The sequence below is a fragment of the Triturus cristatus genome, chromosome 8 (assembly GCF_964204655.1).
Source record: "Triturus cristatus chromosome 8, aTriCri1.1, whole genome shotgun sequence".
Taxonomy (NCBI): domain Eukaryota; kingdom Metazoa; phylum Chordata; class Amphibia; order Caudata; family Salamandridae; genus Triturus; species Triturus cristatus.
Window position 1 is genome coordinate 1,549,513,350 of NC_140591.1, and position 288,358 is coordinate 1,549,801,707.

Here is a 288,358-nt window from a genome sequence, read left to right on the forward strand (position 1 = left end):
CCCTGCATTTCCCCATTTTCTGTGCACAAATCACGCCCCAGAGCTCGAAATTAAAAAATTAATAATTAAAATTTCATGTTGCAGTCATTTAGTATGAGTCCACAACATACGTGTGGGGATATGTCAAAGTATGCCTGAGTGTGGAACTAACTCCAGATATCCATACACTTGGATATGAGTCCGGTCGAGGACACACATGGCTCACAATGTATCACAAAATACAGACATGGAGCCCAACACTCACCCGTGATGGCCTCAAGCTGCTGGGGGGGGGGGCTTGCTATATTGCTCTGACAGACCAATTTGGAAGAGTTACATGAAGGTGTAGAGGTCATGGGTCATGTTGATGTGCCCGGGGAGGGAGTACCAGGTCTGTTTTTTGAGGTGGGAGAACTATCTCCTGCATGCAGAGGTTATGTGGATGTGATGAATGGTGGCCAGGGCAAGGTGGGCTGCATGGAGTAGGGCCAACGGGGTGTTGGATGACACACGTCCAAGGTCGGTTTGGGTCTGGGGTTGTGGACTGCCTCCTGAGTGTGGCTGAGGAGTCTGAAGGTGATCCTGCTGCACACAGTGAGCCATTGTACCTCTCTCAGGTGGACGGTGATGTGGCTGGGGTGGGGGATGTTGCAGATGAGGTGTGCGGATGCACCCTGGATGTGGATAAGTTCTCCTGCATGTTTGCTGTTGTCCTTTGTAGAGGCCAGTGCTGTATTTGAGCTGGCTGGTGTCCTGGACCAGGGGGACGGTCTGTCTTGCCTTGGAGTGGATCTATCTGGTGGTCATCAGCAGCATGTGGAGGGTGTTGCAGCAAGAGGTACATATGTTGGTGAGTTGCATGTTAATTGTGAGCGATGGGTCCATGATGAACACCAGCTTGCCTGCGTGGCCACTGGGTGCTGGTGCGGTGCACAGACCAGTGGGACGCAAGGTGTTGGCCCAGCCGTAAGGGGACAATCCTCAGATGATGACCTCTGTCCTGTTCAAGTCCTGCCTCAGATGGCTGATGTTCAGCCATTCATCAACGGATCTCATGCCTTCTTGAAGTTTGGATCTGGCAATGGCTGCCTCTTTGGTGAGTTTGAGGAGTAGCTGGGTGTCAATGGCATGCCAGATGATGATGAGGTTGTGTGCGCATGTGATGGTGGAGAGGGGGGGTCATTGAAGATCGTCACGCTGAGATAAGAGCCCTGTGGCATGGGCCAGATGACCCCAGTGTACTACATGTTGCAGGGTGGAGGGAGACTCCCTGGGCCTTGCTGGTGAGCTACTTCCTGATTGAATCCTGGGCCCTCCTCTGGATACCAGTGTTGGAGATGTGTGAGCTGACAGTGTGGTAGCACATGGTGTAGAATGCCGTTGAGAGGTCAAGGGTGGTGGCCTCACCATTGTTGAGCAGGGCAAAGTAGTCGTTGGTGGTGGCAATGATGACGGTTGCAGTGGTGTGATTACTGTGCAAAACGGTCTGGTGCCGGTTGGCTGGAGCTGGTTGCATGTAGGAAATTGGTCAGTTGCTTGTTGAGTGTCTTCCTGGTGACATTTGCTGGGTAGGGAAGTAGAGTGATGTACCAGGAGATCCTGCGGTACTGCCGTCCGTTGTTTAAGAAGGGCCTGGGGCTCTGCATGCCTCCTGCAGCCATGGAATGTGGCTAACTCAAAGGAGACATTCATGACGCGCAGGACGTGGGCTTCAACGATGGCGAATTATGTAGTTGAGATGCTGTGTGGGAAGGGGCCTGATGGAGAGCCAGAGTGGATGGTGCACATGATCCCGGTTGTGTACTTGCTGATGACGGGAGTCCATGACCTGAGGGGGGTTTGTCCAGCGGATAATAGTGCTGTCTGCCTCTGTGTGCCAAGGCTGTTGTGTATGGCCATGAGCTTGCAGTGGTACAAAGTTGCAAGAGATGGGATCTGCCTTGCAAGGGTGGGGTGTCTTGGATGGAGATCTGCTGTCAGTTCACTCACAATGCTGATGTACTCCTTGATGTCGTGTGTTTGGGTGTCTCGGCACTATCTGAAGGATCTCCACTTGTCCTTGCTGATGATATGGTGATGGCTGTGTGTGGTGTTTTCCAGGGCTGTAAGGAAAATTATGTCTCTTTGTGTTGCAAGGTTTGCACAAGAGTCCGGCTAGGTCTGTAGGAGTCCAGTAGGTCTGCCTTGTCCCAGGTGCCTTAACTGTTGTTGTGCTTCACCGGAAAGTCCGTCAATGTGGCAAGATTGTTGGATCAGTTGCTGATCCAGTGTGTGAGTTTGCAGGGTGTGGCGGTGGTGTTGTTTTGAGTGTCCCACACAGCTTGTCTGTGGCGACTTACATCAAGCATCTTTGAGGGATCGGTAGCGGGGTGTGTGGCACTGTGTTGCTTGTTGTAGACGTGGATTCAAATGTTGATGGACCAATGATGGATGGTGGTGTGTGTCCCCTCCAGCAAGAAGTTACTGGCCCCCAGCCACATGTAGCCTGTGTAGGTGAGGGCGTGCGTGCAGATGTACGTGTTGATGGCTTAGCGGAATTGTGGATGTAGGCCTGCAGATCTGTAGATGAGTGTTACTCCGAGGGTTGCTAGCGAGTTGCTGCGAACCCGGACTTGTGACTCTGAGGGTGTACTTGTGAATAATTAGCAATTCAGCCCCCGGGATTGGTGTTGGCGTCCCTGCGAGTGAACTTGGTTCCATCTGAGATGGCAATGAAGACGTCATGTGCTGAGGATGCTTTTGTCCAGGTTACTGTCATGAAGGTGATGTGTGGGGCTGTAGTGTTGAGGAGGTAACAGAGTCCAATGGCGTGCTGGTGGATGGAGCGGGTGTGGAGTAGGAGGCACATAACCTGGTTGTACTGACAGGGTCTGGTAGGCTGGGCAGCGCTGTGTAGGCAGTTGGAGTAGCACACTCAGCATGCAAAGGTGTCGTGTGTGTGCTTAGGGGTTGCCTGATGGCAGGAGGATGATTGTCACAAGGACAGTGCTTGGAGAGTGGCTGCAGCATGAGCCTGTTGTGTGACGTGGGTCATGCAAAGACTAGAGGGTCGTGCACTGTGCATGTTGCAGGCGCAGACGGTCCGGCCTTTGGCACGGCGCTGGGGCTACAGTGGCACAGAAAGGCTGCTGGCTGCATTTCAAATGGGTGGAGGGGGAAGGACTGAGCATTTTTGAGGCGTGGGGGTTGCAGAATCGGGGCACTCGGAGTGGCGAGGTGAGGCAGCAGCAGGCGGAAGGGGTTAGAAATCATGCAAAAATCAACACACAAAGACAAGGAGGTCTGCAAGGCACAGTGCAACAGGTGTATGTCAAGGAAGGAGTGTCAGCTCACTCATGGGTCACTCCCAGAAACTGTATGATCAATCACCATAAATTACAGCCACTGTGTCAGGCAACAAAATGCGGAGATGCGCAAAGGAGACACACCATCAGCAGGCATTCACGTCCCGTTGTGGGCAGCAACCTGCACAAATACACACACACCAGGTACATCATGCACAATAGAGATCATTAGCCATGAAGCACTGCATGCATGTTGCCAAAGTACACATACACTCATATGCTCAATCTTTGTCAATTCTGCCATAGTTGACGCATGCAAACTGGTAAGAGATCTGCAGTGACCGAGATGAGGCACTTTGGATTGTGCTGAACACCCTTATTCCACATACACACACAAAGGGATATGCCTCCAAATTAACAGACTCACAGATCAGTTGACAGAGCATGTGGGACATACGCTGGACCCCCCCTTCACAACACGGATGATGTCAATCCCAATGAACTGGCACACAAGGTAAGGGGATGAGCAAAAGACATCCTGCTGCACAGGGAGAGGCTGCAATTCCCCATAGAGCAGTGGTTCCCAAACTTTTGACTCCTGAGGACCCCCCATTGACTCACCACCGGAAGCCGGGGACCCCCAGCAATCTGTATGATTTAAATTTCAAACATTAAAAGAGTAATTCGAAAAAAATAAACACCTCTGCACACAAACCAAATACTCAAATTACTAAGGATTTTAGTATTTTATATTGAAAGAGTTCTACCAGGGCCTGAGTGGAAACCCAAAGCAGCCCTGGCAAATGTTTTCAGACCAGTCCCCATACAGTGCACACCAAGTGCAGTGAGGGAGCCTAAGCACTACAAACGGGGCGTTGGGAGGCTCTCCCTCGCCCCTCAAAAAAATTTAGGATATAATGGTGCATTCAACACATGTATCATTATATATTGAATTGCATTAGCTTTTAAAGAATAGTAAATGATGACCTTACTATGCACTAGGATACAACAATCTTTGTTGGGGTTCTTCAGTGATTCCCTTATTATCCCCCTTCAACAGTGCCTCTTATTTCTCCATAGCACATCTGTCACATGCATTTCATTTGTTTTATAGCATCTCTCATACCATTGAAGGATGTCAGAGCACTTTACATAACACACATATAGAGACAATGAATCATACTTGTAAATCAGTGTAGAGAAAATGTTGCATAAGGCAAAGGGGACTACAAGGTGTAGGATTCACATGTCATTCATACTGGTACACATTTTTAAAGAGTGCTTGGCCTGGAAAAGCACAAACTTAGGATTCAGAAAATAACACAGTGGTTAGCATTGACTTTAACAATAAAAATGTATTTCCACCCAAATAAACCCCTTTAGCAGCATCAGGCAAATGAAAGATGGAAAAAAACATAAGTTACTAACTTGTACCAAGCAGTGTGTAAGTAGCTCTTTGATGACAGTTTATAGGTCAGTGTGCTGGATTATGATTGACTCTTATGAGCTGCAGAGTAACAAAAGAATCTCTGTGACAAAAGAAGTAACCCACTGACCTATGCACATAAAATACTGTTTTTTAAAATGCATGGTACGCGTTCTTTGCAGCAGGCATATTAACCCTCTGTGCTACATTAGATAAGTCAAACCTGCCACTAGACAAAACTCTCATCTCTCTCCAGCAGGTACATTATTCACTGGTGTTATCTTGACATATTTATTGTTGCTCGAAAACTGCTAATTCCAGAAGGAACTTTGCAGTGTTTTTAAAACTGCTGCCTGCGGACCCCCTGGGAATGTGTCACGGACCCCTGGGGGTCCACGGACCCCAGTTTGGGAAACACTGCCATAGAGCATGTTGTTGTGATGTCCCCCACTATGTCCACCCGTAGCATCTGCAATGTTTCAGAGCCAAGGTACACACACATTGATGCCTTCATCAGACGCCATATTCCACTACAGATGACAGTCAACAAGGCTGACTATCATGTCATGGGAGTGATGCTACATGTCATATGTTCCATGGTGAGAATACATGTATGCATGGTACCACAACATGCACAGAAGCAGTCACCATACATTCCCAACCTGTACCATCACCAAAAAGCCTTGCTGCAATACTTACCCAAACTGACATTTCCACATGTCTGTGCATGGAACGCTGATTCAGCACACGTTGCAATCCACACGAGGAATAGCAGGAGGATAACGATGACACGACCAGACAACAGGTGCAAAATACCTAGTAATGACAGACACGCAAGATGTCACCTAAAATAATTCTCAACGCACACATTGAAGTGTACAAAACATGAACAATGTTGGACACACGTAAATTGCCAATCAAGTCTCTCCGTAAAACTGTGTTGCATGACATCATCATTCGAGTGACACATCAGAACACACATCCAAGTCACTTTGCATTCAGTGAGCTGCACACACACATTGCAACACATGACAATCAATGCTACAAGCTTGCACACTCATAGCCAGTGACTCACCATTATGAGAAGAAGTTGCGTATGAGCTGACTCCGGATATCATCCCCCTCCTCCTCATCATCACTAACCTCGTGACCAAGCCCTTGATCCTCCACGGGTGGATGCTCCTGCTCATCTGGATCCAGGATGAGTGGCACTGCCTTCTCAACTGCCATGTTGTGCAGCATGCAGCACACAATGAAGATTTTGCAGACCTTCTCCGGGGCATAAGGGAGGGACCCGCCTGTCTTGTCCAGGCACCGGAATCGGCTCTTCAGGAGTCCAAACGTCCTCTCAATCATTAACCTGGTCTGGCCGTGTGCATCGTTGTACCGGTGATCTGCAGCTGTTCTTGGGTTGCGGAGAGGTGTCAGCAGCCATGGCATGTTGGGATAGCCAGAGTCCCCTACATGGAAACATCATGTAAATAAGTGGGTCACGAGATGCCGTAAGAGACAAAGATACCGCAATACATAGGACAAAAAGACTATACCCACAACAAGACATGCTTGTTCGTTGTGCAGCCGCAGCATCATTTGTGGCACCCTGCTACGCCTCATGATGTAGGCATCGTGTGATGATCCTGGAAAACGTGCACAGACATGTGAAATCAGCATGTTTGCAAGACACACCACAAGGGCATTTATCGAGTGGTAATGTTTGCGGTTGCAATAGGCTTGTTCCTGTGCCTGTGGTGGTACAAAAGCCACATGTGTACCATCAAAGGGTAGACATGGCTTGGCAGTTCAGGCTTGACTGTTCCCATGAGGCACAGGGTCAGACTGATTTGCATATGACCACGTCTGAACTGGGGTGGCAGAGTGGGCTAAAGAACGGTGATGGATTAAATCCAGATCAGTTGACTGGGGGTGAGTGCTTGCAATGTTCAACACTCCGTCCAGCATTGCCTTTGGTTTTTGCTTTGTTCGCCATAAGTTGGCAGGGTATGCTCAGACGTGAGTCCCTTGCTCACTTTGCTACTGGATTCAAGCAAGCCTGGCTGAATACGGCTGAAATGCCAGAAACCGGTCCCAGGAAGCTTGTTTCCTGTCCAGGGAAGACATGGCTTGGCAGTTCGGGCTGGACTGTTCCCATTAGGCACAGGGTCAGACTGATTTGCATATGGCCATGTCTGAACTGGGGTGACAGAGTGGGCTAAAGAACGGTGATGGATTAAACCCAGATCAGTTGACTGGGGGTGAGTGCTTGCAATGTTCAACACTCCGTCCATCATTTCCTTTGATTTTTGCTTTGTTCGCCATAAGTTGGCAGGGTATGCTCAGACGTGAGTCCCTTGCTCACTTTGCTACTGGATTCAAGCAAGCCTGGCTGAAGACGGCTGAAATGCTAGAAACCGGTCCCAGGAGGCTTGTTTCTGGTCCAGGGAAGACATGGCTTGGAAGTTCGGGCTGGACTGTTCCCATGAGACACAGGGTCAGACTGATTTGCATATGGCCATGTCTGAACTGGGGTGGCAGAGTGGGCTAAAGAACGGTGATGGTTTAAACCCAGATCAGTTGACTGGGGGTGAGTGCTTTCAATGTTCAACACTCCGTCCATCATTTCCTTTGGTTTTTGCCCAATTACATGGGACATCCCACCCAGGGCATAGAAATCCCCCTTGACATCCCTCAACCCCTCTGGATTCGGAAATGTGATGAATTCATCAAGGTGCTCCAACATGGCTGCTAAAACATCACGCAGGACACGGCTGAACATAGTCTGGGACATCCCACCCACACCCGCTATGGTTAATTGAAACGTACCTGTGGCAAAAAAATGTAAGGCTGCCATCACCTTCATCTTGGGGGTCAGCGCAGTAGGATACCTGTGTTGCGGTTGGAGGTGTGGTGCCAGCTTGTTTGTCAGGTCCTCAATCAACTGTTGAGTGAATCTGTAACGGCGGATGCAGGCACGTTCCCTCATGGCACCCAAGTCTGGCATTAGTCTTGGGACAGGTGGTGCCCTGCAATACATAGTTTTGAAGAATGAAGATTTAGAGTCGGCAAACATCAATGTCAATGAACATAGCACATGCTAATACACATCAGGTAACTATGGAGTCGGGTATGTGCAATACATCCAGGACACAGATGGCAGCTAGCTGGCACTCCTACAAAAAGCCTGATACACCTGTTGATTATCAAGTCAACATGACATGCCCTGTAATGATTTGGGGGCCAGTCTGAGTGAAGAGCCACAGATATCACCGGAGTGACACACAACCACTTAGCTGCATTTGAAGGATGTCATCTCATCCAGACAGCTGACTGCAAGGCACACGCACAGGTCACATGGAATGTCAAATGTACATATCAAACACAGTGCGATGAAGAGGTACACGTGACAACACAAAGACACAGCCATTGAGACAACAAAAACATGTATGACTGAAAATTTATGATGTCCCATGCACACAGAACCTACAGCCTTGGGAATCCACATGTGGCATGGTGTGCGTAGATGTGTTACATGCCCATCTCCACACAGACCCCTGTTGGATGCACCAACAGCAGATGCCGTTGACGGGACACTGACATGAAGCTCATGGGAACACATGACACACACCCGACATAATCCCAAAGGGGCACGCTGATCGTGACAGGTCAGTTGATAAAGTGTCCCTGTCCCTGGCATCAGGAGACAGGTGCGGGTGTTGATGACTGTGCCACCCACTGCTGCTCTGCATGACACAGTTGGACTACAGGCACACATGTGGCAAGTGGCAAGGTGATGTGTGCCACATCGTGCCCCATCACACATGACATGTGTCCACAGGTCAGAACACATCAAGTGTGCAACTAGATGAGAGGACCTGAGAGGACCTGTGCTAACACACCTAGGGCCTGCACATGAAAGTATGCAATGACAAGTACTTGATGGACATCCATGTGCGACTCGTAGCCCTCCATTCCTGGCATGTGTATGGCTGTATTACCATTGTAAGCGTGTGAAATGCGTACCTGTACGTGTACGCACTAGTTGTACATGTACGTGTACGACCAGTGCCTACACGTACGTGTCCAAGTACGTGTACGCACTAGTTGTACACGTACATGTACTACCAGTGCCTACACGTATGTGTCCATGTACGTGTAGGCACTAGTTGTACACGTATGTGTACTACCAGTGCCTACACGTATGTGTACACATACGTGTAGGCACTGGTAGTACACCTACGTGTACGACCAGTGCATACACGTACTTGTACACATACGTGTACGCACTGGTCGTACACATACGTGTACTACCAGTGCCTACACGTACGTGTCCAAGTACGTGTACGCACTAGTTGTACACGTACATGTACTACCAGTGCCTACACGTACGTGTCAAACGCACTGTGCAACTGGTGCCGTAGGGGTACGTGTGAAACGCACCATACCTGTGTGTGGCTTTCAAAATTACATAGGGGACACATAAGGGACAAGTATTAGGCCCTAAATGCATGCTGGTTGTCATGGATACCGAGTCTTCTCTTCAAATTTTTCCATCAGGTGTCCTGGAAAAGTCAGTTGGCCACAAAATACAATGTTGCAAAGTGGTTGTTGACTTGACATGATGCTCTAAATTTGAACGATGCAAATGCTGTCACTGGTGTATGTTTAAAGGGATTGGAGTAAACGTAAGATGCAAATGATTCTGACCAACCACTAGGTACTCCTCAAAATGAATGCCCCTCAGCAAGACAGATATAAGGCAGCCAGAAGCCATGAGAGGGCACTTGCCTACACAACTTTCCTGTCGACAACATTGCTGCTGTCTCTGCTTCCCTGGACCATGTCTCGTGCTGTGGAGAGGGCCCAGCCATTCACCCTGGAGGAGAATCAGGCCCTTCTGGACGTCCTCCTCCCACAGTACACCAGCCTGTATGGGAGACCAGGGGAGCAGGTGAGTGCTGAGTCCACTACCTTTGCCTATGCACCTGTTGTGTGACTGTCAATATTCTGTCCAGGTGGGACTGACATGCAATGTTGTTCAGAGTGTGTCCCGGGGGGGGCATGCTTATGTCTCTCATGCAGTGCATCATGTAGTTCCGGTGTGCACTCCTCACTTGCATGGTGCTTACAGTGACTTTCACTGCATAGTGCATGAGACATTCAGCCTGGCTAATCATTGGGGGCTTTTATTCATGTTGTCCTGAGGTGATTCAGTGGTCCCCCCGGTGTGACAGGTGACTGTACCCACAGATGTGTATGAGTTGGGTGGACATGTGGTGAGAGTGTCAAAATGACATGTATGACCTCATGGACATTGATGTGTGTGAATGTTTCTTGTCATGTGGGTGAGTGTCTATGTGAAGTGTTGCACCACAGCTGCATGTTGGAGGCTACTGATCTAACCATCTGATGTGACAAGTGAGCCGTGCTTTGTGTCTGACTTGCAGAGCTAGCACGACACCTGTGACTCCCCCCTGGCAAATGGCACATGTGCAGAGTGAGGGTTGTATCCACTGTTGTCAATGACAGGCCAGTGATCAGTGGCTGGGTGTGTCTGTCTAGTCTGCTGAGGGTGCGTCAGTGGAGTGGGACATGTGACTGCATGGCACGTGCTGCCCATCAACCTGCTGTTGCATGTGCTGCACAGTGTGTGGCATGTGCATTGAGTGTCTTGCACCCCTCATGCCACCTGTAGACTTTCAATGTCAGGTACTGCCTTGGCACTTGCACACAGGCCAATTGCATGTTGTGAATGAGGCTATTCATGACAGCATCCTATGCCCTGTTCAACATTTCAAAGATGTTCTAATGTGTGTCTCTGCGACATGGAGCAGGTGTATTGATGTTGTGTCACTTTCTCATCCTGACAGGTAACTGCATACGAGAAGGGGGTCATCTGGACCAACGTCGTCAGGGCCGTGAGGACTGCGGGGGGTGCGTGATCGACAGCTGGCCCAGGTCCGAAAGAGGTGGCAGGACATCTGGTGCTGGACCCGGCGGATCGCCCGGGTCCAGCTCAAGCTCTCTCCACCTCGCCCCCACGGCGGCCGCCAACAACTGACCCACCACATGAAACGTGTCCTGGCGGTGGTCTTCCCTGACCTCGATAGGCAGTTAGAGGAGAGACTGCAGCAAGGAGGGGGTAGGTACATGGCTTTTTGTTGTGTTATGTGTCGCCAGCTTTAGGAAGTGATATTTTGCATGAATACACTCCCAGAGTTCATATGTGCAGTGCATTTTCTGTTCCCAAATGTCACCTGGGGATCTTTTTTATCCCTTCCTCTCCTTGACATGTGTCCCCTGGTGTGTGTGTAATCACATTTTCACATGGTCATCTAGGGTGCCAGTACATCTAAGTGCACATTGCTTTCTGCATCATGTGGGAGGGTGGTCTGTGACTTGTGTTGGTACCTTGCCTGTGCCATGACCTGTTCACTATGTAGGGGGTCCATAGTTGTTGTCACTGATGCTGATTCTCAACATAGGAGTGTGAGCTTTCAACTGGACACCCTTGCAGCATGCATGAGCTATGTTGTGGCCTCAGACATGATGTGCATGAGTGTGAGATATGCATAGTGCCATGACGGTTGTACATGGTAGAGTCAGCTCATTCCAGGACCATGGAGCAGTGTGCCCACTACAGTCCCCTGAGACACCCTGGCCTCCTAATCATGTGTGTCATCCAACACTGTGCACATTCTCTGTGTGTGCTGCATAGGTCTGTCTCTGTGGCATTGTTCCCTGGCCTAGTTTGGATTTTGTTAATGTGTGCTACATGTGTCCACTGGACAGGGATACACCATTTTGCTTGTGCATACTCACACTGGGCAGTGCCTGTGTGGCTATTCACAACAATCTGTTGATGGTTGTTTGTCACAAATATGTGTCGTCAGCCCCACGAGGTGATGTGGTGTCAATGAAGCAATTTTGCAAGCACAGTTGTTGTGACCCTGAATAAGAGGTGTCACTTCTTGATCTGTATAAATCACATTTTCTCAGGTATTGGGGGGGAGGGGGGTGCGGGAGAGGCATACATGTGCAACTCTGATTTTTCATTGCCAGGTCTGACTTGTGTGTGAGAATTGCCTGGACTAAAATACACTGGGCAGTGCCCCTGTGATGCTGGCCAGTGCATAATGTACGTGCATTGCAGCCTGTGTCATTTGTTTACCAACAAGAATCCTGCTCATACATTTTTGGCACGTGTGTGTTTCAGTGTGTGGTTCAGATGCAACGCAGTTTGGACTTTGTGTGCTGACATCTGTGTGTACATACTGGCTTGCCATGAGGGTGTCCCCACAGTACAGCTGGTCTTTTTTACCACCCAATTGCAGGCCCATTAGCTTATGCATTGTCCTGGGTGTGGACATGTGTGCCACTCCAGATGACAGGCAGTAAGTCATATGTGTAGCCAACTGTGTAATCAGGTGACAGATGCCCTGGTGACAACTGACATGATTCAAGTTGTTACTCTTCATGAATTGTACCTTGGCACTCACAGCACTTGTCAACAGTTGTTCATGTTTCACATGTGGAAATTTGATGATTTGTGTTAAGAACACTAATGTGCCTTCATGCAATATGTCGCACAAGGCAGTGCACACAAAAGTACATTGACACTGTCATGGAATAAGCTGGCACCTTTTCAAAGAAGCCACTGTTATAAATAAATGGTGTTGCAGATTCTCCATATACATGTTCCCACAGTGGTCTTGATTTTGTGAGACTCATTAGTTGTCGGCGATACAAACTAACGAGTGTCAAGAAGTCAAGACCTCCGTGGGCCCATGTATATGTACTTTCTACAACACCATCTATTTCTAACAGTGGCTCCTCCAAAAAGGTGCCAGCTTCTTCAATGACAGTGTCAATGTACTTTTGTGTGCACTGCCTTGTGCAACATCTTGCATGCAGGCACATCAGTGGTCTTGTCACGAAATGGCCAATTGGCACATCCCAAACATGTAGATTGGTTAAAGTATTGTGAGTCCCAAGGTACCAACTTTTGTTCGTTTTGTGTTCCAAGGGACTTACAGGTCTCTGAGTGTGGTGACACCTTGAGTATTGAGGTGTTTTAGTTTACCTTGAGTGCACCACTCCTGTTTATTTCAGAGTAAACAAGAGGTGTCATGACTTCATTGTATTGCTGTGCTCACCGGTTCACAGACACTAGCTTCTCAGTGTATTGCTCATTCAAGTTGTGCCCTTTTGTGTATTGAGTTTCCTCGTGTCAAAGTGGCATGGTGGGTCTACCAACTGGGCAGTACAGGGTTTACATATGTGTGGAGTAATCCAGCTGTTACTCATGATGCATTGCCTGATATGCACTGTGACCAATTGTTCTTGTGCTCATGTGTCAGATGTATACAGGTGACTTATGCTTTCTGGTTTCTTCTCCTTGCCCACAGCATCATCATCCACAGGCGAGGGAGACACCTGCATGGACCTTGAGGACGGACCCAGCGACAGTGCCACCAATGCTGTGGAGTCAGCAGGAGACAGTGGCACGGAGGGCGAGGGGAGTCAGTCGGAGGACCTGTCCGGAGGCGAGAGCATGTACGACACCGACGGGTCCCAGGCTGACATCCTTGAGGATGCGGAGGATGCAGCAACATCTGGCAGCATCCCACCATCTGTACCCGCCTCCTCAATTGCCATCTCCGCTCTCCCAGTTGCTCCCGTCCCTTCTGTCCGTGCAGGGTCCCACCGTGTCTCCTTCGGACCAGGCACCGCAGCCCCTGCCCCTGTCATCCCTGCTGCCCTCAGTGAAGAGTCTGTGGACACACTGCACCAGTTGCAGGTTGGTCAGGCATCGATGCTGCATGTCCTCCAGGAACACACTAGACTGCTCACACAGTTGGTGTCGTTTGTGGAGGGCATGTCATCAACGCTGACTGAGCAATGCAGGTTTCTTCAGTCCATGCACTCTTCACTGAAGGAAGCAGTGTCTCTCCTGCGGCGCTTCGTCCCCCCCTACCCCGGACCCATCCACACTGCCCTCTCCCATGCCTGTCCAAAGCACACACAGACAGTCACAGGCACACACCACAACAGACACATCCAGCACACCCCCAACTAAGGCACAGTGCACACCTCCTGGCACGCACACTCAGGGGGATGTAGTCACACCCACAGGGTCTGGGGGCAAACGGCAGCCACGCAGCCACAGTCAGAGTCCGCAGTCCTCACGACCAACTTCCTCCAAATCCACTACCCCTGCCGAAATGTCACCCAAAGAGACCTACATGGCTAGTCTGTCCCTCAGCCCCACTGTGACACCACCCCGCAAGCGGTTGAGGAAGTCTCTGGCCAGGGGAGTTGAGTCCCCCCCCCATGTCCACCACCTCCCCTGAGAGCGCTGCACCCCATCCCTCGGACATCCCCCCTCCATTGGCCCTGGTGTTCCTTCCGGTGCAGGGGTTCCTCTGGACGCCCAGGCAGCAGTGTGCAGCGAGCTGCTCACCACCACCTTTGCCGCTGCCCCACCCCCTGTGGTGGATACGTCCAGCCCTGCCCCACCACACCTACCCAACCCACTCCTGTCCCTGCGGTGCCTGGTACTCCCACTGATGATGCCCCCCCGGTCGACAAACCTTGAGGTGACTTTGTGCATGCAAGGTAGGGGTGGACACAGTCGCATACATCCACCCTTGGACTCGAACTATGGACTGGCCATTGGCCTTTGTAAATAGTGTCTTCTTACAATTTGTTTTGGGTGTGCTGAATAAAGCCTTTTCATTTAGTTTCCACACTATTGCATTTCAGGTACCTGACTCACAATTGTGGGTATTGTATCTAGTCGCAGTGAACCCTATTCCTTACATGAGAGACAACATATGGGTGGCTGGACCAGCACCTGGACATTCCTATCACTCCTGTGATGTGCGTGACAGTGTGTGTTCCCCTTGGCTAACTTATTTTAGTATGCATTTCCATGACTATACAGTCTGTTGTCATGAAATCAGGGTGTGTATTGTGGGGCATCCGCCATGGGTAGGTATGCATGTGTTGTATGTCCTCACACCCACATGTGGTGTGTCATGCAGTGTGTGAATGACATCCATCCTCCTGGGAGTGGGGCACTGCTGGGAGTCCTCTGCACCCACCCCTCATATGTCTGGGCACTGCTGGGAGTCCTCTGCACCCAGCCCTCATATCTCTGTCCACTGCTGGTAGTGATATGCACCCACCCCTCATATGTCTGTCCACTGCTGGGAGTCCTCTGCACCCACCCCTCATATGTCTGGGCACTGCTGGGAGTCCTCTGCACCCACCCCTCATATGTCTGTCCACTGCTGGGAGTCCTCTGCACCCACCCCTCATATGTCTGGGCACTGCTGGGAGTCCTCTGCACCCACCCCTCATATGTCTGGGCACTGCTGGGAGTCCTCTGCACCCACCCCTCATATGTCTGGATACTGCTAGTAGTGATATGCACCCACCCCTCATATGTCTGTCCACTGCTGGGAGTCCTCTGCACCCACCCCCATATCTCTGTCCACTGCTGGTAGTGATATGCACCCAGCCCTCATATGTCTGTACACTGCTGGTACAGAGTGGGCAGCCATGATGATATCAACATTCTTGAGTGTGTTCTAAGCCCTTCACACTTTCTATTAGAGATAAAGAAAAGCTAAGAGATGCCAATGAATAAAAACAGACTAAATGAGAACTGTCACGCTGTTCATGACATTGGAACATGTAGTCATTTGCTGAACAGCAAGTGAAAAGGAATGCTCTGAAAGACCTTTTTGCCTATTGTCAGAAAATGTCCTCCCTTTTTCATTCTCCCTGCATCATCTAGGATGTCCTGGCATTACATGTTTCCCTTTTCCTTAATGTGTGTACTCTTCTGCCTATCTGATTCTCTCCTGTACTTTAAATGTTACGAAAAAGGCAGTGATTTTGCACAAGCAGGCCTTTTTAAGTTGAAAAAGGAAGTTTATTGATATAATATAAAACATCACAATATAATAGAGAAATAGGAAATACAATCTTAACTGTATAATCTGTTAAAATGATATGGGTTGGGAAAGGGGGGAGAAACGAGGGTAGGAAATGACATTCATGTAATATTATCATTATTATTGTAATTAACATAACCACTTATATAATTATTAATATCTACTGAATTGCATAATAAGAGGAAGACGGATAAAAAGGAAATAGTATTAATATATAGACAACTAAAAAGAAATCATAGGGGTTTAGATACTTCTTCAACTCGGGGATTATGGATTTGTGCTGTATCTGCAGATATATCTAGAAAAAGCATAATAGCTGACCATAGGTATTCTCGTTTTGTTGCAAGGGAAATGGGGTGGATGTATGCTCTATCTGACCTATGGTTATAACACACCCCATACCGCCAGGCTTGATAAGAAATATTTGTGGTATTCTTCCATGCCCTCTAATCTGTTGGAAAGCAACTGCAAGAAGTAGGTCCATAATATGAAAATTATTTAAGTGTGATTCCCATGCAGAAGCTACACTACCCCAAAATATATTAACATAAGTGAAGGGGATTTGTGTATGAAAAATATTAATAATTTGTTGCCAAACATGTTTCCTGAAGTTATGAACAAGAGGACATGTAAATAACATGTTGTAAATCTGCTGGGGATGTATTACAGGACCAGCATGAGGGAGAGAGAGTAGGATTTATTTTATGTAATGAGACAGGAGTCAGTAAGAGTCTGTTGTAGATGTAAAATAAAGTTTGAGTAGTGTTAGCAGCCCTGGACGACTTCCTAATTTTAATCCAGACCCTATTCCAAGTGGGAACAGAGAGGGGTAGTTGAAGATCAGTCGCCCATAAGAGTTTTATCTCTGTCTGGAGACGAAGATAAATGTTTATAAATTTGAGACTCGGACAGAGAGAGGGACAAGACGGAAAGGACAGTAGGAAGCAAAGATGGCAAGGTATGAATGAGTGTCAAACGATTATAGGTTGACTGAATCAATGAAATTAAGGATGTGTATTTAGATGCACACGAGATAGGTAAAGAAAATCATGCTTGAGCAACTGTGAAGTCCATACAAAGATTATCCTGATAAAGTTGATGAACCCAGCAAAGCCCTTTATCATACAAATCCTTTCCAAAAAATAATGCTGTTATTAATTTTAACCCCTTCGATGCGTGTGACGGAGCGGTTCCGTCATGCGCGTCGGTCGCGCTGTGTGCATGACGGAACCGCTCCATCACGGCCCCGCCCGCGCACGGAACCTTCAGCACGGCGCGGTAATCCGCGCCGCGCTGAAGGGGTTAAGATGTTTATTGCACCAAATCGAGGAATGCAAAAATTGATCTTTGGGAGAAAGGTGGTTTGTAAACAAAGGTTGGGGAATTCTGCAGCTGTTATTATAACTGGGAAGAGAAAGAGACAAAGGACGGTGCGTAAAGGATAAAAATTCCTGGAAGGTGAAAGTATGAAGAAAATAGTTTTCAATGGTAGTCCATAAAGGTAATGATGGATCTTCATTATCATCTTGAAGTAATAAAGAGGATTGTTTCAGAGAGAATGAGGTATGATAGGTCTGAAAGTCGGGGAAATTAACACCACCCAACTGTTTTGGTTGTTTAAATTTATGTAAAGACATACAAGGCTTCTTATTATTCCACAGAAATTTTGATAGAGTAGAATAGATTGTTTTAAAATATGACTTTGGAATATTTACAGGAATGTTAGGGATGTAAAACAGTATTATAGAAACCTACATCATATTTATTGTATCAAGACGAGCCCACCAAGATAAAAACAAGGGATTCCATCTGGATGTTATAGTTTTCAAGAGCATCTGTAATTATTTCAGATTTATTAACAGAGAGTCTTTAATGGAGGACTTAAACCATAAACCTAAGTATTTGATTTTCTCTGATGCCCAACGAAAACCCGATGCAGAATAGTCCGTCGAGAAGCATAATTTGCTTAATGGAAGGATTTCACATTTGTCCCCATTTAATTTATAACCGGACACAGAAGCAAAAGATTGTACTGCAGATAAGAAATCTGGCAAAGAGGTCTGAGGATGAGATAGAAAAAGCAAACTATCATCCGCATAAACAGAAAGTTTTAATTGGTTGATGCCATATTTAAAACCTGTAATCTGAGAATTTGAATGAATCAAAATCAGGAAGGGTTTGAGAGCAAGTATAAAAAGAAGAGGGGAAAGAGGACAACCTCGCCTTACTCCACGATATATAAAGGAAAAGAGGAAGAAATAAGACCATTAGATACAATGGAGGAGACAGGTGAAGAATATAATAAGGAGATATAATTTATAAACTTATGACCAAAACCAAACCAGGACAAAGTAGAAAAAATATAATGACCAACCGACTCTATCAACAGCTTTCTCAGCATCCAAAGATATAGCCACTAAAGAATCCTTATACGAATTGGCCTTGGTAAGAACATTAAAGAAAAAGCTAGTGTAGTCCGAGTTATGCCCACCTTTAATAAAACTACATTGTTCACGGACAATTAATAGGGGTAAAAATTTCTCTAAGTGCAAAGCTAGAATTTTTGCAAAGATTTTATAGTCTAAATTAATTAAAGAAATGGGTCTATATTCTTTTACAAATAGTATGATCATAACCCTCCTTGGGAAGAAGGCATATCAAAGCTTCTTGAAAAGAGCCACTAGATTTTTTGGAGGAAATAAAAAATTGAAATAATTGATGTAATTTAGGAATAAGAGTTTGAGAAAAATAGGAATAAAATTAATTTGTGAAATCATCAGGCCCTGGGGCTTTACCTCGTTTAATAGAGCGAATAACAGTAAGGAGATCTAGTTCTCGGATATCTCCATCTAACACTGAAAAATTCAGATCAGGAGAAGAGGGTGGGTTAATAGAGGATAAGTACTGAAGTATATCCTGCTGAGGTACTGAGGATTCAGGAGTGTATAGAGTTTGAAAAAATTGAGTGAATTCTGATAAAATATCTTCATTCTTGTAAACTAAGTGATTATTAGTTGAAAGGATAGAACTAATCTTGGTGCATTCTTTTTTAATTTTAAGATAAGTGGCCAATAGCTTCCCTGCTTTATTTTGGCCTCCATAGTATTTGGCTGAGGATTTGTGTAGAAATGAGTTAGCGTTTTCAATAGATATTTTGTTGAATTCGAATATAAATTTGATAAGTTCATCCAGGCAAGTTTTGGAGTTTATGTGGAAAAAATAAAGCTCTAATTGTTTAATGTGTGCCGTAAGTGATTGCAAAGTAAGAAAAGAAGATTTCTTCCGCAGGGATGCAAAGGAAATAATAAACTTTCTAGAGACTGCTTTAAAGGCATCCCAGATAACCTGCGGAGACATGCGTGGAGTTTCATTTTCTAGAAAGAAAGTGGTGATAAAGGATTCAAATTGATGGGTAAAAATTATTGAATCTCCATCTTCGTGTAAACTGAGTACCCTGAACAGGAGGAAGGAGGTCTAGATCTAAAGTAACTGGGACGTGATCAGAAATGAATATCGAATGAGTGATATGCTGTGTGAGATACGTCCAGCCCTGCACCCACCACACCTACCCAACCCACTCCTGTCCCTGCGGTGCCTGGTTCCCCCACTGATGATGCCCCCCCCGGTCGACAAACCTTGAGGTGACTTTGTGCAGGCAAGGTAGGGGTGGACACAGTCGCATACGTACACCCTTGGACTCGAACTTTGGACTGGCCATTGGCCTTTGTAAATAGTGTCTTCTTACAATTTGTTTTGGGTGTGCTGAATAAAGCCTTTTCATTTAGTTTCCACACTATTGCATTTCAGGTACTTGATGTTGGTGATGAGGCCCATGAAGTTGGTGTTCTGGTAATGTGTTAGGGTTCTGAGAAATGTTTTAGTATGATGGTCATGAGGTGGACCATGGTATCTGTGTGCCATCACAATGTCTCTGAAAATATTAATTGGTAGTGTGTGTTCCTTTGGATTGTGAGACATTGTCCCAAGGAGTGTTCCTTCCTCTGTGGCACCTGACATGTTCCCTGCAAACAGTTGCACAATTGTTGTGCTGACCTGTGTCAACATATCCTTTGTTGGTGACGGATCCCTTCAACAATGGCCATGAATGCTCACCGATGTCTCCTGCTGACTCGTCTGTGCCATCCTTGCCAGTCACTGTACTTGTGTTTTGTGTATGTAGGATTGGCATCAGGGACCAATTGCCCCTTTTCAGCACTATGCATGTGTGTAATCACAGCCTAACACACAAAAGGCACGTGTAATGCAGGGTATTTGGGCACCTGACTCACAATTGTGGGCATTGTATCTAGTCGCAGTGAACCCTATTCCTTACATGAGAGACAACATATGGGTGGCTGGACCAGCACCTGGACATTCCTATCACTCCTGTGATGTGCGTGACAGTGTGTGTTCCCCTTGGCTAACTTATTTTAGTATGCATTTCCATGACTATTCAGTCTGTTGGCATGAAATCAGGGTGTGTATTGTGGGGCATCCGCCATGGGTAGGTATGCATGTGTTGTATGTCCTCACACCCACATGTGGTGTGTCATGCAGTGTGTGAATGACATCCATCCTCCTGGGAGTGGGGCACTGCTGGGAGTCCTCTACACCCACCCCTTGTTGCAGGGATTCTGTGTATGCACAGAACTATGCGCAGGAAACCAGGACCTCAGAGAATTGTGGTGTACCAGAAACTCCCCTCAGAACCAAGAACCCCTTATCCGACTAGCTTAGTGTCCCATTCGTTAGCCTAGATCTAGCTAGGCGGTCCCAATGTATAGACAACCCAGAACAAGTGACGTAGATATTCTCAGGAGTGGTGGGAATCCGAAATACCCGTTTGTACATAGATATCAGTACACAACAGAATAACAAAGACACGGTAAAGTTAAAAGAGTTTATTTATAAACCTTGCGTCCTAAGATGCAGTACTTTGGCTAACATAAGCAGACAAATGGTCAAGATCAGGACCATCAGCATTGTTACAATACCATACAGAATGAAAGGAGCAATCATAACAATAATGACAGTGGATAGCAACCACACTCCTTTCTCTAGCAACTAATAGGTTATTATTATACTAATAGAAGGTCTCTTAAGCTAACAGGGGGGACCCCATACCGTATAGATCAGCTTAGTAGAATCACATCACAGGATCAGCTAGACTCTCTCCTGCATCAGCTCTTCGGTTCGAATGAATCTAAAACATTCTGTTCTGCAATATTAAAAGCACTTGTCCTTCAGATATTGGCAGCTGCATGTATGATATGTCTAAAAAGTGGTACGATCAATCTAATCACAACACTCTGTACCTTCTAGTGACCCAGACTCGTTCTTTACATGATGTACAGACCAAGGGCACAGCTCACTGTTAAGAATGTTAAACAACAGTTTGTTATCCTGTAAGGCAAAGTCGAGTAAGCATTTCTAAAATGAATAACACATAACAACAGTGTCGCGTGCAAAGCAGCAGAAACGGCAAGCTGGCTTTCTAACAGTTGGCTCGGTTATGCTAACTTAGTGTTGTAAATAGGGTGTGGCTAATCCACACTACACCCCCCCTTGATCGGAGCACTAACCAATAGGGGCGCACTTACCAAGAACGCAGAGTTCAATTGAGATAGAACGGAACCAAGGGCGTGAACTATAAGTCCATATAAGGTAAGTGTAAAGTTCGAGAAAAAAAAGAAAAACTTAAAAAGAAAAAATCGATGTCCCAGAGAGAAAACCATTAAAAAAAAGGGGAAAAAATGACATTGATTAATGATTCAGGACGAAAAAAATGAGACAGAGTCAATCCATCAATGTGTAAGCACAGTAGGTTGCAACAGCTTGCAAGAGGAAATAATTGGAGCTGTCTGCAAATGTATCCGCCATCCAATTTAGCAAGGGAAAGGAACACACGTGTTCTTCAACAAACGGAGCTTCGAGCACCATACGAGGCAAACAGACAGGTTCCTCGATATAACTCCTTTCCAGGAAATCAATAGCGGCCTCTCCGACATCCCAATTCCCAAGGACTCCATGCGCAGCACCCAAGGCCACAATCCCGACACCAGAACAGTCAAACTCATGAGCCACTAAGGGGCCCATTAGTCTATCAAAATCCACGTCAGGTGACACCAAGTTTGACAGGCACAAATCCAGAGCCCACTGGAAGGGACAGTCTAGGCTGTGAAAGACAGGTTGAACACACGTAAAAAATGGGAACCGGAAAGAAAATCCATACACGACACTCAAAGTCGCAAGGGGCAAGGTTCCATAGTATTCAAGCATCCGGCTACGAAGATGGAGCAGGCGGGGCATGCTGTCCTGCAATGCCAGGCGTGCAGCCATATCTCAGCGCGCAGATCAACAAGAGGATCCCTGCTACAAGAGCGAGGAGCAACGGAAAACCTCCGAAGACACTGGAAAAAATAGAATGTAAAAATGCGGAGATCACACCAAAAATAGTTTGGAAAGATGTCACGAGACCTGAGCCCACGACTTTAAAAAAATGGACAAGGCCACTCGTAGACGAAGCATTAAAGATAGTCTGTATCAGAGTTCCAAAATGTAGGGGAGGTCAGTATTTAAAAGAGCCTGTACCTCAGTGCGTGTATTTGCCACGTTAAGGAGATATGTTTCACGGGACGAAGTCAACGCGACTTCTTTTTGAGACAAAAGAGCCCTTATTCTGCTCATCCTGTTGAACTCTGCTTTCAAGGTTGGAATCGCAGGCCAGATGGATACATCGAGCCGGCCTTGCGGGGGTGGGAAAAGGACGTTATTACAGCAAACTACCCTTTGCGAAACCGTTACTATGTTAGGAATACCCACTAGCATCCCACAGCAAGCTTCATTATTCAAAAGCAAATAACTACTGTTAGCAAGCAACTTAAACGAAGACTCTATTACTGGCATGGGAATCCCTTTCAGAACGCAAGCTAAATTAGGAGCGTGTATATTACAAGCGCCATGTAATTGTATATGTCTACAAACTACAGAATGATCAGGGGCAGAAGTGCACTCTTCACCTTTTAAGTAAACCTCCTTTCCGTCCCTCACGCACCTATATGTAAATGGGAGGGACCAAACCTCGTGCAGGAAGGCAGTACCAAGTTGTTCATATCTGCCTATAGCATAATGCTTCATACATGAAGTAAACTTGAACAAAGGGAAAGGTAACGCGATCAGCCCGTGTACAAGCCAAACGACAGAATTTAACTCAGCAATAGAGAAAGGTAAAGGTTCTAACTTTTCAATGTTCAATAATGCGTAAGTAGCGTCTTTCATGGACATGAATTGCTGTTTCGCTGTCAAATTAAAGGGAAGGAACAATGATGAAGTATTCATGTAGTCCCAAGGGACTTTCCCTGCCTTTAACGTTTGCAAAGTCCATGCAAACTGCATAATTGATCGCAACTGATTCTGACCATGATACAACACAGATACATCATCTTGCACAATATCTACGACAGATGAAACAATATTATCTAATGTATATATTCTCGAAGATAAGGTATTAATACTATTATCTATTACAGCCAATACTTTTTCCATAGTGGCCTGATCAATAGCACGTAATCTGGAAGCAGCCTCAATTTGCGATAACTTCCAGACTTCATTGTAAATAGCATAAACCCATCTTTTGGACCTGCCAGTCGCAGGCCCCTTAATAAAATCTTTCAAATCTATTTTGTCATTTAATCGTGATAAATGCAGTTTAACTGAAGCTAATGTGGAATGTTGCAGCCATGACTGGCATAACTTACCCACAGAGTAGGTAGTTACTGTGTGTGAAGAAGTAAAACGAGGGTCAACCCTAACTTGTGTATACCCTGGAGTCAAATTCAGAAATCGACGTTGACAGGAATCTGAACTTGTTTGCCAAACCAACCAACCTTCAGGGTTTAATTCTGAAACATTGAAGGTGTTGTTTGAAACGAGGGACTGCAACATAGTAAGGGACAGATCTGTGTGATTATTCCAATCAGGATAAGCACCCAGATCCGGGATCGAGGGGGAAATTAATTTTTTAGATATAGCCAATCCAAAACAGGTGGTCTGTAAAATAGATGAATTCAAAAATAACATATGGTTTGGGATAAGACAGGCACGATGCAAAGCTTCTGTACCTGCCACGGTTTAGTTCCCCAAACCGATTTAAGATATATAGTAGCTTTCCATAGGTCATACCCTCCGATAGCCAATTCATCCATAAAGGATTTAGAATATAATAATTTGGTGTGTGTCAATCTAATCTTAGAAGCAGTTTCTGCTGCCACCTTAACATAAAAAGAGGCTGGATTAGACACACTAAAATCCGAAAAGTATGTGAATTGTTTCACTAAAGTGGCAGAACTTCCATACATAGGGACAGGACAATGTTCCCATTGGGTGAAATTAACAAAATTTCGAAAAGTATTTGCTCTGTGTAGGAAATGTGTGCCATAATGTTGATAGCAAAATTGTTCACCGTAATTTGCAGTGTTTAAATATAAATCTTCAGCATCAAATGCAGCATAATATTTCAAATCAGAAAACAGTGATTCTATCGCTTGCACATCCCAATCATCTGATCGGATGTTTTGTTTAACCACATCACCCATAGAAACACGAAAAACAGTGGGCACATTAATCACTTCGGTGGGACCATGAATTTGAAAGTTCACAGCATCCCAAGCAATTCCATCACGTACAGGCCAGGCGGTGATGTTCACAAAAGTCTGGTCCCTTTTCATGATGTGTGATGAGGAATGGGGGGCTAAAGTTCCATCAATTAATCGAATTGTAGATCGTTCATTCAGGTAGTGTCCATTGATTAGTCTAAAAAACACTACCACAAAGCCAATGGACATGAACAAAAAAATACATATCAGCACCAGCCAGATGTAAGTCCAAGGTGCAACCAAAAAATGTCTCTTGAACCAGGCAAAAATATAGAAATTTTGGAAGGGGCAGTGGAAGTCAATGATTCAGTTTCAAAGGAAGAATGTGACTGGGCAACTGTTGTCGAATGTAATAGAGGCAAAGGGGCTTCTGCAGGATAAGCATACTCAGGATCATCAGGCAAACCACCAGCAGTAGGTGGCATAGACGGAGCAGCAACTGTAAGCATCTCAATGGAAACCTCAGGCAAGATGTTAGAGGATGGCACCACTACAGTATTTCTCAGCATTGATGGACAAGAAACTGAAGGTGTCCTACTATGGAGAATCGGCCACCCGCTGTAGCTTGACATTGTCAATTGAGATGTACCTGTTATCCTTGCGACCAGGAAGTGGAGGTAAAACAACTGTACGCGTACCCAGGACTCCAAGCACCGGGACCGGTGCACGATAAGCGGGGCCAAACTCCTTCTTGTTCTCCACCTTCTCACGGACCAGGTCACCAACTCGAGGTAGCCAGCCGACTACCGGAATCTGGAGCGCAGCTTCGGATGTAGAGGGTACGTGTTCCTTTGCTAGAGTGTCTCTGGCTTCTTGTAGAGTCTGCAATACAGCACAGTGGTCATCTAGTGTCAAAAGGCGCGGCAGCCGCCGCCATGTCTAGACCATCAAGGTCTGGGACAAACATTCTCACTCCAAAGAGCATCATGTACGGGGTCCTCCCACCCAGAGACCTTCTAGGGAGATTATTAAGTGCACGTTGCACGTCATACAAGTGGGTCAGCCAGTTCAGGCCTGTACCTAACACCCTCGCTGTCAAAGATTGCTTTAGGTCACGGTTCATCCGCTCCACAACACTATTGCCCTCAGGCCGGTATGGAGACGAAAATTTGACTTGGACCCCCAAACTTCTCATGGCCTCCTAGTACGCCCTTGAGGCGAACGCAGGACCCTGATCAGAATGAAGGGTACCACATGCAAAACTCCTTACAAAGACACGCAAATCCTTGATGACAGTTCTGGCATCAGCACTCCTTTGTGGCCATACCCACAGGAAACGTGTGCACGAATCAACTGCAACCAAGATGTACTTGTACGCAGTATCAGAGGTAAAAGGACCGCAGTGATCCAAATAAACACACGCAAGTGGTTGATTAGATATACGCAGCTGAGTTTGTGGTGGACGCGCTGCAGAGGAAGGTTTAATTTGCTGGCAAATGTCACACAAAAGGACTATGCCCGCGCTTTTTTGTATAAACCGTACCACCAGTAACACTGCTGCAAAAGAGATACAGTAGCCGACACTCCGGCATGCGCAGACGCAACACCCTCGTGGGCAGCCGATATCAAAGAATGTCTGCGGTCCGCGTTGGGAATCAATCTGTCACCAACGTCGTTAATCCTCACTAACGGGACGTTATCAGGACTTAAGCGATAATGGTATCGAGAAGGGAAACCTTTTGGAAAGGTTTTCCCTGTCTCGGAGGCAGCAATAGCTGCCAAGATGTCATCATCGATCTTACTTTTGGATCTTGTAACTGCTGCTACTAGATATGTTGCCACTGCTGTTTTTGCTGCCTCATCAGCCAAACTGTTACCGTCAGCATGGACGCCAACTCGTTGGTGACCAAGAGTGTGAATTACATTCACGAGTGGCAGCAGTTCCTTAAGTGCTGCCACTCGAACCCAAAGCATTTTATGCTTTATTGTGCTACCTTTGGAATCATGAAAGTCATTCTGAATCCAAAAATGTAGATTGTCATTGTAAGATTGAACACAATAGAACGAGTCACACACTACAAGAGTGGTGACCCCACGATCAGCAAACTCCAGTGCAAGCACCAGAGCACGAACCTCAGCCAACTGCGCGGTACAATCACCCAAAGTCTGTGTATGCACAGCCTCAGATTGGAATTCTCCATTCACAAAAGTACCCACAACAATTGCGCAGGCAGCTGAATAGGCATACTTTGATCCAGTGGCGGGTTGCGCAGACCCATCAGTGTAAATGACACAACGGTACTCCTCTAGTGGGCGCAACGTCAAAGGAGTCGGATGAACGAATTCATACTCCAAGAACTCCTGAGACTGCAACGCCGCGTCAAAGATATAAGTGACGTCAGGCGAAGCTACGGAAGTTGCCCATTGTATCCACCTTGGATGCAAAGCCTTAGAATTTGGTACACTAGCTTTAGTGACTGCCTCGAGGGCAGGGTATGGTGTTACCATCAGCATGTGCTTTCCTTGTGATAGCGCTCGTTCTTTCAGGATCGCCATCTGAACTGCTGTCAGTACTTTTTCGACAGCGGAAAAGCGCAGCTCAGCTGAAGTGTACAGATGAGATTTGTAAGCAATGGGGACGGTATCGCCCTCATTGAACGTTAAGTAAGTGAAACCCACTGCGCCTGGTACTATTCTAATGACCAAGTTAGTGTGGTTATCATGAGTTTGTAAGAATTTAGAAGCAAGAAGATCAGTCTGCAAAGACTGCAATGCAGTTGAATGCTCTGGCAGCCAGCAAGATTTGGTAAAAGTAGGTTGTACCAAGGCATAAAGCGTCTTGATACGCTGGGCATAATCAGGAATGTAGGTACGACCGAAATTCAGAAAGCCCAGCAGTGATTGCAATTGTTTCAGTGTTGAAGGAGCACAAAGGCGTGCACATTTCTCAAGGAACTGCGGAGCCAAGCCGCGACCCTCACTGTTGAGTTCGTACCCCAAAAACAACACTGTGAACTGGGCAATGTGGCACTTCGCAAAATTGAATTTGTATCCGAAGTCAGCAAACGTAGTAATAATGCTGTCCACGCGAGCTAGGTGTGGGAGCAACTCGTCGTCTGTTAGATAGATGTCATCTACATACGAGTATGCGTCCGGGTCTATATACTCTAGGAGCGAGACCACTCGAGCAGCAAAGACTCCAGGGCTGTTCTTATAGCCCATTGGTAGTCTTGTAAATTTTCTTTGTGTACCGCCCGAGGTAAAAGCCGTCCACTCACTACTCTGAGGGGACAGGTTATGGCTGTAAAAGCCATTGGAAATGTTAAGCGTGGTTTTAAACCGTTTTCTCATGAGACTATCGACGAGAGCCGAACTGTGAGTATTCTGTACCGCGCAGGTCCGGCAGTGCGAATTTAAGTGCCAGTAATCCAAAACTAGGCGGTACGACCCGTCAGGCTTCGTCACAGTGAATAAATGGTTATTCATAGGCGACACACAAGTTTCAATTACTCCCTGATATTCCAATTGCTCAAGGATTGACGCGACGTGAGATCTAGCCTCGCGACGCATGGGATATTGGGGTTGAGGCTGGGGATCGGACCGCAACGGAATCGTATGGGCGGGAGAAATTGTATCCCAGCCCACCTGATTACGATACAACGCAGGCGCTTGCACCTGTGCCCACTCCCCGGCCAACCTGTTAGATTGCTCCACTGGCACTGCGTGCCCAAAGGATGGGAGAATTACTATCTCCCCTCTAGGAGCGTCTAAAACGAAAGCCGGGGGCCAATCCGCCTCCGCTAACAGAATGTCATATGTGGAGGACAGATTATCCCAAAAAAACACTCTAATTCTTCGGTGTATGTCACCCTCAATTCTAAGGATTATATCAAACATCCTTTCTGGGGCAGCCACGCGAGTATCAGCAGTTTCAACACTCACATATGTATCAGTTGCTGTCACCTCCAGATATGGACGCAGTGCTTGCCGCACTACTGTAACTTCCGCCGCGCTGTCTAACACCGTTAGAGCCCATGTCCGGTTCTGAAGTAGTGTCCGTACCATCTGAGGCATATCTCGCGGTTAAAGCAGCAACTTTCTTTTTCTGAAATGGAGGTCTCTGACGTGCAGATTCTTCCTGCTTGCCTTTTCCGTCAGTATGGCGGGGCTGCTCACGACCTTGGGCACCCCTTCCTCTTCCACGGTCTCTGCCACCGGATTGTGAAGCCGATGTTTCCTGTGAATAACGAGGAGAGCGTTCAGAAACCTGAAATCTATCAGGTGACTTTATACTAGAACGATCGCGCAAATCATATTTGCGTTCAGTAAATGACTGAACTGGCAAAGCAGATCATGACCTCCGTTTCTGTTGCTGTTTTCCCTGTTTTTTGGTTTGCCAACTTTCCTTTGGAAACTTGGGCTTTTCGTCTTTTGTAGACGAACTCACCTTAGTCTGCTGCACCACATCAGGAATTTTAACGGTGGGCTTCACGCCTAGAGCGCTACGCCCCACCATTCTGTATGCTTTTGCAATAATTTTTGCAAACTCCCGGGGCCTGTCGACAGGATCCACAAGTTCCAGCATATTGCCAACTTGGAACTGCATGGCATCTCCTTTTAGGTTTCCCATCACCATGGAACAAACCACATCGAAGCTGTCTACAAGCCTCATTCCCACTTCAATGGCCGCCTCTGCACCATGATTTTCCTGTACTTTCTTGATGACAGAGGGTAGTACCGACATAGACGGGGTGGCGTAGCACTTCGAATAGGTCGCAGCAAAGACCTTGCCCCAATTGTCACAATCGACAATATCAGGGACCAGGTCTTTCGGCAAAGTAATGGTGAGTATCCTGTGTTTATCCACAGGAGAAGTGTTTGGAAACACGGCTTCCAGTTGATCAAACTTTTCAGCAAGCCAGTAAGGAAATTCATCCTTATTTTGGGAGCGCTTGCCTACAACCGCATTAACCATAACGGGACTAATGACCACCGCACGATGGTCAGTAGTGTGGCCCGCAACTGCAGGTGCCCCCACTTGCACGTTGCGAGACACGTACTGCACCAAAGCCCTATGGACCGTAATCAGGGCAGTGTGCAGCACTCACAACTCTGCCACCCCAACCGTCAAGTAGTTGGGGTGGGGTGTAAATCCGGCTAGCACCAGCCATTCAGCCCCTGCAATCGACAAAGGGCTCATTCTCGGCGGTGCTACCGTATGGGGGAGGGCGCCATTAAACCAAATGGTATGCTGCAAGGCAGAAATAGGAATTTCCAGTGTCCTATACGGGGCATACGCTGCAGGCACTTGTGTGGCAGTGTAGGTGTGGAACGTATTATCGTCCGCATCCACCTCAGGAAAAGTCACCCAAGAGTAAAACAACTCATAAGGGTACGCTGCATCAGCGCTTACCACAAAGGCCACAGCCAGCCCGTCATCAGGCACCCCATACGTCCTCAAGTGTTGACGCAGAGGAGTCAGTCTATATCGACTGCCATTAGGACACTCTAAAGAGTAATAACAAGTTCTACAGTAGCACTTGGGTTCAGAAAAACTAACCTTTTTAATTATCAAGCTTGAAAGAACCTTTAGTCGAAACCTAGGTAGGTAAAGCCGTCACTCCCGTTATCCGGAAACCAGAGTGAGGGCGTTGTGGACTAAGAAAAAGCACTACTAAGGCGTCTCAGATCATAAGACCAAACGTTAGGTGCGCCATGTTGCAGGGATTCTGCGTATGCACAGAACTATGCGCAGGAAACCAGGACCTCAGAGAATTGTAGTGTACCAGAAACTCCCCTCAGAACCAAGAACCCCTTATCCTACTAGCTTAGTGTCCCATTCGTTAGCCTAGATCTAGCTAGGCGGTCCCAATGTATAGACAACCCAGAACAAGCGACTTAGATATTCTCAGGAGTGGTGGGAATCCGAAATACCCATTTGTACATAGATATCAGTCCACAACAGAATAACAAAGACACGGTAAAGTTAAAAGAGTTTATTTATAAACCTCGCATCCTAAGATGCAGTACTTTGGCTAACATAAGCAGACAAATGGTCAAGATCAGGACCATCAGCATTGTTACAATACCATACAGAATGAAAGAAGCAATCATAATAATAATGACAGTGGATAGCAACCACACTCCTTTCTCTAGCAACTAATAGGTTATTATTATACTAATAGAAGGTCTCTTAGGCTAACAGACCCCATACCGTATAGATCAGCTTAGTGGAATCACATCACAGGATCAGCTAGACTCTCTCCTGCATCAGCTCTTCGGTTCGAATGAATCTAAAACATTCTGTTCTGCAATATTAAAAGCACTTGTCCTTCAGATATTGGCAGCTGCATGTATGATATGTCTAAAAAGTGGTACGATCAATCTAATCACAACACTCTGTACCTTCTAGTGACCCAGACTCGTTCTTTACATGATGTACAGACCAAGGGCACAGCTCACTGTTAAGAATGTTAAACAACAGTTTGTTATCCTGTAAGGCAAAGTCGAGTAAGCATTTCTAAAATGAATAACACATAACAACAGTGTCGCGTGCAAAGCAGCAGAAACGGCAAGCTGGCTTTCTAACAGTTGGCTCGGTTATGCTAACTTAGTGTTGTAAATAGGGCGTGGCTAATCCACACTACACCCTCATATGTCTGGGCACTGCTGGGAGTCCTCTGCACCCACCCCTCATATGTCTGGGCACTGCTGGGAGTCCTCTGCACCCACCCCTCATATGTCTGGGCACTGCTGGGAGTCCTCTGCACCCACCCCTCATATGTCTGGGCACTGCTGGGAGTCCTCTGCACCCACCCCTCATATGTATGGGCACTGCTGGGAGTCCTCTGCACCCACCCCTCACATGTCTGGGCACTGCTGGGACTCCTCTGCACCCACCCCTCATATGTCTGGGCACTGCTGGGAGTCCTCTGCACCCACCCCTCATATGTCTGTCCACTGCTGGGAGTCCTCTGCACCCACCCCTTATATGTCTGGTCACTGCTGGGAGTCCTCTGCACCCACCCCTCATATGTATGGGCAGGAGTCCTCTGCACCCACCCCTCATATGTCTGGACACTGCTGGTAGTGATATGCACCCACCCCTCATATGTCTGTCCACTGCTGGGAGTCCTCTGCACCCACCCCCATATTTCTGTCTACTGCTGGTAGTGATATGCACCCAGCCCTCATATGTCTGTACACTGCTGGTACAGAGTGGGCTGCCATGATGATATCAACATTCTTGAGTGTGTTCTAAGCCCTTCACACTTTCTATTAGAGATAAAGAAAAGCTAAGAGCTGCCAATGAATAAAAACAGACTAAATGAGAACTGTCACGCTGTTCATGACATTGGAACATGTAGTCATTTGCTGAACAGCAAGTGAAAAGGAATGCTCTGAAAGACCTTTTTGCCCATTGTCAGAAAATGTCCTCCCTTTTTCATTCTCCCTGCATCATCTAGGATGTCCTGGCATTACATGTTTCCCTTTTCCTTAATGTGTGTACTCTTCTGCCTATCTGATTCTCTCCTGTACTTTAAATGTTACGAAAAAGGCAGTGATTTTGCACAAGCAGGCCTCTGTAACACTTCACTATCTTCCTAGCTGCAACTTCCAAAAAAAGCATAGGAGCTTTTGTGACTTGATGACTATTTTTCTATAAGAAGAATATCTAGCAAAATAACTCTACAAAGAAATGCTCCCAATAAAAATGTACATTAATTTTAATCTGCTTGTCCACTGATGAATACCCATCATTCTTTTTAAGTTGAAAAAGGAAGTTTATTGATATAATATAAAACATCACAATATAATAGAGAAATAGGAAATACAATCTTAACTGTATAATCTGTTAAAATGATATGGGTTGGGAAAGGGGGGAGAAAAGAGGGTAGGAAATGACATTCATGTAATATTATTATTATTATTGTAATTAACATAACCACTTATATAATTATTAATATCTACTGAATTGCATAATAAGAGGAAGATGGATAAAAAGGAAATAGTATTAATATATAGACAACTAAAAAGAAATCATAGGGGTTTAGATACTTCTTCAACTCGGGGATTATGGATTTGTGCTGTATGTGCAGATATATCTAGAAAAAGCGTAATAGCTGACCATAGGTATTCTCGTTTTGTTGCATGGGAAATGGGGTGGATGTATGCTCTATCTGACCTATGGTTATAACACACCCCATACCGCCAGGCTTGATAAGAAATATTTGTGGTATTCTTCCATGCCCTCTAATCTGTTGGAAAGCAACTGCAAGAAGTAGGTCCATAATATGAAAATTATTTAAGTGTGATTCCCATGCAGAAGCTACACTACCCCAAAATATATTAACATAAGTGAAGGGGATTTGTGTATGAAAAATATTATTAATTTGTTTCCAAACATGTTTCCTGAAGTTATGAACAAGAGGACATGTAAATAACATGTTGTAAATCTGCTGGGGATGTATTACAGGACCAGCATGAGGGAGAGAGAGTAGGATTTATTTTATGTAATGAGACAGGAGTCAGTAAGAGTCTGTTGTAGATGTAAAATAAAGTTTGAGTAGTGTTAGCAGCCCTGGACGACTTCCTAATTTTAATCCAGACCCTATTCCAAGTGGGAATAGAGAGGGGTAATTGAAGATCAGTCTCCCATAAGAGTTTTATCTCTGTCTGGAGACGAAGATAAATGTTTATAAATTTGAGACTCGGACAGAGAGAGGGACAAGACGGAAAGGACAGTAGGAAGCAAAAAAGGCAAGGTATCAATGAGTGTCAAACGATTATAATGAAATTAAGGATGTGTATTTAGATGCACACGAGATAGGTAAAGAAAATCATGCTTGAGCAACTGTGAAGTCCATGCAAAGATTAGCCTGATAAAGATGATGAACCCAGCAAAGCCCTTTATCATACAAATCCTTTCCAAAAAATAATGCTGTTATTAATTTTAACCCCTTCGATGCGTGTGATGGAGCGGTTCCGTCATGCGCGTCGGAACCGCTCCGTCGCGGCCCCGCCCGCGCACGGAACCTTTAGCACGGCGTGGTAATCCGCGCCGCGCTGAAGGGGTTAAGATGTTTATTGTACCAAATCGAGGAATGCAAAAATTGATCTTTGGGAGAAAGGTGGTTTGTAAACAAAGGTTGGGGAATTCTGCAGCTGTTATTATAACTGGGAAGAGAAAGAGACAAAGGACGGTGCGTAAAGGATACAAATTCCTGGAAGTTGAAGGGATGAAGAAAATAGTTTTCAATGGTAGTCCATAATGGTAATGATGGATGTTCATTATCATCTTGAAGTAATAAAGAGGATTGTTTCAGAGAGAATGAGGTATGATAGGTCTGAAACACGGGGAAATTAACACCACCCAACTGTTTTGGTTGTTTAAATTTATGTAAAGACATACAAGGCTTCTTATTAATCCACAGAAATTTTGATAGAATAGAATAGATTGTTTTAAAATGTGACTTCGGAATATTTACAGGAATGTTAGGGATGTAAAACAGTATTATAGGAACCTTCATCGTTTTTATTGTATCAAGACGAGCCCACCAAGATAAAAACAAGGGATTCCATCTGGATGTTATAGTTTTCAAGAGCATCTGTAATTGTTTCAGATTTATTAACAGGGAGTCTTTAATGGAGGACTTAAACCATAAACCTAAGTATTTGATTTTCTCTGATGCCCAACGAAAACCCGATGCAGAATAGTCCGTCGAGAAGCATAATTTGCTTAATGGAAGGATTTCACATTTGTCCCCATTTAATTTATAACCGGACACAGAAGCAAAAGATTGTACTGCAGATAAGAAAGCTGGCAAAGAGGTCTGAGGATGAGATAGAAAAAGCAAACTATCATCCGCATAAACAGAAAGTTTTAATTGGTTGATGCCATATTGAAAAAACCTGTAATCTGAGAATTTGTACGAATCATAATCAGGAAGGGTTTGAGAGCAAGTATAAAAAGAAGAGGGGAAAGAGGACAACCTCGCCTTACTCCACGATATATAAAGGAAAAGAGGAAGAAATAAGACCATTAGATACAATGGAGGAGACAGGTGAAGAATATAATAAGGAGATATAATTTATAAACTTATGACCAAAACCAAACCAGGACAAAGTAGACAAAATATAATGACCAACCGACTCTATCAACAGCTTTCTCAGCATCCAAAGATATAGCCACTAAAGAATCCTTATACGAATTGGCATTGGTAAGAACATTAAAGAAAAGGCTAGTGTAGTCCGAGTTATGCCCACCTTAATAAAACTACATTGTTCACGGACAATTAATAGGGGTAAAAATTTCTCTAAGCACAAAGCTAGAATTTTTGCAAAGATTTTATAGTCTAAATTAATTAAAGAGATGGGTCCATAATTTTTTACCAATAGTATGATCATAACCCTCCTTGGGAAGAAGGCATATCAAAGCTTCTTGAAAAGAGCCACTAGACTTTTTGGAGGAAATAAAAAATTGAAATAATTGATGTAATTTAGGAATAAGAGTTTGAGAAAAATAGGAATAAAATTCATTTGTGAAATCATCAGGCCCTGGGGCTTTACCTCGTTTAATAGAGCGAATAACAGTAAGGAGATCTAGTTCTCGGATATCTCCATCTAACACTGAAAAATTCAGATCAGGAGAAGAGGGTGGGTTGATAGAGGATAAGTACTGAAGTATATCCTGCTGAGGTACTGAGGATTCAGGCGTGTATAGAGTTTGAAAAAATTGAGTGAATTCTGATAAAATATCTTCATTCTTGTAAACTAAGTGATTATTAGTTGAAAGTATAGAACTAATCTTGGTGCATTTTTTTTTAATTTTAAGATAAGTGGCCAATAGCTTCCCTGCTTTATTTTGGCCTCCATAGTATTTGGCTGAGGATTTGTGTAGAAATGAGTTCGCGTTTTCAGTAGATATTTTGTTGAATTCGAATTTAAATTTGATAAGTTCATCCGGGCAAGTTTTGGAGTTTATGTGGAAAAAGGAAAGATCTAATTGTTTAATGTGTGCCATAAGTGATTGCAAAGTAACAAAAGAAGATTTCTTCCGCAGGGATACAAAGGAAATAATAAACTCTCTAGAGACTGCTTTAAAGGCATCCCAGATAACCTGCGGAGACATGCGTGGAGTTTCATTTTCTAGAAAGAAAGTGGTTATAAAGCATTCAAATTGATGGGTAAAAATTATTGAATCTCCATCTTCGTGTAGCCTGAGTACCCTGGACAGGAGGAAGGAGGTCTAGATCTAAAGTAACTGGGATGTGATCAGAAATGAATATCGAATGAGTGATATGCTGAGAAAAGAAAAATAATTCTCAAAGAGTAGGATTGCATAATCGCCAAGCATCCATTAGTGATCTTTGTTGTATAGTGGATGTGAATTGGGAGTGCATATGGGAGGGAATACATTTAGATTGAGAGTTACGGTCAATAATAGTGTCCATAACCAAATTACAATCCCTCCAACTAACAAGTATTCATCTTGAAATGACATCAATTTAGACAATATTGTAGGCCAAAAGCAACATCTGGGGCAGTAGGTGCATACAGATTAAAAAGTGTCAAGGGGATATTATTAAATAACAGTGAAACAGAGACCCACCTAGCCACGTCATCGGCATTTTGTGAAAGAATCTGTAAGTAAAGACGTTTATGACATAAAATGGCTACACCATTACGATTACCCGTACCCGGAGAAGCAAAAACATGACCAACCTATTGCCTTTCAAATTTTGGGGATTTCTTTTTCTAAAACATACATTTACTGTAATAACGCTATATCACATTTTAAATTAGATAAATGAGAGAATACGCATTGACGTTTTATAGGAGACCCTAAACCTTTAACATTCCATGACACAACCTTTAAAGTCATTTATACTAATCGATAAAACATAAGAATTGTGTAACAATAACTAAGGCAATTAAAAGTTGATAATATGATATAGGTAAACATAGTTAGCAAAATATTTGCACATTTGTACCAGCAAAGATGAATAATATATAGAAGGAAAAAAGTAGTTATGAAAATCGAGAAAAATAAGAAAGATAGGTATAAATTGGGAGGAAGGAGAAGGTGTAAAGAAAGAAAAGAAAAAGTCAATAGCGAAGTGAAAAAGATATCTGAAAAAGGTAGAAAAATTGGAGAAGTGAAGAAAAGACAAAAACAACAAACAAAAAACATATACCATAAAATTCCGGAAACATAATAACCGACTACAAAAAACATAAACAAGATGAGGGTGGTGAAGCCACATGAGGAAAATGACACAACTAACCAGGTAACTCAGGCGGACCGAGGAGGGAGGACATCATCCAAGCAGACCAGGGGTAACTGATAATAAGTATGAATGGAATACCACATATAATAAAAGAGAAAAACACAAACTGAACAAGATGAGAACAAAAAACAATAATGTCTGAACAGAGCATATTAGACCAAAATATCACAAGATTAATCAGTAACAAGTTGGGATATATCCATATCTTCTTCACTGCACTGCTCCAAGAACTGTTGTAGTAATGCAGGATCTTCATAGTTTGTGGTTTTATTCTTATATGTCACTTTGAAAAGACACGGGTGGAAGAGACCAAATCTGGCATTGAGATTGCGAAATGCTGGCCTCATATCCAGGATTTTCCTTCTCCAATCCGCTGTTTCTTTGGCATAGTCTTGAGCAAAAAAGAGATTAGAGCCTTGCCAAAAAATACGACCTTTGAGTTTAGCTGCGTGTAAAATAGTCAATAAGTCTGTGTACTCCAAGAAGTATATGATTACTCCTCTAGGTTTGGCTGAAGAGTTGGGAGATGACCTAAACGATGCGCTCTTTGGATGTTCAAGATAGAAGAGCTAGGTAAACCAAGCACTTGTGGAATGAATTATTTAAAGAATGATATTTGGGAAATAAAGAGTCTTGGAAAGGCGCCCTCCTGTATAGGTCTCCTGGAATCAAAACGAGCTTTGTAAACAAACTCACCGAAACTATCGCTTCGCACGCTCTATCCTCGGACAATTTCTTCCTATTAGGGGATTTTAACTACCATGCGGAACTTTCACAGGACCCACACACCAGTGAACTTATCACGAGTATGAATGCGCTAGGCCTAAATCAGCTAGTGATCGGCCCCACCCACTATGCCGGTCATACCCTTGATCTGTTATTTTCTAACTCAAACAAAATAACTATCGATCAGCCTCTACCCGTCCTTTGGTCCGATCATTTCACGATCAAGTTCTACATCCACCTTAATTCACTTCCACCCCAACCAAGGATGGATCTCAGCATGAGTAGACCGTGGAACAAGATCAGTCCTGAAGCCTTTTCCATATATTTCTCCCCCTCACCCATCGAATCGCTTAAGGATCCCAACCAGGCCGCGACTCACTTAGATCAAGCTATTATTGAAACCCTAGACATCATCGCACCAAGTAAATTAAGCAGATGTCCAAACAAACTGTCTCCATGGTTCACCACAGAACTCAAAACAAAGAAACTGGTCATCAGGACATACGAACGCAAATGGCGGCATACAAAAAATCCTAACGACAGAACACAATATAAAAAATTCCATCGTCAATACATGAGCGACATTGCCCTAGCGAAAAAAGTCTACCTGGGACACAGGATAGACCAGGCCGTGAATTCTCACAGAGAACTTTATAAAATAGTTAAGGAGTTCTCTAACCCCCGCCTTGTCAGCCCGCCACAACTGCGTCCCACGAATGGGTTAATACCCTCTCCTCTTTTTTCTACAATAAAATTAACGATATCTATAAAACATTCACTAATCTTACTGTCACCAACCAACCTCTCAAGCAGACGATTAATATAGCCCTCCCCGCTCCTATCCCTATTTTAAAGGAATTCCACACATTCACGGAAGATGAAGTAACCCTCACAATGAATAGAATTAAGTCAGGCTCCCCAGCAGATCCGGCTTCGTCCCTAATTCTGTCCAAAGTCGCCCCCATTTTTACCCCTTACTTGACCAGAACTCTTAATCTTTCACTCTCTCATTCAACGGTTCCCTCACATTGGAAGGAAGCCGTCATTAGACCCATTTTGAAAAAGCCTTCCGCTGACCCATCTCAACCCTTAAATTATCGAGCAGTCTCTCTCCTTCCGATGTTTGGCAAGGTTTTGGAATCCCTGATAAACACCCAACTCACTAAACACCTTGAATCTAATAAATTATTAGATCCTTCTCAGTCAGGATTCAGAGCGTTTCACAGCACCGAAACAGCTCTAATTGAAATGGTGGACAATATCAGGCTGGCTCTGGATGCTAAACAGTCCGCCATCCTGATACTACTTGATCTGTCCGCTGCCTTCGACACCATCTCACACAGCATTCTATTAACGCGGCTGGCAGAGGTTGGTGTCAAAGGCTCAGCTCTATTATGGATCAAAAGTTACCTGACCGGACGGAGCTCTAAAGTCCAAATTGGCAAATTTTCCTCCACAGATCAGGAAGTAGATAAAGGTGTGCCACAGCGCTCCATATTAAGCCCCACGCGTTTTAATCTTTATGTATCTCCATTAGCAAAACAAATTAAAGACCATGGATTTGAAACCGTGTCCTACGCAGACGACACACAAATTCTCATCACCCTGGGAACTGATCCTACTAACGTCAAACTTAGATTCCAAAAGTGCATGCTTGCGGTAAAAGACTGGATGTCAAACAACTATCTGTTACTCAATGAAGGCAAAACAGAGATTTTGCTCTTTGGAAATGCTCACAAGCATTGGACAGATGAATGGTGGCCATCATCGTTGGGACCTTGTCCCTCTCCCAAAGCGACAGCCCGTAACTTAGGGATTATACTAGACAACAAATTCACCATGGCCGACCATATCAACAACATAGCGCGCTCCAGCTTTGGGCTCATGCGTAACCTAAAGAAAATTTTCAAGTGGATCCCTCTTCCCTCCCATCTGCCCCTAATCGAAGGACTAATTATTAGCCGCCTGGATTATGGCAATGCTCTTTTCGCCTCTATAAATGAAAATCTCCTGAGTAAACTTCAGGTCCTTCAAAATACTGCAGCCAGGATGGCTCTCGATCTCCCCCCCCGTACTTCTTCCGCCCCCTGTCTGAGGTCGCTTCATTGGCTTCCCATAAAAAAGCGCATTAAGTTTAAAATCTGCTGCCTGGCTCATAAAACTCTGAACGGCAAAGGTCCAACATATCTAGCCAATAGGCTGACAGACTATCGCCCGACTAGAATACTTAGATCGACTAGCAGGCACCTTCTTACCGTCCCCAAAGTACGAACCGTCAGAAACGGAGACAGATCCTTCTCCAAAATTGACCCTGAGAGCTGGAACGCTCTTCCTTTACTCATTAGATTAGAACCCAACCATCAGAAATTCCATAAATTCTTGAAAACCTGGCTATTCTAATGCTGATTGATCGCACGCCCACCATCTGAGTATCTGCTGGCGCTATGAAACCTACGGGTGATATATGCGCCTTACAAATGCCAATACATACATACATATGGTGTCTGAGCCCTCCAAACCTTCTGCCAGACCATAAATGCTTAAATTGTTACGCCTGTTACGATTCTCCAAATTTTTCACATGTTTTTTAAGTAGCGATATTTCGGATTTAATTGAAGGAACTTGGTTCACCACAACTTGAACAGAATCTACATAACTCTATTTTCCATAGTAGACCACTTTTCATCCAAAGTTTGAAGTCTTTTATTTTTCTCCTCCATATAGGGCCGAAAGGCCCATATTTCATCCATTGTACTTGGTGGAGGAGAGACGTAGCAGGTGAAGGAGGGTCTTTTTTGACATGTTTTCCAGAAGACAATGTAGACAAAATGGTCAATTTAGGAGTAAGTTTGTTGGTGGAAAGTGGAATACTAGATGATGTTATTAGTGTTTCCTTATTGGAAAGAGATGAATTGTCTTCCAAGCTTTCCATATTTGTTGAAAGAACAGAGTAAGGATTGTGATCTGCCAAAGAGGAAAATGGTAGAGAGGGACCAGTAACACGATGAGTGGATTTGGTTCTCCCCATAAAATGCTGAGTGAGGTTTGGCGTTACTGAAAATAGCGAGGCAGTGTAAAAAATATGAAGTAAAAGGCTCAGCGTAGGAACACAAACGAGATGTATTGTAGTAGCCAAAAGAAAACCTTTGTTGAAATAACAACAAGAAATCCCCTTGAAGATGGAGAAATTAAGAGCGGTAAACTCGATAATATTTGCTAGCCATAATGGACTCAACTCATTTATGGTTCATTCCTGCTTGACATAAGACTTTAACGAGCATCAAAAACCCATGTAAACAACATCGTCAACAGCAACCGTGGTACTGTGCAAAACGATTAAATCAAGTCACGACTAGTTACCAAAACAGCATCAGATTCACTGTGGTAGATAGTACACATAACGTCATTCACCTTAGCATTACAAGTACTTGAGCTAGTCCATGGTTGAACGAAGAGTTATATAGCTAGCAATGTAGGCTTTCATGTTCCTTGTCCTCCAGCAAGAAATAAAAGTTTCCCTGTAATCCTGGGAATAATGGGCTCTGCAGTATGGTCGGGCGCTAAAGTATATTTAAAATGCTCCGGTTTCTTTCTCTCATTGAAATGCGGGCCGAGCGAGGAAATAACAAAACGGCGGTCGTGCTTCCAGTGAGGAAAATGCTCCAGACGCAATAAAAGGAGAAGGAAGGCTCACCCGTACATTGAAGTTTCAAGAAGGAAGTCCAGAGAGTTTCATTCCACAGGGGATTCCATCGAAATGCAGTGAAGCGGCGTATGACTGCAGGGAAAGCCACCACTCCGTCCGAGCCACCTCAGAGCTCCTTCAGCAAGCGGTCATTTTATTTTGGCGTCAAGATACGCCCCCTGCTCATCATTCTTAAGTCTAAAAAATCCTAAAACTTACATAAACTACCCAAGCCTCCCTTTGGATTTGTTCTGCCTCTATATTTCAGAAATGTAGTAATAATTAAGCATTGTCTATTTCTTGTGGGCAACAAAGGCTCCGGATTACCCTATCTGTCGTTATGGGCCCAAGCTGAAGACGATGGCACATAAAGTGGGGGGAAGCGAATGACTGTTGTTATTGCTCTGCAGGTGAGGCCAATAAGGCTATTAGAGCAAGGCCCCCACACACATAAAAAGCCTCCTTATGGTTGCAAACCCTATGATTGTTTGTTTTTCTACCACGCGAACAGTGTCCAGGACACACTAGCTGTGACAGCCCAGACAAGGGTATGCAGGTGCCATGCTTTGTCCTACAAATGCAGCTTGCTGTGCATAATTTGTCCCATAGCCTAGGGAAGAGATTCCTACATATATATTTTTGGGAAACCTGTGAAAATAATTCTCACTGAAGCCCTGTTAAAGACAATCCATTTTGATACATAAAGCTCAATCTCAATTCAAAAAGAGTAATGCATGAGTCAGTGTGATTTACTCTTCTAATACTACATGAATGTCAGGAGTAAGCCAGGAGTATTACGGGCTTACCATTGGAATTCAGGAGTACTAGAAGTGTACATCAGAGTAAAATTTTGTCGAATCTGGTCCACAATTTTGACAGATTCATTAACAATTCAGTTAAACGTCTGTTCATCATTAAAGATCTGTTTACTTAAATGCTGCTCGTTATTTTGAAGATGTTGTTCAAGGTGCACTTTTTATATTCAAATTATGTCAAATAATTTGGTGGGTGTTAAAATAGGTGTTGAAGTGGGAAAACCCACTGTCACCTACAGTGAGAAAAGCATATAAGCTCTATTCTTTATTGATATATTCATGCATGATAAAGCCACAAGCAGTTTGAGCATTTTCACTGTTGCATGTCAGAATATAACCTTATAGCCTATACCGACCATTAAAAGCCTGCTCCAGCGTTAAAGGCCCGACCCGAAGGCGAGGGCCTTTAACAAGGGAGCGGTACTCTAATGGCCGGTATAGCCCAGCTACGAAGGGCTATAAGGCTGTTAGAACATTCTGCCACTAGAGGGCAGAATGTTCTAACAAATAAAACAAAGGCCTCTCAGAGCCTGAGGGGGTTTAAATCCTCTCGGGCTCCAAGAGGCCTTTGTTCACAGCAACAGCTTTGAACAAAAGCAATATTGGAATGTTGCTCCGTGGGATTTTACCGGCTAGTAGAAGCACGGAACTCTCCATTGTATTTAATGGAGTGCTCCACATTCCAATGTTCTAATATAGTTTTCCTAATTGTTTCTTACCATAATATCATGACAGCTCCCTCTTGATCGATGGAGAGTTATGTTTGTTCTTGCAGCTCCCGCCAAGCGAAAGCAAACAGCTAACTCCTGAGGGTGGGCACCTCGGGAGATAGCAGGAGCCAGCCCTGGGAAGTGGTGGTCCTCAGGGCTATTAATAGCTCCAGAAAGGGGGCCGTGCAGCCCCCTTTCTTAAAATAGAACGGGCAGGCCCTAAGGAGGTGGTGGTCCCCGGGGCCATATATGACCCGAAAGGGGGACCGCACAGCTCCCCTCCCATTTCTAATATGAATTTGTTCCCGGGAGATGGCTGTCCCCGGGTCTTGGAGGGGTTTGCAGGGCCCCCCATTAGTATTTATTTAGCCCCAGGGAGGTGGTGGTCCTAGAGGCATATGTAAGCCCCAGCGGGGGGGGGGGTCCATGCGGCCTTGCCTCCTTTGTTTTATCTGAAGCCCCAGGGAGATGGCAGTCCCCGGGGCTCTTTGACCCCAATGGAGGGGGGGTCCCCTCTGCCCCCTCCTTAATTTTAGTAAAGCCCTGGGGTGCTGGTGGTCCCTGGGGCTCATAAGAGTCGCAGGAGAGTTTTTAAATGTTTGTGCATTTTAAAAAACAAGGATGGGTTTTAAAAAAAATACTTCCTACTTCAAGTGTTGGCAGCCAATCAGATCTTTGCACGAGATCGGGAGGATTTGTGGAGGGGTCACATCCCTATATATACATTTGTTTTTCTTTTAATAACTCTAAAACTACTGAACAGATTTACACCAAATAACAAAAAGGGCGCTTTCTGTACCAAGAGCTACTTCTCTGCCAAATTTGGTGTAATTCCATCCAGCAGTTTGGGCTGTAACCATGTTCAAAATCCCTATGAGAATTAACATGGGAAACACTTTTTTTTACCACCCCTGTTTCTCCAGCCCCCGCCAGATGGATCACCCTGAATCTTTCAATGCACAACGACAATCATGAAGATTAGTCAAACAGCGCAAAAGATGTATGCAAGTCAAAAAATACTTTTCCTATGGAAACTAGGTCTTAACTATAACTACCTACTGGCAACCTACACACACAACACACAAACACACTAGAGGAAGGGAATAACTAATTTTCTAGCCTAAAGCAAAAGAGATGAGGAGCCCCTCACATTTGAGGTTCAATACTACACATAACAGGAATTCGGGACAAGAAAGGTTATCCGAATCGTTTGAAGGACTAAGGAACGATTGAGGAATTGCTAGCCGGAAGAAAGGTTGAAGGGCGTTTTTTTCAAATACTGATTCTTTAAGGTGTGTATAAATGTTTTGCAAAACAAAATTAAGTTGCAAATATTCAAATGTTACCACCAACTCAAAGGACGTGTTAACCCATTCACAAATGGGAACGGGTCCTCCAAGGACCATTTCCCCTTTGTGAATGTGAATTTTTAGGAGTAGGCAGTGGCTCCATAGACTATCTAATATAGCTTAGATACGGCTTCCGCCTAAACACCACAATGGTCTTTTCGGTGTTCAGGCAGAAGCTGTATCTAAGCTATTTTCAATTCAATGGTATTTTCGTTGATTTGATGGATACTTAAAAACTGTAACAAGCTATTGGGTGGAACCTTGAGTATTTAGTACTGTGGAATTTTGCAATATGAGGTGTACATCAAGATAGCAGAGCTTTTATGCACAATGTTATGTTTAACTTGAAATACCACATGCAGATTATGTTCCTGGTGCTATGAAGCGAAATTGCCGCGAAACACGTGTTGACTTGCTATGTTCATATCTACATACAATAGATAGAGTGTCTACGCTAAACATTATATAACATTTGAAATTATTTTACTGGATTTGTATATGTCTTAAAATGTTTCCATATCTTGTCTAAATTAATATAATGACATGTATGACAACGCGTTTTACATTTCAAATGATTTTCAATAATGCCAAAAATACAAGTCAGCAACATAACATTCTTGATAGTATTTGTGTTTTTTTTTTTCTGGTTGTGGTTTTTTAGTCCTACTCCCCTCTACCCATTAGTATTAAAAATAAACTTCTTGCCAGGCCCAAACCTTTTTATTTAATACATATGAGTCACCCAAGGGCAGGGGGGGCGCTAGAGAGCGCGCGGCCAAGATGGCTGCGTCCGAGTGAGGCTCCTGAGCACCGGAGCCGTTTTCCTGCGATTATCCTGCCCGGAGTGTGCTGCGGGGCCGCCACAACTACCTGTCCCTGCCCGTGGGCTCCCGGCACCCGGTGGATCGAGCGGTGGCAGCGGGGGTGGCCTCAGCCTGCGTGCCGCCCCCCTTGGGGATTTGACCGACGGACAGCGCAGAGAGTGCTGGAAGCGGCGTTCGGCCGCGCGCATCACCCCACGCCGCGGCCTGCCACGAGGCGGCTGGGCTGCACGCCCTGCAACGAACCGGCAACGGGAGGACTGGGGACCTGTGAGGGGGTCCCCCCGGGGCGACGGCACGCTTGACACCTGCTACGCTGCCGGCGCTGTGCTGACACCCCCCACGCCGTGACTCTACCAGTCTCAGGACATCGGGGGCCTATCGTGGCGGACGGAGGAGGACGACATTGTGGCCGGAGGCGCTGGGAGGGGATGTGACGCCCGCACCGCCCGGTGGCCTGGTGAGTGACCTGCTGTGGAGGACCCTTCTCTAGGCGTGGGGCCGGGGACGGGTCCCTGGCGAACGCCCGACTGCTGTCCCCCGGAGACGAGGCGGACACCTGTGATGGCGGAGGCGGCCCTGGCGGCCTCGGTGTGACCCTGCTGCCCACACCGGTGGACCGAGACTGGGGCGGGGCTCCTAGGGGACTGACCACTGATCTGCTGCTGGACACGGGGAGGCGGCTGCTTCGAATCCGGCGGAGTGCGACCTGGCGCACTTGGACTACTGGTTATCTGCAGTTTGCGGTGCGCTTCCCCTGCTGGCGACGCTGCCCTGCGCCCTGACACCCTTGGTGCTGGCCTGACTTGTGGCGGCGGGGCTGGGACCCCCTTTGCTAACGGCGCCTGGTGGTGATTGGAGCCCCGACCGGCCTCGTGCATCACAGAGCCCTCTGAATGCCATCGGCGCAGCAACTGGCCATGGGGCGACTCCGGAACAAGCAGGCCGAGAACAGACTGAGGGTGGACGGCCCTGCTGTGACGGCGGAGCGCCCTGTAGTGATCGCGGCGCCGCCCGCATCGACCCTGGAGGCCAAAATGGACGCCATGTTGGCGGCGGTCGACCGCCTGAGTAACACACTGGAACAAACCCGTACCTCACTGGAGTCCCGAATCGACAAAGTCACGGTGGACTTCACCCTGCTCCACGCCGATCATCGCCGGCTGGCGGACACTGTTGCCGGCCACGGCCAGGCGCTACAAGATGTGCAGCCGATAGTGCGCAATCACTCCGCCACCTTGCAGGATCTGATCGACCGCGTTAATACCCTCGAAGACCGCGCGGAGGATGCGGAGGGCCGCTCTCTGCGCCAGAACATACGCGTCGTGGGCCTGGCGGAGGGCGAGGAGGGACGGCGACCCGAGCAGTTTGTTGAGGACTGGTTGCGAGGCATCCTGCCCACAGGAACGCTCTCCCCGCAGTTCGTGGTGGAAAGGGCGCACAGGGTGCCGATGCGGAGGCCTGTCCCCGGAGCCCGGCCACGTCCGTTCCTATTTCGCCTCCTCAACTACCGGGACCTGGACGTGATTCTCCGGGAGACGCGGAAGATGGGAGCCCTTTCCATAGGGGGTGGCCCGGTGATGCTGTTCCCGGACTACACTGCGACTGTCCAGAAGCGGAGGAGCAACTACATGGAGGTGAAACGCCGTCTCCGGGAGCTGCACGTCCCATACTCGCTGCTGTTCCCCTCACGCCTCCGGGTGGTCACGAAAGATGGGACGCGATTTTTCGATGCCCCGTCCGATGTCTGGGACTGGCTGGAGGAAACGGGCCAACATGGTGGCCCCCGACCCGTGGGGCCGGGGCCCACGGGGCGCAGGGAGAAGAGGCTGAGACGGCGGAGACAGAGGGACCGCCGCGGTGGGATGGGGCCGAGTCCCCCGGCTGCGCCAAGTCCGGAGCGGATGCGTGCGGAGCGGCTGGAGGCTCTGGAGGCAGTGGCCACCCTGGGGTCTGTGAGCAGCCAGGGGGACGTGGCGGCTCGCATTCACAGTGACACTGAGACTGACCTGTCCTCCTCCCCGTCCATCCTGATTCCGGAGGACCAGGTGTTGCCGGAGGTGACCCCACAGACAGCCGACCTTCTGGGGTGAACTCTTGCTGGTTTGCACTGTGTCCGCTGCAGGTACCCTGGGGGTCGGGCGAGTTGCTCCGTGCTGCTCCCCGGGGGGAGGGGGGGAGGCCTGCTGCCTCTACTGTCCCCTGGCCTGTGACTTCCGGGGCCCTGTTCATTTCTGTGAGCGGGATGGGGGTTGCGGGGATTGAGGGGTAGCGTGGGTCCCCCTACACACGGGCCGGGGACCGGGGTTTCGAGCTTCTTCTAGTTGCGGGGGAGCGGGGTGACAGCGGTCCCTACACGCACTCCCCTGGGACACGACTGGGTGGAGGGCGGCCCTGCAGACACACGAGGCCCTGACGGGGGTAACACGGGGCTCTTGCAAGCCAGGCACAACGGTATTGCTCTTTAGCCCCTCGTCAACCCAGCCCTGACTAGGCAGTTCACAGGCACTTGAGCCTTACATGTTTGGACGAATACCCGGTTTTGGGGTTCGCCCCTGTGGTTATGGAGTTCCTTTTATTCATACTGTTTTTAACTTTGTCTCTTTACACTCTGCAGTGTTCTGCAGCTTTCTCACACATCATGTTCTTGCAGCAGGAGATCTGGGTGGTGGTCTCTCTGGTCTTTCTTCCCCCTCCCCTTCCCCGGCTGGCCCGCTTCGGCCAGTGAACCTAGTGTTGTCCGCGCTCTACCCCAATGCCTGACACTGCAATAGTCACCTGGAACATTAGGGGCATGCACACACCAACCCGCCGATATTCTGTTTTTGCCTATCTCCAAAGACACAAGATAGGGGTGGCCCTTCTCCAAGAGACACATATGACACAGCTGGAACTGGACAGACTGCGCGCTCGCTGGAGGGGACAACTTTTCGGGACTACATACTCTGCGCATGCTCGGGGTACACTAATTTGGGTACGGGCAGGCACACCCTTCATATGCTCCGAGACAGTGCTCGACCCTGACGGTCGATACACTCTGGTGCGGGGGCGACTCAATGGGCACCCTGTGCTCCTGGGTTCTATCTACGCCCCGAACGTTGACCAACCGTCGTTCCTTGATCGCCTCTCGGTGGCCCTGACCCCGTATGTGGGTCTCCCCTGGTTGCTGGGTGGGGACTTTAATGCCGTACTGGACACGAGCCTTGATAGATCCCATCCACCACTCCGCAGTACACAGGCGGTCTCGAATGCGAGGAGCCTCACTGATTGGCTGTCGCGGTGGGCCCTTCATGACATCTGGCGCACCTTACATCCCGCTGACCGGCTCTATTCCTATTACTCTGCGGTACATGATCTTCACGTCCGCCTTGACAGGGTGGTGAGCTCCCCGTCGCTGGACCCTTTGATAGTCCAGGCGGATTACTTGGGCCGGACTCACTCTGACCACAACCCTCTTCGACTGCGTCTCCGCTGGGACCCGGGGAGACCACCCATCCCCACGTGGCACTTGCAACCGGCTGCTCTTGAGGACGCGGAGTTCTGGGCCTCGCTCGGCACGGCGGTCGAGCAGTTCTTTGACCTCAATGAGGGCACAGCGGGGAGCGCGTTGACGGAGTGGGATGCGCACAAGGCAACCATGCGGGGACACTGTCTGGGGGCCACGGGAAATATCCGCAAGCAACTTACGTTGCTACTCACCGCTTTGGAGACCCGGCTACTGGCATGTGAACGTCATGGTGAGGGTGGCGGGCGTGACTCGATCAGGCTGGCCCGGCTACGGGCACGCCACGCTGCGCTGTTGGAGAGGCTGCGCTGCCACAACTACGCTGCCCATTCGGCACGGGTCCACGCCACATCGGACAGGGCAGGGCGATTGCTGGCCTGGCTGATCCGACAGGATCTGGATCTGTTCTTGGGGGCTGCCGGCCTCCCCACAGTTCCGGACGCCCACCAGGAAACACTGGAGGGTCCCCTCACTCTGGAGGAAATAGGGGACGCAGTGGCCTCACTGGCCTCTGGCAGGGCGCCCGGACCGGATGGTCTCCCGGCAGAATACTACAAAGCATACCGGGAGTCTCTGGTGCCCCGTCTGCACGCGTTATACCTCACAGCCCTTGAGGAGGCCACCCTGCCTGCCTCCATGAGGGAAGCCTACTTGATCTCTTTCCCCAAGCCAGGGCGCGATCCTACTCATCTAGGGTCCTATCGCCCCCTCGCCCTCCTCAACACCGACTACAAGATCCTGGCCAAGGTCCTAGCGGAACGGTTGGCCCCTACCGTGCCTGTGCTGGTACACAGGGACCAGAATGGGTTTGTGCCGAAACGCAGTACCTCGCTCAATCTTCGCCGGTTCTTCCGTGTAGCCGTACACGGTGCGCAGCACTGGCCACGGGCGGGCTGTCTAGTGTTAGACCTCGAGAAAGCCTTCGATAGCTTGGAATGGGGCTATCTGGTGGCAACCCTATCACATTACGGTCTAGGCCTTGGATTTCTGCAAATGGCGGCGCTCCTCTATAGGAACCCTGTGGTCCGGGTGAGAACTGGCCCGTACGTTTCTGAGGCCATCTCGGTTGGCCGCGGTACCAGGCAGGGATGCCCCCTTTCACCCCTCCTTTTCGCGCTTGCCATCGAGCCCTTGGCAGCCACCCTGCGGAGGGTGCTGACGGATGGCATTCCAATGGGCGACGCCATCCACCAGGTTTCCTTGTACGCGGATGACCTCTTGATCTTCGTGCGGGATGTGGCGAATATCTCAGGGGACCTTGAACGGGTTCTCACGGAGTTTGCAACGCTCTCCGGGTTAAGGGTGAATGCAGCCAAGTCGTGTCTCTACCCGTTCCGGGATGATACACTAGACCCCCGGTTTCAACTGGGAGGTGTGCCTGTCCGGTGGCAGCCAGACACCTTCCGTTACCTGGGCATTCAGGTGTATCGGCGATCCGCCGACTTAGTGGAGGGTAACTTGGGCAGGGCGGTGACAGCGATCAGGGCCCAGATGCGCTTCTGGGGCACCCTTCCCCTTGCAGTCACTGGTCGCATTGCACTGGTCAAAATGGTGGCCCTGCCCAGACTCCTCTACTACTTTGCTAACCTGCCGACCTATATCCCGGCGTCCTTCTTCGCCGCCCTGGAGCGCTCCCTTCGGGATTTCGTATGGGGCACCGCACGACACAGAGTGGCGCTCTCTAAGTTATACCTCCCCACGGGTCAGGGGGGACTCGCGATGCCCTGTTTTGCGCACTATTACCTAGCAGCACAGCTGCAATGGGTGGCCAGGGAAAGGGACGACACGGCGTCCGTGGAGCCGCCGCTCCCCCTGACAGATGTCATCGCGCTGTTCCACCCGACGGCCAGAGTGACCAAGCCAGGGCCCCTTTTAGTGGCGGTGGCCTGTCGGTGCTATCGGCGAGCCCTCTACCTGACACGGTCACACACCCCATACGCCCCTGCCATGCCGATTGAGGGTTCACCTAGCGGTCGAGGGATATTGCGCTCGGCAGAGCTTGCCGACTGGCACGCGGCGGATATTTGCACGCTGGGGGACCTCTACCGCGACGGTACGCTTATACCGTTCGCCCAGCTGGCGGAGGAGACGGGGCTGCCGGCCGGTCAGTTCCTCCGTCACCGCTCGCTAGTCGCGACGCTGACGAGTCGGTGGGGTACTCTTCAGGAGGAACCGGCGCAACACCTCATGATGCAGTACCTCCATGTCATGGGACGGGGCGGCCACATGATTCGCTGGTTCGCGGCCTCCTTGCGCGTGATGGTGGCGGCGGACCTGCATCCGCTACGGGGTATGCAAAAGTTGGTCGCACACTGCTCGTCACACCAGCAAGTTGCCCCAAAGGACTGTGGTAAATGTAGTGGCGACGGCGGGTACGCCTATGCCACGATGTGTGAAAAGAACAGTATGTGTTGCGTTAGCCATCCCTGGACACGTGTTTCGAGGTAGTTGCCTCTCGTCAGCAGGGAGCAGGTCAGTGTAAAGGGGTGCCGTGTGGACTGCCAAAATGTAATTAAAAGAGGTCAAGTACCTCTCATGGCGCGCAGGTGCAGATCCAAGGCTCGTCAGCCCGTTGGCTCAAGGGAGCCGTAATAAATTATGCAAAAGTTGGTCGCACACTGCTCGTCACACCAGCAAGTTGCCCCAAAGGACTGTGGTAAATGTAGTGGCGACGGCGGGTACGCCTATGCCACGATGTGTGAAAAGAACAGTATGTGTTGCGTTAGCCATCCCTGGACACGTGTTTCGAGGTAGTTGCCTCTCGTCAGCAGGGAGCAGGTCAGTGTAAAGGGGTGCCGTGTGGACTGCCAAAATGTAATTAAAACAGGTCAAGTACCTCTCATGGCGCGCAGGTGCAGATCCAAGGCTCGTCAGCCCGTTGGCTCAAGGGAGCCGTAATAAATTATGCAAAAGTTGGTCGCACACTGCTCGTCACACCAGCAAGTTGCCCCAAAGGACTGTGGTAAATGTAGTGGCGACGGCGGGTACGCCTATGCCACGATGTGTGAAAAGAACAGTATGTGTTGCGTTAGCCATCCCTGGACACGTGTTTCGAGGTAGTTGCCTCTCGTCAGCAGGGAGCAGGTCAGTGTAAAGGGGTGCAGTGTGGACTGCCAAAATGTAATTAAAACAGGTCAAGTACCTCTCATGGCGCGCAGGTGCAGATCCAAGGCTCGTCAGCCCGTTGGCTCAAGGGAGCCGTAATAAATTATGCAAAAGTTGGTCGCACACTGCTCGTCACACCAGCAAGTTGCCCCAAAGGACTGTGGTAAATGTAGTGGCGACGGCGGGTACGCCTATGCCACGATGTGTGAAAAGAACAGTATGTGTTGCGTTAGCCATCCCTGGACACGTGTTTCGAGGTAGTTGCCTCTCGTCAGCAGGGAGCAGGTCAGTGTAAAGGGGTGCCGTGTGGACTGCCAAAATGTAATTAAAACAGGTCAAGTACCTCTCATGGCGCGCAGGTGTATCCGCCGACGCTGACCTTCAGGGACCATTTTCATTGGGGGAACACGACTGGTAGGTGTAGCAGTGTGCGACCAATCTGATGTAACTTTATATTCAGGCTCCCTTGAGCCGGTGGAGTCGACGGACTCATGGTTACGCACCTGCGCGCTAAGAGAGGTACTAGACCTGATTATGTTTTTAGCAGCTTACACAGCAACCCCACTCTCATTTTCCTACTCCCTGCTGACGAGAGGCAACTACCTCGAAACACGTGTCCAGGGATGGCACACGCCACGCATACTTGCACGCACTCTTGAGCATAGGTGTATCCGCCGACGCTGACCTTCAGGGACCATTTTCATTGGGGGAACACGACTGGTAGGTGTAGCAGTGTGCGACCAATCTGATGTAACTTTATATTCAGGCTCCCTTGAGCCGGTGGAGTCGACGGACTCATGGTTACGCACCTGCGCGCTAAGAGAGGTACTAGACCTGATTATGTTTTTAGCAGCTTACACAGCAACCCCACTCTCATTTTCCTACTCCCTGCTGACGAGAGGCAACTACCTCGAAACACGTGTCCAGGGATGGCACACGCCACGCATACTTGCACGCACTCTTGAGCATAGGTGTATCCGCCGACGCTGACCTTCAGGGACCATTTTCATTGGGGGAACACGACTGGTAGGTGTAGCAGTGTGCGACCAATCTGATGTAACTTTATATTCAGGCTCCCTTGAGCCGGTGGAGTCGACGGACTCATGGTTACGCACCTGCGCGCTAAGAGAGGTACTAGACCTGATTATGTTTTTAGCAGCTTACACAGCAACCCCACTCTCATTTTCCTACTCCCTGCTGACGAGAGGCAACTACCTCGAAACACGTGTCCAGGGATGGCACACGCCACGCATACTTGCACGCACTCTTGAGCATAGGTGTATCCGCCGACGCTGACCTTCAGGGACCATTTTCATTGGGGGAACACGACTGGTAGGTGTAGCAGTGTGCGACCAATCTGATGTAACTTTATATTCAGGCTCCCTTGAGCCGGTGGAGTCGACGGACTCATGGTTACGCACCTGCGCGCTAAGAGAGGTACTAGACCTGATTATGTTTTTAGCAGCTTACACAGCAACCCCACTCTCATTTTCCTACTCCCTGCTGACGAGAGGCAACTACCTCGAAACACGTGTCCAGGGATGGCACACGCCACGCATACTTGCACGCACTCTTGAGCATAGGTGTATCCGCCGACGCTGACCTTCAGGGACCATTTTCATTGGGGGAACACGACTGGTAGGTGTAGCAGTGTGCGACCAATCTGATGTAACTTTATATTCAGGCTCCCTTGAGCCGGTGGAGTCGACGGACTCATGGTTATGCACCTGCGCGCTAAGAGAGGTACTAGACCTGATTATGTTTTTAGCAGCTTACACAGCAACCCCACTCTCATTTTCCTACTCCCTGCTGACGAGAGGCAACTACCTCGAAACACGTGTCCAGGGATGGCACACGCCACGCATACTTGCACGCACTCTTGAGCATAGGTGTATCCGCTGACGCTGACCTTCAGGGACCATTTTCATTGGGGGAACACGACTGGTAGGTGTAGCAGTGTGCGACCAATCTGATGTAACTTTATATTCAGGCTCCCTTGAGCCGGTGGAGTCGACGGACTCATGGTTACGCACCTGCGCGCTAAGAGAGGTACTAGACCTGATTATGTTTTTAGCAGCTTACACAGCAACCCCACTCTCATTTTCCTACTCCCTGCTGACGAGAGGCAACTACCTCGAAACACGTGTCCAGGGATGGCACACGCCACGCATACTTGCACGCACTCTTGAGCATAGGTGTATCCGCCGACGCTGACCTTCAGGGACCATTTTCATTGGGGGAACACGACTGGTAGGTGTAGCAGTGTGCGACCAATCTGATGTAACTTTATATTCAGGCTCCCTTGAGCCGGTGGAGTCGACGGACTCATGGTTACGCACCTGCGCGCTAAGAGAGGTACTAGACCTGATTATGTTTTTAGCAGCTTACACAGCAACCCCACTCTCATTTTCCTACTCCCTGCTGACGAGAGGCAACTACCTCGAAACACGTGTCCAGGGATGGCACACGCCACGCATACTTGCACGCACTCTTGAGCATAGGTGTATCCGCCGACGCTGACCTTCAGGGACCATTTTCATTGGGGGAACACGACTGGTAGGTGTAGCAGTGTGCGACCAATCTGATGTAACTTTATATTCAGGCTCCCTTGAGCCGGTGGAGTCGACGGACTCATGGTTACGCACCTGCGCGCTAAGAGAGGTACTAGACCTGATTATGTTTTTAGCAGCTTACACAGCAACCCCACTCTCATTTTCCTACTCCCTGCTGACGAGAGGCAACTACCTCGAAACACGTGTCCAGGGATGGCACACGCCACGCATACTTGCACGCACTCTTGAGCATAGGTGTATCCGCCGACGCTGACCTTCAGGGACCATTTTCATTGGGGGAACACGACTGGTAGGTGTAGCAGTGTGCGACCAATCTGATGTAACTTTATATTCAGGCTCCCTTGAGCCGGTGGAGTCGACGGACTCATGGTTACGCACCTGCGCGCTAAGAGAGGTACTAGACCTGATTATGTTTTTAGCAGCTTACACAGCAACCCCACTCTCATTTTCCTACTCCCTGCTGACGAGAGGCAACTACCTCGAAACACGTGTCCAGGGATGGCACACGCCACGCATACTTGCACGCACTCTTGAGCATAGGTGTATCCGCCGACGCTGACCTTCAGGGACCATTTTCATTGGGGGAACACGACTGGTAGGTGTAGCAGTGTGCGACCAATCTGATGTAACTTTATATTCAGGCTCCCTTGAGCCGGTGGAGTCGACGGACTCATGGTTACGCACCTGCGCGCTAAGAGAGGTACTAGACCTGATTATGTTTTTAGCAGCTTACACAGCAACCCCACTCTCATTTTCCTACTCCCTGCTGACGAGAGGCAACTACCTCGAAACACGTGTCCAGGGATGGCACACGCCACGCATACTTGCACGCACTCTTGAGCATAGGTGTATCCGCCGACGCTGACCTTCAGGGACCATTTTCATTGGGGGAACACGACTGGTAGGTGTAGCAGTGTGCGACCAATCTGATGTAACTTTATATTCAGGCTCCCTTGAGCCGGTGGAGTCGACGGACTCATGGTTACGCACCTGCACGCTAAGAGAGGTACTAGACCTGATTATGTTTTTAGCAGCTTACACAGCAACCCCACTCTCATTTTCCTACTCCCTGCTGACGAGAGGCAACTACCTCGAAACACGTGTCCAGGGATGGCACACGCCACGCATACTTGCACGCACTCTTGAGCATAGGTGTATCCGCCGACGCTGACCTTCAGGGACCATTTTCATTGGGGGAACACGACTGGTAGGTGTAGCAGTGTGCGACCAATCTGATGTATCCGCTACGGGGTAAATGGGAAGTGGACTTGGACCGTCCCCTGACCGACAAGGAATGGAGGAATACGCTCCGGGGGCCTACGCGGATCCCCAGGAATCTGCGGTTTCGCCAAATCCAGTACTTCATACTACACAGAGCATATCTCACTCCCGACTCCATTAACCGCTATTTCCACCGGGCGGACGCTGAATGCCCACGCTGCGGGGCTCTGGATGCTGGACTAGTACACATGTTATGGAGCTGCCCAGCGCTCGACTCATATTGGCGTACGGTGCATGGAGCGCTACGTACTTGCGCCGGTCCGCTGGCGCAGCGAGATTGGCCCGCCTGTCTGTTACACTTGTTTCGTAGGACTCCCCCCACGAAGGTTGCCTGTCGCTTCCTCGATCTGGGCCTGATTGTGGCGAAGCGGTTAATTACCAAGCGCTGGAAGGCGCCTGAACCCCCTCGGGTGCAGGCGTGGCGTAGTTCCTTGCTAGTGTGGGCGGGGGCGGAGGGCACAGCTCTCTTGCGGGAGGAAACACTAGGCCTCAGACTCACACCCATAGCGAGTCAATGGGACGTACACGTGCAGGTCCTGATGCGGCTGGATGGGGATGCCCTGACACTCTGTGGGACACATACTGCAGTGCCACTTCCTGGTGGGGAGGGGAATGGAGGTGTGCCTGGGAGATCCACTCCGGGGACTGACGGGGAGGTCCCAATCGAACCAGGGGGATGTGCGGACACTGACATTTGCCTCTCATAGTATGACCTGTCACGGGGGATGGGGGGGCCGGGGTGTGGGGGGGGTGGACCGGGGGGGGGGGGTATCCTGAGGGTCGTATGGTCTAAGATCGAACCTGCTGCTGTTGTCTCTGATGGACTGCTGTTGTTTAATCTATCTTCTTTGTTCTAAGTTCGGCTGTTACATGAATCTGTTCAACTGCGGGCGGTGGCCCTGATACTTATTTGATTGCATCAATCCACGCCTCGTAGTGGCGCTGGATCTTGCGGATCACCACGTTCACAATTAGCGGATACTCCTCTGAGTACCGGACTCATTGCCTGTGGGATATTACATTCATGATGTATGTTATGTCTATATCAACAAATGCTAATAAACAGATTTCATAATAATGAGTCACCCAAGGGCAGGCCCTGGGCAGTCCAGATAGCAGGGTGCAATGTATTTTAAATGTAGGACATGTACATTTAGGTTTAACTGGCAGTGAACAACTCTTACATTTATTTTTTACTACTGCAAAGCTATCTCTCCATAGGATAATATATTTGAGTTGCCTTATTACATTTTTATTAGTGTAATTTCAAAATGGGAAGAGATAGGCAGTTCCTGGTTGGTGTCTCTGGAATCACAATTTATGATCCTAACTTATAGTGAAGTTGGATTTTAAATTGCAATTCTGAAAATGCCACTTGTAGAAAGTTAGAGAAACAAATGATGGGGGGGAATGTTGAACAATGAAAACATTCACCCCCAGTCACACGGATCTGAGTTTAATCCATGCTTCTTTTGCTCACCACGCCACCCCAGTTTGGACCCAGCCATATGCAAATCAGTCTTGACCCTGTTCCTCATGGGAACAGTCCAGCCCGAACTGCCAAGCCAGGTCTTCCCTTGACCAGAAATAAGCATCCTGGGACCAGTTTTGGGGCATCACCTGTCATCAGCCAGGCTAGCTAGAGTCTAGAAAGCTGGCATTTTTCTACTTGAGCCATTTAGTTAAGCCTTGGCGGAGTTCAGCGGAACTCCGTGAAGTGCCAAAAAAACTCCGCCAAGCTACGCGGGGTTCCACGAGCAGCGGGGTGCTTTCCCTCGCGCTGTTCGCACTGATTATTAGCGCTAGGTGTTTGTCCCACGCTGTAAAATCAGTGCACAGCGCAAGAGGGCGCTGCTTCTTTCTGCCGCTTGAGTAGAAGTTCTACTCGAGCGGCAGCTTCCTCAAGGCGAACGGAAGACTTCTCAATGTGAGCGGTAGTGACCATCCACGAGTGCCCGCATTGAGAAATCTCGCTGGGAAGCAGTCCAACTTTTTATTTTCCTCTCTCACGCGCGCCAACTTGCCATTGGTGAGCGTGAACGGGGAAAAATCTCTCCTCCGCTGTCAGAGCGGAGTTTTTTGGAACTCTGCATGCTCTGCAGAGCGTGAAAAACTCTGCAAACTCCGTGAATGGAGCATAGTTTACAACCCTGAGCTACCTTTAGTGCCAGTAGCCTGCCTTTGGACACATAACTGGGTGCAGCTGATAATTGGGCTTTGTGTATTCCTCCTAGACAGCCACACACAATAGGGAGCTTAATTGTGCCTGAATGATTGATTCGATTTGATTTAAATATTTATAAAGCACGTAATTGCCCATGGGCGTCTTGGCGCTAGGAAGATGCAGACAAGGAGAGCTGCCAAATCTATGTAATTAGCCAACGTTGAATAACCACGTTTTTATCTCTTTCCTGAATGAAAGCAAAGATGAGCTGTTCTTGATTGCTATTGGAAGCATATTCCACGTCCTAGCTGCGTGCAATAGAAAGCTTCTTCCCCCCCACCTGACCTGTTTGTATTTTGGCACCTATATAAGTTTTGATTGGCTGGATCTCAAGGTTCTGGAAGGCTCATACAGTTTTAGAAGGTTTTTCAAAAACTGCGAACCCATCCCATGCAAGGCTTTGTAGGCCAGACACAATGCCTTAAACTTTATTCTTTTTAGGTCTCGCTGAGCCCACCGCATGCGCTGGCTCGGAGAGACATTTTGGAGGTGAGTTTTCAAAGTGCTGCTGGCTGGCCACGAGAGCGTGCACGCGCGAACCGTTAGCCTTCAACAGCACTTTGAAAACTCGTGCTCTTTAGTGGGTCATCGCGATCACTTTCGCTTTCAGAGCAATCGCGATGACTCGCTTTTACGGCCGTGCGGCGTTACTTTTACTGCCGCGCGGCCAATGCTTGTTCTATAGAGTCATGTGAGTTTGCATATAGCGTCCTACTGTGACAAAACCGAATAAATTATTTAAAGTAAGGTGCAAACCAACTTTAGTTGGCTCTCATCTTTACAACGGAAAAATTGTTCGCTCTGCACAAAAAAAAAAAAACATGAAAAAATGCGATATACTGCTCATATGCGACTCTGGAGGCCGATACCACGATTTGCCACTAGGTGTGAGACGAGGAACAAACTGCACGTGCATACTGGTGGAAAACAATCGGAAAGCCACGGGCATTTGAAGCAGCCTAAAATGCTTTTCTCATCAGGAGAAAAAGAAAACAGAGGCGGTATGATGTTTCACATTACTTTGCAGCCAACTGTGAAACGGTCTGTAATGTATTCATTCCTCGAGTCAGCTCTGTGACCACGGCCTTCTATCGAGAGTCCACAGTTGGGTCGTTTTGGTTGCAAAATATGTCTCAAAAATACTTACCAAATATACTCACATGTCAGCGACACAGAAAGGCATACAACATGGCCCCAGTGAGACTATAGTAAAAAGATGCAGGCATTCTAGTTTAAAGTGCGTTTGCCAATGTTCTACTTGCTTCTTTCTGACAATTGTATGAGGCCATACAGTGAAGAGAAATTAAAAACAGTTCTCTTTACCCAGTTCTTCTCCTAAAATCACCAACAGGCGTTTGAAAATGTTCCTGGTGTGACATAACTCACCGTTGGGCGAATAATTTGCAGGTTTAGTTCCTAGCGCCACCTAGTGGGAGACTCAGAGGCACTACCAACACCCGCAGCCATGCACGTTGCAGCCCATAATGTATGTGCATGGCTACTTGTTCGTCCTATGATAAACGTATGACGCAATACACAGAAGTGGGTATTACAGTCACCCCACGCCCAGGGCAGGAAAAGATATTCTTCTGAGTCCTACTGTCCCAAACATTTGCAAGAAGTTCGGTGCTGTGACAAGATGACGCACAGTGTCCAAGTCCCATCTCCCTTGGAAGGACAGCAGAAGTGGAGAAGGACACGGGAAACGCCAGGGCTTGGAACAGGGACCCTCATGAAGACGGAGATGATGAATATACATAAAATACCTTAATTGTGAGGTGAACCTGTGAACAGTGTTTAGAAAATCTATCCTTTTACTGTGTAAAAATGGCCATTTCCGTGGTGTGACCATCCAACACATCCCTTCGCCTAAATGCGCCAAATTAGGTGCTAGGCGTTCCAATGTCATGTATGACACCTTAGGTTCTGAACATTCATCATACGTCTCTGTTAGGTGGGTTATCCATCCGTGTTTTCAGCTGCCTCTTCTCTGCATTTTGGAAAGTCTGTTGAAACTAAAACAATTACATCTGTGACACAGAAATGGTTCTTATGTTACGTAAAGAGGACACGTTACCACTTCTTGCAGCTGATGGCCTGGAGGAATCCTGACATCGAGGCCACGTCACACGGATCAGCATAGAGCACAGCTTCTTATATTGAATGCAGACTTTTTTCAGTATCCCAGCTGTTGGCAAGCATAGCTCCTTGTGGTTCCTTCAGAGAGAGCGGCACAATGTGGACGCCTACAGTGGGTGTGGAAGTTAATGACACCGGGGGAGCTTGTATCACAGGTGTGTGGTCAGTGACTGGAATTGTGTTGACGCACCAAGCCTTTGTGGATGAGATGGCTACTTACTTTTTTAAGGAGATTGGCCATTTTTCCCAAGCCAAGCATGGTGGGACTCTAGGAAAATGGGGTGGCAACACCACTGAAGCTTATCAGTGGCTGGATACTGCTTAAAGAGAGGAGTTTGAAGGTCTTTTCTGAAGTGAGTAATTCGCCTGTCTTGCTGTATGGACTCAGATGCTGTCAAGAGGCTGTGTTCTCTTGTGGATCAGCGTGTGTGTTTAGTCTCAATTTTATTTACAAGACTGTTGGTTGCCTGGATTCAATGCTCTTGTTCTTAAGGATACAGAGAGGGCATATTTTGTAGTTAAAATGGGTCCTGTCTGTGGTAAACCTGGGGCACAGAGCGGGCTGCAGATGATAAACAGGTGTCAAATTCAACTCAATGTATAGCTCTCAACTACCCCCAACCACCCGGGGACACTTTTCGATGGGGGCTACTAAAAACAATACCAGGATATAACATAGCATTACAAGCAACAAGGACAGAAAAAGAAATGACAAGCGTGCTCTTAATTGCAATTGGCTTTGTGCCAAGAGCATATACCCTGTCGCCCGCAAACTAAACCTGAAACAAAAGATTCCTAGACAGCTGGGGGGATTGCAAGAGACGTGAGTGTTGGCAGGTCTGCTATTGACACAAAGTTACTGAGGTACAGCAAGACAAAGGTCAGCAATCTAGTGAGTTCCACTTAACAACTAGACTGAAGAAGCGAGAGCACGTTCACAAGCAAATTAAAATTAAAGATCATGTTTCACTATAACATTAATATGCAGGCTACATTTCAGATTCTATTTAAGAGGGTGTGCAGGCCTGGGGTTCAGGATGTTCATCTTGCACCTAGATGAACATGGCCACATGGAGAGCACGGTTTTCCTGTCTGTGTCTCCTACCACAAGTTAGCGCTGCAAAGCCAAAAAGTCTGACTTGTGTCACTCCAAGATGGTTGCAGCATAAACAAGTAGGTGTGGTGGACGGTAAACAGACATAATATCGAAAAAAAGAATATCGACTGGACATAATATCGAGTTTTTAATATAGAATGGACAGAATATCGAATTGCCAAAATATAGTGGTGAAGAATATCGAAAATCAGGTAAGAAATATCGATTTAAATAATATAGAAGTAAGTAATATCGACAGTCATAATATAGTTGTTAAAAATATCGATTTTTTTTAAAGTGTTTTAAGTGTTAGTATATGTGTTAAAAGTATGTATCAATTTTGGAATGTACGTTTGAATATTAGTAAAGAAATGAATTTTATGTTATTTAATTTTTGTGTAATTTAATTCCGTAGCGGGTTGTGGGTTTATAGGGGATTAGGGTGGAAAGTAATTTAATTATAGTACATTAAATAATAATTTTTAGGAATTAGTAATTATTTTTAATTTAATTTTGCGTTTTACTTCTGTAGCGGGTTGTGGGTTTATAGGGGAATAGGGTGGGAAGTAATTTAATTGTTATTAGGTAATTATTAAATGGTTTTGAAAATTAATTGGTTGTTGATTAATTATAAATTGGTAAATAATTTGTATCAATTGGTAATTAATTAGTATTAATTGTTTAATTGATAATTATGTTAATTGTATTAATGTATTGTTTGTAGCGGGTTGTGGGTTTATAGGGGAATATGGTAGGAAGTAATTTAATTGTAAATAATTAATTATTGAAATAATGTTTGTATATTGATAAATAATTTATTATTAATTAATTATTAATTGGTATTATTTGTATTTATTAATTGTTGGTATTGAAAATCAATTGGTTGTTAATTAATTATTAATAGGTAATTAATTAAAAAAATATTGGTATTTATAATAAATTACTTATTATATATTGTGTTGTTGGTAATTAATTTCAATATTTTTTTGGGGGGTATTAATAATTAATTTATTTTTAATAAAATATAAAATTATTATTTTCCCTACTATTGCACTCACTGGAGTGGGAATAGTACATTTTACCTCTACGCTATCCAACGCTTTCCCTACTATTGCACTCATTGGAGTGGGAATAATAATTTTTACCCCTACGCTATCCAACGCTTTTCCTACTGTTGCACTCTTTGGAGTGGGAATAGTAATTTTTACCCCTATGCTATCCAACGCTTTCCCTACAGTTGCACTCACTGGAGTGGGAATAGTAAATTTTACCCTCCCTCTATCCAACGCTTTCCCTACTGTTGCACTCTTTGGAGGGGAATAGTAATTTTTACCTCTACGGCATCTGACGTTTTCCCTACTGTTGCACTCACTTGAGTGGGAATAGTAAATTTTGCCCTCCCGCTATCCAACGTTTTCCCTACTGTTGCACTCTCTGGAGTGGGAATAGTAATTTTCACCCTACGCTATCCAACGCTTTCCCTACTGTTGCACTCTCTAAAGTGGGAATAGTAATTTTTACCCCTACGCTATCCAACGCTTTCCCTACTGTTGCACTATCTGGAGTGGGAATAGTAATTTTTACCCCTACGCTATCCAACGCTTTCCCTACTGTTGCACTCTCTGGAGTGGGAATAGTAATTTTTACCCCTACGCTATCCAACGCTTTACCTACTGTTGCACTCACTGGAGCGGGAATAGTACATTTTACCCTCCCGCTATCCAACGCTTTCCCTACTGTTGCACCCTCTGGAGTGGGAATAGTAATTTTTACCCCTACGCTATCCAACGCTTTACCTACTGTTGCACTCACTGGAGCGGGAATAATAAATTTTGCCCTCCCGCTATCCAACGTTTTCCCTACTGTTGCACTCTCTGGAGTGGGAATAGTAATTTTCACCCTACGCTATCCAACGCTTTCCCTACTGTTGCACTCTCTAAAGTGGGAATAGTAATTTTTACCCCTACGCTATCCAACACTTTCCCTACTGTTGCACTATCTGGAGTGGGAATAGTAATTTTTACCCCTACGCTATCCAACGCTTTCCCTACTGTAGCACTCTCTGGAGTGGGAATAGTAATTTTTACCCCTACTCTATCCAATGCTTTCCCTACTCTTGCACTCTTTGGAGTGGGAATAGTTATTTTTACCCCTACGCTATCCAACGCTTTACCTACTGTTGCACTCACTGGAGCGGGAATAGTAAATTTTACCCTCCCGCTATTCAACGCTTTCCCTACTGTTGCACTCTCTGGAGTGGGAATAGTAATTTTTACCCTCCAGCTATCCAACTCTTTCCCTACTGTTGCACTCTCTGGAGTGGGAATAGTAATTTTTACCCGCCCGCTATCCTACGCAAAAAATATTGAATATTTTTAATTAATATTACGTTAATATATATGTATTACATATTTTTTTTACTTACATTAAATATTTATTAATTTTAAAGTTATTTAAGTTTTTTTAAGTATGTTTTATATAATTATATGTATTATTTCATTAATTCTACATTACTGTTAAGACATTAAAAAAATTCGATATATTGACCAACTATATTTTTTACAACGATATTTTGGATTCCATATTTTTGTATGTGTATATTTTGGTAGTCGATATTATGTCAGTGATCCGTGGTGGACATCATGGATATTTTGTTTCTTTTCCTTAAAAAAAAGAAGTTGACGGTCGCGCATACATATGTACACGCAGTGGCTATGTTTAGATTGTTTTGTTTGTAGAAAAAGCATGCCAAAATCTTCACCACAGCTACATGAACACAGGCTGCCATCTTGGAACGGATTACAATTGATTTACAGATGTAATGATGTCCGCCTGGTTATACAGCACCTGGCAGCAGTGACTAAGAGAGGTTGCAGTGAGATGCAAGTAGGCACTAGGAGTACTAATGCATTTCAAAAATAGCAGGGCGGATGAAAATATTAGTAGGAGGTGCAGCAAGAGACATACACAGTAGGAAGACAAAATTGTCCCTCACCCACTGCAATAAAGCGCCATTGAGACAGAAATGCGACACAGGCGGGACAAAAGCAAGAAAAGGGAGGCAAGCCATCTAATCACTCAGCAGTGGAACATAAACAACAGACAGCTGAAGGCCTAAAAAGGACTCCTTTATCCACATATATGTAGGTTTGGCAACCTCAGCTACTGGTTACACTACAGGACGCACAGCTTAGACGGAGGTAGAACTGGTGTCACCTGCAAACATTTAGAATTGAAGGCGTCTGTCTCTGTCGAGGGGACATGTGAGACAGCAGTGGGAGTGCAGCACCCCTGTGCCCTGCGCATTTCCCATCAAGGGCATAACAAGGCGCTGCCCAGTCTCATTTCATGACTGTGGTTGACTGTAGGTTGTAGACCTGGGGAGAACAACTAAATCACATGTGACCTGCAGTTCGTTTGTCCAAGACCACAGTGATTATGTCCAGTTTCCACTGGTGGGAACTGTACCAACAGGGTGGAAAAGGGTTACACAGAACCCAATTAATTTGAGCTGGTCACCTTTAATATTAAGGATCAAATCCCATGTAAAAATACACCCCCCTCAACCTCTTACTACACTCATCCCTACCCATCCCAACAAAAACTTCCAGAGTACCAGTTTTCCAAGTTCAAGGAAAGCTATGAAGTGCCAGTACGATACGATATTGAACTTTATTCGATATGTATAAAAACAATATCAGAAAAGTGCATACATATAAAAACCAATAAAAACAATAAAAATTACATTCATTTTGTAACATGATTTAAAATCACGGAAAACAGAAAGGCAAATACAATCAAGAGTCAAGGGGTTAGGACGTTTAGGTCTGCATAGATGTCCTAAACCTCATCGTCAGCTTCAGATAGGTTGAAATTGCTGCCAGGGCTAAGGGAGTTTCCAGAGATTTTAATTTTTGATAAGCCAATTTACAAGAACGTAATCCCCATGATTTAAGCAAAGGTTTCAAAAAGAGGGTCCTTGGCAAGTGATAAAATCTACAAAATAAAATGCAATGGATGTTGGATTGAATCGACAGGCCGTCGCAAGGGCATTTCTGTAGGTCATTGGACCAGCAGTTTGGATCGGGAAAAGTTAGGAGTCTAAAAAAAGTGTTAGTACGAAAGCGGGTCAGGAGCATACGAGTAAACGGTGATGGTTCTAAAAGTAAGTATTGCTGTATACTACCTGCCGTAATCGTATTTTGGTAATCTACAATTGTGCTCTTCTGTTTTTCTAAGGACCATCGTTTGGAGCACAGGTGATTTAACACAAGTCGCTTTAACTCGGGTTTGGCTGTGTTAGATAGGGTTGAAGGGTCAGCGAAAAATTCAGGGTGCCCCATTTCAGTGCACAATTTTTTTATGTAATTCAACCATTTAATGTTCCTGACCTCTTTCAGTTTTAGACAATCTCTAATAATTTCCCTATTAAATGGAGTTTCTTCGTTGGTCCAGACTTTATGCCATAAAAGAAGAGGAGAGGAATTAATCGTGTCCGCAATGTAAGTGAGAGCCAGTTCAGTGTGCACCATATAGGTAGAAGTACCTGGAGGGACCGCCAAAAGGTAGCGTAGGAAGGCGTTCTCATGTCGCTGGATTTGTTCTACGGGGTCAATCCCCCATATCCCAGATCCATAGGTACCAGTTGAAATGCACTTCGCCCGATAGATCTGAACTAATGGGCCTATTGGGCGACCCCCTAATTTTTTAGAGAAGTTGGTCAGTGCACCTATAGCTTTGGACAGTGCTAGGCCTCTAGCTTGGGCGGCTGTTCGCCAAGTGCCTCTCTTGTTAAAAGTAATGCCCAAATAAGGAAAACTATCAATATTGGTTAGTTTTTTGCCGTTCAGGAAAATGGTACATGGTTTTTTTCCAATCCCGAGGCCACAGGACATGGTGTATGTTTTAGAGGTATTAACATTTAAGCCTCTCTTTGACATGAAGTCAGTAAATTCAGTGACTGCCCTTTGTAGGCCAATGCGAGTCTGGGACATAATTGCCGCATCGTCTGCGTAAAGCAAAATGGGAATAGGCTTACCATTGATCGTAGGGTAGTCGGGAAAAGTTCTAGTCAGATGGTGGCTGACAGAGTTGATATAAAGAGTAAATAGTAAAGGAGCTAAAATACAACCCTGTCTGACACCTCGTCTGATAAAAAACCTGTCAGAACATTCTCCATTTTTGCCGTATCTCACGCGGGCCGATGCATCCCTGTATAGCTCTTTAATAAATGATAGAATGAAAGGGTCTAAGCCAATCACTGTGAGGGATTCCCATAGCTGCCAGTGATCAACGCAGTCAAATGCGGAGCTAAGGTCTACAAAGGTTATAAAGAGGTTACCTTTTTTTGCCTGAGTGTATTTGGCTATTATTAAAGTCAAATTAAGGCCCTGTTCAATGGTACCCTTGCCTTTTCTGAAGCCGTATTGCATGTCAGAAATAATATCCTGAGTGCTTAGCCAATCATGTATTCTGTTTAAAATGATTCGCCCGGCTACCTTCATAAGGGAATCTAAAAGTGAGATTGGGCGATAATTGGCGGGATTATCTCTTGCGCCTTTTTTAAAAATCGGGACAAAAATTGCCTCTGGCCAGGTGGAGATAAAGCCGGTGGTGTTCAAAGAATTCAACACATTGGTTAGCAGTGGGGCCCATAGGTCAAGCTGAGACTTAAAAACGTCTATTGGGACGCAATCTGGGCCTGGGGCCTTCCCGGAAGGGCTGTCTTTTAAGGCCATCAGTACTTCAGTGTGATCAAAACAGATGTTTAGGGGAAAAGAAGTAGAAATAGGTTGGTCAGTAGAGGAGTTAGAATCTGCTTCCCGCTCCAGTGGACAGTTGTCCATATCAGTAAGGTTATACAAGGTACTGAAATGTTTGACCCATGTTTCAGGGGTGATAGCTGAATCCAAAATCGGGGGCTGGGGAGATCGAAAGAAGGGGGCATTAACTGCCCTCCAAAAGGCAGTATTATCCCGCTTCTCAGAGGCTTCCACCAGGGCTGACCATGCCAGCAACTTCAGCTGGTTTTTCCTTGCTTTACGCTTGACACGGTAATTGTGCCTGGCTTGCTGGACCTCTAAGCGATTTCTAGGGTTAGACTTCAAAGCTAGTTTCAGAAGTCGCAGGGCTTTGGAACAATCCTTGTCAAACCAGCCGTGAGCTAGTGGGGCTGGTTTCTTTGGGGCTCGAGCAAGGAGAGATTTGATTTCCAATAGGATAGCAGAGAAGGAGTTAGTAATTACCTGCGGGTTTTCTGTAGGTGACAGACAGGTTTGGATATGATCGTAAGCGTTGGTTACCAGAGTTTTAAGGAAAGTAGAGGGGACCACTTTGTCCCATTTAAGAAAAAGGCCCATGGTGGTTCCCAGCTGCAGGGGGGGGGAGTAAGGGGGATTCTGCCTGACCATGTCAATAGAATACGAGGTTAACTTTAGAGTTACCTCGATGGGATAGTGGTCACTAATAACAGTGTCAAGGGTCTCCCAGTTAAGTATCGCCCCTGAGTACCTAGAAGATATAAGTGAGTAATCAATCGTGGTATGGCAGCCTCTCCCATTGTAAGTGGGTTTGAAGCACTTAGGTGGAAGGCATAGGTCATTGACAAAGGATAAGTTAAAATGGGATATTAATCCATTAAAGAGATCTCCCAATTTTGTGTGGCAAAAGTGGTTGGGAGAATCGTCCATATCAGTTGTCAGGCCACAAATGCCCTTAAGGCTCTGAGGACATAAAGGGCAATTAAAGTCGCCTACCAGGATGATTAAGGTGTCAGAATTATTTTGGGATACTTTTTTAGTTAGATCGGATTTTAATCCATTGAGCACCGAGACAACATGTGAATTTGGAATGTTATTATAAAAATTGACCAGGACAACGTTTTTAAAGAAACCACCAGTCAAACTGATTAACTGATAGTATGAAGACCCTGTGATATAAGTTGGTTTCGGTTGAAATTCTACGGAGTTATAGGTCATAAGACCTCCCTTGTTTCTGCCGTGAACACTGGGAGAAGCTGGAGTATGAAAAGTCTGGTACCCTAAAAGATGAAGCTCTGTAGTGGTCCAGGTTTCCTGCAGGCATATAATACTGTGTCGTGAAACGGTTTGGATCCAAGCGGCATTAGACAATTTGTCGCGGAGACCTGCCACGTTCCAAGACAAAAGGCTATCGCCCTGGGGGGACTCATCCGTGCCAGTAATTCCAGTTATGGAATCTAATGCAGGCTCAGCAGTTTCAGAAAGACGCGGGGAGTTTTTAGGGGGGGGAATATCTGTGTGCGCCGAATGGGTGAGAGAAAGATTAGTAATCGGGCCAACAGACAAAGGCACTGACTCAAAAAGTGAAAAATAGGGAGCAATGACAGGGGTTGGCGACCGCCCCATGTTGTTGATGTGCAAGGTGTTATTCTTGAGATTGAGATTGAATGGTGCTGAGTTGAGCGACGAGATGCTCATGATAGGGAAATTGTCAGTCGTGAATTCACTGTGGGTAAGTCAATCCTGTTCGTCCAAACCTGATAAGGTGGCATATCTGTTTAAGGTTGGGATAGTGAAATGAGGAGTCTCGGTGATAACCCTCGATGGTGGGTATGGGAGGGTATAATTTGTCAAAAGAGAACGGGGATAGAAATAACTAAGGTCGGCCGTTGTGATTCCGAGACCCCTTCCCGGGGTATACCAGTCCGATATGTATGGGAGCACCCTACGATCTCGAAAGTTAATTATAATGACATCGCCCTGTTTGTCCTTAGGTCTAGGACCCAGCCAATTCAGTCTCCTAACGTGTAGAATTTCGCCGTTAATTTCAGGGGGGAGTGGTCTATTTTGAGTCAACCAGTGCACTACTTTATTTTTGAGTTCCTGGTAACTCTCCGTCTTACCCTGGGCGAGCACTGGGACCCCGATAAGAGTCACTACATATGGAGCCGCTTCGGGGGGCAAGTCAATATGGGAACTTTTATCCAGTTTGTGAACTGTGAGAGGGTGCCTATTGATGTTATTGCCCGGGGGCGCTGCGGGGTTGGAAGGATGATCTTCTCTTGAATCCCCCTTGGGGGTGAATTGTTTATCTGCTATAGGCTGAGAGACTTGTGTGTTCTGTGTATGGGTCGATATATTAGCCTGAGTAATTGTTTGAGTGAGGGGAAGATGCGTGGTAGCTTCAGTAGAATTTTTACGTAAGTAAGAGTTCAGATCGATGTTTGATGCAATAAGGGAGGCGTAAGAAGCTTCCAAGGATGTTAACTGTATCGCAATGTTCTTAACTCTCTCTGCTAGAGGCAAGACTAAAGATCTTACAAGGCACTCTATGTCTGTCAATAGATTGGAAAAAGAGGTGATGGGGGGCTGTGTTGATGGAGTAGGATGCCTAGTTCGTGGGGGAGGTGATGTTGATTGGAGCATAGTTTTGGGCACATCCAAATGGCGATGTTTTCTCCTTTTTTTTGTCGGAACAGTAAGGGTTTTTTTTGCTGCAGACATTGAACAAGGAAGCCTGTTTTTAACGGGTTTAGCGGGTTTCCTTTTAGAAGTCGTAGCGACATAAGTAGGGGATGAGTCCCCAAGGGAGGTGTCCGTTAAGAGTTGGAGGTTAGAAGAAGATATGCCAGTTTCATTTACGATAGGCATAATATCCATTGGGTTAGACAATTGCGCAGGAAGACCAGGGTCATTGGGTGGTTCAGGGTCCAAAGTCCTGGTTGACGGTGAGGGAACCTGTTGAATATGGCCCAGGGAGGAACGTTTCTGAAACACAGGGTCCATTGAGAGACGGCGTTCCGTGATAGCGATCTCTTTTTCTAACACAGAAGCTGCCCTAGTAATAAAATGGTCTAAAGTCCCCCGAACTGAGCCCCCTACCAGGGAAGGCCTTTTTTTTATAGATTGTGTGGCCATGTTGATTTACTATTTAATCTCTTGTTTTTCTTTTGTTATATAATTAAGACACGAGCCAGAGCTAACATACAGTGAAAGTAAAGGAACTCGTAATTCAAATGGCAGTCAGCGGCTACTAGGAGCGGCCCGGTTGTAACCAAACATGAAACCAAATATATAACAGTCACCTGGTTCTCGGGCGAGATGTGGCGTTTGGATATCCAACGAAAGGGGGGTGGCCCAGCCCAGCCTCGGTCGGCCTTGGACGGCCGTAGACGGCCCGCCCTTTGCCCGGGCTTCGCCCGGCGCGTCCCGCGCGCGATCCCACGACGCGGAAAGTGCGATGTACTTTTGAGGTCCGGTGCAGGAGGGAGGGGCTGCTGGAAGTCACTCTGCCCCTGAGCCTCCTGGAGCCTGTAGTTGTCCGAGGGCCGTGGCAGTGTTTCTATCGCCCCTTCAGAGATCTTCTTTCGCGCTGCGCATCCCGCGAAGCGGGAGGCGCGAGGTTTATTTAAAGTCCGGTGCAGGAGGGAGGGGCCGCTGGAGGTCACTCTGCCCCTGAGCCTTCTGGAGCCTGTAGTTGTCCGAGGGCCGTGGCAGTGTTTCTATCGCCCCTTCAGAGATCTTCTTTCGCGCTGCGCGTCCCGCGAAGCGGGAAGCGCGAGGTTTATTTAAAGTCCGGTGCAGGAGGGAGGGGCCACTGGAGGTCACTCTGCCCCTGAGCCTCCTGGAGCCTGTAGTTGTCCGAGGGCCGTGGCAGTGTTTCTATCGCCCCTTCAGAGATCTTCTTTCGCGCTGCGCGTCCCGCGAAGCGGGAGGCGCGAGGTTTATTTAAAGTCCGGTGCAGGAGGGAGGGGCCGCTGGAGGTCACTCTGCCCCTGAGCCTCCTGGAGCCTGTAGTTGTCCGAGGGCCGTGGCAGTGTTTCTATCGCCCCTTCAGAGATCTTCTTTCGCGCTGCGCGTCCCGCGAAGCGGGAGGCGCGAGGTTTATTTAAAGTCCGGTGCAGGAGGGAGGGGCCGCTGGAGGTCACTCTGCCCCTGAGCCTCCTGGAGCCTGTAGTTGTCCGAGGGCCGTGGCAGTGTTTCTATCGCCCCTTCAGAGATCTTCTTTCGCGCTGCGTGAAGTGCCAGTAGTTATGGACGAATATTGCAAGAACTCATCAGCACAGAAGGTGTGCCTTCTCTTATTAACCGAGCCACCAGTAGAAGTGTTGAACTGAGCGAACCTCCCCTAATATATATTTTTTAAGTCATAATCAAAACCTTTTTTGTTGGGTTCTGCAAAGAAGAACTAGTGAGACCAGAAAGCCAAGCCCCATAGAAGGCAAACCACCTCAAAGTTATTTTCAGAGTTGCTCAACCTATGAAAATGTCTTCTAAAAAATGTGAGTAAAAAGAAGTTTAACATTTTCAGGCAAACGCGGGAAGGAAGGTTTGTGTCAAACCACATGGATATGCAACCACAAAAGTTAGGAGAGTTTGGCGGATATCAGGTGTCACCAAAATTATGGTGATTCCATTTCGTCCGTGTTTGAGAGACTTCTGGGTAGTTATTCTTATTTTAAAGGATCACGGTCCATCCCTCACAGTCCTTATATTTTCATCAGTAGATGGGCACGTCAAACCAGCTTCAGTGAGTCATATAGCTTGAATTCATTTATCATTGGTAAGTTGTTGTGCAGTACGATTATTTCTCATCAATGTGTAAGTACTGAATGTATCGTAGTTACTCTAAAACGTGTTTGAGACTATCCGTATTCAGGTCCAGGCACTCAGAGCAGTAGAACAGACTGGAGTACTTTGGCAGTGTCAGTACTAAGGCGGTCCAACTGCACATGCAGTTTATTTTCTGCAGGGTTATTTCAGGAATATCACAATATACTTGGATGCTGCACCATGACAGTCTCACACCAGGCTGGTGAAGTTACCACACAAGTACCCAGTTTACCGGTTCACTTGTGGCTACACGCTCACAGGCACAGCCCAAGATGCTGCTGCCACTTCCCTGCCATTAACCTGCCAGGGTCATGACCACAAGTTTTCCTTCGTATTCAATGTTTTCCTCCCGATTCTGCGCGGTAAGCAGAGCTTTTAATGGGTACTGGAGTACCGGCACTTCTTTCATTTGAGAGAGAGACTACCTGCACTTTTCCGCTATGCAATACTTTCACAGGGAGAGTACCAGCACTTCTCAGGAGCAAACTGGTACTCAGAATAGACAGCACCAGTACTTCTGTAGTTCCACGTTAAAGCAGCGATTGCAAACATGCGCACTGCCACCAACTCAAAGTTCAGCACAAAAAAAAATAACGTAAAAAGCCACGGCATCCAAAGGTAGCTCATCTGACACTGGAGTGACTGTGCAAAGCCCTTTAGTCTTTACCAAGTACTATTTATGTTGGGTCGTTCGTACAGAAAAAGAGTAGCATGTAATGCATTTGCCTACAAAAGGATTGTGGGTTACCAACATGGTACAACAGCAGAGCGCGCGACAGAAAAAGCTAAGCAGGGTACCCATTCGCAATCAACTAACATTTGCAAGAGAAAACTTTACAAGTGTGCAGACATTAAAAAAAACACACAGGAGACTCTGCCAACTACAATTAAGCTAATAATAATGCCAAAAATTGTGTAATAAAAACTTTTCACACTCCTCATAAGAACCGCAATTATCACTGACAAAGCCAATTAGTTCTGCCATTGGCTCGAGTCTCGGGCTTTGTTATTGCTTTTTAGGTCTCGCCTGACCCAGCGCATGCGCTGTCTGGTGAGACATTTAGTAGGTGGGATTTGAAAGTGCTGCCCACATTTTTGTGCTGGCTACAAGCTTGAGTGCACAATGGCGTGCACGCATTGTGCGTGCACGCACACAGCTGCTCCCCGCATTCCCCCCTCCCTTCTCGCCCAGCCATCTGCCTTTCCTGCGCCAGCCTTCAGCACCATCTCCGCCCCTCCCCCCGCTGCTGCACGCGCATCCCTAGCGTGCTTTAGCGCGTCATCGCGATCACTTTCGCTTTCAGAGTGATCGCGATAACTTTCGCTTTTACCGACAATGCTTGTTAATGCTGGTTTCTTCTGCTGAATGTCTTTCGCTTTCTTTCTTTGACTGCCTGTCTCTCTTTCTCTTCCGTTGACTCTGTCTGCCTGTCTTTTCTACTTGGCCTCACTTCTCTCTCTCTCTTTATGCTTCTATCTCACTCCACTGCCTGTCTCTACCTCTCTCACTAACCACTGCCTGGCTTGCCTCTCTCTGTGACTGCCACTCTCCCTCTCTTTGACTGCCTGTCTCAGCTTCTCTCTCTCTTTGACTCTCTCTCTCTCTCTCTCTCTCACTCCTCTACCCCTCCCGTGCACTCTCTCTCCTCTGAGTCTGCTGCCGGTCTCTCTCTCTCTCTCTCTCTCTTTTTGACTGTCTGCCCCCGCTCACGCACTCTCTCCCCTCTACAAGCCCACCTCTGCTTCACGCTCCATGCCGCAGTCTATCACTTTATCTTTCATTTATGGCTGAGGTGCCGCCAGCCAGAACCAAAACAAACCACAGATATATTTCCAAGCAGTCGAACAGCATTCCCATGCAACGACTTCACGTCGCACTAACCAAAATACCACGCTGGGTTCAGTACTGCGAAAAACGAGAATACCCTCTCGTCTCCAAGGCAGCGGGTATTCATATTTCTGGGTTTGTGGATTTGACATTTTATGACGAAAAAATAGGAAAGCAGCGAGTCACAGCAAATGCAATAAAAGCCTGGCGTGCGAGGTCAGACCTGCGTGTGAGGAAGGCATTTGTTGTTAATGCTCCAAAACCCTTTGAGTTTTTGTGTTGCGCTGAGAGAACATAAAATGTAAACATGGATTGGTTGGGTTACACCTTCTTACTTAGTGCTCTTGTAATGTGTGGCTGATTTTGTCGTTCATCTCAGCAATGTGTGTTTTTTCTGCTGTAATAACTGTCGACACTACATGTGGGGTGCATGCTTTTTATATATCTCTTTCTACAGTACAGATAGAGTGGAAAATGTACCCCTCTTTTATTCTGCTACAAGGGCTCTATGCGGCGTTCTTATATGTTGGCAATTTACCTTTACCTGTGTCTGCTCTGCTGGTGTCTTGCATTGGAATTGCTGCTTGAAACCACTTTCATCTGTTTGAAGTTTCTGTAAGTCTATTGCTTTTGTTGACCCGTCACAGATCCCTTGTAGTGTTAAAACACAGATGTATGGTGTATTCGCTAGTGGCTCCCTCTATGGCGTGCATTTAACAAGCAGCCTGAAGCACCTATGTGTAGGTTCAATTTGTGATGGTTGATGGGTACACCTAATTTGTCTGTCATGCAGCTGCTCTGCAAGAGTGTGTTGTCATTGTTTGCGTTGCTTCGCTTTCCCCAACTGGTGCATTCTGCTCTTTGGCGGCATGTAGGCATGGCGGACAGTTGGTACCATTGAACTGTGCTCTGCCTCCCACCTGAGCATCAATACAAGTTGAACTGTTCCAGTTTCCGGGATATTTTGTCCTTTTTAGTTGTAGGTGTCGTTGAATCGCCTGGTTCTTTTGCTTCGCTTTGCTTTAGTCCAATGCACTCTTCCAGCCATGCATGCACGTTTTGGCTTGTAACAGTTCAGACAAGTTTAGGCCATACAGGCCACACAAGCTGCAGTTCCGTGTCATATAAACGTTCTCTAACAACTCCAATATGCAATGTCTGGCTCCCTCTGGTTCTACATATGAATTTGTGATATCAAAATAATAAATGTTCTCAATGCAGTGTATAGACCATCTGTGTATGCAAAACACCACATGGTATAGAACTTGTAGTTCGCTTTTAAAGATGGTACACTGCATTTCAGGCAGGAGATTCCATAATGGAAAATACTAAGTTTATGGGTGCAGCCCTGTCCTGTTGATTCATAGCAGTCTAGGCTTCTGAGAACCACTTGCCTTTTTTGTGTTCTATCCAGTAAGTCACCTCCTCGACTACCTCGCCTCCAAGCATTGGCATAGTCAATAGGTCTCGCTTTTGGGACCTTATAAGTGTTTAGCCATGCAACAGTTGATGTTGTTGCACCAAGGATATTGTGCTGCATAACTAAATACTTATAAGGTCCCAAAAGCGAGACCTATTGGCTATGCCAATGCTTGTTCCTAGTGGAAGCCAGTGGAGGGATTTTAATCTGTGTATAATAGGTTCAGACCTGGGAATGTCCAGTACCAGCCTGGCTGCTGCATTTTGGAGTCGTTGCAGTTTAGCCAGATGCTGGACCTGTATACCTGCATATAGAGCGTTCCCGTAGTCCAGCCTTGATAAGGCCAGGGTTGATACAACAGTTTTACAGGAATCAAGGGGAATGAATGGCAAGAGTTTCCTTAACATTTTCAGGATGAACCAGATGTTGGATGCTAATTTGTTTGACTGGGCATCGTAGGATAGTTTATTGTCCAGAAGGACTCCCAGATTTTTTACCTTATTGACTGAGGATGGGCAATTACCTAAACTATCTGGCCACCAATCCCGGGACCAGATTCTTATGTCTGTCCCCAATAGCATGACTTCGCTTTTATCTCCATTTAGCTTTAGGCAATTGCTTTGCATCCATTGGTTAACCTGTTCCATGCATATTTTAAACCTATCTGCTGTTGCTTTGGCGTTGTTTGCGATTGACACCACGATTTGGGTGTCGTCAGCATAGGAGACAGGTAGGAAGCCACAGTTCCTTATTATTGCCGCAAGAGGTGCCACGTACAAGTTGAATAGAGTGGGGCTTAACGAGGACCCCTGGGGTACATCACACGGCGAGTTAAAGGGTTTTGATTTAGCCTCTCCCAGCTCCACTGTAAACGTTCTGTCAGACAGGTAAGAGGCCAGCAGTGTTCGGGCTGACGCATGGACTCCTGATTCTGTTAGTCGGGTCAGGAGCGTATCATAGTTTACAGTGTCAAAGGCCGCCGACAGATCCAAAAGGATCAAGGCGGCCTTTCCTCCGGCGTCCAGTACGCTCCTGAGCTCTTCATTTGCCATGAGTAGGGCAGTCTCCGTTCCATGTCCCTCTCAGAATCCAAATTGCAAGTGGTCTAAGGCGTTTGTCTCCGAGAGAAATTGAGACAGCTGTATATTCAATCATTTCTCCAGTACTTTAGCGATGAACGGGATTCTCGCAATGGGTCGGTACTTACAGGGTTCCTGTGGGTCTAAGCTTGGTTTCTTAAGCAATGGCAGCACTGAGACTGTTTTCCATGCCTCTGGGAAGTGTCCAGAACTGATTATTCCTGTAAATAGCAAACCTAATTGCTCACTCAGTAGTTCAGGAAATAAGTGCATCACCTTTGGTGGACAAGGGTCCATTAGACCCCCGGATTTAGTTAATCTAACCACCTGAACAATCTGCTCTACTGATGGTGGCCGGAAGTGAAATAGAGGGTTCTCATTGTGTGAGAGTATTTCCTCATTAGGTTCTATGATGGACCGTATGGGCAGAGGTTTGGCTGTCATCTTAAAGGAATCATATACTGCGGTAACTTTATCTACAAAAAATTGGCCCAAGTTATTGCAGAATTCGGAGCTTAATACTGTCTGTTCGGTGTTATCTATTTTCATTAGTTTTTTTATTGTGGAGAAGAGTTCCTTGCTAGAATTCTGTGCCTCCTTTATTTTTCATGTGAAGTATTTGCTTTTTTCTTCTAGTATTATTTTTTGTAGATGACCCGGGAGGTTTTATAATCATCTTTCAACCGATGATCAAAGTTGATCTTTCATCTCTTTTCTAGCTTTCTGCATTTTTGCTTTTGTGCCTTAAGTGAGTCCGAATACCATGGTAGGGAAGGGGGTTTTCTCCTAGAGGTATCTTTTTTCTGAGTGACTTCTATTTTAAAGGCTGAATTTATCCAGCTCGAAATTTGATTTGCGGCTAAATTACTGTTGTGTTCTAATTCAGGAATTGACAGTGCGAGATGCTCCTTTAAGATGAAGTACGTGGCGCGCCTAGGAGGCGGTGCAGGTATAGCTCGTTCCCTTTCCACATTTATAGCGAATGTTATTGCCTTGTGGTCTGACCAGGGCACCAGTAGGATTTCAATTATCTTAAGGTCATTATTGGAGGTAAAGGTCCCATCAAGAGTGTTCCCTGCCTTGTGCGTGTTATGCCTGACAATCTGTTCCATGGCTAGATTGGACAGTGTGTCTATCAATGTCATTGTGTTAGTATCTGAGCATTTTTCTAGGTGCATGTTGAAATCGCCCAGAATGGTAAAGTCTGAGTTCTTCACGCTTGATTCCAGAAAAGGGCTCAGTAATTGTAGCAGTGGCGTTTTGGCCCTAGGCGGTCTGTAGATCAGGAGGCCTTTGAATGTATAATTGTTAGTAATGTTTATCTGGAAGAGTAGGGTCTCACAATCTGGGTTGATGCCCTGTTCTGAGCCCTTAGCCCTCAGTTCATTTCTGTAAATGATAGCAAGGCCCCCCCCACCGTTTCCCATTTCTATCCGCCCTGATTATTGAGTATCCTTCCGGAATAGCTAGTGCAAGGTCAATGGAGGAGGCGTCGTCAGCCCACGTTTCGGTAATGAAGACAATAGGGAGCTTAATTGTGCCTGAATGGGCCATCACTTCCAGGATGAGAGGGAGGAGCTGGGCACAGCCTCATTTACACCTGAATAGGCTGTGTCCTGGCTCCACACCAAGGGCTGCATACCCCCTGTAGTTAGTTTAGACCAGTGCGGGGGGAGGCAAGATGCCTGTGGACTTCAAAGAGAAACCTCTAATAGCTTCTTCCCCACTTCAAAGCCACAACTGTGTATAAATACTGGACCTCAGACACCACTACTTCAGTACACTTCTGGATCTGCAGATACTCTGCCAGGAAGAAGGACCGCTGTGCTACTGACGGTCTGCCAATCTGCTGGACTGCATTCTGCTGTTCTCCTGCTTTGCTGTGCTGATGTGCTGCCTGATCTGAAACTTCAGGAACAGATCATAATTCCAACAACCCTGCATCTCTAACTGGACACTGCCATCTGTGAGTCTACCCTGCCAAGTGGTGCCACCCTAGTCCTGGACCATGCGTCGCAAAGACGCGTATTTCTGCTAAAGCCCACATCACCTTCGGAACTGCCACTGCACAAAGCATCCTTGGCACAGGCCCTCACATCTCTCGTCCTCGGCAGCCTCGACGATGAGGCTGGATTCCACATCGCAGCCTCACTGCTCTTTGGAACCAATGCATCGCCCAACTGCGTACTTCATCCTTGATGCCTGACTTTGCATCGCAAGCCCTATAGATGAGATCATCGATGCCATTGCAACAAGCCCTCGCACTGTAGCCTCGCTCTTAGAACTGACGCATTGCATCAGCTGCGTGATCTATTTTCAATGCAACACTCCGCAAACCAGGATTTAAGGTACTTTTGTTCAGCAGGCCTGGATCTAAGGTAGTTTTTGAGCACAGGTTAATTTGGGGTTTGCTGGTTTGTTACCCTGGCAAGGTTTGTGGTTGCCGCTTGACCAGGGCTCACATCCCAGTCAACCAGTAACTCAAATTCTTTCACTGGGAAACAAATTAATAATTTTTTTGGGGTGAAAGTCGGTGCCCTAATTGTGAATCCATGCATTCTTCATACATGAGGCTCAAAGTCTTTTAAAGCCCACCCTTAGTTTTAAGGAAAGCAAAGAGTTTCTCGGTCTATCCATAACTAACTGTTACAGTTAGGGCTAATTCTTTGCATTCTGGGACTTGTTTTTTTATCCCATTATAAACTATGTTTGCAAGCCCCAGAATTCAGAAACAGAACCTAGTGTGGAGCAGCCAGTCATGCATATACCCTGGAAGCTTGTGAGTCAAGCAGGGGATGCCTGTGGTGGATGGTTCATATTTCATCGCCAATAGCAGGCAGCGGCTGAAGGTTAAATGTGATGCTGTGACCCAGCCAGAATCAACATCATCATAAGTGGTCACAAATTAACTGCAGGGTATCTTGTGTGCCAGGCTAAAGCTAGAAAGCTACACACAACAATCGCTAATGACTCTATGTCTGTTGCCTGTCACAACAGAACTGCCTCTGTTGTGTATCCCTTCATCTTGTATAACAGGCAAAGGAAAAGTGGTGTGTTGTAGGGTCAGTATTGTCTTGGGGGCATATGTATCAAGCGAATTTTTAATCGCAAACACTGCGATTCGCAAAATACAGCGTTTGCGATGAAAAATTCGCAAAACGGGATGTATTAGGCAAATTCCCAACGCAAATTTAAGGAATCGCTAATTTAGCGATTTCTTAAGTTTGCGTAAGCATTTAAGAAATCGCAAATTGCGATTTCTTAAATGAAATGTAACACTCACCAAAGGATTGCGATTAATCCTTAAGAAATCGCAAATTACCACGAACTACTAGTTGGTGTTAATTTGCGATTTCTTTTACAAATGCACGTTTTGTAATTTTACAAAGTGCCACGTGACGCACATACATGCCCTTAGGGCATGTATGTGAGCCATATGACCACACATGCTAATTTCAGGGGTGTATCAGGGTGTCATCTTGACACCCTTGCACCTTTGAAATTATTCTCAAATTGCGATTAGCAAATTGCGATTCGCAATTTGAGAATTACTTCCCATTCATTCCTATGGGTCTCCTGGCCCATAGGAATGAATGGGAAGGTATTCCTTAATTGCGATTTCGCAATTTGCTAATCGCAATTAAGGAATTTTAAGAAATCGCAGAAGTTTTGCGATTTTTTAAATACATCCCGTTTTGCAATTCTCAAATAGCGATTCTTTAAAAATCGCTATTTGAGAATCGCAAATGGAGATGTTGATACATATGCCCCTTGATCACATACACAGGTACAGGATTGATTATTCAAATTTTAATTAATGCCCATAGTGATAGTGTCACTAATCTAAGACTCAGATTCAAATATCTTGTCCAAACAGAGCAGATGAGGTCCTAAAATGCTGCAAAACTAAGTATTTTATTTTTTAATTGTGTTTATTGAACAAGCTCAGTGTTAATCACAGGATCACAAAGTCATGGTTACATATTCACAATATATCATCTTAGTCTATAGCATGGCCACAAGTTCAAGTCAATTCTTCTTACCCATAATGACAACAGAAGCTCTCTAATCTAATCTGAAGCTCGGCCCCTCCCCCCCATTCAGTCTGAATACCCCCGATATTTTTGCCAGTCCCCCCATATTTTCTCCCATTTGTGTGGGGAGCCTCTAGCTTTATATATCACTTTCTCTGCATTGCAGCACCAGTCCAAGTCACCCTCCCATCCTCTCAACCGTTGTGCGTATAGTGCACCCCATTTTGGATGTTTCTTTTTGCCACCATCCCCGCAACTCTCAGCCAAATGGTGGCATATTTCAGCCATGTTTCTTCCCCGTTACACACAGAAGCAGCCATTGTGGCTCTACTGGGATTTTTATCCCCGTGACCTCTGACATGACTCTCGCCACTTCCTTCCAGTACCCATTAACATATTTACAGTCCCATAAAATATGGAAAAAGGTGCCTATTTCTCCAAATTCCCTCATGCAAAAATTAGAAAACCCATGTCCCAGTTTGTGCAGTAGCGGTCTGGAGGCATAAGATCTGTGTAATATGCACAGCTGCAGCAAACGGAACCTGGCTCTAATCGCAACTTCCTGGGGACTTCTTCCCAGTCGTCATCCTCTAGTAACCCCAAATCGTTTTCCCATGCTGCCCAGAGGGGCTCTATTGGATTGGGAGAGTTGTAAAGCAACTTTTTATATGTCAGGGAGGTTGACTTTGTTTCCATCAGATCCATCAGCAGCCTATCTTCCAGAGGAGAATAGTCTGGGAGTGTGTCCCCCTCTCTTATGTATTGGTGAAGCGCATGTCTTAGTTGTAAATAATTGTACCTTTCCGTTTCTGCTAGGTCGTATTCGCTTTGAAGCTCCTGGAATGTGAACGGTTTCTGGCCTCTCCATATGTCTTCAAGTTTCTCTATCCCAAGCATTTCCCATTTCTTAAAGGTCTCCCTCAAGGCTAACCGTGGGAGGAGAACTCTCCTCTGCCCGCGGAGTGTGCGGAGTTTTGCCTATTCCGCGTTCCGCGGAGAATGCGGAGTAGGCAAATCTCTGCACATTCCGCAGTGGAGTGGAGTTGGCCAGCCGCCCGCCTCCACCCTCCTATTAAGATATAAGTTAAAAGTCATTGTTTTAAACTAAAAACCACACCCGTTTACCGCGGCGTCCCCGGGCTTTCCTCCTTCTCTTCCCTGCCATACGGGTACTGCTTGATAGACCTGCGCATGCGAGAAATGCACAAAGGCATCTTTTGAATATCTTGGTGCCAATTGGGTGCAGTAAATATAAATTTGTGTGGGGATTGTGATGGGACATATACGGTTCCATTAGCTGAGTTTTGGACGACTAAGTGGGATAGTGGTGACGGTGGATATTTTCTGAGATGTGATATGTGAGCACAAGTGCTGCAACCCGGACTATGTAATGCTTATGTTAAGCGGGGACACACGTTTGAGTAGTGAACAAGTAAGCATGACAGCATTGACGTTGCGGCTGGATGGTGTGTTAGGATAGCGAGCTTATTACACTCCCTTTAGTGATTGGGATTAACAAGGCGGTGTTGCACACAGGTGCCTAGATAGTTCTGGCTCGAGAGTTGATATATGGATGTGTGTTGTGATCTCGATGGGACATATATGGTTCCATTAGCTAAGTCTCGGACTTTCAGTCTGATAGTTGTGATGGATGACACTCTCTGAGATGTTAGAAATAGATACGTTAACGCATGTGTTGCAACTCTGATAATGTAATGGATATGCAAAGCGGGGACACACGTTTTCATTTTGGAACAAGTAAGCATGACCGCATAGAGGTAGTGGCTGGATGGTGTGTTATGTTGTCCAGTTTATTGCACTCCCTTGAATTATTAGGATGAATAAGGCGGCGTCGTGCACAGGTGTCTAGTGATTATGGCTCGAAAGTTGATATATGTGCATTTACAGTATTGTACGGATCTTACCTAATGATACATACGAGTATTGTCTTTGGAGGAGTTTACACATTATTACATCCCCGGATATATATATATTTTCAGAGCTTGTGGATTGGTAAAATGGAGACCTTTCCTGAATAAAGAACACATTTTAACGCAGAAGACAGATATTTTACCCATTGTGGGTTGGAATTATCACCCCATAAGAAGAAGGTTTTCCATCTGCATGCTAGATTTGGAAATGGAAGTAGGCATGTATACGAGGAGTTTGTTCTAATGATAGGCGTCTTTAATTTCACAGAGGAATATACCAAAGATTGTAGAGGTATTTTAAATGTGTTGTCACACACGCTTGACCTTGAGTTTTAAGGTGGATATATTGATCACTATTCCATCACCTATTGACTGTTTTTTGTGGGGTTTTTGTGTTTGTTTGTGCTTGCATCTGACAATCGACTTTCCTTATTTTAGGCTGTTCTTTAATCAATGTCAGATAAGTGTTTTCCTCCATCACCAATCAGCAGGTGATCAGGGATGTCACTTTTTCACCCCCTATAGTTTGGCTTAATAGTAAGGTTGGGCCCTTGATTGGCATGGGTGTCATGTTCATTCCTTCTACCTTGTGCATGTTTATTACATGTTTCTCCTTAGAGGTGTATAATTATGCCTCTAGACATGGAGAACTTCTAATGTGATAATCTACACCAGTGTATGTATGGTGTTACATCGGTCTTTTGTTTGTGTTTATACAGCCTTGAGAAAGCCGTGGGACGATTTCCCAGTGTATGTGATGAAACACATGTCGGCTGAAGAGAAATTATAAGAATAAAGAAATAAAAACAAGAAACTCAAAATACTGTGTTAATATTTATGCATACAATGTGCAGATAAATGTTTAGATACACTACAGACATGTGCTGAGGATTTCCTTTGTGCCGTTTCTCCGCGGTCTGCGAAATTCCAATCATTGACTACTATCAATTGCGAGGCCCAGTAATATTTGGTAATATCTGGGACAGCCAACCCCCCTTCATATATATCCCTCTGAAGCTTACCAAGGGCTATCCTAACACTCCCTCCATCCCAAAGGAGTTTACGTACTTTGCTGTTTATGGATTAAAGATTAAACAACTACCATTTAAACAACGAGTGCCTACGCCATGAAGGCTAAACAACGACCAAAGCCAAACCACTACATATTGTACAACAACTTACTAAACCACAAAAATTAATGAATTCCCATATAACCCAAATCTACCACTACGTTCAAAAGAACGCCAGTTTGAAACAAGATAAAAATGTATTTTAATTAAACAAGACTTCTATTGAAAACTATTTATAGTAAAGAAACTTTAAATGTACAATCAAATAATCATTGTAAAAAAATACAGACGAACTTACAAAGAGACAATTATGTATGGGAAAAAAACGATATAATATAAGTTCATCATCTTTTTTCTCACAGAAATTACATTTTTTTTAAACGAATTCCGGAAAATATTTTCATTTTTTTTAAGAGTTGACTCAAATAAAACATATAAAATTGTCCAACCACCCTTTTGTGACCATTTCAACTGTGAAATGAACAATGAAATTTAATGAAATGAAATTTAAACTGTGAACAGCCGCATCATTGAAAAACAAACCTACAGTGACATCTACTGGCCTAACAAGGTTCATTTATACAAAGTCTATTATAACGATGAAGTAATTACAATAAGGAAATGTATAAATCAATTAAAAAATAATATTTGTAACTTTTTTATTTAATTATTGACACTTACCTCTGGTTTAGGAGGTTGTGGTTCAGATATAGTAGTTGTTAGGGAGGTCGTGGTTCAGGTACAGGTCGTTGTTTGGGAGTCGTTATTAAGCTCACTCGTTAGGGATTCATTATTAAGGCTGTTTGTCGCTGTTTATATCTTGGAAGACTTTCTTTGGTATCGTGTGAGGGGTATTTTGCATCGCATATAGTAATCTGGGCAGGGACATCATTTTAAAAGGGACTACTCTCCCCATCAGTGACACCGGCAGTTTCCTCCAGTGTTCCACATCCCTACCTAGTCTCTGTATCTGGGGATACAAGTTCTCCGCCAGAAAATCTTTATCCTTCGTGGAGATCTGCATGGCCAGGTACGTAAATTTAGTTTTGATTTGCACGGGAGTGGAAACCTCCAATCTCTGTGGGATTTCCTCCGCCAGTGGAAACATGAGGGATTTTGTCCTGTTGATTGTGTATCCCGAGTAGGGACCAAACAGCTGGAAGATATGGAGGACCTTGTGGACTGACCTATATGGGTTAGTCAAATATAGGAGAATGTCGTCGGCATAGAGCGATATCCTGTCATCCCATTCCCCTCCTCCCGATTACCCCTGCATCACCGGGTGGTTTACGGACCCATGTCGCCAGATGCTCCAACGCCGAGGTAAAGATCATTGGTGACAGCAGACACCCCTGCCACATACCCTTACAGAGGGAAAAGGAGCGGGACACCTCTTCATTTACTTTCACTCTGGCCTGCGGGTTTTGATAAAGAAGTTTTACCCAGGAGCAGTACTTGAGTCCAAAAACTAATCTGTCCCGGGTGGCCCAATTTTTCAATACTATCAAATGCCATTTGGGCATCCAGCAACAGGAGAACTGCTGCCCTTTCCGGCAATGGTTTAGTCCAGTGAAGTACCCAATATAGTCGTTTCAGATTAAGTTGCGTACTCCTGTGAGGCATAAACCCGGACTGGTTTGGATGGACCAGTGTGGAGATCACTGGCCGTAAGCTGTTTGCCAGCACTTTGGCCAGCACCTTTGCCTCCACATTTAGGGGCGATATTGGTCTGTATGATCCACAGTCAGTTGGTTGCTTACCCTTTTTAGGAATTACTTTAATTGTGGCGGTGCGCAGGTCCACTGGAAGCTCCCCTTGTTCCCTCACATCCATGTACATATTTAAAAGGTGTGGGGCCACCTTACTAGTCACACTTTTATACAATTCGATCGGTAATCCCTTGGGGCCAGCCGCCTTCCCTGATTGCAGCTCTGATAGGGCGCTAGTGACCTCTTTCACCGTTATGTCTTGTTCCAGGGTCTGTCTGTCATTCTTCCCTAACCGTGGGATATTTGATTTCGGGCAACAATTCATCACAATCCTTCCTTGCATGCTCCGTAGTGGAGGTATATATCTCCTTGTGATGATTAGCGAATTTCTCCGCTATTTCTTTCCTTGTGCATTCGCTTTCTCCACCTAGGTTTTGTATTTCTGGAACCCAGCATCTATCCCTATCTCTATGCTACAGCCATGCTATCTTCTTGTTAGCTTTATCCCCGACATCGAAGATTCTCCTGTGGACTGCTAGTGCATGCAGTCTTGCCTTTTTTCCACCCAGCTCTTTCAGTTCCTGTCACTTGTGGACCAGGCATCTGGCCACCTGACTATCAATACTTTCCTCATCTCCTAGTTTCTCCTCCAGTTGGGTTATCTCAAATTCCAGGTTTACCTTCTCTTTAATTTGCTCTTTCTTATGGGTTCCTATCTCTGCTTGGATGAACCCTCTAATCACTGTCTTATACGCTTCCCAAAGTGTAGAAGCTGACTCCACTGTGCCCTCATTGAGTTAAAAATATTGTACTGTATGTGTATGTATCTTCTGGGCAAAGTGTATGTTTCTAAAATGCCATAGATCTAACCGTGGAGGCAGTGTGGTTTTTCTATGTGGTCCTTGTAGTTGGACCATAACAGGTGACTGATGTGAGATACCCTGTGCTTTGTGTGTTGTGTTTCAGAATTGTTCCACTTGTGAGGTCAAGGTGAAGATGCAGTCCAGTCTAGAGTGAGTTTTGTGCGCCGCTGAGGTGTGCGTGTACTGACGATCCATGGGAGTGTGTGCCCTCCAGAGATCCGACATTCCCATTGCCTCTATGAATCCCCTCAGTGGTTCCTTTCCTGCTGCGCCTGTTACATTTGTCAGTATATCCATGTGTGGGTCCATCACAGGATTCAAATCACCCCAAAAGACCAGCATGCCCATTGGCATCTCTAGGATAGTATTTCCGAGCTGTGCAAAGGTATCAGTATGTAGTCGAGGAGGAACGTATACTGAGAAAAAATTCAGGGTCTTCCCCTCCCACCCTGCCGAAAGTGCTACGTATCTCCCCAGCCTGTCAGACCAGCACCTATGTACAATTAGTGGCGTCAAAGTCTTTATTAGAATGCCCACTCCCCTGGAACCCGTGGTGACCCCAGCATGTGCCTGCAGCTTGTAGCAATATCTATCTAGTGCCTTACAATGATTGCCCTGTAAGTGGGTTACCTGAAGCAGATCCACATCCGGGCCATGTCTTCGGAGGTACTGTAGCACGAGCCTCTTTTTAATTTTACTACCAAGCCTATTAACATTCCATGCCAAAATTGTGAGTGTCCCCTAGGCAAATGGTCCTGCCTATGGCTCCTGTTGTAACTTTCTGGGTGTACTCGCCCTCGGACATCATCTTTCTGGACACCCTCCATGCTACTTCTTCGTGTGAATGAGCGCTTCACGTCCCTGAGCACAAAACAACTAACTGAACTAATAAACACCCCCATCTGAAGGGGACACAACCCCTGTAACTTCAATCCCCACCCTGCTTCCCTGCTTGACAGGCTTAAAACTACCCACCTCCCCAACTTGCAGAGAGCCCTTTGCCCCATAGAACTACTTCACGTTAGGGTGGGCTGGAGTACTTTCTTCACTCCGTTCTCATCCATACCACCAGCCCTTCGATGATACTTAAAGTTTGTTACCCTGTGCAGTGTCCCAATAGCAAGTCCTCGACCCGTTGTTTCTTTTGTGTCTGGCCTCCCCACCTCCCTATCCCCCCATCCCAGATCAAACCACACATTGTTTTCATTTCAGGTGATGTTTCTCCCAATTATCCCCGCATATCAACTTCCTTGCTGCCCATTCTCGCCAGTCGGTCAGTGTCCCCAGAGCTCTGGGATTTCCTTTCATCTCTGTTCATTGCCGCCTTTTGCTTCACTTCTCACAATCCTTCAAGCCACTCACAGGCTTCTTCCGGTGTGGTGAAGTGCCAAGATTTCCCCTCCGCCACTACTCGCAGCCGCGCCCGGGTAGAGCATCATATACTTAATGTCTTTGGCATGTAGCTCTTTTTTAAGTGCCTCAAAACTGCGGCGTAACTTCTGTACTTGAAGTGTAAACTCCAGGGAGAATCAGATCATTGCATTTTCGTAATGTTAGTCCCCATGGGCTCTGGCTGTTGGTAGGATTGTGTCTTTATCTCTGAAATTGAGGATTTTGGCAATAATTGTTCTGGAAGGTGCCCCCGGTCGAGACCTCGGGCCTGGGGTTATGTGTGCTCGTTCGATAGTGAAAAAGTTTGACATTCTTTTGGGGCATAGATGTTGTGATATCAGGTTTTCCAAAAAGAACTCCACACTGAGTCCCTCCATTCCTTCTGGCACCCCTACCACCCACAAGTTATTTTGTCTTGCTCGGCCTTCCTGATCCTCGATCTTAGCTGCTAGGGCCTCTTGCTGTTGCTTGCGGGTCTTCACTTTTTCTTCAAGTCCCTGTGTGGTGTCTTGCAACTGTGTGATATTTCCTTCCGCCGCTGTTACTTTTTCTGAGATTCTCCTGAAGTCTGCCCTCAGGAGGTTCACTTACACTGTTACAGTGCCTATTTTTGTTTCCAACACTCCTTTGAGATCCGTTATTGCCGCCATGATGGCTGCCAATGAGGGCTCCGAACCCCCCTGTTCCTCTCCCTGGCACCAACGTCTCCCGACAATGGTTTTGGCTCCTCATATTTATCCATTTTGTTAGATTGAGTTGTTGTCGATCCCTTTGGTTTTACCATTGCCTTTGCATTTTCTTATTTGCAGGTGTTGGTGTCCTTCCAGCTCTATACTGACTCCTATCTCCAGTCCCTTCTCAGGGGAGCTGTAATTCCACACCAGACCTCCTGGGGGCCCTCCAGGGGGCCACTCTCTACAGATTTATCTCCTGTTGGAAATCGCATGGATATTCTCTAGTTACCAGCACCAACCCCCACTCTGTGGGTAAAATGATGTGTCTATACCCGGGCCCCAGCTCCGTCTCACTGCCAGTGCTAGTTTGATGGGTCTCGTGTTTTTTGGGCAGTAGCACCTATTCACTTCACTTCCCTGACACCCTTTGTGCCAACAACACTCAGCTGGGATCCTTTCCTTCCCCTATGACTGCCAAACGGTCGGTGTACTGTTTCTCAACCTGATGGGGCCATGTCCGCTGGTCTTTTATCCTTACCCTCACTTAATTAGAGCCCTTTGGGTCCTGATCAGCGCTCACCATATTTAAAGGGGGCCACACAGTATCTCCTAGTGCTGGAAGAGATCTTCTGCGATGCCCCGGTCTAAACTCTACTTTTATAGTCGCCACCGGCACTGTGGCCCTCAGGTATCTCACTTACAGCCTTCCGACGTTCTCGGGGGCCTGTCCATGCACCTGCTCCCTTTGTGAGGCCGCCATGTTTCTCAGGTCCCGGCCTGGCCCTCGCACTGCACCTTCCTGAAGTCCCCAGTGCTCTTGTCAGCCATGGACACCAGGAAGCCGGCTACGGAACCCCAGCACCGCAGGAGATTACCAGTCGCCGAGCGGGCTCGCCCAGTCAGCCCACTTGCACCTTTACTCACTTAGCTCCCCTCTTCCTCCCTGCCACCACAAGCTCAGGACACGCTGTTTCCTCTGTCGTTGGGAGAGACCCCGGCGTCGTCCCAGTTCAGGCTCTGCCCTCATGGATCTCCCGTGCACCACAGCCTCAGCTTACCTCACCCACCGGACCCTGCCACCCCTGGGGCCGGACCCTGCCACCCCTGGGGCCTATCCTCGCTCTCGATCTCTTTGCGGGGCTATCACCTCTCAAAGGCCACGGTCGGTGCCCCTGGTGTTTTCATTGGTCGTGGTCTCCCAGGCGGCAGCTCTGAATCATTTAAAGCCGCAGGAGGTATTGGTTGCCAGGAGTGCCCACTCGATCAAGCCGCTCCTGGTCCAATGGATCACACCAGCTCCGGCCCCTGCTTTTGGTTTCTCTTCATGCTCTGTCGTCTCACAGCCCTCGCACCGCCTCGGCTCCCGCTGCCATTCTTTGCATTTTCCCAGAGATTTCTGCCACTCCAAGCTTTCCCTCGGGGTGCTAGTAGGTTTCCCTGTTCTGATTTCCACTGCCAGGGACGGATTTGACTTCGGATGTTGGACTTTTAGCATTCACGAGCCCGGAGCTCCTCTAGTGTGCGGCCATTGCTGTTGGCTCCAAGCCAGGCCCCCAACTGAGTAGTTTTTTAATCTTGACCTACAACCTACTCACGCTTAACTGAAGGAACCTTTTAAAGTTTTATATCATGACCTGCGGCCAAACCATTCCCATACCATTCTCTGGTCAGATTTCAGGATTTCATCCAGTGTGTGTCGAAGAGGGTTTTGAATGGAGGTTCTTGATGTATGTCAACTATGGGAGGTTTCTGGAAACCTTTCTCTCAAACACTCTCTGTAGGTTACACCACTGGGTCTGGCCACCCGTGCAATAAACAGGTGCACCTTTTTTGTTTATTTAGTTTGCAATATACAATAAACAGAAATACATAATAAACCTAAATAAATACTTAGGGCCTGATTTAGAGTTTTGCAGATGGGATACTCCATCATAAATGTGACGGATATCCTGCTTGCTTTATTACAAGCGTATTATATCCTATGGCACTTTTGATGAGGATGGGATATTCGTCAAGCTTATGACGGAGTACCAGTCCTCCAAATTCTACTTTATGTCTTTTATCTTTAGGACTCATAGCTGTCAAGTTTCCTATGTCTATGCCTGATGTGGTGCTCCAGACCAGATTTCTTGCTTTGAATTCTGGGACTTGTAGTCCCATTTTATAATGGCATAAATAAGACAATAAGTCCCAGAAATCACGTTAAAAAAATCTGGACTGAAGCAACACATCACCATGGACCTAGGAAACTTGGCAGGGCTCAAGACTCTACTCACCTTATTTACTTTTGACAGGGCTGACCAAAATATACAGAATGTTGTATTCGGCACAAAGCAAGTGCAAACGTCTTGCAGCATGAGAGTTCTTTTATGCTGTGCCTCCAAGCTGTTCTAAGGCATGTTTACAGGTCAGGATTTACTTTACATTCACTCTAGAGGGAGTCTGGTGCCACCTCATCTATGTAATATGGATTATTGCTTTGAATAACTATAACCTGCTTCAGCCATGTTTAGCTGTTCATGCTACAAACCCCTGGAGGAAGAGTCTGTCCTTCTTCGGGCCTTCTTGTCACATCTCTGCAATTAAGATTTGCTTGCTCAGCCAAGACTTTACTTTTTTATTGTTATCTGAAGGTCCTCTTTTCTTTGTCTCATGAGCTCGGACTAGGACCCCTGTTTGTTCTCTTTTTGGATCCATCCGCCATTAGAAACCCATCCATGCTCACCAGTGCACACATGTGTTCCTTGCTCTTACTCGGGCGTTTGCTGCGTCACCTGAGCTGCAGGAAACTCTGGGCAGTTCACTCCGGGATTCACTGACTATTCCAATGTTCTTAATAAAACCTTTCCGACTTCGATTGGCGAATAAGAAATATTTTTTAAACTTTTGAACAAAAAAATGTCTTGCAGACAGTATTGCACATTAATATTTATTCTGGAGCTTCTCATAAGGAAGCAGTTTAAAGACACTGAACCTTAAAAACAGCTACTTTTGGGATTTTTTCAACATTCTGCGTGCCTTTTTGAAATAACATCTCATAAATATTGACTGGGCACAAATAACTCCTTAAACTCTTCGTACGTTTGTAGAATCCATGTGAACAAATGGCTTGGACTAGAGAATTTACACCATCAGTGCAAGTCTTATTTTATGCATGCCTGAATACTGCAATTGAGAGGACAAATCGATCAGCTGGCGTTTACTAAGTTTTCGTGAGCTGTACATGCTTTTTAAGGTTTCGTGAGCTGTAAATGGTTGTTAAGGTTTAAGGTAGAAACAAGATTATTTAAATATGATTTGCACAAAAAATGTTGTATTAAAAGGATCGTAGTTAAGAATGTTGAGAGCAAAGGTTGAGTATGTTTTTATTTTAAAATCCATTTAAGCAAAAAAAAGTTGTACATTGAAAATAATTCAAACATTAAACGAGAAATAGACAGCTGAACATTGAAAATATGTACGGTTGCACCTTAAATATGAAACAAGTCATCTGTGCAATGAATGAAGTAGCAAAGTAAATTAAACATCATGCACAATTTAATAAAATATAACTTTATAAATTCAGCAACGGATTGCCTCTTTGTTTTTTTCTGGATTGTCGAATTAAACTTTATTTCAAGGGCGCGTACCATTTCACCCCTTTCCTCTTAGCTGTCTCTGTCAGTGACAGGATTGGTCACCATTTTATAGTGTGAGGGTTGTGAGGTAAGAATTTACTGAAAATAGTAATGATTTCTTCTTCTAATCCTGTTTTGCTCTTTCCTAACAATATTATTTACTTTGGAAACATCCATTTATGCTCCCCTAAGACTTTTTTCTGTGAGAAGTGTATAATGGTAGGTGTAGTTCTTCCACGTGTCTCACATCTGGTAGTGTCTGCATTTCTTTTTAACTAGAGGGTTATGTCTTTGATTCATGCACCATTCATGCAGAGATCACAGCTTTGGTGGAGAGAGCAGCGCCCAGCACCGGTCTGCCTCTGGGAAGCGGAAACACAGGACTCCGGGGCCAGGGGGGGAATGTATGGAGCGTGCGTGATATTTGTGTCACAAAATTAATTTTCAGTGTGTTTAACAGTATTTATTTCTACGCTGCAGACACTCTGTGAAATGAAGTAAATGGGCTGTGCTGGTCTTTTATTGCAGCTACACAGAAGAATTTGTCATTTTTAAATCTACATTAACAGAAATCCTAAAGCATCTAAAATGTTAACTTTAATGTGCGGAACACCAATGAGCATTTAGAAATGTAGGTCAAAGATTTTAAGCGAATCTAAATATTATGTAATATTTCAATCCCAGTACATATAGGAGGAGTCATTCTTACCACTGTGGATGTAATACAGACAGTGGTCGAAGTGGGGAAAAAAAAGTAGGGGAACTGTGGGCGGGGCATCAGGGGCGGGAATATTCCGAGGATTGGGTCAGTGGGCGGAGTCAGAGGTGTGGCTAAAAAAAAGAGCAAAACATCCCAATTTTTAGTATGTTTGGCATTTCACTGACGAGTTACAGCTTATGATGTTATTTAATGCAACCAATAGATACACGTTTATTTGAGGTTTAATAGATGAGTTATTGACATTAAAATACATTTACAATGTGGGATATGTATTCAATCACAGAATGTCCCAAATACGCATAGAGATGGAATCATAAGCCATTTGTGTCCGAGCCATGCAGTTTCTTTCATTAGCACTTCCCCTCCCTTTTTCTAACCATTTCTGAACATAACATTTGTCTTTAGATTCGATGACAGGAAGCCCCATGTGTTGGGGAGCACTGTTGATGACATCATTCTGTGCCCCACAATCAATGCAAAATTGCATTCATGTGTTTTTACATGCTTCACGCAACATGTCATTAAGCCAGCATTAGATGCCTCTTAGTTTCCTGTTATTGTATCTAGACCTAGCACTCTAAAACAACCCAGACCTGATACTTTTAGCAGTATCAGATGAATGAGATACAACTATTTTATGAGTAGTTTGTGTAATTACCACTCAAGTTAGATAGCAATCAGAATTGCAAATGCATCAATTCTGAAATTATGAGACTCAAACATTGGTAGAGTCAAAAAAAGGTAGTGGTCCTCAGATTATTTCAATCAGTTATTTTCTCCCCTACAGGCTACTATCCTCTGCAATCACTATTAGGCACCTTCCTCCATGAGCACTTTAGGTGTATAGGAATACCACCCACCAGAGACTGCATGGGAGAAGTTCAAACATGAATGGCAAAATATCCTAGTTTGCAAATGTTTTCCACATAATTATAACTCTGCCGTGTTTGCCACATAAAGCACCATCTGCTTCATAAGCTGATGGTTTTACCTAAAAATTTGTTTGCATCTCAAATGGATCAAAACAACGTGACTTGTGTTGCTGTGAAGTGGAGGGCCCTTTACAAAGGTTGACTGGTCACGTTCTCAGGGCTGCTATTAATGAGGCGAAAGCTTTACAGAGACTGTTAGTATGTGTAAAAATTTCAAAATAACAAAGTATCAGAAAATGTACCACATTAAGCTGCAGTCTTTCTTTGCTGCATAATTTAGTCAACACTGCAACATCATTTTGCCCTCCATTGCTGCGTAATTGCAGCGGCCCAAAAGCAGGCAGCACATGTTAAAAGTGCTTGCTGCTTGAAGCAAAGAGACACCGTGAAGTTTGAGAACTTAGGGACATATTTACGGGAATGGTGGTGCAACGCATCAAGTTACTTTGCTGTGCTGCCCTGGGTCACAGGGAAAGGGCAGAAATGCACCGTCTTTATCCAATACGGTGCATTCCTGCCCTTTCCAAGTGTGCTGGTGCCGTTTCGTCAGCCTAGCGCCAACGCAGGCACCCTTGCACCATGGGGGTACCTCCGTTGCATGCAGCATTGTTTTTGTGCACAAAAGCAAACCTGAGAGGCTTTTTCCTCTTTGTATGAGTGCTGCCCATATAGAAAGAGGAAAACAGGGAGAAATAAAGATTTTTCTCCTTGTTGTGCCTCCCTTGGGGAGGCGTCGGATTTTGAATCAGTCCCAGGTTTACAAGTCCTTGTAAATCTGGGAATGCATAAAAAACGTGAGAGTTGAGTGGGAACACCCACTGCAACGCCTCCCTTGTGCAGAGTAAGTCAAAGCAGCAATTTGCGCTGTGTTGATTTACTCCATATTTATGAAACCATTCAAAGCCTTGCAAAGTGGCTTTGCGTGGCTTCATAAATATGATTTGCAGATTTGTGATGTGCATTTACCACGTTCCATGGTGCAAGCATGACGCAAGGCCCTTGTAAACATGCCTCTTAGTCTGGTGTGCATGCAAATCCTGCATTGCCAATCCCTGGTGAGTTGCATTAATACTACTGGAACAAGGCCAATGGAGGCACCTATGTGTGAGGCGGACTGGCCTCAAGGGTCCTGTGACCTCAGTGACAAAGTCACTGCTGTTCTAGGGTGTGCTGCTTCGTAGGCCTACCCGCAAGACTGTAGGTGAACTTCAGTATGGATTGTGGTGGACATGACTTCAAAGTTAACCCACACTGGCCACCGGTAGGGTCCACCTGCTGGTGCTAAGAGACCAGGGCTTCTATGGTCTAGTATGGCCTTCTAAGGTCTAGTAGGGGAATGTGGTCCCTCAGGAGAGTGGTCTGGTGGACTGGTCATGAAGCCTGATTCCCCAGTTCCAGATTTTGTAGCTCTGGCCGTAGCGCCACATCCTATCCTCCTTGAGCACCCTTCTGTCCCACTGAGAGACACTTGCACTGCCTTCAGCTACAACCCAATTCTGCCCCATTATAAACACCTGGCTGTGACTCAATTCAAATTACGCACTGCCTGAAAAACGTAACAACATCCTTGAAAAAGCAAACACTCATAGGCACAGGAAGATTATGTAAAGCGTGCGAAATATAAGCAGGAACGACATGGCTACTTTAGTTTTGACACTCCTTTTTTAGAAATCAATGAGTGTTTTTTGCCTCAAACGTTGAGGACATGAAAACTGTGCTCTTAGTGTACACAGGTGTGCCTTTGGTGTACTCGTGGACAGCAAGGAAGGGCATAAGCAGGGCTCAGAAGATTAAGGGATTCTTGAGGAAAATCTGATCTGACTCACAGAAACCCCAGGGCTCCTCCACATTCATGTATCCAGCAAGCTGCTCAAACATCGACATTATGTATTCAAGTGTCCTGCTAACTATACCTTTTGAACTGTCTGGCTTGCTAACTCTCCTACCCACAAAAAACTTGAAAAAGCTCTTGAGGGTAAAGGCAAAATTATATTTTCATTCGGGAAGTGAAGGATACATCCAACTTTATTTTTTGTGGCGACACAATCGTACATTAGTTAGGCTGTAATGTATTGCTAAAACAAAATCACAAACCCAAGAGGTCCCAAAGTCAAGACCTATTGGCTTTGCCAATGCTTGTTTAGATATCTCATTTGCTAAATGGGGCACTTTTACCTTGGTGCCAGACAGGGCCGAACTGGGAACCCAAAGCAGCCCTGGCAAATTTGTGTCCATCCCCTGCACAGTGTGATGCATACGAACGCAGCAAGCAAGCCTGATGACTGCAAAAGGGACACGGGGAGAGGGTCTTCTCTCCCCTAGAAAATTTTGGAAAAAATTACATAACTGGTGCATTCTACAACACATTGTATTATGTATTCCATTGTATTAGCTTTTAGAGAACAGTAAATGATGACCTTACGGTGCACCAGGATGCGACAATCTTGTTGGGGCCCTTCAAGGAATCCCTCACTATCACCCTCCAACAGCGCCCCTCATCTCTCCACTGCCCCTTTCTCACATGTATTTAAATTGTTTTATAGTGCCTCTCATACCAGTGAGGGACTTGGAGCACTTTACATCATGCACACATACAGAGACAATTAATCATACGTGTGTAAATCAATGTTTAGAAAATGTTTACAAGACAAAAGGGGCTAGAAGGTGTTAGGATTCACATGCCATCAATTCTGGTTGCCATTTTTTTAAGATCTGGAACACAACCCGAGGGTTCAAAATGTAACACAGTAGTTGGCTTTTCTAATAAGAATGTATTTCTTCCCAAACAAACCAATTTTAGCAGTATTAGGATAATGAATGACTGGGGAAAAAACATAACTTCCAAACCCTCACCATGCAGTTTGCATGCAGCTCTCTGTGACAAAAGCAGTAACCGACTGAGCTTTGCCCATTAAATACAGTTCTGTGATTTGTATGGTACAGGTTCTTTGCAACAGGCATTTTAACCCTCTGCGCTACAATGGATGGGTCAAAACTGGCAATAGACAAAACTCCAATCTCTCTCCAACAGGAAGATCAACCACCAGAGATATAAATCTTGACTCTTTTATTGTTGCCTGAAATCTGCTGGGCTTACAAGGAATCCTGCAGTAATTTTTGCGTTTTTGAGAGTGAGAAGTGAGTCATTGTGCTGGACAGCTCTGCGGGTTTTGTTACTGGGGGTCGGTTTTGCAGCCTCCAGTGATGAAACCAGCCTCCCTTCCGATGCCCAGTACACCAGCCCGGCCTTGGTGCCTGGACTGATTTGTTTTCACAGTCAGACCCTGGATGGGGTTCACAAGGGGCTCTGGTGCTCGGTGTCACAGAAATGGACACCTCGGGCTGCTCTTATGTTATATCCTTAGAAAAGGGTAAACAGTATTTTCAAAAAGACCACATCTCTGAACATAGACAGAGAAGCAGTACACATTTTATAAAATATAATACGGAAAACAGCAGATAAGACATTAAACATCTTGCACATTTTTTTTAAAAAGCGCCAAGGTTTGAGCACAGTCTGCCACGAATTCCACATGAAGTCCTCTTCCTTTCCGTGTGGTATTGTCAGTCTGGGTGAGCTGGAAAATAAAGGGCAGATGAGGTCAAGGGCGGGGCCGCCAATGCGTCCTAATGTGTCCATTGTATTGGTCACAGTGGGGGCAGGTGGGTGGCCTCCTCACTAAATGAGGTGTAAATCACCGCACAGCTGGGCCCATCAGAGGTAGCCGGGTTTTTGTGCCGATTGATTGCTCCTCTATTGCACCACGGCTCCTACAGTGTTGCTGGGCAGGTCCCTGCCCACAGATACAGTGGGGAAGGGGGAGGGGGTCCTGGCAGCTGCAGAGGCCTTCCTCGCTATGCAGCTCACCGGCCTGGATGATCCTGTAGTTTTTTTTTTTAAGCTCAGAGCATTCCTGCCGTCCCGGGACGCATTTTTGAAATGAAGAAGTAGGGGAACGGACTTTGTTAAATTAAATAAGTAGGGGCACGCCGTGCCCCTCCGTTCCCGCCCACTTCGACCACTGAATACAGAGTAATAAGCAGGGTTCACTCAGTTTCTTGAGTAGGCAATAACTGCAAACACGGCGGGCTTTAGGGCAGTGTGACCTGTGCTGTCGCACTGAGCTCTGACCTGAATAGGGGGCACTGACCTCAAGGGGGCGCTGTGTTTAGCAATAATGTACAATTTAAAAGCACGTGCTGCAGAGTTCCTTGTGCGTCCAGCTTTCAGGCAGCAATAAAAATGTTAAGATAACTCTTGTGATTAATGTTCCTGCTAGAGAGAGAGATCGGAGTTTTGTCTAGTGACAGTTGTGACTCGCCATGAATTAGCGCAGAGGGTTAATATGCCTGCTGCAAAGCACATATCTGTATTTTAAGTGGATAGCTGAGTGCATCAGTAAAGCCTGCCTTTACCAGCGTTTTAAAACAAATGAAATGTATGTGAGAGAGGGGCTATGGACAAATGAGGGGCTCTTTTGCCAGGTGGAAGGGAGGAAATCTGAGGAAGAGCTCATGGGTGGGGGGTTCCAGAAAAGATTGCAGCACTGTGTGCCACCAACACTAAACCCGGCCCTCTCTGCAAACTTTACATTACCAGTGCTTAATTTGTAAAAAACTTAGTGCCAGGGCTCTCGACAGGAGGACACTAGAGCTTGCACCATCCGTTGCCCCTGGCAGCACTGCCAATGACAGCACCAACACACTACTAATCATCACGCTCTTAAAAGTGTGACAGTTCATACTATTACAGGCCCCAAAGTTATACGAATGGCTTTGAAGGCAAATACTAATAATTCCAAATAGAAATTGAAATAATAAACAGACGTTGTTGTGCTCGTACCTAAATTGGCAGACACCACTTCAATGTGGCAGACAGACATAAGCCCAGGTGCTGGCAATTAAGTGCCGGTGCTAAGCACCGGAAAGCACCGGCACAAATTAAGCAGTGTGGATTACTGGAACATGCCATGTCATCATTGTAGGACAGACCCAGGAAGCTTCGAAGAACAGATGTTTGGAAGATGTATTTGACAGCAAACCACTTTAGACTCATTGAAATCCTGTATACATCTATTACACCGTGGATCCTGTTACAGCAGGCACAGCGGTCTGCTGAAGAGTGGTCATTGTAAGGCTAACAAGAAGTACTAATACAAGGCTAGAGTGCTTTCTGCCTTAGCAACGTTTGATGTAAGGACAATGGTCTTCCTGGTTCAATAAGAACCACAACGGTTTCATTCAGCTTCTTTGATCAGTAAATACACTTGAGTTAGAGAAGCAATTGCCCAGTTCTTGCCTGCTGATAATCAGAGTTACCAGAGGTGAGTATAGCATGACAACTCATTATATCAATTACCATGTGTAGAGCTGAAAGCCACTCACCTTGGTCAATTTGGTTACCAGTGCTCTAATATTATTTAACATACATGTAATTTCATTTACTGAAAATTGCTTTGTTTAATGAATGAGACTCTCAACATAATACAATAATTATATTTAATCATAATTAATTTTGTTTACATAATTATACTTACATGTAAAACTCATTATTATTAATATAGTTAAAAATGCATACATGTATAAGTCTATCCATAAAGAAACAAACAGGTGGTGAGAGGTAACTATGGTTCATACTAGGCATCCTCGAAGGCTAATGCATTATGGGTAACTGCGCCTGGAATGAGCTGTCCTTGCCCGCAGCCTTCATGTGTTCAAGAGACGAGGTGGAGGCGCTAGAAGAAGACTTACAAACAAGGTCCCACTCTAGCGTGTTATCACGGAGCGAGTGCTTGAATAGGATCTTTAAACATTTCCAAAGGCTTTAGGGTGGCAGTTGCGTCTCAGAAAACAGATTCCTGTGTTTACTCAATGCTTAATTTGAGCTGGTGTTTTCCGGTGCTCGGCACCAGCACTTAATTGTCAACACTGGTGCTTATAGCGTGAACTCGATCCAAAGGTATTGGAGCGCTTTTCGTGAGCACCAGTCAAGGACACATTCATTTTTGGTAGGCACTAGGAGATTAAATGATTTGCCCAGAATCACAGGATGTTGAGCCTGTGCAAAGACTCGACCTGGTTCCCCAGCTCCAAAGTCAGCACTCTGGCCCCAATTAGGGTCGGCCCAGAAAAGGGTGAGATATTTATCCTAACTGATATATTATGAATGCTACTCACATTCTAATATATTGGGTGCAATAAATAGCACCCAATTATGATTATTGCTCTGGAAATGGGGTGGAATATGTAGATTTGTGTTGCCTTCAACAGGATCCACATGTCATATTGTTTATCTGGCATTTTCTCCTCAGAAAATTTGGACACGGTTTGCCCGCCAAAATGTATGCAGGGAGTGTAAGACTTAAGGCACAGCTTATAATTGCAATATGTTGTGGTAATGTCTCTTTTGGTCTAAGTTGCTGCTTGGAGAATGAGTAACCTTTTTGGGAAAATCAGTAAAGTCAGTGAGAGGTATAGAAGCATCCAAAGTGATCCGACATTCACCTGAATCTACTTTGCCCTAAAACCACATCCTTCTGAATATGTTGTGGGCGTGTCCTTAACATTATATTTTATTTAGCTTCAATCATAATGTTCATTAGAACATTGGAATGTGGAGCACTCCATTGTAGACAATGGAGTGCTCCGTGCTTCTATGGGCCGATAAAGACCCACAGAGCAACATTCCAATGTTTTACAAAAGCCTCTCGAAGCTCGAGGGGATTTAAATCCCCTCGAGCTTCGAGAAGCCTTTGTTTAATTTGTTAGAACATTCTGCCCTCTAGTGGCAGAATGTTCTAATAGCCGTATAGCCCTTCGTAGCAGGGCTATACCGCTATTAAAGTCCCGCTGCTTTTGTTAAAGTCCCTCGCCTTCGGCTCGGGCCTTTAACGCTGCAGCGGGCCTTTAATAGCCGGTATAGCCCGCTACGGCGTGCTATAAGGCTATATTATGCAATACAACATGTTTGGACATAATCGAGACTTCATTAACCCTGAAACAATAGTTTTGGAGATTCACATATAAATTTAAATGCAATAGCTCTCGGCATCATTTCCAGCATATACACATTTTAGAAGCAGCTAATTAATTAAAAGAGAAAATCATTAGAACTCCAGCACGAATCATCAAAAATCCACTGAAGAGAAGGGGGAGAAGGAGCTTGTTATCACCTCCTGGAGCTGTGAACAAACATAAAAAAATATGAGTTATTTATGGTGAATATTTATGATACAGAAAGAAGTTTCATGAAAGTGCTTTAACAATATGCTCTCAATACACAAGTCTATAATGTGAGATAACAGAGACTCCTAATTTTTTAACATGTAAGAACATCATAACACCATTCCAGCTACCAACTGGAGGCCGCGTCTGAGATCAGTCGTACGCTGATTGGAAAACTGTACATGATTTTTTCTTAAAGTAGCATCTTCAACTATCCATTGTGTATGAATGCAGAAGCTGTGGTCCTCAGAAACTCCGCCCACTAATCTCTTTGCAAAGGTCATTATGTTAATCAAGGTATGTTTATTCCTAATGTTTTGGTATATTGGAAATTCCATGGGTTAGCAGAGTCTTGTAATGCAATTTCTAGTGTCAGGAGTCAATCAATCAGGGTTGGTAAAGCGCAACAACTCACCCATGAGGGTCTCAAAGCGCTCAGGGGGAAGGGGAGGGGGAGCGGCTCCATTGAGTGCTGGGGTCGTTCGAAGAGCCAGGTCTTGAGGTCCTTCCTGAACTCGGGCAATGTGGGAGATTGCCGAAGGTAGGTGGGGAGGGTGTTTCAGGCTTTGTTTGCGAGCCAGGAGAAGGACTTTCCTCCCGTTCTGGTCTTGTTGATATGAGGGATGGTGACCAGAGAGAGCTGGGCTGATCGGAGGTGTCTTTTGGGTGTGTGGAAGAAGAGGCGGCCATTCAGGTATGCAGGTCCAGTGTTGTGAAGGGCCTTGTATGCAGGGGTGAGGGAGTGGTAAATCATTTTCTAAGTGCAATATATCTCTTGAGAAAGGTGATATAGAACATTTACAGAATGCAGTTCTCAAGTTTACTTTCTCAGAGTGTGCCCATCTTTGCCATATCACTTTATGCATCTTGGGTACTCTGGACTACACTTGCTTGTGCAAAGTTTTCCTTCACTTTAGGTACAGGGGCGGAAGAAGAAAGTGGCTGGATATGCTATTCGTGAAAACCAGGGAATGAAATCCCTTGCAAAGAATGTATCCTGTGGGCCTCAGATCCTCTGCTGTGCGCTTGGTTAACAGAGGTTCCGACAGATATAAAAAGTAAACTAAGACCAGAGAAAAGACTAAAGAAATGTTGGTGCTCACGCAAAGATTTAACTCAGTAGGAGACAGTACCGAAAATGCAAACTGGTTTAAGGCTGACAGGCCGCCGAGAGGTGATTGTTTTGGCACCCTACCTTCTGCATCCAAGGTCATCAATTTCATTGATGAGCTGCTTTTAATGCTTTGCCATTTTCCGACTATTTCTCGCAAGGATATGATTACAAAAGATGTATCCACACACAACCACTGCTGAACCAAGTGAGCACACGCAACAGCACTGTGAGTCTAGAGTGCGGTACCCTGCGCAGCAAGTACGATTTTCTTGATGTTTACATGCGGTGAAAGAGGACTACAGTGACCATGAACCCTACTCCCAGTGCACCAGACATGATCTAATAGGGAAACCCACCTCTCAACTGCATGCAATAGGTGACAAGGGTTGGCAGGCTCTCACTGTGCTGCACGGCACAGTAACTGTGTACATTATCTAAGTGTGGCCCACTGGCATTCCTGTTCCATGTGCTCTATACAGGTGAGTCCCACTAAGACAGAGCAATGAGACAGACAGTGACTGTGAGAATCTGGCTTTGGAAGTTTAGCAGGAGCTGTATGCTGAGTCGCTCCACCATCTTGGCTCATAGATGCCGCACTCACTGAGGCACATGTGTGCAAAACAGCTGAGCCCAGAAGAAGCTAAACACAAACAGGTCTGACTTGCAGCATTTGCATCAGACTGCAGCATCATTGGACACTCACCCCAGGTGCTGGTCCTACACTTCACATGAAGGAAACCTATCTTCTTTCCAACTGCTATACCGAACATGATAATGTGCACAGAATAACTAGACTTCACAAACAGCCTCTGATTAGATAAATATGTTAATGCACACAAAAGACAAATACAGTTTCTGCGCTAAGGGAAAACAACAAATTTAAGGTTGCGTGATCTGATTAATTTGGACCAGTAACATAAACAGACTCACTGAGATTGAAAAACAATTAGGACCTATAGGTATGCAAACTACAGAAAGTATGCAAGCTACACAACCCACGCAAACTGCATAAACAGGAGTTTAAACACAATAATCTGCGATAACTATGGTGTTTAGGACATGTCTATAGGACAGATCTAGAATAACTACCACCACCTATCACCAACTCGACATGCACGAGTATCAACACCAGACTCTCAAGCCCCCAAAAATCTCGGCAGACTAGAAAGCAAAGGTGGGCAAGGAGAATAAGGAAATCAAAACTCTCCAAAAGAGAACGCAAGCATTGGCATAGCCAGTAGGTTTCTCCTTTGGGACCTTATAAGTATTCAGCCATGCAGCACTTTATCCTGGGTGCTGCAACATCTACTGTTATTTCATGCGCCACTGGTGAAGGGCCACACATGCCCATGGGTGGGCTTCCGTGCTATTTAATGAACACTGGAAATGTAATACTAGCTTGTTATGAACAAACACAGGCAATGCCAATAAGTCATGCTAGCATTTGGAGTCCTGACTAAAGAATTTAGTGAAATATGAGCTGCTGTGAAAAAAATAAAACAAAACAAAAAAAAGATTACTTTCTCTTTACAAATAAACCAAGAGAGAAATAAATAAAGAGTGATGATTCTTTGCGTTTTTGAGATAAATAGGAGAGCCCTACAATGTAAGCACTGCTTAAAACAACACAGGTAATGTGTAAAAAGCGTTTTGGGCATTTGGATGCCTTTATTCACCTGTTGTATAGGAAACAAAACTCTTTTGATGCCCTATTAGTAAGGAGCCTTGGGCTACTGAGAGCTATGCACAGCTGAAGACACACAAGTGTAGTAAGCAGAGGCATCCAGTGGCCAGTCGAAGTGTAAAGAAACCAAACACACTCTTATAACACTCATCAGTGAGGACAGGCTGGATCACTCAATGAGATCTGGATATGCAGATTGCAGAAATATTTCTTCAAGATGCGTTTGACGCATTGAGATTTTATGGGCATCCTCAAAAATGATTTTCCTGAGGCTTAAGTCTGACACTGTAAGAATGAGGGATTCACCAGCCTCTTAGTCGGCTTGACCGCTGCTGGTATCTCACTTCAAGATATTCACGCAAAAGCACCAACTGATTTACTTACATTATATGGACCAGTTCATGGTGTGTGAACTATCAGTGCGAAACATTTGGCAACTGATCCTGGCACATTTCATTGTAACGACCTTTGGTCACTGTGTTACAGAGGAGCAAATTAGCCTGGCACAATCCCAGATGGACAGCGTATAGATAAATGTCAAAATAGCTCCTGTGCCATTGGTGAGGGTAGTTGCTCTAAGGTTGGACAACCTAAATTTAACATTAAACATGAAATAGGGTGGCAACACTTCGCATATGTTTCAAGGACTTGATCTTCTGCCACGACGCAAAGTAGTAGCCAGAGTACTGGCACCTCCCCTAAGAAATTTGACTTCACCTTGTTCCTTTTGATTTAAAAAAAAAAAACATGACATTTCTTGTATTATGTCAGAGATTGCACAAAATAATATAGTGCTGTATGTACAGGTTCACTCCAAACAGAAATATCAGGGATGCAGGTCACATAGCACTAACATGACTAATAAAATCTCAGAGTGAGGCAACAAAATGCTGATCGTGGTATTATGGGAAACACAGGATTGTCTGATGTTCCGTCCCATGATTGATTTTAAGTCATGAGAGCTAATAAACCAGCTTTTAAATAGGTATCAGGCCCAGGGCTTGTAACGGGTCCTATTAATATCTGTTAAGAGTTATCAACTGTCTTCTGTGTGGCCTAATGAGGCGGGTCAATGGTCTCAATGCTTTGCGATTTAAAACCATACCACTAATAAATGTCCCGTTCACAATCAGAGACATCATACAAGACGGGCAGAAGAGATGTCATCCACTTTCTCCAGCCTCCAGTCCTTGTGCTGGGGCTCTCCGGGGCCATGATCTTGCAGTAGGACAACAGCCATAGGAAGTTAAGTTCCAGCTGGGAGCTGGCCATGACGCCAGCGTTGCACTTGCTTCCCATTACCGAAGGGGCCTTCTAATGACACAATAGTGCCATAGCACTGGACCAGCCCTGCAGTAGATTAGACATGCATGATCCCAACTCTTTACCTAGTCCCTCTTGAGGCAGTGGTTCTTTGTTTCACCATTGGTGAATATAAACATGAAGAAGGACTCAGCCCTGGCTGTTAAACCAATCAAACTGAAGGTCTCCTCCTAGAGATTGTTGCTGTCAAGTGACACAGCACTTGAAGGATGCACTTTAAATGGCGCCCGACCCCAGGATGGCTGCCTAAGCAGCTCAGCAGGTGTGTATTCCCTGGCGGGTTCACTGAATTTCCTGGAATGGAAAGCACCTCTCGTGAGAGAATGCAATCAGCGCGTTCTGGGCAAGCAATATGGAAGTGCAGGGAGGAGAATTGTGCAACAAGGATGGCGACTCGTGAGCGTCATACTAATTAGTAATGATTCCTTCATTTGGCCATGCACACCGAGCTTAGGGAGTTATTGCACTACGTGCCCAGACAAGTGGAAAATGAGCAGCTGCCTGACATCAGAGATCGGAGTAACTGAAAAAATCCAGCACTCATGTGCAGTGCCCTCACTTAGGAAAAAGTAGTCCCTTTTACAGTTGCTTAGATGTCACAAGTAGAAGGCTGCAAGGGGACCTGCCCCAGGGGAGGGAACAAAACAACAAAAAGGAGAGACAAATAGGAAAAAATAACCACTTAGAAGCAAGAATTTTAAAGCACACTTAAACAAACAAATGGAAAGCAGTGGGCAGGCTGTAAGCCCACAAAGTATATACAACACGTCACGAACCACGAAAGCGCAAGTGATGTCTAGGCTCGACCTAAAAACCAGGCCCACATAATCAGGGCTTCGATACCTAAAATGGAGCTGAACGCAAATATGAAACTGATTTAAAATAAACTTGCAGTACTACATGATCTGGCACAAGGTGCAAAGTCTAACACAGACATAATGTAAAGTGAACCCTGGGCCTAAGGAAGGACTTCAAGGAACTCAGAAACAGAATCTCTAAAAAGACTCAGATGGGGCACTTAGAGGATGAAAGGAATCATAAACATCCAGAAACAAATGGGCATTATCGATAAAAGTTGTCACTAAGACAAGATATCACAGAGTTTGGAAGACGGAAACCACAGGGCGAACTTCAAAGATGTTTGGCATACTGGAGGGCTCAGTTTCAAAGACTGACTGCTGCACAGAGTTTCTAGAAACTTGGTAGCAAAGATGCTGGGAATATCGTTTGAAAGAGTATTCAAAATCAAAAGAGCGCACAGAAACTTTTCTGGGAGGATCCCACTAGAAACAAGCATTTGCAATGCAATAGGTCTCGCATTTAGGAAAGGTACAGCTATTGGCATTGTAAATGATAATGTATTTTATCTATGTGTTTACCTTTGGAACCTTATAAGTGTTTGGATATGAGGCATATTATACATTACTTCTGCACATATCTACTGATCAGGAGGTGCACTGCAGAAGGAGTATTCCTTAATATAATGGATTGGACTAAGCGTGCTCAGTATACAAAGAAGTCCCTTTAAAGAGGCTGCAATGGCATCAATCCACCAATAGATGTCCCTTGTGAAAGCTGCAAAGGAGACACTTTGCCACTAGGTGTCGCTTCTTGATGAAGTTAAACACACTGGAATACCAATTCACAAAAGAACTGAAAACAAAATAAAACAAAATACCCTATTGATGTCTTTTTATGGCAGTACAGAACACATGCGTGTGACTTCAAAATATAGGAAGAACACGGGAAAAAGCAAAAATAGGCAGAGGGAGCTTGTAATCGATGCATCATGCTCGCTAGTGACAGGCACTAGTAGCACTGACTCTGTTCTAGCTATTAATTTGCCGGCTCGCCCACCTCTAGTCCCTGGAGCCAGAGGCCAGCACTGACTGCACTGAGTTGCAGTGCCACACGCCATCACTAGCGGTCCACAGCACCGTACTCCCTTGGTTCCCAAACTGTGCGCCGCGGCACCCCGGTGTGACGTTATGAGTTGCCAGGGGCACCGCGGTACGATGTGGGAAATTGCAGCTGCAGCACTAGAAATGTAGAAATGCCACCTGTAGAATCGTGGGAAATGGTTTGGCCCAAGAGCGTACTGCCTCCTTATGTGCGTACGTACGCACGCATCGTACATGCTTTCAGAGGCATAGTCGCCGCATTACTGGTATACATACGCCATACGCAGCTCTGACCATTGTTTGAGGAGCGTTATTGCTGCCTTGCCTCGTGGGACCCTCTTCGCAAGGAAATAGGTAAGTAAGAAAGTGAAGTTCGATATAAGTAACACTAGGGCCGCTGGAGTGTTGGTACTGGGATGGGAGGGATTTCTGTGTGGTCCGTTGAACAGTACGGGAGTAGAATGTTGGGAGCCCCGGCATAAAAGCAAGAAGGCCAAGATCGAAGCTCAGGCCACTTACTGAGCAGTTTAAAGCTCCTCGACCTTGGCGATGATGCATTTATACAACCGCTTTAGTCTGTGACTGTGTACTTGCTGAGTCGCAAACCTCCGCTTTAATTTAATAATATTGGGAGCACATTATTCACTTTTGAATGTTCCAGATGCATGGGGTTTTTATTGTATGAGTCTGAAATAATTATTAGTGCTGCTTTAAATTCATCTGCTGTGCGTTCGTGTTCAAATATTTGCCCCCACTGCACAGTTCGTGATGGCGCTAAACAAGATGAGGCAACTTTCATAGCTACAATGCTCGGACACAATTGTACACAATTTTGAAGAATTTTGGTGAAAGTCATTCAGGGCCAGCCCACAACCATAAGCATTTGCGAGAGTTTAATGGGGTGCATTAAATGAATTTCGGCCTGCATGTTTGCCTGTTGGGTGCATTTTTCCTTCAGTATGAAATGATAACGCCGAGTCGCTCCGTCTTAACATGGTGGAATTTAACTCCAGATTAACCGAGAGTTCTACTGGGTTTTATTAAATCTGGAATATGCATTTACAATGAAATTTTAAAAAGTGTATTTTGTTTAAAAAACATCTTTAAATGTGCGTTTACAGACAGGGCTATCGTCATTTTTCTAATCTATTCTAGACCAAACCCAGTAGAACTCTCGGATGGTCCCTGAAAGGGAAATACATTCAAATATTCCTAAAACATCAGTATGGTCACTGGCTTCAATACATCCTCCCATGCCTGAGTTCACGCCGCATTTACACTATCAATGAGAGAAAGCACATAAAACAAAAGTTTGTTTTTCCCCTTTTACAAAAAAGCTAGTACCGATTACAAATACATCTGTGCGCCCTTCAGCCACAAAATGAATTGGGGCTTCGGCATGCAAGGGCAGTGGGTGGTCAGAGCTCTGTGCCCCATATGGTTTGTTGCAAAACTAGTGCAAAACAGGAAAAGTGATGCAATATATTCACTCGCATAAAACTTACAATTTAAAATGCCATTTTTTGGTGAATGTTCTAGAGAACTCCCAATCCACAGCTGGCATAAATAAGCCAGGGTTTGGGACCAGGCACACAGTTTGCATCAGTGGAGCATGTGTGTGCTCTCTGTTGCATCTGCTGCCTTTTCATTGACTTACATGTGCTCCACTGCACTTTTGCAGTGGTGTGTGTGCTCCACAGCATTTGCTGAATTGGTGTGGGTGTCGTTACATTTGCTGCGCTGGTGTGTATATGTGTGCAGCGCTGTATTTTCAGCATTTGCATGCCTTTGTGTGTGAATGGTAGTGTATCTGTGTGTGCTGTTTTGTGTTTGCTTCGATGACTTGAATGTGCTCTGCTGCATTTGCTATTTGGATGCGTGTGTACTCAGCATTTGCAGGAATTATTCGCACTTTGCTGCATTTGCGGCTACAGCTTGTCGTTGTTGGGAAAAGAAACTATGGATTGGGATTCAGTCAAAGTGATTGCCAGTGGATGAGATTAATTCAAGCATTCCAACCATCACGTTGCTCTTTGTACTTCACTTCTTTAGGGACGGATAATAATTAATCAGGCTCTGAATAAATGTAAAAGTAATTTCAAGTTACATTTGCCATTTGAAACATGTACAGATCATTATTTATTTAGATGGCATGCTGCATTAAAAAAAAATATAGCTTTGGTTGGTAAAAGAAAAGTAGACTAATAATACTAATAATAATTTGTGTTATTACTTTTGAATCCTGGTTGTAGGGAAGAAGCATGCTTCGGCGGAAAAGCCGATCTCACCGCTGAACCCACTGAGCCAGTTCCTCCAGGCAGAACAGCCATCGTTGAAGTACGAGCAGGTACGTGAAGTGGTTTCTATCCAGCTTAGATGAACTAAGTCAGAGTTGCTCATGTTTTCTATTGTTTGTTGCAACCGCTGCACTAAAATGCAGCAAACTTTCCATTTGCCATTTTATTGTTCTGTATATATTGCTATTCTTACTCTTGGGGGCCCGGGACTTGTAAAATGGACATGCTCATTTTTCTGTAAATGTTGCTCTGCCTTTCATTGCTGTCACGTTTATGCCACAACATTGACCCAAAACCATCCCAATGAGCACAAACAGCAAATGGCATGCATTCGTACATTTTTCATTTGCCTTGATTGCAAAATACACAACAGATGTTGGTTGGTTATGTCAGAGAATGGGACCGATAGTCAAACTACTGCCATGATTTTAATGAAAAACCATATGTCCGTGCTGTTGCGTACTCTGTACTACTATGATATGTCCTAGGATGGACCCAGGAATTGTTGAAGTGTGTTATTTGCTGTTACAAATCAGAGTCTGATGTACACATTAGCTGCAATTCGGCTTTCTTCATTGTTTGCAAAAATGCGCGCTCTTAGATTCCATTAAAAAACTGAATGATCTTTCTGTCTGTGCGGGGTACCAATAAGAATAATAAGTCCAAATGGTCACCATCAGCATGGGCTACTATTGAAAAATAACAGAAATAATAGATCCATCATTGCTATGGCATCAACGGCATAGTGGATCACATATTATCCGTGAATACTGATGCCCCAACACTTGCAGGGACCAAAATACCCATTTTAATGTTCGCCGACGATACCTTGATAATTTCAAAAATGCAGAGCGGACTCCAGCAAGCTTTGCTTATCTTTGAAGAATTTTGTACAGCTAGTGGTCTAGAAATCAATGTATCTAAGACGAAGTTCATGACTTTTAATTCATATAATGTTTTTAAAGGAAAATTTTTAATGAATAATCAACCACTGGACCAAGTTAGAATGTTCACTTATTTGGGGGTAAACATTCAGAGTGATATGAAGTGGAATCAGCAAATTGATCTTGCCACACTTAAACATCGGCAACTGGCAGGTGCGCTAAATGCGGAGCACAAAAAGCCACTCACTAAACCTATGCGGCCTGTGCTCTAGGTTTACGACATGAAAGTGGTCAGTGCGGCTCTTTATGGCGCCGAAGTCTGGGGGTTCAAGAATATGCCCAAATTTAGAGTCTCTGAAAATAGATTCCTGCGTAGTATCACCAATCTCCCGCAAAGTACACCACAGTCCCTTCTGCTCTATGAGCTTGGCTGAAAGTCCATATCAAGTATTGCAAAAGTACGCCCTGTTTTATACTGGTGTAGATTGTGGACTACGCCGGAATTGAAGTTGTATGCATTGGATTTCATAGATGTTATTAATTCTGATACTTTCCACAAGATAGGTTGGTTGCGGGGAGTTAGGGATGTCCTTGCAAGCATGGGGATGAATTCCCTCTGGTTGGATCCACTCTCAGCATGTTTTCCCTCAAAATAAGCATTAAAAGAAAGGTACTGGGAGGTAGTGGTGCATAACACCGAAAGATATAGTGAATCATCTTCATTGACAGGTTTGTTTTTGAATTCTAAAGACAGCCCTGTCTTTGAACCCTACTGGGACACCATAACCAAACCGTTGGATATAAAACTGTATTTCCAGCTGAGAGTGGGATCGCTGTCTCTTAAATCTTTTACATCTAGGTGGTCGAGCTCAGGTGACGACAAGTGCCCAGTCTGTTTATCATGTAGTGAAACGATTGTCCATATGCTATTTGTGTGCCCAGCTTATGCTGCCCCGTACCGGATTTGGTTGAAACCTATATGTAAAATGTTGGGTACGAGGAAGAGTGCGAAGGTAGAAAGGATAATATGTACTAGCACCTTATCGTATATCTCTATAGGAGCTGCCAAATTTCTGGGGTGGGCGTGGATAATAAGGCTAAAACTTACAATAACACAAGCCAATTTGACTGTTTAAACTTGATAGCCGTATATTGATTGATACAATGAAAATTATATTGCCCAGCCAGCAGATTTACTCTATTGTCAAAATTAACTGGAAGTGAACAAAAGAAATGATGATACTGTACAATGTTTTATTGCAATTCTTTTTTATCTGTTTTTTAAGGCAATTTCTTAACTCTTTTTAATTGTAACCAGCTCCAGTGGTAATAACTATTGTAGGATATGTATCTCTTTGTCACATATTTTACTAGATTTTAGCTGTATTCCGGAATAATCATGTATACATATGTAAAATGCTTTTATGACAAAGTGTCGAATAAAGCTTTTTGGACTGGACTGGAAATACTGGAGCAAAGGAAAAGAAAAGAAGACCAGGAACTTTACAGATAGAAAGACCTTTCTTATATATTTTTGTACATTCTTCTCTTCTCCATCTGAATAATTAAGACAAGTGGAACTGATTTCCATCTTTCTGAGTGACAATGAAGAGATTTCTAATGCCAAGTTCGTCTCAGCGAAGTGAAGTTGCAGGTTCCTCTGACAAAAACGAGGACGGGAAACGAAAAGCCAAGTACAGAAAGTACAATGACAGGTATCTGGATTATGGTTTCACGTGTGTTCAGGTTAATAATGAGGAGTGTCCTCAATGTGCAATCTGTTTAAAAGTTTTGGTTCTGGAATCCATGCTTCCAAGTAAACTTAAGCAGCATCTTGAAAGTCTTCACCCAAATGTGGTCGGAAACCAAGGGAATGTTTTGTAAGAAAAGTTGCAGAAGCCAAACTATAAAAGTCAACTTTCTCAAAACAAACGAAAATTAATAGTAACGCCCTCCTGTCTTCATATAAAGTGAAAAAAAACACACAATTGCAGAAGAGCTGATTTTGCCTGCTGCTGTTGATATGGTAACAATCATGCTCGGCGAAGATGCGGGTAAACAGCTGCTGAAAGTGCCTCTTTCTAATAATACTATCAGCCGGAGGATAAATGATATGGCTGAAGATATTAACGATCAGCTCATCTGTAATCTAAGAGGCAAAGACTTTGCACTCCAGTTGGATGAGGCAACAGACAACCACAACAACACCCATCATATTTGCTATGTCAGGTTTCTATACAAAAAACAAATTGTTGAGGATTTGTTGTTCTGTAAAGAAATCAAAGGTGGAACTACAGGTCAAGTCATGTATGCGGTTTTGGATGATTTTATGCAACAGAATCACATTGACTGGGAAAGATGTGTTGGAGTTTGTACAGATGGGGGTCGTTCATTGGCAGGATGCTACCAAGGACTTCAAGCTTGCATACGATCTAAAGCGTCAAATGCTGTTTGGACACACTGTATAATACACAGAGAAGCACTGGCAGCAGGAAACCTCAGTGAAGAACTGCATGGTATTCTGAAAATAGTCATCAAAGTGGTATATTATATTAAAACAAGACCAATAAAAGCTAGATTTTTTGCTAAACTGTGTCATGACATGGGTCTCGAACACTCATGCCTCTAGTTCTACAGCAGTTCTCGGTGGCTGTCTCTTGGTAACTCCCTGCTTAGAGTGTATGAGCTGAGGAATGAAATACACTCATATCTACACGATGAGGAACATTGTTTTGCTGACAAATTGATTGATGCAGACTTTCTAATACAAATGGCTTTTCTTTCTGATCTATTTGAAAAACTGAATGCACTGAACAAATCCTGGCAAGGCAATAATACTAACATCTTGCAACTGTCAGACAAAGTTTCAGGCTTTAAGAAGAAAGTGATCCTTGGGAAAAGCAGTGTAAGCAAAGGTGACTATAAATGTTTTACTTCATTGGACCAGTTTCTACAGGTGAATGAGATGGCGTTAAAGGAGGAACTGAGGGCAGTTTTTGTTCTGTATTTGTCTCAACTGCATTTTTACCTTGACAAATATTTTCCAGAGGATGAAGTGGAGCCAATAAAATGAGTGAGAGACCCCTTCAATGCTGAGATACCTCAGCATATCAACAATGAGGAAGCAGAACAGCTCATTGATGTTTCAAGTGACTCAGCATTGAAAGTAAGGTTCCAGTCTCAGTCACTGCTTGAGTTCTGGTGCCAAACTGGAGATGAATACCCAATGATAAGCAAGAGTGCCCTGCATATTTTGATCCCGTTTGCTACTTCGTACCTTTGTGAAGCTGGTTTCTCAGCAGTTGCAGTGATAAAGTCAAAATATAGAGCAAACATTAACCTTGAAAAAGAAATGTGTGTTGCATTCTCAAAAATAACTCCAAGATTTCAGGAGCTATGTAAGGAAAAACAAGCACATCCATCTCACTAGGATTTGTAAGGTAAATTCGGACTCTGTTGTTGTTCCTGTTCATTGAAAAACATATTTTATTATACAGCAGTTTTTGAACTATTGTTGTGTGGTTAAAAAAACTTGCATGGAAACATATTTGGCTATTAATATTGTATCGTTTCTCACTTAACGAGTTTTTATTAAACAACTGTTATCTTTTTATTTTGTTACAAATATGATTAAATACCTTCATTGCATCCCAATTAATTTAAGGGAGACAAAAGGAAGTACTCTCGAGGTCGGACTTACATCGACGGTCACCCACCCACCGGTAAAAAAATGGAGGGGAGCCATGGCAACTGCCAATTAGGTCAAGGGAGCGACGGCTCAAACAATTTGGGAACCACTGCCGTACACTATCACTGACTGCACTGCAGCAGGTCGTCACTAAAGGTCTCACTGCCAGACGCCAGCATTGGCTGCAATAGATTGTAAGACAACTGGCTGCTCCTAGAGGTCCCTGAAGCCAATCGCCAGCACTGCGTGGGCAGCAGCCGAGCTTTAAACATCCTAAACTAAAGCGCGGGTGCCGCAATTTCTTCAAAAGTAAAGAAATAAAAAAAAAATGCTTTTCTATTTCTTTACTTTTGCAGTAATCGCGGCTCCCGTGGTTTAACCTAAAATGTTTCAAGGTAATGGCCCGAGTGCTGCCATTGTTATCAAAGGACTTAAGCAGAAATAAACAGCGATCTCGGATGTGGGGTGAGGAGGGACAAATAAAAAAAGTGGGAGGGATACGGCGCTGTTTGCCAGCAACAGCCGGTTTCAATAGTAATAGCCGCTCTCAGGCAGCAGCAGGAAAAACAAGGAGGGAGGGGCGGGAGGTGGTGGGGGGGTGAAAACATCGAGGAAAGTGGCCGTGCATATTAAACGTATGTGTGGACCAGGCACCTTTGCAAAAAACACAACAAAGTAGTCCCTACATTAAAAGATACCGCCCTGCAGCGTAAGTTAACTGTAGTTGGTCGATGCTGCTTCCTCCAGACACAGGAGAAAACGGAAGTGACGTATGGGACCACTTGCCACAATCAGTGAGATAAGAAGAGCAATACCAGATTTCACCAAAGGCAAGCAACAAAACAAAGAGAAACACAATGGGTGGAGTTTCTCTAGTAATACTGATTACTTAATGCCTCGGAGAGGCAGCACATGCGCTGCCTATGCGAGACCTAAAAAACTCAGTAATGAAACACCTAGACCATTGATTTTCAGGCATCTACTTTACAGACACACAGAGGCAATCTTAAACCGTATAAAAAAAGAATCAAAATACATCGTGGAATGGCGCACTAATCGGCATTTCACAAAATCATGTCAAAAATAGGATTATATGCAGGAACAGGTTCTTATTTTTAAGAAAAATCTGAAAGAGTTTAACATAGCTTTTTCCATTGTGGGCCCATCACAATTGTTCCCAAAAGCAAATCCATGGATCTTAAATGATCTGAGTGACCTCCAGTCAGTCATCTCTGATACCATTTAAAAGGGTACAGACGCTAAAGTGTTGCACTATCATTGCAGTTATCCAAAGATTCTTCAAATTTACCAAGAAAAAGTAAGACAACAAGGGAGTTCTTGAGTGCACACCATACTGGTAGGTCTGTAAGAACTCTTGAGAGAAGTCATGGTGGTAAGTCAGTAGAGTAAAGGTAATGAAATGAACAGGACATACACAGCGCCATGCATGTTGCACGGTTAACATGAGAATGACGCACTTTTAAAATTGACGCTAAAAGGTCATAATAACTTTCTTTCAAGGTGCTATCCCCAATACAGATGGAATCATTAGGGCTATCTGTAATTTAACTGATAATTCTATTTCAGAGGCTTTCGATGCTCTTTTTACCAACTCAAACTAACCTATCAAGCTACAGCGATGTTTATACTTTCAGGGTAACACACGCAGACCACCAACTCCTTTAGTACAGGTAGATAGTTACCCTCATACCATAGTTGTGTAACACAGAAGCAAAGTTATTATGGTTATCAATGTTAGCAAGTTTAAAATGGCTATTTTACACAATAAATATCAGTAACGTCCAATACAAAATTGTACTATTGGGAAAGTGATGTTTCAGGAGGCTATTTGTGTCCTTCTACATGCTGGTGAGAATATATTTTTGGGAGAGTAGAGAATATTTACTCCCAGGGAGGGAAATAGAGGTTTTTAAATGCTCATTGTTTCTACTTTCACTCCTTCTTTCTATCTGACCCTTACTCCACTCCATTTCACTTCTCTCCTCACTCAGGGGGATGCTGACATCGCGACATCGGATGAACAATGGAATATCTCCTAGTTACGTCAACATATCCGACACGGATGGAAAGGCTTATGACACCTTTTCACCCTTACAATTTTCCAATACATATTGCTCACACAAACGTTTTACATCAATGCTTTGCAACATAATAATGATATTCCCTAATCATGATATTTTAGTTTTGGGAATGATACTAGTAACCAGGGTACCTAAAAGATTCCCGACTCATGCAGTACACTGGATAAACAACACACTGCACTATAAATAGTTAATAAGAATCTTAAGGTGTTTTCCCCTGAACACAAAAGGCCTCAATCATCCTGTTAAAAGGGAAAAGATAAAAAGTTATTGCTACAAGATGAAAGGCAACATCATTTTTCTTCAAGAGACCAGAATTGGGTACAGGGAATCTATTTGAATCAAATTCAGTTAGGTAGAAGACAGATTATGCTCCACAGACAGACAAGGAAAATTGTGTTGTAACACTTATTTAAAAAAAACACAAATATCACAATACCATCACAAATGCAAGACAGTCAAAGGAGATGATTCACAATTGAAGAAAAGAAAGAAAACATCGAATTCTACAGTTCTAACACTTAAGCTCCTAATTAGGACTCTCCAGAATCCTAGATCGCCCTCAACAAATGTATTAACGACCTGTTCATATATGTGGAGGTGATTTTAAATCCCCAATTGACAGGTTATCAATCAAGGCCTTTATACAGCGCACTACTCACCCGGAGGGTCTCAAGGCGCTTGGGGGGGGGGGGGGGGGGGGGGGGGGGGGGTGCCGCTACTGCTCGAACAGCCAGGTCTTGAGCTTCTTCCTGAAGGAGAGGTGGTCTTGGGTCAGACGAAGGTCGGTCGGGAGGGTGTTCCAGGTCTTGGCGGCCAGGTAGGAGAAGGACCTTCCTCCAGTTGTTGCTCTTCGGATGCGGGGGACGGCGGCGAGGGCGTGGTTGGTCGATCGGAGGTGGCGTTTGGGAGCGTAGAAGTTGAGGCGGTTGTTGAGGTAGCTCGGGCCTTGGTCGTGTAGGGCTTTGTGTGCGTGGGTGAGGAGACGGAAGGTGATTCTCTTGTTGACGGGGAGCCAGTGCAGGTCTCCCAGATGTCCGGAGATGTGGCTGCGTCGGGCGATGTCGAGGATGAGTCTGGCTGAGGCGTTCTGGATCCGCTGGAGTCTCTTCTGGAGCTTGGCGGTGGTTCCAGCGTAGAGGGCGTTGCTGTAGTCCAGTCGGCTGGTGACGAGTGCCTGGGTGACCGTCTTCCTGGTCTCGGCGGGGATCCACCGGAAGATCTTCCGTAGCATGCGCAGGATGTTGAAACAGGACGCGGAGACGGCGTTGACTTGTCTGGTCATGGAGAGGGAGGAGTCCAGGATGAAGCCCAGGTTGCGTGCGTGGTCTGTCGGTTTCGGTGTGGTGCCCAGGGCGGGGGTCCACCAGGAGTCGTCCCAGGCGGAAGGCGAGGAGCCCAGGATGAGGACTTCCGTCTTGTCAGAGTTCAGTTTCAGGCGGCTGGTCGTCATCCACTCGGCTACGTCTTTCATCCCTTCGTGGAGGTTGGTTCTGGCGGCGGCGGGGTCGTTGGTCAGGGAGAGGATCAGCTGGGTGTCGTCGGCGTAGGAGATGATGTTGAGGTTGTGTTGGCGTGCGATGGCCGCAAGGGGGCTCATGTAGACGTTGAAGAGGGTGGGGCTGAGCGAGGAGCCCTGGGGAACGCCGCAGATGACTTCCGTGGCTGCAGATCTGAACGGTGGTAGGCGGACTCTCTGTGTCCTTCCCGCGAGGAAGGAGATGATCCACTCCAGTGCCTTCTCCTGGATTCCGATGTTGCTGAGGTGCTGCACTATGGTGCGGTGGCAAACAGTGTCGAACGCTGCGGAGAGGTCTAGGAGGATGAGGGCCGCTGTTTCACCGTTGTCCAGCAGGGCTCGGATGTCATCGGTGGCGGCGATGAGGGCCGTCTCGGTGCTGTGGTTGGCTCGGAAGCCGGACTGTGAGGGGTCGAGGGATCCATTCGTCTCGAGGAAGGCGGCCAGCTGCTTGTTGACGGTCTTCTCGATGACTTTGGCTGGAAACGGGAGGAGCGAGATGGGGCGGTAATTCTTGAGTTCGGTGGGGTCCGCTGTTGGTTTCTTTAGTAGAGCGCTGAGTTCGGCGTGCTTCCAGCTCTCAGGGAAGGTGGCGGTGTCGAAGGAGGTGTTGATGATGTCCCGCAGGTGGGGTGCGATGACAGCGTCGGCCTTGCTGAAGACGTGGTGGGGGCAGGGGTCGGTCGGAGATCCGGAGTGGATAGAGTTCATCGTGCAGATGGTGTCTTCTGTGTTGATATGGGTCCAGGCACTGAGGGTGGTGGTGGGGGGCGTTGGTGCGGTCGTGGGGAGCGTTGTTTGTGGGCTGAAGCTGTTGTGTATGTCAGCGATCTTGTTGTGGAAGTAGGAGGCGAGGGAGTTGCAGAGGTATTGTGACGGGGTGATGTCGTTGTTTCCGGCGTTGGGGTTGGAGAGCTCTTTCACGATGTTGAAGAGTTCCTTGCAGTTGTGCGCGTTGTTGTCCAGCCGGTCCTTGAATGCTGTTTTCTTGGTGGCGTGGATCAGTTGATGGTGCTTCCGGGTGGCGAGCTTGAGGGTGGTCATGTTGTCCGGTGTTGGCTCCCTTCTCCAGGCTTTCTCGAGGGCTCGGCAGTTCTTCTTGGAGCTCTTGAGTTCGTCGGTGAACCATGGGGCCTTCTTGCTGCCGGGTCTGCTAGGCAGGGTCTTCAATGGGGCGAGGTCGTCTGCGCAGTCGCTGATCTACTTCGTGAGGTTGTCGGCGGCCTGGCTGGGGTTCGCTGAGCTAGCGGGAGGGTGCTGGCTCAGGGAAGCGGCGAGCTGGTCTGCTGTGATCTTGTTCCAGTTTCTTCGGGCAGCCTGTTGCTGGTGGTGGTGGGTCGTGGATCTTCTGAAGGTGAAGTGGACGCAGCTGTGGTCCGTCCAGTGGAGTCCGGTGGCGTGGCTGAAGCCGATGTCCTTGCTGGAAGAGAAGACAGCGTCGAGTGTGTGTCCGGCGAGGTGGGTGGGGGTGGTCACCAGCTGCTTGAGTCCGAGGTTGGCGAGGTTGGCGAGCAGGGTGGTGGTGTTGACGTCGTTGTTGTTCTCCAGGTGGAAGTTGATGTCCCCCAGGAGGATGTAGTCAGCGGAGGGGAGGGCGTGCGGGCTGATGAAGTCGGCGATGTCTTCGCTGAATTGTGTGCGTGGACCCGGGGGTCGGTAGATGAGGGTGCCTCTGAGGGTGGTCTTGGGGTCCGTGTGGATCTGGAAGTGCAGGTGTTCGGCGGTTGTCAGGGTGTCGTCGGTGTTGGTCGTGATGCGGATGGTGTCCCTGTAGATGATGGCGATCCCTCCTCCCGTCTGGTTGCCGCAGTCTCTTCGGGTGATCTTGTAGCCCTCTGGGATGGCGATGGCGATGTCGGGCGTTTAATAATTGAAACTCAAGTGCCAAATTTAGAGGGATTAAATCACATTCACAGATGACTCATCTATAAAAGTCACAGATTGATTGACATATGATGCCTATATAATCCAACAGGGAGGTATTAAACATTCTCTACACACACCTAAAATTAGTTATCGAGAATTGACTAACTATTAATTGACAGTCAACACCTAAAATCTACCTCAAACCCTAAAAGTGAACCATGCATGTATTTCAATGGAGCTTGATACAGGGACGTTACTATCCAGTCAAAAGACTGGAAGATGAGTGAGGAAATAACCCCTGACACAGCTTGGACCGCACTTAAAATTACAATTAGAGACACACTGATTAACATAACTTGGGAAAAAATATTGAATGACCTAGAACATAAAATCAAGAATCTAGTGTGTACACAAAAGGAAAAGTGCTACTCTCAGAACTTAAAGCTCTGAAAAATGAATATAGACAATTCCTAAGTGGGAAGGTACATAAATGTGTCTCTATAAATAAATCAAAGAAGCTATGAGAGAAAAAGAAGGCAGATAGAATGTTGGAAAAATACTTAAAATATGTTAGAAACAAGTCAACCATACCTGCCATTAGGAGCACAATTGGTAATACCAATATAGCAACCAAAACCATACTAGAAACCTTCCATAACTTCTTTAAAACTTTGTATGATTCTAATAAAGTAGCAACTGTCGAAGAATGTACTTCATATCTTGAAAAAGTATTGCTGTCTACACTAGATCCAGAGGCAAAGAAGAATCCTATCAAACCAAACACTCAAATGGCCTTATGGAAAATTCTACAAGGAATGTGTACATATTTTAACATGGCCCCTTGAAACACTCTTCCACCTCCCTGCAAAAACAGAAAGAATTTTAGGGTTGGCCATCAGTGCCACAATAGTGGTTATTTCAAAAAAAGGAAAGATCAGCTACATTTTAAACATTACAGCACAACATCACTAATATACATTGATTGCAAGATCCTTTCAGAAATACTACCCAACAGACTATACAATATATTGCATGCTATAATACACCCAGCTCAAACACAGTTTTTAAAGGCGGACTAGTAAATGACAACAATACGCTTTTCCGTCACATGATAGAGAGAGCAAAATGTCTTGATGCACCTACAATGGCCATCGCATTACATGCAGGAATGGCATTTAAAAGGGTCTCATTGACCTTTCCAAAGGCTGTACTGACCAAATTTAACTTAGAGGAATACGTCATCTTATGACCCATGGTTTATATTCCAAGTCGGAAGCATGCACAACAGTTGAGGAAACCTCTCAGCCCTATTCGGTCATTCCCAGGCAGGGGTGGCCATTGTCTCACCATTTATTCCTATTAGCCATTGAACCCTCCCTACCCTCATTAAGACACAACAACAACATTAAAGGGACCCCCCTCCCCTCTGGTATACAGATGGTAGCTGCCTATCTGATGATGTATTAATATTCACAGAAGGAGCTGATTCAGCCATCACTAGAATATTTCCAGAGATCAATACCTATGCACTGTATTAGGATGCTCTCTGAATAAAGAGAAGACAGGGGCATTTCTACTAAACATACATTGATCATCCTCAATTATAGGTTTTACAGGACTAAAATGGTCACAAAACATGAAAAAATACATCTGGTTTAGTGGAGACCCAAAAGAATTGATATCAATGAAAGCAAAATGTTATCGACTAAAGAAACAATAAATCCATTGGTTGACAAAATTCATCACACAGATGGGTAGATCTGAACGCATCAAAATTATGGTACCCCTCTTTTCCCAATTACAGTCTCATAAAAGTTCTTCAAAACAGTGAACACATATATTTCAGAATTTCTACTGAGACTCAAAAAGCTAGAATTTCATTGAAAAAGTTAGACTGAATAAATACAAAGGAGGCATAAATGTCCCAGACTTTGTGAGATAACTAACAGCATTACATGAGAGGCAAGGAGCCTGGTGGCTTTGAGCAGATACTCAGTTAAAACCAGTTTGCTACCAATGGAGAAAAACCTATTGTACTCTCTTCCTCTGTGTGCAACCCTAACAATTACCAATGTCACTCACATTATATACAGTACCATAGCAGCTCTCAAAACCCTTGACACAAAATTACCACTCCAAATGCCCAAGTCAAATTATGCTACCTAATGTTATAAAATTCTCAAAGTCGACAGCCGGATCTACGCTGGGTAGAATGGGCTTCTGTCTTGTGAAAGACCTTGTTCATCACATCTTTTGCAGAACTGCAAAACTAACACAATCTATCTAATCTGGACTTTTATAAATGCCTCAAGAAACTAGGGAAAATGCACAATCCAGAACTCCCCTCAATATTAAAGAAACTGGCAAAACCAGGACGCTGCCTTTAAGTATACAGAATTTTGGCACCAACCAGAGCACCATTAACTCAGACACTAAAGGCAATATGTACGAAGGCATTTTGAATTTCCAAATGGTGCAAATCATAATTTCAAGCCATTAGGAAATGCAAAATGCCATTTCAGAATGTATAAAAGGCATTTTTACTAGTGCAAATTGCGACTTCTAGTCAGTAGCAATCACATTTTGGAAAAAATAGGAAATTGCAAATAGGGATTCCTAAATAGCAATTCGCTAACAGCATGCAGAAAGGATTTCCTATTTGCGAATAGGAGCAAAATGGCCAATTAGGAAATTCAATTACCATCAATCTGTGTTGGGTAGTAACCAGGTGCAAACTATAAGAAGGCACCCAAAATGCACCTGTCTCTTTCGGAAAGGCAGCTCTGTATAGCCGAGGATGAGTATTTTAGATGACAGACAGAAAAGAATGAGGAGACAGGACAGGATATTTGGGTGAGGGTCACCCTGTTTGAACAGACAGAGGAGGAGATATATGAAAAGTACAGAGTCAGTAGTGAGGTAATTCTGGAGTGAGTTCCAACCTTAGCTTCAGACCCCAACACTCCAAAGCAATGCAATCCCATCAAATGTACAGGTATTATGCTATCTACACCTTCTAGCTTTTGGCAATTACAGGATATCATAGCAGTGGCAGGGGTTGCCACAGAGAGCTTTTTCCAGGTTCCTTCACAAGTTTCTGCCCATCATGGTTAGCAAAGTTATTCAATGCATATCTTTTACAAATACCCCCGAATATGTGCAACAGACCAACTTAAGTTTTTTACCGGGCTGCACAGTTACCAAATGTTATTGGCTGTATTGATGGCACCCATATTGCCATATGTTTCTCCTCAGCAAATTAATTAATCTACAGATATAGGAAAAGCACACACTCACTCAATGTACAGGTAGGGTGTGATGCCTCATGCATCATAACAGACCTTGTGGCCATATTCCTAGGCAGCATCCATGACTCCTTCATGGTCCGCCACAGTGGAATACATAACCAACTGTCTCAGGAGGAATTGTGTCATGGCTTTTTACTTTGTAAGATAATTGCTGTCTCATTGCCTACAGTGCCCAGAACTGTTTGTTTAATGTGATCCAATGGTTTATCCTTCTCATGCTCTTTAAGGAGACAGTTCATATGCCTTGAGTCCTTGAATGCTCACATCATACTTGACTCCAAGAACCAGAAGTGAAAGGCAGTGCAACGGGGCACATATAACATGCAGAGAAGTGACTATCCAACTGTTGGATCCTGTACAGTGCACTTCCTCCTTAGCTGAGGAGTACACCTTGGAAGGCTGTGAGCATACTCCAGAAACTAGAAACTGAGAACTAAGGGGATTCATATTAGCTTACTGTTGAACCCCCTATGGGCCGCAAATATAGAATCAGGGTCACTGCGATAGTGAACAAACTATTTTATATGTGGACATATGTAATATTCAGCAAATGTGAATGCACTACTGTACTTTGTTGTAAAATTTCAATAAAGAAATACAAACAAAAAAACAACAGGGCACATAAGACAACACGGTCCATTATAGAACAGACCTTTGGGATACTGAAGTCCAGGTTCTGCTGCATCCACAAAACTGGCGGAGCACTACTTTACAGAACTGAGACGTGCTGTAAGATCATCTCCACATGTGCCAATCTACACAATATTGCCATGAAGAAGGGTCTGCACAACATCAACATAGAGCCCAAATCTGATTCAGCTGAGGAATTACCACCACTACAGGTGGAGCAGGACGGGACACGTGCAGCAGAGGGTCGGGCACGATGCACAGAGATCACCAACAACTCTTTTTGAGGTAAGAATGATTACAACATCTAAGAAACAGACATCACACATGCTGGTAATGCATGTTCATAACTGAAAGATCACATTTTATTCAGGTTGTGGCAATAATGTTTCTCTCCTAAATCAACTGTATCCATTGCGGATGTAACATTGTTTCAACAAAGCAACAAAGTATCTAATAACAAACAAAACAAAGGAGACTCATGATTCTGAGTGTTCAGTTGTTCCACTTTTCCCAGCCTTTGGGGTTGGTTCCCTTCTCACCAATTGTGGCCTGTGGAAGAGGGGACATGTCAGATCCAGACGTATTACGGCGTGTCCACCTTGTACAGCATTTCACTTGCACTCTACTGATGCTAGCGTTGTCCTAACTCTCTGGTGGTGGCTGAATGTTGGGGACAGAAAGTTTGTGTGTCTGTGGTCCCTTGTACTTGCCCACGTGCAACGTCCTGAAAGCAGTGCCCAATGCCATTTTGTATGTTAACACTTCTGCTTGCAAGAGTGGTCGTGGCTACTGCCAATTGATCAATTAAATTAGTGAAGGCATCAAAGCGTGCCATGTACTGCCTGTGCAGATGTTGCTCCTTCTCCATGGAAGCTATCCAATGGTCTTGCCCTTTCTGCAATTGCTGCATTGACCTTGACATTCTTTGCAGATGCCTATTACCATTCTTAATTTGTTTGGTTTGCAGGCGCTGTACTGAGATGATGGAGACCAAACACAGGAAACCTGCCTTCCATGTTGTCTTACACATTGTCATTGTGAACTGTTGGGGTGTCTGCATGTCCTGCCCACATATGTGGAAGGCCTGGGTGGAATTCGTGGAGTTCTGCTACTCAGAACTCTATGTAGTGACCAAAAAAATCCACTGCACTACGTGGAGTTCCACAAGCAGCGGAGTGCATTAGGTCACGCCACTTGTGCTGCTTTTTAGTTCTCCTGTAGTGGAAATCAGCACAAACTGCACCATGCGCAGCTCAAGTGGGTGCTGCTTCTTTCTGCCGCTCGAGTAGATTTTCTACTCGAGCGTCAGCTTCCTCAACGTGAACGGAAGGTTTCTCAACGTGGGAGGTACCTTTCACCTCATTACCAAACCCTCCTTGTGTTCCTTCATCTGATATTCAGACTTATAAGTCAGGATGAGCATCAATGACTAGTATTGGTGAGTGGCTTATTAGTCAGTAATGCTAGAATAACTAACTGGTAGAGAGCCTTTGGGAGAGGATGACACATCAAGGAAGAGAAAACTCAGTTTAATGAATCCAACAAAAGGTGTGAAGCCACACCTAGGCCTGGCTGTGGTATGGTTTATTTGTACACAAAACCTGCTGATACATGGATGTTTTAGAAGAATCATTGGTGCTACAATTAGCAATCATGGCCTGAAAAATGCCCTATTATAGTTTGGCTCTTTCCATTCCTATCTTTGTAGGAACAACAAACTTCTTCCAGTTCTGTTAATCTGAGCTATGTACTGTACACTAGTACCATAAAGCACAGCATGTACAGACGCACGCGCTGCACCATACGCTGATGTTCATTCGCGCACTGTTCCAATTCGAAAGTACTACAGGTCCCAGAATGCTAAGCATATATCCAAGACTGATATAGGGAAGACGGGACACATACAGAAATAGCTCTCGTTTGAATTGGAGTGGGCGGACGGACGAGCGAAGGAACTAAGCTCTGACCAGCCGAAGAATACATATGCCATTGGTAAGTCAAACGTATTGGAACAGTGAGCGAATGAGCAGCAGCTCGGAAGTACGAGTGAAATGCTAGTGACAAGCTCAGAGTGTGACTGATAAAGGCTCACAGAGTTAGTGTTGCAGCCCTGATGGATGGTTCAGTGCACGTGCAGTTTTAATTACATATCGGTTGATTTTGTTTTCAGAATGGCGGTGTAGAATAGAGAAAACTGCGGCATGACAATTGAATTAGATGTAAGCTGATTACGAATCTTTGAGAAGTGATTAATTGAGACTGAGGAGCCAAATGTGGTGATATGGTTATGTATATAGATTTGGAGTTGGACCAGTGAAGTGATTGTAGCAGCTGGCCCTTAGCAGATGGACTTGAGGTAGCCAATGGTGAATGGAATAATAGAAGGATTAAAAATGAATATACCAGTTTAGCAGTGTAAGGATTGATGAAGTTATCTTTTTTGTTTTTATTTGTAGTTCATATCAGTTTTGTGTCCTGAAGAGAACCCACGAATCATAGTACAGGTTTGAAACGTGTCAACAACAACAAGGCAGTCATGCAATCAATGAAATAAGACTTGAAGAGCAGGGGAATAGAATAAAAATGTTTGAGTAGACTCCCTGTGTATAGAATCATGGCTTTGCACGGTCGCGTAGTCCATTAATGTAGGAAATGGACAGGTGTTTCAAAGACTAGTACCATATGGGTCTTCCTGGTTGGACAACAATAAGGTAGAACTATTTAGGTGTTTTAATTCAAGGAAATTTGTTTGAAATAATTGATTGTTCAAAAATATTCAATACGTGTAAATTGTGTAAATGTACTTTGGGGTGGGTGTCAAAACAATTGTTTCATGTATGAATTGTGAATTTATATTTGTCCTCAATATGTCCCTGTATTTGATCATTTTTCAAATCATGTTTTAAAAAGAAATAATTTAATATTTACTCATCACTGATATTAAAAGAGTGTTCAGAAAACATTAAGTGTTGTATAGAGTTTTCAGTACTAGCAAAAATCTTGGGGGAAAAGATTTAAGGTCGCCTAGCCTTACTGAAGTTTTAGGGCCCATCCCCAGGTAGTGAGAACACGTTTAGAAAGTTGCCATTTTCTTATTTAACCATCCTGTGTGCCTCTGCCTGTTTGTGTAGTCATCGTCTAATTTTGGAGTGACAGGAATGTGCATTTACTCTAGATAGTCACAAGGGCGTGTGTCCTGTCTTTCCTGAGTGACTCATAGCCAGACTGAATAGACTTTTCTGAATTTAGGGTGGTGGGGGGAGTTTTCAATAGAACCTGAATAGGTTGTGTGTGCTCCGCACAATGCTGTCTCCACCTCCTGTAGTGAATCTGTACTAGGGAGCATAGAGCTGGTTTCTGCTAGGCAAGGGGGACTTGCTGCCTAAAAGTTCAAAGGGAAAAGTAGTATAAATATTGGGGTCCTGTCCCCAGAACTTGGGAACACTTTTGTACTAAGGATCCTGCCAAGAAGAAGAGCTGGAAGAGCTGCCAGGAGGAGTACTGCCCCTTTGCTGTGTGTTGCTTTGTTGGGGTGGCCAGTAGTTGCTCCTTCTGTCTTAGGCATTGAAAGGACTGGACTAAACTTTCTTGAATCCTGCTGTTAAAGTTCCTCCAAGGGCTTGAAGTAGAGCTTGGTTCCTGTTGGAAGTCTCAGGCATACCAAAGACTTCACCTTCCTCTGGGTACCTGCATCTGGAACAGGGTGTTTTAGCGGCCACAGGGGAAAAAACAACCCATCCCCGTCAACAACGCTGCTGTGACCTGTTGGCACCACAGAGAGCATCGCCCGCTTCGCAGTCGCACCACTATCCTCATCTCAATGATGACGCCACCTGATGCTGCCATTTAGATGCTGCTTGCACCGTGACCTGAGGGCACCGCACTTCACATAGCCCCGCTTCACATCGACGCCCTGGTATACCAGATGCTGCTGCTCCATGCCGACCTCTATGCTGTTGCCTGCACCATTATAAACCAAAACTGGGTTCTGGCTCGAAAAAACTCAGCTGGACTGAGCCCAATTAACAAAACCAACAAAACATATTGTCCAAACTGAGAATTATTAGACAACAATCCCTTTTAATAACTCCTATCATGAAAGGTAAAACGTGAAAGGAGGGCTTTAAGAATTGCCTTTTACTCAGAAAAACATTTATTATTTATTTATCATTTTTCTCATTTGTGCGCTCAACAATTATTCATTGCGCATTTGCATTTTACAAAATACGACACAATATACATACAAGTACACTAAACAGAACGAAACAATAGTATTAATCCCCTAGGGGTTTTAAACTACATTCATTCATCAAACATTCTTGGCCTATCCATTCATACATACAATCGACATACACTAGACAAAGCGGTCCTAATGACATCTCCCCTTCTGAAATGAATTATTTTCCAAACTCTATATATGTTCTAACATTTTCTCTTTGTTTCTATATACAATGAAAGAACTAAAAGAACATTTTGAACGGAGCTTTTCAAATGGATGTAAAAAGGACCGAACTGGTCGACGCGTTTCGAACCTCTATCTTTATGAGGTTCTCCTCAGGACCCACCAATTTCTTAGTAAATTATGTCAATGTGGAACCTTAACCTTCATTAACCTTCAATAACTCAAACAGCTTGCACTGGGGCCTTCGACGTGAATCTGTTGTTTTAATGGGACTTGTAGAACCTGCGTGGTGACCCAAACGCCAACCTAGAGATTAGTACTGCAGACTACAGAAAGCTATAATGATCTTTCTCTAACATTTGCCCCAGGAGAATTATGCTATAGCTCCTCCTATCAAGCTGAGACCCAAGTCCTGGAGTAGGCCCAGGAAATCTGAAAGAAGCTTTTATTTGTCTTGGCATTCTCAAATCCTTTATATATTAAGCATCAGGCACAAAAGGACAGCCCAGCTAATGTGTTTGAAAACCCTCAACCTAGGCTGTGGTGTAGACTGGATTGACTTGAGTAAAAAAGAGGCAAGTGCCTCGAGTCAATGGAATAAAAGTGTACCAATTTGGGATCCTCTCCCTCAGAAAACTCAATGTCAGGGGCTCTGATGCTTGCCAGAGAATGGTGCCCTGTTCTCCAGTTTCACAGGTTAGATTTCTCTTGGTTAGTCTATAGGTCTGCAGAGTGGAGAGTGTAGGCAGGGTCTTATGAACCTTTTGTAGGTTAATTCAAGGGGAGCGATCAGTTTGCAGGCCACCTCATCCTTGCCAGAGACTCTTGCAGGGTAATTTGTTTACATGGGATCTACCACTTTATTCTAAAAGAGTACAAAATACTATACTAAAGTACTTACAAATCTTTACTGCACACTAACATAATCCATACAAAAAGAAAGTAAATTTGGTGATGACAAAAAAAGAATTGTCACAGGTGAGTATTGGGAGTGAAATGAAGATACACAACACCTTATTTGGGGTGAACAGATTCCTGCATTCGGCAATTCCACCATTTGTTTAAAAATGTATGCACGTTCACTGGGGTCGCTCTGTTGCCTGAGGTTCGCCGATGTTTGCTGAACGTGTGGGAGCCTAATGACTATAATGCGGCTCAGACTCGGTGGGCGGCCCTTGGGAACATGATTGCTAAGAGAGACATCGCACAGCTTTGGGGTTCCCGGCGGCCTCCCACCGTGTCAGTATGGAAGGAGAACATGGATTGGTGTATGTGTAGAGAGAAGACCGTGTATGTGGCCCGGGGTAAGCCGGGGGCGTGGGGTAGAATCTGGGGTCAGTGGAACGCGTACCGAGGGAACATCTGCACGCCCCCCCTCGTGGACACATCTGATGCGGCCTTGTCCCCCTGATCCTGAGGTTCCCGGACTCTTACATTTTACCTGTAGATGGTTGTCGCTCTCCCGTCGCCCCCACCTCCCCCTTGATCATCCTCATTAACCACCTGAGGGTGGAGTATGTATTGTGTGGTCCCCCGGCTGTGGTTAGACGCCCTTTTTCGATGGTTTCCGCCTTGCTTTTTTGGTGTTATTTTATTTTTTCTTTCTTTGTTTGTATTTCTAAAAATTATGTATCCTGATAGCCCTTGCGGTTCACTCAGTGATTTGTTAATTCGGCTGAGCCCAGGGGGCCTGTTGCTGCCTTGATGTTGATGACTATGTATATATTAGCGGCCGGCCCTGGTGGTTGTAGGCCCATGTTTGTATTGAGTTTTATGCACAATAAAGGTTTTCCAAAAAAAAAAAAAAAAATGTATGCACGTTCATTGCACACTTCTCAATAAAACAGCGCAAACTTAAAATTCAAGAACTGGGCACAAGTATGTCTGTCATTGCATCTCCAGAACTCTAATGGCTTATTCCTCTTTTTATTAGTATATTGGGCGGTCCTACACTGTTTCAACACATAAAACAAGTTTTTTATCCAACCTATTCATGGACACAGGGTATGAGGTGATGAGAAAATTGTCACCTGGATATGGTACCAGATAAAACTCATAGCAGGCCTATACATGCACTTGCTGAAATGGGAGAGGTGTTAACGTTAATAATAATATAATATACATAAATGTACATATGTTAATGATATTAATACATACATAAATGTCTTTTATGAAAGCAAATGAAAAGCATCATAGCCCAAACCAAAGTTTCATAACATGAGAATGTCGTAAAACCAGGTCCTATTATCCTACATCTTCAATTCCACAAGAAGCTGAAGACCTGGCAATTCAATTAGTTTTATTGCGGAGCATCGAGACTGCCTGCATTCAGGTCCAGCCTCACCACACACCTACACTCACTTACTCAGCACCTGGATACTCTCAAGGGTGGCAAGCAGCACTCTACAAATCCACCTTACATTACATTACTAAAGCAGCCTTTCTGTGGTTGCAGAAAGTTCATTGAAACCCCTAAATTGATGATACCATAGCTGCTTCCAGGGAAGCCTTCCCTCGTCATGGGATATTCATTGCAACCTCCTAGGCCACCCAGCAAGATTTCCAAAGGAAAGCTGTCCAAAGGTGACAGCTTCACTGTCGCGACTCTCTTGTCACCTCTTTTCAGGACTTTATAAAACATCAATTGTTTGTCTTAGCGAGCCACTGATCCGTCTCTTACTGAATCATAGGTAGTAGAGGATACCTCTATTACTTTCCTTCCAAAATGCGATTCAGAATCAGCTTCAAAACATCTTTTGCGATTCGTATAGACTTTTCAGAATTGTAAGAAGTGTTCAGTAAATACTGAAATAAGACTTTTTGGTCGCTAACCTGGTGTTTTTTAGCATTGCAGGTTTTGCAACAGCATTGGGTCCTTGATTGGACTGGAGAATGTTCTTGCTGGGGATCGATACTCTCATCTCAGAGGTGCATATACTCCTTGGGGTCTCTTTATATAGTAGGAATATTTAGTAATTGACAACTTTGGTTATTGCTTTACTCTATCCTGCACCCAATTCTCTCCTCCTAATTTAGTGGAAGATCTAAACATCCACAGACTTCCAATCCTGGTTTTAATTAGGATTAGTCCGAGGAGGATATGGAATGCTGTTTTTTGACCCCTCATTAATCTGAACTACCAATGAACTCTGAGCCTTGATGTATAAACACCTCAGAAACAGAGGGGTCAATCGTGCTTGTACATTTTTCTCTGCGTTTCCCAATTCTGGAATCTCAAAACTTTCCCCATTAGAACACATGATGTGATTTCTTACCAGAATTGTAAATGCAATATGGCAAAGATGACTCGGCCTTTTTTCCTGAAATGAAAAGAATGCATGGTTCAAACTGTGATGCTTTTGCAAAAATTCAAATTCTACAAATTATATAGATTTCAATGCAAACAATGGTTTCTCTTCAAAAAGTTACAGTTTTTCAAATTCACTCTGCAATGAAAAATTAATGAACTGATAATTCTGTTTAAATTGTTTCCAATAAGGGGCACCCCAATCTTCGTGCACTCAGTGAAACCCTGGCGTGACCATAGGATCTTTAACACTGAATTATGGGTCTTCACACACAGACCGTGAGCCTGATATTTTGGAACTATTTCAAAGTTCTACATTATTGGCGGTGTTCTACCACATCAATAAAAGCCACACTTTCATACAAAAATATATGTTTATGTTAAAAAATAAATTAATTTATAATTAAACATATTCATGTATGTATGGATGAGGAATTTGAATGGCGCGAACATTGTAGAAAGACTGCAGAGCACAGTAGAGAGTGAAAATCAAAGATTCATTCTCCGAGTGATTGGAGGGATAGCTGGGTTCTGAAAGGTGAAGTGGATAATAACTGTGTGATTTAGTTTTTCCTTAAAGAGGTGTGTCTTCTCTTTCCTAAATTGGAGCAGATTTGGGCCTATCCTGGGTACAGATGGAAAAGGCTTTTCGCTGTGTTTTTTACACATATTTGTCTCCACTCTAGTGGTGCCCTGGCTGCTGATGTGCTGTAAGCCAATGGAGATGGTCAGCTTGCCATCCTGGTAGGCTAAGGTGTTGAGTAATATGCCCTGGGTGGGCTCAGTGTGGAATTTGGGAGAATGTGGGCAGAGTTTTGCCACAATCCTGATACCTGAGTACAATGTGCCGGCAGCAGTACTGAAGTCACTGTCTGTGAGAGATGGTTTTAATTGAATTAGTAGAGAGAGCTGGTACCAGGAAATATTGGTTTTCTTGATGATGTGCTCCCTGAGGTCAGTGTTTAGGGGAATCCAAGTGACTTGCCTTGGATTTTTGGGTCAAAGTTAGGGTTTGAATCCATCCACATTCATGGTGCTGAGCCAGGTTGTTATTCAGTCCAGTTCAACGTGACCTTAGTCAACCTTCTCAATGACCCAGTCAGAGATGTAAATTCTTCTTGAATGGTCTGCAATACGTGACCATACCAAGAAAACTCTTGATATGAATGTGGATTGAAGTGCCAATTGTATGGTTTTAACTTTGGGGGAGTCAGGGACCACCCATCAACTGAGAACCGAAATCCAAAAAAGCTGATGCGTGCATTGAAATCATATTCCTTGCTATTGAGGGTGGGACCAATGTCTATCAACGTTTGCTGGATGCAGCGAAGTCTGGGGTGGTGTCCTTCAAGAGCCTTGCTATGTCTTAGTGCTGACATTTATGTCTTTCATGAGCACAGCAAGACCCTCTTATTTGGCATTCTGGTACACCTCTGCTGTACTGGAGATTTGGAAATGTAGCCATGTGTACTTGCAGAGGCCAAGGTGGGTGGAAAAATATGTTCAACATCCTGGATTTCTGAATCGAGCAGACATTGAAGGTATCTGGAGTTGAGATCAATTTTAGAGAAACAAAAGGTCCCCTTTACTGCTGCCACCAGGTCATCTTCTGTTGGTGTGAGATGACACTTTCTTTTTATAGATGAATTTGGAAGGTGAATGCCAATGCAAACACATTTTAGCAGGCTGTTTTAGTTTTTGACACCCACACTGTGGGCTCTTTGATCCATTCATTTGTGTTTGCTGTCTCAAGTTTGAACAGGAGCATACATCGGGGCTGGGGGTTGGGGTATGGCACCCCTGAATAAATTCTTGCTTGGATTGGTAATTAGGTCTGGGGGCCTTGATTTGGGTCTGCTATGTCTGTGTTGGTTTTTCTCAGTGTTATGATTTCATTACGACTTCTGAACTTGTTACATTTTTGGATCAACAACTTAATTATGTATAGCAACCTGTTTACCAAAAAAATAACAAATCTTCACCCATAGAAGTACTCCTTGAATGGATGCAAATTTACTGCTGTTTGGAATTTAGAAACATTCAATCAATCAAACAGGGGAATTGTAAGCGTACTACTCACCCGTCAGGGTCTCGAGGCGCTGAAGTTGGGGGGGTCCGCAGATCTGTTCAGCTGAAGAGCCAGGTCTTGAGAGTCTTCCTGAAGGTGTTCAGTGAGGGGGTGCGTCTGATGTCTGCTGGTAGCTCATTCCACGCCATGGCTGCAATGTGAGAGAAGGATCTTCCACCTGCTCTGGCTCTGTGTATGCGAGGGGTTTCAGCCAGTGCGAGGGTGGCAGATCGGAGGTTTCTTTTGGGTACGTGGAAGTTGATTCTGTTGTTTAGGTATATGTGTTCTTTGTTATGTAGACATTTGTAGGTGTGAGTGAGGATTTTGAAGTTGACTCTTTTCTCCACGGGGAGCTAGTGGAGTCTACGTAGGTGTTGGCTGATGTGTTCGTGCCGCGGGATGCCGAGGACGAGTCTGGCCGTGGTGCTCTGTATTGTCTGGAGTTTGCGGAGCAGGGACTTGTTGATGCCGGCTTAGAGTGCTCTTCCGTAGTCCAGTCTGCTGGTGATGAGTGCGTGGGTGACTGTCTTCCTTGATTCGGCGGGGATCCATTTGAAGGTCTTGCGAAGGATGCGGTGGGTGTTGAAGCAGCTGGAGGTGACGGTGTTGATCTGTCGTTTCATGGTGAGTGATGCGTTGAGTACGATGCCTAGGTTTTTGGCGTGGTCTGAGGGGGTAGGTGGGCTTCCGAGGGTGGTCGGCCACCAGGTGTTGTCCCATGCAGAGGGGGTAGTTCCAAGGATGAGGACTTCTGTTTTCTCAGTGTTGAGCTTCAGGCAGCTGTTGGTCATCCAGACTGTGACATCTTGCATTCCTTTCTGGATGTTAAGTTTGGCGGTGGTGGGGTCTCTGGTGAGGGAGAGAATGATCTGGGTGTTGTCGGCATAGGATACGATGTTGAGACCATGAAAACGGACAATGGCTGCGAGGGGGGCCATGTACATGTTGAAGAGGGTCGGGCTCAGTGATGACCCCTGTGGGATTCCGCAGGTGATTTCCGTGGGATCGGAGAGAAAGGGTGGCAGTCTGATTCTTTGACTTCTTCTGGTGAGGATTGATCGGATCCAGTCTAGGGCTGTTCATTGTATGCCGGCGTCGTGCAGTCTGGCGATAAGTGTGCGGTGAGAAACGGTGTCGAAGGCCGCTGACCGGTCGAGTAGAATGAGGGCTGTGGAGCAGCCATGGTCCAGGAGGGTGCTGATGTTGTCCATGGCAGCGAGTAGGGCGGGCCTGGTGCTGTGGTTGCTACGGTATCTGGATTGGGACGGGACAAGGATGGCATTCTCTTCGATGAATTGAGTCAGTTCCCTGTTGACTGTTTTCTCTGAAACTTTGGCTGCGAAAGGGAGGAGCGAAATGGGCCGGTAGTTCTTGAGGTCAGTGGAGTCAGCTGTGGGCTTCTTAAACAGGGGCCTGACTTCTGCGCACTTCCAGTCATCGGGGAAGGTGCCCGTTCTGAAGGTGGTGTTGCAGTATGGGAGCGATGGCGGCCGTGGCTCTGTGGTAAATGTGAGGAGGGCAGGGGTCGGTGGGGGTCCCCGAGTGAATGCCTTTCATGGTCGAGGTGGTGTCTTCATTCGTGATCGGTGTCCAGTTGGAGAGGGTGGGCTGGCTGGTGTCTTTGGGGGGGCAGGGAGCCAGCTGTAGTGTCTGGTGGATGGTGGATGGTCGACAAAGTTGTCGTAGAGGGTTTTGATCTTGAAGTGGAAGTAGGTTCCAAGCTTGTCGCAGAGGTCTTGGGATGGGGTGATGTCTGTGGCTTCGCTGCGTGGGTTGGTGAATTCCTGAATGACACTGAAGAATTCTTTGGAGTTGGTGGAGTTGGCGAGGATTTTGTTGTGGATGAAGTTCCTCTTCGTGGTTCTGATTTTGTTGTGGTAGTCCGTCATGGCGTCCATGTAGGTGGAGTAGTTGTCTGTTGTCTTGGTGTTTCTCCAGTTCTTCTCCAGGCTTCTGCAGGTGTGCCTGGCTTCTTGGAGATCGGCAGTGAACCAGGCGGCTTTCCTGGGGAGTTGTTTGTGGGGGTTGTGTAGCGGTGCGAGTTAGTCTGCGCAGTTGGAGATCCAAGTGTGGAGTTCTCTGGCTGCGATGTTTGCGTCAGATGCCCAGGTGTGGTTGTCTTGGGTGAGGGTGGAGTTAAGTTGCTTGTTAGTAAACTTGCTCCAGTTTCTTTGTGGTGGGCATGGGGCTGGTTTGGGTGCCTTGGGTTTGTCGACAGTGAAGTGTACGCAGTGGTGGTCGGTCCATGGCAGTTGCGTTGTGTGGCTGAAGTGAATGCTTTTTCCTGCAGCGAAGATGGGGTCGAGGGTGTGTCCTGCTCTGTGGGTCGCTGTGGTGACGAGTTGTTTGAGGCCGATGTTGGCGAGGTTGACACGAAGGATGGTGAAGTTGGGGTCATTAGGGTTGTCGAGGTGGAAGTTCAGGTCTCCTATGAGTATGTAGTTCATTGATGCGATGGCGTGGGGGGCGATGAGGTCAGTGATGGTGGTGGCGAAGGGTGTCCGGGGGTCTGTGGACGAGGGTTCCTCGGATTGTGGTCGTTATTGCTGGTCTGCAAATGGAAATGTAGGTGTTCGGTGGAGGGGAAGGTTTCGCTGGAGGTGGTGAGGCGGAGGGTGCTCTTGTGGACGATGGCTAGGCCCCTTCCCGGGTGGTTGGAGTGTCCTTCCTCTGGATCTTGTATCCGTCTGGGATGGTGGTGTTGTTGTCGGGGGCGAGGAGGCGTTGCTCTAGGTCTCCGTGAAGAAGGCGATGTCAGGTGAGAGAGAGCCGAGTAGGTCCCAGATTTCCATGGCGTGTTTTTGTACTGAGCGCACATTGAGGAGGATGCATCTTAGGGTGTCGCAGGTGCTGGCGTCGGTACTTTTGGAGGCCGGGGTGGTGATCAGGGTCTTGCGGCAGTGGAGGCAGGAGAACTGGCTGTGGGTCATGTTAGGCGAGGCCTGTTGGCAGTCTCTGAGTCTTCCGGGGATGAATAAGAGGAGGGCGCGGGAATCGTAGCGATGAAAGGTCGTAGATCCAGGGTTCCCGGCGCTGGTTGCGGTCGGGTCGCGGGCGGGCGCAGATAGGCTTGCCCTAGGTGCGCCAGCAGCACGACCACGCAGCGGCTGCCATTAAGTAGGGGTGGGGGAGGGACAGTCAGCTGGGAGGTGGGAACTTGCGTGGTCGGGGGGGCTGCAGGGGCAGCAGCGGCGGGAAGCGGGATAAGGGGCACAGAATAACAGGTTACAAGAGGACACAACCAGAACCAGGTGGGCACAGGAAAAAAAACAATTACCCTGGGGCACAGTAACACAAGCAATTACAAGGGGGCACGATAAACACAGCTATTACAAGGGCGCATGTTTAAAAAATACAGATCAACACAGTGGCCAGCCACAAACCAGATAGCGGCCTCGAACCTCTCCAGGGAGGAGGAAGGGGATCAGCTGGGAGGTGGGAATGTGAGTGGGCTGGGGCCATAGGGGCAGCAGCGGCGGGAAGAGGGAAGCGGGATAAGGGGCACAAAATAACAGGTACAAGAGGACAAGACCAGAAGTAGGCGGGCACAGAAAATAAACAATTACCAGGGGGCACGATAACACAAGCAATTACAAGAGGGCATGAAAAACACAGCAATTACAAGGGGGCAAGATTAAAAAATACTGGTCAACACAGCGGGCAGCCACGGAGTGGATAGCATCCTTGAACCTCTCCAGGGAGGAAGAGGGGTCTCAGCGGCAAAGTAGATGGTGCGGATAAACATTGGCAGTCAGAGGCTTGGAAAACTGCACCAATCTCAGCTTTCCCGGCGTACTACTGGTAATCCAATTCCCAAAAGGTGGTGGGATGATGGCTTGCAAATAGTCTTACCACTGGCAACAACTCAGGACGGCATTCCGAACCATTGTTTTTTGACCCACTGTGAAACACTTGACAGAGGGTTTAATTTAGGGTTTCGCAGAAGGATTAAAGGCAGACAGGGTGGCAGAGAACTTTACGTCTGCCACCCTGCCTTTATTCCGCCTGCGAAATATTGAGATGTCTGCCAGCCACACAGACATCTCTATACATTGGCAGGTTCCAGTAAATATTGTAAATGTTTGACGGACTGCCTTTTCAAACATAACGGATGGCCGTCAAACTTTTCCAAAGGTTTTTATTTTACAAAAACAAATTCCTAAACCGGAGTTTGTATTTGAGAGTAACAACTATAACCCCCCCCCCCCCCCCCACATCATGGGGGATGTTCTCCCATGGTGTGGGGTATTTTTTTTTGTATTTTCCCTCTCGACAACCAATATATCCAGCCGTGACAGAGAGTTAAAAAAAATCATCCACCCATTCAATCTAAATAGGCTAGATGGTTTACCTTCACAGTCCCTACTCTTTGGGCCATCGGAGGTAGTTTTACACCAACTGAATAAATTTTACTCCATCAGTGTTAAACTTTCAGTCTGCAAAACTCAAAATCGGGTGATGAACCTTGAGGTTAGAGTACTCCATAGCATAGTAGTACTTGCCCACCCAGCTTTAAACCAGCCTGAGAGGACCACCTAATACGCGCCAGTACCGACCTTGCTCCATTTTGGGTCATGTATCCCTTGGCAATGCGAGGCAATCCTCTTGCATGAGTTCTGTGGTGAATATGGTACACCATGATAGAGGTGAATTGTTGCCATAGGTATAGATTTGATCTTTATGGGTTTAAGAAGGTAAACAACCTTTACAACGCAACTTTTACTACGCACTACCATTACAACGAAACTTTTACAACGAACGCGATGTAACCACGCGATGCCATTACAACGCAAGTCTTTACATCGACTTGCGCTAGATGGCATGCTAACATTACAAATAGTGTAGTTTACTATCCCAACACCTTCCCTACTGTTAAGTGGACTGGAGTTGGAATAGTAAATTACGCTTTTCTAATGTTAGCACGCCATCTAGCGCAAGTCGATGTAAAGACTTGCGTTGTAATGGCATCGCGTGGTTACATCGCGTTCATTGTAAAAGTTTTGTTGTAACTGCACGCGTTGTAATGACTCGCGTTGTTACGTCATACATCCGTTTAAGAATACTTTGTTGTTTTAAGGAGTCAAACTGTGATTGAGACATTTTGTTTCTGAAGGTATAGGTGACCATAAGGGCTATTAGAAATTGTCCACCTACTCGTATCTAAAACTTTGATTGAGAGCATCAGTGAAGCTTGCTTTATTTTACAGCGTACAGCATATATATGACACCTTCGTGTTCTTTCTCGTTATCCACCTGCAACTCTGGCTGAATAGGTGTGAAAGAGTAAACTACCACGTTGGGGTTCCCTTGGGATTGTGGGAGGAATCATAGACTTTGATGAAATGATTAAGTTTGCCACAGGCTGAACATTTCTTTGCTAGGGGCTGGACAGTCACCAGGATGAGGGAACACATCTTTGCAGTCTCTGAAGGGCCTGTGTTGTGTCTTCTGTGGTGCTGGTTTGGGACAAGGGGTGGTCTTCCAGGTCTGATTCACGGGTTCAGTTGTAATCAGTTTGTTTAGACATACCTCCATCCGTGATGCCACTGAGCTACAGAGGCCAAGTGTTAAGATGTCTGGTGAAGATCTGCCTGGTTCTCTTCTCCTGGTTTTGTGGATGTGCACCCTTGGATGATCTGGTCTCAAACGTCCTGTGTCTGACTGTGTAAGGTGCTAGTGCTAGCGCGCTCTGTGAGCCTGGGATGGAATGCATCCGCAGACTCCTCTGAGCCTTGTTTTTCTTGTCACAGTAAGAATCGCTCACAGTCTGGGTTTGCTAATGGAGTAAAGCACCGATTGAGCGCTGCACAATAATGGCAGCCTTGGCATGTCCTGTTACAGAAACCAATGCACCGTGCTGTGCAATAGGCAAGAATTATAAATGCATTTACATCACCTATGTGCCACCATGAAAAGAGGAAGATATGGTGCCAGTCAGTGTGTGAGCAGAGCCAAGCTATGAAGGTACAGGGAGCACGACTGAGTTTGAAACAGTTCTGTGGCAGGAGTTACCAGGGAGGAAGAAAACGCATGGTCATTTTGCCTTCACTTTAGTGTGACTGGGTGACAGGACCCATCCCGGGCTCTCTGTGGTGAAGCAGAAAATACTCAGCAGCTTGAGCATGGCAGTGTGCAGGCAATAGCATCTGATGGCCTCAACATTGGACGTGTAAGAGCAACACCACAAAGCAGTATGGGGCACTGGCAGCACAGTGATCATGCTAAGAGGCATTCAGGAGGCCCACACGTTCACAGCAGCGGCACTGCAAGCAGGATCCAGTGAGGGAGAGGGCAGGTGGGATGGCTGTGGCCGTGGCGCGAGAGCTGAATGACCCGGCAGCATTTGGCATGTTGCATAGGAGCAAGTACAGGATTGCGAGCAGCTGTGTCGCCAACGTGATTTTGGAAGTACAAATGGCCTACATGAACAACGTGGGCACCTGCATTGATGGCAGCAGGGCAGGGACAAGGAAATACTCAGGCTGGCCTCTATCCTCTATGCATTTTATTAATTACAATACATCATCAGGACACCGCCCAATGCAAAAATCAAAGAAGGGAAAAACTGACACTCAAGTAACACCACAGCACTGTTGTAGCTCAGGCTACAGTCTACAGTGCACAGCTCATGGAGGTCTGCCCTATGGGCTATTCATAGCATTGGCCATATTTGAGTGTAGTAGCGCTGCTCTATTGTGCACAGACATGGAGTACCAGCGAGTGACATTCTGTGCAGCAGCATCTGTCTAACAAGACAATGTCTCCTTGCAAATGACCTGCCTTTATGCCAAGTGACTGACATGCTGACAAACTGACCCTGTCTCGGTGCCAGAGGGAAGTGAGACCCGCAACTGGGACTATGAGATTGTCAGCAATGGAGGAGGTTCTGGGTGCTCTACAAGTAATGGCACCATGATCACAGCAAAAAATGGGAAATGACCTAGGAGTCAGAAATATGTAAATGTTCAAACACCTAAAAGTTTTCACAATGTAGACAGGTTCGACAATGATGTGCTGCTACCTGAAAGTGAAGAAGACATTGGGGTAATTTGGGAGAACCAACAATAATGTGGATGCAACTAAGAGGATATCCAGGGAACACCTCAGCTACACCCAACCCCACTACCACCACCAGGGGAAAGCATGGAGAGGAGCACGGTGGCCAAGGGAGGTGCTCACTCCACCCTCTTCCCTCTCCATCACAATGACTATAGGACTATGGACTACTTTGAAAGTTATGGATGTTTGTCTTCGCCCATATTTTCATATTTTGTTTACTTTTCATACTTTGAGGAGGGATGTTGTGTACTGTCCTCCGATCTTGTGTCTGACTTAATACCTCAGTATGCCAGCCAAGCAAGATAACCTTTTTCAGCCAAGCATGTATGCACAGAGAAAAAATAGAGAATTTGTTCTTCACTGATAGCAGTCTAGATGAAGTTCATTAGTTTGAGTGTCTCAGCACTCAATGGCCATACCAGGTGCCTCACACTTATCACATAGCGTAGTTCAGAACACTCATGACTGCATGGGTCTTCTCACCGGGGGCCAGAGAGGAACCTACCATGGAGATGTGGTAGACAGCTTGGAAAGGGCACAGTGTAGGAATCACTCTTGCTGAGGAGAGGAACAGGGTGCGCCAAAATGATGGTAGCTATGGTTTGCATCATTTGCATCTGTGTTAAACTGCTGCTGATTATGAGGCACTCTCTTTGTCCACTTACCCTGACATTGCATTTGCTACATTGTGTGTGTCTGGTTGCATTCTTGGAGCATCCTTCGAGGTGGATAGACAATGTTGATCGAGAGGAAATACTTTTATCTCATTTTATTTTAGACCTGCTGTTGTATAATGTTGTCAGGAAAGCTGGAACCATGCAATTTTTTGTACACTGCAGAGTCTCCTTAATTATAGATTTAACACACTTGTCAAATAATCAACCATCTGCTGATAATTTGCAGATTTTAATATAAAAAAAAGATTACTGACATGTGCACAAGAGCTGTTGAATATACATACATCCGTGGGCAAAAATCAGCGACCCTTCAGCCTCCTGGCACAGCCATACCCCTGCACACCCACACTCTTCCATCATGTTCCAACAACACCTCCAACCACCCAGGCAAATGCCACAAAACACACCAGACCAGCACCACAATAACCACTTGCATGCATGCTTTTCTACACCCAGACGCTCAGCAAAAATGCCACAGAGGTCTGGGACCTATTCAGCAACAATGCACCAGACCTCCTCTTCCTCATGGAAACTAGTATCAACCGTGCTTTGGCACCCAACAACTCTGTGGCTATCCCATCAGGCGACAAGATCGGACAACAGGATTACCATCCCAAGCCAGGAGGAGGACTTGCAATCCTGCACATGGACATCTTCAAATGCACCACATCTATGGACACTAACACCCTCTTCATGCAATACATGCACTTCAGACTACAAAATCACAACAGTTTCATCCTGAAAGGCATCACCCTCACATACCAACCACCAGGACCACAAACCAACTTCAGCAACTTCATCACAGACTTTATACCACCCCTCACCATCAACTCCAAGGACTTTGTGTTACTCAGCATCCTCAACTTCAACATTAAGGACACAGCGGACCCCTGCTCCACAGCCCTCCTCGAAAGCTTAGACAACATCAGACTCACCCAGCTTGTCACTGACCCAACACACATTGCAGGACATACTCTGGATCCAATCTACATCACCAGCAACAGTATTAGACACAACTCCACCTCATCACTCACGGACTAATCCATCATACACTTCTACATCAATGTACCACAAGTCAACACAACACCAGCATCAACTGACCCAGACGAAACTGGTACAAAATGACAGAGGCAGATTGTCTCAGCGCCCTCAAAATGGACCAACCCAAAACCACCAACGACCTCAACAAGGATATCATCAACTTCAACGAATTGATCAAGAACTGAACAGACTCTCTTACTCCCATCAAAAACAACAAACAAGCCATCTGGTATACAGGCTACCTCCTGGGCTCCAATGCAAGAGCAAGCAGCTGGAAATAAAATGGAGATCCAGCCATGATGCCAACACCAGAGCCACCTACAAGTCTGCGCTCAGACACTACCACCAACTCCTGTGAGACACCAAAAAGAGGGCACTAACTGAACGGATAGAGGCTAGCTTCAACAGTTGTAAGGAGATCTTCTCAATAGTTAAGGAATTCACGCCCCACCCCAAGGCCACAGCCAGCACCCTCACCCCATCTCAAGAACTCTGCAACAACTTACGTAATTTCTTCCACAGCAAAATAGAAAAGATCTACAGCAATTTCAATCAACAATCAGACCCCAAAGATGTCATCATCAACCTGACCACCACCTTCCGGGAAGGACATCTGATTGAATGGAAAACACTCACCGAAGACACATCAAAGAACATGAAAACTGATGTATGCCCCATCACATCTTCAACAGCAAGACCCTCACCCACATCATAAATACCACAATCAAATCCACCACCTTCCTAGAAGCTTGGAAACATGGAACAGTGAACACCCTCCTTAAAAACTATTGTCCAGCTCCGGCGAGCTGAACAACTTATGACCCATCTCTCTGCTCCCAAACCATCCAAAGTGATAAAGAAGGCCATCAACAAGAATGTTAAAAGCCACCTTGAACTCCATACCTACTGGACGACACCCAATCAGGATTTTGGAGCAAACACAGCATAGAAACAGCATTCATCGCGGTCACAGAGGACATTCGCACAATACTGGACCTTGGAGAAACTGCATCACTTATCCTTTTCAACCTCTCTACAGACTTTGATACAGTCTCTCACCACACCCTCTTCAGATGACTGCACAACATAGACATCCAAGGTCTGGCACTCAACTGGATAAGCTCCTTCCTTACAGGAAGAACACAGAGAGCCAGACTACCACCCTCCACATCTGAATCCAGGGATCTGACATGCAGAGTCCCTTAGAGTTCATTGCTCAGCCCAACCCTGTTCAACATCTACATGAAACTGCTCTCCAACATCATCGGATCCCAAGGCATCACCATCATATCCTATGATAATGACACAGAACTCATCCTTTCTCAGACTGACATGTCTGCCACCACCTAACCCAACTTCTCCAACTGCATGATCAACAAAGCAGACTGCATGAGGTCTAACTGCCTGAAACTTAACTCCGACAGGACGGAAGTTCTGATCTTTGGGAACAAGAATTCTCCACAGGACTCCACTTGGTGGTAAGCAAAACCTGGACCCACACCATGCAATCATGCCAGAAACCTGGGAATCGTCAAGGAAGACAAGCTCAACAAAACAGCACAGGTCAATGTGGTCAGCTCCTCCTGCTTCCACATTCCTCAAGATTTTCAAATGAGCACTTGAACCTCCTTCACACAAGCACTCATCACAAGCAGATTAGACTATGGTAACACACTCTACGCTAGGGATGTCTGATCATCTGATGCACCGATTCCAAATCATTCTCAAGAGTGCAGCAAGACTCATCCTCGAACTCCCACAACGCACCCACTTCTCACCACACCTCATAGAGATCTGCTAGCTTCCCATACACAAATGCATTCCATTCAAACTCCTTACTCATCCATACAACACACTGCACAACATCGGACCGACATACTGCCTTCATGTTCACCAATCCACCTGACTCCGGCGCTCAGTTGCACTCTCACTCGCACACACACCCACTTCCACAAAGCAGAACTCGAGGTTGAATATTCTTCTACATCACACCCTAGACCTGGAACGACCTCCTTCAACACATCATGGCCTCCACCCCACTTCTTGAATTCCGCAAAAAGCTGACGGTTTGGCTCTTCTACTTACTTTGAAGAACGGACACACTGCACTCAAGTCCTATGCCTACACGCCTGCTCAAGCACGTGGATACCCTCACGGTTAATTTCTTGTGCCATATAAATCCAAATTAACAAAACGCAACACCACAGAGCACAACCTCATACAACACAACACTGCACCACACCATACTCAACAACACAACCCTGCAATCAAAAAATCTTTGAGAAAAAACCCAGGAAGTTGAAACAACACCAACATTCTCAGAAATTTCCATGAAAGATTTTTGTCATTTTTGGGACTTGTAAGCCAGGAATTGAAAGATCCACAACAAACAGAAGAAATTGCTAAATCACAATAACCTACTACCAGGAGGATGCTCATCCATGCGCTGCCTGCCCACTATCTTAGTTATTCAAGCCGCCCACAGAGTGGAGAACTCAGCACAGAAAAATATATTTTTTTTTGTACGGAGTTCTCGGCCTGACTATAGACTCTCTGCAGTCGTACAATTACTAGTAGTAAAATTAATCTTGTAGTTTGTGAATACCAAAAAATAGTAAACTTACACCAATATGTAAGTTGACCTTTGTGGATCAGGCCCTGGGTGAGGAGGCGATGGTTATTGTCATTATTTCCTGCTCCTGTGTATTTGAGCAGTAATCAGGGCTTTCCTGATTGGTCAAAATGTCCTAAACTTAGATAAATCACTTGATGTTCAGACCTTCTAGTGTCAGAGAAACAGATCTATATCAGCATCTAGTATGAAGTAAAAACCATTTTATGTAAGCTGAATTGGCAAATTTAGAGGTTGGAGTCATAATCATGAGGGATGTCTCACCAACTTACTACTGGTGCATTATATGCGAAGGCCTTGTAATTAGGGTGCGGGAAGGTGTGTAGATGCACCCTATCCGCCTGACTCCACATCAGGCCCAAGGTCTCCACAAGCACTCCCAGGCCACAGTATTCTCTATCAATATCAGTATAATAGGGCAGGTTCCATGTGTTTTATGCATCTGCACACAAACAAATGATGCTGTGTCGCACAGACAGGCACACAGCGTCCTTCAAATACCTACCGCTTAGGTATGCACAGTTATAGCTACTGCAGGTCTTTCGTGTACTGTTTAGTACAAATCTGTGGCCTTGCTCTGTGTATTTGGTCACAGTGAACACCTCATTCGCTGGAATCAGCACCTCTTTCTCATCAGGATAAAAGGAATACTTCTGAATGTGAACTCCAAAGCAGGTTCTTATGGTGAAGAAGGAAGCCGTGCCAAATTGCTCTACTCTTTTTTTTATCCAATGATGTTGAAGCAAACTGACCAAACCTCATTGTCTTTTCTGATGCCTTCGGTGGCTCGAACTGTACCTTCACTCCTCTATAGACATCCATGGCATGAGTTTTGCAATCTGATTTTAAAAGCTGGAGAGCTCTGGTCAGGTAGAAATGAAAGGATTTGAAGTGAAAATTGTTCATGTAATATTCCAGAGACTGTCCGCCCTCTCGGACAGCGGCGTTGAAGTCAGTGTAAATACCTGGAGCCTCGCCCGTGTAGGCCATCAGGGCCACACCGTAGTCGTCCTTGAACCCCTTGGGGAGGGTGGGCAGCGAGCCGCTGTTTTTCTTTCGCGCCCATTCTTTTGCTGCACTGTCCCATTGCCGTTTTAACGCGCTATTTCTGGACAGTTCTTTTTGTAACAGTCCCTCTGTTATAATTCTTTGCTCCATTGTATCAGCGCAGTCTTTGTATTGATCATCAAAGCAATTCGGCGCCTTGTCGAGCACGATGGCGTTTGCCTGCGGGAAAGAGATGATAGAATTAACACTGAGTTTATTGAGGCAGCACAAAGCATTTACAGCACGGCATCTGTAGGACAGTGGCACAGTAGAGGCTCTATAGGCCTCAATGCAAGACAGTGCTTACCTGTAAAAAAAAGAAAAAAGTAAGTGCCTCGGCCCTTCACAGGAGCCCACCGCAGCGTGCGCCGTCCATTGCCCCTGCCAGAGCCGACAGTACCAGAATGACTACTACCCATCGCATCCTACAAGTTAGACAACTCGGACTTTTCCAATGCACCCACAGCTATAACAAGCATTTGCAATGCAATAGGTCTCGCATTTACATGAGTTTAAGCTATTGGCATTGTAAATGACAATGCCTTTTATTTTATGCTTTAAAAACCAAAACATAAATATAAGGCATTGTCATTTACAATGCCAATAGCTCAAACTCACGTAAATGCGAGACCTATTGCATTGCAAATGCTTGTTTTTATTATCATTGTATTTAGTCCTTGCCTCTGCTGGCATTCGGTGACGTCTCCTCAGGGAATAGAGACAGGCTGCTGAGAAAATGGCAAACGGAAATTAAATGCGTGTTGCCAGCATTGTATGAACCCTGAATTAGATTTGTTTTACACTGTGCAAGATAAAGTAAATGATTACATTTTAGTACGGTAACCAGAACACATAAAGGACCAAAAAGATATAAATATATTGAAATGCACCCGTGATCATTAAGCAACCATATGTAAGTGCCCAAATTTCAAAAGTATCCGTTTGTTGTTCTCCTTGAATCGAAAAGGAGGCATGTGTGCAAGTGTTACAATGTGGCTGCCTGTTTCCCGTGGAGAGATGCTATCTTGTGTTTCCCTAGTAAGCAGCGTCTCGCCAGTGAATGGGCTGTAAACGGTGTGAAGTGCTATCGACGAGCATATGTTCAAGTGGCGCCAGCAGTAAATTACTGTCTGAAATGTTCAGGGGGTGTAGCTTGGTCGGTAAGGTGGGGGGGGGGGTTTCAGATTCTACAACAATTTAATGCTAAAATACATTATATCGCAAGAAGGGCGGGTGAGAGGGGCTGTGAAAAGGGAGAGGAATGCGATTTTCGGGGTACTTTCTGGGTTTAATAAAAGTTGTATTCCACTCAAAACGTGTTCCTCAGTTGCCCATTTGCATAGCTTGAATTTATTTTTGGAATGAGAATCGAAAGCAACATGCTTTTTGTCCTGAATTGTGACACAAGAAGAAGGGTGCAGTGTAACAAAAAGTGATTGCGGGAAATTTAAAAAGTGAAGATAATTCACAGCACAACTCTTACATACTCCAATAAAACAATTCTAGTAGAACCTTCATTTTACAATGCAGAGCACAGTCAACATGATTATTTAAAGCTGCAAGAGCAAATGCATTAGCAAGCTGGTTAAAGTGCACTCTGCTAAACTCACGAGGGAATGACTGACCATGGTAGGCTATGTGCGTGTGTGAAAGTAATCGCGATCACATCAAAGCGGCCGTGCGGCCCGCGGAAGTGAAAGCAAACGAGTGCTTTCAGGCCTCCAAATGGTGCGCGCGCCCGGCCGACGCACATGCACTGTATTTGGAGGCCTGAAAGCACTTGTTTGCACTTCCAGATCCCCCATTTACAAAAGCTCTCGCGAGGGCAGCGCTAAAGCGCTGTCTCAGGCGAGACCTAAAAATGGCATGGGTGGCAGGCGTTATTGATCTTTAATGTATAGCAAAATATTAACCACTGTTTTTGGGCGTATCTCAAAATTAGACAGACTAGGCTACCATGTGGTGGACTGTCATTAGTGCCATTGTTGAGAATTAACTGCCGGTGCCGAGCACCAGAAACCACCGGCTCAAATTAAACACTGGTGCAAGAATAGAATTTTACCTCGCCCCTGGTTTGTTGGAAAAGTGCAGATACAACTGGGGTGCAGTGGGATGCTCACACCCTTGGGCCCTGGTGTCACTGCACGTGCTGCGCTATTCATAGCTACCGCCTGGTGCAAGGTAACATTTGTATTTTCACACTACTGACATTTCAACCAACATGTCACTGCACTGTGTAGTTTCAAAACAAGATATATGCTTACTGAGGCTGTGGGACTTTGAAGAGGCCCCTTCAACCTAGCACAGGCTTCCTTCAAATAAAGTTCCACCAAAATGTCTATATGCCACGCTGCTTTCAGCCTTAGTCTAAGCTCCTGATAAATGTTACTCACTTCTTCTGGGACTTGCATGGCCCATGGTTCACGCCCCTTCATGACCATGCGCTTGCTGGATCTATATCCCATATGGAATATGTCCCATTTTTGGAACACTGCCATTTTTAAATTGAAGCTGTGTCAAGTTTCTCACTTCTATGTGTGATTAGCTATTAAAGTTCAATTGTATTATCTTTGCATTCTGGGACTTGTAGTCTTGTTTATCTCATTGAAAAATGAGGACTGCAAGTTCTCGAATTCAAAGAAAAAACCTAGTTTGGAGCAGCTCGTCTTACATTGACCCTGTAAATTTGACAGCTATGAAGCCCTCTCACAGAGCTATCATTCTCTGAAAAGCTGAAAGCTGCATCAATGCTTTATGCACACCCATGTGGTATTTGTGGAGGAACCGTTTAGAGGAACGCATGCCGAACCTGGTGCTTTGGGAGTTTAATTCATGTCAGTTGTGGGGTGAGAAACCTAAAGTCTCTCGTCCTATTCACAAATGCCAAGAATGTTGTGTGATGAGAGATCCTTCCCTTTGAACCAGATTCACACCAACTTCTCTAGGTGCTGCCTACCTCTCATTTCTCACCGCGTTCCACTCATGCCCCATTCCTCAAACACTGTATATGTCTAGCTACAACATAGCTTTATCTGTGTATTGATCACCAATTCCTCCCAAATACAAAAAGAAGTATAGACAGCGGGCTTTGGGCTAGTGTACTTCATTAATGGTATTTTGTGCCTTTTTCTGCATTAGCCATTTGCTGGGAAAGGTGTCAGGGAAGCCCACAGCATTTCACGGATATTTAAATTTTGCCACTAATATTTCATTAAATATTTCCGTATCAGACACAAAGTAGTTCTTCGGTTTTGCATGGTTGTACTGCCAGCAATGGTTTTTCTCCTGCTGTTGGTCTGCTGCTTACATCAGCTTCATTGATGATTCCCCACTTTGTGGCCTGTCAAGGCCACTCATCTGAATTCCCAGGACTTCTGTGGAAGTGAATTTTCTTTCTCCACTTCCCCTTGAGGTTAATCCTTAGTATCACAAGAGGTAAGTGATACCATATACTAACTCTGGAGGCAAGGGGGAAGAGAGAGATGGAAATTGAAATACAAATTGAAAATCTTTATTGTTTAGTTAGTTAAAACCATACCAATTTTACAATAAAACAGTTATTAAAAGGATAAAAAGGGCACCAAGGTGGGCACCAATGTTAGCCATGGCAAAGTTAAGTTTTATTTTATTTTTATGAAACTTTATTGAGCAAACAAGAAGGCATACATTGCAAAATTGTGGGTCGACATGTCGCTCCAGCATTGAATCATTCTATACATTGATGTTTTGGCCCATTCAAGCAGTGCACCCCCCCTCCACAATACCCCCGTTACCAATATACAGCAGCACAATTTTGTTGGGTAGCATTGACCCTTCCCGTCCTCACCCAGCCTACCCAACGCCTGTCCTCATACCCTGTTGCCAATCAGCCTTGACGGACCCGTCAGCTCATCTAGCACTGCCTGTTCGGGCCCATCTGACACCTCGCCAACTCTTTGTCTGAGGTATGTGATAAAGGGTTGCAGGCATAAGGTCCCAGTATGTAGTGAGTTGCTCTTGGCAGTGGGTAGCATCTGACAGCCACGCAGTGTAAGTGGGTGCTGGCTTCTGGACCCAGTGTATTGCGACTCTGTGCTCACGAGTAGGAGATGGCAAAGGTAAGGGTATACAGTAAAGGAGGAGGCCATGTTTACGGTCTGTGTTAAGAGTCTTCAAGTCACACCGTGAAGTAGTCCGTTATCAATTTTTGAGCAAAGGTGGCAGGGCGGGGAAGACCAGGGTGTGGTCAGAGTAGGTCTTCAAGTTTCTTGATATATTTGCCGCACTAGCTTGGGTTCATGTATCGGTGTGGGAGGAGCACAGTGACAACGCCTCCAGGCATGAGTGAAGAACCTTCTTTGTATAAAGTGGTTTAAGGAGAGATCTCCTAGGGACATAACGCGTGGGACAACAGCACAGAAGGTGGAGCCATGATTCTTTCTTACAGTTGCACAGTCTGCAGGCCCCCTACTTTCCCAGTGGAGCCCCTTTTTTGAAGTTGGCCACTTGTGGGCCCAGCAGGAGCATAAATAAAATATCTCTGCAGACTTGTCGGTTTAGTCCATTTGAGAGACATGGCTGTGACTACCCGGTAAGTAAGAATCATTCAGGGGGTATGGCATAGTTGAGGACTTTAAGGAACCGGTGTCCAGCAGATGTGAGGTTAGTTTCAGGTGCCTGTTGATGACCATTTTCCAGGCTGTGTAGGGGAAAACGTCCGAGTTTAGCGCAGTGGCTTTGATTTGTTGAGAGGTTATAGCTTTTTAAATTTGTCGGTGCCAGGATTTCCCAGGGCTCTTGAATGTTCTTTTAGGCGTGCTTTAGGAGTGTTTTCCGGTACTTTTCGAACCCTTCTGTAATATTTCAGGTTGTCAGCCTCACAGGTGAGTGATTGTCTTGGAAGGCCCAGTTCCAACCATAATCCGGTCCTTCGTATGTATCTGGGGAGTTAAAATACTCTCTTATAGGCCGAGCATTGAGCGTGGTCTACGCTTGCGGCGCAGGCCGCTGGGAAGGCATGTTGCCCATAGTGCAGCGCCAGGAGAAGAGTGGCTTTCATGACCTTTGCCATAGTGTGGCTGAGGTGCTGTTTAAGATCTTATTAGAACGTTCATGCAGTGTGTGATGGCTCTGGCTTTCTTTTTCAGGGCGGCTTGGTTGGCCGAAGGTCTGGAGGACTTGTTGAACCATACCCTCAAGTAGTTGTACTTCATGGTTGTTTTAATAATTGCAGCTCCCATGCACCTGGTTGGAAATTTATTTTTTCTACAATGGCCAAAGATCAGGACTTTGGTCTTGTCCTGGTTGATTTTAAGAGAGTTGGCGTCATTGTAATCCTGAAGCTTGCTCAAGGCTTGTTGGATTCTGATTTTGGTGTGGTACATTATGACGATATAGTTGTAAAATGTGTAGCTTTGATTGGCTGAGTTGTGGTGGAAGCATGCAGCTGCACTACAAGAATTTTCCTGGGTCGGCTGTGTACAGGATGATAAGGAGGGGAGTGAGGGCTCACCCCTGCTTCCGACGGTCATTGGTTGTGATTTTTGAGGATACAGTGATGGGGCCCGTGCTAACCCATACCCATGTGTTGGAGTGCAGCTGGAGTATGTTGTAGACCACCTTATCAAATGTGGCACTTTAGTCAATAAAACAGCTATGAAGAGAAGGCTGGCCTTTTTGAGCTGCGCGATGACTCAAGATGGCAAGTGCTGTGATGATATCGATTTTAGAGGCCGCAGCACCGAGCACAGTTTGGAAGTATGGTAAGATGATATTTTCTGCGACCCATTCTTCTAGCAGTTTGAGAAGAGACCAGGTGTAGGCTTTGGCCTCTAGGTCAATGAGGGCTATAAGATGGTAGTTATATGAAATGGTCGGGTCTCCTTTTTTGAGGATTGGACATAGGGTAGAGCCGCTCCATGAGTCTGGGATTTGTGCAGCAGTGTGGGCTTGGTTGATAAGGGGGGTTAACACTTTAGCCCTGCCCCCCTGGGCACATTTAAATGCGCTTTCTGGGAGGCCATTGGGGCCTGGAGCTCAGTTGTTTTTATGGCTTTTATATATTTGTGAACCTTGGCCTGTGTGGCCAGAGTTTGAGTTTCACCAGGCATATGGTCTTCTGTCCCCCAGCAAAAGCATCTCTAGTACCTAAAAGCAGACTGCTATCTTGGGCTTTGACGAGACTGCTATATTGTGCTTTGACATGTTGTACCCAGGTTTCTTCTAGGACTGCACTCCTCCTGGTGCATTTGGAATATTGAATGTTAATTGATGTAGTTCCAGAAGTGGTCCAGGCTTTTCTCTTTTAGCATTTTGTGTATTATTGATCTTTCGTTTTGCTTGGAGTTTTTATTTCCTTCCAAAGTTAGTTTTTTGTATTTTTTGTGTAGGTTAACAATGTTCTTTGTAGAATTTATGGTGGGATTTAGTTTGTTGCCCTCCTTAGTGCTCTTCATGCAGTGAAAATCCCCCTGTTGTACGGCTTTTGGAGCTGCTTCTTCTTGAAGGGTCTTGGTGTGTTGATGTGAGGCACAAAATCCCACCAGGTGGTCTCTTAGTTTAGTTATTAAATCGTCCCATCTGCGATAAGAGTCTCCCAGGGGATTGTTGTTGATTTCTACCATTACATCTTCCAGCAAAATGCCCACCTTTGGGGTGGCTGACTCTTGCCCTTTGATTCTCCTGACTAGTGTGTGTGCTTCGGTCTGCAAGGATAGCCCCACTTCTGAGACACTGGCAGCCGTTGCCGCTTGTAGATCAAGTGTTGCAGTCAGGAGATTGTGGCTGCTCTCGGGGCGGTCAGGGATCTCCAGTTTATGACCAGGTGACTGTATGAGGGGGCTGACAGGAAAATGTAGTTTATGGTTGAGATCCCTCTGAATGTAGCGGGGAACTGAGCATGGGGATCTTGTACCTCAGAGATTTTTTCGGCTTAAAGTAGATTATGGTTAGACAGTAGAATATTCATTGTTTCATGCTCTTTAGTTTTATGTCCGGAGTTGTAGGTGCTCCCCAGTTCCCTGATGTTAAAGTCTACCACTAGCAAGGTTTAGTGTATGGTAAACTCCAACAGGAGATCCTCCAGTTGTGAAGGTGTTTGGTAGCAAGCAGTTTGGATGTTTTGGTTACATTGTGGAAGCGGTTTATTAGAAGAAAGGGAGTGTCTTTTGTGTTGTTTGATATCCCGTAAATTAGGGCTGCTCGTCAGGCTGGGGAATTACAATGTGGAGGTACTCCCTTGATATTGCAGGAGTGTTTAATAAAGATTGAGAGGCCCCCTGATGGACACCCAAAAAGATTGGTACATTTTGCTGGTTTGAAGGGCTCGTAGGAGCCGTATAAAACAGATGGAGTAAGAGCTCATGTCTCCTGTAGGTAGATAATGTTGATTTTGTTCAAATAGGTCAGCTCAGGTTTGCATGTGAGTATTGGCCTAAGCCCCAACACATTCCAGGAAGTGATTGTGAGTTTGGGGCGTGGCTGTGAGGGTCGAGCATGAGGTCAGCCTTGAAGGGCTCGTAGGAGCCGTATAAAACAGATGGAGTAAGAGCTCATGTCTCCTGTAGGTAGATAATGTTGATTTTGTTCAAATAGGTCAGCTCAGGTTTGCATGTGAGTATTGGCCTAAGCCCCAACACATTCCAGGAAGTGATTGTGAGTTTGGGGCTTGGCTGTGAGGGTCGAGCATGAGGGCAGCCTTGGGGGTTCAAGCTAAAAGCAGTTCTCTGTGGTCCCTTGATGGGGGTTGCCCAGGCGGCACCACCTGTTGGAGTTGTTATCGGTTCTTATCGTGCATCTTACCAGTTGTTGGTAGTTGGCGCATGAGACTTTGATGATATTTTCGGCTTTGAAGAACTGGGAAGCCAGTCATGGGTGGCTCCCCATGACCCCCTCAGCACACTCTTATGAGGCCTTGCAGTGTCTTCCTGTAGCAGCACCTGCAAATATTTCCACAGGTAAGGCTTCAAGAGCTCGATGCCCCAGCCCTCGAAGGCTCTCACTTACCCTAGGATGTGGTCCCTTAGTGCTGTTCCTGACCATGTGGTGATGGTGGTCTGCAAGGTTCCTTTATTGGGGATTTGAGCAAACTTTACGGATGTCAGGCTGCAGGAGGTTAGACCCCTAAGGGCCGGGATGTGCTTGAATAGGCGTAGGAGGTTGTTCCTGTTGAGTATGGCGTGCAAGCCCTTATGGGTATAGTGCGGAATGAAAGCCAGTTCTTGCTGTCCCAGAGTGCTTGTGCTAGGAGGCTCGCCTGGACCAAAGGGTAGGAATTGTAGAAACTGCAGAGATTGGGGGGGGTTGGGGTCTGAGATCTGCCAAGAAGAGGCTCCTCGAGCCCGATGAGGGTTTGTTTATGTCCCCGATCAGTCTTTGGCCTTATCGCAACTTGCCATGTTGATGACCGGAGATGGTTGGTTGGAGCATATAATTTGTGTTCAAGTGGTGTTCCCGTGGACGCGAGTGTTGAGTGATAGAGGGTTGGACCAAGATGTGTTTTGAGTGCCGCTGGCGAAAGTGGGGGTATCAGGACCGGGTGCGCCGTAGTTTAGTATGACGTGCAGTGGCTCTGTGTTAGTACTTGTGTCCTTTGTTTGTTTTTCGGGGACCACTATAGTGGTTGGTTTTGCGGTATGCTGGACCCAGTAATATGTTTAGGAGTTTCTACAGCCCTAAGATCCTGGGTGGATACCTTGGGTGTCTTATGCACATCTGTGGTTGGTTTTTTTTAGGAGAAATTTGTGTCGATAGTGACTGCCTTATGTTTGGTGTTCTCTGTTTTTGATTTCAGATTTGAGTTGAAGATGAAGAAAGGCTTTGTAGACCCCTGTTCCTGGTCCGTCTTGCTGGTATCCCCTTACCCTGGGATTCATGAGCTCCATTTTTCGAGGCATTGCTGTTTTGACTGCTTTTTAAGTTTCTTTTTTTCCCTTCTGGAGGGAATTGGGTTTTTTGGGAGCAGGGGTGGAATTGGGGGGTCCCTTTTTAGAGCTGGTTCATCTTTCTTGATTAGGTTTGGGGGATGAGATCACAGTGCTGTGATTGTGAGTGGGTGTCCCAGCACTCGTCGTGTCCGGGGAAGGTGTTTCTACTGTGAGGCCAACGGAGAGCGTTGACTGTTTAGTAACAGGATCAGGGCCCTTTTTTGGTGGGGGGCTCCCCTTGATGGTGCAAGCGTAGCGCCGTTATTTTCAGTTGGTGTGGGAGAGGATGTTTTCTGCTGTTGTAAATTTTTTGGGATTTTCCGGCGCTGTTCTATCTACGAGCGAGCATATTATTTCTGGAAGAGACAATAGTTTATCGAGCAGTGGGAGGCATGGGCATGTTTGCTTCCGATAGACCAATGAATTTTTCCATGGAGATAAGCCTGGAGCCCAGATCTACTCAGGTGGAAGCCATTGTTTGGATTAGGTCTATCTGGAGTTCCATCTTCTGTGATTGTCATTGGAGTGCAATGCTATCTTCCTTGTAAAGAGGTCAGTGAAACTGAGAAGGGGCTCAGGACACCACGGGGGGATGCTTCCATCTCTGCCAGCTTTGGACTACTGGGCTGATTAGGAACTTTCTGCAGAGTGCCAGTGTTTGGCCCAGTAAGGCTTCAATGTGGGCTTCCAGCATAGCTAGGAACCGGTTGCATAGATTCCCTAGCTCCCGTGTGCTTTTCCTCCTTTTCCTCTTTGCGGGCATCTGGTGTGGATTGACTCTGGTGTATTGCTGTCCAACTGGGGGCACTTCAGTGGAGATGGCTGTGATGTACCTAAGAGGTCCCTTAAACAAGATGGCATGTTCCATCTCTGAGCAGGACCACTCAAGTTCTAGTGGCAAGGCACACTCCTTCAGTCAAGATAAGTACTCTGCAACAAGAATACAATCATTTCTGTCTACTATATATGAAACATTTACAATCAGCCTGAGGTGTGAGTCATTAATGAAACATACCAAACAAAAATTACTATAATGATTTCAAGTCTACTTGAAGAGCCCTTTAGCACAGACCCCTGCGCTAAATCTCGAGTGTGTATCCTTTAGACTCTGCTCAGATGATTCTGAAATCATTATCTGTCTTTAACTTTGTGTTACTTCACACAACTAGGGGCATATGTATCAAACCCTTTTCCCGTTCGCAAACGGGTCGATTCTCAGAATCGGCCCGTTTGCGAACAGGAAAAGGCCTTTTGGGATGTATCATTCCAAAAGGGCATAGCAAATTAGATAATCGCAAAATTTGCGATTCTCTATTTTGCGATTGCATTTAAGGAATCGCAAATTGCGATTCCTTAAATGCAATGTATGAAGCCTAGAAAAATTGCAATTTGGCCGTAAGAAATCGCAAATTACCACCAACTTCAAGTTGGTGTTAATTTGCGATTTCATTGAAAAATTCACTTTTTGGCATTTTTCAAAGTGCCATGTGACGCACAGACATACCCTTAGGGCATGTATGTGCGCCACATGTGCATACATACATATTTCAGGGGTGCAACAGGGTGTCCTTTTGACACCCTAGCACCCTTGGAATTGCATTCTCATTTTGCGATTCTCAAATTGCGAATCGCAAAATGAGAATGTCTTTCCATTCATTCCTATGGGCCTCCTAGCCCATAGGAATGAATGGGAAGGTTTTCCTTAATTGCGATTAGCAATTTGCTAATCGCAATTAAGGAATGCCAAGGAATCACAAAACATTTGCGAATTTTTTATTACATCCCGTTTTGCAATTCTCAAATAGCGATTCCCTAAAAATCGCTATTTGAGAATTGCAAAAACAGAACTTGATACATGTGCCCCCTAGTCTTTTTCCTTTTGGCAAGGCTTTTTTGTTCAAGCTCTAATTGCTAGGGTATCCTTGAAGAAAAGGGGGATATGAAAACCAGAAGTGTTTGTTTAGTGTACTAACCTGTGGTCCATGTAATTTGCCAGAATCGCTGGTGCATTGAACAGAGTTGTGGGAATGATAGTCAAGGCGATGAGAGCCGGACGGTGCCAGTTGAATGGCCAGGTTCTGGGGTTCAAGGTTGTTGGTGATGACTGTCTCAAAGGGGCAAAGTTCCAAGAGGGGTTGCTATTCCCCAGCGTCCAGGCGAAGACATCCAAGTTATTCTTGTTGCAAGTAGTGGAGCATTCAAACCCAAGGACGGTGCTGGCGGGAGACTAGCTCTATCTCAAAATGGATTGACAAAGCCAGGCTGGGGGATACATTTGAGAGCTGCATTTATGGGCTTATTAAGCATGTATTTGAAGCCCTCTAGATGATTATTGAGTGTTTTGTGTCAGTTAGAAGGTTGTATCTGGCAGGAAACTGAGGCAGGGAGTGGAGGCCTTTAATGAGATGGCAGGGCACTGAACAAATAATCAAGCAAGCAAGCATGCCAGACAACCTTCAGGTCATCTGGAAGCTTTTAACTAATTAACACCACCGGTTAGGGAAGTTGAACAAATAAACCAAAGAGAACCTTAGGTGAACTTGAACTCAGCAGGAAACATGGATTTTTAACTACACAGCACCACCTGTCTGCAGTAGTACTTAGGTGAACAGATCTTGAAACAATGCACTTACATTTAAGTGCATGGCATGCCTAATTAAAGTGCACAGCAGAGAACATGGCAACTGCCCAAATAGAAAATAGTGAAAAGATCATAGCAGAGTACATGGTGCCTGCCTAACTAGAAAACAGTGAAGCATGCACAGCAGCAGAGTACATTCTGCCTGCCCAAATAGAAAACAGTGACAACAGATGGGGAAGAAACAGCACTGGCAGGCCGGGGAACGGTCCTCTGCTCCCATGGGGCACTTGTGTACAAATCAGAAAACCTGGCGACTCGGCTTCCTCGCACATCTGGTTGCTTGGATGCTTCCAGGCACTGCTAGTTGTTCTCTCGCTCTGCCCCCTTGATCAGTTATTTAACAGAGACATCTCTTTATTCCCTATTTTATAACTTCCTTTAATTTGTTTCCCTTTGCAAGCCAAGCATGTAGAAAATTGCTTTGAATGAAACAAATTAAGAATGTTGTTTCAGAACTGGAAAATAAACAGTTCATGCAGGGCATATTTAAGGAACACCAGATAACTGCAAGAGTTGATTGAAGCATGTGAGAAAAGTAGCAGGCAAGAATCATGTGAAAGAGAAGCGGATTAATAGAGGGATGTGGTAAACATTGACAGGTTGTTCAATAAAGGAAAGTCCTTAAAAAGGGATTTATCCTTTAGACCACTTGTTTATTATATTTAAATGGAGTAAAAAAGTATTTTGATGTCATCTTTTAAAGGTTACAGACGTAATTGTTGTTAAGAGATTGTTAAAACTTCTGAAGAAGGAAGCTTTGAGGACTGAAATGCAGTAAAGAAAGGAATTTGCAATATCCCGAGTTGGAAATGTTTAGAGTGCTTGTAATAGGGAAGAATGAAAAACAATGTGGATAAATGTTTGGAGGAAGCCAAGATGAATAACTTTTAAAATGAACAAATTATAAAGGAATTAATTACGGCATGAATATATTAATGCAAATGTTTATTTACAACTCAAAACACACATAGAGGGGGGTGTGGCGGCTGTGCATGGTTGGATTCAAATAGAAAGATAAATTTGAGTTCATAAAGGCGTGAATAGGGTCCTACCCACCGGCGGGACTGCACACCTTAAAGAGTTAAAAATAATAAGAATGAAAACAAATAATGTTGAAGGAAAGGAGCTCATTCATAGTAGAGATTTTATGTATTTGGAACTTCATAACTATTGACACAACCACTATTACCACATCAACTATTAAACAACACCTTCACTTTTACTATTACCGATACCGCCATAGCCTACATTAACACCACCCATGCTGTTACATCCATTACAGCCTCCGCAGCAATGCAGGCAAAAAGGTGCAAACGTAACAAGCGTGTACATCCATGAGTTTTGAATATTCATTTAACTACCTGGAGAGGAGTTGGCCTAACCGCTAGGGTGGTCAACCTCAGATCTTGGGGAACTGGGTTCGACTCTCGGCAATGACACTGAACATCCTGTGATTCTAGGCAAATCACTTAGGGGCATATCAAAAAGCAGGCGATAAAAAATTATCGCCGCTTTTGCGGCCGTTTTTGGCAGAAAAGTGGCGATAATTTTATCGCCTAATCAGCAAAGTCACGCTAACGTGTGAAAGCTTGCTTTAGCGTCAGGATTCCTAACGGCCAGCTTTGCATCTCTAATGGCATTTCTGATATATTCTCAAAGCTATGCAGAGTACCTTCATGATAATATTCTTAAAATGTTTCCCATGGTCCGAATCGAGAGAAACTGGCATGTCAAAATATGGATCAACTCCCTAAATATTAGTTTGGCTACAGTGAGACCATCGCAGCTCCTAGTTGGGTACGCCTCAACCCATCAGGAAAAAAGACAGACCACTGCAAGGATATACCTATCTCATTGCAGATGGGCAGTTTAATACAAATCCAACTACAGGTGACTAAATGGGCCATCATACTGCCCTATGTGATTCATAGTCACAACTGTCTCTTTGCCAGCATAGAGTTCTGACATGTAATGTATAGATCATGAAAACTGTCAGCCAGGGATCAGAAGTAAGGGTTAAACCAGTACTTCTAAAATGTGCAGATCATCCCATCCCTTCCAATTTGGGTAAGATCATGGAAGTGTCTGACCATTGCGGGCATCATTTGAAACCCATGTTTCACTGGCATCCTTGGTGCATCCTGCCATTAACCACTTCTTCTCAGTCTTGGGTGCTTCATGTTGGAGTTCTCCTAGTTCGTGGAAGGTCTGGACTGCGGCCAATAACATACTTGCTACATTGTCACAGTCAGTTTTACAGGATTCATCTAGACTGTATGAGTTGTACTCAAGAGCATAATATCTGGCCACATGATCCGTGTATCGATTGCCCACTTTGATCATATAGTCACCCCTCTTGTGTGCAGCGCATGTCATAATGAGCCAAAATATGAGCTATGCCAATCCCATACTGGCTGCCAGTATAAATTGTAACACTCATTAAGCACAGAGCACTCTCTTGTTACGGTGATCAATATGGCTACCTATGCTGAAGTTACATTGCTTTAGTACAGGTCTTTCACAATGTCAATTGTGGTCACAACTGCATATGCTGCTTTTACAGCTCATCATGGGGTTTCAAGCAAGAAACATCACAAATGATGTTAATTTGTCCATCTAATATGTCTGGTCTTGACAAATAATTCTCCGACATAGAAATATTCAAGGTGAAAATGTTGTTCTTTATTATGATGATCTAAAATTTGCAAGAGTGTTGTAGGTTGAGAATATTACACCTTTGAAATAAAATATTTTCAGTCACCAAGATTACTTGCTCATATTTGGTCAATTGGCACCTTGTCATATGCTGGGTTCCGGTACAAGTCAACAAAATCTCAACTGCGTAGAGAACCTTCACAATAATTGTGTAGCGCATCACAATTCCCTTATTTTGTTGGACCACCACACAGAGCACTGCAACTGATTTGAAGGCAACCTGGGAAGTGCTGTGGCCACAGGATCCAATCTAGCAGAAAAGCAGGCCAAGAGTTGTTCACTTCTCTGTGAGTCTGTTCCAACACAGACAATGCGCACCTGTCATTTTCATGATAGAATAAAAATAAATCCTTCTTGTATTCTGGCATTCCTAGTTCAAGTACATTATAGAGTTTGTCTCTGAGGTCTAAGAAGGCACGCTTGCATAAGTCGTCACAGGGTACTGGATCACTCACATCATTGTGTATGAGCCTCTAAAGAGGCTTTAACACTAGGCCACTGATGATAATAGCCAACCATTCCCAAACAATCCTCACTTGGCTTTGAGTTGTGGGTGGCTGCATTCTGACTACCTCCTCAATGTGGTGTTCCAAATATTTGACCTTTTTCTGACAGTACTGGAGTATGCTAGGAGAAACTGTGTGCACATTCTCTGTTAGATGGATCAAAAGTGCAACTGTGACTACTCTGCAATTTTCCTTTGTTTTACATGCCACCATTAGGTTGTTATAAATTAAACCTACACTGAAGTACAGGGCATCACTAAGGGCTCCAGATTTTTCTTCAATATCTGGCTGATGATCAAAGGGCTCTCTCCATACCAGAGGTCTTCAAACTTTTTTGCCCTGAGTCCCAGCTAACTAAAATATTTTGAAGTCTGGCCCCCCTCCAAACATATGGCAAGACTTCGGGGAGCTGGAGGGGTAGGGCTGAGCACAAGCAGTGAGGTTTATGAGATAATACCAGGGGCACTTTTTCAGTACCTCATAATCCACACTAAATGTGAGACATAAAAAAGAGCAACACATAAAAAACTGAACTAGACAAAAAACACTACTCCCTCTAATTGAGGTCCTAACGCTCTTGGGTCCCAATGCAACTGCACCTTCTGCACTAATGATAGCCGTGGCCCTGAATTGCAGACTATCCCCTTTGCCTCTTTCACCCCTTCCCCACCACCACTCCAATCTTGAAACAGTCTGTCTGTCCCTTTAAGAACAAATTAGCTCCCACGTGTTGTCCACCTCTTTGAAGCAAGGGAGCCCTCATCCTTGATGCTCTCCCTAGGTCTTATTGTACAGTAAGGCAGATATAATTGTAATGCAGAAGGCCCTTCACACTCTTGGGCCCTAGCGCCACTTTGCCTGCTTTACTAATGAGACCAACTGTCTTGTGAAACTGGAAGTACATCTTCCCCTCATATAAGCCGTCCTCCCAGCCTCCTTTCTGCCATCTCTATGAAGCCTAATGCTAAGGTTCCCCTCTCTTGAGCCAATTGTCTGATGCTAAATTCTACATTGGCATAGCAAGGGTGGGTGCACTGAGCCCTAATGCCAGAAAGGAATGAGTAAAGCAGTCATAAAAGGGGTTTGATGGGCCCTCACAGCCATGGGCCCTGGTCTGAAGCACCAATGATATCTAGTCCTCTGCCCATTCTACTGTCCATTATTTCTTATCCTGAGGGCCCAAAGTAGACTGTCTGTCCCTTTGTTTTAAAAAAAGGGGGAAATGCCTACATATATCCCTGCCCCTGTTGCATGTAGCCTGGGCCCCAGTGCTAACTAGGAAAATGGCTTCCCAACCTTTTGTGCTAGTAACACACCCATTATTGGGGTGCAGTGGCCCCTCACACTTTTGTCTCAGTGCCAATGCCCCTGCTGCACTAATGATAGTGAGGGGCTTTGAAAAACAAGCACTGGCAAAGTCAATAGGCCTCACACTGCCAGAGTTATTGGCGTTGTCAATGTCTTTTAGCTATGTTGTATAGCAGCCCAGCTGAAAGTGTCCAAGCACATTTTTGGCAGGCAGCAGGGATCGGACAAGCAAGACAGCATGGGGCAGGTCAAGCAACACAACACAATCCATTATCAGTCAGTAGGTGAATATATCTTCAAAATATAGAGAACTTTAGCGGCACATGAAGCTAAAGCACAGCTTAGCTTTACGAGTCCGCATTTGGTTAAGGGAAACTGAAAGGTAAGGGGTCTCTAATAAGTATATACTGTGTCCATATTTCACTGAACCCACGTTTCAGTTTAAGTGTATATAAACTCATAGAAACAAGACCAGCGAGTCTGTCTTCAAAAACTTTGTATGCAACAGTTACCATAACCCATCAAAGCATTTAAGCATATAAGAAAATCAAATTTCAAATGAGTGTCTAACACGTTCTTCTACTGGACCTGTGGTTCATTTTTAAGCGTATGTAAACGCATTAAAATGAGTCCGGTAGTCCGCTTTCAAAGTCTTGTTATACGGCAGTACCTGTCATTCACGAGAACGTTTAAGCTTATGCAACCGCATAAGTAAAAAGTAAATGGTTAAGGATGGCGGAACCCCCTTACAAATCCAGAATAAGCAAGACAAACAATACAAAACAATGCCCATGGCCTGCAAATCCTCTCACTTAAGACACAGTAAGACAAAGAAAAGTAAATAGGCGGCCTCAGGAAACAGCCCCTGACATTTGATCTCAGTATTTGAATGCACAGCAAATGTGGCGAGATAAGAAAAAGTTTACAGGCCTATTTGCAGCTGAGCTCGAGAATGAGTGAACACACAAGCGCTCGTGTAAATGTGCTCTTTAGAAAAGAAAAAAAGAGTCAGTAAAACAGTTCTTGAATGGGAGCTGTGGTTGGATAGTAGTAATTGGTCCATGCTCTCGGGGAGAGCTAAACACTGAAGAGGTATGTAGCATGCATACGATGGACAAATGGGGAGCAAGAATTGGAGAATTGGAGAACGACGATGGAGCCAGCAAGTGGTAAGCCTATGGGCCAAAGTATATACAACATGTCTCTTTGAGACAGTGCATGCGCTGTCGAGAGCCAAGACCTAAAAATGAGCCTGTATTTTGCAACACCTTCTTCAGGGCATCTCTCTGCGGAAGGGGGGAAGGTGTATAATTTATAAACAAAAAAATTAGATTCCACATAGCGCCCGGTACTCCAGGCTATCTCATTGATGCAATCCATGGAGTTTTGATCCTTTCCCCTTTCTCCTGGGCCATTACCTAGAAACTCAAAGTGTTCGGACAATTTGGACTCTGAATATGACCTGTTGTGCTTATCCTTTCCACCCTCTTGACTCACCTGGAAGGACATCTGCATGTAAATAGAGGACATAGTTAGCAGAGTGTATGAGTTCATGTGTTTTTAATTTTACTAAAACTGTACTTGTTGTTAAAAACAGCCATCCCTGAATTGTTAATAGGGACCTGAAGGTACCTCTGTGTGAGAGTGAAAAGAGGGGTTTAAAGAGCTTTAATTTACAAGCCACTTGAAACATCATGAGACAAAAATGTATTATTTTTTTAGAGGAATGTAAGGATGCTGAGTTTTGAAATGTTTCATTTTAATGGACTTATAAAGAGATACCTGCACTAGGTACAGTCTGGTTATCTTTTACTAATATGTATTCTTAGAACGCACTGGTTTGATATGATGTACAGGGGCACTGGATTATACAACTTTGCATCTGCTGCATTTTTCACATAATTATGGATTTTGCGTATTTGTCAACAAAATCCATAGCCTACTGCATATTCTGCAGATTCTACATAAAAAATGTGTTTCTAGCTCAGACGGATCAAAAGTTACTAAAAACATGGTGAGATGTTTGTAGGTCGTGGAAGGCTCTTCGCAAAGCTTAACTAGTCATCTTAAAGTAGCTTATTTCTGTATTTCCGTATTTGGTGGTTAAATTGGTTCTTATGAGGCAAAATCTTTGCCCAAACAGTACTACCATGGGAAGAAATGTCAAAATAGTGAAGTAATACTTGCATAAAAATGTGCTGCATTATAGCACATAATTTGCCTTTTCTTGCTGCCTAATTTAGCAAACAATGCCTCAAAATTTGGTGTTCCCCTGCCACATTATTCCAGTGGCCCCAATCACATACACAAAATTATTGTGTGGCAGCCTATCTTATACTGTGTGTAATGCCATTTTAGAATAATGCCTTACATATTCACAGTACGATCTGTTACATGCCTCATAGCATTGTAAATACACAAGTCACTATTATTCATTGCACCAGCCAAAATTCAATTCTGTGACACTCTGGTCTCACATACAGACATCTGCAGTGATCACATTAACCAAGTTTCATAATGTGAACAGTGCATTTCCCACCAATTAGTTTAATGTGCATTAATTTTACATATGGCGTGCGCAATATTTTAAATGCAGTTGTATGTAGGTGAAAATACAACAAAATACGTATGAATATTAGCTTTTTTTTGCTACGCATTTGACCTCGCCACCACAAGGCTCAGGATCATAGTTGCTTTCATTTTATGCAATTCAAGTTTTATGAGAAGCAAGACGGCCAGGAAATGAAAAAAATAAACATCTTCATTTACAGGTACTTAATGAGCCATTTATGCCCCCCCTGGGTACGCCAACAAGGAACCCCCAAGGGGGCGCGTCCTCCAGTTTGAAGACTTCTGCTCTAAGACCTTGTGAGATCTTACACCAAACCAGAATTATGTTAAACAAATGAAATACAGACAGAAACCTGCTGCCCTCCTGCAGGGAGAGAAAAGGATGATTTACACAAGTCGATGACTATGAACCACTCTGCATCTGATGGTAATTCGAACAAGCATTGGCATAGCTAATAGGTCTCGCTTTTGGGACCTTATAAGTGTTTAGTTATGCAGCACATATCCTTGGTGCAATAACAACTGTTGCATGGCTAAACACTTACAAGGTCCCAAAGGCGAGACCTATTGGCTATGCCAATGCTTGTTATGAGTGAGTAAGCGGGAAGGGGTGGAGAGGGCCACGCGGTCGCGCACAGCAGAAGCGGGCCTGAGAAGGCTGGATAAGTTGGGTCATGTTGTTCCCAGTAGGCTTTAGTGAGCATGGCTCTAGATGTGAGATTTGTGGTCAGAGAAAGATTTTTTTTTTGCAGTTTTATATATCGCAAACTCGAGTCAATGGTGTAATAGAGCTTTACATGAGCACCAGTTGCATTGCAGATGGACACTTTCATGTTTTTTAGGCACGGGGAGATTAAGTGATATGCCCAGAGTCACAGGATGTTTGAGCCTCACCCCAGACTGAACCTGGTTCCTCAGCTTCAAAGTCGGCGGCTCTAGCCCCTAAGTCACATGGGTTAAGGAAGTATGAGATGATTGCCCTATGTGTAGAGCTGCTATGTGTGTATTTAGGGAGGGAGGGAGGTGTTTGTAGTCAGTCCGCTGGTGCGTGGTGTGGCTGCCAGTAGGTGCAGTTTGTAATGACTGTGAAATACTGTCCACTGGGGCACCAGTACACTATTAAAGTTTTGTGTTAAGTCTCTTGTATTACTTTTTACATGGCAATCCAGGACGGTACGTTTTGATGCAAGAATAGGTAGCTCTAAAGACTTAAGTGATATTTGATGTTTAGAGTTCATATTTCAGAGAGGGAAAAGAACAGTACCAGCTTTTGCATATTTTCCCAATTTTCCCTTGTGCCAGGGCATAAAAATACAGACCACGTGGCAATCCTTGTGAGAACTGCTTCGAGATGATTAAACAGAAGAAGGTGCACAAAATACAAAGTATTGTGTGATCGGCAATAAGACTGGATGACGAAAAACCTTGGCTGGGCAGACAGCAGGTTTGTTACATATGTATGAAAATAGGGTCATGTGGATACTTTTTTACAGTAAGTGAAGAGATAGTTGCTTAAGAGACATGGTGACTAAGTGGGGTGCATTGAATTCAAAGTTTATTTTTTATGCTCCAGCCTCTTTATCTCTTGCATGTTTTATATAGAAGCCAGGTTTCCAGGGTCCATAGGTTGAGACACTGTGCACTGGAATTTGCTGACCCCCGCCCAGAATAGGGAAGCCTTTCTATAGGGCAGAATTTTGTAGGAATACTTTAGTAGGATGGGATGGGAGAACCTTTTGCACATGTTTGGAATTAGGAATTATATTGTGGTAGTAGGGAAGCCTAAGAAGGAGAATTGAAGTTTCAGACACAGAAGACATGGATGTTATGATAATGGCTTATCGCAAGGGTACATGTGTGTCTCCTAAAGAATGAAGGATTGAATTTTAAAGTGGTTGGATGTGGGAAATAAGTGAGGATTAGGAAGGTTGTGAAATGGAACAGAGAGGAGAAAGAGAGAATGAGGGCTGGTGTGAGGAACATCGCTTTAGGTTAAGAATGTTTACAGAACAGGCAGGTAAAATGCAGTGTAGGGAAAGATGGTGAATTTGGAAGACATGCTTTGGAATAGAAGGAAGAATGGATAAAATACATAACTGGAAATAATAAGGATTGAAAAGAAGGAGAGAACTGTAAACAGGATTGAGAAGAGAGGAATGGTGGGAAAGAGAGTTGGACTCAGGGAACTGGCAAAGAGAATTTGAAAGATGATTGGTGGACAGCGGTGATTGGGAAAATGCAGGAAACACAGGGTTAGATAAGGATGCTGCGAAATAGTTTGGTGAAGACAAGAAGACTGATGGTAAAGAGTGGATTGGTGAGAAAAAAGATTTGGTGGAAAAGAAGTTGGGCCAGAAGAGAAGGAAGGGAAAAGGAGGGGTTGCCATGTTCTTGCCTGAACAGGCGCACTGACTGAAGGTAGGGTGTGGCAGGATAATGAGCTGAAACGTTCATGGGAACCAGTAGTTCTTAAACGATTTGGGGGAAATAACAGATGGTAGAAATAGAAATGGAGGGGCGTTGGTGAGGCAGAAATTAGGAGGTTCATTATTACTTAGGGTTCCTAAGGTTAAGTTGTTTCAGAATGGTGGCAATACTCCCGGATAGACAGACAAACTTGGGGTATCCAGGATGGGAGACGATGTGGAGCTATGTTCAAATGCGCTAGCAGATATGAAAGTTTTGGAGGAAAATGTGAAATGGGAAGAAATAGGAGGAATGGTAGAACCTGGAGAGACAGGTGTCTGAGGACTGGCTGACAGGCAGGTAATTTAAGTAGGAAGACTGCAAGAAATAGCAGGGGTGGAAGCCGATAGGCACAGGTGGATGGGATGTTAGGGGAGGGGTGGAGTATTATGATAATATATACATTAATTGGGTTTCATATTTGTCTGTAGGTGATACCGCCTGGCATATAATAGTGTAAACGAAGACCTGTCATATTAAGGTGCTGATTTTCCTAGTCCAGGTCTGATTGCATGTTGGGCGGAGTGGCATTCTCAGGTGGGAGGGTGGTAAGAAGCCAAAGGGATTGTGGCAATGGGTGGCAGGTGTTTTTAGATTCTAGAGTACCGGGTGCAGGAACACTGGGTCCAAATTTACCAAGTACAGAAGCGCACCTGGTAAAATCACATGTATTTCCACACCAGGGCTGCTGACAGGAGCACAGCTCAGCTCCCACTTGACTCCCACCAACCCCACCACAAGAGGGAAAGCATGAGATGTCCCTCCCATTTGTGCCCACATCCTTCCCCTTGCCCTGACCCCCTACAGCCTCCCTCTCCCATTTACCAGGTACCAGCCGGTGGTAAACAGGAGCAGAAAATGCCCTGAAATAAACGTGCAGAAAAGGACCTAGTAATTCTGAGTCTGTACAGTCATTCTCCCTTAGGTGGACAAAAAATCGTAGCAGTGCATTCAGCTGGACAGCGGGTGCTCATTAACGCCGTGGCCCTCAGTACACTTGAATGACTGGATGTGTGTGCACAAGAGGTACCGTATACAGCAGAAAGCTTGCATGCAGTTCCTGAGCTAGCTTGCTGCCTCTGAAGTCTTAACGAGCAACCGATTTGCACGAGGGCATGTAATACCTGGCCTGATAAATGAGTTATCCGGAGGTGAGAGATAAACAGCCATTTGTAAACTGATAGGGTGACTCAGTGTAAATGTTCTGCGGTTGTTTGCGCGTTCCTTTCAGCTGCGAGCACATGCACAGAGCGGCTTCTATGACTAATAACGTTAGAGAGATTTTGTTCCCCGGCCGGCGGGGGAAGTAAGTACAAGCCAGCTGTTGTGCCTTGGATGTGGTGTGCTTGCGGCTCACGCGCGGCCCGGGGCTTCGCTAGAGCAGGACTGGTAAACAATGCACGCGCATGGCAACAAGCAGGGGCGGCCTCAGCCACATACCGGGCGTTTTCCCGTACAAGCCGCGCTTTGTGTTTTGTAAGCCAGGCGTTTCACGCATGTCAGTGCGCGGCTGACTGAATGTGGATGACGTTGCAACTGGAGAGGCCTAGTAAAAAGCGGGCTTCAAAGCTTTTCCAACAAGCATTGGCCGCGCGTCCGTAAAAGTAACGGACGTGAAAGCGAAAGTGATCGCGATAAAAGTGAAAGTGATCGCGATCGTGAGGACGCGCTCTGTGGAAGCTGTGCATGTTGCGCGCGCTTGTGCGCATAACAGCAAGCTGGTGGCCGGCAAAAGCCTGTGGATAGCACTTTGAAAACCCAGTTACTAAATGGCTCGCCAGAGCAGCGCATGCACTGGCTCAGGCGAGACCTTAAAAGGACTACGTCAGGATTTAGTACCACTGTACAACATGGGATTACAATCTTATTAACTTTCTCCAATTTTTATTTTCCTTTTGCCGTCCCATTATAGGCGAATTACCAGGACTATGCAATTCTATAACAAAAATATTCTGAGCTATCAATTGTTGGCTCACAGTTGTCATTCGTGACACTGCCTCTGGACAAAGATTATGTTCAGGCATTCAAGAATAAAGTGCACCTGGATTCAGATGAATTTTCACTGGATCTGCACCTTCTGTTAACCCAAAGTCTGTGCCAGTGAAATTCTAAACTTCCTTCTTTATTGTACATTTTACATCAGTAGGTGTCACGACTCGCTCCCTGCATTCTCATGTCCACCACCAGGGGGCTGAGTTGTGGGGCACTCCAGTGTTCTACTAAGCTTCCAGACCCTCCCTTTCATGCATATACTGACTTCCAGTCATTTGGATGCTACTTGCAAATTGCCATCCATTCCCAATCCTTGACGGGGTTTGTGAAAGCCAGCCTGCTCATGCTTGAAACCAGCCTGCTCATGTTTGACACTCCATTACCTAGAATTCCCTGCTCACTGCTTCATTACCACCCTGCAGGCCAAGGATGGGTGAAGGAATTCAGCTCACCTGTGGCTGGCTGCTGCTAGCTCGCTCCCACCTGATGCATGTGATTACTGTGAGCTGTTTTAAGCCTCAGCTCCCTTCAGTCCAGCTTTGGTCGTCATTGTAGCTGTGTACTAGTGAGACCGACCCCTGTTTCCTGAGCTTTTGATATCCCTGTTCCCAGTGTTTCCTGAGCTTTAGTTATTCCTTGTTCCTGAGCTGCTGCAGTTTTTCTTATTTCTGAACTGGCACTTGGCTGCAGTAATTCCCTGTTCCTGAACTAGTCCTTCCTTGACTCCCGAGCCTTAGCATTCCTTGTTCCTGTTTTCTGTGCTTTAGTAATGCTTTGTTCCTGAACTGGCCCTGCCTGCAGTGCTACCTTGGCTCCTGAGCTTTAGTAATTCCTTTTTCCTGAACTAGCACTGCCTGCTGTGCTACCTTGGCTCCTGAACTTTAGTAATTCCATGTTGCTGAACTAGCACTTCCTGCAGTGCTTCCTTGGCTCCTGAGCTTTAGTAATTCCTTGTTCCTGTACTAGAACTGCCTGCAGTGCTGCCTTGGCTCCTGAGCTTTAGTAACTCCCTGATCCTGAACTGGCATTTGCCTGAGTGCTACCTTGGCTCCTGAGCTTTAGTAATTCCTTGTTCCTGTACTAGCACTGCCTGCTGTGCTACCTTGGCTCCTGAGCGTTAGTAATTCCTTGTTTCTGTACTAGCACTGCCTGCAGTGCTACCTTGGCTCCTGAGCTTTAGTAATTCCTTGTTCCTGTACTAGCACTGTCTGCAGTGCTACCTTGGTTCCTTAGCGTTAGTGATTCCTTGTTCCTGTACTAGCACTGCCTGCAGTTCTACCTTGGCTCCTGAGCTTTAGTAATTCCTTGTTCCTGTACTAGCACTGTCTGCAGTGCTACCTTGGCTCCTTAGTGTTAGTAATTCCTTGTTTTTGTACTAGCACTGCCCGCAGTACTACCTTGGCTCCTGGGCTTTAGTAATTCCTTGTTCCTGTACTAGCACTGTCTGCAGTGCTACCTTGGCTCCTTAGTGTTAGTAATTCCTTGTTTTTGTACTAGCACTGCCCGCAGTACTACCTTGGCTCCTGGGCTTTAGTAATTCCTTGTTCCTGTACTAGCACTGTCTGCAGTGCTACCTTGGTTCCTTAGCGTTAGTGATTCCTTGTACTAGCACTGCCTGCAGTGCTACCTTGGCTCCTGAGCTTTAGTAATTCCTTGTTCCTGTACTAGCACTGTCTGCAGTGCTACCTTGGCTCCTTAGTGTTAGTAATTCCTTGTTTTTGTACTAGCACTGCCCGCAGTACTACCTTGGCACCTGGGCTTTAGTAATTCCCTGTTCCTGAACTGGCACTTGCCTGCATTGCTACCTTGGCTCTTGAGCTTTTGCTCAATTCTTGTTCCTGCTCCAGCACAGCCTTCAGTGCTACTTTGTTTTCTTGACTCCTGATCCAGCACTATTCTAGTATACCATTGTATTCACTATATCCTCTTCCAGTCCCTGCCTTTCTTCCCATTTCCTTGTTTCCAGTTCCTAGTTTACTGCATTTCTATTCCTGCTGCCTCACCTTGTATGTTTGCTGCTTGCTTTCTGCTGTGTGCCCTGTGAATTCCTTCCTTTCCTGTTAAGCACTCCTCCTTGTCTATCGTGCTTGTGTTTAGTTCTACCCCCTTGCTATTACTGCCTTTCATGTTCCTGTTTGATCACCAGGATGCTTGGGCACAGCTGACAACCTAGGTGGTGTTTCTTGTTCACGGTGAGTATTGTATTTGAGTTACATTCATAACATCACCATAGGTATCAGCTCCACAGACCCTGCCTTTGCATGTGGGTATTTGCAGCCGGTATCTGTAAGATCAATTGTGCGTGAGGCAATGTCTGCTATGCTTCTGTTCTGCAATCACCTCCCTTTAGTTGATCACAACATCAGGAAATGGACCATTTAGGACTGTTCCTGGGGCTTATTGCGTGGCTCAATTCACAACTCCCATGCACTCCATCCACAAATTCCTGGCAACGAAAACCTGAAGCAGCATATTCAAATCTTCCCAATGTACCTTTGACACAGTTGTAATCCTTCCTACCTCTTCATACAATTTCCCTGGCTCCTCTCTCAGCTTTAGAATGTACTTTGTGAAAGAAAGAAGATCGGATTGGTTCCAATGCGCATGTGCTCCTCCCTGCACTTATCTCAGAGGGAATTCAGTGGTCACCCTAGTCTCTGACTCACTTGCAATAGTCTCTTTCTCAACTTCAATTGCTGGCTTTTTCTGTTTCACTTTAAAACATTTTGTTGACCATCGATCCTTTTATTTCTTTATTCTCCCCATTCCTTGTTGCAGGGTTTTACTCCTTTCTTTAAAAATGTTTTTATAAAAGTGTTTTGCAGTCATAGAAGACTACATGTATCAAATGCATAAGAGTTAAAAACGTCCAGACATTTTAATCAGTACAAGATTTAAGAGTATATTGTATGGCTCATGCATGTCACTAGTGCACTAAAATTACCACAGCCACCTTCCCCATCTGGCTCATCTCATAATGGCCTCAGATTATGCCTTCATATTAGTAGGAGGAACCCAACAGTTTAATAATGATTTACCCCATACTACTAAATCAACAATAACTTTATTATACCATTGTGTAAGCATGTGCTGCTCATTGGCCAGAGCCTGGTCCACTAAGTTATATTTCCATCCTGTAATATCAGTGGCTCAAGAAGACTCCCAATGTATGGCGATCCGGCGTCTTGCCAACACCATTGCCAGCAATACCAGCAGAGTTTTCCTTTTAAGTCGTTTCTGCTTGGCACTATATAAAGAAGCACGTTTTTATGGACCCTTCCCATGCTAGTCCTGCAGCTTGTATTACATTTTTGCAGGTTGCAATCAGGGGACACACTCATGTCATATGGAGAATGTTCATAGCCAGCTGCCAGCATTTTTGAGATGTAGTTGGTGATTCAGGATAAATACATAGTAAATGTTCCAGCCTCATGTAAGTTCTCTATAACTAGTGAAAATGTATAAACTTGAAGCATGTTTTAGGGGATACCTGTTAAACTTGTTCACAGTCTGTCACTAAGGCAAGTATGTGGGTTATGAGTCGACTACAGTCCAACAGTTCCAGCAATGGCTGTATATTACGCGTTCTTGTGGTTTGTCAGGAAATGTGGTCCAAATCATCCGGGCAGTATACACTATTCTGGCATAGTGTAAACACAGTCCTGGTCCTACATAGAACTGTTCCTGAGGTTGTGCGAACAAGATAAATCTGTTGTTGAGAAATAAGTCACCTACATGTTCGCAACCTCCCTCCCTCCCACCAAGCAGCCTAGGACATTTCCTCTTGCATATTATAAAATGGCGTTAGCATCCATGCGAAAGGGGCCCTAAGTAAGATTTTGCAGATCTCGCCATACCACACATCTGCCATCAACCATAGCAGACATGGAACTGCTATGCTATGCTGCTGAACTCCCTTACACATTACCCTTTTTCACATTCATTTTTTTATTTCTATTTAAACGAATCTCATTCTCTTCAGCCAGGGTTTCTAATTTCTCATGCTATTCACAGGTTCGCCTAGCAGTTTCTCTGCTCAAATATCTCAGTTCTGCTTCATCTTATGTATTCCATTTCTCCTGCCAATTGTACAATGGACAGGTGTCCTTTTGGGTGGCATTTTCTGTCCCAGCAGGTTTGTTAACCACAATCTCCATTTGCCGGAACTAAACTCACTGTTTCCAGCAGAAATCCACCAGTCTCAGATAATATACAGCGATAACTAACCAATCCTAGTGCGGCACCAAAAAGTTTGTCCGCCAACCATACTACGACTCACAGCACAATCAACCAATAGTAGTTCAAAGGCTAACAATCTCAATGTCTGTCTGCGTGTCACCACACAACAAGCAACAATCCACAGCATGGCTTTGCAGTGATATGATATCTAAGTTTGACACACTTAAAACAATTAAACAATGAACAATTCTTGCCCGCTTTACCTAAAGGAAAGGGAAAAGTCAAATCTCTTCTAAAAGAAGTCCCACAAACAGGGAGAGCAGGACTTCCACGCTAACCAACTACTGATGAGTACTTTTACTCCTGTATACTAAAGAATAAAGAGTTACCAATCTGAATTAACATGAATTCATGACTAGACCTTTAGCAAATCCCTATCATGCTGCAGATGTGGTGACTCACCACGCACACCTCAATCTTAACAGACAAGGGCAAATAAAAAGTTTATACCTCAAGATATAGGATTTTCGACGAAATCTGATAAACAAACCTTAAAACAAAAACACACTTATTGACTGTATGATACTATTCAGAAGGCAAGCATGGATTACTGGGTCCCACTATGGCGGTTGAGACCTTTTGCCCCTGATGCTCCAGGGCTGACCTACTATAGATCCTGAGCAAATGGGCCAAGTATCCCCTTAGCACTTGACTCCCAGTGGTAGCGCGGGTTGAGCAGTCCAAGGCTTCTCTGGGGGAGTTAGAGACAGGGAGGTGAACACAGGCTCACTACTCAAAATACGCGCAGCAGCACAAATACTAGCTTTTGTAATTAAAGAACTATTTATCTACAACCACAAAGTTAAATATGATATTCTGAAAAAATACAAATAGTCCCACGGTGTCAGGGCTCTAGTGTTTGTTTCATTGGCAGACCCCTATGTCCCACTCCCCTCAAGCTAGCAGTAGGGGTTATTCCCCATTCACTATAGCTGACATTCAGGTTAAGCCCCACTAGTAGTCCAAGTCTCAAGAGTCCCACTCCAACTATTTTTTAAAGTAGGCCCGGATGGCAAATTTCATTCCACTTGTGGAATTGAAAAATTTAACAACTCTGCGTTATTCTTGTAATACAAAATTCTGTCCAAATTCCGCCCATCGCAGTGTGGTGGAGCTTTTTCTGCCATGAGGCACCGCAAATGTGAACTGCAGAGTGCAGGCAAGATTTGGCATCCCTAGCATGATTTCCAGCTGTAGGAGGGCTTCAGGTGAGATTATCTAACACAGATGGCCGTGAACGGTCAGAGGGCTGTTTCTCGAATAGATTTTCTACTTGAGCGGCAGGAAAATCAACTCGAATGGCTGCAATTTCTTGCACACTGCGGTACATTCACGCTGATTTTTCAGCATGGAACGTACTACCAGCAGTAAATCACAGTGCAATGTGCATATTTCCGCTCATTGGTGGAACTCCGTGGAATTTTGCAGAGTTTTTCTGTAACTCTGAGGAATTCTGAAGAGTGAAATTCTGTGATTTAGGACCACCCCTATATTAAAGTCAAAAGTGTTCCAGTGCCAAAGCGCTATCTGCCAATCAAGTTGCCCCAGGGTCGACTGGCCCGAAATCGGTCTTACCTGCACCATCAAGATCTGATTGACCACAGTTCCTTAGCATGCCCCCTCTATAAGTGCTTGAGTAGCAGCAGCTGTATCCAGTACGTCTTTCACACATGGCCCAGGCGGGCAATGATTGTCTGTGCTCAAGTTCCTCAAACATGTTCTTGCAGTCGCCAGGGGGTTTTCAATACTCCTCTGAGGCTGGTTAATGCTCCTTCCATGGGTAGTGGGGCAGTGCAAAGATTCTGGCATTGGTCCTCAGCCATAGCTTATGCTCACTAGTGTCACCAGGGCAGCCTCTCTCTTCCAACGACGATCTCGAGAACAGTGGCGTAGCTAGGGGGGGGGCGAGGGGGGCGGACCGCCCCAGGCGGCACTGTTTTGGAGGCGGGGGCCCATTGCGGCGGCCTTTATAATTTATTTGGGGACACTCACTGGCTAACACTTTGTCAGTCAGTGTTCCCAGTCCCCAAATAAATTATAAAGGCCGCCGCAACGGGCCGTCAGTGCCTCGCGGCCCTGTTTGAAGTGCAAGCTCACGTGAGCTGCTTGCAACTACTGCCTGCACAAGCGCACGCACGCTGCACGCACCACATAGTGGTGGTGGTGTGGTGCGTGCGCGTGCGCGCGTGAGTTGCGACCGGGCCGGGATCACCAATTGACGTCGCCGTATTGTGCGCATACCATCCGCTCTCCGGAGTGAAGAATTCTGCCTCCTGATCCTTCCGGGAGCTCGCAAACATGTCTGCTGATGAGTTATGCGAATGGCGCATTCCCAGAGGAGTGCGTCCCTACGGTGTTCGACCTCTATGCAGGTAAGGTTTTTGTAACTTCAAACTAATTAGGTAACTTGTGATTGCGTGTAAACGGAACCCTGCAGTGCCAGTTTGAGGACTGTTAGCAACCAATAAAAGTTACATAAACTATTAAGAAGGGACGTGTGTATTATTTTCGGCTGGTAGTGCTCACGTGCTGCTTATTATGGAGACTAGAGTAATTCAATTAGGGCAAATTGAGTTAATTGCAAGCAATGCATTCGTCAATTGGCGTTGTTTTAGTTGGCTTCTGCTAGTGCGCGTTTAACCGTTGCTCCATGTAAAATCCTAACTTGTTATTTACACTTTTATGCATGGAAATGTAATCTATTTTTGTATTCATGACTGGATTTTTAAGGCACCTAGTAATCTTTTTATCTTAATTTTTTGCTGTAAAAAAAAAAAGTTGTTTTCGTTGTCATTTTGAAATTGTATATGCCGGTTGTTTGTAGTGATTCGTTCTGCTTTAATGATAGAGTGCAAATTCATGTGTGAAACTAATCTAATTTATTTTTTTCAAACGCTAAATTTTGAACTAGCATTTCTGTTTTGTCACATAAGTGAGGTCTGTGGGGGCTCACGCTAACATTTATTGGCTCTTCACCTTCACAAAGTGTTTTTTTTTTTTTTTAGACCAACAGTGGATCGAAACTTTTGTAGAGTTGATGTTTATGCTAGCTACAGTTAGCGTTGTGTTTCTGGATCTTCACTACGAGTAAAATGCAGAATACTTTTGCTGTAGTGCCATTTCGTCTTTCATTATCTCCCACTTGCTGGTTCTTTTAATCTCTGCTTTCTTCCTTTGGCCCTGTGTTTCTATCTTTCTCTTCCATTCTTCATTTTCTGCCTTTCTCTCTCTTGTGCATAATCTGAAAATACGTCCTGGCCTCCTAGAAATGAGTGCTGGTGCTCACCTTCGGCAATCACTGGCAAAAATATGCTCAGAATGGATAGAAGAATTTTCATTTATTATTTCTCTGTCCGTTTCTGCAGGCTGACGCTAATTTAAAAGTCACTTTGTACAACCCCGCGATGCATCCATAGAACAGTCTTGCTTTTTTTGTCTGTGGGACACTTTCATCTCTATTTTTATCTTTGAAAATATGTGGATTTGAATGTGAAATCAACTTTCATACCCAACATATCCTCTTTCATTGCCTTCTATTGTAATTTAGTAGAAAGGCTCTGGAGGATGTTTGTGATTAATCCTTCAGGACCCACTAGATTCCATAGAAGCCAGAAGTCCAATGTTGGTTCCCGCACAGCACTGCAAGATCCATAACAGATCTGTCAGGAGACCCATTCTGATTCATTGTAAGTAGATGTCCTTAAAACTGTTATTGACCTGACCCTCATGGACCAGTACTGGGTACAGGTACTCTAGAATCAATGTGGCAATGCAGAAACATCTCAACATGCTTAGGAATACAAGGCTGATGAGGATATATAAACATCATACCCAGAGCCGCTGGTCAGATGTTTTAAACAAATGCAGACAGTATTTGAGTTGAAATGTGGAAAGGGAGAATAGACTAGAAAATCGTGAATTGTAAAATATACAACCAACAAATAGTGTTTTCCATACACACAGATAAAAATAGTATTCCTGACTTGGTACACATTGTTAAATTTGATTTGGATGCTTACATAGCTCATTAAAAAATATAATCACACATTGTTATGCTGTTGTTCACTGCAAACCAACCAAGAGGGTGGTGGAACTGCTGTTTGTTCCATTGAAAGTTAGAATTTCATGTTGTAAGGAGAAGTCCAGACGTGAACATGTTCAAGGTTCCAAAACAGGACACAAACCACAATAAAGCTGGCATCGCTGTTGGCTATCGGGAGGTGTTAAGCTTGTAGTTGGGATACTCTGGCTTGGTTTCCTCTTTGAGGTTCTCTGTGATATGACTCAAAGGTGCTTGAACATAATGCAGTTCCCCTTGAGTGATTGTGGGTCTTTGCTTGGCCATGTGGGTTTTTAGTTATTTTACCTTACTCGTAACTACTCGGAAGCAAATTACGCCTATTTCACACCCTCCTAGTCTGCAATTACTGGGAGATCCTTAGGGTGGAACTGATGTGTCCACAGGGTGGTGTTTGCAGCGGACTTTATAATTTATTTGGGGATAAATTATAAAGGCCGCCGCAACGGGCCGCCAGTGCCTCGCGGCCCTGTTTGAAGTGCAAGCTCACGTGAGCTGCTTGCAACTACTGCCTGCACAAGCGCACGCACGCTGCACGCACCGCATAGTAGTAGTGGTGGTGGTGGTGTGGTGCGTGCACGCGAGTCGCGACCGGGCTGGGATCACCAATTTTCAGAGTGGCGTCGCCATATTGTGCGCATACCATCCGCTCTCCGGAGTGAAGAATTCTGCCTCCTGATCCTTCCGGGAGCTCGCAGCATGGCACGGCCTGAAGCAGGTGATCACGTGTGGCTTGACTGGTCCCCTTTCGGGCCCTTCTCTGTCCCTGAGACAGGGTCCTTGAGCGAGATCACGAATGCTCTGCGCTTTCGCACTAGAGCGGGAAACCCTCGATCCCTGTGGCGCCGTGCCTGGAAGTAGCGGTGACGGTCTGGGCCCCACACGGCCCACCTGGTGCATCAAGGGCGCGGCGGGGCCCGCCTGGTGATCGCTGCAGTTGCTTATTCGGCTGAAGGCCTGCTTCCTGTTGCTGGGGCTACACCACGGAGGGCGCGTCCCGGGGGCCCCCGCTGAGCACGGCCTAGGCACCGTTGAACCCCTGACTGCGGCCTGCTGTGACCCCCCTGAGGAGGACATTGTTTGTTGCCCGCTGGAGGACTGTAGAGGGGATACACGTCTGGAGCGCCGTGGATGTTGTGGTGAGTGGCGGCGGCCCCAGGGAGTGGCCCATATAATGGCATGGCGGTGGGGAGGGTGACCACCGCATGAGCCTGGGGCTGAGGTGTACTCGCCGAAGTCTCCTGCTGCGGACGATCACATTGAGCTGCCCTTGTGTACAGATTGAGGGCGGGGTGTGGCACACTGAGCTACCCCATTGAGACAGCGCACGCCGGCATCTGGCGGAGGCCCAACGTAGGTGAAACCACAAGGCCTGTGGAGCGGCTCCCACAGGAGTGCGGAGGAGCGCTTTGAGCCTATTAGCACGCTGGCACTGACCAGAATTGGGCCCGCACAAGGATCGATTGCGTGATTATCCCCTGCCTGGGTAGGCGACAAGGGTGCCTGGCCTTTCCCTCCTCTGAGCTGCTCCGATAACGCCTGGGGTAATTTCTACGTTTTTATTTCTTTATTTGAAATTTTATACCACACGCAGACGATGTTAAAGTACTCTACAGTTTTTTATTTTTACAAAAAAATATGAGAAATGATTCCAAATAATAAACATACATATTTACAAAGAAATGTTCAGGATGATGTCAGAGCATTTTGCAATTTGTAGATACATATTTTGAGAAATGCATCCAAGTCATATAAATCCATGTTAGCAAAGACGTGTTGTCTTATAGTGAACGTTAAGTAGTCAGTTTGTTCTTCACACTACAATATTTGATTTAAGAATGACACTGCATATGTGGCGGTGCCAGTGCTGGAGAGAGCTGCAAGTAAATGTCACAAACGTAAGTGTTAGGTGTTATGAGGCATGAATATGGAGTTTTATTGGATAAATAGAAAATCCATATTCTGGGTGCTGTTATTCAGATGGAGTAAGGGCCTACTTTGAAGTTTGGCCGATGGGATGCTCAGACACAAATGTATTACAGGTGCATTGTAGCCTATAGCCTTTGTATACAGAGCACAGGATATGTGCCACTGTGTGGTAGAATATTCCATTCACCAATCTCTAAATAAGGCCATACGATTTTTTTATGTTGAATTTCAGAGTTACAAGCATCAGTGCTTCTTTGTTTCTGGGGTTTCTGTTTTGCCCAGTGACGTGTAATTGCTGATGCTAGGTAGGTTGGTGAAGGGCTTTGAAGGTTATGCGCACTGTCCTGAGTATGCAGTGTTTCTCTACTGGGAGCGAGCTCAGACATTCTCTAACTGATGATCTGTGGTCTGCCCTTTTCCATGTTTGCAGTAAGCCTTGCTGCTGAGATTAATAATAATGTTGGGGAAGCCAGGCTCGATAGGCCAGTGAGTAGGGCAGTTTCACATACCTACCTGGTGACATCTAGAGACTGGACTAAAGTTTGCAGATCTTGTTTTTAACATAAGGCTCCACAGCATGCACAAATCTTGCACTGAAACAAGATCTGCTATTCTCGAGTTAGGGCACGAGATAGGGGTTGCCTTAAAGCTGGTATTAGTGTTTGAGTTGGACTGACAGTCAATATTAGTGTTAGAAAGAATTAGGTTACAACTAGGATGAGGGTGATGGTTAGATGAATGGGATAGGGGTGGAACGAGGACTGGAGTTATTAGCATCGCTTGGATTAACAATAGGTTTAGAGATACATGTATGATTATGCTTAGATTGCGGGTTAGTTTTAAGGTTTGGATGAACACAAGTGTTTCGATTGGGTCTTACCGCAGGTTTGTGGTTAGGGTTTGTGTTCTAGGTTTAGAGTTACAGTTAAAGTAATTGAGCCAACAATTGTGCAAGGAGGAATCCAGACTGCTTAACACCCAGCCTTAGCACAGAGGCCAGCAATTTTCAAATAAACATAGAATTGTCAGAGACTGTAACAAGCTCTGAAAACTATAAAGGGCCAACCACAGCAGGCTTCTTTTTTTGGTCACTCTGGTGAGACACTAAAAACACACACAACATGCGCCCTTCTTTAAAAATGCAAATGAGTAAAATATCTGGTTACCACATTATCAGGCCAATACCTGCCTTAATAATGTCCAGAGGGCTTGTGACCCATTCATATGGGAGGGGGACTAGAATTTCCTTGAGTCAGAGAAGGTAATAACCAAGAGAAACAGGATTGGGAACACCCAGTGTTGCTCGAACAATTTTCAGAGTGCCGTCGCTGCCATCAGTGCTTCATCACTGAACTCACAATGTTGAACATATATCATTAAAGCATGTTGTGTTCGCGCAGTGTCATTTATAGACAGCACAATCTCCATTGAAGTGGTCACTTAACTTGCAAAGACATACAATTTTACAGATAAAACTAATGTAGGGCACAAACGATGTGTGGAAATCGGGTGTCAATCAATCAAACAAACAGGATTTGCTTAGCGCTACTTATCACCTGTGAGGGTATCTAGGCGCTGGAGGGTGGGGGCGGTGCTGCTGATTAGGGACGTTAATCGAATAACCATGTTTTTAGGCCCTTCCTGAAATCCTGCAGGGTGGCAGTCTGTGTGTTCTCCTTTGTACTGCCGGTCACCGGTGTATTTAACTGTGTAGCCTTGGACGGTGTCATGTATGTGCATGTAACTTGCATGATCGAGGTAACTATTAGTGGCGATACTATGCGTCTCTCGGTCCTTTTTCCCCAGCACCCCTCATCCCCCTCTCCAGGGGCGGCAATCTGAGGGATAGCCCCGGGCGCCACAAGCTCTAGCTACGCCTCTGCTCGAGAAGGTCACATTTTTTGCTTGGTCATGATTGGCACAGTGGTTCTTCACTGCAACCCTACCTACCATTCGGGGTCAACATATAGAGGCCACTGCCCATTCAGCACGGACATGCTCTTCATGGCAGCTGCAACTGAAATATGGGGTCACTGACTTACCACTTCGCATGGGCTAAAGCCCACTCGTCAAAGCAGTACTCTTCACAAAGGCCCTCTTCTGGCATACGAAGGCCACTGACTTCACATTGCACTTGGGCGATGACCATTTGTAATTAGCGACGACCATGGCTCATTTCACGACAGCCGTACTCTGACATTCAGGGGTCGGCAACTTCCTCTCTATGCAGGCAAAGACCGATCAGTAAAGCAGCTGTCTCCTCTCACCTCACTACGGGGATCCACTCGCTAGGATTCCCCACTGAAACTCGTTCCCTCCAATGCTCTCCTAATCCTCACAGGTCATACTGGTGTTGGTAAGCAGCCAGGCTCCAAGGTAGGTGATCTTGGATTCCCTGGGGGATGTCCCATTCAGCCAGCAGCCCTCTGCCCCTAGTATTAGTCACAGGCAGAACAGTTGACAATTTAGATTATGAGTCTTTGAAGTCTATGTTGGGGGTCTCCTTCCCATTGAAGTGCCCACTACACTGGCCTTTCTTCCTCCAGAAAAGCAGTCCGTCACAGCAGAAGAGACTCCAAAACTGATAGCCCCACAACACAGGCCTTGGGAATAACTAGAAATACACACCTGGATGTCAGCCACAGTATTATCAGCCAGTGATATGTGCATTAAAAAGTTACCCCAGGGCCTTAGCCCTACTCTTTATGGTTCTCTTATCAGCCCCATCTCCTTCCTGAGATGTGCCCAGGTCCCTTTCTTGCAATCTCTCTGAATCAAAGAACACCCTTTGAAGTGCAATGGAGAGTCAGTCCCTCCCTTTCACACACACACACGCACACACACACACACACACACACACACAGGACATGCAGACCACAAATCAACTGTGCAGCACGACAAAACCAATGTAAGCCAATGGGAGTTATGCACACAGCAGCTGAACTATAAATGAGTGAGCCCATAGGCCTTACTCCAGTGACAGGTAAAAGGACCCTATTCACTTCTACTGATCACTACATGGTATGCTGGCACCACCACACTCGTGCTGCTGAACTCCAGTACCCTTTCACCACTATGAGGGTACCACTTTGGGCACCCCTCCCACTCCAATAAGACCGCAGTCAGTGAGAAAGGCCTAGGACATGGCATACACACATGCTCCGTGTTTGCCTATGACAACAAACATCAGCATTAGGGATCCTGACATCATTACAGTTGGGGAACTAAGGACAAGAGTGCATATCCACCACCATGTGAGGGAATTTTCCATTTCAACAATAACAATATTCTCAATTTCAGCTTCTCATTAACAAATATAAGCTAAGCACAAATAGTTACAACAAAATTGACACAGGAAATAGTTACTGAACACTGACAATTCAACTTAAAATAAGACAAAAAGAATAAAAATCACAAATAAACAAACTTCTTCAATTCCACAAATAAAAGTCAAAGCACTCACATACCGCTTATATCTTTCATTACACCAGAACCCCAACAACAAATCCCACAATGAACTGCTTAACATGCAACACTATGTTTTTAATGCCACAATCCACTACGAATCATCACCCTACTTATACTCACTACTTCTAAATTCATGGATTTACTTCAGAACACTGCCATTAATCCACACTGAACCATTGGAATTCAGGATTACAGAGTGAATCGGACCGATTTAGCTTCTGGACCTAATTAGCTCTAGAATCAAGACCCAGGTTTAAATATCAAGGTAAAGTTTCTAACCATACAGGTCCAGTTCAGAAACCATCCTCTGCTACCAGTTCTGAGGGGGTGAATTTTGGGTATGTCAGTTTTTAAGTGCTGCTGATGGACTAGAAGCGGTTTTAATCCCTAAAGATTTATTTACTCCTTGAATGGGCCTGGTCATGATATAAATCTAATATTCAATAACATTTCATCATTAAATATGAAGCACATTAGGCTTTGCAATGAAGACTGACAAATAATATAGTAAAAACCATGAAGGTTTATAAAGGTTTATATTAATATAGAAATGGCTAGAAGTCAGTCAAATAGTCATTTAAATCAATAAGAGCATGACGTTCTCACTGAAATGCAAATAGTCAAATTCTGCTCAATTTATTTCTTGGGTGAAGGCTCTTTGTTCCACCCAGGGCGTTCAAGTAAATTATTCCGTCACCCTGGTGGAGGGAACATCCACCAGATTTATAAATGACCGTCAAGGTGGCAGTCATTTAGAAAGCATTGCCAGGCTCCGACTTCATGCATTTGCAGTTGTATTGAAGGGCTCTGACAGCAGGAAGGAGTCCTGCACCTAACAGTTTCCTTTTCCAAAAAGAAAATCCCGAAACAAGATTTTCTTTTTGAAAGTAACAAAGAAAATATTCCCTCGCCATGGGAGTCCAGAGGGAAGCATTTAGCATTTTTCACTTCCCCTTACTGTCAGTTCATTCCTGCCAGTGACAGGCAGTGAAAACTGACCTCTAATTCTGCCTATCTTAATTAGGTGGGTGGAATTGCAGGTCTGCTTCCAATTGCCCTTACTCCACAGGGCTGGGTGAGGGGTTAAATCAAAGCAGAGATGGAGTAGTCTCTGCTATTATTAAACCTGTGGTCCGCCCACCAAATGTAAGGCAATTATTTTGGCAGTATGTATACTTTGTCGCAGTTGTGGAGGAGTATATAAAGAGCCAAGTGATGAAACAGGCCATAAGTCATAAATCAGAGGTCAGATCGATGTAGTGTCACCTCCCAAAATTAAAAAAGAGTGAGCCCCCAGCATCCAAAATGAGGCTTTTTTAACGAGGACATTACAGAACAAAAAATATACATTTGATGTATATATACAAAAGTCACGCAATTCTAACCAATATCATTTTGAAATCGCATTCCTCAGCACTATCCCAAATATTCACATAATTCAGCTCTCATCTCTACTGCTATTCATACATCATATAACCGGAGCATAGTTTACAGGAACTGGTTCGTTTAATACAGAGACACCCAGTGGTCCCAGTAGAAAAGGCCTTGAAAATAGTCATTTTACAAACACAAGGTTGTACGAGACTTGAGAACAAAGCAGCACATTGTACATAGGAGAGAAGTCACTTTATGAAACATTGGGGGAGATTTGCAAACATTTTGTGCTGGGTTAGTGTCACAAAAGTGATGCTAACCAGTGCAAAATGTTTTTTTTTTGCTATTTACTTTCCAGCGCAAAACTTGTTTGCACTGGAAAGCACCCTGAAAGTCGCGCAAAGCAGCGCAATACACGGCTTGGCATTCCTTAGCACCAAGGGGGTGTTACATGGTTGGAACATAGGGGTTCCCATGCAACCGCCCATGCCTTTAGACTCAAAACCATATTTACAAAGATTTGTAGACATGGTTTTGCGCCAAAAGTTAATGCCCCATCAATCAAGGCGCTAACAGGAGAAATGCTTTCATTTCTCAGTGCTTTTCCAACTTTGCATGCGTGCTGCACTGTGTAGCATACCAAGTGGGAAAAGCTTTCCATTGTGTCTAGGCATAGTATTTTGTACAAGAAGGGTACATACATATCAGCCATATCTCTGAAGATATTGCGCTCTCCTGCTCTCTGTCTGTCACACAGCGCAGCCTCGCGGGGGGCTGCGCTGTGTTGCATGACCTTTTTGTAAATTTCTTAATTGTCTAGAAAGTTGCTAATGTGTGCTGTGTGCATAGCGAGGAAAGGAGAGAAAGATGTCCATTTTGAGATTGAGACCTACATTAGCCAACTTTAAAATAAATGCTTTTTGCTCAACCTACATGTTATGTATCGAGTTATTACTATTGGAAATAAAACCCTATACCAATTCCACAAATTTTGGCCTCCAAATGGGTCCCATCATAAGGAGAAGGAATGTAGCCCACTCAGACAGGGCAAGCTTTAGGGCATTGCGACTGGTTCAGCAGCACTGAGAGCTGACATCAGCGGGGGGCGCTGTGTTTAGCAATAACTTATGTTTTAAAAACACCTGCTACAGGTTTCTTGTGCTTCCAGTTTTGAGGCAGCTTTAACCCCTTGCATGCCCTTGACGGAACCACTCCGTCATGAGCCACGGGCGCCGTGTGCTCATGACCGAGTGGTTCCGTCATGCTGCGGCCGTTGGTGGCCGCTCCGCCCACGCGGCGCTAATTCCCCGCCTGTGCGGGCAATTAGCGCAAGTGGGTGGAGTCATGACGGAACCACGCCGTCATGAGCACAGCTCGCCCGTGACTCATGACGGCGTGGTTCCGTCATGAGCATAGCGGCGCCGCAAACCCCCCAAACCACCCCCCAGCGCTGCGGCGGAATTCGCGCCGCAGCGAAGGGGTTAAAAATGTCAGCAAATCTCTTGTGATTAATGTTCCTGCTAGAGAGAGAAAGAACAGAGTTTTGTCTAGTGGCAGTTTTCACTTGCCATAAAGTAGCGCATAGGGTTAATATCCCTGCTGTGAAGAACTCTTACCTTGTAGATCACAGATCTGTATTTTATGTAGATAGCTGAGAGGATTACTGCTTTTGCCACACATATCCTCTTGTCACTGCGGTTCATAAAATGCATCCCTAATATAGAACAGTGACCGTTATGAACCGTCATCAAAGAGCTGCATGCAAATTATATAAAATAGGATAGGAAGTTATGTTTGTTTCCCCCAGTCTTTCACTCTCTATTCCTAATGTTGCTGAAAAGGGTTTGTTTGGGTAGATGTACATTCTTATTAGTAAAGTCAGTCTTTACCGGTGCTTTAAAGCAACTGAAATGTGTGTGAGAGAGGGGCTATGGAGAGATGCTTGGCACTTTGCCGGTGGTCATGAGGAAATCCGAGGATGACGTCATGGAGGGGGGCAAAAATGATGGTCTCACCTCCAGTGCTAAAGCCAGCCCTGACTACAGATATGATACATCCACACACACACACACTCACAGTGCACACGTGCAAGCACACGCGCACACACACACACACACATTTTCTGGAATATTCTGGCTGCTTTGCTGTGATTCACTGCTAGTTTATTTGCCTGTGTGCACTAGTCCCACTAGGGCATGATTGACTGGAAGTTATTTACTTCCCCATATCCACCCAGAAAATATGGGCAACAAAAATCAATGTAACACGCATACAGCAATTTATACCTTGAAACCTGAACCTAGCAGCTCTCATTCCCATCAGGCCGGCTCCTCCACAATGGCGGAGGAGCATCGCCCCTGTAGGAGAGTAGGATCTGCTTCACATATTTACCCCCACTTTTTGCTGGTGTTTCACTGTTTTTCGACTTTAGTCTGGCTGGGACCCTGCTATTCAGGGCCCCAGCCTAGCTGCTTCCTCTCTAAATTGATTGCATGTACTTTAGGTACACTCCAGATTGGATTCTGGGGTACACTTGTGAGTCCCTAGTATATGGTATACTATGTACCCAGGGCATAGGTACCCCAGAGGCCTACCAGGGGCTGAAGCATGTATTATGCCACCCCTAAAAAGCCATTCCAAATGACACCACAGGTCTGCTACTGCAGCCTGGGCAAGGTGGTGCATGCACCCCTTACTGAGGTATAGGTTCACTATACCTCACCTATCACTGCACATAGTAACCAATCAGTCACCCCTATGGCAGACCTTATCAATCCTGCTTAGTTTTATGTGAGAGGGTGCCCAGGCATGAGCTGAGCCCCTCTGCAGCCTTCAGAATCTCTTCTCCGGGGTTGTCAGTGGTGCAGCCTGGCCATATACTCTTAAGTGCATTATATCTAAAACGGTTAATGCTAACTTTGGACCGGCTGCACGGAAACATGTCGTGTTTGGTGCCAAACACCTTGGAATCATACCCCCACATCAGTTCTTGATGTGAGGATATGATCCCACCCTTCTAGAGGGAGAGACATGGCAGTACCGTTATACCCGGTAGAAATCTAATAGAGCCCTGGCATCACAAAATAGATGCTGCAGCCACATACATGGGTCTGGCCTCCTGCTGCTGACCGAAACTCTGGCAGGGGAGGCCTGGACAATAGGTCTCCTGTCACAGGGAGGTGTAAACACCTCCCAGACAGGCTTATGTGTATTGGGGCTGGGTGGGAGCACTCCCAGGGTGCTTTGAAGTCCTGCACTGGGGGCACATTTGGTGTCCCTGTCCATAGTCCAGCTCAAACCGGTTCAGGGGCTTTCAGCCCCTGCTCTGGCACGAAACTGGACAAAGGAAATGGATGTACCCACCCCTCTTTCCAAACCCTCCCATAGGTGGGTCCCCAGAGTTAGTCCAACCCCTTCCTTAGGTATAAGCAAGGAACCTCTGAAGCTGAATCCTGGAACTTCGACGCTCTCCTAAAGACTAGAGGACTGAAGAAATCTCCCTTGGGATCAAGGAGTGACTCCCTTGCTTGGCAGGCACCAACAAAGCAATTTGTCAGTCTGCATCCCCGAAGCTCCCGCCAGACTCTGATGTATTTGCAGCCCAGGAAAAGGATTTCCAGACATCTCAGAGGCCGACCCGAGTCCCAAGCAAAGCTGAGACCCTCAGCCCTCGTGAGTAGCGTGGAACCGGAACTCCTGGTCACCGGGCACTTTTGCAAGTGCATTGACTTCTCGACGTCTCTTGAAGTCATGCTTGGGGTTACTTGTAGCCCCCATCTCGAGCAGAGAATCCACTGAAGATTGTCGGCCTAGTCACCCTGAGTGACCCGTGGCCCGCCATTTTGTGTTTCTTCTCGAGGTCCCTTTGCGATCCCTGGTCCGTCGACTGGTGGGTCTCTGAGAGGGTAACTTTGAATTTCCTTGGGCTTCCCTGGTTGCTCCAGATGTGCCCTGACTCCCCTCCAAGTGGTGAGGCCCTCAGACCTTGCTGGTCTGCACCAAAGCATCTTTCTCTTTTCTGAATGGGTTGCTGTTGCCAAGGCTTGTTGTGTCCAATCTGGGCACCGATGCTGCAGCACTTAACATCCTTCATGGGACAGCTCGAATCCAGCTCCTGGTCATCCTCGACACCTCCTGGTCCTCGTGGCTGAAGAGTCAAGCTTCACCTTCTTCACCTGAAATCCCCCGACATCGGTGGGCATCCGCCTATCGTCCTCCTGGTCACTGGTAAGTGACCCAGACTCTGTCCCCTCTGCTTTCAGGTTCTTCTCGACTTCAGTCCAGGCTTGGATCTCTTCGGACACTTTGCATCGTCCCGGCAGCAGCACTTCTTTGCCAGCTCCCATTGAAATCGACGACGCGACCCGACACCATTTGACACCTATGCACTTGGCTTCCCTGGGTGAGGTAACTCGAGTGCACCGGTGCTCCCGTGGGTGTTGACCCTAGAACTTCCTAAGTCCCAAAAGGTTTGGTCCTGACTCATTTCTAAGTTTCCCTAATCTTTAAAAATCTAACCGCGACTTTCCCCATAAAAGCTAATGGGAGCTCGCGGCTGTGTTCTCACTCTGCACACGGCCCCCGTGGGTCCCCTGTGTCACTACCTTGGGTGGTTCCTTGGAGTCACAGCGATTCTACAGGCTCTAGGCCTTGTGTCTAGTTAAATCGTGGTTCTTATACCACTATTTTAGTATATGGTTTGGCTCGCCCCTAGGGCCTGACGTGTATTTGTGCTTATTACTGTGATATTTAAAGTGTAACTTATGCGTTTTGACCTCTAGCCTCATAAAGAGAGTAGGAGGTTGTGTTTAGAAATAAATACATATATTTTATATATATACCTGGTGTGGTTGTCTTTCATTTAGCCACTCAATAGAATATAGACTGGTAAAACAAGCTGCTTTACATTCCTTCAGGACTTAGCCTGAAGGCTGCTCTCCATAGCTACCACTAGGATAGCTTTCAATAAAGGTTGTCTTTAACCTATCATCAATAAGGGGTTGTTTGGACTGGTACAGGGTGCCGACTATAATTAGTGGACAGCATATACCAGGACAACTTCTCACAGCCCCACTGCTTGTCAGCAAATGTAAAATAAAACGATGTTCTTGCATCGTTTTACTTTACATTTGCCGGCTCTTAGCCAGTGGTGTTGGGAGGGGCAGGGCCAAGGCATGGGAGGGGGAGGAGGAGTGCTAGTGCCCTCCACTCCCTAAGTGCTCATGTGTGTTTGGCCGGCCGTCTTAGGCCAACCAAAACACACATACATACTTAGGTCTGAGTCTGAGTCTGAGCAGGTGCGTCTTTCCTGCCTGCTCAGACCAATCCCTGCACTTTGGGCAGGGAGTCTGTCCCAGGGGCTGCTGGGACCAAGCAGGAAGAGGAGAGGCGACGCGATGAGGCGCGACGTTGGAGGCGGCTGGCAGCCGGCAGCAAAACGTCAGATTTATGTAATATATTGTATTTTTGTATCCATCATTCAGTTTTTCATATTCCATCCATCCATTTTCCAATCCACATCCAAACCTGATCATTCATCTCCAACCATATCCCCCAAACCTATCCATCCATTCATTTATTCAGCCATCCTTTTACTCATCAATAGGTCATTTGAGTCATCCATCAATTGTTTCACTCATCCATCCATCCATCCACACTTTCACTCCATTCATCCTTCCACTTATCCACTCCTCCATCCATCTTTCTCTCTTTCACTCATCTATCCATCATTTCACTTAGCAATGCATCCTTTCACTAATCCATCCACCCTTTCACCCATCCATTAATCCATGTACCATTTCACTCATCCATCTTCCTCTCACGCCCTCACCCATCCATCTACCCTTTCACTCATCCACCCGTTCATTCACTCATCCACTCATCCATCCATCCTTCCTTTCACCCATCCATCCATTCACTAGCCCTTTCACTCATCCATGCATTCTTTCACTCATCCTTCCTTGCATCCATTATTTCACTCATCCAGCTAGCCATTCACTCATCCATACTTGCATCTTTTCTTTCACTCATTCATCCATCCTTTCCCCCTGTCAGTTCATCCACCCTTTCACTCAGCCACCCATCTTTTCACTCACTCACTCACTCACTCACCCACCCTTTCCTGTTAATAATGAGTCTTTGTCTGTTAAGTTCCAGACAGAAGAGGCTCATCAAGAACTCCAACCCCGCTGTAGCTGCTAATGCTGTGGTTTCACAATGCATCTGCCCTCATGTACTATATCAAGTGTCTTCAGGGTTAGTTTTAAGTTACAAGAGATGTGTGCTCCTCTTCTGTGTCAACTTCTATACTACAGGACAAGTCAAGGATGCATGATAAGGCTTCCATCTGGTTCACGCGGGGTGAAGTACTCCCAACTTCATCTATAACATATCATTCTTAGGGCATTGTTCTTCTTGGAAAATATGCACTCCACAGACACAGGCTAGATAACTGCCCGGTTACGTACCGTTAATCTTCATTACTTCAAGTCCTGGTCTTCCTGGATGCAGTCCTGAGTCCTGCTCGGGTATGGCGGTTGACTATTACCTGTTTTACTGTTGTCTTTTGGTGTGGTATGTTACAGGAAATGCTTTGTTAGTTCTTCCCTTTTGTGGTGGCTCCTGGGTAATAATGGCCATCTTGGGGGAACTTTTTGGTTTTCAGGTAGGGAATTGGTTCTGTCAGAAAGGAAATGTATCTGGTGCGTAAGCACTGCATCCGGGATGACGGACGAGAAGGTAATGTCCCTAGGGTTACACCTCACCCAGTGGGTAACATAAAACATATTATGAAGTTGGGCTCGTGAGACTCCCATATATCACACATATTCATTGGTCATGTACTGAATGGAGACCGCTGAAGGGTTGGGGGGCCACTCAAGTGTTGGGGGCCACCCTGCACCACTGGGGCCTATGTTACAGCCCTATCATCACCACGGTTATGACCTACAACTCAGCTATTGTTATATTTACCAGTTAGGCCCATGTAGCGAAGCAGCTTATTACTCACAATGTCCTCACAAATAAAATTTTCAGCGGGGACCTTTTGCACATATTTTCATGCACGCCAATCCTGGATTAGTTTCTCTGAAACTAAACTTGTTTTCACATCTAGCTTCGCACATTATCACAATGCCCTGAACATCAGGTACAAGATCTTGTTTCGCATTATGTACAAATGTCATCACTATCTTCATCCATGGGGCAACAGGGTTATCTACATATCCATAACATCACTAATCTATACGCACATCCCAAGGCTGCTTTCTAATATAAAAGATGAGCATCCCGATAGATTAGCAGAGGAGGCACTTCTGCTGATATTGAGGTTCTTGCATGCTGAGAAATCTAAACACAGCGGTCTTACATCTTGTGAGGGGTGTCCTGTTTGTGACCAAGACAGGGTCCTTCACTCTTTCCCATCAGGTAATGGGGTTGGATCGCTCCTTGGGGGGATTCTTGGCTCTACACCTACGCACACTCTAGGTACATTTAGAGTAGGATTCGCATCATGGGAGTATACTTGATTATTGCCTTGTTTTATGTGCCTGCATATATACATTGTTTTAGCACCATGGTAGAGCTATTTCTAATATTTACGCTTTTGGTGCACGTTTATGTGCTTCTGTCTACTTATCATTGCAGCACACATAGTTTATGCAAGAATAAAGTTGTTTCAATAAATATTATTGAAAACATCCTAATGTGTATTCTCTGTATATTTCTCTGCGAATAAGTTAGCACGAGTGGCTAAGCTAAACGTTCTTTACTGTTTTGACGAACCCTGAGAGGTCAGGGTAGTCAGGTTCAGTGATTGCCAGAAAACTATTCGCTCACTGATTAGGGGGGCTTCCAGTGGCACTGTGAGCTAGCTGGTCTATAGGCCAACATATCCTGCGGTGGGGGGGGTGGCGGAATCACAATCCCCGGGACCAAACACCAGAGACAGGCTAGACTGCTCACAGAGCAGGGGGAAGGAGTGATAGCACTCTCTAAGTGCGAATGACGGTTTTGGCCGATCGTCTTGGGTGCACGTGGCAAGTTTTCCACCAGGCTGTGTTGCACAGCCTGGGTGGAGAACATGCCCAGGATCCCAGACCCCATCTGTGTGCCAAACCATGGCGCTCAGACCAATCACAATGCTGCTATCAGCAGAGCCGTGATTGGCTAGGGCAGTCTGGAAGCCTGAGTGCTTTCTGTACCGCCTTCCTGATTCTGCTTCCTGTGTCGACGAAGAAGAGGATGGAGGAGAAGTGGTGGACTGCAGGTAAGTTACATTTTTTTCCCTTTTTTCTTTAACTCCCCACCCCCTCACCACTACTGCTGCGTAGCAGCCACTACTGGTCATTCAATGATGTCATTTAACCTGTCAAAAGTGATGTAAAATGTGCATTGCAGAGCACACCTTGTACTTAGCCCACTGAACAATAACTGGCGAATACCAGTGTTTTTTGAGGTTTTATACATTCGTTTTTAACTCATTACATGGCCTAACTATAATGTTGCTTTATTTAACCTTTGGTTTTGTCAGTGAATTTCTAGTTTTTTTCAACATAAGCTAAGATTTTATTGCTGTACCTAACTATAATGTTTCTTTAACCTTTCTGTTTTCCAGTGAATTTTTGGATTTCTTTTAATGAAAGGGAAGATCATATTTCCATACTTCATTCTAATTCTAACGGGATTGCCCTTAAAAAATATAAAAACTTAGGGAAAAAAACATTTGGATTATATTACATCTACCAATAATTGACAGGTGTAGATTATGTAATCTCACTAGTTCGAATGTTTTTTGGCAATTAAAGGATCAATATTACCGTCAACAATATTATCTACGTTAGCCATAATATCAACTCCAAGATATATTGCCTTTTCCACCTGTTTAGTGTCGTTAACCATGCTGATATTATTGCAAACAATAACTGAGCCTCCATGCTGTGGACTGTATAGTCTATAAGGTTTAAAGCAGGTAAAATATGGTTGAAAAGTGACACACTTTCTGCAAAAGCCTGTGTTGGACCTGTTAGCCTTATCTTCCCCCAAAACATTTTGACTACTTACCCCCATTTATGTGCTGAAATTTGCTTTTGTTGGCCTTAGGACTGTTAACCAGTGCTCACTCCCCTAAACATGATTTGATTGTTTCACACCTGATTAGCATATTTAATTTAGTTTTAAAGTCCCTTGTAGAGTGGTATTCCATATATCTAGGCCCTGTAAATTAAATACTACCAGTGAGCCTGCAGTTCTTATTGTGTGACCTACTCAAGTGGCACTTTAAAACGAATATACGACGTTACACCGCGGTGTTTACACTGCGATGCCTTTACAATGCAGGCATTACAACGCAAGTCGTTACAACGACTTGTGCTGGAGGGCGCTGGACTTAGGAATAATATGATTTACTATTCCAACTCCAGCCTACGTTACAGTAGGGAAGGTGTTGGAATAGGAAATCATATTATTCCTTAGCTTAGAGCGCAATCCAGCGCAAGTCATTGTAATGACTTGCGTTGTGATACCCGCATTGTAAAAGTATTGTGGTGTAAACACCGCCATGTAACCGATGTTTCACCTTTAACTGCTTCGCTACGGGGCTAATTCCCCAACGGTGCGGGGTGGCAGGGGGTAAGCATGGCGCCGCGGTGCTCGTGACGAGCCTAGCTCGTCATGAGTCACTGTGGAGCTGTGCTCATGATGAGCTGGGCTCGTCACGACTCCGCCCACTCATTAATTCGCCCGCACAGGCGGGGAATCAATCGCTTGGGCGGAGCTCAGCCGTTATGACGAGCCCAGCTCCTCATGAGCACAGCTCCACTGTGACTCATGACGAGCCCAGCTCGTCATGAGCACCAAAGGAGTTAAAACATGTCCCAGGCCTGCCATATGCAACATGAATACAATTATAAACTGCCATGCCCTAAACCCCCCTTTTATTGCATATACGTTAACCCTAAGGAAGGCCCTAGGAAGGCCATAGGGTAGGGTGCATTTTAATTAAAAGGCTGGACCTGTACTTTTAAGTTTTACATTCCCTGGTAGTGAAAAACTCTCAAATTCGTTTATACTACTGTGAGGCATACCTGTCAATAGGATAACTTTGGATTGCCTTATGACATTTAATAGGTGCTAACTCTTGACTGGGACTAGGTATCCAGTTCATGTTTGATGTCTATGAAATTGTTATGAAAAATCCTCTTTAATGGTAAAGTTGGATTTTTTGTTACAATTTGGGAAATTCCACTTTTAGATTTTTTTTATATCCCTGTCCTTATCCCTTTTGTGCCTACAGCCTGTCATAGGTCACATGACTGGGTGTAACTGACAGTTAGACTTTGTGAATTCCTCTCAGACAGTCACACAATAGAGGGATTAGGTTTGCCTGAATGGGTCATCTTCTGGAAGGATGGGGGGGCGGAGCTGAGCATAGCCTCACTTGCAACTGAATAGGCGGTGCTCTGCCTTCACACAAAGGATCTATCACCTCCACATTGTCACTGCAGCCAGCTTGATGCCAGGGCAGAGTAGTCAGGAAATTCCATGCACCTCAAAGAGGAAGGCCACCAGGGTAAACAAATAGAACCCACAGATCCACTCTTCAGTTCAGTTCTGGACCTGCACTGCCTGCTATGTGTTTTACTGTGTAGCTTCCAAGACTGCTTTGCTGTACCTGGAAGTACTGCTTTGCTGCCTGGAGCCTGCCTTGAACCCTCAGAGGCCATCCTTGCAGTTTGAGACCTGCATCTTCATCTGCACCCAGGATTACCAGAGTGTCTGCAATGGCTAGTTTATGGCCTCCTGTGCAGAGCCACAGGGACACAAAAGACTGCCACCATCTTGAACCTGCACCTGGACCCAGACTTCGTGAGTCCTGTCCCCCCAGTTGTGTCCCACCAGTCCTGGATCCTGGGTTGGGGTGCTAAGGGTGCCCAGATAGCCAAAATCCAAAACTAATGACTTAGAATTGTGTTTGTCTAAAACTGCTCTGAGAACTAGGAGGAGGCACGGATCAACCTGCTTGTCTATCCGCCCAAGTTGCATTGCCGTTCAGCCTGACTTCGCGGCTGCTCCTGCTATGTTTTTCTCCACAGCAGCAAATGCTTTTCAGTGGTCTCCTGCCAAAGGGGCATCAATAAAAATGACTAAGTGCGAATGTAGATATCTTCACCTTGGCTTCTACTCAAGGTTCTCCGAAGACCACGCTCCCTCCTTGGACACCGCTTGCAGTCTTGCCCAGCAGAACTTTACCTTCTCAGAACATTGTTCTTGAAAATTCTACTAAGTCTGAAGGTAAGCACTGACCGGGCCCAATCCTCTTCTTGTATTTGAACCATGCTCCATCGTGGTCGGCAGTATTTTTTTACTTTGACCCAGTCTTCCACAATTAGAAGTCCACAGTTGGCACTTTGATCTTTCAGGAGCTAGTTTTTACTAAAAACTTTTAAAATTCATAACTCCGGTTCTACTAATTGGATTTTTGTTGTTTATTAAAATGTACTCTATTTTCCTAAATTGGTGTGGGATTTTTCATGTGTTATGACTCCACTTTATTACTATTTGTGTGCTGCATAAATACTTTATACATTGCCTCTAAGTTAAGTCTGACTGCTTTTGTGCAAAGCTACCCAGGTTAAGCACAGGTTAATTTAGTGATTTTTTTGTGGTTCATCCTGCATGGGATTGTGGCTGTTGCTTACACCCTGGTCAATCAACAACACAGCCTGTTTGACAGCTAGATAACAATGAGTTAACGGTGGCCCAGGACTGCAGTTCTTTAAGTAGGATGCCAGCAAAGACTTTAGCACCCAAATGAAGGGGCACACCCAGTTTGTAACTGTAAAGGTCATTCAAGTCTTATTCTTAGGTATGACGTTAGCCAAGACCTTTTGGGATTACTAAAAGTATATGTAGAATATACTTGCTTATAGGGTCTTTCCACCAGGTCTCTTCATTCCTAGGTCTGCTGGTGTGACGTTCATATTTCATCCACTCACTACAGCGTACAGTTAGGGCAGTGGGTTAGCCTACTTCAGCCATTGCCTAACCTCAGTGTGAGTTCTGGCATTGTACTCTTCCATAAAGAGCACATCCACACACAAAATTGTTCCCTTCGGTGCTAGGGCCTACCATGGAAATGTGTGCTTTTGCAACCAAACAAATAGTTTAGCTTTTTCCATTTGTTTTAATAATGGCAAGAGACCAGCAGCTCCTACAACAATATTTTCTAAAAACTAAGAAAAACAAGCATAAGTAATGCTAAAAGGCTGGTAGTGAATGCCAAACCGATTGGCTTAGCCTTTGCTTGCTTATATAAGTAATGTAAGATTGAACCTTCCACCTGTCAGGCATTTCGGCTTGTCCAAAGCATTTAGGTACAACAGTGATATCCTGCGTGCCCAATAAGGCATCAGATTTAAAGCATAGGGAAAGCCACTGGGACTGATGTCCCATTACTAATAAGAAGCCATTACTAATAAGCTGCTGTAAGATACCGCATCTCTGTACAGTGTACTAGAATAAAATACACTATGTAGAGAGTGCGAGATATCCACAGAGGAAGATAGAGGCTACAAGTAGATAATACTAACTCTCGTTTTGTGGTAGTGTGGGCAAGCAGTTGGGCTTGTGAAAGGACAATATTAAGCATCTGCTGTTCTCACAGAGGCAATAAATGACACATACACTCTAGAATAAATCCGAGACCAATGTTGTAAAAAATTAATAATTTTTAAAAATATATCTGAGAAGCAAGACTTCAGATCAGAAATTTGTACAGTTTCAACTCCTGAATAAGCAGGTAGGCGAGTATTACCTGGAGCAGGTCGTAGGTCAGCTTTTCAGAGTTCGCTGGTAGCGGTCAGGCCACAGGTGGGTTGCAGAGTAGACCGTCATGGAAGAGGGAGTCGTGCCAATATTGCTGCCTGTACACAGTTAACACCACTGGCAAGAGGGTGCGGGCTCTCGGGAACGGGGCTATCTCCAGCCTATGGTGTTATGCTGAGAGGATCCCTCAGGTTGATGGAGGTGTGCAGGGGTCGACTCTACTAGACTGCTGAACCAACAGGCCTTGGATTTTGCAACGTTTCTTTTTGTGCTGAGTCACAGAGTATGCTGGTCCTCAACCACAGAGGTTTCTATATCGGGGGACAGAGCAGACTAAAGCCTCTTGCTAAGAGGGAGGTTCTTGGCAATTTACAGAAGGCTGGCGGGCTGTGGGGTTTCCGGCCAGTCCTCCTGCCAAAAGTGGAGCAGGACTGAGAAATCACCATCTGCTTCTAACAGCAGAGGGCCGGGGGCAGGGTTCAAAGGCAGCTTGTCCATTAAAGTTCCAACTTCTGCTGGGGCAGATCCTGCAGGGGGTAAGGTGTGACTATCTCTGCCCAGAGCAGGCATTGTCTCTGGATCCGTAGAGCTCTGGTTCTCTACACAGGGGTCCCGAAACATGTCTGGTGATGGCAGGTGGCTAAAACTAGACTGGGACAATACCAGTGTCCGGTAGGTTTCAGGAGAGCCTCTAGTTGGGTCTCCTGTGTGAATTTATCAATAAATTCAATACTGAGATCAGCAGAGATTTATTAAGACAAGATGTTTTGTACCAAACCTCTTAGAAAACAAAGAAGCCATCATGGAACTAGGAATCTCGTGTTGCCGAGTATCCAGCCCATGTACTCCTTATCACTTCCCTGCTCTCTTAAAATACCCAGAATGGATGGGATATTGTAGGGGCACATCCACTCATGCTGATATATCCTCACATATGATATAGGGTACCCTGCCTTAGGGCTAAAGGCTTGCAGTAGGGTAGGCTTACCTATATCTTACACAGTGTACAGGTGGCATGGTTCGTCCAGCACCTGGAAGCTCAGCCTGTGATAGCAGCAACTTTGGTCCGGATGAGGCATCCGTAGGGGACCTTCTTCTGACCTCATCTACTGGGGCTTACAGAGGCAGCCGAGGTTGTGCCTATTGTGGTACAGTTTGAGGAAAGGAGATCTGGCACTGGGAGCCTGGCAAGCAGGAACCCAGTGCACTTACAGTTTGAAATCACATCAGACATCAGGCAAAAAGTGGTGGCTAACCATGTCAAAAGAGGCACTTTCCTACAGCTGCTTTAAGCCCATTCCTACTATGGAAATTCTCACATCTCTGAAATAATCTTTTTTCAACTCATTGACATAATGTAACAGGGTTGGAACAAAAGATGCAGTACTATTTTTTCCAGTCATTATAACGGTAATTTATGTGAAGAACCCATCTACTTGGGTCAGCGCAATCAACATTGCATCCTTCTTTCACCTTATGAAGTATGTTAATAAAAATCCAAAAGCAAAAACCACTCTGATCTTTCAGCTTAATAGTGTTACGTAATAGCTACCATTGTTTTTCGTAGAAATTCATTTTGGCCACTGTCAAATTCTTAGGATAATGTTTTATGAACTCGTTAATTATCTAATTGATCTACATATTGCCCAATTTTCTGATGAGAAAGTGGATGTTCAACTGGAACATTTCCCGTTGCTTATGTAACTCAGGAGTAAACCAGGCTTGCTGTATTATTACAGACCCTTTCTTATGAGAGCTCAAGAAGAAGCATTTAACAAAGTCAATGTATCTCCAAATCTGTCCTAAACTTTCCTTCCCATATCTGAACATATAGTACCTAATCCAGCGCAGCTACCTATACCTGTAGGTTCTGGTGTAATCATCTATTAGGTGACGGTACTTGTTGTATTGGCCTTTTAATATCCACTGACAGTGGATGCAATGAGCATACATTAGCACCACATTTAGATTTTTGGGAACCCAATTTGACTCCACAAGAGCATCAGAGAGAATGGTGTCCAAACCATGAAGATTTATTAAATAATCAGTTTATCAAATAAGGGAATAAATCAGCTCGATCATGCAGTCTATATTTGTATATTATATATATGAAGATGCAAAATATGATGAATACAAAGAACAGATCAGAAAATAAATTGGTTCCATAAAGGAACTTCCCTAAGCTAAATAAGCAACTGATAGTGGGAAGGAGAAATTCTAAAGAAAGGTGCCAGCATCAGTCGAATCAAACTAAGGTTCATGGGGCGACGTCAGGGCAGGATCTGCTAAACTATTCTGAGAAACACATAATTAAATCAAACAACATTCTCTAGAAACATCTCATTTCCAACTTCACTTAGATGCAGCCAATCAGAAGACACTGTCGTCTGGGAGCAGGTAAACTCCCCATATTCCCATTGTTGAACAAAGAAGCACACTGTTGCACAACCTTGTAATATCAGCAGACTGGAGTGTCTAGTAGAGGAGGCTTCCTCTCATCCCCCAAAGTCTCCAGTTACGCTTGCTACTTTAATTGGAATTGCATTGTAATTCTATTTATACAGCGCATACAACCCCTGGCGAGGCGTTGAAGTGCTTTACAGCGGGTAGCATGCTACTTCAGAGCCCAAATAGGATTAGTAGTGAATTATTATAGGGAGATATGAAATTAATTTGAGCAGTGGACGTGTGCGTTTGTTAGCTGGATTTGAATGGATAGTGGAGGGATAGAAGAGGGAAGGGTTTGCATTTATATAGTGCTTGTTACCCCTGATTAGGTGTCGAAGCACTTTTTGGTGGGCAGCATGCTACTCGGGAACCCAAACAGGATTGGTGGGGAATTAGTATAGGGAAATATGAAATTAATTTGAGTGGTTGACATGTGAGTCTGTTAGTTGGATTGAAAAGGATAGTGGGGGGATAAGAGAGGGAGGGCTCTAAAAAGTGTTTTTTTGGGGGGTTATCGCATTAGGAGGAGGTATGGGATGAGTAAAGGAGAGGTTGAGGGGAAAGAGTCAGAGCAAAGGGTTGAAAGACAATGTTTGGGAGTTCTGAATAGTAAAGGAGGTTTGAGATGATACAAGGAGGGGTAGAGGATGGAAGAGTCTGATAAGGGTTATGTTGGAGATTATAGGAACAGAATGGGGTTTTGGAATGAGTCAAAGAGTGGAGGTAGGGGATATATTGAGAGAGATACAGGTTTAGAAATAGGAAAGTGCATTGGAGAGATTAGTAAAATGAGGTTTGGAATGAGTCAGAGAGTGAAGGTAGAGGACATATTGTGAGATCTATAGGATGAGATATACTGTAGTGTATTGGAGATGCTAAATTAGAAGTAAAGTAATAAATATAAAGATACATAAGTACATGGAAGGTGTATATGTATAAGCAAGGTAATATATGTAGATTTAAGTTGTATTTAATAACTCAGACTTTCAAGTGTTGCTGTACCTCAAGCCAATTTATATGTTTTTATACTTTTTGTATAATTTTTTTAACAGTGAAGCAATTGTCGATAAATAGGTATGATAAAAATGTACTTGTTCATGCAGTGAACTATATTTATTATAAACATAGAATAATATAACCATTAGTAATATGTACACTTGTCAAGCAGAACCAACAAATATCTATATATTTACAAACATAACTATTATAAATGTGTATACATGTTTATAAAAAGAAATAAACATATGTAGGTACACACATATCGCCCAAATAAATGCTTGCATACACAGGGACACACTGCACATCTATGTTTGAGCATGTTACTTATGTGGGGGAAGAGCCAACTCTGGAGTAGTCTTCTGAAGATAAGGTAGTTATCCTTGGCTCTTATGTTTGGGGGTATAGAGTTCAATAGTTTGGCTGCTTGAACAGAGAAGGATGTGTCACCTATGGTTTTGCCCTTGTAAGGTTGGATTTTGAGGCAAAGTGAAAATCTAGAGTGGAGGTTCCTAAAGAGCTTGAATGTGGATCTTCTGGCAAACGGTAACCAATGTATGGCTTTCAAAGCAGGAGAGATATGGGCTTGTGGCTTTATATGCAAGAGTAGTTCGTGCAGCAAAGTTCTGAATCTGTTGAAGTATTTACTTCGTTGTTAAAGATGATCCATGGTAGAGGCTATTGGTGTAATTGAGTTTAGACAGAACAAGAGAGATGGTAGCCTGTACCTTGTGTGGAAATCCCGGTTTGGATGAGAAGGGGGGGTATGGATGACATTAGTCCTGTTTGGAAGGGAGGATGTGATCAAGTCAAGAGAAGTCCCCTCTAGGCTGGCTTCATAGATTCTTTGTTTCAGAGTGTCATGGTCAACCGTGTCAAAGGCCGCTGAGAGATCCAAGAGAAGTAGTCCAGCAAACCCGTTCTGGTCAACTGTGTTCTTAAGGTCATCCCAGATGGCAAAGAGGGCAGAGTCTGAAAGTATTACATTATCTTCAATGAATTGTGACACCTGGGCGAATACTTTTCTTTCTACCAGCTTGCCCAGGAAAGGTCCATTTGTAATTAGTCTGTAGTTGTTGGGATTAAGAGGGTTAAGATTTATTTACTTTAGTAATGGGCATATGTATTACTTTTTTAGATCTTCTGGAAATATTTCCGTAGTCAAGGAATTGTTGATAATTGTTCTTACTGGTGTGGCAGCAGAATTTGTTAGAAGAATTGACTTGAAGGTTTGTGGTGGACATGGGTCAGATGGGCTGCCAGCAGGCCTGCTTGCTTTGACCAGGTCCATAAATTCATTGTGTGATATTTGCTGGAAGGAATGCAGAGGCTGGGTTAGCCTACTCTTGGTGGGTTTTTTGGGGGAAAGGGTCAGTACTGGTGGTTTTTCTTTCTTTTAAATAGGAGCCCAACGTATCAGCTTTGGTCGTGCAAAAAGTCTGTGAAAGTAATCGGATGAGCTCCTTCTAGGCAATTTGGTTTACGAACTTGGGTGAGAATTTTATGGAATCCTTTATATAGCATTTTGAATTCTGTCTGAATAGTATTTTATCTTAGCTTTTTTGATTTCTGACTTGTATAATCTGTTACATTTCCACAGGTGAAGTTTGTCTTGAGCTAGGTGCATTGCAGCTTTCTAATTTGCTGCTTTACCTCTTTTACCTCTGTATTTCTCCAAAGTGCCTGTTTTCTTTTGTTCTGTTGTGTCGTTCTTAGTGGTATATCCAATATCAAAAGCTTCCTGTAGCCACTCATATAGCTTTGTAATGTAATTTATTGTGTCTATATCTGTACTGGATGTTAGTTGTGTTTCTAAGTGTTTAAAATTGTGTTTTTCCATGGTGATAGGTGGATGGATGTAAGGTGGTTTTAGGTGTGTTGCATTGTGTAGTCTTCTGTTGGAAAGCAAGCAAATGGTGGTCTGCCCATGTGTCTGGAGTCATTGTTTGAAAGGTAACTAGTTCAGCATTTGCACAAATTACATCTAGGATGTGTCCAGCAATGTGTGTGGGTTTGTGGACGATCTGATATAGGTTCAGTGTGCCTAGGTCAGTGATGATTGTTTTTGGATAGCGCATATTGGGTTTGCCAAGCCAAATGTTTAGGTCACCAAGAATGTATAGGCTTGAGTGTAGTGTTATAAGGTTTGAAACAAACTGTGTCTAGAAATGTGTCAAGGAATGTTGCATTGCTAGTTGGAGGTTTGTAAAGGAGTAGGAAGTTATAGGAGAAAGATGGTGTAGGGATGCATCTGGTGAAGAGGGCCTCACAATCTTGTATGGAGATGTCATCAAGTTTAGTGATAGTAATTGCTTGCTTGAATACAACAGCTAGGCCACCTCCTCTTGTGCCTATACTATTTTGGGTGATAGTTTGATATCATAAAGGAACTGCTTCATGCAACACTGGAGCCATGTCATTGCGCAACCATGATTCAGTTATAAAGCGTAAGTCAGGTTGTGTGTCAGTGAAAAGGTAGTAGATGTGATGCTTGTTTTGTTAGAGTGATCGTGCATTTATTAGTAGGCAATTTAGAGAATGTGTTTTGGTGATTATGTGACTTTGATTTGTAAAAGAGTCAGCAGTGTTTTGTGGACATGTAGCAGGTGTGTCTTTAGTGTTGGTGTCAGCTGTATGAGGATAGCAACAGTGTAGGTGTTCTGTATTCCATTCCTGGCACAGAAGGCTAAGAAGCCATTTTGTTGAATCTGCATGTGTAGGTGGTGGAGATGATGGTTGAGAGTGAGTTGGTAAGCTGTGTTTTTGTAGAATAGCCTTGTTGTGCAGTAGACATGGAGATGTGAAGTTTTGAAGACTGGCATGTTGGCGTTTAAACGAGGGTTTATGTGTTGATGTATATGTGTTAGGTGTGGGGGGAAGAGTGAAAGTTTGCCAGTGGATTTGTTTTAGAGTACGTATTATTTGTGTAATCAGGAGGCTGGAAGTGGGTGTATGTTTCTAGTTTGTGACAGAAGGTATTATGAGGTAATGTGTGTAAGATTTTGTTGTGCTGTTGTGTGTGTTATGTTTTGAGGAGTAGTGAGAGGAGGTGGTGATGTATTTGTTTTCTGTGAAGTATTTGTATGTATAGTATTGTTGGTGAGTGGAAGCTACAAGGGGATGGTGATGTGTTTTTGTGGTGTGTGAGAGAAGATGAACAAGTGTTAAAATTGTTTGTGTTAGATTTTATAGCTGAAAGAGGTATAATGTGTGGTACAATGGAGTGTAAGTGTTGTGTAGTTGTGTTTTTTGGGTAAAAAGAAGAGGTTGTTGGTTGATGAAAAGTTGGAGACTGAGTAAAGGTTTGTTGGTGACAGAAACAGGTCTGTTAGGAGTAATTAGAGCAGGAAGTGTTTGTCTGGATGGTTTATAGTTACGTATGGTGTGGATTTTGGTTGTGTTGGTGAAAAGTGGTTTGGTTAGTGTTATAGAATAGACTTGTGTTTTGTGTGTGAGTGAAGGTGCAAATGTATCGTAGTTGGGTTGAAATGATTTATAGGCGTGGTTTGTGGGGTTTTGTAGCGGGTGTTGAGACATTGAAATCTGTGTGGGGTTTGTTTGTAGTAAATGAGTGGAGTGCATTTGTTGTGAATGTTTTAATATATTTGTGGATATGGATGGGTTGATATGGGTGCTGGTGAATGGGAAAATAAGCAGCATTTCTGGCCCTATGCCCAACCAGTCCCGAACCAGCCCAAACAGGCAACTGCCCATGTCCTCTTAGTCCTTAGCCTCGATGCCCGGGCTGAGATGCCCTGAGCTTAAATAGCCCTAGTGATCAGGTGAACCGTTTAGCCAATGGGAACCCTAGCCCTAACTTTTACCAATCACATCACCAGCCTTAGGCCCCAGGGCCAATAGGAGACCAGGTCCTTACAGCTAATCACAGCCCTAATCCTAGCAGCCAATCAGAGACCAAAACCCTAAGCCCTAGGTCCAATAGAAACCCTATTTCCATGAGCCAATGGAAACCCTGGACTTATCTGCTAATGAAAACACTAACCCTAAGCCCTTAGTTCCATAGAATCACTAACCCAGGGACCAGTCAGAACCCTAGACCTATCAGCAAATTAGAACACTAAACCTAAGCCCAATAGAAGCACCAGATACAGCAGACAATTAGAGCACAGTTGTAACGCTGAATAGCAAACTTTTTTAAGGAGCATGTGACCTCAATCCACACTTTTCAGGTTCTGTTTTAACCAGCTGGTAAGGCCCAAATCCTAATCAAAAAACCACTGAAAATACTGCTTTTCACGTACTTAAAAAATCACTTTTTCTAGCCAAACACTTTCAAAACACAATTTAAACCATAAAGCTGATTATGTAGTCTCCCAAACACACTCTGCTAAGCCTCTGAGGATGTAGTTGGCTTCTTTTTTGAACTTTTAAAGACACTAAGGGCTGAGGGGTGGTGAGGGGTTGTTGCCCAGTCCAGGGGAAACTAGGAGAAAAATTCAACAGTCACGGGTAGAAAAAAACAATAGTTTTAAAAGTACAGATTGTACAGAAACAAAGAATTCAATTTAAGAAGTCACGCATAAAAAATTCAGCAATTTGTAAAGTATCAAGAATACACAGAACATGTCCATGTTCTTACCACCTTTTCTATTCTTTGCTCAGTGGGCTGTTTAGGACAAAGAGAGGCTAGGGCAGCAAGATGGAGGTGGCTCTCTTGGGGTTCCCTACACAGACCTTAACAGCCTGCTAATGTGGGAGGAGGAAGGCTCAGGGTTGCTTGGGAGCTAGATGGCTAATCAGGTAAGCACAGGCTGGTGGCATTCTGACTTCTGGCGCTCTGTTCGTGAAGTCAGAATCTCCTTGGAGACAATCAGGCTCAATCCACACTTTTCATGGCCTTTTTTAGCCAGCAGGTAAGGCCCAAATCCAAATCTAAAACCACTGAAAATACTGCTTTTCACGCACTTAAACAAATCACTTTTTCTATCCAAAAAGGAGTGCTACGTACACTTTCCAAACACAGTTCAAACCATAAATCAGATTAAGCAGTCTCTAAAATACACTCTGCTTAGCCTCTGAAGGTCTAGTTTGCCTTTTTTTAAAGTTTTAAAACAGTTTCTCAGCATGACTATTTTAAACAACAAGATTGGTAAGCCACATGCAAACACAAATGAACTTAAAAGAAAATGTGAGAACATTCTTAAAGAAAATATTACATTTTGAAATACACGAAAACTCTAAAGTTTATTCAACCTGAGCTCTCCTCACAGTAAGGCAAATGTTAAAACATCTTGATCACGCATTAAGTTATCTCATAAGTAATACATTGCTTCCATTTTGATTATAAGTGTGTCTTCGTTAAATTGTTATACTTCCACACATTGACACACAGATTCTTATTTTACACATTGAGTACAAATGATTAATGATTATGGGGCTCCAGTCCCTCATCATATTGTATTTCCTTTCCTACTTACTTACTACCAATACCTTCTAATTACTAGATTTTCCTCCATCCATTCACAAACTGTCCTCATCCACACCAGCCTTTCATATCCATCATCCACCCACATCAATAAGACATTTATCCAAGCATCCATCAACTCACTCTTTCATTTGACGATCACTACATCCTATCATTTACCCATCCAATGAAGCAACAGCCCACATTCATCCATCTACTCATCGACCTATCCATCCGTGTTCGTGGATGCCTTTCTGGTGGTCTATGGACATGTGTACATGCTTCTCTCTGTGCATGAATGTTTGAGGTGTGTTGTTGTGTGTGTGCATGATTGTCTCTGTCTCTGGACATGTATGTGCCAAAGTGCCTTTAAGGCTGCTGGTAGTTTTTTTTTTTATAGATATGCTGTCCTTATATCCATCGGACTCGTAGGTATTTTACTCTCTTTGAATGGCTGCTTGTTGCTTAGTCTAAGGCTGCATGACCGTAGGGATGGGCAAATGGAAGCTTGCGAATGTGTCCCAGTATGTGCATGGATGGCAGAAGGTCGACTGCTCTCTGTGAATGGATCTCTCAACAAATAACTATGGCTCACTTGGGATAGTTTTAACTAACACATACTGAAACTATGAAAATGAATATAAAAATAAATATACAAAATACAATAGGAATGCCACACAAGTTATCTAAGAAAAAGGAAAGAAAAAAAAAGCTACACAAGGAAGAATAATTTGAAGTAGAAAATCCCTTATAATCTCTAAAACATGACATCTATTATTTCATTTCAATTATCTAGATTCCAAATGTTTTCTGTCAAAAAACACATTTAAATCCCCATGTTTAAGTTTTGTCTCCATTTTAGATAAATCAGATGCTTTCTCCTCTCCTAACCCTCCCTTCTCTGCCCCCCTGCTCATTTCGCTTCCCAGGCTGTCCACAGAGAATAGGCACCCAGAGAGAAGCTGGGTTAATTCAGTTGATATTGTTCATTCCTGTTTTTGCTAATCACAGTAAATCTTGATCATAAAAATTTGCTATTTTCAATGATCTTTCCTTGGCATGCTGTGAACTATTTATTCATATATTCTGATGTAGTTCATGTAACTACTTCTTCCTGTCAATGCCGGATAACATTAGGTCATAATTTGCTGAATTAATATTTATCTAGTGGGATCATGCGTGGGTGTTAAGGTAACGTGACTATAACAATGTGGTATTCTGATTTGCTGAAGAAATGAAACTTTCAGTAATGCCACTGTGAGTTCATAGCTTTGCTACTTTGATATGCAGAAATAGTGTCTAAAAATCCTGATTTTGAGAACTCTGGTGAGATCATTCCTATGCTACTGTGGGAGCTGACTGATTATCTATTGATTTTGCTGCTCATTTGGTACTTAGAATAATTTCTGATTCTGTATTTTCTGTATTTGCATTAATTGCTGAAAAACCTTCATGGCATTTGATCTATACAATGTGTTCTCTGTTATTTGATTTTTTGTAATAAATATTTTAGCTATACTTTAGTGTAGCACTCAATTATTGAGTAGGCCCTTTATATTAAATGAATGCTTTGCATTTTTTATACTGTTGGGAGGAGCTGCGTTATCTTGGGGACACATTTGTTCATGAAATTGAGGTTTAACACCGTCTCCGATTCATCAAATAGTTGGTGTCCACAAAAGGTCAAAGTTGGAGTGTCTATATTTTGGTGGGGTTGTCTAAATTGTGGAGTTCTGTGCTCCCACAAATTTGTTGTAGCAGAAGTTGCTTTTGCGCTTCATTTTTGTCCTGTGCCTAGATTAGCGGATTTTCCAAGGTGAATCCTGATGGATTTTGTTGCTCGGGACAGCACCACTTTTGTTCCTGAATGAAAGGAGCCTAAGTATGAATAGGGCAGAGTGATTCTGGTGTGTTTGAGAGTGTTCTGGTGAGATTTTGTGAAATTGTAAGCGGCTGTTGGATGTTATGGGTTTTCTTTCTGAATGTGACATTTTTGCTTATGCAGTAATGATTGTGGGTTCTATTGGTGGTTTGATTACTGTAATCTTGATGTACTTGTTTATTTTGTAAATTATATTGGAGAAGTTTTTAGTGATGTTGTTTTTGGTTTGGTTATCGGATTCGTCAAAATCCAAGATTGCTAGATATTTTTGTTGTTAAACTTGTCTGCTGTAAGGTAGCGTGCTTTACGAGGCACCACATTTACACAGATAGGGAGTTCTTTCTAACTAACTTCTTTCCTAGGTTTTGTATGTTTAATTAGGTTATTGATAATTGCTCTTCAGAGCATAGGAGTGAATAAATCAACAGGGGCATATTTCTGCTGAACTGGGGGTCTGATTTGATGTGACTGAGTAATTTTGATCAGAGCTGGATGTGGAAATTGGTTCTATTATTGATTCTGTGATTTGTGAAAACTGTTACTTTCCAATTTGCTGCTTTTCTCCCATTTAGATTAAGCAGACACTATTTTATTTGGTTTATATTATTTTCTCATTCACGTAGAAGCTGTGCTGTAATTGGTTAGTCAGCCAAGGAGACATGTTGGGATTGGTGACATGTCAGCATACAGTTGCACTGACATTGGTTGGTTGGTTGCTGTCAGAGCCGCGCAGTGATTGGGTGACCTGTGGTATAGCTATGCTGGCATTGATTGTTGATTGTTAGCTTGCTTTGTACACTATTTGTATTATTTTTTAGGGAAAATAATAGGTGCTATGATGAATAAGAATAAAACTCCTAGTGTACCTGCTATGGAGGGTATGGAAATACCATGTTGGAGTTCACCTGCACATGAGATGATGATGATGGATATTGGATACTATACACGTACATGTACACAGAATACTTAATGCAAAATTGAAGAGAAATTTGTCCCCTTCACTAAATTACTTTAAGGAAACATGGATTGGCTCTCTGAACAGGTCTGGTTTGATACAGGAAACCACAATTTCCTACTTGAGTTGTGGAACTGCTACACTACTTGTTTAAAAGTAGCTACAAAAACAAACAATGGCAATGAGGGTTGGCATAACTCTTTTAATAATTCGAACACAATCTACAGTGGGGATTTAAATCTGGCTTGTATACGTACATTTTAAGATTTCTATTCTTATTGACTTTAGTGTACTTCCCTCTTTCTCTTGATGCAGTAAATTATCTACCTAATTTACATGTTTTTTAAAATGTTTTTAAAAAAAGTTGTTCAACCACAACTCTGCCCTGTAAAAATTAAAAAGGAATTTGTTTTACATTGTTCTCCATGGAAATCAGTGGGAACATTATTTTAAATATTTATTTAGTATTATTAATTTTCAAAAAAATTAAATATATAAAGATTGTGTTTTCAATTTTTGGTTTAAAAATATTTTATATTTAAGTAAATTAATAAATATAATTTGAAAAACTATTGTCTTTATTTTATTATTTTAAATACGTGAATGTTATAATTTGCCTATATGTTATTAGGTAAATATATTTTTTTAATCTGTATACTTCTGTTTTATTAACCTATTATATTTGTTATGTTTTATTCTTTTAATACATTAAAACATGTTTTTATGTTTTTCTCAAATATTACATTACCCACCCATTGCCTTATATCCCTCACATCGCGTCCCAGTGGATTATTGTTTGAAGGGCAATACATATCCATTTAATTTTAAAATAATTTCAATTAATTATTTTAGTTATTATTTGAGTATTAAAAATAATACTTGAGTATTAATACACTTCACTACCCATAGCCTATATATCCCTTGCATCCTGTCTCAGTTGGTTATTGATTCCAGGGCAATACATACTTAATTATTTTTAAGGTAAATCAGTTTTAAAAATTATTACTCGTGTAATAAAATTCATACCGAAGCATTAAAATACTACCTCTCTCTTAGCACCTATGTCCCTTGCACCTTGTCCTAGTTGCTTAAAATTTCAAGAGCACTACATATTAATGTAATTGTTTCCTAATTTCAATGAATTTATTTTAATTAAATATATTAAATCCCAGAGTATTAATACACTCTCTCACCCTTACCATCACTATCCCTTGCATCCCATTATAGTAGATTAATATTTGAAGGGCAATGCATTTTATTTTTTTATTTAATACTTTGGTATTAAAATTAATACACGATTCATGCACTCTTACGCCCTTACTCCCTAAAACCCTTGCATCCCGCGCCAGTACCTTAATGTTTTAATGGCATTACAGATGATTGTTTTTTATTACATTTCATTTTTTAATCATTCATATGCTCATGTGGACCTTATTATAGGAGTACTTTACTACCTATACCCCTTATATCCTGTTCAACTATTTCACTTATCTGTAAATATATATATGTGTGTGTGTACATTAAACACATTACTTACCTTCTTTTACCAATACTTACCATAATGTGTGTTAAAGCCATGAGTGGTAAGTATAGGCATGACCTATAAAGGTGTCCTCGTTGTAAAGCAACCCTGCGTGGAAAAGGCGGCATCCCATACAGAACCAGCCTGGTTTGCTGCTTTTGCTATTGCTGAAATCTAAACAACATTCAGCTATCCTACTGCGCCACAGCTTCAAACTGTAAGGTAAACAATGCGGCATTATATTTATATAGGCAGAACGCTGTAGTTAAGAGCTGTATGATATACATTGTGGGTGGGCTCATGCCAGTGGTAACTTAAAGCATGGAGCTTTGTAATGAATAGTTACAATTGGTCACATTGTGCAAAGGGACATTGTTGGAGGTGTATTACTACCGCACACAAGATATACATTTCTATAGAAACTTGAGTTTGCACCAAGAAATACACATTTTATTTTAATTACTTACAGGTACGTGTAAAATTAGTAGAAAGCCAATAAAACTTTAGAGCAGATACCATCAACGCTGTTCCTGGGGCTGACTTCTAAAAATAAACTTATTGTAAAGTGATTAGGGCCATATAGGCCAGACCTCAAACTACAAAAAATAACTCCCAAGACAGAGGGAAGATGTACGGATATACCATCTCAAATTTGCAGTACACAAATGATGAATCCAAAAATACCTCCAAAAATACTCTGTTCTGTTTCCACTGTTTACAATTTGGTGGTGAAATTCTCTGGGCAAAAAAAGGAACAGACTTGAAGCATTTTTCAGGTAAAATCAAGAAGCTGGTGGGGGCTGGCATGTCCCGAGGGTGGTAGAGCAGGCAGGGCATTAAAAAAAAACACTTACCTGCGAGTGCGACACAACTTCTCTTTGATGGTCTTATCTCCTCCAGGTAGGCAGGCAGACGGGCTCCAAACTCCCAAACCAATCCTAGTGTTGCGCTCATCAGCATTAGAGCTGTGCTAGGATTGGTGTGAGAGTGGATTAACTAGATGCCCCACAGCGTTCTGGAGGCGTTTGCTCTCTGTAACCTAGCTGTCTTAAGACAGCTAGGTTAGAGAGGTTTAAAGTACGAATGTGTGGCTGGCTGTCGCAAGACTGCCGGACAAAAAGACATGCGCGCTTTAAACTGAAAGTGCCCAGCTGCCCAGCTCTCTCTGCTGCTGTTAGTCAGCAGCAGCCCCGCACCTGTCCTGACGCTCTGTTGGGGACGGGGTGAAAAAAAATGTTAATGAATTAACTTCATTACCATTTTATTTTACTCTAGGGGGGCATTTCAGTGGGTTTTTGCTCCTCCGCCCTTAGAAGCACACACATTCAAGAATCCATAAGGAAAACTTTGAAAGGCTGTAAATCCTGGGAGCTACACCTATTAAAACCTACATAAGTGACACCTACCGAAAGACAATAAAGTAACACAATGAAGCGGTCTACAGAAATAGAGCATATTACCGAAAATAATTGATTGCTTTCGTTTCTGTGGTGCTTTGAACTGGAATTACGAGGCATGATGAACCTGAACGTTTCACAAATGCTACATATTCAGGGGACTTGGTGAGTTAAAATAAGGCAATTTGCAAATCTACATTGCAACAGGTGAGCACATTGGCATGTAATGAACTCCTCATTATACTGAACAGGTTCCTGTAGAGTCCATCTGACCTTTTGTGCTGGGTCATGAACTTTCTGTCTGAAAAGCACTGTTCTGTTCTGCAACCCAACCTGCGTCCCCATCCCTCATGAGACTGTTGTTATAACAGGAAACTCTCCTCGAATCCTGCACAGTGTCAGCTCGAAAGCAGCACGTTCCCCTCTTTCACCTCTTACCACATCCTCTTCTGTTCTGCATGCGCCACCGCTCCCAGCCCTTCAGCTCGGCTATTGCTGTGGCGCTGTCCATTCCATTCCATTCATTAGTCTTTATTGTCGATGTGTTACATCATAAAAGACAGTTACAATACATAAAAAATACATACAAGAAAACGAAACTTGAGCAGAATACATAAAAATAATTCTAAAACCTAATGCCTCTTTGTTCGAATAAACCAAACCCAAGCCAAAAATTTAGCGACAGCAATAGCAACATATTCACTAGGCTCAAATCTCAGTATTTCAAGTGCTTCTGACCCTTGTCTTGTACCCAGAGTACGACATAATGGTTTAAGCCATTTAGCTCTGGGTGCGGCATAAGCGGGACAAACAAAAAAGATGTGGCCAACAGAGTCTATACAGTCAATACAACTTTTACAGGATTCACTGGAAGCACCCTTCCATTTTTTGGTAAAGGAGTTAGTCGGAAGTGTGCCTACCCTAAATTGATGGTAAAGTTTCCTGTCACAAGGTCTGGTGATGGTATCCCAGTAAGCTTCGAGGAGAGGCATTCTTTTTTGGGCTAGGAACCTTCCTGTCAAGGACTCTGCAGTAGCTGAATTTAAATGTTTTTGCTGCACCATTGACCAATAAAGGCCCTTAAAGTCTTTCTTGGAGGGAAAGGGGTTATTAGCTGGATCGGTCCATAGATTGCCTAACCCCATAGAATCCAGGAGTTGTTTAGTCTGTTTAAACCAGGGGATGTTGCCAGCCCCCAGGATGGATCGCACATCGAGAAAGGCCTTGGCATAAAGGTTCAACTCGGGAACTGTCCATAAACGCCTCCAAAAGGCCAATGGCTTAAACCTTGCAATGTCGTCAAACGAGTGACAGCCAAGGTCCAGCAGGAGCGGTTTAACAGGGGTGGAACAAGGAAGGCCCGTGAGCATTCTAAGAAATTTATATTGTGCCTTAACCAGAAGAGAAAGATCGGCGAAACCCCAAAGTTCGGCGCCGTAAAGGATCGCCGAATTGATCCTAACGTTAAAGATTTTAATGGGGGGGCCTATCATTCTCGACTGGGATTGCTTTTGTTCTTTAACTAGGCAACCAGACAGCTGAGCAAATTTTAAAGATAAAACATCAATTTGCGGCCTCCAATCCAACTTATTTTCAAAAACCACCCCTAGATAGGTCATAATGTTGGTACGTTCAAGCAGGGCTTTGTCCATGGAAACGTGACCCTTCACACCTCTCCCTTTGTTAAAAACCATATATTTGGTTTTGGTTTTGGTTTTGGACACATTGACAGACAAGTCGAAGTCAGAGCAAAAGTTCGTGAAAACATTAAGTGCCACCTGTAGTCCAGACAGGGTCTGGGAGAGGAGTAGGGTGTCATCGGCGAACATAAGGAGTGGAATTTTGGTACCTCCCAACGTTGGGGCGTCCGTCGAAGTGTTGGAGTAATACTGAACAACACTATTAATAAACAAAAAAACAAAGTGGCGCTGTCATTTTCTTCCCTCCCCCATGCACAACAGATTCACCATGAAAAGACTCTTGAGACGTGTGTGCTCCACAACTGTCACTGCACTGGATGGAAAATGTTTGCAGTTTGCCATGACTGACTACTGGGCCCACCTGGGGTGCAGTGATCAGCCGTGGTCATGCGCAGTGAGCGGCACCCCCACGTGCAGTGTACCACTGTACCCCACTGGCTACTGCCCTGACGTTTTAACATGCATTGGCCTTCCCTAAGTGCCCTGCCGAGGGGTGGCACCTTCCCTACCCCCTGAAAGCCGCCCAAGGCCCATTGGAAGTGTGCCCACCCTTGCGCCATGAGTGACATTGGCTGCACTTCCCAGTTGTCTGGTCTGACTTCTGCCCTGCCCCTGCTAGGCAGAGAACCGTAGGGCGGCCATCATCCTTTAAAAGATGGGAGGACTGGGGTTTGTGTCACTGGGAGGGGGGGGGCGGAATAAATAAACTCTGCATGTTGTGTGGATGGAGTCGGTGCTGCTTCGAGGAGGCCTGGAAGAGAAGCAGACAAGGGCCAAGATTTATAAAGGTTTTGTCCCAGGTTTGCTTTTGTTTTTTAATGCATACCCGAGGCAAAGCCTATATTTAGGATTCACAAACCAACACAAATTGGTAATTGCAAAGCATGTAAAGCATGAAACGCTGCTTTGCATTACTTTGCGCCAAGGGGCATTACATTGGGGATAAATGGGTGCTCCCAATCAACCACCCATGCTTTTTGACGCTAAACCCTATCTATTAACATTAGTAGACAGGGTTTTGTGCCTGGAAAGCAGGCGTTAAAAGGAGAAATGTTTTCATTTCTCCTTTCTTTTCCAACTTTGAATGTGTGCTGCACTGTACAGCAAACACACAAAGTACAGAAAGTTTTAAAACTTGTCTAGTCATAATGTTTTGTAGTGAAAAACCAAAGCTACGCTCACGCACACACCTTTGCACCATTGCGCGAAGGCATATGCTTGCCGTTCTGCAGCAAATTTCTACGCCAGCGCTAGGGAGAGGGGAGGAGAATGCCATATCTCTGTAGATATGGCGCTTTCGTGATCTCTCCCTGTCACGCAACGCAGCACAGTAACTTTGGGTGCTGCGCTGCATTGCATGACTCCTTTGTAAATCTGGGTCTAAGCGTAAAGTGAAAGGTGGTGTTGATTCTGTCGTTTGGCGCAGCTGCAATTTAATGTGTTTTTGTTTACTTATTATAAATGGCAGAACGAGATAGCAACAGCGTAACATATCCGTTTCAGTGCTTATCATAGTGGTATACTCTTTACTTAAGACTAATGCTTCCTCACTTTGAGGTATAGTAAGGTTGGCTGAAGATCCCTTACTAGGGTGAAACTGGTCATAGGGTGCTTGTGTTCCGATTCAGGGAGGACCTGGCTTGGCAGTTTGGATGTATGCACCTGCAAAGGAAGAATGTGCAGGAAGTTTTTTAGGGCTTTCAACATAGAAAAACATGGTCCAGTAATTGCCAGCACTTGCGGGCGAAAAGACAGCTCCTTGTCTAAATTGAAACCCAAAATGTTTTGCAGTGTATATAGGAGCAGGTGGAGTAGGCAAGTCTTCAGACCACCAATCAGAGACCGAAAAGTTGAGGAAAGTCTCTCTATAGCCAAAAAGTAAGATCTCTGTTTTATTAGAGTTGGATTTGAGCGAGCAATTATGCATCCACTCTACGATTTTGTTAAGACTAATTTTAAAAGATGCTAGTAAGATGTGCAAGTAGAGCGGTCCATTGAGAAAATCAGGTAGGTATCATCAGCATATGAGATTACCTTAATACCAAAAGATTCAATCAGTGCCTCCAGGGGGAACATATGTACATTAAACAGGGGAAGCCTAAATGAAGACCCTGGGGGATGCCACAATTGTGTTGTTTAGTGCCTAAGGAGTAATAGGCTAAACTGACCGATTTTAGTCTGCCTGACAAAACGAAATGAAATAAGGCAAATTGTGCTTTGGCTTCCCATCTTGAGAAAAGAAGACACATGAAGAGGATTTCAGATTTTGAGTGGGGGGGCAGCAGATGTATAATACTAACTCAAGAGAACATGTTAAGGATTGTGTGGACCTCTGTATCAGAGCACATCAATACAAGACTCTCCTACTGGCAGGAGAACTTGATGAGCCTTTGTGTAGACTCTGCCTCCAGATACACTGGGAAACCATTTGCCAATAATTAAATCAGGAAAGCTCTGTGCTAAATAGAGTTAGGGAAATCTTCTGAAGTGGACATCTATCTGTTGAATTGTTTTAGTGAGTCTGATGATTTACTGACACCAAATTTGGCAAAACTACATACAAACATCTCTTCTTGGAAGAGTGACATCATTTTTCTGTGTACTGAAGTTTGTGTGTTCATGGAAAACCCACACAAGGACTACATTGGGTCTCTAAAGTCTATGCTTTTTCACTGATAAATGTAAACTGTTTGCTGATTTTCTTATGTGGGAGGATTGTGATGTTTATTGCAGGCTTAGATGATGATCCACAGAGGTTGTATTCCAGGTAGAAAGAGTTTTGTAACTGCACATGTGTTATATGATACACTGAATGCACAAGGCATTGAAAGCAGGAGACACTACATCAAAGATTTTGCAGCCAGGATTAAAATGAATATGAATTTAATAGTGTAAAAATTCCCAGGCTTGGAAAATATGCAAAATGCATTTTGAATGGAAGTCAGTACCTACACTGCAGTTCACAACATACACTTTCTTCTTTATGCTGTAATCTCTATCACAATGTTTCTAAACATGTGAACATCTGTCAACGTTATTGAAGTTTCATGTGGACCACGCTTTCTGTTATATATGATTATAATACATTTAATTATGTTAAATTTACCTGAGAGCTTCCCGGGGAGATGAGCACAGAGACACAGGCACAGAAAATCAGCCACGGCATTATTAAAGTTATCAGTTGTTGCTGTTACCTGAAGATTAAATAAAACAATCAAAACATTATATATGTAAATATGAGCTGGAAATCATAGCCCTTCTTTCTAAGGTGGTAAGTGGCATTAACTGTGGCAGATGCTGCAGGAAAAAAGTAAACGTGCTGCAGGGAACCAAAGTGCAAAGGAACACTGATAGAAGCTGCAGAACTGATAGACGGCACTCAGCACAGATTTGGTTAGGGAAACCACACACCAGCCAATTAGATATTTCACCTCACCCACACATTATCACGACATGCTTCATTACTGGTGACCTATGCACACCAAGGAAGGTAGATACCAAATCCGCAGACTCAACTGCTAATCTGGAGTTCTTAATAAATAGTCATCTTGGAAAGGTGCAGAGATCCAGATATCCTCTACAAGGGTTTATAATACAATTTATCAGGTATGAGAGCCTTATGCCTCAAGATGATGAATGGACTGAGTGATAAGTAGACAGGGAATATAACAGTCCTGATGAAGGCCACAGAACATTTTGGGCAAGTTGACAAGGCCAAAACATGTTGGCTATATTAGTATGTTAATTATTAAAAGGGAAATCTCTGGGATATACTCTACGATTTCCCTGTTCTGATCCAGGACCACTTATTATGTAGTCCTGATTAATGGTTGAGTTTATGATGGTAGTTTTCACCTACCTTAGATAAGTCACCAATGATGAAGCTTGGCACGATAATCTGTGGGTGAGGTGACCTATCTACATTTCTGTGGATACCAGCCCTTTTGAGAGGGTACGAAGCAATAGCGACAGGCAGGGCATGAAGGTTAAGAGGCACAAAATAAAAAAATTAAATAAAAATACCACTTACCTTTTCGCCGGCCGTGTCTCTCTTCCGCTTCTCCAGTGAGTCCAGAACAAGGAAACACCCAGGCTCCCTAGAGCCAATCGCAATGCAGCATTGTGATTGGTCTGGGCGCCGTGGATCGGCGCTCAGATGGGGACTGTGGGCCTGGGCATGTTCCCCACCAGGCCGTGTAAGACGGTCGGCCAAGCAGTCATCCACACTTTGAGCGTGCAAACCACTCCTCCCCCTGTGACCCCAGCCTGCACGCCCTAACCCAGCCCTGAACCTGTGAAAAAAATAATAATAATAATTTATATATTATTATCATTTTTTTTCCCTGCCTAAAGAGCAGTGGGACACCGCTCAGCCTTAGCGGAGGAGCTGCCCCTGGTACGCAGAATGGCTTATGCCCAAATTATATGGCAGAAAGCCAATGGCTCCAATAGTACATAAGGTCTGGTCCCAGGTCCAGCCACACCCCAAGCATGGACACTCATTGACTCATGTCCCATTGCTTGATCTTTCCAATGTTTTTTGGATTGGTGTTATACTTCTTGTGGACCTACCACAAACTACCCGACGACTGCTGACCTGGCATTGAGATTTCAAGGTTTAGATTTAGAGCCTCTGGTGATTTAATCAGGAGCTCTGAATGTGACCTCTGGTTGGCAAGTAATCTATCCAGTCAACCTTTTTAACTCAAGTCTGGTTCTTGTAGTTTATTTCGCATTACACTGCATCCAAGGACAAGCTGCACACACTGGACACAGATCTCTGCAGAAATGTGTAACAAATGCCAAACTCCAATGTATCTGGTGGAATTTCTATAGTTATCTAGAAAAGGTTTGAGGATAAATGTACGGTTGTGCAAAATTAGTGTAATTTCCATGCGCGTAAATATGCAGAATTTCAGAAAAACTAGGCGAAATTACATGAGATGCCAATCTGGCACAGCATTGTATTTCAGATGAAAATGTGCCCTTGCTTCCATTTTGGATGCCAAGACGTATTTTTCGTTAAGAAAATGGTGCAAAAAACCAAGTGTCGCAGCCACTTGCGTACTGTTTGTTTGAGTTGTTACCATATTCCTACAGTAAGGTTTTTGCATGAGCAGACTTGAAATTACAGCTGCATTTGGTAAATTCGCAAAACAAGCATAATGCAAAAGGGCAGACGTTATACAAGATTACTCGAGTGCAGCAACACTGTGCCAGGGCCTCGACAAATTAAGCCTTGTACAGAACAATGCGGTTGACATAGCAAGTGCACCCACTACCTACGATCCACTGCGTTGTAGTGCCACTACATTGTGATGAACACTTCTGAGGATTCCACTACATGAAATAAGGTAAATCAACCCTCTCTCTCATTCTCCCTCCCTCTAACTCTTGTCTGTGCTCTTTCACTCTCTCTATTTTAGCATCGGTCTATCTCTCTCTATTTTCGTGCCACTCCCTCATGTTCTCTGTTTCACTCTCTACATTTCCCATTCTCTATATCCTTCCTCTCCTTTTCTCTCCCCCCATTTTTGTGCTCTTTATCTCTCCCTTTGTGCTGCTTCCCCTGTTTCTTTTCCCCCTTGAAGTTTATCTCACTCGTCCATGTCTTTCTGTCTTGATTTACCCTTCTTCTTCCCCATGCTTCTCTCTCTCTTTCTCTCTCTTTCTCTCTTACTCTCTCTTAGCGTGAATTCTCTCTCAGTATCAGATCCCAAGTTAGCGTTTTAATGCCCACTCTCTTTGTCGCCCATCCATCCATCCATCCATCCATCCATCCATCCATCTGTTCCAGCTCTCTCAATCTTTTCCTGTGCAGAGAGAAACTGAAATTTCTATATCATTTAGTCTGCCTGCTTATCACTGTTAAGCTGTAGTGTTGGTTTAGATGCCACATGAAAGCATTTACCTATGTACTACAACATGCCATATTCGTTTCTATACCACCACAAGACCAACTGTGCACTCTATACTAGCTCATAGTATAGTATAGAGTAACTTAGCAAACTAAAAAGGTAATAGAATCTACCATCTGTGAAAACACTGCAGGGCACAGCCAATGTTTCCTCTCAGGTTAAAGGAAGCTACTTAAGTAACTGGGCACTCATGAATCCCAGCACACTCACTAGCTTCTTGCAGTAATGTGTCTTGTTTTTCCAATGCTCCTTACCTGCTAGGTCAGCTTGTAGATTTCTGAACTCAACCAAGCCTCTCCTTGCCTGTTTCTTCTCTCCTTGTCAGGCCAGGCTTTATATTCTTGTGACTGTCTTGTGAACCCCTCCCCACAGTCCATCCAACCCCTAATATTGAAACTGAAAGTGCTTCTTTCCTGTTTCTGCAACCAAAGGTTTTCAGGAACTACTTGGACTGCAGGATTTGGCTAGATTTCAACTGGACCCTAAAAGGATGCACCTTTTTTCCTTTTTCAAAAGGAGGCATTGGCCCTGGTCTTCAGCAAAGCACTAAAGACTCTTCTCTCCAAGAAACACATCATTCACATGTTACTTTCAAATGTATGACCACAGCTGATAATCCCTTTTTCTGCCTGACCCTCTCCCTGAACTTCTTACCTGTATCAGAGACGGCTCTTCCATTGGGGGTTAAGAAGTTGCCCTCACCGTGAGCCACCGCAAGCCACCACATGTCTAATTTAAAATACCAGATTAGTTTAGCTGTTTTCCCCCTGGCTGTGGATCAGCTTTACTCTGGGTGCCTGTGGCGGGGAGGATCAATCCTGTGTCAAGTGGGGATGTCTAGTTGGACAGATCTCTCAAACCCATTCTCTAATACGGAGCCAATGGGGCACACAACCCAGCCCCCCTCCCCTGTCTCCCTTGGAGCACTTTGTTCACCAGCCCCTGCCATTCTTTGCATTGCTTGTGAGTAGTAGAAACAGCGTGTGAGCAATGTCCGTATTGGTTCTGGTCACAGAGGTTCAGGTTGGCCTATCTCTGCGGCCCTCTCTCACAAGACAACATGGGTGCGGGACGGTTACAGGACGTGCCCAATCACTGTGTGGCTTTATTGTGAAGCTTCTAAGTGATTGCTCATGTTTCTGTCCCTTGTGGGCGACTAATTGTCTACCCCTCGCACTTAGAACCAGTGATGACATTGTGCACAATGGCAGTAGCGGCTGGCAGGGAACGAGGGAGGGGGACGGGGGAACAAAATATAAAAAATAAAAACTCCTACCTCCTCACAATGACAACACTGCAATGATCGTTCATTTAAAGTCGGGCTAAAAATCAAATTTGAAGAGCACTGAATGAAGGGAAGTCCACAATACTTTGTTGAAGGCCTTCTCTGCATCCAGCACCTTAGCCATTGTGGGAGAGGGCAATAGTTTGCCTTTTCTAAAACAAGTCTGCCCTACACAAACATTGGCTGTGTGGGGTAAGTTTTTGACTAGTCTGACTGGGACCCTGCTAATCAGGACCCGAGTCAGAGTGCTTTCTCCCTTAATCGACTATGGTAAGTACTTCTGTACACCCACAGTTGCCTACTGGTGTACCCTTGTAAATCCCTAGTATATGGTACCAAGGTACCCAGGGCATAGGTACACTAGGAATCTCCCATGGGCTGCAGCATGTATTTTGCCACCCATGAGAGACCACACAAACTGTGACTACAGGCCTGCCATTGCAGCCTGTGTAAGTGGGTGCTAGCACCTCTTACTACAGATATATGTTTTCTTATATCTGAGGTTGCTACACTTACAACCTGTAAGTCAACCGTAAGGCAGGCCTTTCAGTCCTGAAGGCAGGGTGCTGGGTAAGTGTGAGGATATCCCTGCATGAGCATGCACCCCTACAAACATGGGAGTCAATTTGCCAGGCTTTTTAAGTGCGACCCTCCATTTTGATACATATAGTGGCCATCCATTACTACGCAATGGCTAACTATGTAGTATCTGTGCTGAATCTGGGCATGTTTGGTATGAAACATGTTGGTATCATCTCAACACTGTTACTGGTGTTGGTGGTCTGATTCTATGAACTGGGGGGCTCCTCCGGGAAGCCCCCAGTACTCCCGGTAAGAGCCTTACAGGGTCTGCCGGGAGGCTAGTGCTTCTGCCCACTCCAGACAAGATTCTGCCCTCCTGCTGCTGAACAGAGCTCGAGCAGGGAAAGTAGAACCATAGATTTCCTGTCAGAGTGAGGTGTGACTACCTACCAGACAGGATTTAGTGTATTGGGCTGGGGTTGTGATGCTTGCCAGCACTACCAGACTGCTTTGAAGGGCACATTTGGTGTCCCCTTGCATACTCTGGTTTGAGCCAGTTCAGGGAGCTCTTTGCTCTTGCTCTGGTGCAAAACTGGTCAAAGGACATCGGAGTGTCCTCCCCTCTGTCCAGCCTCTCCTCTGGGAGGGGCCCCTGAGTCATCCTAACCCCTTTCCTAGGGTATTTAAGGGCTTACCTGTGGGTGAGTCCTCAGATTTGTTGTGGGACAAGATTCAAGCTTGAAACTATGTCACTCTTCGACTGTCTGGACACTTGGATTTCACTGGACTTCAGCTGGAACCGAGACTGCATCCAGGGAGACTCCTGAAGCTCCTGGTCTCGCTGTTCTGCAAGTCTTCTTCGTCATCTGTGTCTGAGCCTCTTCCAGGATTTTCAACGGACCTGTGGGCATCAACGACACATGAAGTAATCTCCCTTGGAGTGAAGGAGTCATTCCCCTGCATCTGCAGGCAATGCAACAAAGCTGACTGGTCTGCTGCTCCTGATGCCCCACAGACTTCGAAAGGCTCAGCAACACAGGGGGTAGTTCTGCAACTCCCTCGAGGCCTGAACTGTCCTCTCTGCAATTTTGAGGCCAGTATCCCTTGTAGAAACTGCTGGGACCAAACCCCTGTGCACCGTGTCGACTTGCCATTGCAAAGGCTTGTTGTCTCTGCACTCCAGAGATATTCGGGCTACAGGAAGCTCCAGCCTTTAGCATTTCTTCCTACAAAGCTCAGCATCCTCACTGCAGCCTCTGCACCGTGGGCCTTTATCTTTGGTGAGCCGCTCAAGGTCCTCTTTTCGACACCTTTGCCTTTGGCCTGTGGGTCCTCTAGTGGGTCTTCTTCTGCTATGCTTGGGCCTACTCTGATTCTCCTGCTCGTGATGAGTTCCTTGGTCTTTGCTGGTCCCAACGTTGCTCCTTCTTTGCTTTCCACACCTATTTTAGCTGCCAAGGCTTGTTGCTGCTCCCGCCAGACACCAACCCCCTTGTTCCCGACTTCCGATCTGGGACAGCTCTTGAACAGCTCCTGTTCTTCCTCAGCATCACCTGATCCCCACAGCTGCATCGACAAGGTCACCGTCAACTCTTCTGAACCATCCGACATCGGTGGGCATTGCTCTTACATGCCTCCTGGTCACCTCCGAGTGGCATAGACTCTGTCCCGTCTGCTTGCGGGTTCTTCACTTCAAGAATCCCTCTTGGATTTCACCGAACTCTTGTAAAGTCTTCTCCAGTGGCATCTTTCCTGAAGTTCTCCATTGTGGTCTATGTCACTTTGCACCAGTCTGCACCCGGCTTCCCTGATTCCTGTGGTATCCACGGGTGGGGTGGCTCTCCAAACTATTGCCTTCCACTGGGTTTCTCTAGGGTCCACTAGGAAGGGTCTTTTTTCTCCAAAATTGCAACCGCGGCTTTCCCGTTAACTTCTAGGGATCACGTGGCTGTGTTTCTATTCTGCACACAGCCTCCGTGGGGTTCCTGGGTACCTACCTAGGGTAGCTCCTTGTGTCCCCAGCTCCTCTTAGTCTCCTGGTTCAAGTCCCGACTTTGGTCCCAATTCGCATTCCACTTTTTCAGTATATGGTTTGGTCTCCCCCAGAGACCACTATATTTTGTGTGCACTTACCTGTTTACAATGATAGTATTATTGTGGATGGGGGCGTGGCTTGCAGCCCAAGATGGAGATCGCATAAGCGACGAGCTCTGGGCCCGAGATGCTAATCCGGCTCAGCTGGGGCAGCGATACAGTGGCGGACTTCCTGATGGCAGCAGAGGGCTGAACGGCGAGGTCGCGGAGTACTGCTGGGCGTCACCCTCCTGTCCGGAATGGTCCTGATCGAGGCGGGCCTGCAGTGCGTGGAACAGGCCTGAGCACACCTGCCTTTCCTCTTACCCTGGACGGAGACAGTGGTCGGTCACTGTGGTGTGGTCCCATGCGTGGGGTCCCGGCTGGCGCTCTACCTGGTGAGCTTTGGGCACTGCCTTGCTGTGGTTGGCAGATGATTGCGGGCTTCCTGCTGGTGGTGATCGTGGCCCCCCTGCCAGTGCCTCCGGAGATGGTGAGATTGCCTTTGGAGACCTGCGGCGAACTCCATCTGCATGGCGTCGTAACGGCAAATGGCAATCCTGCAGCTGAGCTACCCTGATGGTGGTCCCGCAACGCGGGGGAGAAAGACAGGTACCCCCCGTGGCCCTGATCCTGTTTGGCAGTGCTGGCTAGTGCCGCCAAGGGGGTCCCCTTTCGCTTTCCGGAGTGCTTTGGTTGCTGAGGTGGGGACAGCTGCCTTACCGCTCCCCCCTTCTCCTTCGTTGCTTGCTCGGTCTTGGGCCCTGGCGGAGAGGTGGGTCCTGACTCACCACTAAAGTGTGGCATTGTGGTGGCCTGTGGCTCCCTCCCTCTGTTGTCCGGCTACACACCTGGTACTGCCCTGGTAGCCGAAGTGCCCGAACTGGTGGGAGTGCACCTGAATCCCCGGGGGCCACCTCGAAGCCCCGTAGGATCATCTAAATTCAACGCGACTAGGCCCAGCATCTCGGATCTCAGAGTGGCATCTTCCTTTGTAAGGCGAAGGAGGTGGGGATGCACTATACCTAGCTAGCTAGGTTGGGCGATGCACAAGGTTGAATATTGCACCCCTCCTGCCGTGCTGTCCCACATAGGGCATGGATGCGCACAGATGTAGTGAGACTCTCTCTTTCCCCCATTTGTGCTAATCCGCGAACAGTGGCCTGGCTGTGGGTTCTGTATCCTCTCTTGGTCCCAAGCAGAGAAGACAGGTGGGAAGTGTAATACTCCCCCACCGGGTAGCAGATACTGTTGAGTTTTGTTTCTGGACCTGCACTGTCCTATTGGCCACTTGTTCTGCGTGGAGCCCATAGGTGCAATATACTCTGCAACACTGCTGAGCCGTCAACGACAATGGGCAGGGGTAGAACGAAGATGACGTTGGACACCAGCAGGGCTGGCACGCCACCTTCAGAGACCTCCTCAATACAGTCATGTCGGAATGAGGATGGGGCTACAGCTCTACCTCCTGCTGATAAGCTGGACATGATGCTCCAAGAAATCTGGGAATCACGATCAGCTATTGCACAACAAATAGGCACTATGTCCACGGAGCTAAACTTCCTCAAGGATGATCATAAGAAACTGGCAGATAAGGTGAAGATCTCTGACCACTTGATTTTAACTCTACTGCTGCAGGTGAAGGAGCATGACGTGCAAATACAGCGGATGCAACAGCAAATTGAGGCTTTGCAGGCCCATGCCGATGATGTAGAAGGTAGGGCCCGACGTAACAACCTTCGCATTGTTGGGCTCCCTGAAGGTGCGGAAAGGCAACACCCAACGACATTTATTGAGAACTGGCTGAAGACCAGTGTAGCCCCACTGGCTTATCTGTGCTTTTCACGGTGGAACGGGCTCACCGAGTACCTATGCGTAAACCCATTCCTGGCGCAAACCCACGCCCTATACTGGCTAGAATCCTAAATTACAGAGACCGTGATCGTATCTTGCAAATAGCCCGGGACACCGGCCCCATCCACAAAAATTTCAATTTTTCCGGATTACACACTGGCAGTTCAACGCCTACGCTATTCATTCATGGAGGATATGGCCCTGGCCCACGCTGCAGGCTTGGCATTTGCTCTTTTGTTCCCTGCCAATCACAAGATCATCCACAACCAACATGCTTGTTTTTTTGACACGCCTGATAGTGCATGGGAATGGCTGGAAAATCATTTTTCGGCCACTGTACACGTTATATGCCCTACCCAGTCACATCCGAAAGCACGGCGCCCTCCACGTCGAAGGAGAAAGGGACTCACCACGCAGAGCATGGCGACAAGTCCCACCTCGCAGCAGTCGATGCTGGAGGGCAGACATGAGGCCCTCCTTTAAGCCTCAGCATTGCAGACCCCTCGTGCGCCTATCCGCTCTAGTCCATCAGTGGAGGTTTCCTCGGACTCAGACTCTGGGGGCAGCATGGCGTTGTTTCCTTCTGTGTCTATGCAACTCAGCAACGACCGACTGGCCTAACAGTTTTGTCAGTGTAATGTGAACTGGGGTATTGTTTCATGTTCTTCTGACACACGTCCGTCCCTGGGTGGGAATACCTCGTTACCCATTGTTTGACATAGGCCACCTGTTATACTATGACCCATACATGGGTGGCTCCACTGGAAGCTGCATGGTATGCTTCACTATTGAGGTCCTGTGGCCTGGCCTGTCCTGGGTTAGTTCACTCTTTGTAGCCGATACTTACGTATACAGAGTAAGCAGCCTACCCCACAGGCAAGAAGCCTTTACTGTTATATAGTGTTCCATGTGTTTTGTTTGCACACGGTTTGGTCGACCGCAGTTTAATCGTTTGACCCGTTATTGGGATTATGTTGCTTTGTTTGAGCTACTGGCCTGTTTCCTGACATTCCTGGGGTGGGGTCGGCCTGGGAGGGGTGGGGTGGGGGGGTTGGAATAGGGGGGGATGGAGTTTATTTTCTTGATGTCATGTCTGTAGCGAAGTCATACACTATCATCTCCTGGAACATACTGGGGATGAGTTCAATACAGAAACAACATAGAATAACCGCCAGGCACAGAGAGTATGCCTTCAAGAAACACACTTGATTTCTTCTGAGCTTAAAAGGGTGCAGAGAAAATGGAGGGGTCAATTATATGGTACTGTATACTCTGCCATCTCACATGGAATGGCAATCTGGCTGCGAGCGGGAGTCCCCTGCTCATTGACTGACAGCAGGATTGATGACCAGGGGAGATACATACTCTTACAGGGGATGTTAGATGGTGCACCAGTAGTCTTGGGGTCAATCTACGCAGCTAACACTGACCAGGATGCCTTCCTTTCCCGCCTCTCACGAGCCCTTACAGACTGGATGCAGTATCCGTTGATATTAGGGGGAGACTTTAATGCAGTGTTTAATATTCACGTGGACCACTCACAACCCCCCTATCTAATGTAGCCGCTACAGTACAGGCCACTAACTTGACTAACTGGGCCAAGGGATGGGGACTGCTGGATATATGGAGATTGCATGTTGGTCTGCATCAATATTCCTTCTATTCCTACCCGCATTCCCTGCATACACACCTTGATCATTTTCTATGCACCCGAGACTTGTTCCCCACGGTTGTGCACAGGACCTATCTGGGAAAAACTATCTCGGACCACAACCCCTTACAGTTGGTATTTAACTGGGGTTGGACCCCCACGGCAATTCCTACATGACGCCTTCAACCGTTACAGCTCGAGGAGTCAGTGTTCCGTGATAAGTTAGCCACTACCATCACTACATATTTTACTGAAAACGAGGGCATGGTGACATCCAGAGCTGTTGAATGGGAGGCATTTAAGGTGACAGTCCAGGGAGTCTCCATGGGAACACTAGTGGGGGTCAGGCGGAAGGCGACCAGGGATCTTACGGACCAGGGGAATTTGTTACGAACTCTGGATGGCGGCCCAGTCTGACGTGGATAAAAGGCCAGACCTCCGAGAAGCCAGGATTAAATATGTCGAGCTGTTAGAACACTTGTGTGTGATAGATCTGCATGCATACACACTGCGCACACATGCGGAGGTGGATAGGTCAGGCACATTACTAGCTAGGTAGATTAGGCCACAACCCACCCTAACACCTATTCCGGCCATACATGATACCTGCCATACCTTAATTACTACACAGGTAGAAATTAATAAAACATTCCACGATTACTATGCAACCCTTTACGCCGCCCCCCCTCATGACATGATGGACGCAACGGCAACATTCCAAGAGTCACTGGAGCTCCACACCATTACTGAAGCACAGGCTGTGGACTTGGCGGCCCCTCTGACCGCTGCTGAGATCCGTAGTGCAATACGAGGACTCGCCCGTAATAAAACCACAGGCTCCGATGGGCTCACCATTGAGTTTTATTACACTTTTGCAATGCCCTTTGTTCACAAACTACTACAACTGTTCACCACCGCCTTAACCCCTTCGGTGCCACGCCCTTTCCCCCTCCTGTGCCGGGCGTTTCCCACGCGGGTGGGTTTCATGACGAGATAGTCTCGTCATGGGCACAGCGCGACCGTGCTCCATGACGAGACTATCTCGTCATGGGCACAGAAGAGGTTAAGAGAGGGTATCTTGCTCCCCACGACTAGGGAGGCGATAGTGACCTCCTTGTTGAAACCAGACCTCACAGCATATAGGCCCCTATTGATTCTTAATATAGAATATAAAATTCTCAGTAAACTTCTGGCATCGCAGCTACTTCCCTTACTCCCCAAATTGATCCACACAGACCAGTGTGGCTTCATACCCAAACGCATTACCTCATTGAACATTTGACACTTCTATGCCCGTTTACATTCTGCCCGAGCCGATTCCCCCATGCGGGTTGCCTCTCTTTGGATATCCATCAGGCATTTGATTCTTTAAGTTGGTCATACATGCTGGCTGCATTGTTCAAATATGGGATCCCTCCAGAATTCATCAATTGAGTAGAGCTGCTTTATACTAGACCCACAGCGAGGGCAAAAACTGGCACCAACATCTCCCCAGCATATGATGTTCTTCGGGGTACACAACATGGTTGCCCCCTGTCGCCCTTGTTTGTGCTTGCTTTAGAACCCCTGACACAACGATTGCGTTGCATGATGGCTCCGTATGGTATTTGTAGTACATGTTCTGCTTGTTGGGCATTCTCTGAGCTTGTGGAATGTTCCTTTTACTATGTTCTAGGTTGCTTCATGCTTCTGTGTTCTCTCCTTTGGCAGTTGCGTTTGGCTTCTACTGTGGAGAGTCCGCTCTTGTGTTTCCTGTCTAACTTAATAAAAACAACCTGAGAAGAAAGCCGTTGTGGACCACCTTTTATCTACAACAATTTTGGCGACGATTTCTTTCATCAGCCCACGTTTGGTTTTGCTTAGTTCAAGTCTTCATCACAAGAGCGGAACATCTCTACGCTTTCACCCTCCAAAGCTCGATCCTACAGAACTGTCTCTGGCTCTAGTCAATACAAACAGACGAGCTTTCCTGCTTGGTCAACTCTCCGTTTGTTGGTCTTTCTACGGATCGTCTTACGCGTCAAGCGTCTTACGCGTTAAGCGTGAGGGAGAGCCAAACCTGTGTGAAACGATTCGCTCTGGAGAAGGTTTTGTCTGAATTTAACTGCTGTAGAGACACTTGCGACTCACCTGTTTGCCTGGTTCTGGTTGCGGGCACGATCGGCGTGGGAGTGACAGTTGGTGCGACAGGAGCTCCTCTTCTCGTCAAGGTTCCCCTCCTCTGATGACATCATGGAATCCTCACCGCGGAGTGGTTCACGGCAAGAATCCTCTTCGTCACGCTAGAAGTTCGCTGCTCAGCTCCCGTCAAGCGTCTAGTTACGCTCTCACGTCTCTGCGTCATCGACGTGGCGGCCATCTTTGTTTTGTACTGTTTCCAGGACAACACCTTCCCTGTCAGCCACCGAGGTACGGAACTCGGTTTTTGAGCGCATTTGGCTGGCGTTTCGTTCTCTGAGGTGACATACGGGTCGTGTGTCTCATCCGACCTGCTGTGGATTCAGGTACTGTTTTACTGCCTTGCATTGTTTCTCTCTTCATTCTTCAGTTTATTTAGCCCTATTCTCTGTTCTGTAGAGGGCTCAGCGTGGTCAGCCATGACAAACGAGAATCCCTCTGTAGTTCTTCCTCCTAGTTTTCTGGCTCTTCCTGGACAACCTAGCATTTCTTGGGATGATTGGTTCCCGATGTTTGACAACTATTTGGATGCTCTAGATGCTCAAGAATACTCCGCAAAACGTAAGAAAGCACTCTTACTAGGTTCTTTGGGCAAAGAAGGTCAACGCATTTTTCGCTATTTACCCCAAGCACTACAAGCTAATGGGCAACCTGTTCCTGACGAATATAAGGAGGCCATTGGTAGGCTTGAGGTAAGATATGCGAAGGAGGAGAACTTAGTCATGAATCGATACAGGTTCTACACAAAAAGCCAAAGAACAGGCGAATCTATCGATGACTTTGTTGCCAGGTTGAGAGAGATGTCAGTGAAATGTAAGTTCGGTGGAATGACGGATGAACTTATTAGGGATCAACTTATTGTACAGTGCAATAACAAGAAGATCCAAGAGCGTCTTTGGGCGGCGAAAAATCCTAACCTACTGACAGCCATAGACCTAGCTAAAATTGTTGAGGAGTCTCAAGGATATATGAAGGAACTTGAAAAGAAGAATTCTGGTGACGTTAATGAAATTTCCTGTCAGGAATGCTCAGAACAAACTCACTCTTCCGGAGAACAAGCTGATATAGCAGCGGTAAAGAATAAGAAGCTTGTCAAAAAAGTTCCTTTCATCAAAAATCCCACTACACAGAAGTCCTCTGTAACTCGCATGTGCAACAGGTGCGTCAGCACCGTTCACTCCTCAGACTCCAAATTTTGTTTTGCAGCCAAACAAGAATGTTTGAAGTGTGGTAGGGTGGGTCATTATGCGAGAGTTTGTCGTAGCAAACCTCGTTCTTCTGTGGCTTCTGTGGACGATAGTGCATTTGTTGATGAAGATGGTCACAAAATTCTGGTGGTTGATGGTGATTCGTCTGTGGTGTTGAGTGACAAACTCAAAGTCAGGCCTAAGGCACTTTTCATCATAGATGGCAAAGATATTCACCTAATGGTGGATACAGGTTCAAGGTACACTATTATCCCACATGATCTTTTCTTGCTCAATTGGGGTACTAGGCATCTTTTACCTAAAGACATTTCCCCGGGTGGTTATCAAGGCGAGACCATTGACATTTTGGGGTACTTCAATGCACACATTGTCTTTTCTTATAGGAACATACAAGGGAAAGTTTATGTTTCTAGGTCAGGCCCGGCAATTCTGGGTTGGGTTCACCAGTATGACTTGGCGATCATTGTCAACCCTCGTGCTTCACCACAGGTGATGATAATCGAGGATAATGAGTTGGAGAAGATTTTGGGCGATGCTAGCGCTGTATTTAGAGAAAGCTTGGGTCAACTCAAAGGGTATTCTCATCGAATTGTGTTGAGGGACCACTCCATTCCTGTGCAGCACAAGGTCAGGCGAGTCCCAATCGTTGTTAGACAAGAAGTTAAGAACATGATCGATGAGATGTTGGCCTCTGGAGTAATTGAACCAGTCGAGGCATCACCCTGGGTTTCTCCCATAGTCGTCACAAAGAAATCGGATGGCAAGCTCCGTTTCTGTGTTGACTTAAGATCCTTGAATGATTGTGTGGTTGCGGACACTTTTCCTCTTCCCAATATATCCGAGTTGGTCACTACGTTACATGGTGCTAAAGTATTTTCTAAGCTGGATCTTAGAAGTGCTTATCACCAGATTAACTTGCATAAGGACTCTAAGCATTTAACTGCCTTCATTACACCTTTTGGCACGTTTCAGTTTACTCGCTTGCCTTTTGGGCTTAATTCAGCTGCCAGCGTATTTCAAAGGATGGTCTCCAATCTTCTTGAGGGAGTGGGTAATACGGTCTACTTTCAAGACAACATTTTGATCTATGGGCATTCAGTGGAGCAACATAATGTCACTCTCAAGATAGTGTTGGACAGGCTTTTGGTGGCTGGTTTGACTTTGCGAAAGGATAAATGCAAATTCTTGTCAGAGCGTGTAGACTACTTAGGGTACACCATTAGTGCAAGTGGGGTGAGCCCGAAGGAGGATCTGTGTAGGGCGATTCGCTCTGCTCCTCAACCTCAGGACAAGGACCAGTTACGGTCCTTTATGGGGCTTATCGAGTACTATGCTAAGTTTGTCAAGAACTTTTCTGACAAGACTTCTTGCTTGAGGTCATTGTTAAAGAGAGGGGTTAGCTTTGTGTGGTCTACAGAGGTTCAAGAATCTTTTGAAGCTATTAAAAGAGAGATTTGCGAGGCAAAAGTTCTTACCCCGTTTGACATCAAGAAAAGTTCTGTGGTGACGGTTGATGCCAGTGCTACCGGTCTTGGGGCTATGCTTTCACAAATCTCTGGTCAGGATGAGCGTACTGTTGCTTTTGCGTCACGAACTTTAACAGAGGCTGAGAGGAATTACTCGGTTATCGAAAGGGAGGCTCTGGCAGCTTCATGGGCAGTGGAACACTTTCGTACCTACCTGTGGGGCATGAAGTTCGTGCTCAAAACCGATCACAAGCCTCTTGTTAAGATTCTCTCTCCGGGAGGAACGGGTAAAGGCTCGGCTAGATTAGCTAGGCTTGCTTCCAAGCTTCAGGAGTTTCAATACACTGTCCAATATATCCAGGGATGGAGGAATACACAGGCTGATTGTCTTTCTAGGTCGACGCTAGATTGGAAGACTGTGGGAGCTCCGTTCTCGTCTGAGGATGATGTTGCTGTTGCTTCTATTGAAGATGCTGTGTTTGTCGGAGAAGGTGTTTTTCAGGCTGTTGATTGGGAGCGTGAAATGTCTGCCGATCTTACGCTACAAGAGGTCATTAAGCTTATCAGGCTAGGTTCTAGGAGAGAGAGTGCAGTTTCAGTTTCGGTACGTCCTTTTGTAAAAGTTTTGGAGGATCTTTCTCTTGTTACGGATAATTTGATTGTCAAAGGTGAAAGGTTTGTACCTCCTGGTGGTCTGAGAAGGAAATTGTTGGCTCTGGCCCACGAGGGCCATTTAGGCCAAACTCTCACACAACGCCGGCTGAGAGATAATTTCTGGTGGCCGGGTATGGATGCACAGGTGGTGGACTGGGTGGTGAATTGTCCTACTTGCAAGGAGGGCGAAAAGAGACTTAAGGTTGGTCCCAGCAACTCTCAAACTCACATACAAAACCCTGGTTCACCGTGGCACAGTATTTGCTTGGACTTTATTGGCCCAATGGGTGAACTTCATGAGAAGGACAGGTATGCTATTGTGGTTGTTGATGTTTACTCAAAATGGTTGGTGGTGGAGTTCACTAACAACATTACTACTGAAAGGACAATTGGGTTTTTGGGCGATTTGTTTAGAGATGAGGGTCTTCCGTCCGTGCTCATCACAGACAATGGTACACAACTCACTTCTTTGGAAATGCAGTCTTTTCTTAAGGGTTGTGGTGTTACTCATCATCGTACCTCCTTGTACAACCCTCAAGGAAATGGCATGTGTGAAAGGGCTAATAGAGTGGTGAAAGGCATTATTCAAATGGCTTCCTCTGAGGGTCTCATTGTAAGGAAAATGGTTAATGAGATGTTGTGGGCCTATCGCACCACACCCTTGGTAGACGGTCGATTGTCTCCTTTTCAACTGATGAGAGGGCGCACTCCGGGTTCCAAACTTGTTCCTGCTTGGATGAAGCGAGTGGTGGCTTTGCAAAAGAACCCCTCTGGGGTTGTTTCTTTGTCCACTGGGTGTTCTTTTCGGGTGGGTGACTTAGTTAAGGTCAAGAGTGGTAGAATTGCAAGGGGGTTGTCTAAATTCAAGGGGCCATTTACTGTGAAGAAGGTCTTGGATAATTGTGTTATCTTGAACAATGGGGAGTGTTGGAACTTTAGACGGGTGGCTCTTTATAAAAAGGGTGGGTCTCTGGCCAGCGGGTGTGAATCTTCTTCAGCAGAAGGTAACAGTGGTTATCTTTTGGCGCCCTTGCCACACGAGGCTACCTCGGTGTCTCCTGCATCTCATGTGGTTGGTGGGTGGGGAGATTCTGGTGCCTCTGGTGTTCACTCTGCTCCAGATGCTATTCCTCTTCCTTTGCCTTTGCCACGGGGTAGGGTTCAAAGGTTAAGAAGAGCTCCAGCTTATTTGCAAGATTTTGTGTGTTGAGGTGTTTTTTTTCTTTCTCTTTTCTTTTCATTAGAAAGAAAGAAGATGTGTAGTACATGTTCTGCTTGTTGGGCATTCTCTGAGCTTGTGGAATGTTCCTTTTACTATGTTCTAGGTTGCTTCATGCTTCTGTGTTCTCTCCTTTGGCAGTTGCGTTTGGCTTCTGCTGTGGAGAGTCCGCTCTTGTGTTTCCTGTCTAACTTAATAAAAACAACCTGAGAAGAAAGCCGTTGTGGACCACCTTTTATCTACAACAGTATTCCGGTTGGCCGGCTAAGCCAGCCTGTTTCGGCCTATGCAGATGACATTTTGCTCTACTTTGCAGATATGCATGTAGTCATGACACCTGCAGCCTCGCTGTTTGAGGAATTTGAGGAGATATCTGTTTGCACCTTAACGCCTCCAAATCAGTAGCTTTCTCCTTTAATGATATGTACACTCTTCTCACACTTCAATTTGGACCAGTGCAGTTGAAGGTAGAGCCTTCCACCTTTAAATATCTAGGGCTCCATATCAACTGGACCACATCGGACACCGACAATGGAAATGTGGTCTGTACTCTTAACAACCGCAGGCTGTGTAGCCGTTTCTAAAATGGTTATGCTCCCTAGATTATTGTATCAATTTGTGAATCTCCCTGTTGTCCTTCCTGCCTGGATTTATAGAGCACTAGGCAGGTTATTGACCTCACTACTATGGGGACAGGATTGTCACAGATTGGCTCTTACCAAAATGCAGTTAACGAGCATTGAAGGGGGCATGGGAGCACCAGGTTTAAAGGCCTATTATATAGTGAGGCAGCTGCAGTGATTGGCTTATTGGTTTGACAGTCATAACCTATTTGAGATAGGTTATTCTCCCGAACATCTGCGTGCTGGATCACTGCAATCATTATAATGCCCTGGTGCGGATCGAGTGCAAGACCCCCCCATTCCTATTACACATTGAACTCCATTATTGGAAATTAGCGATGAAATACACTGGCAGGCCTGTACCATATGCCCCAAATGTCCCCCTGTGCGGCCTACCCACGTTAAGGGGCGTACTATCTGCCACTAGACTGCGCAGTTGGGTGGAGGCTGGCGTGGAGACCGCAGGTGACTTATTTCTTGATGGGAACTTAATGCCTCATGAAGAATTCACACAGAAATTTTTGTCCCCTCCCACACTGTTTCTACGACATGCTGCGATTACACAATATGTGCGTAAGCACTGGCTGGTGGACCAGAAGGAGCCCCCGACCTTCGAACTATGCAGACGCTACACATAATGGGCCATGGTAGTCATCTAGTCAGATGGTTGTACCGAGGTTTACGGTCCCATCTGTGAATCTCCTTGTTGACTCTTCATCATAAATGGGAGGCAGACATGGCCAGAGAGTTTACTGACAGGGAATGGGTACAGATCTTTGAGTATCCTAGGCGCGTTTCCCGAAATGTCTGGCTCAAAATAATACAACTGCTCGTACTACACAGGGCATACCTCATGCCCCGGGCGATAAAGCGTATGTACCCACCTTCATCCTCAGAATGTACTAGATTCAACTGCCCAGAGGCAGATTTTGTACACATGTTATGGGCCTGCCCCTCCCTTGTAGGATTCTGGACAGAGGTCATACAGGGCCTCACACATCTCACTGAACTCTCCACCTGGAATGCTCCTAAAGCTTGTCATCTGGGTCTCTTTCCCCTTCCTAAGAAGGCGAAGGTACTACGCCGTCTTACAGGGCTCACCTTAATGTTGGCCAAGAGACGTATCACAAAGCGGTGGAAATCACACAGGGCGCCACATGAGGCGAAATGGCGTGAGGAGGTCATAAAATGGGTTGCTACTGTGAGAGAGGTGCTGCAGCGCGTGGAGTATAGAGGGCTGAGGAAGAAACCATTATCAAAGAATGAGCTCAACTACTAGAACATTTCAAAATACAATCGACTACTCTTGCTGACGACTGATGTACTTCTGAGGTCACGACCTACTTCCTTTCCCTTTCCTCCCCTGTCCCTCTCGTCCCCCCTGAACCCCCTGCCCCTCCCTCCCCCTTCCTTCCCCCTTGGCCCTCTCTCCTACCCCCCTCTGCTTCCCCCCCATTTCCCACCCGCTCCCCTCCTGGTCCTAACGCCCTCAGCCCTGACCAGCCAGCCAGGTAATTGAAGCAGACACTTCGTTCATAGTAGCTCAGTTCTTTATTGTTGTTTCATGTACTTGAATCAGATGTATTATTTGATTGAACGATGGTAGATGATATATTTGTGATTATAGGCATCATGTAAATCGACTATGTATAACGTATACCAAATTTTTCCACCGTATTCATGTATGCGATCAATATATGCAAATAGATAACCTAGAGATGTTATACTTGTAAGCTTGATTGTTGCCATGAAACCCTGTAAACATCAGAACTGCATGTCACTGATTGACTCATATGTACATGGAGGAATGTAATGTGAACATCAACAAAACTGAAAACTCAATAAAATATGTGTTAAAAAAACAACAACAAAATATAGTATTATTGTGCATTTGTGTTTATATAAATCCGGGTAGGACATATACCAATGTGTTTGCGAGTGTTGTGTAATAAATAGACATATTTTTATATATACACTGTGTGGTTCTTTTTTGCTCAACCTACACAATTAGATCTGGTTGAACAAGCTGCTTAGTACTCCTTCAAGATAAGCCTGAAGGCTGCTTTCCACAGCTACCACTTTGAGGGCTTTTTATGGTTATCAAAGACCACTAGCATCACCATGAGGGTTGCCTGGATCAGTGCAAGGTGTTTCACTTAGATAAGTGTGTACCATATACTAAGCCAGCCTCCTACAGGAACCTATAATCCTTAGTTTTTAGGGGATATTCTTCCTTATGGATCAACGTAATGGTACCTTCCAATGCCATATTACCAATTGTCCTGAATCAAGCATAATATGTGAATAGTTATTCCATGTGGCTTAATAAATAGTGTCTTGTAACTTTTACAACAACTCCATGGCAACCGATTCATGCCATTTTTAGTGAGCTGACGGCCCTAGTGAGTTCTGGTTTGCCAGCTTGTTTGTTAAGCTCCCGTATATGACTTATTCTCTAGTGAGGCTAGCTGTAGTTTACCTGGGTACGCTTGAAAGATATCTCCAGAGGGTTGCATCTCCATGTTATACAAATTGGAATTAAACTCATGAAGGCAATCTAGAATAATCTCTGTGTGAGATTTAGTGTGCCCTGTGTTATCCTTGATTGCAGTGATGTTTACGTTTATTACCCTTGGCCTTAAGTTAGTTTACTAGAGTCATGTCGGCATTATTAAGCTATATCAAACTACAGGAGGTAGCCCATATACCCTAAAGAGACTAGGGCAATCATCTATAACATACAACAACGTCTCAAAAGGGTGTTAATTGGAGGTCAGTTACAGGTAGCACAAATAATTGCCCAGAATTGAATCAGAAAGGGAGAAAACCAGGGAGACAAATTTCTTTTGTAACATAAATTGTATTTTAGTTAATATACATATGTGACATATTTAGCTTCATATAATCAAACATATGGAAGGGTGACACAGCGTTACATTGACTGACATGTAACATGTGGGATACTGTGTACAAGTGCTCGTGAAGGATTGTGACGGCGCAAGTGACACGTGAGGAAATATGTACAGCGATAGGAAGGGGCGCAACAAAGAACAAGTGAAGGTAAAATGTACATAGTTAGGATAACCGAACAATAAATGGTAATGAGCAATTGTCCAATTCAGATCAGTGCCACAGGCTTCAAATTACTTAGGAATATTTCTCTCCCTAGACCCTACACTTCGATATGAACAAAATCTCCTTCCTCCGATGATTCGCTTAAAGCGAGACATAGCCAGTTGGAAGTCTCTTCCCCTCTCTCTTCTGGGCAAAGCAGCTCTTTTTAAAATGATGTCCCTACCCCATTTTCTTTATGCCATGCAAAATTCGCTTGTCCCAGTCCCCTTGAAATATTTTAAGGAAATTGAACACCTTCAGAGAGACCTGCTATGGAACGGATCACCACGTATAACCTTGGGTAAACTCACATTAAAATAGTTCGATGGTGGCATCAGTCTGCCAGATATAAAGAAGTATTACTGGGCTGCACACCTAGCAGCTATCAATCATAGCACATATGGAGACCTTAACAACCCAGGCTACCGGATGGATAAGTGGCTTCTTCCCGGAGGAAATTATAATAGATCTCTTTATTCGAGATCTAGCCGGTCCGGACTAACAGGGCCCACTGGACACTCCGTCAGGGTATGGCATGCTGCAAATAAATCCCTTGGATGGAAACGTAAATTGGCGCTAGCTACTACCCATGGGACTCTGCACAACTAGGTAAACTGTGGACATCAAAGGGGTTTGATAAATTGGACTTGATTGGCATATCACAAATCAAGGATATATGGGAGAAGGGAGGGGTGACACCTTTTGCCACCCTCCAGAGTCAACACGAACTTGCTGACACTGAGATCTTTCATTACAGACAAGTTAGCCATGCACTACATTCCCTCATCCCAAGAGGCACGTACCTTCCTGAATCATCCCCATTAGAGGACAGAATACTGGATGGTCACATCCCTGATGAGACCATCTCATTAATTTATAATAAATCAATACATCACATGGATGATCCTCTTCAGTTTTGAGGCAGATGGTATAGAAATGGATGATGATGATTGGCAGGAGGCGATATCCTCTCCTCGAGTGGTGGCCATTCCGTCTCGATTACGGCTAGTCCAGCTTAAAATCCTACATAGGATATATATGACCGGTCCCCGGCTAGTACTGATGGGGAGAGCCGAAACAGGAGACTGTCGTAGAAAATGTGGCCTAGTCGGCACGTTTATGCACATCATGTGGGAATGCACACTAATTCAAACGTATTGGAGGGAGGTACACAAAGTGATGAGGGCTGTCCTCACTGTTACCATTTACCCTGAAGCACGCAGATGCTTACTAAACATATGGGAACCGACCAATCTTACCACCCACCAAACACAATGGGACACTTTGGGTTTCATGCTGGCAAAAAGAAACATTGCTCAGGCCTGGGGAGCAGCAGCCCCTCCTACTCTGGAAGCTTGGGAGGCTAATATGGACTGGTGTATGTTCAGAGAAAAGACGGTGTATACGGCCCGAGGCTGTTCTAAAAAGTGGTCCCGCATCTGGTCGCAGTGGAACTCCTATGGTGGAGATATTTGCGTTCCCCCACCGAGTATTGAACTTGATGATTTGCTTCTTCCTTGAAATGTTGTCACTGTGTGTAATTTGTAGTAGTATTGCCTCGAACTGTCATGCATGTATTGATATTAAGCTGACTTTTAAATGCCTATATGCCGATGTTTGTTAATAAAAAGTTATATTAAAAAAAAAATGGTAATGAATATGAAAAAAAATCAAGTGGGGTATCCTTGAGGGGAACGCTGAGAATTCCGCTGTAAAAGTGGACGGTTTTTCAGCCTGTAGAGGTATTTAGGCCATCATCAGGATCAGGTTACTGTTACTTAAATGGCAGTGCTGGGGAGAAAGGGATATATCAAGCTTACCTTCGGAAGTAAGTGTAGCCCGCCAACTCACTCTCACGAATGCTGTCCGTGCTGACCACGGCCCTTGCGGCCGGTCCTCCACTTTCTCTAATCGCTGCCTGACAGCTACCCGACCCACCCCCGTAGCACGGTGGCTCCCCGCCCCATGTTTACTCTTCATGTCCCCCTGACACAGTCCAGCACATGCAGACTCTTGTTCTCCTCTATGGAGGTCTATACTGGTAACCAGACGATTTCCTGCTCCACTCCAGCCATGCAGCCCGGTGGCTATCTGCCCTGTGTCTGCGCTTTCACCACCGACCTGGCGTAGTTCAGCACACGCCACACAGTGCATGCCCTGCTCTGGTTTACCATGCCAGAGGGAAACACCTGCAGCACCTTGTTGCACATTTTCTTACACCACGTGACCCCCTCCCCCACATAGGGGCCTCTCTCCAGGCCGCGGCCCGGCCCCCCTGTCCCCCAACCGGCGTATTTACCATGTTATCACCATTTCCTACGCCAGGGAACAACACCATCCCACCCTTTGGCCTATCCATTGTACCTCCTACTTATCAGGCTCGTTCATTTGCTTTCTAGGTAATCTAACCAGCAGCTTTTGATTTGTCGCAACTGTGAGTGATTACCTGTGTTTCTTGCTGGACCCCTTGGGACCCCCAATTACGTCCCTTCGAGTAAGCTATGGGAATTTTGTTCCCCCCATTTACCACCTAATTTCCGCCTCAGGCATTGGTGTTCCGTCGCTCATTTCTTCCTTTCTCCCCTTAGACAGGACCTTCGCAGGTCCTACCCTAATTGCCTTGGACTTTGCCCCACCTGGATTTCTGACAGTGCACCCTCTCGCGTAAGTTGTCTTCCCTCACTGGGACTAGCGCTGTTTCGCACAATCTTTTTTCTCTGAGCCTAGTCAAGCGGTATTTGTTTGCTGCAACCCATGCCTTCCCTGGTTTCTTTCCTTTTTCCCCTACTTGGGCTCAATTTTAAGTAATTCTTATACTTTCCCCTTTCTATTACATTCTTCTTGGCCCATCATGGAATGATCACATGTATTCAGATATATATGTATATCCCTTTATCCCCAGCACTGCCATATAAGTAACAGTAACCTGGTCCTGATGATGGCCTAAATACCTCTACAGGCCGAAACACTGTCGACTTTTACAGCGGAATTCTCGGCTCTCCCCTCAAGGATCAAGGATACCCCACTTGATTATTTTGTATTCATTACCATTTATTATTCGGTTATCCTAACTATGTAAATTTTACCTTCACTTGTTCTTTGTTGCGCCCCATCCTATCGCTGTACATACTTCCTCATGTGTCACCTGCGCGGTCGCAATCCTTCACGAGCACTTGTGCACAGTATCCCACAGGTTACATGTCATTCAATGTAACGCAGTGTCACCCTTCCATATCTTTGATTATATGAAGCTAAATATGTCACATATGTATATTCACTAAAATACAATTTATGTTACAAAAGAAATTTGTCTCCCTGTTTTTCTCCCCTTCCGATTTAATTCCCAGCAATTAATTGTGCTACGTGTAACTGAACTCCAGCTAACACCATTTTGAGACATTGCTGTATGTTATAGGTATTATTAAGCTAGCAGACTTTTTTTGAGATTAGTGATCATAAATGGTCTCTTTCACTGATGATTTTGTAATACTCATATTTTAGGAGCTTTAATTTGTGTTGAATGTCGATGTTTCTGGAGGGTGCAGAGGTGTGTTCCAGGGATTTGATTTCTTCCTTTAAAGCCACCAGTTTTTTCCCCATGTGTTTGTTCTTGGTAGACATACTATTTATCATAACCCCTTTTTACAGTGAATTTAATGCCACCCTACAGGAGTTCTGGGCATACATCCAATGTTACATTTTCTTCAAAAATGTGTTAACTAGATGCTGAGTTTTGTTCTTTTGCCTTTACGATTTCCCCAATAATTCTCCATATTTACATCCCAATTGGAGCTTTGATGACGCTTTATTCTAAGGAGATGCAGGCATGGTCAGGGATTAGGATTTGGTCCATGTTGGGATTTTGATTAATTTCAGTGTTAATGTATCATCAGTCGGTAAGCAATCTATTCTTCTTAAAGTGTTTTGCGGATGAGAGTAAAAAGTGAATTTGCTTCCTGTGGGGTTAAGCAGACACCATATATCACTTAATTTGTTTCGACTACAATTTGATCTGCCTGTGTTTACAAGAATATATCCCGTCAAGGGTTGTATCCCAAGGAAGGTTGAAGCCACCTCCCAGTAGTTTTCTTGAGTCGTTTGATATTTCATTGGCTCATTTGTTTAGGTTAATCCAAAATGTGGCAATTTGGGATCGCTCCCCACTTGGGTTATAAATGCAGATTATATGAAAGTTAACATAATCTTTGTGTGCTTTAGTTATTAACACTTTACCTTCATTATCACATTGTCTAATATAGATATGACTGCTTTCTTTGAGATGAGAGCAGCTACCCCATTTTTTTCCTAAGTGAAAACCAAGCAAACTCGTTGATCCTATCGTTCTGCAAAATCCAGGACTCTGGTTCCCAATCCTCATTTCATGATAAAATAATGTTGCCTCTCAGTTAATGTCAATAGTCAGTAACTGTCCTTCTTTAGGATGGGTTGTTTAGGCCCTTTGGATTCAGAGGTGGGATCTATACTATATTGATATTCATCGGGTGAGCGTACTGTTGGTGGGTGTTGATGTTGGTTACTGTGGGATCGGCATTGTATTTGTAAACCTAATAGATTGTTCACTCTGCGTTTGTAGTGTGCTACAGTATGGTACATCCCATTACTATAAAACTCAGGTGCCTTCAATATTGATCACGTTTCCAGATAGTTAGTGGAGTAAAGGGGACAGGAAGAGAGAGAAAGGGACAAAATAGAAAATACATGCAAGGAAGAGATATTTGAGCCTTGGATGTGGAATTTTAGGCATTGTGATTGATTAAGTCACAAGAAAGGCATGAAGCATAGATACTTCACCAGTAGTATGAGATTTTCTCATTTTCTAAGTTAATGCAACCACACTCATTCATCCACTGGTTTATCCACATACATGCCAGTTAGTGTGTATAGTTTGGTGTATTGGCCTGGCCCTAAGAAATAAACCCTCCATATGCTCCTGTGTTCTGCATATTTTCATGCACCATCAATGTTGGTGGTACTTTGCAGGTATGGTAACTTTGTAGGTTATTACATATCTCTGTCAATTATTATGTACACTACCTCACAGTATATATACACCATGAATGAATCCAAAAACATACATCACACAACAGTGCATGTCATATAAATGCTTCATATGATGAGTTAAAGAAGAAAAAACTGAGCAGTTATCGATGCAGAGAGATAGACTCATTACTTTTATATCTTGCATCAGTAATGGAATGGGAAAAATAATTATGCACTTGAGCAGATATCTGGAAGGTGATTTATTGAATCAACAATTGGTTAACATTAGTGTTCCCTTTTTCTTGCATAAATCTTATCCATTTTGCTTAGGTGGCAGTACTGAAGCTTCATTGTACTGTGCTGTTCACAACAAAATGCTGTTTGCTTCGAAACTGCCACATCATGATAAAAAAATGTAAAGGCCTTAAAAAAATTCTTATTGATTTTGAAATCCAAATGGTTAATGCTATTACTCAATTATACCCTACTGCCCACAATTGAAATATGTTTTTTCTCTTTTAACAGGCATATTGGCGCACAATTCAAAAGAAACATCTGTAGTTCAAGACTATATGTCAAGCAGTAAATTGCAATTTATATTGAAAAACCACTAACTGATATGTTTTGTGCCTCCCAATGAGTACTACACTTCAATTACACAACCAGAATAATGTAAGCAAAATGCAGAGACATTTGTCCCCTTCACTAAATTACTTTGAGTAAACATGGATTGGCTCTCTGAACAGGTATGGATTTAGCAGGAAACCACTATTTCTTATTGAGTGGTGGAATAGCTGCACTACTTGTTTAAAAGCAAGTACAAAAACAAACAATGCCAATGAAGGTTGGCATAACTCTTTTAATAATTTGAACACAACCTGCAGTGAGGATTTAAATCTGGCTAGTATACATAAATTTAAACATTTCTATTCTAATTGGCTTTAGTGTAATTCCTCTTTCTCCCTTTGTAGTAAATTATCTAACTTACATGTTTTTTTAAAAAATGTAAAAAAGATTTCCCTGACTGCAGCTCTGCCTTCCATCTCATCTCCTCTGCAGCACCCCATCAAATGTAGAAAGAGATGCACAGCCGCGTGTGTCATGGAGTCCTGTAAAATTATAAAAGGAACATTTTCTAAATTGTTCTCAATGTGAAACCATGGGAACTTTATTTAAGATATTTATTTAGTATTGTTAATTATTATTTTGTTAATGTAAATAAAGAATTCTATTCTCCATTTTTATATGTTTTTAAATATTTTATATTTATGTACATTTGTAAATATAATTAGAAATCTGCATCTTTTGTCTTCATTTAATTTTTTTAAATACGTGGATGTTATCATTTGTTTATAAGTTATTTTTATATTTTTCAATACTGGGTAAATTATAATTGTTTAACACATCTGTATACAATAATTGTGTTAGCAATAATGTTTTTATTATATGTTTTATTATTTTTTAATGAATTGAACAATACTTTGCTTTTTTATTATTACTCGGGTATTAAAATTAGTAGCCCAATATTACTGCACTATCCATCCTTAGCCCCTATTTCCTTCACACCCCGTTCCAGTGGAATAATAATTGAAGGGCAATGCATATCCGTTTAATTTTCAAATAATTTTAATTATTTTTTTTTAGCTATTATTTAGGTATTAAAAATAATAGTTGAGTGTTAATACACTTCCCCACCCATTGCCCCTATATCCCTTGCATAGCATCTCAGTTGGTTAATGATACAAGGACAATACATGCTTCTTTATTTTTATGGGGAATGATTTTTAAAAATGAATTATCCTACATTACATATTTACTTTCATGAACCAAATCGATTATTTAGAGACTGGTGCAATGTTTGTTCAAATCGACAAGACCAATATTGACTTGTTTCCACCACAAATACCTCCCAGACCAAATTTGTGCAATTTTTTATTAGCCCCAGGCTTCTCGATGGGGGCAATTGCCAGAAATTTGACAAGTTTGCAGTTAAACTGCCGGGCCCCGGGTTTGAGGCATGCTATTATAGATTCCCTGCACATACGGATTCCCCTGTTGTTGAAGCTTTTCTTTTGTAGTGGTAAGCGAAGCATATGCATCATTGCAGGGATGCAGATCCAATGAATGAGGTCTTCTTCATTTCCTTTGCATAGTCTACATGATATCGGACCAGTATATTTACAAGTTGGTTGGTTTGCTAGTGCTAGTATGTTGCCCATGTACAGGGTCATAACGCTGCAGTTTATGCATGCTGAAAACAGGATTGCCAGGTGGGGTGTTGGGGTCAGAGTGTCATAGTACTTGAGTCCTATCCATGCATGAGCAGGAGCTGAATTTTATTTTGTCTTCAAGACAAGATTGTAGCTTTGTAGCCCTGTTGGTAGCCTATTTAAAGGTGTCGTATGGCGCACTTGCGGCCCATAGTTCAGTTATACATAATTGTTTGAGGGAAGCATTCATATATTTATAGTGTTCCGACTGCTGATCACTTTGAGGAGCTGCCCAAAATGTGCTCTTTAATGTGTAATCTTTGGCTTGATTGATCTTGTACCAACTTTGTATTGCTGTTGATCTTCCAGCTAGACCTTGCACTGATTATTATCTTGGCCCAGAAGGGGCCCTTCACGACTTTCTTATCTTCCCAGAGTTGTTTCTTATACTTTTTCTTTATTCATTTCAGATGTTCCCATAGGTAAGACTTCAGAGGGTGCTCTTTCAATAGCCTAGTGACTTTATTTTGTTCCCTATTTAACTCAATTCAATGCTACGAAGCGTGATTTGTTTTTGGCTAGTGGACCTGATGTCGTTCTTTGCAGTGCTGGTGGGCCTGATGTCATTGAGGACTCATTGAGGAGACTTGTGTTAGTAAGGCAGCACCAAAACCTAACCAAGCTCGGGTTGATGATGTTTATAGTGTGACTCATTAAGGGCATTATTACGAATACGGCAGTCCTATGGACCAAGGATCCCACTGGGCCGGCAGTCTTTTACTGTAAAAAATATTCTGGCACTGTAGCAGCCAGCACCACTGATCATATTTTGAGTAGCCTCATCGCCACCCTTTTCAGGGTGGTGTGACCACCATGAAAAGGGTGGCAAAGAGGCAACAAAGGGGGCCCTGCAGGTCTCCCTGTTGCCTCTGGGCCATAGGGTGTATGCAGAGGGAAACATGGTGTGCCCCATCTTTGTATGCACCCCCAGTTCCTGCAAGCCATGGACTGCACTGTCCATGCCGTGCAGGAACGTGGTATGAAGTTCCCAATACTGTGCCTTTCTAGGGCTCAGATATGAGTCTTAGAAAGGCACCGCTGTGGGACCACCAAAGCACCGTCCACAGACCAGGATTAAACTCCTAATCTAGCGGGTGGTGTGTGGACAGCATTGTTGGTCTCGCAGAGGGGCGCTTGTGTGGCAGCCCGCTGCAAGACCTCCAAAGCCATAATAAGGCCACAAGTCCGTGGCCAGAGATGCGAGGTCTGCTATAGATTCATTGAACCAACACAATATTTTAAGCTGGTAGTGTCTGTCATGCCAGTTTCTACTGGTGCTAGTTCATGGGCTCCTGGGATTATTCCTAGTGATAGAAGCTGGCACGAGTGATCACCCTCTGTTGTGTATTTTATTGAGAAGTGCTTGACCAATGGAATCAATGGCAGAGAGACTATCGTGTAGTTGATAATTGATTGTGAATTGGGACAATGGAATGTGTACCTTGGTGGGGTGTCATCTACTAATCTTCTATTTAGGACCTTCGTTCTAAGAAATTCCAGCATCATGACACATTTTTCTCCAATAAGTTCTTGACGTTTGGCTATTGATTTTGCCTGGGTCGGTACATTCCAAAATGTGTTATCAATGTTGAGTATGTCGTCATCTTCTATGGCATGGATTAGGTTTGAGTAAAAATCTCCATCAGTATTATGTCCCATGTCGGTTGACTTTGCTTGTAAGTGAATATGGTGGATGTTATCTTTTCTATTAGTACTTTTTTCTTGGCTGCATTAGGGTGAGCGTGGATGTTGAATAATAGAAGTAGAGGTCTCTTGTCTTGTGACCAATTACTAAGTTTGATGATTTGGAGGCCATTGTCTACGCGGGGTAGTTCTTCCATGATGATGTTTAGACTACGTGATACGTAAACCACAAGGCCTCCCTAAGGTCTTCCGTTGTGTTGGGATTTTGTGGCCATGGTTTGATGTTGTGTAAAACCTTCTACTGGAAGATCAACCACTGACCAGGTTTCTTGAAATGCAATTATGTCTATATTTACCCAATTCTTTGGAGTGGAGCCATCTTGGAGCAATGATGTCACCCCTGCTATGTTCCAAGAAATAAAGAGCAGAGCCAAATGCTCAAGTGTATTTTATTTAATACTTGGGTATTAATTCAGTTTTCCACCCTTACTCACTAAAACTCAAGCATCCCGCACCAGTACATTAATGCTTTAATATCATTACAGATAATTTTTTTAATTTATAATATTTAACATACTGGTGTTAAAATTATTACCAGAGTCCCTTACAACCTAAACGCTCTACACCCTGTTGCACTATTTCACTTATTTATAAATATATATGTGTGTGTGTGTACATAAAACACAGTACTTACCTACTTTCACCTGTACTTACCAGTGGTAAAGCCATGAGTGGTACAGGCATGCACTATAATGAATAGTTACAATTGGTCACATTGGGCAAAGGGACATTGTTGGAGGTGTATTACTAACACACACAAGATATGTATTTCTATAGAAACTTGAGTTTGCACCAAGAAAAACACATTTATTTTAATTACTAACAGGTACCTGTAATATTGGTAGAGCACCATTAATACTTTAGAGCAACTACTATCAACGCTGTTCCTGGGGCTGATTCGTGAAAATAAACTTATTGTAAAATGATTAACACCTCAAACTGCAAAAAGCCTCTCAAGATAGATGGAAGATGTGCAAATGTACACTCTCAAACTCCTGGTACACAAAAGAGGAATCCAAAAATACCTCCAATAATGCTCTGTTCTGCTTCCACTGCTTACAATTTGGTGGTGAAATTCTCTGGACAAAAAAAGGAAAATAGACTTGAAGCATTTATCAGAGTAAAATAAAGAAGTGCGCACACTCGAGAATCCACAGGGAGAACCTGGCAAGGTTGGGAAGCTGGGAGACACAGCTATTGAAACCCACATACGTGACACCTACCGAAAGACAATAAAGTAACACAATGAAGCGGTCTACAGAAATAGAGCATATTACCGAAAAGAATTGATTGCTTTCGTTTCTGTGGTGCTTTGAACTGGAATTACGAGGCATGATGAACCTGAACGTTTCACAAATGCTACATATTCAGGGGACTTGGTGAGTTAAAATAAGGCAATTTGCAAATCTACATTGCAACAGGTGAGCACATTGGCATGTAATGAACTCCTCATTATACTGAACAGGTTCCTGTAGAGTCCATCTGACCTTTTGTGCTGGGTCATGAACTTTCTGTCTGAAAAGCACTGTTCTGTTCTGCAACCCAACCTGCGTCCCCATCCCTCATGAGACTGTTGTTATAACAGGAAACTCTCCTCGAATCCTGCACAGTGTCAGCTCGAAAGCAGCACGTTCCCCTCTTTCACCTCTTACCACATCCTCTTCTGTTCTGCATGCACCACCGCTCCCAGCCCTTCAGCTCGGCTATTGCTGTGGAATGGCATTTTCTTCTCTTCCCCATGCACAACAGATTCACCATGAAAAGACTTTTGAGACGTGTGTGCTCCACAACTGTCACTGCACTGGATGGAAAATGTTTGCAGTTTGCCATGACTGACTACTGGGCCCACCTGGGGTGCAGTGATCAGCCGTGGTCCTGTGCAGTGATCTGTGTAGGGTACCACTACACCCATAGCGCTGGCTACTGCCCTGACCTTTTAACATGCCTCTGCCTGCCCTAAGTGCCCTGCCAGCGGGGTGGCACCTTCCCTACCCCCTGAAAGCAGCCCAAGGCCCATTGGAAGTGTGCCCACCCTTGCGCCATGAGTGACATTGGCTGCACTTCCCAGTTGTCTGGTCTGACTTCTGCCCTGCCCCTGCTAGGCAGAGAACCGTAGGGCGGCCATCATCCTTTAAAAGATGGGAGGACTGGGGTTTGTGTCACGGGGAGGGGGGCGGAATAAATAAACTCTGCATGTTGTGTGGATGGAGTCGGTGCTGCTTCGAGGAGCCCTGGAAGAGAAGCAGACTGTGGCCAAGATTCACAAAGGTTTTGTACCAGGTTTGCTTTATTTTGTTAATGCAAACCACAATGCAAAACCTTTTTGGGGAATTGCAAACCAACACAAATCGGTATTTTTAAAGAAATTAAACACATAGCAGCATGGAACGCTGCTTTGGGTTACTTAGAGTCAAGGGGGCATTACATTGGGGATACATGGGCGTTCCCACGCAACCACCCATGCTTTTTGACGCTAAACCCTATCCATTAACATTAGCAGACAGACTTTTGTGCCAAAAATACAATTCTGCTGGAAAACAGGTGTTAAAAGGTAAAATATTTTAATTTCTCATTCTTTTTCAACTTTGCATGTGTGCTACACTGTGCAACTCACATACAAAGTAGGAAAAGTTTTAAAATGTGTCTAGTCATAATATTTTGTACTGAAAAGGAACCCTTCCAATACACAACCTATGTTACACACAAACACACACACCCTTGCACTATGCACTAAGGTGTCTGCCAGGCGCCCAGCAGCAAAATTCTGCGTTAGCGCCAGGGAGTAGGGAGGAGAGTGTGGCATATCTCTGTAGATATGGCGCTCTCTTGGTCTCTCCTTGTTAAGCAACGCAGCGCAGTACCTTAGGGTGATGCGCTGTATTGCGTGACACCTATGTAAATCTGGAAAACCAAAGGGGATGATGGACTGAGTGTTGAACACTGCAAGCACTCACCCCTAGTCAACTGATCTGGGTTTAATCCATCATCATTCTTTAGCTCACTCCGCCACCCCAGTTCAGACATGGCCATATGCAATTCTGTCTGACCCTGTGCCTCTTGGGAACAGTCCAGCCCGAACTGCCAAGCCATGTCTTCCCTGGACTGGAAACAAGTATCCTGGGACCTGTTTCTGGCTAATCACCCGTCATCAGCCAGGCTAGCTTGAATCCAGTGGCAAAGTGAGCAAGGGACCCACGTCTGGGCATACCCTGCCAACTAATGGCGAACAAAGCAAAACCAAAGGGGATGAGGGACGGAGTGTTGAACATTGCAAGCACTCACCCCCAGTCAACTGATCTGGGTTTAATCCATCATCATTCTTTAGCTCACTCCACCACCCCAGCTCAGACATGGCCATATGCAAATCAGTCTGACCCTGTGCCTCATGGGAACAGTCCAGCCAGAACTGCTAAGCCATGTCTTCCCTGGACCGGAAACAAGCATCCTGGGATGGCCATTAGGCTTAAAACTGCTGCTGGCATTAACCACTTAGGAGCAAAATTACTGTGTTTATTTTAACCATGTATTTAGTGATCCTGGATCTGTTTGTAGAAGGGCCCTTTACATCATGATAGAGGTCACAAGAAAGGATTACATCAAGATGGAGCAAGGATTAAAACAGCTTTGACAAGTGTACCCTTAGTCACATATTATGTTTACAATTTGAATAAAAATATTATATAGGGGGTTTGTCTAGGAATTGTCTGAAAAGGTGAGCCTTAACTTGCTTGTGGAAGTTTGAGAGTGGGGTCAGTGTTCTGGGGTTCGCGAAGCAAGTTCCAAGTTGTTGTGGCTGTCCTGGAGAAATATTCCTTTTCCTGTAGCTGTTCTGATTTTGGGTGGTTCTAGAAGATGGGCTTTCTTATTTCTCAGACCACTTGGGCCCCAGATATTATTAGTGGATTAGCTGCCGCAGCGTCTTGTAGGATGTGTGTTGTTCTATCCAACGAAGGAGTTTTGGGGGCTGCAAAGTCCTTCTCTATCCTGTGGAGGTCATTGAAGGACTCGAAGTCCCAGGAGCCCTCTGGCTGCCCACACCTGCGCTCGGGTCTGAGCACCGCCCACCGCCATGGACGTTATTTAATCAGACCTTACTTCCACTGCGCGGGAGCGCGCGGGAGCGTCCCGGGGAGAAACCTGGGACAAGGGCGGGGCCGTCTGCGGCCGTCCGTGGCAGAAGGAGGCAGGGCTGGGCTACCCCCATGAAAAAAGTAATGAACAGTAAGCGCTGGGAAATGTATCCTGGTCAAAGTGGATATATATTCGCATTCTGTATCGAATAATTTAAACGTGTCATCTAAAAGAATTGATGACAGCTTGGACAGGAAATGGGAGAATTGCGGGGGCGGGGGGGGCATTACAGGAACATTGGATAACTTTATAATAAGAGCAACCAATGTTTTAGATCAGGAAATAGCCTTGACTGAGAGACGCCTCTCACTAGAACCGCTGTATCTTAAAAGATCATCGATGGGGGGTATTGTAGCATCAAATACACCCAAGCAAGCAAGGGCAAATATAGGAGAGAATACCTCGAGCCATAGCGATGAAGGACTCTCTTATGACAAAGTAAATCCATCTATTATACATGATAGTAGTCAAGATGAAGTGCTAAGTGAGTCCAATGAGTTGAATGTGGTTAGTGTAACTACTGGAAATATACTACAACCTTTGACAAGATCTAAGACTAAAGGTATTTTCAATAAACAAAAAACAACGGCATAAGTAACATTTAATACTGGTCCGAACATGAATAGGAAACAGGGAGTGAAATTATTGAAAACAAAAGGTGGGAATATGGAAAACAAGCAAAAAAAAACCAAAAGTGTGAGCATAGCGACGCAGACGTTAAGTATACTAGAACTGATACCACCTATAACATTTGAAACACCAGTAATATTAAATCCCACTCTAGAAGATCGGTTAGATTATAGTATCTCCAATTCTGAACATACAGAGGACATTCTGGGTAAAATGGAACATTTGTTCAAATCATTAATGCTGCCCCTCCTAGAGAGGATAAAGAACGATAGGTGCCAGATTGATAAAGTTAGAGGAATCAACTCTGGCTAATAACGAGTTATTGAAGAATTGTGCAGAGTTGAAGATGGCACCAAATTGCTTGAACCATATTGAGAACGCAGTTGATACAACTGCCCCATTGTCTAATCTAAAGGGGCAGATGTATCAACACAATTACCTAATGGAACTTACCAGGGGAGTACATCTACAGCTAACAGATCCCCGAGCACCCAAGGAGGGGAGAGACAAAGAATAGGGTATGGGGGGGCCGGTAAAGATATCAGGTTATACTGTAAATTCTGGGCACTCTAGGAATCTCAGGGAAAAGGAGGGTGCAGATAAGGGACTACAGGATATCGTTAGATCCAAAAAAACACACCCATGTATTGATTTACCACCAGAATCGCTCCCATACACCGTTGTTTTGATGGGGGTCCCTGAGTTGGAAGAGGGTAAACTAGAAAATTACTCTGAATCGAAAAATAAAGTAACCCACTGGCTGAATAAGTTTAGACCTATGCCAATCTTTATGCATGGCGAAATTCTGCATGTTCGTAGAATAAGCTGGCTGGGACATAAAATAAAGGACAAACAAGGGGACTGTGTTATAGTCAACTTTAGGGATAGGCGGGTGGTTAGATACATCTGCGGCTGGAGTCAGCAAAGCGCAGGGAGCGGTATACAAACCGTGGACTTACGATATTTTTACCCGCCGCCCTTATTAGCTCAAACAAACATATACTCCTCAGGCAAGCAGGGTGGAAGTAGCAGGGATGAACACAATAACTGCTTTAATATCCCTACCTCTAATCGTTTTGACATTTTATACGGCTATGAGGGCCTTGAAGGAGTAGATTGACGGTGTTTGGGGGCCCCCTGTCTGTCAATTTTAGAATCCTTACCATCGGGTATAATACCAGTGATTGAAAAGATATATGAAAGTGAATATTTCTCACCTACATTAGAGATTCCAGTAGATGGGGCCTCTGATAATGAAAGGTTGCTTATAGCAGAGGGTAGCATGATAGGCATGAAAACATTAACAAGAAAAGTGATTCAAGTCAGTCAAATCCCAAGAAGCATAGAACAGCCAAAAAATAGTCCTAATAAGGGTAGTTGGTTAATAATGATTTGGAACATAGCGGGTATAAAATCCAAGCAGTCAGATATTAATTGGCTGAACCTGGTAACGGAATACGACATAGTTAGCCTGCAGGAAACTTGGGCGAAGGAGGCTCATCATTTAAGTGGTTTTAAAACTTTTTTTCCCCGGCTATAGGTGCAGCTTCTGGCAGACCCAAAGGGGGGCTGTGTACCTATGTATCAAACCTTTTAAAATGCGATAAAATAGAATTCCCAATTAATAATGAGTATTACCATATGGTCCGGATACATATCAACAAGAAGAAGTGTCTGTTGATTGTAAACTTTTATAATAACATCGCGGTGGAAGCCGTGGAGGCAGTACTAGGAGGATTGCATGCAGTTTTTAAATACATGATGGGATGGAAAAATAAGGAAATGTTTATTGTCTGGGGAGGGGATTACAATTGTCTATTATGTTAAAGAGGGGAACGAGGGGCTTGTGGGATTTTGTTGGATAGGGTGACAAGCATATCACATTTTGATCACTCTGTCTGTGGAAACCTGTTAAATGAAATTATGTTTTCATATGACATGTGCTTTGCAAACAAAGCATGTGAACCGGAGGTCAGTTTTCGCCCCACATTTAATGGGAGAGGTGCATTCTCGACAATTGATTTTATTATGACCCCGACTAGATATAACAAACAGGTGATACATTTTAACATGTTAGATACCGCATTGAGTGACCATTTTCCCCTCATAATCGAACTCTCAAATCCCGATTATATACCGGATAAAGACAGTACAAATAGGGAGTTAGTAGTAGATATTTCCTTAAAACGACAAAATGGATATGCCCTGAAATGGACAAAAGTGGTTCCGGAGAACTTCCTACAAGAACTTATTAGGCAATGTGCACCCAGTTTTGACCTGTGCCTTGATGCTGATGCATCGGACTCTATAGTTATTAAAAAATTTCTAACTATAAGTTCAGAGATTAAAAAAAGTTTATGGGTCGATAAGAAAAACCCGAAGAAACAGACACCCAGCTGGTTTGACACGCAGTGCACTAAGGCTTATACTAACTTAAAACATGCCTTAAGGGACCCAGCTCGAGACCAGCGTATAATTATAGAACGACGAAAGGCTTACAAAAATGCGCAAAAACAAAGAAGGGATACCTTGAAAAGAGAGGCTTGGGACTCTTTGTGTGAAGCGTCTCTGAGTAGAGATACTGCAGCCTTCTGGAAGGCAGTTAACGCACCCTTTAGTGAAGAGAAAGAAAAGGCTAGAATAGAGATAGCTATTACGGGTATGGAATGGGTAAAACATTATGAAAGTCTATATAGTGAGGTGAGTCATCCGGACCAGATACAAACTGTAGAAATGGTGAACGAGGCGACCACGACAAATAATAAAATAGATTTGTGTATAACATTGGATGAAGTTATCACAGGTATTAAGGCCAGCCTTGGGGGGAAGGCTCCTGGACCCGATGGGGTGCCCGTCGACCTGTTCAAACATAATACGGCCCAATGGGGCCCAATCCTTACAAAACATTTTAATGCAGCCTGTTCGAGTGGATTACTATCCTCCTGGTTTGAGTCAATCATAATACCTATATTTAAAAAGGGAGATAGAGCAAGTTGTGCTTACTATCGCCCGATATGATTGTTAGATTCTACCATTAAGATCCTTGGGCGCGTAATCCTTAACAGATTACAGGAATGGGCTGAAGACTGCTTCATAATAAGTGACCTCCAATATGGCTTTAGGAAACATCTTGGCACTATCGAACAGGGCCTTAACCTGCATATTCTATTAGATAAATATGTAAGGGCAAGGAAAAATCGTATTATTTTAACATTTGTAGATTTAACGTCGGCGTTCGATTGTGTCACTCATAGTAAGCTGTGGCTCATACTAGAGAAAATGGGCGTGGAGATGAATATAATTATTTTTCTGAGAGAATTATACAGGGGAGCACGGGCCACAGTTAGATATGGTAGGAATGGTGAATGCACGACACCCATTAATATCGAAAGAGGAGTACGGCAGGGGTGCGTACTCGCTCCCTTCCTATTTACAATTTATTGTAATAACTTGGAAAAGACATTAATTAGGAAGTGCAGGGATATGCCAATGATAGGTAAAAGATCGATTCCTGCGCTATTATACCCGGATGACGCGGTCTTGATGGCCCGGACTCCTTTGGCAATGCAAAAGATGATTACTTCCTTTGCAAATTTCATAACCAATTTAGATTTAAGAGTCAATACCTTGAAAACATACTGTATGAATTGTGGACATAGGGCACAAATTAACAAGAAAACTATGTATATAAATTCTAAACCATTGGAATTTACTCCAACTTTTCCATACCTGGGTATATTATTCGACCAAACTGGTCGATGGAATACAACAATACACACACGGAGATTGCTGTTTAGTAAATCGTTAATGGCTGTTATAAACTTTGCAAGAAAAAAGGGCAAAAAGTCGATTGGGGAACTTTTAATAATATATAGAGCAACTAGTGTTGCTATTGCAACCTATGGTGCAGGTATATGGGGGTACGCAAATGTTAAACCATTACAAATAGCAGAAAATTGTTTTCTGAGACATCTTTTATCAGCCCCAGATAGCGTCTCCAATTGTATTTGCCACCAGGAGCTGGGTCAACCCGATATAGAGGATGTTATAAAAATTCAACCAGTTTTATTGTGGCACAGGGTGTGGACCACAGAGGAGTGTGCTTTTAATCAAGCAATACTGAGAGATGCTAAACTAGACGAAACAAGGAAAATAAGATGGCTGACATATGTTAAGATGTTCCTCACGGAGCTAGGTCGTCAAGATTATTTTGATGATCCAATCCTCTTATCTCAAGTAACTAGAAAATAATTAAAACATCTATGCATGGAATACTTAGAGGAAAAAAGATCAAGCTCTGAGATGAGGAAAAGCACAGTGGTGGCGCACCAACTTGTAATGATTACAAGCGGTATCCAGCCATATGTGAAATTACAGATGAAAGACTTTGATAAGTTTCTATTGATTCGTTTTAGATTAAATATTTTATTCAGACTTTTTAGTTTCACCAAAATGAATGACTGGACAAAGGGGCTTAATAAATGGCCCTGTGATGAATTGTCCAACCAATCGGATATGCACATTTTGCTATTCTGTAAGTTTTATGTTGTGCTAAGGAAAAGATGGATTCTGCCGTTATTGAGGACAATGGGTCTCAATCAGTGTCGCCCTGCATTTTTAGCCATCCAGAGATTAGATAATATTTTAACTATTGTCTCAGTTTCTACTTTTTTTTAAAAGGGCTTTTAGATCTTGAAAATCAATTCTTGATTCACTGTAATATAAATATGAACTGGTAATGATGATTGTTTATACACATACTCGTGGTTTTTTATATATTTATATTTATTTATGTAGATGCTTATCTCATTTTTTACTGTACTTTTGTGGTTATTCATGTTCAATAACCAAATAAAGCAATAATTGATTGATTGAGTGGATTGGCTAAGTAAGGAGGGTGTTTTTGTGAATGGGCCAATGCACTGGACTTCAAGTATTACATTTTAAAGTTTATGTGCAGGAACCCAAGAGCACACAAATTATACAATTGGCTTTCCAACAGTGCTGGAAAAACACCTACTGTCCCCTTGCACCCACTTCTGAGCACAAAGGTACTAGCAACCTCACAGATGCATCACAAGACACTAAGAAGCCACCTCTCAGATGACCCCCAAAGGATGCCTAGTTGAATGATGTGTGCTTTGCTGTGTTTGAGAGCTAAGCTTTGCCAGTAAGTAAGTTTTAGGGGGCGGTTGTGGGGAGCAAGAATCAGCTTCCATGAACTCAAAGACACGAGTGATGGTGAATGTACAGTCATTAGCGGAGGAGCTGTAGGAACTACAAAACTGGACGGCACTAACTGTGGGTGCTGCTGCAGGAGATGAGGAAACAGTTGTTGCAGAGGACTTCAGTGCACTAGGGACAGTGGCAGAAGCTGTAAAACTGATGCAGTACTCAGCACAGCTTTGGCTGTGAAAAGTATACACCAGCCAATCCCAGACTTTTTCCTACATAAACAGACTGTTGAAATTAGGCCTGGGCGTAATTCAGATTACGAAAGCTGAGCTGGTGACGTGGTTCACTGAGTAGGCACTCCCATACTTGTCCATTGGCTAGACTGGCCTTGGGAATAAACCGTCACTGGTGATGTTTTTCCCCATATGAAGCTGACAAGCTAACTGAGGATATCTTGAAACATGGCAAACCCTTGTGGGTGGGGTACCACCCTATCCTGGCCTGGAACACGGACCTGCAGGAACCGTGGCTCCCAGGCAAAAGGCACGACTTTGCCCACCTCTCATGGAGGATTATGAGAGCTGCTCATTGCACAGTAGCCCCAGACTCCTCCCCAGTCTGACACCACCCTGCCCCAGGAACTGTCTGGGCCTTTACATTGGGTTCCATGTCCGCTTCACACCCAGAGAGGCATGAGAGTACTTCTCAGCCTGTAGCCACCATGCTTTGTGCAGGGACTGTCCCTACAGTTTATCAGCTAAGGGTGCCCTGGTTCGGTGCCTTCCACCTCCCGGTTCCCGAGCCTGAGGAGCTATGCGGAACTCCACATCCCGTGCTGTAAAATCAGTGCGAATTGCACCACGTGCAGGTCAAGCGAGCACTGCTTCTTACTGCCACTTGAGTAGATGTTCTAAACTTGAGCGGCAGATTTACAACGCAGGTGGAAACATTCTCAATGTGAGCTGTAGCAACCAGCCACAACCGCCCGTGTTGGGAAATCTCACCAAGAGGTGGTCTGGAGTAAGATTTTCCTTGCTCGCCAACTTAACGTTGGTGAGCCGCAAGAGAGGAAACACTGTGCTCTATGTTGAGGGTTTAGTGGGAAAAAGCTCCGCAAACTTTGAGAGCAGTGCAGAATTTCATGCCCAGGCCTAGTCATATTCCCACAGATGATAGTTTCACTCATTGGCTCCTCAATTGAGATCAACCAAGCTTTTATCTTCTGTTCTGAAGGACATTTCTGTCCTCCCTAAGCTCACCATAGGAATCTGCTTTATCGTTTCACAGATGTACCACCCCTGTCAAACTCCCCACTTCCCACTGTCCCCAGAGTGGGTCACGTCTGGCAGGCACCTGCTTACCTCCCAATGGTTTCACTCGCTCTTGAAGTCTCCAAAGTTCTTTTCAACCTTCCCTTATGGTACTTGTTAGCTATGAGTCTCCCACCTGTATTTAACCGTAGATCGAGTTTACGACCCACTTTTTGGCTGCATTTCCAAGCCACCTAACTCTGAGAACACCTGATCCCATTGCGCCAGGATCTGCAACTGTTCTAACACTGTCTGCGGTAAGAGTCTCAATCGGAAGGACTTGGGAACCCTGAGCGATATCGGGCAGTCAGTCTTCTGTACACCACATTTCTTGCGCACGCCACTAAGTGGGGATTCGCTGTAAGCTCTTTCGTCTGCACCGTCAAGCGACCCTTAGACAGCTATTGTCCCAGAAGGAACCCAGGGCTGCAAGATGCCTTCAAAGTGTCGATGATCAATGTTTCTGGTAATTTATACTAATTCTTACAGCAATCTGTATTCTTCATCAAGTGGATGCCGAGTGATCCGCTGACAAAAGTCGAAGGCAACTTTTGCAACGTTCGCCCGCTTTTAGGAGGAAGTCAGCACCAGCCATCCACTGCCCATGTAGTGAGACAGCCCAGCACCGCATCACACATCATTCTTCCCCTCTGGAAGTGGGCCTCCATGATTTAAAAAAGTATTTCCAGGCATTCTGCCCAGTAGCTCCACCCAATCACCACTGCAGGTGGGCAAGCAAGGGGCTAGCACAGCAGCACGTCAGCACATGCAGAATGCTCCACCACTGGTTCTTCCAGACATGGCCACATGAGTCTTTAAACCCCAACCTGACCACATGGGACCAGTCCACCAGCTACCTTGCAATGAGGGAGGCCTGCCCCACCTGCATGTCAGCCAACCAGCACCCATTGGGCTGGTGGGAGCCAGCACTCGACTGCTGCATGTTGACAGTCCCCAACTTAGGCGAGAGCTCCTATCCATGCCAGTGGACTGGGGGTACACAAACACTGATGGGGTACTGAAGAGAGAAGAGTCAGGCTCCTCCACACCATCAAAGTGACTTACCTGCTTCTGATATACATGTGGAAACTCGAGCAGCTTCTCCTCCCATCTCTAGAAGCATTTCACACTGGCATCAATTGGATACAGCATCTCCAAAAGAGAGGAACCGGGGTTCCCACTTGTCCTGTCTCTTTCTCAGCCAGGCTGTCCTGCCAGACAAGACAGGGCACTTCCCAGTCACTGGAAACCTGGGCAGACCGGGATCAGGCTGGAGAGGGCTCAGGTGCAGGTTCATCAGGGGGTCCCAGCCCAGGGAGGCACTGCAATTTAGTTACTCCCAGATATGTGCAGGGTGAGCATGGGTTCCCTCTTGAGAGGGCTATCTTTTGCATCGCACCCCTCCAGAGGACCCATGGCATCACCGGCCTTGGTACCTCACATGTTAGTTGGGCCCTCCCAAGTGGAGGAGCCTGGCCTGTGCACGCCAACCATAGACTGCTACCCCAGCCAAGCCGCACAAGGGGAAGGCCAGACCGTGTGCCTTGGTTTCTCTCTGGGAGATGCCCAAGGGTCCAGGCTGTCACTGTTAGTCGATTGGGTCGCTCCACCATTAATGATCCTTCCACAGGTTCACCTACGGAAACCATGTTATGAATTTCATTTCCTCAGATACTCTAGTTTAATTGTCTTCTCAGCATGTCCACCAGAGCAGTTGTTGACATTGGCAGGGTTCATTCAAGGACCTCACTAAACCATTCAATCGGTAGTAGCAATGAGTGGTGTGTACAAAAGGCAGGTACACAAGCATATGACTCACACTTACTGCAACAGGGAATTCCTCACTCATGGAAAATAATTGTAATTCCAGATCCCTTTTACGAATGAGGTTCAGCAGGTTATCCGTACCTGCCACCAAGTGGCAGACACACGCTGATCCGTTCACTGTCAGGGCATCACAGATCTGTTATCACTTGATCTAGATCTTGATTGTGACTGGACACCACTTGTCCCTCCAAGACATTTACAGCCAACTGCTGGGGATAACATAACTAATTAACATGGAGGAATCTTGTTTGTTATCAGAATTAACCAGAAATATCACTCCACCAACTAAGAATGGAAATTAACCACTGCCAACAGAATTGAAAAAGAGCTATCAGTCTGTCAATCTTTTCCGTTTCTGGGCCCGTTGAGGTTTACCATATTAAGTCAAATTTAGCCACAGGCTCCACTCCTGCTGGTGCACTTTTTCAATTCCTTTAAGTTTCAACTTTGTAACCATACAGCCCCCAGAATCTAAAGACCTTGGTTTCCTGGATACCGCTCAGCAGTTCCTGGGAATAATGCCACTGGATTTCTAGTCAGCATTATTTATGGTTGGAAGTACAATGGTATCTGATCGTCTTTGATACTCTGACTTTTATTCTTAGTTAATGAAAACATTCTTGGCAAATGCTTCCACATTTGTTCATCTTGTACCAGTCCAAGAACTTCACCTCTAGCGGCACATTAAGAAAGCCCTCGGCCATCCTTCTTACTCATGGCCCCAGGTCTGAAAACCAGAAAAAAATAGGACCAGAGTCCTATTTCATTATTCCTAGCTGAGGTTCTCAGGTGTCCAGGCTACTGTGAACACTATTTTTTCAAAGTAAACACTTCGGACCCCCAGGACACTGAGTCATGAGCATCAAGGGGGCACCGAGTGGCAGGAGATGGAACAGGCAGTAGCTCGCCTCGTAGCAGACCACCAGCTCTATCCCAAGATCAAACTATGAGCTTTTTTACTGCAGCAACTTGAATGTACACTATTGAAGCAGGAATTGCTGATGCTGCTGGCACCATACGTGTCCTCCAATGGATCCTCGTTAAATTTTTTTCATGTGTACTCATTCCAATTACAGGGCCTCGAAAGAGTCCTGTATTGTTATTTTTTGTCACTACCTCCCCGAGTCGGGAGTGGGTAATTTGCGCGCCTGCTGCCTTCCTTGGATGTGGTAGCCATCTCTCAGGCTCTCTCTCCAGAATCTGACCTTCATTCCATGTTACTGTGGTCAAGATGGTAGGCACAGAAAGTACAATTGAAAGTTGTTAAGGTGCGATCAGCCCAAGGTTATCTGGAGTCACCAAAGTGGCCAGGTGGGCCCGATTCATTTTGATCTGATAAATGCTTGCATTGTGGGAGGTCATCTCTTATCAGCATGTATTACTCTGGAATTACAACAGTATGCTACTGACAGGATCAACCAGATAGCTGCACCTGCTGGATTGAAGGGACCTGGGGGACAGGGCATTCCTTCCTACTTTCTAGGAAGAAAGGCTTGAACGAAAGGCCAATCGAACCGGGCAGGAAGGCAGTTGTAGATTCAGGCCCCTGCGGGGCTCCCGCCCAGGCCCTTGCAACTCCCAAATGAGAACAAATGGACAACAAGGTGGCACTAATCTTTATCAAGTCAACACTCTTATCTTGGAATCCATGCACACCAAGTGATAGAAGGGGTCATAGGTGAAAATGCACCCAACCTCCTAGAATCTTGTCTGGGCTTGTGAGTGAAATAAGCCCTCATCTTCCAGGGCAGCCTGGCCATGAGTGAGCACCATTAGAACAGACTGTGCACTGCCAGATGTCTGGGGTTTGGAACACCCAAATGCCAGGACTCGAAGGACAGCCATCTGGTTGCACCCTGACTTCTGACAAAGGATTTTGCATGCACTTGTAGGGGACAGGGACCCTGAAGCCAGGATTCTCAAAGACCTGGCTGGTTATCAGGCAAGGGCCTATGCGGGCAGGCCTCGCACTCCTGAATGGGGACAAGCAGGGGCGACCTCCCCAGTTCTACGGAACCTAATCCCATGCACTTTGCGGCACTGTGGGATGGAGAAGAGAGTCAAGGCACCGAGGGATCCACTCCACGGCCAGCTGGAGCTCTAACCTGGGGCACAGTCAGAGCTTTTGATCCCAGGCAAGCAGGGGATGCCTCCCCGGGCCTGTGGGTCCCCATCTGGGGTACTTTGAGACACGGCGGGCCAGGGAACAGATGCTAGGACTGGGGATTTCCATCACAGGTACCACTGGGCAGGGACCCGGGGACCAGTTAGAGCTTATTATCCCGGGCAAGGAGGGTGACCTCCCTGGGCCTGCGGGTCTCTGTCCAGGGCACTTTGACATTGCAGGTTAGTGAATGTAGTCTAAAAAGAAAAAGCAAAAAAGAAGCAAAACTATTTGGAGTACTCCACAAATAGTAAATCAAACCAGGGTTAATCAAGTGGGTCCAGGTGAAAACAGAGACCTAAGCAAGTCCAGCAGTCTCCAGAAGGACAAAGCATCTACTGGAAGTATAAAACAGGTTAAACAAGCTGCACACTAATTTAGGTGTTGTTTAGATCAATATCCACCTACTTAATACCTGTAGAATGAAAAATCCAAGTTTCTGAATGGCTGCACAATTGTTTCCAAGCTATATTTTGAAAATGTTTGGTTAAATAAACACATACATTGTAAGGTAAACAAAAGTGGAAGTCATTTTGTGATGAAAAACAAGAAAATGCTCAGGGGACGTGGCTTGCTTGCGGACCAAGATGACCGCAGTGCAGCGAAGCTCCCGTCCAGGCCCGTAAATATCTGGCATTATCCTGATCCCTAGAGGCTATAAACCCCTGGGAGAACAGCAACAATGAAAGAGGAGTCTCTTCAGCACCCAGATTGAGGTTCTAACTGCCACTGGAGCTCCGAAAACAAGACGAGCAGCTGCTGTGATCGAGGGCGGAGCCCGCGGTGTGCGTAGCTGGGCCTGCACTGTCGTCGCAGAACGCATTGAGACCGAGGTGCCTGGTGGGCCCGTGGGGCCGAACAAATAGAGCGGAGAAGCAGCGCCGGAGTAGAGGTGAGCAGCGATCTGAGGCTGCAATCACCCAACCGACGCGTTGAAAATCGATGTGCTGAGACACAGAGGCAGTGGGAAAGGCTCCAGGCCCCAGTACACAAGGCCTAGTGAAGGTGTCGGAGAGGCCAGGTGATTGCAGAGCCGTGAGCAAAGGCTGCGATCAGAAAGTGACTGGACACAGAAGCGGTCCGAAGGAAAGAAGCTTAAGACTGGGTCTTCACGAGACAGGCAGCCCTGGGGCAGATTATCCATGACAAAATAGGCAGAATGGAGGATACACCACCCATGATTTACCGCTGCAAATACCTTGGATAATTCAGCCTGCGACAAAACCTAGGCAGTGGCCGTATTAGATGTTCAAGGTGAGCCTACGCACTCCCTGGGGCACTCAGATGGCTACACGGAAGAGGAGGGTGGTGGCGCTGGAAACGAGAGGACTCTCGAAGAAGCGTACTGATTTCAAAAGAAAAAGCGACGCGGTGAAACATAGGCGACCTCCACCCCACAAAAGGTAAGAGCTGGGGTTGAGGACCAAGACAGAGAACCCCCACTCCCTAAAGGAATACAGTGTGCTGCATATCCTCTAACAAATAAAGGACCAACAATAGTGGAGCTTAGAACAAATTGAGAGCAGGGTGAAGACTCCAGCCAAGCAATAGCACAAGACAAGACCCCGAGCGACCACAGACATCTCGGGTCGGCAGGTCTCCTTCAGGCATTATCACCCTGATACTGCCACAGATCGGGGTGCGAGTGGCAGGAGATAACTCACGGCTGGGAGCGGGAAGAACTCCAGCTGGTAAGGAGCGTCAGAGACTGGCTCCTGGGCTCCCTGTGGTAATAGTCGGACAGCAACCACAAGGAAGATGGAGAAGCCCAAAGGCACAGGCCCAATCCAATCTAATAAAATGGACAATTATGCGGTCACAAAACCTGCCACGTTGATAGAAGAAGAAGGAGAGGTGGAGGAGCCGTCCCTGACCGTAATCATGGCAGCAATACGGGACGTCACAGGCTCCCTAGAACCCAAAATCAGTGGAGGTCACCCTAATTAGAGCAGATCTTTCAAAACTAAATAAAAATTTGCCACCGCTGAAACTAAAATCGCTCAACTTCAGTGTAAGACGAAACAACTAGCACAACAAGCAATGCACATTGCGGCATGGCTGGAAGATCAGGAGGGGAGAGCGAGAAGAAACAATATACGGGTGGTGGGGGTACCCGAAGGAGCAGAGAGGCAAAGCGTTGACCTGTTCCTAGAAGATCTTATCATCAACAAGCTGCATCCCCCATGCCTATCAAAGTTCTTCTCCATAGAGGGGGCTCATGGAGTGCTGGCGCCTCTTTCCAGACCAGGAGCCCCACCGCGTACAATAATTGCCAGAATATTAAATAATCGTGATAGGGACACGTTACTCCATACCACCAGAGTGGAAGGTGACCTTCCCTATGAAAACTCAGTAATCAGGTTCTTCGCAGACTTTACGCTTCAAGTGCAGAGACAAAGAAAGAGTTTTAATCCGGTTGAAGAACGGGACCTACTAATAGGAGCGGGGAGTCAGTGATCGAGCAAGGTCAGTGAGCAACATCATCGAGTCCACTCGGCCCTGCCGGTGCGGGAGCAGAGCCGGGAGATTGAAGACGAAGGTCCAGTATGGAGGTAAGACTGTAACACACTGGGCCCCGGCCCTGGAGAGCCCAGGAGAGACACCTGGATCCATTGAGACTATGGGCGGTACATGAAGGAACAATTTGGCAGAGACTCGCGATCGAGACTTACAGGGACTACCAATTGAAGAAGAGCTGGGACAGGGAGGGGTGGACTGTAACTAACTCTTTTCGGGTCAAGCTGGATCGACCACCCCCTCAAACTCATAGCTAGAAATGTTATGTATGTTCAGGGCAACTGGCACTCTGCGGGTTGGAGAGTTGGGGTTTCCTTAACCTAAAAAGCAGGGTGGGGGAGTTGTGAGGGTAATATGTAGTTTGGCATGTTAGTCTAGAACTGTACCAAAAGAGTGAGTATAGGAGTGTAGCAGTAGGAACAACCTATTTGGAGAGGGAGAATCTCACAGTGAACACATATTTAGATGGTGATCCATAGACAATCCCAGTTCTCGATTAAGATATAGTCCTGGAATGTTAACGGCCTAAATGGAAGTTGAAAAGATCAACAGTGCTGCAATTTATTAGGCGCCATACTCCAGATGTTATTCTCCTGCACGTGACACACCTCAAGGGTAATCATTGTAAGGCTTTAGATAGATATGGTTATATTCTCAGGGCACATGCAGGATATACCTCTGGTTCCAGGGGGGTTGGGATTCTGATTATATGTGCATGCCCTTTCATGGAACACTATGTGTGGATGGACGACCTTGGTAGATACACATCAATAAGTGGTTTGTGGGAGGGGGAGACTTAATCTTTGCTCAGTTTACTCACCACCAGGGTTACAGTCAACTGCACTAGCTACATTAGGTACCATACTACTACAATTGCCTGAGGGTTGACTGGTTCTGACATGAACAAAATTGTTACGATGGAACTAGAAGTGTTGGGTAGAGGTACAATTGGCACAGGCACCAGTTGAAGAGGTTCCTTGAGGCACTGGGCCTAGGGGATATTTGGAGACATCAATACCCTGACATGAAGCAATACACTCACCTTTCGGCAGCAACGGGCAGCCGCTCAAGTTTGGCCTATATCATAACACAAGTCTCTGGGCTTGGAGAATTTAGGGAGGTTGTACATTTGGCTAGGGGCATATCCGATCACTCCCCTGTAGAAGTGAAGCTAGCAGGCCCGGGGAGGGCCCGCCACCGAGAATCGAACCCTGGTACCTCAAGGATTAAGACTTTAGAGAAGAAATGAAGTTTGGGGCGCAGCAGTACAGGGGATGGTTGATTAAGCAGTGATCCTCTGGGAGGCCTTTAAACGGTCATTAGAGGTCAGGCGCAAGCCAAAATAGGAGACATTTAGAATGAAAAACACATCAAATGTGTCACCCTAGAAAAAGAAATAATCCGACTTGAGGCCCAGGCAGCAGGAACGGATCCCCAATCAGCTATAGAGAGACATCACTTCCGTGTCCAACAAAAATAACATAGAGGCCTAGCAGAAGAAAGCACCAGGGCACAAGCAAGAGCAACACAATATCGACTTTATGAAGTATGGGACAAGGCCAATAAACTGCTGGCATGGTTAGATAGGAGACAGGCGAGGGGTGGTTGCAAGACTAGAAAGCTAACCATAACGGCTGAATTTCTCTGGTTTTGAAATGTCACCCTAACTATAACGTACTAGTAATCTTTGTTTTATTCTAGGAATTTCTAAGGTTTGTAAAATGCTAATTCCTAACTATAACGTCCCTGAAACCTGTGTTTTTTTAGTGGATTTCTATGTTTTTTTAAATGCTAATTTCTAACTATAACATCCCTGAAACCTGTGTTTTTTTCAATAAATACATACATATATACACCTACACATACACACATACACACACACACACACACACACACCACAGACACTAGAAGAAGGGAAGATCTAATTTTCTAGCCTAAAGCAAAAGAGAGGAGCCCTTCACATTTGAGGTCCAACACTACACATAACTGGAATTCTGGACAGGAAAGGTTATTTGAATTGTTAGAAGGATTAAGGAATGGCTTTTTTGTAAGGAACGTTGAAGGGCGTTATTTTCGAATACCGATTCTTTAAGGTGTGTATAAATTGAGTTGCAAATATTAATATCTTACCACCAACTCAAAGGACGTGGTAACCCATTCACAAATAGGAAGGGGTTCCAAAGGGCCATTTCCCCCTCCGTGAAAGGTGAAAAAACATTTTTTAAGAGTAGGCAGTGGTTCCATAGACCATCAAATTTAGCTTGGATATGGCTTCGCCTAAACACCGAAATGGTATTTTTGGTGTTCAGACGGAAGCTGTCTCCAAGCTATATTATTATTGCTATCATTATTAGTCAGATTTGTATTGCGCATGGCTGCCCCAGCGACGGGGCATCCCAGCGCAGCCAAAGACCAAAAACCTGAACCTAGGAGCGAGAAATGCAGTATTAACCAAGGAGGACAGGGAAAAGCCAAGTTTTTATGGCATTATGGAAAGCCAGATGATTCTGGATTGCTCTGATGGGGGCAGGAAGCGAGTTCCAGAGTTTCGCTGCCAGACTACGTAAAGAACGACCGCCAGCTCTGGCTTTCGAAACGCGAGCAATGCAGACCAGTGCTTGGTCAGCCGATCTCAAAGGGCGCCGTGGCACGTAGAACTCAAGCAGGTTAGACAGCCCCAAAGGGGCCTGAAGGGTCTGAATCTTATGCGACACGCAAAGCGCCTTAAACTGAATGCGCTTTTCAACAGGCAGCCAATGCAGCTTAGGGAGTATGTGAGCAACTGAAGAGGACTTTGGAAGTGCTACCATTAAACGAGCTGCTGCGTTCTGAACGCTCTGCAGGCGCTTAATGCTGGCCTTATTAGCACCCAAGTAGAGGGCATTCCCATAGTCAAATCTGGACAAAGTTGATTCCTGGACGATGGTTTGTCGCACCTTGGGAGGAAAGAAACCCAGCAACGGTTTCAAACCACGCAAAAGCCCAAAGCACACCCCTGCCACTGCTTTTGATTGAAAGTCGAAAGTCAGGCCATGGTCGAGCCATACCCCCTAGTTCTTCACAACCTCCTTGGGTAAGGGGGCGGGTTTCAAACGCTCTGGCCAGCACTGCTCGGACCACAACTCACGATCCTTTCCAAACAGTAAGATCTTAGACTTGCTAGCATTCAGCAGCAAGCAGTTTGCCGCCATCCAGTCTGCAACTGCTAATAGGTCCTCTTTAAACTAAACCAAATTGGCACCACAATTCTTAGAGAAAGTGATCACCAATTGGGTGTCATCGGCGTACGACACCAGTGACAACCCCCTGCCTTTTGCTACTGCAGCCAGGGGAAGAACATAGATGTTAAATTATAAAGGGCTCAACACTGAGCCCTGCGGCACCCACTGATGCAGAGCAAACTCCTGTGAGTGAAATGGTGGCACAGACACTTGAAAGGACCTCCCCTCCAAGAAAGATTGAAACCAGTCCAGGGCCACATCCCTGATACCAATTTCCTGAAGACGTTTTAACAAGGTCGCGTGGGAGACGGTATCAAACGCCGCACTTAGGTCCAAAAGGACCAAGGCCGCTGAATCGCCGCCATCCAAGCTACCCCTAATAGCTTCCGTCACTGCCATCAAAGCAGACTCAGTACTATGATGAACTCGGAAGCCCTGCTGAGATGGATCCAGAATGGCGTTCTGTTCGATGAACTTGGAAAGAATGGAATTCACGTGCGATTCCACCAACTTCGCCAAAAAAGGCAGCTGGGAAATCGGACGATAATTTCCTGATTCCGCAGGATCCAAGGAAGATTTTTTAAGCAACGGGATGACTTTAGCATGTTTCCATGCCCCAGGTACAGACGCTGGCGACAGGGACAGGTTAACCAGGTCAATATCCCAAGGAGAGATCAAAGAGTGAAACTGGCGAAAAAGGGCAGGAGTCAAAGGATCGGCCGGTGAGCCCGACTTGATTTTCAGACAAAGAGCCTCAAATTCAATAGGTGACAGGGGAGGAAAAAATGACAAGCTGTTTCCCACCGTAGGACCAATGGCCCCCGGTGCCTCCACCTCAGCGCGCAGGGCCGTAGCAGGCAGGTTGAGATAGACCCTCTCAACTTTATTCACAAAGTAACGAGCCAGCTCATTACACTGATGATTCGAAGAAATCGGGGAAGCCGCAGTTACACCCGCGGTTTTCATACCCTTGAGCAGGGAGAAGATTGTCTTGGCAGGATTAGTGCTAGCCAGGATTTTATTAGCCACATACTCTACTCGTGTTCTCTGAATAAGCCTGTGATACTGCTTATTGGCCGCCCGATATTCCCTTTTTGCTGCCGCGTCATATGAGCGTCTCCAAACACGTTCAAGCTGCTTGCATCCCTTTTTAGCTGTAGTTAATGAATTATTAAACCAGGGTTTGGATGGCCCTTGACTCTTCCCTCCCAATCTAGCTGGAATGCAAGTATCCAAACCTATTGACAACCATTCATGGAATTGCAAGTTCGCTAGTTCCATGTCTAGAGGTAACTGAGGCCTATGACTAGACAGGCAGACAGAGAAAAGGCCCAAGTCCAATTTATGCCAAGGACGTTTAAGAACTGGGGCAGGGCGAATCGGGTCGGCTTTTCCCTGCAGTTGCAGCGAGAATGGGACCAAAAAATGGTCTGTCCATGCCTGCGGGACCGGCGGGGAAACTTTTAGAGGGATTAAATTAGAGAATATAGGGTCCAATAGGTGACCTGCCACATGCGTGCCCTCAAGGACACATTGCACCAACTGGAAGGCCTCCAGGTCAGCCAAAAAACTAGAAATCTCGGCTTTCCCATAATTCTCAAGATGGAGATTAAGATCCACTAAGATGATAAAATTCGCATTCCTGCTTGCGTATATCGCAACTTTGCTCAGGAAGTCTTCCCATGGTATTTTTGTTGATTTGATGGCTACTTTGTTAAAAACTGAAGCAAGCTATTGGGCGATATGAGGTGCACTTCAAGATAACATAGCTGCTATGTAGAATTGGATCACTGATTACATATCAATAACAAAAACACCGACCTACAAAAATATCGCGGTAAAAATATTGTACAGATAAATATCGACACCCTATACTTAAACAGGAATTTACACAAATATCGATAAAAAAAATATCGCTTAGTTAAATATTGTTTACAAAAATATCGACTACAAAAATATGGATAACAAAAATATCGAGAACATTAAATTATAATGAAACACAACACAAATATCGATAACACTAATATCGACTCACAAATATCAATAAAATACATTTAAAAAATATCGAAAATGCCATTTAACATTAAATAAACACTATTTACAATTATTTAATTATTTAACACATCTCAAATAATTATAATAAATCATAACAATATATATAAAATTATTAAAGGATTAAAAAAATATGTTATAATCCTGCTAACCCAAATAAATGTTAAAATTCACAAGATAACATTAATTTACTTACCAACGATACGAAAATTACATATATATAATATATAACTATAAATGTTGTAAATTAAAAATATTAACAAATATATTTAAATAACTACAACAAATAATATATTATAAACATTAAATAAACATTACATATATTTACCTAATTAAAAGGTAACTACTAAGAAATTCAAACAACGTACCTCAACCAATGATTGCAAACTAAAACGGCACAAACCAATAAAAATTGCTAACTAATTAACTAAACACTATAAAAACAACCAATTAACTAACACCAATTTACCGTTTATCGGCCAAACACGGAGGGAGAGCGCTACTTTGTGAGAGAGAGATAAAGAAAATCTACATAAACTACTATATCAGATTATACTACAACACAGGTAAGAACAACATTTTTTTACAAAATATAAATACCTCGACCTCCTTAACTTAACTAACTAAAATAATGAAATGTTCCCCTTTTTAAATCAAAACTAAAGTTCCAAACAACCACACCAAGAAAAAAAAGACAAAAATGTTATTAAGGGGTCTATTAGGATGGCAGTCGGATAGCTGCCGCCAGGTGCCGGCGGTGGCAACCGCCGGGCCGGCAGCGGTCATCCACCCGCGATCGCAACCCAGAAAACCGCCGTTCCCATTAGCATGGCAGTGATGACTGCGGCGGTGAGATTTTCCGCCTGCCACTTTTCCGCCGGTAGCAGTCCGTACGCTTGCCTGGCAGGCGGAGCTGGACTGTTAAAATGGGGCTGGTGCAGGGTACCCATGGTACCCCCCCCATGTCCCTTTACCAGGTGGCAGGCACTGTGCAGTGCCTGCCACGCAGTGCAGGGATATGCTGGACCTGCTTTTTTTGACATCGCGGCAGTGTTGCTGGCAGCAGCAACACCCGCAATGTTAAATGCCGCAATCGTACTGCTGCGGTCGATTTCGACTGCAGAGCATACTATTTGGACTGGCGGTTATGCCGCGGTCCTAGCGGGTGGTGTTTTCCCGCTACCATGGCGGTTGGAGTGAATTTCCGACCCCCAGTCCTAGCGGGCGGTGTTTTCCCGCTACCATGGCAGTTGAAGTGATTTTCCGAACGCCATCCTAATAGACCCCTAAGTACCTCTTTTAACATGATGAAAAGTATAAACTAATAAATATACAAATTAACTTAAAGTAAATTTTTCTTCACAGCTTTTACAAACTGCATCTACAAGAAACATCCCCGGAATTAAATTCATCTACTACAAAAAGTAAGTATGGTTTCAGTGCTAAATAAAAAATAATACCAAGAAATTAAAACATATCTCAAATTTAATTAACATAAACATTTTTCTTCCACACCTACAGTGAAAAAACAACAAGCAGCACATAAACCCATCAACAAAACACAAACAAAGTATTTTTTATGTATTATTCATAATACTAGCATATTTATTATTCACAATGGCATATTTACCAAACACATCTGTATATATCTTCACACATATACCGTAAAAATGGCAGAAGGAGCAAAGTTTATTACATCTCAAAAGGGAAAACTAATGCTTTGCTACATGGGTTACACTTACACCCAAGAAAAACTCATAGAAACTAAAACTCATTGGAAATGTAGCAAATAATATTCAAATGCCTGTTTTGGGAGAGCTGCAACAGTAGATATGAATGTTGTGAATGTTAGAGAGCACAACCATCCCCCCAATGTGACTGAATTGGAAGTAAGAGAAGCATTAGACACAATAAGGGAAGCAAGCACAGGCTCCCAAGAGACAACGGGGCCTATTAGGATGGCGGGCGGTGGCACCACCGCGGCGCTGGCGGTGCGGAAAAATGCATTTTACCTCCCGCGAGCAGCGGACCTCACACCCGCCATATTAGTATGGTCAAACATAGCCCATTTCCTGTCCGCCGCAGTGCGACGCGTACCGCCATCAAAGTGTGCCTGCCACCATGGCCATGTGAGCCAATGGAGACTCACTGCCGTGCGGAATGACGTCCGCCCCGCTCCACAAATTTGGATGCCCAAACAAGCAGTTGCACCGCAGCGGAGAAACTGCCCAAACAGAGACGGCGGAAGCTCGACAGCGGAACGCGAAACCAGAGTCCCCGTCCACCCCACCCGGACACGACCACAATGGACCCAGCCCTACACGTTTTTCTGGTGCTGTACCCGATACATCACCAGCAACTCATGGACTGCCGTGGACCCCGCCGCAGGTATGCAAAAACACAACCACAACACACAACTCATGGGCTGATACAGGGTCCAAATCCACATCAGATACCCTGGTGGGGACAGGAACACATCCACAAGTGTACCCACACATTACCCACCTGCCACCAAGTCACCCCTCCACAACCAGGACACACATTTTCCGTGATCATGCAGCAATGTCCCGGTCACGTCAACGCAGCGGTGAAGACAAGGAAATACATGCGCACAATGCACAAGGCAGGGCCAGCGCCAGGCATGGGCAGGGCACAAAGAGCACAGGGCCACACCTCCACCCTCCACACACTAGCCCCCCCAAAGACACATGCCATGTGACCCTCCTGTGTACCCCCATGCACAACAACAAGCCAGGTGAATCCACACCCTGCACCACACACCAAACAACCAGGGAGACAGCCACATCAGGAGTGGCTGCAGAGGAACACACAGCACAGAAGCACAGGCCCAGGGCAACACACACACCACAACAACACCACACTCATGGCAAACAAATGAGTACAAGCACTAAATGAACACATACACATACAGGGAACAAACATCCTACTGGACACACAGCCTGCCAAGTCACACTGACATACCCCATACTGACACACAGACACATACACACACCACATGCCACCAGCAATGGAGCACAACAAATAGGAAAGCCAAAGTGAGGTGCACACAATTGGAAGGCCATGGAGACAAACAACAAACAACAAGCAACAAGCATGTGTGCAAGACAAGGAACATAAAACAACACCCTCAGCCCATCAAAGCACACAAGGCTGGCACTGTGAGTGAAGTCAAACCACAGACAGCTCAGTGCAACAACCCAGGGAGACAGCAAGGCAACCCATGTATAGGCAAAATGATGAAAGGAAGGCCCTGAAGTCAAACTGTGAACAGCCACACATATGTATACAACTACTTCACAGGAGTACGCCAGCAGCACAGCACACAGGGCCCATTGACACACTCCATGACTGTCAAACACTATAGGAATATACACACATACCCCCCTCATACCAGCAGCACACAACACCAGTGCCAAACACACTGAAGGGTGGCAATATTTGCCAGTCAATACACAGACAAACAATCCCACACCCTGGGGGTAGCTACAAACATCACACACACGCAGGGATGCCAGAACAAATGTGTGCACAAAAACAACAGACAGACAGACACATAACCCAACAGAAACACACACAGAACCACAACAAAACCACACATGACCTGTGCAGCTAAACTGTGGAAAGGCAATGGGAGCACAGACACAACAGGAGTGCACAACCTCATCACTCAGGAACAATGCACAGACAACATACCACAACACAGACAAGAAGTGCACCATCACAGAAAAACACAGCCACATCAAACAAACAACAGATGCACAGGCAGACAAATCGCATAGCAAACACAGCAGGACATCAGGGGATGCACACCAGGCAATCACAAGGCAACATACACCCACAGCACTGCATGCACAACAAACAGTGTGTGCACACCAAGCATACCCGCCCCACACAGATATGAGTGACATAACATTAACCCACACAACACCAATCAGCACAGCACAAAGACAACATCACACCCAGGAAGTGAAGCAGTACCACAGCTAACACACATACATTCAACACAACACCAACAGATGCACAAGTCTGGGACAGAAAGGTGGAAACAACTTGACCAGAGGACTGGGCAGCACACACAGTTGAAGTGCATATGAGCAACCATGACTGCCAAAGCACAAGAACATCACATATAACCTATTGGATAAATGTCCTGAGTGACACATTGCTCCTGGTCAAAGAACTGCAGCACAAAGCACAGTGTCACAAGTGAAGGGGGGCACACACACATGTAAACCAAGGGGACAGCTGACATCAAAGTGAAGTGTTCTGCATGTCAGTAGGGGACATGGCAGGAGTGTACCATACACAAATAGAGGGAGTGCAGATTCACAATGGGTAGGCATCTGAAGCACAGATAGGGGATGGTATGACACCACACACAACATGCCAGACTGGAGGCAGAAAGGCACCATGTGACAGCAATGCATGAGAAAACACAACCACAATGGCGGTGTGGAGCAGCAGGTCTACACAGTCTACACAAACAGTATCAAGACACATGGATGATCAACAAAACACAACACTGACTTGCCAGCCACACTCTCTGCATATTCACAATTGACAAAAACAACAAGTAGGAGTCAGTCAGAACTGCAAGGATACACCAACACACTGCACAGTGCACAACATACAACTCACACATGTGCATACAACCACATCCACAGGGCAGAACAATCAAAACAACAGGCAACCAATTCCTGGGTGACACCTGTGTGTAGTTGAAAATGCAGGAGCACACACACATCAACACTCCTTACAAAGTCACCCCTTCACACTGCACACTTCTTGACCACCCAAGAGCACACATTGAAAGTAGGCCATGGGACTAGGATGACTGGCCATCACAAGATGACCACACACATACACTACTGGGCACACATAAAGGAAGAATACACCTACATGATGACCCTGGCCAGCCTGCCTGCAATCCTGTGGATATAATCCCACTCTGTGCTGGGAGTGCCACCCCCCCAACCTGACATGTGTACAACATAGCCAACATGAACAAAATAAGAAAATGACAACTGCTTTCTATTTAAAATTTACATCATTGCCCCTACAAGTACCAGGGTCAGGAAGAACTGAAGTACCTGTCACCCCTGTAAAAAATACAGTAAGTGTGCCAAGACATTGGCTATGTTGAATTGGCACACAGAGAATGTGGCACAGTAAACCATATACACACAGCAAAATAACTTTATTCAATAAGGAGACTGACAAAACAGACAACAGGAGCGACTGTCTTTATTTACATATTGCACAGATAGGCACCAATATTAGACAAGGGCAAGGCCAGTGGCCATCACCAAGTGCAGAGTAGTTACATGAGAAGCTGCACTGGCAAGGGGCAAACAGCAGTGAACAACAAGGCCAGTGGCCATCACAAAGTGCAGAGTAACATGAGAAGCTGCACAGGCAAGTGGCAAACAGCAGTGAACAACAAGGCCAGTGGCCATCACAAAGTGCAGAGTGGTTACATGAGAAGCTGCACAGGCAAGTGGCAAACAGCTGTGAACAACAAGGCCAGTGGCCATCACAAAGTGCAGAGTGGTTACATGAGAAGCTGCACAGGCAAGGGGCAAACAGCAGTGAATGACAAGGCCAGTGGGCAGGGCAAAGTGCAGAGTATGTCCATGAGAAGCTGCACAGGTAAGGGCGAAACAGCAAGGCCAGTGGCCACTTCAGGGTGCAGAGTATGTCCATGAGAAGCTGCACAGGCAAGGGGCAAACAGCAGTGAATGGCAAGGCCAGTGGGCAGGGGAAAGTACAGAGTATGGCCATGAGAAGCTGCACAGGTAAGGGCAAAACAGCAAGGCCAGTGGCCAGTTCAGGGTGCAGAGTATGTCGATGAGAAGCTGCACAGGTAATAGTTGAACACAGCAAAGAGCAACAAGGCCAGTGGCCAAAACGAAGTGCAGAGTATGTCCACGAGAAGCTGCACAGGGAATGTGTGTGACTGTACCTTTTCATGGTCAGCAACATAGGGGGTAACAATGTGCAGTACTGGCCCACCTGTGTGAGAGACAGGTGTGTGAGGGTGACTACCATTCAGACTTGGCTGTCAGGCGGACTGGGAGCTGGCTGTGTGTCGGTGACTGTCGGAGCACTTGATCGGGGAGAGAGCGGCCCAGCTGAGGTAGAGATATCAGTGGCTTGGCAAGCCAGAGTGCTGCTTGGACCAGGTGGTGTAGTGGTACGTGGAGGCAGAGTCATGCAGATGTGAGACACAGTGTGGCTGGGAGATTGTGGAGGGGTGCCTTTCCACTTCTTGAGGATCCTAACTTGCTTCCCTGCATTGGTATCAATTAGAAGTGGTGTGGACACAACAGGCACACTCACCACCAAAGCTGCATCAGGTGCAGACGCTGGCACTCCCTCTGGGGATGTGCTGGATCCAGCGGAAGGCTTTGCCTGGCTTCGCCTTTGCCCCTCCCTCCCCTGTTTACTAGGTTTAGTGCCCTCCTTCCCCTGCTTCAGTGGGCTTGGAATGGGAGTCGAGGTGATGGGTGAATCTGCCTTGGAGCCCTTCCTAGGTGTACCCTTGGCTTCTCTTTGCACAGGAGAGTCCTTGGCTGGGGATGCTTCTGAGGCATGTGAGCCTGAGGCCTGCTTCTTTGCATTTTGGCCCCTGGTGTCGCCTGACGGGCTTTTGTCTTTGCGCTCTGGGGTGGCTTTGGTATTCTGTGGGGATGGTGTCTGCGCCCGGGACCGCTTGGGTTGTTGCTGCTGTGTGCTTTGTGTGCTGTATCATGACTTTGAGGTCTGTGGAGTGTGGTCACTATTGTCAGATGTGGCCAATGCCAGGGGGGTGGACAAAGGGACCGGAGCCAGACTGTGAGTATGTACCTGTTGAAGGGCTGCCATCACTGTGGAGGACAAAGACTGGACGGTTCGGTGCAGCCCACCCATGTATGAATGTATGCCCTCCATGAAAGCAAGCACCTGTGCCAATTTTTTGTTGTGGTCAATGAAGACATTGAGGATAGCTGTCTGGCCTACACACAGCTGGCGCAAAAGGTCTACAGACTCAGCACTGATGGCAGCGGGGGGACAGGGGCAGGGGCAGCGGTGCCCGGGGTGAAGGACACTCTTCCCCTTTTACTGGTGCGAACACGGGCAGCACCAGACGAAGTGGCTGGGAGGGTGGGCACTGGCTGCTGTGTGGTGGAAGATGATGCTGAGTCCCCGTTCCCTGTGCCCGCCAACATGGATGCATCACCGCTGGCATCAGATGATGTGGAACTTTGTGTCTCAGGCTGGGATTCCTCCAGCAGACTCCTTTCCCCCTCTGAGGCGCTGGTGACATCTGTGTCACTGGGCTCCTGTGCAGCTGTTGTGCTTTTTTCACCCCCACTGGTGTCCGTCTCCTGTCCCTCCGTGACCACAGGAGATGCTGTATGAGAGAGAGAGATGTAGGGTCAGTTCAGTGGCAGCAACATAACAAACATATGCAAGCAAAGCTTCACAAAAGATGACTAAATCTACATGTTGCACACCACCCTGTGCAATCACATTGTGCTAACTCACTATATTGCCTCAAACAGTGCGTGGAAACTGGAAATTCAGGCATAAGTGAGCCATGTGATGACCACACAGCACAACACCCTGCTAGTGGCTCCGTTCAACCAGACAAATAGATCTGAGCACACCTAGGGCTATGATGGGGGCACACTACTTGTTGCCACTGACAGATCTGGATGGAGCAGGAGTGGACAACACGACACAGACTACAACATGACATTCCACAATGACCATGAGCCCATGCCACCCACCATGTTGTACTTTGGGGCACATCAACTGGTGCACATTGGTGTCAGATGTGTAAGCCTCCCAAATCAGGCACACTCAGATCGGGCACACTGCCATTCCTTCCCATGGCATTCCCCAGACTACCCCAATGCAGACGATACCGGAAGACCACGACTCAGAATGCAATGGGATTGCACAGTACTCAAATTACCTTAGCAAGTACAGGTAGGGCAAATGCATAACACCTGCACCCAGCCCAGCAGTCACTTCCAAGCCACTGCATCACACTCCCAACATCACATAGGCCAGCGCTGGCACAGGCACTGTACACATGCAGCCACTCCCAGCCAAAGTCACCCTTCCCAGAATGCTCACCCCTGGCTTGCTGCTGATGCTCCTTCAAACTTGCATCCAGCTCAGGCTGTGTCACAGCCAAGATGCGGCCCATCAGTGGTGTCATGCTGCGCTGTGCCAACCGCCCAGTGCGAGGAAGCAGCCCCAAGGTCATCTCTGCCACGTTCTTTACCAGCCGGCTGATGTCGTCCCACCTCTTGTGGCAGTGGGTGTGCCGTCAGTTTGAGACCCACAGAGCCCACACCTTGGCCGCAATGGCCCTCCACACGGCCTTACGCTGGTGTACCTTGAGCTGCAGGCATGGGAGACAAGAGGGGGAAGTGATCAGTGCCACAGTGTTATGTACCTACATCTCTCAGTACAGTAGCATGATACAAACTCATCCAAAATCTACAGATATGTCTAACAGAGACAAGAATACATCTCACATGGTACATCTGCATGGGGAAAGCTGATGTAAATACATGCAGGTGTGAGGGGGAATACAGTCCCTGCACATCTCACACACATGCAGGATGCCAGCACTGAAACCCCTGAGTAGCCTGCCCACATCTCCAGTTCCTTTTTAGGTTGAGCAAGACATAAATCACATATCAACATGTGTATGGGGGTAGACTCACTGTGTCCAAGACTGAGCAGCCCTCAATGTCCCTGCCCTGTGAATAGATAACTGTATCATGGATATCACATTGAGACACATGAACTCACAAATCCAAAATCCTTTTCACAAGGCCGGTCGTGTGCAATCTACAGTGCTGAGATGGCCCATAGCTGGAGTGCAATGAGAAAAGACTGATGTAATACTCTGTAAGTGAAGTGATGTGTCCTTGTCTTTTTGTGCAGGGACTTTGCAGGCCAGCTGGGATCACACTGAGATGGACAACAGGGGCACACACAGCCATTCAGCTAAGCAATCACTGTCCTGACTCCTGCAAGAAGAACTTGCTGCGTCACTGTATGTCTGACAACACAACACAGGTCACTCAAACATACATGTGCAGGCAGGGAAACCTGTGGCATAGGGTACACACACCTTTCCCCTGGAGACAGCATGTTAGGCAGTGCATGACACAACCCCACACTCTCAGGCACATACTGCATCAGTCCAACTACATGTGTGCTCCCCCTGCACTCCGCCCCCACTGTTGATGACTTACCACGACATTTGGGGCACCATATAGCCTTGGGTACTGTGTGAGCACCTCGCCCACTAGGCCTTCCAACTCCTCGCTTGTGAAGGGACTAGCATGGATCTTCTCAGTCCTTGCCATCACTGTGGACATGAGACAACAGCGGCGGAAGGGGTCTCTGGCAGCAGTCCCTGGAGGCAGCAGCAGATGAGGGGTGTCTGGCAGCAGTCCCTGGGGGCAGCAGCAGGCGAAGGGTCCCTGGCAGCAGTCCCTGGAGGCAGCAGCAGGTGAGGGGTCTCTGGCAGCAGCCCCTGTGGGCAGCAGCAGGTGGGGGGTCCCTGGAGGCAGCAGCAGGCGAGGGGTCTCTGGCAGCAGTCCCTGGGGGCAGCAGCAGGTGAGGGGTCCCTGGCAGCAGTCCCTGGAGGCAGCAGCAGGTGAGGGGTCTCTGACAGAAGTCCCTGGAGGCAGCAGCAGGTGAGGGGTCTCTGACAGCAGTCTCTGGAGGCAGCAGCAGATGAGGGGTCTCTGGCAGCAGGCTCTGGGAGCAGTGGAAATGTGAGACTCCCTTCCACACATATACAGCCCCCTGGGGTCGTTTCAAAGGTGCCAAGCTGCAGCAATTGGTGTTCCAGGTCTGCCTTTTTCAAATGCATCCAATGATCACCTACGCGGTGGTGGAGCACGCCTACCGTAATTTTCCAAATTGCATCATACCACCGCAATTAAGGATCCCATTGGCTGTACGCACATGCTCCATGGTGGTGACACACCGCAGAGGCCAGGCAGGCGCTACCTCGATGGTGCATCTTTCAGTTGCATCCAATGAGCCGCTCCGCAGTGGCGGAGCACGCCTACCGCGATTTTCTAAATTGCATCATGCCACCGCAATTAAGGTTCGCATTGGCTGTAAGGGCATGCTCCATGGCGGTGACACACCGCAGGGGCCAGGCGGGCGCTACCACAATGGTGCATCTTTCAATTGCATCCAATGACCGGCTCCACGGTGGCGGAGCACGCCTACCGCGATTTTCAAAATTGCATCATGCCACCGCAATTAAGGTTCCCATTGGCTGTAAGGGCATGCTCCATGGCAGGGCATGCCAACCGCCATTTGAGGATGTCTCCATGGCAATCACTACCGCACTTGTGCATTGGCTATTGCTGGTGACACACCACTGGGGCAAGGCGGTAGCTACAGTGATTTAGGTGCCATACAATCACATGAGGCACCGCAATTTGGATGGCGGGCATGCCAACCGCCATTTGGGCATGTCTCCATGGCTATCACTACCGCAGTTGTGTATTGGGGATTGCTGGTGACACACCGCTGGGGCCAGGCGGTAGTTGCCGCAATTTGGGTGCCATGCAATCACACGGGCTATCTGGCAAACATCAACAGTGCACAGTGTCCACATAGTCAATGGCACATCATTGTACACACAATGCCAATGTTCCATTTACTCCACTGGTGACTACACATGCCATGTTTGTGTATGTGATTTCGTAGATTGGCATGTACTCCCTCACATGTACTTATGATATTGAAGGTCCTGTACACAGGACAGTGTTGTTATTGACTCTACAATGTGTACACATGTCAATGTGTTGAGGTGCAGTGACAATCACAGCAATGTTTGTCTCAATGAATGATGTTCTTTTTTGCATGTCCTCTAATGTCTGATCATGCACACATTCGTCATTTCTGCTCCGACAGTGGTCATTGTGTGGTTGATGTGTGCCAGGTTCAAATGACGCATGAAGGTGTGTCAGGTACAGCAGCTAGGTATGAGACAGCAGGGTTGATTTGTTACACATATGCTGGATGTAATACTCCAGGTGTGCCCATGGTAAATGTGGCCATATCCCTTTGTGCATTCACACTGAGGTAGTGTTTGAGGTACATGCTTTGTGTAAGGTGACAAGTGTGCCATTTGTGTAGCTGAAGGTGTCCCTACATGTAAGCTGGTCTGTAACTCAATTTTGATGACAGTCATTGTTGGCGTTGTGTCATCCAGAACTGGAGATGCTGTGCCCATCTCATGATGTATTGCATTGACATGTGTCCACTTTCATCTCAACTAGGAGGAGACCAAATGTGCTTCGTCACTTGACAGTGTTGGAAGACATGGAGGATGAGGCGATCATCCGGAAATGCCATCTGGATAGAGCCACCCTAAAAACCCTTTGTGCTATGTTGGAGCCCCACCTGCAGCCTCGCAGAACATATCCAACAGCTTTTACCCCAACGTATAAGGTGATGGCAGCCCTGCATTTTTTTGCCACTGGATAATTCCAGCACACGGTGGCCAGCGCAGGTGTAATGTCACAACCTATGTTCAGCATGGTGCCGCGTGATGTACTGTCCGCCATGATGATCTACAAGGACAGATATATACATTTCCCCAGGGGGCCTGAATTGGCAGCTGTGAAGGGTGATTTCTATCCCCTCGGACAGATCCCCCATGTTGTTGGTGCCATTGATTGCACCCATGTTGGGCTTGTGCCACCACAGGCACGTGAACACATCTACAGGAATCGTAAACATTACCACTCCATAAATGTGCAAGTGGTGTCCCTGGCAGATATGATCATCTCACACGTGTGTGCCAAATTCCCAGGCTCAGCCCATGACTCCTACATCCTGTGTAACAGCATTGTACCCCAGCTGATGGCTTATCTGCTTCCCGAGCATGCATGGATTGTGGGTGAGTATGCCTAGTCATATGGCGTGCTGGGTGTGTGACCTGCTGCCCTCTGCCTCAGCGATATAGCAATGTTTATTTGTGTTTGTCACACCTAGGTGACTCTGTTGCAGCATGGAATACTAAATCCCTCTCTTCGTCATAGACCATAGATCTTCACAGACACATTCATTCACTCCATTCACTGGTGGGGCCCATAACACCAACATTCATTCCCTATTGATCCATGTTTCTAAAGAGGTGATTTATTCCATACGCTGTAATGAGAGGAAATACACGTAGTCCTTAATAAGCAATATATTCACCTATCCTTCTCTACCTCAATTGGATCTAGACATCATCCTCAGTATGCCTCCCATGGATAGGCCATGGATCAGCTAGTCGCTGGGTTGAGTAACTCTTAATTCTATAATCACTTTACATCAATACATTTTCCAAATAACAACCCGACACAGTTCTTGTAATCAATAATTGAATTTTATCTAAATAATGGAAAGAAGAAACCATTAGTTATTTCAAGTAGTTAATTGTCATATTTACCTATTCTGGCTAAAAGTCGTCCTCTAAGTCAAATTCAGATCTTTTGTCTCTTTTTGCCCATAAAAGCGATTAATCAGTTTGTCTGGAAATTGGGCATCTGATCAGTCCGTCAGAGTATCAGGGAAACAGCTGTCCTGCAGTGTCACCGTCCTCTCCGTCAGCATAACGTCAGGAAATCAAGTAGGCTATCAAAAGCGATGGCGAACGACCCTCTCTATTCTACTTCTTTTATAGTAAAATCACTTCAACATGTAACAAGTTTTGGGGCACAGTTCTTCTGATTGGTTGATTTAGTATAGTCTCTAAGGTTTCTCACAGGCATTTTGTCATGAGGTCATGACACGGGTAAAATCCGGTTCGAAGAAGTGTCCTTTGTTTTATGAATTCTTGGACGTGGTCCCGGTGTAACCTTGATGGGTACAGTCTGGCTGGGGTCAGAAGAAGGCCACTGTTGCTAGAGGCGACGCATGCACACTTCACCCAGAGACTCTCGTAATGGAGTCAATTCGTCAGGTAGGGATGTCAGCCATTTTGTGGTAGGCCCAAATGGCCAACTTAAGCCAAAGAAACACAAAAACGTAATTAATACATTGAAATGGCTATTAAAATGTTATTCCCTCGCTAAACCCCTTATGTGTGTGTATTTATCTAGCAAAAACAACACTCATTGCGGGTTAAACTCACATTTTAAAGCACAAATCACCGAATACATCACGAAAGCAACATATAACATGCAATATTCTAATTGTCTATCATTAATATGCGTACACAATTTAGTTTACGTAATAATTAGGCCATGCAAAGGCAAATCCCACGTGTATTTCATATATTAGTAAGGTTGGTAAGTTCTCACAGCAAACCATTAGTACAATTATTATTAAACAATTATTCTTATTAATGTAAACCTATAGAATGGAGGGGGTATACAATTTTCTAGAAAAAAACCCGCTCCAGCAATCCCCCTTTGGTGATTTTATCACCACACAACACCCACATTTTTAATACCCTTTTACGGAAAATTCAAAATGTGTTCTTGCTCATAGTTCATAATTCAGTTTGTTCATATTCTTCTCTTTTTGCCTTTTTATACATACTCTCTTTCCACTCCTCTAATGTTATCTCTTCCATTTCTATATCTTGACTCGTTTCTTTTCTTTTTAATTTTTCTCTTTTTATTCTATTCTTTGTTTTCTTATTTCTACAACACATACACCCTAATCTTAATACTAATAATACAAAAATCACACATGTTAATGGAAATAAAATTTTACCTATAAATGTACTACCTATCTTAACTAAGAAATTTTTAATAGCAGCTATTTTCTTCCCAATTCTTGTCCATACATCTTCAACCTCCAGCGGTACAATTTCATCATGCAATTCAGTAATATTTCTAATGTAAACCTTTAGATCTTTACTTTCGTCTGGAATATAAGAGCAATAATGTTGAACTTTCAGCATTCCACAGACTCCACCCTCTTTTGCCAATAATATATCAAGGGCAAGTCGATTTTGCATCACCATGGCACGCATGGCAACCATTTCAGTATTGACCAATAACAATCCACCAGCGGTGCTTGTTGACAAGCGATCCACTACTGTAGATAATTTTCTAATTTTGTTCGCATTCAGAGATATTCCCACTGCTGGTATCAATGCTCCAAAGATGTCACCCACAATTTCTGCCCAAGATTCTCTCCTTCTACGCACTATATGATTATTTAAACTATGTACACCATCTTCTCCTCTGTCCATGTGAAAAATCTTTGGAAATACCAGGCCTACGTAACATGTGCCATACCAATGGTCTGGCAAACGATAATATGCCCTGTTCCCACAGATAAAAAATAGTCCAGGAAATACTGGATCTCTTCCACCTTTAAATCCCCATCCACATCCAATCATGGCACTCACTATTACCTAAGAAGTAATTATCATATGCAGTTTGATTCCTTCTTATACAAAATTTTCCTTTCTGAGGCCTATCTAGAGCTATTGTTGGTGTAGACTCCCCCTTCATTAGATGTTTCTCCATTTCTATATCCCAAGCGTTTTTTTCAACATTTCCTCCTGATGCTTTTCTGTGCATTTTATGTCTTCTTTCTTCAACCATATCTAAAAATGTCTTTTCTTCTTTCTGTAAACTGCATGTCAAATTATTTTTAAACACAGCTTCTAATGTTAATTCGTTAATCTCTAAGAAAAATTCACCTAATACTTTAGCAGGTTTTACCTTGTTTAATTTATTGTTAACAGGTACTAAAGAGAAAATGTTATCTACATCTGAATAATAATATTCTAATTTTCCTGTCTGATAAAATAAACTAGCTATTACACTACATGTTATTCCTTATTACTCCCTCTGCAACAGAGGCAGGTAACTGCATGCAGACGTAGCAGTCCCTTACATCCATAGTTTTTACATATTCATACAACAATTTTGAAAATACATTATTAGAGAAATCATTAATAGACCTATCTTTATGCAAATGAATATTAGCTTCTACAGTCGGTATTACCTTTGAAATTCTACCTATGTTAGTTTTATTTTCACTACGTCCTTCTAACGTATCTATAGTAACTTTAAATGAGATCACAAGAGCAAGTATGCTCCATAAAAGCATTAATAATCCTGTACAACAGCAACATGTTTTACACCATCTTTTCATGAAGGTACATCTACCATTACTACTTTCTATGTTAGCCATCTTTTATTAAAATGGACCGTGTCTTTTGACTTAGCCTCTTTTACTTTACGACTAGTTTCTATCCCAAAGCTTCTAAGCTCCTACGTGGTTCTACTAGTTTCTACTTTTTCTCTTAATTCTATTGTTTCCACATCAACAGCTTCTTTGTTCTATTCAGTTTGGCATCTCATCGTCCTTTGCCTCCTTCTCCCAATCAGGATATAGAATTTCCTGACTCTCCGCTTCTTCTTCTCCAATGTCGGACAAGAGAACTCTCAGGATTTCTGATTCTCCTTCTTCTTTAACCACTTTCAGTAAAGCCTCCTCTGGATTTCCTTGACTATCTGCCTCTTGTTTTTCCTCAGGCAGGGCCACGTACGTCCATTCCGGTGACTTATACTTCTGGTTAGGTTTTCTTGTTCTTCCAGTCTCTTTAGTTACAATTGATTCTTCTCCCTTGGATTTCTCCTAACTTGTGACTTCGTTCACCTGTTCAGCTCTCGGTGAATTTACTCGAGTCAACCGATATCTCAGTCTCTTTATTTTATTTGGCCAAACTTCGTTTTTAGCAATCCTTTTCAACTTACTTCCTTTGTCATCCTTTTCATTTCTCCAAGCTCTCTTTCTTAGAACTCGACCTTCAGGTATTTCGTTCTCGCTTTCTTCTGACTGTCCCAACTTGCTTTTCCTTTCCCACAGTCTCTTTTTCCACCACTTGTTTTTGTTTCCCTACTTCTGTCCCTCCTCGGGTCTCCGACACGCTATCTTCCTGCTGGCTACTTGTCCCTTCACCTAGCTGGATGTTGCAGTTCCCTACACCTCCTCGGGGTTCTTCCGCAATCTGTCCCTCTCTCTCTGTACCTGTCCCTTCTTCATTCAGATCTATTATTACTTGTGGAATTTCTCTCAGTTTTTCATCTGGGACTTCCTTTTCTTGTATTTCTTTTACTGCTTCCTCATGCTCTTTTCCCTTCTTCTTCCTGTGTTCTTTTCTGGGACCTTGTCTTCCTTGTTCGTTTTCAGAATCTGAACTGTCATCAGAAATCTGCAATCTTCTTCTCAGGGAGATACTTCTGGGGCCTAATATTTGATTTGATTCTTTTTCGCCCCTTTCAGGATTTTCTTGTGTTTTTGGCTCTCCACTATCTGATTCAGTACTTGACTCTGATTCGTCATAATACTCCTTCTCTTTGCTGTCCACTGGATTTGGTATCCTCAAAGTATGGCTGGCATGGATCCAGTTTTTCAGTCCAGCACACTTCACGGCTGTTGTGGTGGTCAAAATGACTTGTCTTGGTTTTCCCCACCTTGGAACCAAACAGTTTCTTCTTCTGTGGACTTTTATCCTTGCCCAATCTCCTGGGCTCAGATCATGGGCTGGCTTCCTTTCAAGAGTGGTGGCATCCGCTCCAACCTTATAAAACACAGAATGAACTGCGTCAGCAAGGCCTTTACAGTACTCCAATACCATGTCATCAGAAATAGTGATCAGCTTGTTGACTGGAATAAACACATGCCTCTTTGCGCGTCCCATGATTATTTCATGAGGACTTAACCCTGTAGTTCTGTCTGATGTTGCTCGGATTGTCATCAGTACTAGAGGCAAGACATCAGGCCATTTCATTCCTGTGGCTAAACACATTTTCCCAATTCTGTTTTTGATCATACCATTCATTTGTTCAACCACACCAGAAGCCTCTGGTCGGTAGGCACAATGCAGTTTCTGTTGTACATTCAATGCTTCACTAATCAATTTTACGATCTCATTATGAAAATGACCTCCTCTGTCTGATTCAAGGGTCACTGGGAACCCGAACCTGGGGATGAATTCTCTCAAAAGCAGCTTTGCTACTGTCATCCCATCATTTCTTCTTGTTGGGAATGCTTCCACCCACCTGGAGAATAGACAGACTATAACCAGAACATACCTCAATCTGTTACAAGGAGGCATTTCAATGAAATCCACCTGCATTCTGGTAAAAGGCCCTCCTTCTCGGCCTATGGTTCCTAGACTCACCACTGTCTTTCTCCCAGGATTGTATTGCTGACATATTAGACATCTCTGACATAGACTTTCTGCTACAAGTCTAAACTTGGGATTGTACCAGGTCTGCTTAAATGACCTGATCTCTCCCTATGTGTCCCTGGCCATGATACATCTGTGCCATGGTAGACATCATGCTATCAGGCATGACTGGTCTTCCATCTTGATAGACCCACACATGGTCCTTTTCTCTTGGTGCACATCCTGCTTTTACCCATTGCCTCATTTCCTCATTTCCTGCTTCTTCTTGCAATTGTCTCACTTCCTCCCATGTCCCCACAACGTTAGTAAACATTAAGGAGCAAGAAAACATTTCTTTTTCCTTGGCCCGATTAACAGAATTTTGATTGCGAGCACAATACTGTGCCATGTCATTGGCATAACGATTGCCAGTAGTGATGTAATCACTACCCTGATTATGGGCAGCACATTTCACCACAGCCAATTGTCTAGGCAGCTGTATCGCCTCAAGCAACTTTCCAACCACTTCAGCATTCTTTATAGGAGTTCCACTTGAGGTCAGGAAAACTCTTTGTATCCATAGTTGGCCAAATTCATGGACAACTCCGAAGCCATACTGGCTGTCAGTTATCACAGTCACTCTCACATTTTTCCCGATCTTACATGCTCGAGTCAGGGCCACTAATTCTGCTACTTGAGCAGACTTTACCCCTTTCAGGTAAGATGCTTCCAACACTGCTGCAACCGTGCATACTGCATATGCTGCTCTTAGCACTCCTTCCTCTGTTCTCAAACATGAACCATCAACAAACATTACAAAATCACTTTCTGGCAAAGGTACATCTTTTATGTCTGGTCGTGGTTTCGTGCAGAAGTCAAGCACATCCAAACAGTCATGATCCACTTCGTCTCGGACTTCCACATTTTCAGCATCAGGCAACAGTGTTGCAGGATTTACATTCACACATCTTGCAAGGCTCACATTGGTTGCACCTCAGATAACCTTTTCATACTTAGTCAGCCGACTACGTGTCATATACTGAGTACGACTTCTTGTTAAGAGAATCGCCACATCATGAGGTACAAACACTTTCAAAGGATATCCCATCACAATTCCTTCACTCTGCTCCAAGCTTCGACATGTTACAGCTACGGCTTTCAAACATCCAGGTAAGCCTACGGCTACTGGGTCAAGCATTGATGAAAAATATGCAATCGGTCTTTTCAACCTTCCATGCTTCTGAATCAACACAGAAAGTGCACATCCATTTCTCTCACTGCAATATAACTCAAACTCTTTTTCATAATCAGGCATACCCAATGCTGGTGCTTCACACAATCCATCTTTCAATCGTTTGAATGCTGCCAATTCTTCCTTGTTCAATTCAAGGGGATCTTTGACATCACTTCTTGTCAGTCGTACCAAGGGTTTTGCGATCAGGGAAAAGTTACTTATCCACTGACGGCAGTACCCTACCATTCCCAGAAACATTCTCACCTCTCTTTGGGTCATGGGGGCTCTCATTCCTTTTATGATTCTGATTCTGTCTATCGTTATTTTCCTTAATCCTTTTTCAATGTTATGTCCCAAATACTGTACTTCTTTCTTACAATACTGCAGTTTGGCTGGTGACACTTTTAGTCCTCCATCTGCCAAATGATTTAGTAAGGCTATAGTGTCTACCTCACAAGCTTCACGGGTTTTCAACGCCACAAGGAGGTCCGTCGATATACTGCACTAGTACTGAACTTTCGGGCATTTGTAAACTTTCCAATGACTTTTTTAACAATTGATTAAATATTGAGGGGCTTTCTGTATACCCCTGTGGGATTCGGCACCATGCCATAATACGGTCTCCAAAACGAAATGCAAAAATTTGCTGGCTGTCGTGATGCAATGGGATAGAAAAGAAAGCATGGCACAGATCAATCACCGTATACCAATCTGCATCATGGGGAATCTGATACAAAATCACTGATGGGTTTGGTACAATGGGACAGCATGGCACAACAATTTTGTTCACTTTTCTCAAATCCTGCACTATTCTGAACTTCCCATTTTGCTTTTTCAGGCCCATAATGGGTGAATTACATGGACTACTCATTATTTCTCTCAGAATTCCTTGCTTGATCATTTTCTCAATTATTGGAGTTACTCCTTCAATTATTTCAGGCGTCAATTTATATTGAGGGACGTTTGGATAACTTATTCCTTCCTTTACAGTTATTTTTACTGGGTCTACATTTCTCATCAGTCTACATCTTCTCCAGTGAAATCCCAAACCTCTGCTTTTACAGATTGTTTCAATTCTTTAGGCAGTTCATCTGGATTGAATATTGCATATGCTCCAGTAACCTCACTTTCTCTGTTAGCTATGATCATTTTATACAAAACATCTTCATCTGGTGTCTCGAAAGCTATTCCATATGGGGTACAAAATATAGTGCAATTCATTTTGCACAACAGATCTCTACCTAGCAAATTTACAGGACTGGTGTCACACACCACAAAGCGGTGCATTTCAGAAAATTTCCCTATACTAACTTTCACTGTTTCTGTAAGATATGTTTTTATCTGTCTGTTGGACACACCAACTACTTGGATTGTTTCATCCGAAAGAGGAAGATTCCTAACATCAGATGATCTAACAGTTGATCGAGTAGCGCCAGTGTCCACTAGGAAAGTAATATTTCCATCATTAACCTTTCCATCTACGAATGGTCCTGTCTGGTCTACTTCTAGAGTTGCGCCAAGTACGCACTCTTCTTCCTCCCTTCGGCACCGTCAATAGCCTGCTTCTGAATCACTCTCATTGTTTTGCAGCCAATACTGCGAAACAGCGCGAGCGCGTGATGGTTTATTTACCTGTTCTTCATTGTAGAATCCCGATTCATTACTATACTTCTGTGAGTTTCTGTTCTGCGGAAAAGGTGGTTTTGGCACCTGATTCTGTGACATAACCACCTGCTGCTGTTGCTGCAGTTGACCACTCACCTCTTTCTGCACCTGTGGATTCAATGATGGATTTTCATTATTAGTATTTGGAGGAAATTTATACTCGGATTTCCAATGCCCTAACCTACCGCAATTATGGCAGGGGAACTTCTTTTTAGCTTCTTCTATATTACCTTTACCTTTCCCTGGACCAAATCTTGTTCCTGTTCTACCAACTGAGCTTCCTGCCGTTCAGCTACTTTTACCTGTGCCCACATAGCCTTTTCTTTCAGTTTTCGCTGTTTTACCTCAATCTCATCGCTAAAATACTTAGCATGTCTTAATACTTCATCTATTTTCTTATTTTGCCAATCGACTGTATGTTGTTTTATCATATCACCAATTTCTGGACGTAAACCATATACAAATCTGTACACAAAATGACTCAAATCTTTATCACTCAGGTTCTCATCTCCGCTAAACTGCTTAAAAGCCAGAATTAACCTCTCGTAGTATGCATGTACTGACTCCTTGCTCTCTTGATGTGTTCTGTCAATTTTTACCCAGTCTGTCTCTTTAGGGGGTACCTTATTTTTCAAAAATGCCATAACCTGTTCATATTTCTTCATTACTTCTGGGTCGGAAGCTCCTGTCTTAGGATCCCTAGGGTATTCCTGTGTTGGCCAATTAATCATGAGCTTACATTCTGTCCACAAATCTGCTGGTACTATTATGTCAAATAGACTATTCAAATCTATCCATAGTACTTTTGACAATTTTACAAATCTGTCTACCTGCCGATACCACTCGACCGGGCTTTTCACGTAGTCGAGGGAAATCATTTGTAAAAGACAAAATGTCCTGTCTTGTCCATGGAACATGTACATATCCTCCTCCTGGAATCTCCCTCATGGGGTATTCTGTTGCTACCTTTTC

The 288,358-nt window shown here is 45.0% G+C and overlaps 1 long non-coding RNA gene and 2 pseudogenes across 2 annotated transcripts; 1 reads left to right on the top strand and 2 right to left on the bottom strand.

The window, feature by feature from the left end:
- Nucleotides 1-105,865: 105,865 nt before the first annotated feature.
- Nucleotides 105,866-241,404, top strand: LOC146806112 (uncharacterized). 2 transcript variants are annotated; one of them, XR_014967550.1, is made up of 3 exons: nucleotides 105,866-106,022; nucleotides 107,921-108,015; nucleotides 240,824-241,404. It is a non-coding gene; the product is annotated as an uncharacterized LOC146806112 (long non-coding RNA). The 2 variants fall into 2 exon arrangements; XR_014967551.1 differs by lacking the exon at nucleotides 240,824-241,404 and adding an exon at nucleotides 114,550-114,584.
- LOC146806113 (ecto-ADP-ribosyltransferase 5 pseudogene) lies at nucleotides 141,726-149,558 on the bottom strand (annotated as a pseudogene).
- Nucleotides 241,405-257,131: 15,727 nt separating the features above from the next.
- On the bottom strand, nucleotides 257,132-258,770 carry LOC146806114 (18S ribosomal RNA; annotated as a pseudogene).
- Between the last annotated feature and the right edge of the window lie 29,588 nt (nucleotides 258,771-288,358).